Consider the following 288,358-nt stretch of genomic DNA (forward strand, 5'->3'; position numbering starts at 1 on the left):
ATATGTGCACTAATTGGAGCAGATATTCTCAAGTTATTTAGGATGTTGGTTCTGAAATATTCAAAGTTCCATTAATTAGCAAGCTCTCACATCACAATTAGGCTTTTAATTATAACAGTTTAAGGATGAATGAACTGTAAAAGTCCACCATCTGTTTAAAAAGTAATTAAAAGAAGAAGAAGTAAAACAACAACAACAACAAAAAGACAATAGAAGCATAAAGTAGAGGAAAAATACACTGCCAGCTAATTGTGCCTAATTGCAATATATAACAAGCTCTTTATACTGAAAATACAAGTTTCTTTACTTAGTTTTCACAAGTCTGTCAACCTTGTAGCTATAGCAGTGACCTGTGGAGAAAAGGTGAGAGCTGGTGTGAGGGAAGGGAAAAGAGACGGAGGCACGGAGAGGTGGCTGATGATGGAGAAGGACGAGGAGGAGGAGGAGGAAGAGAAGAGGTGTGAGCGTGCGGGAGGGCAGATGGGCACATGTATGGATGGGTGGTAAAAGACAACAGAACAATGCAAAGAGGCAATCGGGGGAGAGAAATGAGGAGAGGTGGATGAAGAGCCAGCGTGAGGGAGGAGGAGGTTGAGGAGGAGGAAGCGGGTAGGAGAGAGAGAGAGGGTGCAGAGTGAAGCGCCGTGTTTATCAGTGCTCAGAATGTACTGTGCTGTCGGTAAATGTCATCTCCTGTGCTTGAGTTACAATAGTCACAGACAGAGGCACACGTGGATAAGCGTACGCAGGAATATCAAACAGCAGAAGCCATTTGTCCACGCGGCGTTAAATCGCTCTTACTCGACTGTCAGATTTTCTTGTCCCCCGTCAGATCTTCAGCTTTTTCCCTCATCTCCCTCTGTGTGAAGAGCCTCGGAGAGACGCTGTAACGCTCTTCACCTAACCCAGACATGCAGACATCTGAAAATGTAGAACAATTGATAGATATGTGCTGGAGGCAAGTCAAAATAGATGGCAGCAACAAACAGAGGAAAGGGCAATGGTGTGACACTTGTTCCCAGCTGATTGCACTATTGTCAGCTGCACTGTGAGAAAAAGTCACACAGGTCTCTCCTGTGGTCTTCCTGCTTCTGAAGAAGACAGGGCAGGATGGGAAGAAGGTTCAGTGCCCAGTTTAATGGATTTCTTTTAGTCCAGTTCCTTATCAGGCACAGCAGGCTTGGTTTCCTGAGCCTGTCAGAGAATGGCCAGCAAAGGGAGGAGAAATCCTGTTTGTAAATCACACCACAGGGACTTTGTTACCATCAGGGGACTGTTTACTTTGTTTTACTACCACTGTCTTATCCTGTTGACAAGGCAGTGCAGTGCTGTGTATCGCTGATGTAACAGTGCGGTCAAAAAAAGAAGAAAAAAAGGGGGGAAAAAGCACAAAAACATGCTCTTTAAACCTCCATCCTGTACACCAGGTGCTAGTGTGCAAAAAGGCAAAAAAACAAAAAGAAAAACGGAGATGCACTTCACCTCCCATGTGTGACGCCTCACCCATTACCGGCACAACATGACAGCTTCATATCAGCAGAGGAGGAAGCAGTGTGCGAGCTAACAGTGGCACGACACCTGTCCACTCAGTTAAACAGGTCATTCTGTACATCCAATCAAGACCTTACAAATGGCCAGATGTCTCTGTGCTGTCAGGTGTCTGATATGCACACATAGCACTCCTTTGGTCACTGTGTGTGTGTGTGTGTGTGTGTGTGTGTGTGTGTGTGTGTGTGTGTGTGTGTGTGTGTGTGTGTGTGTGTTTGATGGTGGGTTAAACTCCTTATTGGCTGCAGTTAAAAAAAGAGAGAGAGTAGCACAAGGATTCAAGTTTATTTCTCAAAGTAACCACAAGTTTTGTTTTTGCAGAAAACTGAAAAAAAATGTTAAAACAGGGTTTTTTTCAGTCTGTGCCAAAACTGAAAACAGCAGTGATGCCGAGACAATCAAGATGTATGTTTAATTGTGGTCTCACTGTCCTGTTAATAAGAAACAAGTCAAAGAAACAGCACACACTAAACATACCTAATAAAGCTTCAACACAAATGGGGATTGGCATATTTTACGAATGAGGTACATGCTAACCAAAAGAAACAAGGTGGCATTACTAATGAGAAATATAAAGAAACCGATGCGATGGAAAACTGTTAGAAAACCGACAACATGTGGGTGAAAGTGGGGACAAGTGAAAAGTCTGGCAAACTTTTTACTAGAGAGAGACATGTTTTATATGTATATACTTTAAGAAGGCAACAGGGGTGTGGTGGTTAGAGCCACCTGGTTCCAGCCTTCTGGTTGGAGTTTGCATTGGTTCTCTACTCTAATGCATTGCTGGTTTCCTCCCACAGTGAAGAAGCAACTTGTGTATGGCTACCTGTGCTACCTGTCCAGTGTGTACCCTGTGGCAACTGGGATAGGCTCCAAACCCCACCCACCCCCGGAGATGGATGGCTATACACTCAAAATTATGTGGAACACAGAGCAACACCTTCATAAAGGTTTTGTATGCCTTTTCAATTACCTGTGTATAATACTCGTTTCAATTATGCAAACCTTTCCCCTCAATTAAATGTTCTTGTAGATATAATCTACTATATTAATGCCTCACAAAACTTTTTGTCACACCATCAGTAAATAAACTTAGTTATCTTAAATTTAAAAAAAAAAGTAAAATTACAAGAATGAACTGAATTGAAAAGAAAATACAAATACAGATAAACTAAATATACTACAATAAGGAGCTTAATAGGTAGAAATGTAACCACAAGAAGTACAGGTATTGTGCTATGAGGTGGTGAAAAGTAGTGACTGAGTTATCTTATAGATAGGCTGTATTCTCCATGGAAATAATAATAAGCAGGTGAGAATCGAGTGTGTCTGTACATAACTTGTTTTTGCTCTATTTTTCTGAATATGTTAGCCACCGCTGATTAAAAATTTGTTTCACTTCGTAAAACATGCGAAAAAAGATGAGTATATGCCCCCTGATGTCAGCATTAATCACTAACTGACGTTTTCTTGTTGTTTTTCTACTTTAATAAGTGTATCTATCCTCATAGGAAGAGGCATAATTGATACCTGACTGACGTAAATGAACGCTGCGAGTCAAGCCGCTCTCGCGCCTCTCTCTATCCGCAAGATTCGACGTGAAGTCACCACGGCAGCGGCGCGCTGTAACGGTCTCCCAGGCAACGCCGCGTGCTGCAGTGACGCCAGCCCGGGTCCCGGCTCGTGGTGAGTGGGGGCGTGACTCGCCACGTTTGCCCCCCCCCCCCCCTCCTCCCTCCCTCCTCGTCCCCCGTCAGTGTGGGCGGGCCCCGCTAAAGAAGAGAACGAGCGAAACACGACACTCCGAGGACGGAGAGAGGCACGGGGGGAGGAGAGAGTGAGCGCTGAGTGGTGCGAGAGTGAGTGGAAGACTGAAAAAGTCCGTGAAGAAAGAGAGGTTCCTTTTTAACGTTAATTTCTGTCAGAGAAGTAAGGCGGGTTCGCGGCGGAGAAATGTCAAACAGCGACGAAGATGCGGTTGAGACGGAGTAAACAGCTACCGGACAGTTAGCGAAAGAAGTTGTTGGAAGAGAAGAGAACGACACTTTTCGCCTGGCTCGAGTCGGGACGGTTGACCGTCTTTCTTGAGCAACTTGAGCAGATTTGAGGCTGCGAGTTACGGGACGAGAGGACCGACGAGGTGCGGGCATAAAGCGAGTCCTACTTGTGAGATAGCTGGTTTAGGACCGCACCGAGAGATAGAGGTTGGGGGGGAGAGAGTGCCCGGCGGCGGCTTAACGAATAGAGAGAGCCGCTGGAGCTGAAGCTGTAAAAGTTTGCCTCGTATCTTCAGCGAGTTCTTGACGAGATTGGAAAGCAGAGCGGGAGGAAGAGGCCGAAAGACTGACTTTTCTTTCCACAAGCAGCTTTGTGGAATTTTCCCAGTTTAGCAAACTTTAGCTGTCCTGCCGAAGAGCTAAAGCGGAAAGAATGAAAACACCTGGAGATACTGGTAAGCTTTCGCCTCTCCCCTTATTACGGTTATTTTATTGTTTCTTTTTTTACTTCCAGAGGCTGTAGTCTGCAAAGCTCCACAGTAACTACCGGCACATAGCTGATTGACTAACAAGGCAAGACAGTTAACCACCCGCTTCCAGCCTGAAAGCCACAAATGAAAACCTGTTGATTTGACTCGTTTCTCACGAGCGGCGCAGCAGCCAGTGGTTTCGCTTGATAAGTAATAGCAATCTGGTCCAGGTTAGTACTGTACTCCAGTTTTAAGAGGAAGTGGTTAAACTACTGTACAGTGGTGAAAGCGACATCCTCCGTGTCACCCAGACAACCTGATTTCTCCATCCAGAAACTTTCAGAGAGCTCAGTAAAAATCCTAGAAGCACAATCTCTACGAGATGGTGAGGGAGCAGTGTTCAGGTGATTGGATGAAGGCAGGTATGCTCGTAGCAACGTGATATTAACTCAGTAAGGAGCATTGTCAGGTCTGTCACGGTGTTTGAAGTGAGGAGTGTGTGTGTGTGTGTGTGTGTGTGTGTGTGTGTGTGTGTGTGTGTGTGTGTGTGTGTGTGTGTGTGTTGGGGGGGATTCCCAGCAGTCAGCTGAGGTCTGTATGGGTGTCTGTTTGTCTAATTCCTGAAATGCTTGCATACGTTTGTTCTTGTTGCTCCCTTTCTCTATTGAAGCCAGTGAATTTTTTTTCTCTGCACAAAAGAGGAAGTGGAAGTACACTCGTGTGCCATCTATGCATTTTATTATTTGAGGACTAGCCATAAAGTGTGTGCCTTAAACTATTCTTTCTCCATTCACAAAGCTACTATTTGTTTCAGCAAAAGTGAAGAGATTTGAGGTTCAAGAGAGAGTGGATAACATCTGAAAGTATATCTCAGTCAATTATACTGCAGTGTTTAGCGTTTTGCACGATTTTTATCTTAGTATTGTTATGCTTAAATCAAAATGCCCGCACCAAATAGACTGAAAAGACAGCAATAACAAGGAACTAGAGCCTGAGTAGTCTCATAACTTACGAATAGTAAGCAAATAATCTGATGCCTTGTCCAAGCTTTAGAAACAAACACTTATTATTAAATAATTTTAATAATAAGCGTGTATCTGCATCTTTAATAAGTGTGCTCTGCTGCCAGAACAATGTGGTGACTTTCTAAGCATTTGGCGTGGGGGCATGTCAAGCAGTGCAGGACACTTCCCACTCGGGACCCCTTCCCCCACCATCAGCCCCTTTACCCTCCACATTCCTACACACACACACACACACACGTTCACTCAAAAACACACACTCCCTGCAGCAGCCTGAGTAGGCTGCCGTGACATCACACCACATCCCACCACAAGTAGCCCTTTTATGACAAGGAAATGCATGCTTGTGTGGCAGCAGATAGCCTGAGCCCATGTGGGAAGGCAGTAAAAATTGATTGGGTTTAGGTTATAGGTTTGATGTATGCTGCTTGTGTGTGTTTGTGTTTGCTATCTGTTCAGTAAAAGGTTAACTGTGGCTCTTTTGCATGACATGATCCAAAGCATACACAGACATCCCACCAGTGTTATTTTGCATTTGAGTGCACCGATGGTGAGGCAGTCTGTAAATGACCACTCGTATTTTCTTAATTTCGTTAACATTTTAAGCAAATATCAGTGTTTTGTTTTGTTGGGGTTTCTTTTGCTTTAGGAGGTTGGCTGCACATGTAAACATTACTGTTGTGCATGTAGTTAAGGCAAACTGTCTGTGTTACCTTACATAACAGAAGTCTGTGCATTTTACTCCACTTTTTTTTAACCTATATGATAAACAACAGATGTCTTTAAGCTTGAGGAAATAAAAAAAAAAGAATTGGTATTTAAATAGAATAATGTTCCTAAGGTGAAAAATCAAAAGACTACAATTTCTTTTTCATAATAAGCTCAACATTAAGGTTTTGCATTGCTTAAAATTTGAAAAAGTTGTCTGTTCCTCATGATATTCATCACAGATTTCACAAATTTGATTCATACTGCTGCTTAATCATTTCAGCCGTAGTTTATAATTATATGCACGTCATCTCAAAGTCATTATGTAACAGCAAATCTTATCCTATAACAGCACCTTTAAATAGTTGAATTATTGAACTGGCTAATCTGTGCCGCTCTCTTGATCTGTCTGATCTCCTGTTGTTGCTGCCGTTCGTGATCGGCGCTTTAACCCTTAACTCTTTTGTTGGATGTGGAAGGAGCCAACAGCAGTCCGTGGGTAATGTGTGGGATGAAAAATGTAATCATTCATTCCTGGGACTGTTTGATGTGGGATTTATGTCCCATATGATAAGTTCTGCCTCTGTAGAGCTTACGTTCTTTTCTCTCCAGCACTTCCTTTACGCTTTTGTTTTCTACGCCCGCTTTATTAAGCTGAATACATGATAGGATTACTGTTTTGGAAAGTATCCCCATTTAATCATAATCACTGCTGTTTACCTGGTCTTTGTTAGTGCTTGATGTAGTCTGGGGGGATTGGCTGCAAGCATTCCAAGTTTTCTTCAGGTTGCATTAGTCAGCAGTGAGGTGGTATGTACACACATCATTAATCTATCTTTGTGTGGCCCTTGGAGGGTGTGCTAATGATTGATTAAGCTTGGGTGATAAGAGCTTACAGAAACAAAATAATAACTCCCTAATATGTTATCTGCACACTCACCACATAATCTGAACTCTAGCTTTTGTATCTCACCTATTTTCCTCCACTTTTGAGCCACTATCATTCGTTTCCCTCTCTGATGTGATAAGGACTGGTTTGTGTCCTTGTGTGACAGGATTGCATAGTGGGACCCTTGGCTCTGGAGTGGCCATTGTGCGTGTGTGTATGTGTGAGTGGAGTGTGGGACAATGGTGGGAGTGGGGCAGGGCCTGAGAGTGATTGTGTGTGGACTTGTGGGGCTGGAGACCTCTCTTTATGATAATAATGGTGGGGAGCAGCTCATAGTTTGGAGGTGCTTTTGACACACGAAGAGACCGCACTTCAGCATGCCTGTGAAATGTGTGTGTGTGTGAGAGAGAAAAGTGAAGTAAATTTGGACATTTTGACCTGTTTGTCACCAGTTTTAAATGTGACTGTTTTATTCTTCTCCTTGTTTCCCTGGAGTTTGATATGGCAGGACTGGAGACAAAAGGGCTGTTTGTGACCAATGATTTGAGAGTGGATATTTCGCCATCCCTCCCTGTGTGGGTTCACATGTGTGATTGCTAGCATATGCTTTTCAATCTCAACTACTGCTGTGATGATAAGCACAGCGATTAGCCTTATCTGTGAAAACTCCCTTGCAGTGCTGACCACAGCAAAACCACTACCTCCTACTATCCAGTACAGTTTTACAGCCTGCTTTATGGGACAGAGCCCTACTGTGATCAGGCTCAGGAAGCATACTTTCCAAAGGTGTCGTATCATGGTAATTGTTCATGTGAAAAGGCTTGTAAATCTGCAGAGAATTGACTTTGATTGTGTGAACTTACAACTTCTTAGAAATAGTTTAGAAACTATTAAGCTAAAGTTAGTAAAACAATAGTGGACCAAAATTTTATGCAGCCCTTTATCCCTTTTATTGTACTTTTTATATTTTACATTTATATTTATTATTGAATCTTGCACTAAGGGAGTGGCACTCCAATTTCGTTGTACTCTGTACAATGACAATAAAGGCTATTCTATTCTATTCTATTCTAATGTATCTGTGCAGCACAAGAAATGAACAGAAATACATAAAATTTAAAAAAAAAAAAGAAGTCTTTAGAAAATATAAATAAATAAATAACTTGACCTATATTTTATGCTTTCAAAACTAACTCCAGTAAAATAAAAATAAACTGGAAGTGTCTGCAGTTTCATTCTTTATCTGTGTGGTCAAATTTGTCAACCCAAGAAGAATCAGGAAGCTTTGGTTTGTGTGTTTATTGAGACACCAATGTTACATATATTTTAACACTTACTCTGAACTTCTGACAAATAACACTTCCATTGTAATCCATTTGCCAAAGCTGGGATCGATACCTATTTTCAGGTCCACATGCTCCTTTAGTTCCGAGCAAACACTGAGGTGCCACAGAGAGTTAAATATTCTTTCAAAGTGTGGCTCAAATGTCATCATATGGCAGGAGAAAGATGCAGAAAAGTTGGCAAAACCTCAGCCCACAAAACGTGTAAACGGACCCATCCATAACATGAGGCTAGTCATTAAATATGCCACTTCATGGTTGGCGTATTTCTCTCTGTATGAAAAAGTGTTCATCCCAAGCTTAATGTATTGCTTATATTGCTTGTTTTACAATCAGTAATAGGTTGATTTTCTAAGCAAGATGTTTCTAATGCACTTGCAGCTTCTTCTGTGTCACACTCTTTTTTTATTGTAAAAGTTTTAATATCATGCTTTGTAGTTGACAAATGACTTCTGGTGTGTGTGTGCTGCGTGCGCGGGGGTGGGGTGGGGGGGTCGTCTTCAAATGTCTGTATTTAGCCAGGAATTTCACCAAAGGGAACAATGTGCTCAGCCATTCGACACTAATGGACCTCCCCATCATTAGTCCTGTGCCGCCCTTGACCAGGGAGACCAGAGAGAGACAGCAGCCAACAAGGCTGCATTACCCTTGATAGTTCGAACGCCTCTGACCGCTGTCCAGCACCACTCTCAGCACATTCACCCCCGTGCCCACCCACCCCCGCCTCAGAGACCCACACATTAACCTCACATCTGACCATCTAGTCCTGTAGTGTGCGGAGGAGGACAGAGCGAATTCACAAAGGCACTACATACCCTGGGCACCATTTGTTTCAGATCTTATGTTTGGGTATGCAGTTAAATGTATTTTTAAGTGCTTGCATAAAGTGGGCTTAATTTAATCAAGCATAAAACACATTTTTTGTTTATCAAACAGTCAGAAATCACAAGAAGATCCATAGATATCTTTTAAGATAGGTAACACAGTGTTTTTGCCTTGAGATTATATATACCAATCACTTACGTGCTTTGTCAGCGCCCCCACCCAAAAGACCCATTTTGAACCAGGAGAAAACCCAAAACAGTTTATTTTATTGTACAGATTCTTACAGATTACACTTTCTGTGCAGTATTTTACCCCTGTGAATTTTTTACACCCTCCTCAAGTGCACCTTTATAAATATGGTAATCTAGTATTCTAATATTTCATATCTTTTGTAAGTGTTGCTATTTTGTTTTAGTGGCACAATAAAAAGAAAACTTCTTGCATCTTGGTTTCACTCTTAAAGAACTTTTAAGTTTATATAGAAAACCCCTGCAACTTAAGTAAGCGTGTCTTCAGGCCGTGTGCGTTTGTCTGCAGTAGCAATCTGAGCCTAGTTTTACTACGAGATCACTGGCTGGGGTCACTGTATGACCCTGGTATTGGCTTTATTGGTTATTGGTCAGAGGTGGTAATGGGGTGGGTCTGCATGTCTGAATGGGATGAACTGTTGACAGATAAGTGTAACACTTTTGAAGAACATGTGTGTAACATACACAAACACTCGTACTCGCTGCTGCTTTTTATCGGAATTCTTGGACCTCCCACATTCCTGCTTAGAAGGTTAATAGTTGCCGGCTGTGTTGCATTACACATGAGGGGAAAACACAACACTTACTATCTCTTCAAGCTTCTCCTGAACACAGTGATGATGATGTAGAGATATTTTCAGTGCCTCATAAGGATACTATGTGTCTGTTATTCTATGAGAGTAGTTGTACTCTATTTTAAAGCTAGCTGCAGATCCACATACACACAGACAAGGGTCCCTTTTCAAATGGGTATCAAAATACATGTTGAGAATGCAGAGGGGTGTGTTGGTGTGCATGGGTTGACCTGCACTGTTCAGCAGCTGCCTGCGTTTGTGCATGCATGTGCATTGTAATGTAATACGGGGAGTTTACGGAGCTGTGGAGTTGACTCGGTGCGAGGTACAGAATGGCATGTTGTTGTAGAAGAATATGAAGTGTGTACATGAAGGTTTCTGGATGGCCAGCTCAGTAAAGGTATTACTTGTTGAACAAAGCTTGTACAGCGGCACTTGTGGGTGTATGTAACGGCTTTTTGGTGACGGCGGCGCCACTGAAACTGAGCCGAGTCTGATGCCATACACACACACACACACACACGCCTGTGTGAAAACCAGGTAACTCTATTCCTCTGATCCTTCCAGATGAGAGGTTTTATTTTGGATCCTCACGATACAATGACCTGTCCTTTAAGTTTGAGCCTGTCTTGTCACCTCTCCACTAGTTGGAGTATAATCAGGGTGTAAGGTGTCAACACTGTGACAGCACTTAGTCAGTTAGCTACCTCTTCCTTCATCCATTACCTCCTCTAACCACACCACAACTGCCTGGCCTGCTGCACACATATATTAACACAGAGTAGTTTGTTGCAATCCTCTGTTGACAGAGCTGCACCCATTGGTTGCTGTTTTTGTTGGGCTCGGCCTCAGGGGTGTTGTAATCTATACTGGTAATCTAGATTAACCCCAATAACAGTGGTTCTGCTGGGGGCATCTTGGCATAAAGGGGTCAGCGCACAATGTGGCTGCTAATTTTCATACCAAGCGGGTTCATAACAACAGGACAGCTTTAAAACAATCAGAACTATGTGGAATTCATGCAGTATGTGGGTCTTGCATGTAAGGTGAATGTGTTTATTCAAACAGTTATGTATGTGTTCAGCAACTGTTAGCTGTATGGTAAAGTATGTTTAATAATATGCTGTTTTTTAACCTCTGTTTTTCATCATGTAGAATAATGGCAATTTGTAGGTCTAGACTGCATCTGACATATGTGCGAGAACTCGGCCTTTTTAGCGTTTCAGTCACAGAAGCATAAAAAGTGATATATCTGGCAACAGTTGAACTCTAGAGGTGTGTGTGTTTGTGTGCCATCTTCACAGATGCATTGAAGCCCATTTTCTAAATCTAAGTACTACTGCAGAACTGTACTGTGCTTGTTCATATGGCTGTCATCCCGTCTTATTATACATCTTGCTTGTTTTCAACTTCCCATCATGCAGAGAGAGAGAGAGAGGAAGAGTTAGTACCGGCGACATTGTGACATCTTAGAAGTAACAGGTAGCTGATACTTCTAAGCTGGTGTTATACATTAATAAAATAACCAACTAGTATTTTTGGTTCTGACTAGTCTAGCCCTCTGTCCACACCCCCTTTGGGATTGGACACTAAACAGTTTTCTAACCTGCTGATGCAGTCTCCCACCTTAGTACCTGCACATATGTCATGTCATTATAGCTATAAAATGAGTTCGACAAAACCTTTAACTGCCCCTAGTTCTTGTCAATACCCTGATCTTAAAACCCTAAGTCAGTGAGGAAGTGGGCACCATGGTTCCTGCCTCCTGCACGCTCTAACCAGGCAGCAACTTTGCCCAAACCAGAGTATTTCCAGTAGTGAGAAAGTACCTCGTGCTGTGCACGACATTTGAGAAAGAGCAGTTTTCCACAATGTCTTGGCCTGATTCTAATGTGTGAAAAAGCTTGTGTGTAAGTGTGGCACCGACCGGACTGTACCACTGTCCTCTGATTCAGGGAGGTGCTGAGTAGAGCTCCTAACCCCTCTCTAACCTCTTAAGTCCAGTGCAGTCAGCAGACACTCCCTGCAGAAAGGCAGCAGTGTTTGAATAGTTCCCCTGGCTATTTTTATCTGGGAATCTGCCTCTGTGCTGGACCCAGGGAGCAGGGGTAGAGGGCAAATATCTGATCTAATTCTGGATGATGGGAAGTCACCAAAAGGACTTCTGTGCCACTTGCAGTGCTGATGCTGTGTGTGTGTGTGTGTGTGTGTGTGTGTGTGTGTGTGTGTGTGTGTGTGTGTGTGTGTGTGTGTGTGCCCGTGTGCCCGTGCCTGTTTGGTTGGCTGTCAGCCGGGTTTTGAAATGCTGTCTGGCGCCAAGTTAAACTTTCTCTCTTGTCACCCTCCTCCTCTACCAACCAACCTTTCCCTTCACCCTTCCTCCCTCTTTTTTCCTCGCTTCTCCTTCCTTCCCTTCACCCCATGTAAGGAATGCAAGATCACATTTAGAGTTTTCTTTTCAACCAGTCTTTCCTCTTTCTCCTGTCTGTCTATTCGCTCTGCTGGCTCTCTCTGTCTGTCTTCCTCCATGTTCAGACCTGTTCTGCTTTGTACGTCAGAGCTTATTTTGCACTTTGAGCCAACTCATCATAGAGTAAGCATGTGAGCGGGAAAGTTATGTGTATTTTGACAGCAGTAGTTTAACCGTAGGTAAACATTGTGCATTTGAATGGAATAAAAACTGCTCTTAATAGAAAGATTTCCTCTGTGTGAGCATTGTTAATTATATTTCAGATTTTAAATCTCCTCTTTTAACCCTCTCGAGGCAGGCGTTGCCGATTTGCAACAGTTAAAAATGAACTACCTGATTACCCCACATACATATTTTATGAGTTTTTTTTTACTCAGAAGTACCACTGCAGGACTTGGTTGTGCATTAGCAACAAAAAGTTTAATTTGAGTCTGAGAGGGTTAACACTGTGAGCACAGGCAAATAGTTCACATTAGCTTTTTGCAGGTGTGTACATGCAAACACCCCATAATTGCTAGGCAAATGTATCCGGTAATAGTAGCAAGATCTTTTTGTGGCACGAGGCTATTGTCTATCTTTTATCAGCAGTTTCTGTTTAATCTGATGTTGTCTTTTAGACAACTTTCTCTTATGGACAAGATTTAGAAACACAATGATTCACTGTATCAGACAAAAATTAGACCCATTAATGCTAATATACCCTAAATCAAAGGACTGCTGCTGAATCCCACTCTTTAGCCTGACTTCTGACTTTTCAGCCAGATGGGGTCACTCTGTAAAGTGTGTGTATGTCCAGGAGAGAGAGAGAAAGAGAATGTTTTCATTTCGAACAGACACACATGCACATGTCCCTGTAGGGGAGTAAAACCTTTTTAGGCATCGATTGACCCTCCCATCCCACCATCCTTTCTTCCCTCTCACTTTCATTTCTGTGTCACCAATCCATGGGTTAATACCCCAGTGGCAGCTCCACTTCCATTAGCTTTCTCCTCCTCTCTCCTGCTTCATGTCACCCTACACTGTCTCTTTTTCTTTCACTGGACACCACTGATTTACCAGATAAGTAGATACAGCTCAGCTGTCTGCCAACATGGCTCGTGTAATATATAAAAACTGTCTGTCACGGTCAAAATGTATCTGAAATAGGTTGTGACTAATGTTCACCTTCATGAATCAGCCTGAAAATTCAAAGAAGGAGCTCAAAGTCAAGTCCAAGTTAAACACATATGTTGTACACATAAACACACGCACAGTACTGAATTTCTCCCAAGATGTGTGAGCAGAATAAAATGTGTTGGATTTTGCTCTCGGCTGGAGAGAAATCGGACTTTTTTTGCCCACCTTCTTAAATGTTCACGAGACTTCCTCGCTGCAGGACGCTGGCTTTTTCTGGGCTCTCCAGGTGTGTGTTTTGTGTGTCTGGTCCTCCGCCTGTGTATCTGTGTAGGCCAGCCTAAAAGAAACTGAATAATACATTGGATCATTGGAAAGGTATTTATAGGAAAGCAGAATGATAAAACTTTAATGATGGAGATGACCATCAGTGCTACACACACACACACACACACACACACACACACACACACACACACACACACACACACACACAGATTCATCACACATTTCCCAGGGGGTTTGTCCATAAGTGTGCGCTAGCCAGTCTTGTATGGTCTACCACTCTCCACTCTTTAAGCGACCCAAACATACACTCGAACTTTTTAGATAGTTGCGCTGTTGGTTAGTTGACATTTGAGTGAATTATTAATGCTGGAGAAACATCACAGTTACTCAAGAACAGTGATTTTTTTTTTTTTAAATTCCAATTTATATAATTTTAACAGCACTGTTGTGCAAGACAGCCACTTGGAAAACCTTATTTTTATTAACATTAAGCTGCACTGCTGAGCAGACACGTGCATGTGACTGCCTCTTGACCATGCAGGTATGCTCTTATAGACTTAGCATTGACCTGAGAAGTGAGGTGCACATTCTCTACTTTACAGAGGTTTATGCTACATCAGTTTTTCAGTTACCTTGTAGTTAGTGTTGTCTAGTATGACCAGAAATATGTATAACTATGTATATATTTTTTCACACTCTGGGGTTTGACACTATATTATTTTTTGCTTAAGTGAGTCTTTATAAATGTTTACAGTGGCTGATTCCTATGTCAAGAGTATATAGAATATACTATATATGGAGAAAGATTTTTAATATTTTAATCCATTCATCCATATTCTTAACTGCTTACCATGTCAGGATCACGGGAGAGGGCTTGAAATTATCCTAGCTGTCATTGGGTAAGAGTCAATGCACGCCCTGAACAGGTCACTAGTCTGTCATAAGGCTAAAGGTGCCAATATACCCTCTGCAGTTGTCGCTTTGCTCACTGCCACTCTGTCATCATACAGATGCAGTCATTTATGCCTGCTGTTAAGGTGGAAGAAGCTGCTTCTGGGATTAAAAGACAAAAGAATAAGGAGGAGCTTCCTGCTGTGAGTGCCCTTCACAGAAGCGGTCTCATTTTTAAAACTTGTGAACAGCAGACACAGCTACTTTCTCAGTTACAAGTTCTTTTAGAGCTGCTCTGGTTGCTTTTCTTCATCCGCATTTTGTAGAGTCCCTTGTTCTTATCATATTGTTATACTACCTGGTTAGTTAGGATTATGTGTGCCATAATGTTCATCCCGTTGAAGAGAATTAGCTGAGGAATTTTATAAGTTTTAAATAATACTCTTTTGATACTTTTCACTGCTCTGCTGGTGGCCAGTACATTTAACTGCCTTGACAAAACCACAACAAGCATTTTGTCTATTCATGAGTATAGAGTTTAAATAATGATTGCCTAATGCAATTTTTATCTTTAATTTACAAATATCCAGAAGGATTGAAATGTTTAAATATGATTCCTTTGGTATATACTGCAAAATAGTTAGTATTTCATTCGTACAAATCTTAATTGAGTAATAATCTATTATTTAACAATACCAAAGTTGGATTTTTAGTTGAGGAAATGGTTCTGAGACTTAAATTTGTGGTTAACTGTTAAGCAGCAGGCTCAGCTCTCACTGTATTCTGTGTGTGCTGCAGCACCTCCATACAGTAGTCCTGCCCTAGGTCACAATAGTTTTATGCACGTCCATTTTTAGCATCAGATGTGGCCCAGGGAAATTACGTAACAGGCATGCAGTTGCATGCGGGTGGGCGTACACACATACTATACTAATACTGTACATATACGCAGTGATTGTTGGTTTAGCAGATTAAAGGTTTTGAGAACAGTGAGCTAGATCCCCTGACTAGTCACAGGATGAGAGGGAAAATGAAAGTAGGGAAGAATGAATCAAAAGCAGCAGAGGGATTTTTAAAGCTTCAAAGAATGCAGTAAAAGGCAGTGAGCTAAACAGGGGCTACCACAGGTGTGAAGATAGATAATAATGTGGGCTAAAGGTGCTTCATCTTCAGTAAGAGATCATTAAGAGAATGATGTGGGAATTCAAGCAAGCTACATGTGTGACTAATTAAAAGCTAATCTACCTTCAAGTGTTGGGACCTTAGTTATTGGCCATATCACATTAATAACAGTAATAACTTGAGCAATGGCAACATAAATCTTGAGCAGCAAATCAATGTTGTGGATGTAGACAAGCAGATTTTATTTGCATATTCTCAGTAACATTTCATGTCTGGTTTGCAGCTGCTAGCATGTGCATTTGTGGTAAATAGTAATGCTTTGTATACATGTTGCCTTGGAAACAAGACCTAAGTGCAGCATCAACAGCTTGCTGAGAGATGCCAATCAAAATATTACACTCATGACTGCAGGCTAGAGAAAGACCGTAGAAAATGAATTAGAGGTGCTGTTACTGTAAATTAAGTGAACTGCTTTTACCCATACTCACACTAGGGTCTTTGTAGTCTCATACATTTTCTCCAGCTAGCCCCCAGCAAGTATCCTCACCGTGAGTGTAGGCGTCATGTTAGTAGGTTTATTGTGTTTGTCTGGCCCAGGAATTAGCCAGGGTCTGTGCTAAGGTACACTCTTTCCCTTAGGTTAGTTGTGAGTGGAGGCAGAGTGCAGAGGTGTGTGTGGGAACGTGGGATCCGTGCATGCGTGTGACTCACTGATGTCGGTGTTTTGAAGTAAACTTGTTTGCAGGAATGAACCGATTGTGAATTTCTTGGTTGTTACAGATTTGTCTAATAGCCTTAATGATACAAGAACAATAATAATAATAATAATAATAATAATAATAATACACTTTATTTGTGTAATGTAATTACACAATATTTCACAGACCACAATTAATTAATGATAATAAAAAATACAATACACTCGTATAAAATATAAAGATTTAAAACCTGAACAAACAGCATGATTAATATAAGAGGTAGAATAAACAACTAGAATGACAAGAAAGAAAGAAAGAAAGACTGGATGGATGGATGAAAGGATGAAAACAGATTAACTGTAAGATTTTTTTCTGTAAATTTAAATTCTGATGAGTGATTTGAAAGTAGATGATTTTGCTAAACTGATTTGTTTTCTCTTTGCTTATGTTCATTTTGTTTTTATTTTCATTTTTCAAAAGATTATTTTTTCATACTTGAAAATGCTGTTTTTCAACATTTCGCCAGAGCAGAAGTCATATGACACAATAGAAAAATATCAGCCATGGACATTGTTAAATACCATCTATTTTCAAAATTGGTTAATACTAATATTTGGCTATTAATTTGTGAAAGTTTCAGTTTTTCTAGATTTGGGTCATAGACAGTATAAAAGATGGATGCAGTGACCGCGATGTCACCCATTAGTTTGTGAAGTCCTCTTTTGAAGCCTTTGAGATGAGCTTTTCTGCCTGGATGTGAACAGGAAAGTTTGACTATAAAATCGCTTTTTCATTGGCTAATGACTTATGATTGATCCTCAACCAGTGAGCAAGATACTAATCCGTCTTTTTGACACATGGGGTGACCATAGATAGATTTAAGTTTTTATTCTGTATGAATGAGCCACTGCTGAGTGACTTCTGGTCCTACAGAGGTTTATGGGCCTTCTGTAGGACCACAAATCTTTTTGCTACCACAGCTGTTGCCATCTGGTGGCCTTCGGAACGAATGTTGCTTTAAGCACTTCGTTAGTTTCATTTTCCCATCCAGAAAGCTACATCTGTGTTTTTTAGTGTCTATGGTTCAGGTCCAATTGATGTAAAGTTTGTCATCAGATGGTGACTATCAATATTTTGCCCCAGTATGGGATTATTTGCTTCAAGTTGACTTGTGACTTGTGCAGCTGTTTTCAGGTGTCACATATAAAGCGATTCACTCATCACGCATCACTCTGTAGCTTATGGCTGCTCACCAGCAAAAATTGCAGGCTCGTGTGGTTGAGATATCCCTCTAAACTTTTTACTAGCTTTTAAACTATTGCAGTTATTTCCCTCCGGTTATTCATATTTTATAACACAGAGACTGTGTAAATACATTGAGTTTGGTCTGTTGTATGCTGTGGAGGTGTAACCAGAAGCCAGTGCAGCTGTCGCTTCATGGGAAACCCCCAGTGCCACCTTACAGCCTGGATGGATGATCAGAGCCATTTGAGCGCTCAGGACAATAGATTTCATGTATGCCATTGGTACAATATGTGAATTCAGGTCTGGGTGCGTGACATGTAACTGAGAGGTATCACCACTGTATGCTCACACTCTCATCCCTACACCCACACACACGCCACATACAAGCACAAACAGGGAGATTGCGCCTCATGTTATGAGTCCTACCGAGCGGAGGTAATCGGTGTGTGTACACTCAGCTCTTACATAACAGTATACTAACTGACGGGAGAAAGTTCATCGTGCTCTCTTTCTCTCTTCCAATCAGTCTTTTATCTCTGTGAACTTCCTTCCCCATCGCTCATTCATTTCTCGTTTTTCACTTCCTTCCTCTTATAGTCTTCTTTCTGTGTCTCCTCACACCTGTGATTTTTTTTAAATTTGCAGTTTGCCAAGAAAAAAAAGTACAAATCTTGAAACATCCACTAATAAGTATATCTATTGTAGCTGGTTTTCACATCACCAGTGTATGAAGTGGGTAAGCTCACTGTTGATAAATATTTATAACAATTTTTCTGGCGGAAGAAGAACATTTACTTTATTATGTATGAATAACATGCGACTTTATCATGCTGTCCAGACCCGGTCCTTGTTCTAACACCCACTTTCTGCTGTCATTCTGGCTCGTATTTGTGTTAAAGCTTTTAATAAATGTTCCTTCGAATGACTTTCCTGTCCCCGTGTAACCTGTCAACAAGTTGTAAATTAGAGAGCAGGAGCAGCAAACAAAACTACTTTGAGTAAATGGTAACTGACATGGAATTGTTTTCAATTAATTCACCCCACATATCCCAGTTCTAAATACACCATCCAGTTAGCAATAATTTTATTTGCATTGTATCAGCTGCCTTGCTGGATGATAAGCTATCAGCTAAATCAAGATTTCTTGTGTTGATAATATTATAATGTGGAATCCAAGCAGCTTCTAAACAACACCAGGATAGAGGGTTTAGTGTCAGGATTAGATGTTTACTTCAGTGCATTTAGAGAGAGAAGAGCACTTGATTAAATTAGTGTAGGACCACAGGGCAAGCAGGATATCACAGTGAAAGCACATTTTACCAACACTTAACAGCCTGTCGCACTTTAGTTAACTTACCATTGATTGAATATTAATTTTTTTTCCCAGGTGTGCACAAACAGATGATGTAATTGCATTTGGTCTTTGTTTCGCTACGTTGTAACATTACCAACTGGTGATAGTGTGACAGTGTTGCTCTATGATTTCAAAGACCAGGCAGAGACTTTTCTGAAAATCATAAATCATTATGGTACAATGTAAATACAACAATGTAATGGAACTTTACTAACCTGTCTATAACGTTATATCAAAGACAGAGTAATGTTACTTTATTATGTTATCTAATGTAAAATTTTCAGAGTGTAAATGTAATGTGTTCACATCACTATATTACCATTGCTGCGTTAGGGCTTAGGTTACTGCTAGTATTAAGTGATTTTAAATGTTAAAGCAGATGTAAGACCAGTAGGATAGGTTAGATCTTCTTTGTCCCCCACCAAAAAAAAGATAATTTATGATATCAGGGCAGATATTTATCTTGGTGTGAATAACCTTTTTGCTCGCAAATAATCAAAGACACTTTTGACAAAGAGCTGGTCTTTGCTTCCCCTTAAAGAAAAATATTATTAATTAACACAATCATCATTATTGGTATCAAAGTCTCACCATCAGTGCATTTCAGGTGATAATTTAAATTGAACATAATAAATACAACCCTTTTATATCACAATAATGATATATTCTAACTTCTGCAGCACTTCAGTAACCATTATTCACATATTATCTGTTTTACAATTTAAGCAGTGGGATAGTGTTACTTCCACTGCATTCACTATCCCTGCCTCTCTGCGTTGGTCTGACAGCCCAGCTGAATCACACTGTAGGTTAAATGGGGAACACAATCCCATATGTGTCACTCAGGAAAGCCTTAATGAAACCAAGTATAAGTCTGAGATTGACCTTACATTATGCATTAGTCTGGTTTTGTGTGCTGTTGGTGCAAAGGATGTGCAAGACTGAAGAGGACTGCTCTCTGCCAGTGCAGGGCAGCTGTGTGTTTACAGCTGAGCTCATTGCGTAGCAGTGTAGATCAGCTGCTATTGTTTAGAAGGGTGGCTGGAACCATATAGTACAGTAGGGTACATATTTCAGGCTACAATGGACCTTGGTCATCTGCTCTTATCACAGCTCTGTCTCTTTATCTCTTTCTCTCCTGCTCTTCATCTCTCTATTTTGCTCTTCTCTCAAGTTACATCATCATCAGCCTTTCTCTCTCTGTCTCGCTTTTTCTCTCTCTCTCTTACTCTTGCATAACGTCCAGCTTTATTTGCTCCAGCTGAGGTTTCTAATCTTTCCCATGAGGCAGAGCGCGAGAGCAAACCAGGAGAGGAGAGGAGCCGGCCGAGACAACCTTTTTAACCTGCCTGTGTGCACTGCCACATTAACTCAATCACCCCACCAATTAATCTGGTGCAGGGCTTTCTTTACCTGCACCACCAAAACAGTGTTTAAAGCGCATGTATGCGTGTGTGTGCGTGTGTGCACACCCCTGTGGTTGGTAGGATTGCGCTCTCTTCATTTATGCCTTCGGTCTGTCACATCAAGTATGTCTGTGTGCTTCAGTGTAGGGGTTGCGTTGCCTCTCTTGGCAGCCCAGTGCTAAGAGGGGCATAAGTAGTGATTATCTGCACACCATGCAACAGGAGCAGACACTCGTTTGTCCAACCCTGGGAAGACCCCAATTAAGTGCACGCTCCAGCATTGTGGGGCAGATATGCTCATATCAATGAGATCATGCACTGACTTAGCGCGTGTGCTTGTTGCAACTGCAAATACACCATGCAGTGCAATGTTCACTGAAGTAGTTTCCTTCTCTGATTTCTCCAAATCTCTTGCACACACATACACAGAGCCAGAAAGACGGTATGCTGGCTGGCTGACTTGCTGGCTGGCAGCGGTGTCTGTGCGAGGTGAGTGTTACGTAAGGCTGATCAACACTACTTAATCAGCTTTAGGAGACATGCTTAACAAGCTGACCAAGTGGGTTGGGGTTAGAGGACGAGAAAGAGACTGGAGGAGGTGAAGGTGGGGGGTGGGGGATGGGGGAGGGGATCGAGACGAGGGCAAGGGCACAAGAAGTTAGCGTAGGGCAGAAACTGTGAAGGGAAGAGGAGAAAGTGGTGACAGGCGGTGACACTGCATGTGTCTCTTGTCCCTGTTTACGATGGGATAAGCGCACACACATAAACACGCTGCGCTCTGCCCTCTGTGTCCCCCTCGCAGCCCACTGTGACGCACAGCGGTGACTGCCAGGATCCTGTATGTGTGAGTGCTGTGTGCATTTGCAGGCCGGTGAGTGCCTGTCAGTGTTTTCTCTTTCTGGACGTTTGCTCTCTCCATTCTAGGTGATGAAGTACAGGACCGCGTCAGACCACACTAGTTGAGACAATACAAGTCTTTGTTTGTGCCACTTGCAGCCTTTGGTTGCAGCAGAAAACCCAATAAATGTTAATTTCATGAACCAGCCAGAATTTGTTGTTGCAGCTCCATTGATTCAACACCTAAACACCAGATTTACAGTGTTTACGTAGCAATGCACCGTTCCACCTGCTTCCAATCAAATAACCTTGCTTTTGATTCTGCTGGTACCATGTACCAATACAATGTCAGTGTTAAATTATAAATGTGTATCCTCACTGTGAGGATGTTAGGAATAATTTCAGTAAACACAAAAAGAAAAGTTTTTGGTGTTTCAGATATGAACCTACACACTGTTGACCCTTTGATGTTACTTTAGCTGCTGACGTCACATAACATAAGTTGTAGTAAACACAGAACAACAGATCAGATGTTGTCGCCTAATCTAATCCAACCCCTTGAGCCAGCTTTTTTTCAACATTCGGAGAAAGTAAAAATCAGTCCAAAATTTGTGTTATTAACTCACAGTTTGAAGTTACATATGTCAAAATTGTAACTTACTAGCTAAAACCCCTGAGGAAATATCTCAAAATTAAGAAAATATGTCAAACGTTTGAGATAAAAACCTGGATGGCAATAGAGTTTATTATAACATAACATTGCAGTCTGTATTCCAGCAGACAGCATGATAAATGTTGAATTTACTGAATCAGCCAGCATTTGTTGTTGTCACTCTCGTGACTCAGCGCTATAAACACAAAGGAAAAGGATCATTTTACAAGGACCAAGCTTTTGCAAAAACAAAACAGTGTTAATGAGATATTTGTTATTTATTGTCAAATATAGACAAAAGTTTTAAACTTAAACTCTACTTCTGTAACTCTAGCAAAAGAAGCTGGAGGGTAATTTAAAACGGCATTAAGAAGCCTGGGTCACCTCTTATCCTGCTCCTGTAAAAAGAAATGTGAGCATCCTTTGTTTGGCTCCTGTGGCCAGCATTCCAAAACTAAACGTTGTGTGTCCTCACTCTCTTTTGTTATAGACTACAAATTATTCCCATTTGGATGATTTCTGGTCATTTGGGTAAATGCTGTTTTTGAGCTCTACGCCGTTACATTTGTCCGCTTGTCTCCGTAAATCAAGCAAAATTATGATGCTTTGTTTATTTCACATTCTCTCTATTTGTGAAGGCAGTTTGTTTCTGTTATGGTTCACCACTGCCGAGTGACTGTAGAGGGAAACCCTGTAAATCTAATTGTATATCAGTCACGATAAACGTTTTGTTCTGGTTGGGACGCTGACTCTGTCTTTATCCTGGTTTCTTTTATACCTTTCCTTTTATTTGCTTTTCAGCACCCATTCCACCTTTTACCAGTTTCCTTTCTGTCTCCTCTCAATCCCAAACACACACATACACACATACACTCGCACACATCTTAAAGAATGACTAGCAGATGTGGACAGAACCTTTTCCTTCATCTAAAATTAGCTGCAAAAGAAGAATGGCAGGAAAGCACACAGGGTTGGATACATAAGCAAGAGGGGTGTGTTAGTCAGGGAGTGGGGGACTGATGGAGGAATAGACTAGGAGTGGAGGAAGGAATTGCTTGATGGGACCTAGTGAAGTAGTGTGTATTTTTGGTGCTGTTCACACACATTGCTGACGCACAGGAACCACTGAGGGCACAAAGTCTCCTAGCGTCAGAGGCATTGAATGTGCATGTATTTCTGTGTAATACCCACTGTTTGGTATTGTTGTAGGTGTGACAAAACTGAAAGCCTTAAGGAGCAGTAATTCAAGTGATTCTCTGAGTGCTCCTTTAAACACTTTGTCTGTTATGTAAGGTATTTGAGTCCACATAGCTCCATGAAGGTAATTTAAAGGTGCTTTTGTCATAGTTCTTATAACTGTTGAAAGAAGTAACTTTTTTTGTGTGTCTGTGCTGCCAGACTTGAGGAGGATGGCAGTAGAAATCAGTTTTCAGGGTCTTTTATAGTTACTGCATTAGTGTGGTTAATCTCCCACCGCAGTGACATAAGTGACTGGTGGAGGATATGAATGCAGCAGTGCCAACTGAAAAACCTGCGTAAACAAGCTGATAAAAAATAAATAAGAGAGAAAATAGCTTCAGGGTCTGAAAAGTAAAGCCTGTGGGGAAATGTTTTAAACCTGCATTCTTTTAAATATCTCTCTAGTTGCAAATAGAAGTCAAGTTATTCTCCCTCGGCTTTGTGTTCTCTGATCTCAGTAAATACTTGGCTGAAGAGTTTACAGTTTTTATCACTAGTTTCAAGTACAAAGCCTGGTCCATCCATAAAGCAGCTGATCGTTGATCTATTAGACATTTCAAAAGTTTAACTCTGCATCCACCCACATTCCATGTTGCTACACTTGTCGCTACAAGTTGCTTAATGTCATTGCCTTCCTGTGATCACTGGGCCCTACATTGCTGCTAGTCTCGTAAAAGAGTTTCCAGGTCTCAAACGGGAAGCCTTTTGGGAAGTATCTTAAAATTGCATTGCTTATAGTAATTAGTAGGGTGTGACCCCTCTGGCTACAGAAAGAAGAAGTTGTAAAGACGTCCGCCCTCAGCTTCCTAGGTCTATGACCTCAGTAAGTTAGGTCACAGTTTTAAGTCGTAGAGAAAACAATACAGTGTTCATTTTATAAATTTTGGCCCCCATCAGAGTAAAAAAGTGATAAAGATTGGGGTATCGTTTTGGGCAGGGGGTGTCAATAAATCTCCCCAAGGAGGCACATGAGAAAAAGTGGGACTGCTGTGGAGGGCCGCTCTAATAATCTAAATTCAGTTCTGCTTAATATTAATTTTTATCTCTTCATAAGCTGTGGCCCCCTGGGAAAATGAATTGCCCACCCCTGATTTAGGCCATAATTGATGACTTGCTAGCGAGTGTCCTCAGTTTCTCTCAGAGTATTGAACTGCTGGTAAAGTCTTTACTGAGTCCACATGTGCAAGGAATTAAATTTAGTCTTAGTCTTGTATACCAATCTTGGGGTGTACAAGACTAAGAAGGTATGTACTTTGAGGTTCCCAATGGGTAGTTACCCCAGGGAGATACCACAACTGCAGAGTCCAAAAGCACCTTTTGTAACAAAAGTAACTTTTGTAACATTGTAATAGAAAGTATCTTATATTTGTCATAAAGGAATTTGAATTAAGCATGTGATGACCCTAATTTTGATCAACTCTGCACTGCTACTCCATTGTAATTAGCTAAGCGGGATAATTATGTTCAGTGTTTTTCTCTCACTGTCATCATGATGCAGTTCACCAGTCAAATCTACCATCCCTAATTTTTTTTTTAGCCATTTATTAGCACCTTGGAAGCAGGATGTTGTACTCTGCTCCAAATATGTTCTCTTCCAAGAAGCAGAAAGGTGTTAAGAACAACAACGCTGGTTGGCAAGCTTCCTGTGTTCCCTGTTCACTCAGCACCCAAGGGCCTGTTTAAAATACCAGGCCGCCAGCCCTCTGCTTCACCCTCAGGTTTATCTCTCCCCTGTTGAAAGTCTGCATGGGAGCGCTCATCAGTGTGCACGTGTGGGGCAGGGATATTTTGACCGTGGTCACCAAGTGATGCTTTGATGTTTTCTGCACACAGTCGCACACATTTGTAGAAACTCCAGGTAAGCACGTGTGCGTGTGTTTGTTTGTATCCTACTACTCACTGTGAATGCTCACTACCATCTGCACAGTTAGCAGCACCAAAGGAGTGAGAAAAACATGATTCCCATGGGCCAGTTACCTATTCAACTCTCACCTCCAGTCTGAACAACAGCACCCAGCTCATAACAAACACGCACAGACATAATACATCCCCAGGTATTCTATTTGGGAAGATCTTTATTTTCTTCTTTTGCTCATTCGTCAGGATTTAAAAGTTTATCTGACCTCATACGAAACATGCAAAATAAAATTAATGATTTATCTGCACATGCATTGTAAGGAGATTATGAAGTCTAAGTGCAGGAGTAGTTAGAAACTTATGGAAGTGATAAAAGGGCTCGTTCAAGTTGTACACAGCCGAGTGGTTTACTAAAGGTTGAAATATGTAGAAACAGAATGTGTCTGGAAACCTGTGGCTCCTTCTCTCTTTGTAATGATACACTGGTCAAAAGTATCAGGAAAATGCACAGATTTCTGTTTTGATCAGTTGTGTTGCAAAGTCAACCCTAAAAGCCTATTTTGAGCAGAAGAATTAACAAAAATATACGGGACAGTGTGCATCCCTAGAATATTACAGAGACACATGGCACAGATCATAATTGCGTGATTTCCATGCAATACAGACTAGTATCAGAATAAAATATGAGTCTGTGAGCTTCAAATGTATCCGTAGTATTTGCCAACTGACAGCAACATTAGGAGGTTGGCAAACTATGACAAAGTTTAAGAAATAATCTTTTCTTCACTTTTTAAAAAAAAAAATATATAAGATCCATTAGTACATATTCATGGAGATATTCTGATAGCTGCTATTAGCCCTGAGAACAAAATGGCATAAAGAAAGCACACGAGGGCCATGCATTTCATTCTCAATAGATACATTAGCTTTCATCTGTTCAGAAGCAGGAGCCAGATGATTCGTCCCTGCAGTGAAAGCCTTGCTCTGTTTACTAGGAAACATAAAGATGGCATTTCTGCTTCAGAGCACCATGTTTGTTGTACTACTAAAACTTATTTTAAGTGATTCTAAATTCCTTTTTCAGCAAATGTTGAATTTTTTTCCTACAAGTTAAAATAATTTGTTTAATTCATCCACATCCAGTCGAAGAGTATTTAAGGAAGTGGGTGGTAGAAGTTGATGGATGATTCCCACACTGTCTTTTTGGCTCACTCGCGTGACTGAATTGCAGCAATCAATCAATTCTCCTTAACTGTCACAACCTGTTGCAAGAACGTCACGTCACATGATGTGGTTGTTTACTTAGTTGGTAGCTGGACTGCAGGAAATGAAAGTTTTTCTGCCAGCACACAAATGACAGCACTTTTCCTAGAACGGTTCTTCTAGGTTTAAGCCAAGCCCAACTTGGGCAGGGCGATATGGAAAAAATATTTATCACGATATAAATTATTTTATATCACGAAAACTATATATATATATCACGATATACCACCTGACCTGTGGTCATCTGGAAAGTACGCAGTCTGTAAACAGCGAGCGCAGAGGGTCCAGTCTTTGTTACTGAAATGGATGGTTATGCTCATGTAGGGCTGCGTATCTCTGCTCATCCATAGGTCAGTCGTCAAGGCATAATGCACGACACTGCAAACAGCCTTCTCTACTTTGGCCCGGCAATGCGTCATATAAGCGAGGCAACTCGACTTTACTGAAGTGCTTACGACCGGGCATAACGTACCTCGGATCCAAAACTTTGACGAGGTCCTTCTCAACTACATAAACAGGGGCCATGCCTTTATAAATGTAACGCGAGATGGCTCCTGTGATTTGCTTATGGCGCTGGGGCGTTTTTTCATACGCGTGCCTTGTGTGAAAGACTGCTGTATCTTCAGCTCGTATAGTTTTTCTTTTCCCAACTTGCTCCCGTCATTCCACAACTTGGTTTAGCTCGGATTTTCTGCATTCTTGAGTTTTCTTTTTTGTGGACCTTCTGTAGGTGATAGAAGAGATTTGTTGTGTTGCCATCAGGTGCAGGAGTAGTTTTATAGCATAGCTTGCAAATTGGGCGTCTTATGCTCTGTGTTGGTGCTGTTGAACCCAAAATGTAACCAAATCACAGACGTACCCCCTCTTTTCGGTAAAAGTGCTTCTTCTTGGGCTGCCTGTGTAGCTGTCTCTCCCTGTTGCATGTCCAGGCATGAAACTGCAACCGGTCGCACGCCCATTTTCAGTTACTGTAAAGCATGTCGCAAATCCGGGTGCACGCAAAGCAGCGCCATGTCGCAAAACCACAAGATGGAGTTTCTTTGTGAAAAATATCATTTTTTATACTTTATTTTCTCTTGCATAAAATTAAGAGCATGTATAGTGAGAAGACAACAACAATCTAGCATATAACACAAGCTTATGCTGTTTTTGTTTTTTGCTTTTTTTCCTGGTTGAGTGAGACTTTCAGTGTTATTTTACTCTTTATATAACTCCAAAACTAAACTATGTAAAAGATAGGTGGACAAATCTGTGGGACTCAACTATTTTGTCAAAGCTGAATTTTATGCCTTGTTTTAATCAATTTTAAATCATGCTTTTTATTTGTTTTTGTTTCTGATGTCTCTGTAAAGCACTTTGAATCACCTTGTTGTTGAATTGTGCTATACAAATAAACTTGCCTTGCCTTCATCCATCAGGAAACATTCAGCAAAATACACTAGTTTTTGGTTTACTACACACGACTTATTAAAGACTAGTGCCTTTAGGTTTAATTAAAGAATTTAACTCCAGTCAAGCCTGATTTTCTTCAACACCCTCAGACAGAATCCACATGCACATAAGTAGTAGATTTCAGAGGCAAAATACTAAACTTTCAAATATCTGCCTATTTAAAAGCATACAAATAATCAAATAGTTGGGTCCACCTCTACTGAACCTTTTATCTGAAAAACTATGAATACCCAAGACATCTTAAACAAAATAAATTTCGGATTTTAATCAGATTTGGAGCTCTTTTTGTGTAAGATATTGAAAGTTGTTGGCTGCAGGACTTAGAACTTGGACCCTTCATAAAGAAAAGCTTTACTAGAGGACCAACTCTGCCCTCAGTAGGTTTACTACCTTTTTATCCAAGTATACCATGTCCTTCGGCACTCGCTTTAAAGACCTCCATTTGTGTAAGAGGTTATGCCATCAACATTTCAAAAACCCAATATTATAACAATAGAACTTGTGGAAGCAGGTTTATTGGATTAACTCTTTATTCACCGATCTATATTAGACTCAGAGATTCATTATTTAACTTGTCCTTCAATGAAACTGTTATATGAAAAGCAGAAATCCAGGTCAGGGACAGGGTGGTGGGAGTGATGGGAAGTCAATGTGCTTTGTAAGAGAACATAAAGGTTTTCACTAATGCTTAAAAACTTAGCTTATGGAAACTGAATGGAAACAATTATAGGAAAGATTGTAAAAGCAGTATTAAGATATAACAGTGGCTCTTAATGGCGCTTTATTTACTTACCTTAGACCTAAAGTTCTACTATATGGTCCATCTGTCACTCCTGCACTTTTCCCTCAGCCCTTCCAACACACATCAGAGTTTTTCCACCAACAAAAAGACCTGGTGGGGAAGTACAGTCACATTAAGCTCTGATTTAAAAATCACTCCAATAGAGAGAATTATCCTTGAGTGCAGTGAGCTTGTGTGCATGCGCCTGTGCTCCAAGTGTCGGTTATATGTGGAGATCTGACATTAAACTATAATGAAGCAGATTCAGTTTATCGTGACCCTCAAAATAATGGTATTAATTTAATGCATTAGTGGGGAAATGAGTTGCCTTGATTTGTGAAGTATCGCTGCTCACTTTGACAGTCAACCAAATATATCTATGTAAACCTTCAGGCTTCAGTTTTATTGTAATTATCCACTACTACATTGTAGTGTTTTGAAGTAAACCATGAATAGCATACGTAGGCTTAGTTTTGCAGACTTAGGAAGTCAAGTGCTAGACCATAATTTTTTTCTTGAAGTTATTTTAGACTTGGCCTAAACATGTCTGTGAAACCTGCTGCTAGAGTGGCAGTTTTGGTAGACACTAGGCACTGCTTTGTCTCTCTACTTTGAAAGGCATAGCGATAAATATTCTTGCTTCCAGAGCACAGTCCTGAAATGTTTTAGAAAGAAGCAGCTCATCCTAAATTGTTAGACATCTGGTGTAAAGATCAGGTGTCTCACTGCTTTGTCTCTCACTTGTCATTACGCATCCAGAATGATAATTCATCGTAAAACAAGTGTCGGCAATGTGTCGCCTTCAGACAAGACAATAGCCCTCTGTGTATGTGTGTGTTCATGACTCAGTTGTCTTTCACTGTGTTTCATAAGATTGTTTATTTTGTGTTGCAGGAAGCAGAAGAAAAAAAAAATCACAATAGGAGCGTTTACAATCAAAGAGCGAGTGGCCTTGCAGAGTCGTTTGACGTGCGACATGTTAGCGGCAACACACATGATGTGCTTCAAAACTCCCACACCCTTTGTTTTCTTTGCAACAAATTGATGCACATCAAAATGGGTTCAAACCATCATGCTGGTAAACATTGTTGTTGTTTTTAAGAAAACCATGCAACTTTTATTTGTAGTTTTGTCGCAACTGGAAACACAGTAGACAAAACAAACCCTATATTTGAAGTTAAAAGAGTAGGCAAGGTGGCCAAAAAGATTTAAGCCACTGACAGGCCATCTGTCCATGCTCATGTCTTCTCATTTTCATCCTTGACTGAATCCTAAGCTCTATTCTTACACCTAAGAGAACAGCTACACTGATCATTGCATTGAAGCTGAAAGAATTTGGACTGTTTCTAACTCTCAGCGGTTCCCAAGTGTTTGTTTGCTTTTGGGAACTTGAAAGAGAGGTTTTCCTAATAAAGGAGGAAAAAAAACAAATGCATACACTGGCAGAATCTAGTCACAGTCTTTCTAGTCAATTCCAAGGCTGTCTGATCGACCTTGTGCATAATGACTGATTTAGACCTCTGCGCGGTAATCTTTGTAGAGCCCACGACGTAACCTTCGTAAGTGGCTGACTTTGTTGCCAGCGTTTGTACTTGTGCCGGTGCATTACGTGTTAATTTCTTTGTGCTCATGTCCCTTGGTTTTCTATGTGGTGCCAGCCATTTTAGAAAAAAGACTATGTAGATTGTTATGCTGTATGATTTAAAGATATGTGGCAAAAAATGGGAAATGCACAGGAGGAATCGATGGTACTGGACAAGTGAGGTTTGAGTTGGGTTTATTTGGCGCTGAAGAGCAAAATGAATAATGATAACCCACCATAATGATGTGCTGTGTTACCCAGGCAACCTGGAAGGTAGCTTCATCCTGATTCATTCAGAAGTCATCCCAAATTAATAAAACTTTGCATGGTTTTTGAGCCCTAAGTGCAATCACCAAAATGAAAGGCAAAGACTTGGCTAGAACTTAGCTGGCCTGTGGTCTCGGCTGCTATCTTAGGTGCGATGGTGTTGAATGTCTTAGGGAACCTCTGTGGTGTCTTTAAGGCACTTATCAAAGAAATTTCTAAATTCACCAGTGAGATAGCTATTTGCATATTTTATGCTTTAGAATAAAACATAAAATACAAACTTTCCAGTGTCTAGCCAGAAATCTACTGTATTTAAAACAAGGAAAGGGAAATTGCAAAATCCCAGTTGCCTGAGTAACACTCCAGTGTATTTACTACCCTGTTGTATGTCAGTCACCAGCATCCTGTGCTGTTACTGGTAGCCACTGCAATCGCTCACCTTGAAGCCAGACAACGCGAGACAGAGCGCGAGTGTCTTGCACCAACAGCACTTAATGTGTGGCTACAGGTTGCTGCATCGTCTGACATGCATGCCGAACCATTCCAGTCTGGCAGTCACAAAAAGTCAGCAATGTGTTAATGAATCAACAGGTGAATTACTGCACCTGTACTACTATTTAATGTGTTTCCAACAGAGGGCGCTGTATTTATTATGGCAAACAAAGGTCTTTTTTGTGCTATATTACAGCACCATAAATACATAAAGTTGGAATTAATGGCACACTGTAAAAATCCAGCCCTGCCTACCAAGTTCATGGAGTTCATGAACTTGGTGTGCCATATTTCAAGTCATTTGCTTGCCTTATCTTAGTCAGTATGAAAAAAAAAAACTGCCTTTATGGGTTATGATTTCACAGAAGTGCCTTCTCCTGAGGTATGTTTGTTAAGCAGTAATAATATCATGCTGTAGATATACTCTCCTCCAAATAAGCCATAAAGTATTTGTCGTAGGTGGTGGAGTGTTACAGGTGTCACATGATGCTGCCTTTTGTTCTCTTTAAACTCTGCTTACCATGAACCGTGTTGCAGGACAACTGAGTTGTTTTAACGCTTGAGTCTATGTTTGCTTTGCCCGGCTTTTGGAAAGGGTGGAAAAGTTCCTGTGTAGCACTCAAAAGCTAGTGGACATGCATGCACACCCTCTTTTGCGCGCGCGCGCGCCCACACACACTCTCTCACACACACACACACACACACACACACACACACACACACACACACACACACACACACACACACACACACACACACTGTCATGTTGTGCAGACCTCCATCTTCTGACAGCTACCTGTTGCTGGCAGATTCAGACTCTCACTCTTTTTGTCTCTTGCGTCTCTTCATCTTACTCCCTTGCTCCAGCTCTGCTCTTTTCTTTCTAATACCTGGCCTATTTGAGTCCGTGTTCCAGGCTTGAAAGGATTAATTGCCATTTATGCTTTATTTTTTTGTTCTGTTCATTTCTGAAGGTTTATTTTTAGGCCTTAAGTGTCTGGTTGCTAGGAGACAGAGAGTTAGAGAGGGCGAGAGAATGGAGGAGAGTTTGCGTTGTGAAGGCTGAATTACAAACACATTCACGCACTGAGTCAGCACTGACGCACAGTCACACACATAAATATACACACACACACACTGGGTGTTTCGGCCTGTAGCTGTTATTGTGGACTTGTTTTTCTGGTTCTGTGAATCTTTTCAGCAGCTCTGTGTGTCACTGTCATTTACTGTTTGGATGCCAGCTCCTCTGTAGCACCTGTGCTCACGTGCGCAATGTGTGAACGTTTATGTGCGTACATGCAGATTTTCTGACAGAATACTTGTGGGGATAGTTGCATTCAATTAATGTAGCACCGTCAGCTACGCCGCTAATTGTGACGCACGTAACAGAGGAATTATGTGGATCTCTGTACACTTATGGAGGAATGGGATTTTATGTTTTTACTAGTAGCCTGTATCAGCAAGAGGACTCTGGGTCATTCACATCCACATCAAATAGTAGGGCAACATTTCAAGGCACACTATTATATATAGTGAATATCAATGAGAGTTTTGATTATATTGCCAGATGAAAACACTTTTGAGCATTACATACAGTTTATTTTGCTTACTAGAAGCTCCACAAGCTTATAACTTATACCCATCCACTTATGAGACACTTTCAGGCAATCTCTTAAGTGTCTCTCAGAAGATGTTTGGTTTTCAAGAGCCTCTTTAGCTTGATTGACACCATGTTAGTATTAGTTAATGCTCTAAGGCTAAAGGCCATTGATATCCCCGGTACAGCAAAATCTCAGGTAGCATAACATTTATGTGGTTTTATGTGTTTTTATTCACACGCATGAAACCTATACACGCACATGTATAATAAGTATTACAAGCTGATAGTAGAACACGGTCACATGGTGTAAGAAGCATCAGTGTTGTGTTATAGTAATAATTTTTAATCTCCTCATCTATGCTTATATATAGCAGTTCTGAGATGCAATATCGTTGTGTAATTATAGGACAGTATTGCCTGCAGCGGTTTTGATTTGTTGCCTGATTTCAGCACATATCAGAAATGACATGCATATGCACACAGGAAACAGATCTGTTGTTGTGGTGCATACAAGAGTTGCTAACATCCTGTCCCGCTCTAGTGGCACATTCCAGGAAACCACCTCCCAAAAGTGCCACCTATCTCTTAAATACACACAAATTTTCTAGACCTGACAGATATGTAGCTGGGTGGTGGCACACCTAATTTGCTCCTGTGTGACAAAACCAACCTTTTGACCCATTGACCTTTTAAAACACAGTGACAGTAACAGTAACCTACACGTGTTTTTTTCCTCCCTGCGTATTTATATATAGTTTTCAGCCAACCAGTTCGTCTTTTAAAGGTGATCTGGATCTTTCCTATTTTTTTTAAATAAAAGCTTAAAAACACACATCATATAGATGTTGAGTTAATGCTGTAGTGATTTGGCAGTTGTTGAACCCATACGCTCCTACACACAGATGTGTGCACAGAGAGTTATGGGCAGTAGTGAGTGTAGGCAGTGTTTTGTTGAACCAGAAGTGGAGAGTCAGCTGGCAGCTCTCTCCCAAGCTGTTGGCCGGGCCAGTACATTAACACCAGCCTGTGAGGTAGGTACACAGAGTGAAGGAGATGAGAGAGGCGCCTGTAGCCTTTAACATGGCTGTGTTAGAGCGTAACAGCTTCTCCCTAAAAGTTACTTTAAAGGAAATTATTAACCGTTTTCACACATGCATTGCAGCCCTCATCTTTTTCAGAAGGAGGTGTGCGTGGGGATGCAAATGTTTGATCGGACATTAAACGGCCTTTAACGTGCTAGGGCTCCTCGTACAGTCTGTGAATAATAGTAAGGCTGGATGATTAATCTGATTTTAATTTTGGCTACAGTGTTGTCATTCAGTGATTCATAAGCAAGATTATCAGGGGGAATTATTACTTTTTGGCAGTTGTTATCACTGCGAAGCTCTCATTTTGTTTTGCGTCGCACATTAGGAGCAGATCTTTCATTTAAAGGCGTGCATTTTGGTTTCCACCTTAAAGCCCAGACTTACAATGACAGAAAGTCAGCATTTGGTCGATAAGAACTGTCTAGAGGAAGTAACAGTCTTTAAAGATTTCTGTAGATTTACCTGTGAAAAGGTAATTACCAGTTACAGCTGCCTTTGTCCTCAGTCTTAGAGGGTGTCTCACAGGTCACACACTGTTAGTTGTCAGCTTCAGTTCTCCATTGCTCTCCTCATGGCTATCTGTTGGTCCCTTGAGGTCTACAAATCAACTGCTTTTTGGACTTCTTTTTCCAGTCATCTACACCTACGGGCATCTCGCAGCTTTGGAGGCTGCAGGCATTTAGAGACTGATAGCTGACTTCGCAAAAGTCTACTTTTTTTTTTCCATTCATGTGTTTGTTTTTCATATGCAGCCTTATTTAGATGGGTTCACCACAGCAGATAGCTCTGCGTGTTTTGAATTGGCAGATGGCTTTCCTGACGTAACCCCAAAGGTATTTGTGTCCCTTCCCAGGATCGAACCATGGATCTTTTGCTTGTTAGATGAACGTGTAAACCAAATAATCTTGTTAAAAAAATCAACATGGTCTGTCCTGTCAACTTCTCTACCATTTGGAGTTGGAGTTAATTTGTAGTTAGTGTATTGCAATGTTAATTCTCTGTGGACAAGTCACAAAAAACAGGCAGGCACACAGGCATCCTCAGACCCTTGTGCTCATCACTCAGACCTGAACGGACCCTACTGCACTTGCAGACATGGAAAGTATAAACATGTATAAGACCTCACAGGGTTAACTGGAAAACAGTTTCTGTTCCACAAGAGTCGCTTCCCTCAACAGTTACCCTCTCATATCAGGCTAAGTTTTTAACTTTTAGATTTAGATAAATAGGTGTATCTGTAGGAAAATTGGATTGTATTTTATTGTAAAGGAGAAAATTCAAAGCCCTGCTCACACATTTCCCACGCACTAATGAAAACACTGTTGACATTTTATCATAAATGTTACAGCAAAAGAAACAAAGAGTTGTGCTGAAAGTGATAAGACTCTTGTATAATCAAAAACCAGCATTATAACTGTGTTTAATACTATTATTTGTTTTTACCTCCCAGTACCTCAAATACAAAGACCACGAGCAGTGTTGACACATTATGATTAAGAAGCACTCACATTTTATTCCAGTGTTAATGTCACATTGGGATTAACACTGAGTGTCCTGTTTCCTTTGTCCTTTATCGTAGCGTGCTTTGAAAGTCACCCACAGTGTTACAGTGTGACGATTAAAGCTCCTGCACAGTTTGAATTCTCCACATTTAGGTTTTGGGGTTTTCTCTTCTTCATGTGGCCCAAGAACACATGATTTTGATAGAGGACGGCTAATATTTCATGCATCTTTGCTGATTGTCACAGTTAGAAACTGAAAACTGAAACACTTCATAGTATTGCCGTTGTTTGTACTCAGCCAGACATCGCAGTGTTGCACCGCTGCACAATCAGATTGAGACAGCTACCAGCTGATGCATCACGTAAACTTCACAGGTCATATTTTCCTGGGTAAATTTTCATTAATCAGTAAATTAGGTGGACCAACTTTTAGTTAGAGAAAGTGGCCGTTTACAGGAATTCAAAGCTGTCTTATGCTATAATTAACGTATTTAATAAATGTTGGTAATTTCAAAATATATATCATATAAAAGTGTAACTTAGATTTTTTTTTACCTTGGCTTTTGTGCCAGTGAAGCATGTAGGTGCATGCTTGTGTGTGTCTGTGTGCATGTTCATGTCTTAGGAGAGACGTTAATGTCCTGGGAGCAGACCGTCACTTTGGTGAGAGTAAATATACCTAAAAGCACCCTGAGAGCAACAGGACTCTTCTCTCACTGACACAATATTATTCTGCTGTTCTTCACAAGCTCTGGGGAACTCGTACACACACACACACACACACACACACACTTTCTCTCTCTCCCACCAGGCTTGTTTATGAGTGTGATTACACAGAGAGAGGTCCGGTTGTCCAGCTCACCTGAGAGCGCATCAGGTGCAGTGCCCTGGGGCTTTGTGTCTGTTTGTGTTTGGACAGTGCTGTGTATTTTTTGGAACGGCTCACTTTTTGTGCCTGACAGTGAGTTTTTGTTTTTGTTTCCTGTTTTATTCCTTCTGTTACTGTGTGAAAAAGAGAGATAGTGTTTGTTTAGGTGTCCCATGTGGTTAGATGCCAAACTCCTGGGTCCTAAATTCAACCTCTCACAAACAGTGTCAGCATCTTTAGCATCCAGGCGACTTCTCTAGGGTAATTAAATATTTATTGCCTTGGTTTTGCCCGGTGTTTAGTCAGTTGACGGATATATAAAATATTAAATGATCAGTAAAAAAGTATGCTGGACAAATTCACTGGCCAGCCGCTGGCTGATTTGAGCTAGTCATTTTTTTTCACAGTATAAATGATGTGAAAAAGAAAGTACAATCACTTTTCATGCTAAGCTTCAGTATTAGGACGTAATTAAAAAAACAGGTTCTAAAATGACATAAATACAATCTCAGATAAATCATTACATGACACAGATTACACTGTGCCATTATTTATTTAACAAAAACCAAGTTAAAATCCAGAACAACTCCCACAATCCCACACGACTCCAAAACATCATTTTGATTAAGAGATCCTTAACAGCACCACACAGTACTGACCCACACATATGGTTCTTACACACACACTGGACTTTCTGGACTTTGTTTTTGCACAACACTGGTCACTATATTCTTCATTTCCGGTTAATACTTGTACAGCTGCTGTTATTGTGTATATATTTATTTATATTTAGATTTCTTCATACATTCTTATATAGTTCTATATTGTGTATTGTGTACTTTGTTGTACAGTTATTTTATTTCAACTTTAATTTATATATTTTATCTTATTCTTCCCAGTTAAATTTACCCTTCATTCTAATTTGTGTTGTACAGTTATTTCATTTTTAACCTTAATTTATATTTTATTCCTTCCTAGTTAAATTTACCCTTTTTAATTTTTCATATTTATTTCCTATCTTATTCATAGCCTTTCCTTTTTTGTTTTCTTTAGGTCACGAGCAGTTGTCCAAGCATTTCACTACATATCGTACTGTGTATGACTGTGTACGTGACAAATAAAATTTGAATTTGAATTTGAACAGCAGAAATTGCTGTTATATTTTTTTATGCCACACTAATTTCTAATTTCTAAGAATACTTTTTTTTAACTGATTTCCCAGCTTTCAGACAGATCCGATACTGATTATAATTTTTTTCTTTTTTATTAACGTTGGGAATACAGAATCTCTGTTGAAAACACTGTAGCTCATGCCCTACTTTAAACTTTCTTCAGGGTGTCTGAAGTTAATCAGAACTTGTGCATCCATTTTATGCTGACTGACACTCTGCAGCTTTCAAAGTCATTTCCTGAAATGTGCACATCAACTGTACCAGTACTAAAACACACTAATTTAGTGCTTAGTCAGTTGCTCAATTAGAGTAAAACCCAAACCACACTCTGTTCATAGTCTTGCCCTAAACTAATGGATATTTATGTTGTGACTTAACAAGCCCTTTACAGTTTAGCAGTGGAGCATGTAAACCAGACCTGGAGGGCTTGTTCTGGAAGAGAGAGTCCCTATGGACGTGTGTGCATTTTCTTCCTCTTTACTGCTCCTCCCCTCGGTTTCCTGGAAAAGACGTCTGTGTGCGCGCTAGAAGACGCGCTGCACAGATCCGAGCCGAGAGAAGCAGGGAGACCAAATTGCTCATCTTACATCATCCTGTCCTCAGTCTCTGTGTCACTTGTGTCCTCATCGCACTTCTGTACTTTCCCTCTTCCCCCGGTCCATGCTGTGTATTCGTTCTCTCTCTCTTTGGCTCTCCCACTGTTGAACAATAACCCCAGTGTGTTTAAGAGAGTGTGTGTGTGGCGCTATTTTTGGCCCCTCCAAGGCCACAAAACACTCTCTACTCCTTTGCCGCTTCTGTTTCTTTCTCCTGGCTGCTATATAACAGTAAGTAAGACCCTATGGAAAGCATAACCTGTGGTGACCTCTAAGGTTACTTGATGTTTGTGCGTTTTTGTGACTAATTTGCCTTCGTGGCACCAGGTGAGGTGCAGGGCATGAATGTTCTTGGCTCGGGCAAGACCTCCAGCAAGAGCAAGTTCTCCAAGGGAAATTACCCTCCATCTGGATTATTCACAACAAGCTGCATTCCTCTGGATAATTGTTTCCCAACAAATAAAACCTTCCCAGCATGTTTTCGTAAAACCGCACCGATTTCAAGCCTTTGCGGAAAAAAAGTCAAACAACATCTAACTCAAGTGCTGCTGAAGTTAAAAAAAGGACATTTATTCCTAGTTTTATTTATCTTTTTTTGATATTTCTAATCCTGACTGCTTATGTGTTCAGAGATGTTTCTAATTAACTAGTTCTCTGATCCAACTGAAAAGAAAGAGAATAATGATAGTTGTGCTGCTTTTTTTAATCAATTTTAGAACAAAAATGCCAAATATTCTCTGCTTCCAATCAAGATTTACTGGTTTTCCTCACTCTGATAGGATCGACTTAAGTATTTTGTGAGTCTGAGACTGTCTGAAGCTATCTGAAAATGTCCTTTATAAACCATACAATGAACAGCTTGAAAGACAATCAATGGTGGCATCTAGGTGACTGTCTTTAATGACTTCAAAAAACAAACATCTGGACTATGTTTTTCTAGAAGTTCATATTTCGAGGAAAATCTTACATTTACTTTGAATAAGAAAAGACTAAAGCATTCAGAACTTTTCCCTTCAATCTTTGTGACAGGTTGTCGTGCTCCTGTCTTTTCTCTCTGTATGTCTCACTTTTCCACTCTTCTTCTGGTATTGGCCCTAATGAATTTTTAATGGACTTTGTGGGAAGAGTCCAGACACTTTGGGATTCAGGCATATGGGCTCTGATTACCATCCTCCTCCACCTCCTCCTGCTCCCGTGGAGCCCGCCCTCCTCTCTCTCTTTTTTCAGTCTTGCTTTCTCTGTCTCACCCCTTTGAGCCTTTTATTATCCAGTTTCTGTCCCCTCTGTTCCCTCTGCTCAGCGCTTCAGGCTGTTTCAATCATCCAAGCATCTGTGACAAAGACAAGGCCGTGTATATGAATGTGCTACAGGCAAATACCAACCGACTGTCTCTTAGTTTTAGTGCTTTTACAGGCTGTGAGTGAGCCGACACTGACCTCACCCCTCCTCGTCCACACACAAACACACTTACACTAGTTGTTTCCCAGATCCACACTAAAGCTGGGTTGAGTTAAAGCAATACAGTGCCAGCCAACTGCCGCTAATGGCTGTTCAGAGTCCCCGTATAAAAACCCTGAGTCTGCAACTCTGCTGTTAGTTTGGCACAGGCCTGTCAGTTGATTTGCTGCTGAGTAGGACTCACAGCTCTGGGAATCTCTCCTCCTCATCTTTTTTCTCACTCCTATACTTTGTCTGACTGCCCGTCTGTCTCTGCCTCCTTCCCATCAGCTCTATCCTTCTTGGCAATTGAGTCCCAGGCTGGTGATCCAGGCAGTTACTTTTCCTGTTAATTGGAAGATAATTTCACCAGCAGAGACCAAGGGGCATTTTTGGTCAAGGTGATCAGAAACTCCCTGGGAAGCATGGCATCTACCCAGTCAAGACTTCATCATCACTGGTTAAATGTGAACACTGTCTCCATGTAAAGTGGAGATTGAGGAATGCATCAGTTTATTGCATCAAGAAAATGAAATGCATGTTTCTTTGTTTTTGTAACACAGCAAAAACTAAATGATTACCAAATGGTTTGGGACAGAAGCTGCCTCATTAGTTGCATGATGAACTTTTCTTCGAATTGATTTATGTACTAGATACTAAATGTACTCCTTTATAGACTTCTCCTTTTCTTGATTACAACTAAATGAAATCCATGTACAGTGGGGCAAAAAAGTATTTAGTCAGCCACCGATTGTGCAAGTTCCCCCACTTAAAATGATGACAGCGGTCAGTAATTTGCACCAGAGGTACACTTCAACTGTGAGAGACAGAATGTGAAAAAAAAAATCCATGAATTCACATGGTAGGATTTGTAAAGAATTTATTCGTAAATCAGGGTGGAAAATAAGTATTTGGTCACCTCAAACAAGGAAAATCTCTGGCTCTCACAGACCTGTAACGTCTTCTGTAAGAAGCTTTTCTGTCCCCCACTCGTTACCTGTATGAATGGCACCTGTTTGAACTCATCATCTATATAAAAGACACCTGTCCACAGCCTCAAACAGTCAGACTCCAAACTCCGCCATGGCCAAGACCAAAGAGCTTTCGAAGGACACCAGGAAAAGTATTGTAGACCTGCACCAGACTGGGAAGAGTGAATCTACAATAGGCAAGCAGCTTGGTGTGAAAAAATCAACTGTGGGAGCAATCATCAGAAAATGGAAGACATACAAGACCACTGATAATCTCCCTCGATCTGGGGCTCCACGCAAGATCTCATCCCGTGGGGTCAAAATGATCATGAGAACGGTGAGCAAAGATCCCAGAACCACACGGGGGGACCTGGTGAATGACCTGCAGAGAGCTGGGACCAAAGTAACAAAGGTCACCATCAGTAACACACTACAACGGCAGGGAATCAAATCCCGCAGTGCCAGACGTGTTCCGCTGCTGAAGCCAGTGCATGTCCAGGCCCGTCTGAAGTTTGCCAGAGAGCACATGGATGATACAGCAGAGGATTGGGAGAATGTCATGTGGTCAGATGAAACCAAAGTAGAACTTTTTGGTATAAACTCAACTCGTCGTGTTTGGAGGAAGAAGAACACTGAGTTGCATCCCAAGAACACCATACCTACTGTGAAGCATGGGGGTGGAAACATCATGCTATGGGGCTGTTTTTCTGCCAAGGGGACAGGACGACTGATCCGTGTTAAGGACAGAATGAATGGGGCCATGTATCGTGAGATTTTGAGCCAAAACCTCCTTCCATCAGTGAGAACTTTGAAGATGAAACGAGGCTGGGTCTTCCAACATGACAATGATCCAAAACACACCGCCCGGGCAACAAAGGAGTGGCTCCGTAAGAAGCATTTGAAAGTCCTGGAGTGGCCTAGCCAGTCTCCAGACCTCAACCCCATAGAAAATCTGTGGCGGGAGTTGAAAGTCCGTGTTGCTCGGCGACAGCCCCAAAACATCACTGCTCTCGAGAAGATCTGCATGGAGGAATGGGCCAAAATACCAGCTACTGTGTGTGCAAACCTGGTAAAGACCTATAGTAAACGTTTGACCTCTGTTATTGCCAACAAAGGTTATGTTACAAAGTGTTGAGTTGTATTTTTGTTATTGACCAAATACTTATTTTCCACCCTGATTTACGAATAAATTCTTTACAAATCCTACCATGTGAATTCATGGATTTTTTTTTTTTCACATTCTGTCTCACAGTTGAAGTGTACCTCTGGTGAAAATTACTGACCTCTGTCATCATTTTAGGTGGGGGAACTTGCACAATCGGTGGCTGACTAAATACTTTTTTGCCCCACTGTATATTCATGACTGTTTATGCAGTCCCTGATCTATAGTTTTTGCCGTGTAAGAGAGGATCTGAGTGGAATTAAACTGTATGTGGAAACTGTCAACATGTGCAGCTATTGCTGTCATACCACAGCATGTTCTAATGGGAATGATAACAGCACTCTTGTAACCATGATTGCTGGGTAATGTTGTCAGAATGGCTTTTGGGGTTACACAGGAGAGAGAAGACGCAGATTAGGGGTGGTAAAAACTGCAGCGACACATTAAATTAATTATAAACTCCACGAAAAGAGATCCTCTTGAGAGGCTGCGACTTATGGAGCGGGCATCCATAAGAGAGCTCTCGAGCAGCTCAGCACCATTTCTCCTTCTTCATGAGTCTTGTGCTGTTTATCTTTCTCTCCCTTCCACTCTTTCCTCACTTACTAGCTTTCATCTCCTTGGGCCCCTCCTTCTCCTCTTGCATTGTGGAAGTCATTGTTGGACTGGTGAGCAGCACACATAGCTGGAATAGCAGCAGTGTTAGAAGTCTGCTAGGGGGCTTGTCGCCAATATCACATGGAGGAAAAGAGGCATCCGCACTCTCAGAAAGGAGAAGGAGGAAGGAGAGAAGCAGTGAAGGAGGAGGGGAGGGGATAAGCAATCTGACCTGGATGACAACAGACTACCAGACGAGCAATGATCTCATCGCTCCCTTAATCCCCCTTTCCCTCCATCCACCCCCTCTCTCCTCTCCCACTCGAGCCATTGTCTCTCTCTTTCTTATCCCACTCTTGTTTCCCAGATCTCCCTCCCCTGTCTCTTTTCTCCTACTTTCTTTTCTCTGTTCTCTTCTTGTCCTAGAGCTCACCCCATCTCGTCTTGCCTTCTTCTCTTTCACTTCAGCAACACCCCCATTACTCCCTCCCTCTCTTCCCCCTCCTGCTCCTCTTCTCTGTCCCTTTTGCATCACTTTCTACCACCTGCCCCTCAGTTGTCCCAACTCACAACACACACTTTTTGACACACTCACACTCTCTCCAGTGTCCCAGGGCAGAGATTAGGCGCACCCCTATCGTCAACTGCCACACCATTTTCTACATTATTGATGCAGTGTGTGTGTGTGTGTGTGTGTGCGTGTGTGCGTGCGTGCGTGCGTGCGTGTGCTGTAAAGGCTATCTGGTGTCTCCCCTGGGAGGGAGAGTGGTGAGGGAGGAAGGGAGCCAAATAGACAGAGAGTCGAGGTCAGAGAGGTTAAGTGTGGTGGTGGTGAGTGGAGGTTAGGTCATGGTCTGCAAGCTCTTCCCTACTCCTGCTTTCCCTGTGTTAGTCATCTACACAGGTTGTATGATAAAACACACACACCGATTCCAAGATTCCCAAACTTCTCCTATCAGTTGTATGAGGCTGAAGCAAATCGGAGCGTGTGTGTGTGTGTGTGTGTGTGTGTGTGTGTGTGTGTGTGTGTGTGTGTGTGTGTGTGTGCGAGCGATAGCTGATCCTCTGTGACTCAGGACTGCTTGGGCTGAGTGGATAGAAGGACAAAGACACCTGTTCTTGCTCTCAGCATTCCTCTAAACATAATCCTTACCATCTCTGTCACGCACACACTCGCTCACAGGGTCACTAAAGAGAGTCGCTTATGCTTTGTCCTCTACCAGCACCGGGCAGGCATCATATGAGGTCTTTGATGTTCAGGATTTGACAGGTAACCGATGAGTTATACATGACAGCATGATGTATGTAAAGAACATACATGCACGCCGGTGCATTGTGCTCGTAGCTCTTGTGTTTTTTAAAGCGCTGCTGCTCTTGACAGTGAATCATTAGGCCTTGAATTTATTTTTAGCAACACTGCTGCCACTACATGAAAAAATTAATGTACACAGACGAACAACAAAAACAATAATAGTAATCATAACAGGGGGCTTTTTTTGTTTTTTTTAAGAGACGACATTTTACATAAAACGCGAAGGACAGCAATGCATCATAGTTTTAGCAAAGTTTTCTGCCATAATTCAGCACTTGAATTTGTCCTGGGTCTGCCCCTGGGTGTCCTCCGAGTTGGACATGGTCTAAACACATCACCTTAGGGGGATGCTAATCAGATCCTGAACCGCATCAATTTGGCTCTTTCCGATGTGGAGGAGTAACCTCTCTTGAATATTATAATTTCATTTATCCTTGAAGAAATCTATATGCTAAACATAGTACATATACAGGGAGTGCAGAATTATTAGGCAAATGAGTATTTTGTCCACATCATCCTCTTCATGCATGTTGTCTTACTCCAAGCTGTATAGACTCGAAAGCCTACTACCAATTAAGCATATTAGGTGATGTGCATCTCTTTAATGAGAAGGGGTGTGGTCTAATGACATCAACACCCTATATCAGGTGTGCATAATTATTAGGCAACGTCCTTTCCTTTGGCAAAATGGGTCAAAAGAAGGACTTGGCAGGCTCAGAAAAGTCAAAAATAGTGAGATATCTTGCAGAGGGATGCAGCAGTCTCAAAATTGCAAAGCTTCTGAAGCGTGATCATCGAACAATCAAGCGTTTCATTCAAAATAGTCAACAGGGTCACAAGAAGCATGTGGAAAAACCAAGGCGCAAAATAACTGCCCATGAACTGAGAAAAGTCAAGCGTGCAGCTGCCAAGATGCCACTTGCCACCAGTTTGACCATATTTCAGAGCTGCAACATCACTGGAGTGCCCAAAAGCACAAGGTGTGCAATACTCAGAGACATGGCCAAGGTAAGAAAGGCTGAAAGACGACCACCACTGAACAAGACACACAAGCTGAAACGTCAAGACTGGGCCAAGAAATATCTCAAGACTGGTTTTTCTAAGGTTTTATGGACTGATGAAATGAGAGTGAGTCTTGATGGGCCAGATGGATAGGCCCGTGGCTGGATTGGTAAAGGGCAGAGAACTCCAGTCCGACTCAGACGCCAGCAAGGTGGAGGTGGAGTACTGGTTTGGGCTGGTATCATCAAAGATGAGCTTGTGGGGCCTTTTTGGGTTGAGGAGTCAAGCTCAACTCCCAGTCCTACTGCCAGTTTCTGGAAGACACCTTCTTCAAGCAGTGGTACAGGAAGAAGTCTGCATCCTTCAAGAAAAACATGATTTTCATGCAGGACAATGCTCCATCACACGCGTCCAAGTACTCCACAGCGTGGCTGGCAAGAAAGGGTATAAAAGAAGAAAAACTAATGACATGGCCTCCTTGTTCACCTGATCTGAACCCCATTGAGAACCTGTGGTCCATCATCAAATGCGAGATTTACAAGGAGGGAAAACAGTACACCTCTCTGAACAGTGTCTGGGAGGCTGTGGTTGCTGCTGCACGCAATGTTGATGGTGAACAGATCAAAACACTGACAGAATCCATGGATGGCAGGCTTTTGAGTGTCCTTGCAAAGAAAGGTGGCTATATTGGTCGCTGATTTGGTTTTGTTTTGTTTTTGAATGTCAGAAATGTATATTTGTGAATGTGGAGATGTTATATTGGTTTCACTGGTAAAAATAAATAATTGAAATGGGTATATATTTGTTTTTTGTTAAGTTGCCTAATAATTATGCACAGTAATAGTCACCTGCACACACAGATATCCCCCTAAAATAGCTAAAACTAAAAACAAACTAAAAACTACTTCCAAAAACATTCAGCTTTGATATTAATGAGTTTTTTGGGTTCATTGAGAACATGGTTGTTGTTCAATAATAAAATTATTCCTCAAAAATACAACTTGCCTAATAATTCTGCACTCCCTGTACATAGCGAACATAAATATCTTCACAGCAGCAGTATATACAGTATTAGATGAGACTTTACTTTTTAAAATAACAGTACCCTTTTGCATCTCTCTTGCAGCTTGCTAAACTCCTCGTTCAGAACTAAAAGTAAATGCTCTTTTTACTCATGCAAGTTAAATGATTTTTACATGCTGAAGGTTTTGCCAGTCAGGTGCTTGTTTTTGTGTGCAAGGACTCTTGATTTTGTGTGATGTGTAAACACCTCACGTTGCAAGGATGCATCGTTTACCTCAAACAGCCTTTGGCCTCAGCAGCTTTGTTTCGAGGTCTGGTTTCCCAACCATTCTGTGGTTTCAGTAAAGTAAAACCAAAACGGCTGATATGAACTGACGTTTGACATTTGCAGCATTCAAGTGAAAATCTGCTACCTGAATGTTTTCTACAATGAGCTTTACTTATAATACACATGCACCCAAATAATTTGTCACGTGGGCGCTCTATAAACCTCACCGACATATGCATATGAAAGGCGTGTGCTGTAGAGGCCGATAATGTGTCGTTTTCAGTTGGAAATGTCTTCTTTTTTCACACACATGCTGTAGCTGCCGGTCTTCTAAGTGTTTGCTGTGTATCAGTTTCACCCAGTGACCTGAAGTGTGATGTGTCTGTACAGTGACCGCTGCCAAAGTCCCCCCAAAAAAATCATTACGGATATCTTCACACAGAGTTGCTGCCAGCACAATATTTGCTATAGCAGCAATACTATTTTCTTTGCTTTCCCTTTGAGGTTTATTTTGCATTTTCTTTTTCTTCCTTTCTTTCTTTTCTTTTTTTTTTTAAAGAGCCTTGCTTGGACATTCATAAAAACTCCCTGCAGACAGTAGGACTCCCAGTAAACAGTAATCTGGGCCATTCCAGATAAAATCAATCAAATCTGTGAAAAGATCCCACCTGACCCCCTCCAAGTCAGCTTTGGCATATTTACTGACACCATGACAATTTTGTCTTCATATTATTAGGGCTGTGCGATATGACCAAAATCTAATATCTCGATATAAGACATCTATCGTCCGATAACGATATAAATCACAAAAATTTTACATTTTCTGAAAATTCTGTGAATCTCGGGCAGCTCAACTTGTGTGAAGTGTTTCCAGCTGGGCGTCGTGTATCTGGAGTCCAGTGTTTTAACCGATGCATGAAACGATACATTTTTAGACATAGGTTGTAACAACTGCCATTTTCTTTGTGAGTATTTATTACACAGCGTGCTGCGGGGAACAGCCTGTTCTAACGTTTGAGTCGAAGGTTTATTTTTTAGCACCTGGCGGCTCTTTTTTGCTTCTCATCTGTAAGCACACGACATACAGTGGGGAAAAAAGTATTTAGTCAGCCACCGATTGTGCAAGTTCCCCCACCTAAAATGATGACAGAGGTCAGTAATTTGCACCAGAGGTACACTTCAACTGTGAGAGACAGAATGTGAAAAAAAATCCATGAATCCACATGGTAGGATTTGTAAAGAATTTATTTGTAAATTAGGGTGGAAAATAAGTATTTGGTCAATAACAAAAATACAACTCAATACTTTGTAACATAACCTTTGTTGGCAATAACAGAGGTCAAACGTTTACTATAGGTCTTTACCAGGTTTGCACACACAGTAGCTGGTATTTTGGCCCATTCCTCCATGCAGATCTTCTCGAGAGCAGTGATGTTTTGGGGCTGTCGCCGAGCAACACGGACTTTCAACTCCCGCCACAGATTTTCTATGGGGTTGAGGTCTGGAGACTGGCTAGGCCACTCCGGGACTTTCAAATGCTTCTTACGGAGCCACTCCTTTGTTGCCCGGGCGGTGTGTTTTGGATCATTGTCATGTTGGAAGACCCAGCCTCGTTTCATCTTCAAAGTTCTCACTGATGGAAGGAGGTTTTGGCTCAAAATCTCACGATACATGGCCCCATTCATTCTGTCCTTAACACGGATCAGTCGTCCTGTCCCCTTGGCAGAAAAACAGCCCCATAGCATGATGTTTCCACCCCCATGCTTCACAGTAGGTATGGTGTTCTTGGGATGCAACTCAGTGTTCTTCTTCCTCCAAACACGACGAGTTGAGTTTATACCAAAAAGTTCTACTTTGGTTTCATCTGACCACATGACATTCTCCCAATCCTCTGCTGTATCATCCATGTGCTCTCTGGCAAACTTCAGACGGGCCTGGACATGCACTGGCTTCAGCAGCGGAACACGTCTGGCACTGCGGGATTTGATTCCCTGCCGTTGTAGTGTGTTACTGATGGTGACCTTTGTTACTTTGGTCCCAGCTCTCTGCAGGTCATTCACCAGGTCCCCCCGTGTGGTTCTGGGATCTTTGCTCACCGTTCTCATGATCATTTTGACCCCACGGGATGAGATCTTGCGTGGAGCCCCAGATCGAGGGAGATTATCAGTGGTCTTGTATGTCTTCCATTTTCTGATGATTGCTCCCACAGTTGATTTTTTCACACCAAGCTGCTTGCCTATTGTAGATTCACTCTTCCCAGTCTGGTGCAGGTCTACAATACTTTTCCTGGTGTCCTTCGAAAGCTCTTTGGTCTTGGCCATGGCGGAGTTTGGAGTCTGACTGTTTGAGGCTGTGGACAGGTGTCTTTTATACAGATGATGAGTTCAAACAGGTGCCATTCATACAGGTAACGAGTGGGGGACAGAAAAGCTTCTTACAGAAGACGTTACAGGTCTGTGAGAGCCAGAGATTTTCCTTGTTTGAGGTGATCAAATACTTATTTTCCACCCTAATTTACGAATAAATTCTTTACAAATCCTACCATGTGGATTCATGGATTTTCTTTTCACATTCTGTCTCTCACAGTTGAAGTGTACCTCTGGTGCAAATTACTGACCTCTGTCATCATTTTAAGTGGGGGAACTTGCACAATCGGTGGCTGACTAAATACTTTTTTGCCTCACTGTAATCTTTCACGTGATTCAGTTTATTTTGAAAAGTCTCAACAGGATCTTGAGCTTTATTCTGAAAGGTTTATGTGGAAAATAAACAAGCGGACACGCGATGATTTTAGCGTCGTTGTTGCTAACGACATCACATAAAAACAGGCTCTTGTCAGTCCCTAGTGTGGTTATATTAAATATAAGAGAAGGAGAGAACCTTAAGAAATTAATATAGCCACTACAGTGACCAACAAAACGATGAAAAACTGTAAGCAGTTTATTTTGCGACACCACGAAACAAACGATAGCGTAAAATGAAACGATAGACGTTTTTAATATCGTCATCCAATATATCGTTATATCGAACAGCCCTACATATTATAAAAAATATTCTGTGTTACAGGCCCTCAAATCACAGAGGTTTGTCTAAATTTGCTGCTTTTGAATTCACACTATCTTTTCCAACATTTTTAAACCCTCTTATCTTCTTAAATACAGGAGATGGCCACAATTTTCAAGGCTGAAAAACAGCAACCAAATCAATTTTACACCCACTCCCAAGTGTCATAATTTAAAGCTGAAATCTTGCACCCCCTCAACTTTAAGCATCATGGAAAGTATTATAATTTCAACAGCAAAAGTGCATCATTTTAGAATTAACAATGTTGAGTAACAGAAACAAACATTTGACCTTTATCTGTTTTCTGATAATTCTTTGGAGAAAACTTCAAAAGGTGAATTTTGTGTAAACTTTTAAGAGATCATATCATCACGTGGGATAACTGGCTGGTCAAAACAAGTTATAGCATGTGAAAGGTCCTGTTTTAACCCTTAATCTTTCTTTAAAGCAGAATCTCAGGGGTCATTTGTTAACAAATGTTCTGCACTGCTCACACATTTCTTTTCAGTCACATCTTTTAGCCATCAGCTACACACATTTAAGTCTATTTGGGAGTTAAAAGTATTTTTTCCTTTGTCTGGAAAGATGGTGTTGTCATGTTCAGTAGGAGTGTTTGTGTGGGTGATTATTTAATTTTTTTTTTAAATCGTTGCAGCAGCACGCTCAGTGAGCCAGTATGTTTATGATAGCCGCAGGTCTCTTCCCCTGTGACTGTAGGGTTTGATCATGCCAAACGTGTTTACTTGAATATTCGAAAGAGAAAGAGGAGGAGGAGGAAGAGGGGGGTGGGAAGTGAAAAAGGAAATAAAATGACAGTGAGTGAGTGTGGTGCCATTTGCGTATTAACTGCTACCTACATATGCAAACCTGGAAAGTCTGAGAATATACAGCCACGGATGACACAGTTTGCAGCTTTTTGCTTTTTTTTTTTTTTTTTTACACCCATGGTCATTTCACACAACTAAACAATAATCTTTAGTTTAAACAAACTGGCTGCCTGCACAGCTGCCGTTCGTTGGCCACCCACTATCTACATAAGAGTCAGCGCTGATAAGATCCTGTCTGGAGTTTGTAGAAGGAAAATGTGTAGGCATCTTCTACATACTTTGAGTGATATTCAAAAATCTTTCTTTTCAATCACAAAATGACTCCTGAGTAGGTGGGATGACTGAATGATTCACTGACCGTGTCTCGCAAATACACTGTGGAGGAAAACCACCAAGAAAAGGTGGTGAGAAACGAGCCTACATTAGATGAGTAAGAAGACACATAGGAAGAGCTCTTTCCTTTTCTGGTTTTATTTTTTAGTCTAAAAAAGCAAAGGAAGCCTAAATGCACTAGTTAAGTTACTCAAGGTGATGAAATGCTTCAATAGCAACTAGGGCTGCACGATTTTGCATAAAATGAGATCACGATTCTTTCACGATTTTCTTTTCCAATATAAATATTTATTGCACTTATTAACTGCACATCAACTTCGTAACAGTTGAGACTGAACATAAAACAACAAATGTCTCACATTTTGTTGTTGCCGCAAAATGTCGTACTGCTTGAAATTCCGTCTCCACCGTTGCTCGACACTGCGTGTATAGAGCAGGTAGTGCAACAATAGAAAAATAGTTGCGGGACAGCACTGTGTAGCGTTTGTCTAGGGTGTTGATCATTTTCCTAAATCCCTCGTTTTGCACAGTGTTGATGGGAGCCATATCTTTGGTCAGGTGATAAGTGATAGCCTCCGTAATTTCTTTGTGCCTGCGGGAGTTCGACGGGTATAGGGAAGCGCTGTATAAGGTTCCCGTTATTGATGTTTGGGTGGTTGACCGGGACGGATTTTCTCCTGTCACTTTCTCGTCATCCCTGACGTGCTCTCCGTTGTTTTTTCCCTGCTAATTTTAGCATCACACGGCACAGCTTCTGTGTCACGTGGTATAAGGCTCCGCCCTTGTCATTTGTTGAGCAGGAAGAGTGAGCGCTTGTTTTCATGCAGAGTACGTCCCGGATCAAAATGCGGTACAATCGTCGTCTTTTTTTTTTTTTTTAAATCGTTGTCATTTGGAAATGAGATCGCACATAAGTATGAATCGAGATCGCGATTTTCTAACGATTAATCGTGCAGCCCTAATAGCAACGCTTACGGACAGATTTATAGATGTCTGGCAGATGTGCTTTGAATGAGAGAAGGCTTCTGCTATATAAAATCTAATTTGTAGAAAACAAGACTGGGAGATATTGATTCATGCTTCTCCCCCCCCCCCCAACTTTATAGATACAAAGCAAATATCAAATACAACAGGGCAACAGCCAGCTAAACAGTTTAATACTATAGTTTCAGCTATACTAGCTATAGCCCAGAAAAATGAGAATTTAAACTCCAGCAACAGACATAAAGACAGCTCTATCAACTATATTCAGCTGTAAGAGAGAATCAAGCATGAGATGTTAACCAGAGAAGTTCATTTTTATCTTCAGTATCATGCAGCTCCTGATTTTCATTAGTCCTCTCAGTGCTTTGTCAGTCATCACACTCCTGATCTATGTATTCAAGCATCATAAACTGCTGAGGGAGGCTCAGCACTAATAGTAGATATGGGCAGAGGTCACTAACAGCAGCTTCTGTGGTTCTCAGCACTCATCGTAATGATTTCACCACTACTTTTTATGGATTCTCAGCAGAGTCTTCAATGCTTTGGATAATTTGCTGTCTACTTTCAAAAGGCAAGAAACTTTCAGCTGCTCCCTTATTTGCAGTGGATCACCATAGTGGATGGATGCACATGTTTTGATTTGGCACACATTTTAATGCCAGATGTACTTCCTGACAAAGCCCACCCATTCATCTATGCCTGGTGACCAACACTAGGAGTACACTAGCTGGTGACCCCCTGAAACTAACTGGTTTTAGTTTTGAGGCTGCGTTTGTGCCTCCTCCCAGTCTCGAATTACTACACCATGGAGTAAGTCTTTTTTCAAAGTGCTAAAAAAAAGAAATACGTTTTTTTCATTTGCTCATTTCTCAGCTGTTTATCAGCTTGCCAAAGGAGGATGAAGCCAAACATGATTCTCAAACACGTTAATCGGGTATTAAGATCCATATACAGGAGCTTGTGTTGTTAAGATTGCATTTAAATAAATGCACAGTGCATGCAGGATGATTATGGCTGCTGGCACCACTGACCCCCGTGTCCCTTGTAAAATAATATCCATGTAATAAACCCTCATTAATGCCAGAAAGGTATTGATTTAACTCTAGGGTTAATAGTTTTATTAGGGCAATATCTATGGTAGTTACAGCATTCTTCCATCAGATAAATTATGAGAAACGCTTCTTAATTTAATCCACTGTGTCACACAGTAAACACACAGCAGCCTTTTCATGGCATTGCATGATGTTACATGCAGGTCCTTTTGCTCGGCTATGTTTTTTCGGAGTAATCTGACACTTGTGCCGTTTGCAGAACACACAAAAAAATCACACAGACTATATCGGCAGGATCGAAAGGCATTAAATGTCCCGCATAATGACACTTTAGCAGGGTGGATGCTATTTCTTCAGCGAGACAACCTCCTCACCGGAGCGTCTGTCAGAGCTCCGATGATAATTGTTGATAAAATAAAAGTTCAGTCCAGGATACGTGTGGCTAAATATTACAGTGCGATAGTCTGTTTTGCTCAGTCGTGTCACATTCTCTTGACCACCCAGGCGACAGAATGTTAGTGGGAGACTTGCACAAACATTTTCAAAAACACACACACGCGCACTGGCACAAAAACTCTTTCAAACTCGTACATTTGGGCGCACACATGCTCATGCAAACAGTCATATACCCACGCCCACAGTCTCATTCTGCCTGTCTCTTGCTCTGCATTTCCTTCGTGCCGAGGGTGGAGAGAGAGAGAGAGAGATGGAGGGATAGGCAGGGGAGATGACTGGCCATGTTGTTTTGCTACAGTCAGAGGAAAGAGTGACAGCATGAGAGGAAAGAGGTGGAGGAGAGGTGGAAAGGTTTTTCGTGTGCCTAACTGTTCCATGAAGCCCACTAACGCTGCAGCTTTCAGTGTTGTAGTTTCAGTGTGCGTGTGTGTTTCCTGTAAAGAGCCACTCTGGTGAAATTGTGACCTAATCACAGCAGAGGAATGTGTTTTATGCCAAAGCTTCAGACGGTACAGATTAAGACAATTAAAGTTACAGGGGGCATGCTGGGGTTGAGCAGGTCGAGGCATGCATGCACCGATTACTAATAAGAGCCAGTCAGGTAGTCAGTCATGTAGCAAGAAAATATGGATCAGAGTGCTGAAGAGGTTTAGGTTGCTTCTCTTCTCACATCCTTGCTTTTTATTTTCATCGCGCATGCATTAGTTCAGGGGTTGGCTGCAAAACATATGTGAGCCTTATAATGACTGTGACACAATGATGAACGTACATTAGACTATCAAGATTACTAATAGCCAATGGGTTTCACTTAAAGTGAAAAAGTTTAAAGGGAAAACTTCTGTTTGCACATTTAGGCAATATTAAGCTATTAATTCGGCTAAACTTGGCCTACTTTGATAACAAAAAATAAAGCTTTATTTTGAGTCTAGATGCAGATCAAACAAACCTGTAAGCCAGCAGCATTAAAACCTAGCCTGAAGCCGTACTGATAAATTCTCTATTTTCCTCAACAATTGGATTTGATAAATAGCCACAAACTAGCAGTTTATCTTCATCTGGTGCAAATGAAGTTGTGACTCACTTATGCAAACTTGTCATAGTCACAGGTAGCCACTAAAAATGGTGTCTTGTGAGGTTCTGGAGATATAGATCCATGACCTGTGTTAATACCTCTACTGTTATCAAAATTAGGTGCGCTTTGTGTCATCAGTACAGTCATCTAAACAGTTAAAGTGAATAAAATGTAACTGGTGTAAACGAATCTTATAGAAACATCTTAGACCTTTGTTAAAATTTCTTCCGGTGTGGTTAGAAAACATCTTTGAGATTTCAGAAATTTCCATTAGGTTGGTGTGAGGTGTTGATTATTAGAATAAGTCGCAAATGTAAAAATGTGTGTTTGTGCTTCATCTCGTCTGTTTTACTCTTTTCTTCTCTTGCTGGTGTTTCTGACTTTTCTGTCCACTTACGTATTTTTCACAGGTCTAATTTTTACTTCTCACAGGGTCTAACTGCCCAATAAAAGAGAAAGTATTTTTAGAAAAAAGCCCTGCAGTTTATCTTATTTTTTTCTTGCTGGAAATACAGGGAGGACTTGGAGAGTAGTGACGACAGTATGAATGAGAGCAGTGCACTCTGTACTAAGCTGCACTGTTGTATGTGATCTATACTTTTCCCTGTTAGCGCAGTCACCTGAAACTGCTCCTGACTCATAACTGTAATCATATCTTAGTCTTTTCTTTTGCCTTCCTTTAAACTAGTTTTCTATAGCGTGTATTTCCCTACAGAGACAAAAGGCGAGTCATCCGGGTGCACTTCAGTTCATCCAAAAAGATGTCTTTTTACTAGAATTTATGAATACGACCCGCGCTCTCTACATCACCATTCACTGTTCTTGGCAAGGCTCGAATGACCCCCCTCCACCCAACACTAATATCCCCACTCTCTTTATCTCTGTATTACAGGGTTCGCCTTCCCAGAATGGGCTTACAAGCCCGAGTCAAGCCCTGGTTCCAGACAGATCCAGCTGTGGCACTTCATCCTGGAGCTGCTCAGGAAAGAGGAGTATCATGATGTCATCGCCTGGCAGGGGGACTATGGCGAGTTTGTCATCAAGGATCCAGATGAAGTGGCTCGACTCTGGGGGGCCAGGAAGTGCAAACCCCAAATGAACTACGATAAACTGAGCAGGGCTCTGAGGTATGATGACTGAGAAATATACTGTTACCGTAAACAGTTATTTTCACATAAAGTTGCTAAAACAAAAGGACTGTCAAAACAAGAACCGTACAAATTATCTTTAGTATTCATTGACATATATTAACTAATTTTAGAAAGGCAGAATCTTTTCCTTCTTGCATCTGCAGTGGTGTGTCTGAGGCTTAAAGCACTGAGGGCTACACCTAGGCCCGTGCCAAACAGCTGTTCCAGCTTTGACAAACACAGTGTGCAGTGGAGAGCGCTACAGTAACCCCTCAGCAGCACTGGGTTTAACAACTTTGCTCCAGCCTATCATTCATTCGGGACACAGCCAGCCTGCTTGTAGGGTTAACTTTTCATTCTTGTCAGTTTATAATTTTCTCAATTTAATGTTTTGCTTTTAGTAATTTTAATATATTGAAAGAAAAGAAAAAACTAAAAAAGGAGAGGCATGAACTTGTCCAGGTTGCTCCAAGCAAAGAAGGAGAATTTCTGGCCACAGCTTGAACAGCATTTTTCTTAAAGTCTGGTTTATATTTTTATTTTAGTAAACTAAAATGGTTTTGGTTTTTATTTAGTGTGATGTAATGACCTCACAGCGGACACATTAGAATCCTCAGGGGAAATTTGGCATGTGCAGACTTTGTTTTTTTGAGGGTGTATTTGGTGACCTCATTGGCTTTAAATGCCACTGACCTGAGCAAATTTAACTATGAAGGAGTTTCCTGTGGTTGTTGATTATTAATTTCAGTTAACACCAGTGATCCTTTAATGTCAAGTACTGACTTTATCATCTGATTTGTACCTGTGGATTACTTCCAGTGTGGCTTTTTGTGAAGATTTGGGGTGTATTTGAAATTGCCCGTCGAATGATTGGTTGAGTTTATTATGAATAAACTTACTTATTATTTTTGAATTGTGTTTCCTACGTCTTAGGTTAATCAAGTTGGGCTTGTCGGTAAAGGAAATGGCATTAAGACCAAATAACCCTATAAAACAAATCAAATCTGAGCCACAGAGCAGCTGCTTTTCATTGTGTTTATTTGGCTTTTATAAATAGACTTTAGTTTACAGTATTGATGGATAGATGAAAAACCAATAGAAGTTACATGTTAACAACAACTTTCAGCATATTCAGAGCTGAATATTACAGGGATCACATACCCCAAGGGGCTCTTCTCAGCTGCTCGCTGTAAGCACTGTATCTCATTCACTGTGTCTTGTTGTGTACTGCCAAACAGAGCCAAGATTAAGCTAAGCACTTTAAAGAAAGCCACATAGGCCATTAAAGGAGGGAAATGCTTTGAATTGCTTAATTTAGGGCTGGGAAGGCTTATGCACGCTCATTTACACTGCTGAGATTAAGATAACTTCTACAGATGGTATCCTCTGGGGACAGAGGGAATTAACATGGACTTCTTATGTGCGCATACAAACATTCAGACTTGCAATCTGGATTTAGAAATCCTGAATTAGAGAGAAAAAAAGAACGTGGACGGGGATATTTCTGGTCAGGCTCTGTATTTATAGCACGTCCATCCTCTGCTGCTGTAACAGATTTGAAGCTCAAGCTCCACTAAGTGCTTATATATAGTGGGTCTTAGTGCCCTCTGATGGACCAGACTTAGAGCCTGATTATCAACAAGGTCCCCACACAGGAGTTCACTCCTGTTTGGGAAAGTTCACTCCTGTGTCCTCATCCAGCTTCCAGCAGCCAGGTCGTCTCCCTCTAAAGTGAGCTGGCTTATAGCGATAAGGACAGTCAACAAAACAACACGCACACAAACAAACATGCACCTTTGCGTTGTCACCTGATTTGACACCGGAGCTCCTTCAGTGCCCGAAATGAAGCCTCTCAAGACACATTAATAGTAATGTGGCAACAGGATTAGTGGCACTGAAGACTGATGAAGTTATAAAACAGGCATGTGTGCATGGTAACAGTCCCCATATGGAGTAAACTGTTGGAAAACAGGCCACCTCGCGTCCTTCATGTGGAGAAAACCTGGAGTCTGCTAATAATGGAGACCACAGTCGACATGTGGCAGTTAGCCTACACACACATGCACACACATTTAAAAGGCGGGCTTGTTTTGAAGTGTTCGTTTTATCACTTTGGACTGTGTAATTATTATTTTTACCTCAGTGATCTTGTTCTTTCCTGTCTGCCGTGCACATGGTGGAAATTCCCTTAATCAGGACCAATGTATTGTGTGCGGACTTGAGCATATGTGTGTTGGCTTTCCGTTGATGGGACGCAGCCTCGGCCCATGCGTCATCCTGGCCTCCCGCTCCCACGACCACTGTGAAATTCCCACTCCTGTTGAGAGGATTACGCTCACACTGCGCGAGTGTGTGTTTATGTGCGTGGAAATGTGCGTGTAGACGTTAAAGAGGTTAGACTGTCCTGTTTTTTAATTTGATAATGAATCCGTTCTTTTGCACCGAATCAAACCAAAAGAGAAAAACAAATTCAGGCTGTCGCTCTTTTTTTAGATCTTCAGTCTCAACCGTTAAGATCAGTGCTGCCTGACATTTCAGGTGGAGTTAATGAATGAAAGAACGGGCGCAATCTATAATCCTCAGCTCCAATTTAATCATGAGAAATAAGTCAATAGGCTGGAGAAATAAAGATTTCCACTGATGAAAAGACCATGACTTAAACCTTCCTCCTAGTCCTTGCACCACTCTTTGCTGTCATGAAGTAACTTAGGGCAAATGAAGCCTTTTGCCAATCATTCATTGCAGAGTTTTTGCTTAATGAGTGCAATCACGCTAAGAGGTCCCAGCTCCTTGAAACCTCCAGGTCCCCTGCCTGCCAGTCAGCAGCCAGCGTTAATGGTCAGAGGTCAGCGGTATTGCCATGCACAGCTGGTAAAGATTACCAACACGGCGCATGTGTGCATTCAGATGCACAAATGCACCATTGTGCAGACTCTCGGCCAAGCATGGATGCTGGAACACATGTTTTAAGCGCTTGCTTCATTGCCAACATTTATTTAATTGTGATGGGACACCACAGCTGAAAGGCTGCCACTGCAGAAGTGTGCATAAATAGAACAACAATTGTTTTATTGTAGGCTTAAAATTACATGAGAACATGCACTTAACATGGGGACCGAACTAGAAAACACGACTTCACATTTGTTATGAGGATTTATTTATAAATGTGTGGAAGTAAGCACTAACTGAGAGGGAGGGAACCAGTGGTTGGCGGATAGAGATTACTGATCTGTGGTTGACGCAATCTTAACTCAGTTGAGGTGGAAGTCCTAGGAATGGCCGAGCTAGGTGTAATTGTCGGAGCAGGGAGGATAATTAATCCAGAGTGGAGTAGTTAAGTGAGGTGGCGACTATGGAGAACACAGTTGGAGCAGGAGTGGTTCAGAGGCGGGGGCCAGGCATGCCAAAAACAGGAGCAGAGGAGAGCAGACAAAGTTAGAAAATTGTTCAAGTAGCAAAAACAAGTGCTGGAACAAAACAGTCGCTGAAACTGAAAGCTAGCAGTGCGGTGGAGTTGCAGCAGTCCGACTCCCTGAAACCACTCCTGTAATCAGACAAACGCACACAGTAGCGAGATAAAACACTTCTAACTAGAAGGATGAGGAAGCTGAGGCAGTGAGTCTGACACACAATACGCTGTTTTTGATTACTTTGGGGGCAATTAATCATATTTTATTTACAATGACAATTTTAACTACCATCAATTATTGAAACCAGACAACTGCTCTAAAGTGATTACTGTCCCACATGCAGCTTTGCAATAATGGTCTAAATTTGCCTTTCCTTTTGGCCTTCCATAAAAGTCAATGTCCACATTTATTTAGTGTAATCAACTGATTAAAGTTCAAGGAAATCCACTTAATATAAAAAGCAACATTATTCTTTTTAAAAGTATAATAAAGCAACTATTTATGATTCTTATTTTTCAGTAATCCAGCAGAACTAGGCCAAGCTGCCACCATGTTTGTGTTTCTTGGCCTATCTTTTCCTGAAATACAGTAGTAATTTTAAAAAAAAAACAGCAGTAAAACAGGTTATGATTGGCGCTCACGAAGTGTAACCTGATGACCACATGTAAACAGCTGGCTGCAGGAAATATTGCTGCCTATGCACACCCTGTTACTCACTCAGCTGGCTGGGCCTGTTTGTAGGTCAGAAGGTCTTTAACTGTTGCACTGCTTTGTGTGGAAACTCCCAGGGCCAGAGAGAAAGTGCAGAGGGAGCACCCAGCGACAGTACCACTGTATCACTTAGTGTTCAACATATGTGCATTGTCATTCCATTGTCTCAATCTGCAGCATGTATGTGTTTAGCATACATGAGCACTGTGTGTATGCCTTTGTCCCCACTGAATGAGGCCTCTGTTTTCTATGAGGGTGGAAAGCACGCACACACCAGAGTGTGCTCGAATACATATATTGTACCGGCCGAGCATGTGACCGGCCTGATCGGACCCTGACACGATCTTCCTCTTCACACACCGACACACACCATGTATATTGATTGATTGATTGATTGATTGAATCTTTATTTTGAACATGTTGAAAAAGTATAAAAAAAATAGAATTAAAAGAGACAAATGAACAAAGCAAACAAAAGGAAAACGAGCAACCACAACTCCAAATAACGTCCATGTTCAAAAAGGAGCAGGAAGAAGCATAAGCTTATTTAATCCCACCCCTTTTCCACTATCTAGTATCAATAGACTACAGAAATACCTCCTTGCAATTACATTATATGTTATGTGTAATTTTTTTTTTTAATATATACACATATATGTTTCTATCTATCCATACATACATATATACACACATACGCACATGTACACATTTTCAATAACCCCATTAACACCTCAAGGATACACAACCTACAATTATATATATATATATATATATATATATATATATATATATATATATATATATATATACCCATACCAACAAACCCGTGCATGCGCACACACATGAAAATATTGGACAAGAACACCCTATCAAATCTCTACCTTTTCCCTGTACCCTGTAAAAACCATATCCTTAAACCGCTTTTTAAACTGCGCCATGCTTGGACATTGCTTCATATCTTTACTTAGTCTGTTCCACAGCTTCACTCCACACACAGAGATGCAAAAACTTTTTAATGTTGTACGGATACGAGGATGTTTTAAATTTAATTCCCCCCTCAAATTGTATCCCCGTTCCCTTTTAGAAAACATTTTTAGAATATTGTCAGGAAGCAGGTTATTTATTGCTTTATATATAATTTGTGCTGTGAGAAAATGAACCAGATCTGTGAATTTTAGAATTTTTGATTTTAAGAATAGTGGATTTGTATGATCTCTGTAACCAGTTTTATGGATTATCCTTATGGCCCTTTTTTGTAATATAAAGATTGATGATAGCGAACATTTGTAAGTATTGCCCCAAACCTCTGCACAGTAATTCAAATACGGTGCAATCAGGGAACAATAGAGAATGTGGAGTGATTTGTGGTCCAGAATGTGTTTTACTTTACTCAAGATTGAGACACTTCTTGAAATTTTGTTATGTATATGATTTATATGAGACTTCCAGTTTAATTTATCATCTATAATCACACCAAGAAACTTATGTTCAAGTACCCTTTCAATTTCCACACCATCTACATGAATCTGCACTTGTGCATTTCTAAGGGAATTCCCAAATAAGATAATTTTAGTTTTACTTAGATTTAGCGATAGTTTGTTCCTGTTAAACCATTTTTTAATTTTGCACATTTCTGAAGTAATTGTATCCAGCAGCTCCTTTAGATTCCCCCCAGAACAAAAAATATTTGTGTCATCTGCAAATAATACTAATTTTAATATATCAGATGCCTTACAAATATCATTTATATAAATAATAAATAATTTTGGACCCAGTACAGAGCCTTGTGGAACACCACAAGCAATGTCCAAGCATGATGAGGAATGGACACCCAGCTTCACAAATTGTTTCCGGTCACTTAAATAATTTTTCACCCATTGCAGTACAACCCCCCTAATCCCATACCGTTCCAGTTTATTAATTAATATGTCATGATTGATTGTGTCGAATGCTTTCTTGAGATCCAGAAATACTCCAGCTGCATACTGTTTCTGATCTATAGCATTCGTAATCTCCTCAATTGATTCGATTAATGCCAGAGATGTTGATCTTTTTGATCTGAATCCATATTGACTGTCAGAGAGTAATTTATATTTATCTAAGAATTTGTCTAATCGTTTATTAAACAGGTTTTCTAGGATTTTGGAGAATTGTGGTAGTAAAGAAACAGGCCTGTAATTTGTGAAGTGGCGTCTATCCCCGGTTTTATACAGCGGCACAACTTTAGCTATTTTCATTTTGTTTGGCACTTTTCCCGTCTGAAATGATAAGTTGCAAATATATGTTAGAGGTCCTACAATTCCTTCAATGACCTTCTTGACGATTTTCATGTCAATATCATTACAATCAGTAGATGTTTTATATTTACACACGTGTACAATGTCAATTATTTCTTTTTCCTCCACTGATGTGAGGAACATTGAGTTAGGGTTCCTATCAATCAGGTTTTCACTACATTCTACTGATGGCAGTGACTCAGGAATTTGTTCTGCCAGTTTTGGTCCAATATTTACAAAATAATGATTAAAGCTGTTGACCTTATCAGCAGTGTTTTCCATAATATTGCCATTATCGATAAAGTATTGTGGATAACTTTGTTGTCCAGAATTATTTTTAATTATACCGTTTAAAACATCCCATATTCCTTTCATATTATGTTTATTGTTGTTCAATATTTTACTATAATACTCCTTTCTACATACACGTATAATATTGGTCAACTTATTTTTGTATTTTTTATATTTATTTTCAGCATCTTTTGTTCTTTGTTTTAGGTATTCCCTATAGAGTGTATTTTTCTTTTTACATGCATTTTGTAAACCCTTAGTGAGCCATGGTCTATCTGAATATTTGTGCTTTCTGTTGTATTTTATTGTTGGACAGTTTTTATCGTACAACTCCATGAATATTCTTAAAAATATGCCATATGCAATATCAATATCAGCTTCTTTGTACACATTGTCCCAGTCCTGATTTAATAGATCGTTCTTAAATGCAGTCATAGTTTCTTCTGTCCTTACACGTCTGTATCTCAGTTGTTCTTCATGCTGATTTTTCTTATAATTAGTGTCATAAACTGCAAAAACTGGTAGGTGATCACTGATGTCATTAATTAATATTCCGCTCACAATGTTGTTTTCCATATTGTTAGTGAAAATATTGTCAAGTAAGGTGGCACAATGTGGTGTAATTCTGCTAGGCCTGGTTATTTTAGGATGTAAACTCAAACTGTACATAGTGTTTAGGAATTCGTCGGTCATTTTATGCTTTTTTGGATTCAACAGGTCAATATTAAAATCACCACAGATAAACATAACTTTTTGATTTGTTTTAGAGAATATTTCCTCTATGAAGTCATTAAATACTTGAATACTAGAGCCAGGTGTTCTATATATACAGCTAATTATTACATTTTTTTCTTTTTCCTTATAAATTTCAATTGTTATACATTCTAGTAAATTATCAATTACAGTTGTCATACTTTCTACCACCTTGTAGTTTAGGTTTTTATCCACATACACAGCTACTCCCCCTCCACTCTTGTTCCTTCTATTTACAAAATTCACTTCATATCCCTCCAGTCCAAAGTCCATTCCTTTCTCCGCATTGATCCATGTTTCAGAAATGGCAATAATTCCAAATGGATTTGCCAACTCATTTAGATATTCCTTTATATTGTTGAAGTTGGCATACAGACTTCTGCCATGTATATGCTCATCGCACCACCACCCAACCAACGCAAACGCATTTAATTTCCTTTTTTTGAGTCAGTAAACACTTGTCAAATGTAGCTCCCACACAAAGGACTTTTTATCTCTGTAATTTGTACACACCTGAGTGTGAGCAGCTGGTGTGTGTGTATGTGTGCATATGTGTAGAGGAAGATCTAGCTGGGATGTGTGTGTGTGTTTGCGTGTAACAGCCAACGCTGACGAAAGAGGCAGAAAATAAACATGGGACGCATGGGGAGCATTGTAATCCCAACTTCCTGTCACAGTCAGCTCCTATTTACAGCCCAACAATGGCAAGGCACAGCCTGTGCAGACACACGTGCACGTGAGCGGGTGATTCATTTCATTTTTAGTGCTGACATTTGTGTGTGCATATGGAGAGATAGTGGAAAAGATTTTATACAGATATCATAATAATAATTTATGGAAAAAGTGGGAATAGTGGACAGGTCTTTAGCCCAACCTCAGTGTTTGAACTAAACGTGCAATACTTTATATTTAATCACAGATTACTGCCTTAACCTTTTAAGGCAATTCAACTTTTTGCATTTGCAATACGATGCATGTGGGTATTTGTACTCATCCAATACACGTGTTAATGAGTTTTTATGTAAGACAAATAAGATATCTTCTGAGTTTGGAGATGGTGGTGGTATCAATATACACCCAATCTCGAACTGGGGCTTCCGACTACATCTGGAATGCACTATTAGGCTAATTAGTGATTCTAACTTAACTGTAGGTGTGACTGATTGTCTCAGTCTATGATGCGACCTGGGCAGGGTGTGCCTGCTTCTTACCCAGTGACAGCTGGAATAGGCTCCAGCCTTGCTGCAAACCTGAATTTAAGCATTAAGGAAAATCAGTGCTTGGATAAATGATACAAAGAAAGTTCCACCCCTAACCTCTGGTCATGAGATTTTGTGAATGTCCAAAAGAATAAGCTCCTAAATACAAGAGGTCCCAACGAGATTCCTCCATAGGTTAGATATTTGGGTGCTTCTTTCTGGAGGTTTTCCAGGCAAACCAAACTGGGAAGAGACCCAGGACCCTTTAGAGAGATTATACATCTCATCTGACCTGTGAACACCTCAGGTCCCCCCAAAAGGACCTGGAAAGGGTTGCTTTGTAAAAACATGGTTTCAAGTACGGGTTTCTGAAATTTCTCTGTCCGTTCATTGGTATTTAGTTGCTGCACTCCGGTGTGTGTTTCCATGCTTTGATCATAATGTTTTGGACCCCAGCACGTCTGTGTAATCGCAGCCATAATCCCTGGCCTAGAATCGCTCGCAGTAACAAGTGAGTTGAAAGCCTCCCCCTCTGTTTCCCCGAAGGCTTTGCCTAAATCCATGCTCGCACTGATTGTTCAATCTACTCTTTTGGTAGAACAGGGAATGGGATAAAGCTGTATCTCCTGGATGATACATGCTGGAGTGGGGGCACACATCCACCCCTGCGTTTGAGTATGTCTGAATGAGATGGCACAGGATACAATAGAAATGTGTGTGTGCATGCATGCATTTGTGCGTGTAAGGCAAGTGCGGTGGGCAGCTAAACACAGGCACTCAAAGAATCTCTTTCTTCTCTTTTGAAGTGAGTTCAAATGCTCTTCAAAGACTGTCTGCCTGTATGACGGCGCAGGGGGGTGGGCTTGGAGAAAGACCGGGTGACCATGTGCTCTAAACGCAGCTTCATTCAGAGCACATGGAAAGTTGTTCTATTTCCAACCCTGCATTTCAGCTTTATGTACCCTTGTAACATCAGAGACTTGAGAGGGAAAGTCAAACGATCCCCCATTTTAAATGTGTAGGAGGCAAAGATGGTAGTAAAAGTATAATTTCCAGGAAGAAAAAGACCTTTTGAATCCTTATGTAGAGGCAAACTTCTCGAGGATTTGACTGTTATGCCGAGTTTATTATGAGTATAATAAAGAACGTGGACAAAACAAAAATGTTCTCTAAGTCAGGATGTATTAATAAGAAGTCCAAAAATAATTTTAAAGAAATAAATGTGACATTTGATAGAGCTGCATCAAAACCACAGCTTGTGAGCTCAGGTGTAACAATGTTTGTGACATTTTTTATATTTAGGTCTAAGTCACATCGTAGCACAATGAATGAAGTCATACCTTTTTGTTAGTAGCACAAACACAGTGAAGAATAAAACCTTAGATTTCACATTTCAGCATCTTAAATGACTCAAAAAACTCATGACTGTGAAGTCCTCCTCCCTCTGGTGGTGTAATCACTTCTGCAGATGATGAATCTTGGATCGCAGCTCCTCCTGCGGCCTCGGCCACGTTTAACAGACCTGCAACAGTTAACAGCCCAGAACTCGTGCACTTAATTTCTAACTTTAACATCCACTCAATGGTTACGTTTAGGTACCAAAACTTAGTTGGTTAAAGTTAGAGTTATTTGGTTGGTTATACAGCCAATCTATGACATTTTTAGGCAAATTGGAGACGGTCAAGCAGAAGACCCATGATTATTTATGATGAAATGACCCAACTAGACTAAAGGCGTTCTCATCTGAAAGGCACTGTCAGTCATAAAAGCTGATGGTGAGTCCCAGGTATTTAAACTCTAATGAGGTTGTCACTTTGTAGGTGGTCCTGAGCGTCATTGACCCACCCTGCCATCATGTGAGTCATTAAGGTCACATGATTGTGACCTCAGTGACTGTGAGCCAGGGTTGAATTGCCTGGGAAGAGATTTTGAGACTGATCGTTGGTGTCCCATGCCACCACCTCTGTTCAGTAACAGTTTTGCCTAGATGTTTCTTACATACCTAGGTGAACATACAGCAGATAGCCTTCTTTGATAAACTGTCAAAAATATGCTTCAATAAGTCGAGGCTGCTGGGGGCTTCCCATGCTGATGAATGTTCTTCTTAACTCATCTCTTTCCACTGTGTTGATACACCACTCTGCATTTAATCATTAGTTATTATTAATCTCTGGCTCTTTTCCACATTGTGTCTTTTGTGCTGTCTTCCTCCCCTCACCCCATACTGAACATAGTTTATCTGACATTAGGAGGGGGAACCAAACACTTCACTTATTGTCATACTTATACGACCCTGGTCCTTTCCTTTTGTTTCTATTTGTTGCCATCCTCTCATAGATATCAGCATGATCCACCAGTCCTTCCCCAAAACCGCAGTGGCCTCCCTCACCTATCGTTCATCTGTCGTCTTCACTATCAATAAACGTTTGTCATTCACATTCGAGGTTTTATGTCCTTGCTGCTGAGTGTATTTTAGATGCATGCGACTTTGTTTGTTTTCTCTGTATTTATATTGGACCCTATGTGGGTCGCAGCACATCGCATTGACTTTTTCTATCATCAGCTAATTCAATCACAAGCCTGTTGTGGTTTTAATTCTGCTTCACTTCCTGCCCGCCTGTCTCTGTCCGTCCGTCCCCCTCCTTCCCCCTCCTTCCCGGCCCTTGTGAGTGTCTCCCCTAGAGCAGAAATTACATGCTGCTTTGTGCCTGGCGTAAACAATGTTTTCAACAGTGCTGGCTTGTCTTGTCTCTTTTCTCCCTCTCCCTCTCTCTCTCTCTCCTCTCTCCCACTGCCTCAGGGGATGAGTGGAGAGGGCAGGATAAAGAGGGGGGAGGCGGATTGATGAGAGAAAGAGGGAGACAGGGGGTATCGGTAGGATAAAGGGAGAAGGAGGAGGGGAGAACAAGTGAAAAAGAGCAATAGTCTGTTCCCAGAGTAAAAAACGGTCCAACAAGTCTGAGTAATAAGCATAATAAGAGGGGGTGAAGGGCAACAGACACCGGCACACAGCGCCGTCTCGATAACTACCATTCAGTGTAATGATAGTCACTGGGCTCTGATTAACTCAACATTACCTACATACCCTGAAGCCCCTATCTTTGCCAGCACTCATCACTTATCATGTGCCATGGTGGAGGAAGAGAAAGCGGCTAGTCTAGCACTATAAAAGCAGGTAGGCATGCAGACAGGAGAAAAGGGCAGTGTGGTTAAACCCTGTGTTTAATCACCAGGGATAGTGGTGAGAAGGACAGGTGGTAGTTTTGGTGATCTGGCTTGTTTTCTTCGCCCCTCCCACCCTGACGGATCAACACATCAGGGTTTTTTTTTCCTTTCTCCTCCTCTTTCTTTCGCTCTGTTTCCCTCGGTGTGTGAGGGTTGTCAGCCAGGGATCTAGAGGTTACATAAAGTGAGTGTGGATCCGAGGAAGAAAGCAGAGAGATGTTACATAAAGAGCTGTAGCTGGACAAAGGTTAATAAAAATCTAGCCTTGCACTGTAGGCAGGAGCCATGGGAGAGAGAAAAAGCATGAAAAAAACTGAGAGAATGGCCATTACATAAACAGATAAAGATGGGCTGAATTATTGGTGGCTTTGCTTTGCTGTTATATAAAGAGACAGGTCCACCAGCAAAAATGAAAGATGAGAATGAGTTGTGTATGTGTATGTGTGTGTGTGTGTGTGTGAGAGAGAGACCACTCATCTGACCGCATCTGAACTTAAAAGATGCTTTTTTCATAATACCTGACCTTTTTTTTTTGATTGCTAGCAAAGACGGTTGAAGCAGCAGGATTATCTCAGCGGCAGAAACTGAAACGTAGCTGGACAGATGTTGACATTGTTTCCGAGTACAATAAAAGTCCAGACACACCAGCTCTCACCAAGCATTTTGGTGAAAGCTGTTTCTTCTATTTAGACGTGATAACAACTCGCAAAAAGTAACTTTATTCACTAGGGGTGGGGAGAAAATCCATCCATCTGGAGATCTGTTTTTTAGAGCGTAAGGTCAGGAGTTCAAGTTGCCCTCAGTGTAAACATGCTTCTTCTTGGTGCTCTTACTTTTCTCTTGACTAAGAACGTTTTATTTGCTTCCTTTTTGTTCTAGTCTTTTTTCTTCTCTTTTCTTCAAATTTGTCATAAGAGGCAATAGATACTCCATTTTTAAAAACTTTACATTTTTGGCAATTATGTCATGGTTCGGGCTTTAAAGGGTTAAACACAAATGCTGCCCTGCATGCACACCTGTTAAATGCAGATTCAGAACAGCCCAGCGCTGCTTACGCTGGCTGCTGATCTTTTAATTATTTTCTTATCCTGACGCACAACTTCACAGTGCTGTTCCTCAGCTCAGTGTATCCTCATCCTTTTTGCTTCCCATCCCATCCTCCTCCTCCTTTCTGTGTCTGCTTTGTGCAAATGTCATGCAACACTCTCTAATATCTGTCATGATGAGGGGGGGGGGGGCGCATGAAAGACTCGCTTATTAAAGTGTGTGCTTGACTGTGCAAGCTCATCTGACATGGCCTTAAAGATCAGAAGCACAAAATAGTGTTTTAAACACGAGGAGCTTATTTTGGAATGAAATGTTTTGTATGCTGTGTTTGATTTTAGTTTTCTCCTTCTGTTTTACAGATATTACTACAACAAGAGGATCCTTCATAAGACCAAAGGGAAAAGGTTCACCTACAAGTTTAACTTCAACAAACTGGTTTTGGTCAACTACCCCTTCATTGATATGAGCTCCACTGGTAAGCCTCGTCTGTGTGTGCGTGTGTAAATATCTCCTAATCCCACAATAGGATGGCATGACTACATGGGATTATACAAGAGAGCACTGCAATTCATTTCTCTGTACTCTGCCCGTCTTTTTTACTCTTTTTCTTATCTTCTCTCTCTTGCCTTTTACATCTACAGGAAGTAGCGTTCCTCAGAGTGCCCCTCCTGTGCCCACCGGTGCAGGGACCCACTTCCGCTTCCCTCCTTCCACCCCATCTGAAGTCCTCTCCCCTAACGAGGACCTGCGCAGCCCCGGTGGCATGTTCAGCTCCGTGGCCCGACGAATGGCCCGTGGCTCTGTCAGCGACTGCAGCGACGGCACTTCAGCCAATTCTGAGATCGAGGAGGGTAACACGGGAGCAGGAGAGGAGAGGGGGGAGAGAGTTGTGAGTGGAGGAGGGCCAGGTGGTGGTGGAGGAGGCTACCGGAGCATCATCCACCCCCGTTTGGCTTCTCATGAAGCCCTGTTCCGCATGTACGGAGGGCCGGGTAACCCTGCAGGGCATCCAGGCTCCCGTGGCCCGGCAGCACACCGCATCCACCCAGAGCCCCTGTCCCCCTTCCCTGCTTCCCCCCTGCCAGGTCCAGGAGGAGCAAGCCTTCTAGCTCCACCTTTGTCTCCTGCACTCTCCATGACCCCCACATCTCACCTCCCCTACACTCCCTCGCCCACCCTATCACCCATGTTAGGCTCTCACTTCTCCTTTAACCCAGAGGACATGAAGCGCTACCTGCAGGCCCACACCCAGTCGGTGTACAACTATGGCCTCAGCCCCAGAGCTTTCCTCCAGTACCCCAACATCGTCATCCCCCAGCCCCACCGGCCCGACAAGGCCGGTCTGACTGCAGAGAGAGGAGCGGCCGAGAGGGCGGAGAGAGCCTCGACTGTGGGGGGAGGCGAGAGGGGAGGAGACCGGCACCACCATCCACCTCTGGGTCACCCGACCCACCACCACCCGCATCCTCACTCTGCTCACCCTCACCCACATTCCCACCCCATGCATCATTCACTTCACCTTGGTGAGGAGCCGCCGCACATGTCCCCCTTCAAGTTCAAGCTGCAGCCGCCTCCACTGGGCAGGAAGCAGAGGGAGGGGCAGAGCCAGAGTAAAGCCAGGCAGAGCTCACTGTCCTCGGGTTCAGGATCCGGGTCCATGTCCTCCACCTCTGGCCTGGGCTCCTCGCTGTCATTCGGCAGTGACTTGAGCTCTGCCAGTGGCTCCGGGCTCATCTCCGCCTCCTCGTCAACACAATCTCTAAACAGCGCGGGACTTCCCAAGATAAAGGTACCCAGACCCAAACATCGCTCACATTCCCACAGTTCCCAGTGATTTAGACTTTGTTTGTGGCTACGTGTGTTTCAGAGAGAGCATGGGCTGGTATTTTGTTTCTGATTGAGATAACTTTATTAAACCCAAACACAAGCATTTCGTTTGCAGCTTACCCACACGACTCACAGTCCTTACACACTAATCACAGTTGCTTTTTAAGGAACAGAATGATAAATAATGAGGTTAAAGTAGAGCTGGGCGATAGAACGATAACGATATGTATCGCGATATAACTTTTACTCGATAGAGAAATTAAGCTATCGCGATAGACTTCGCCGCTCTTGTCCTCTTAAAATAAAATTTTTTTTTAAAAAAAGGTCAGCCAATCCAAACTAAGTAGCGCAGAGCCGAACCAATCACAGCCGCAGCGTCACGTCGCGTGACTTGTTACGTACAGCACAAGTGCCAAGCCGCACGTGTGTTTGTTTGGGAAGCAGGCAGTGGGTAATGGAGCCAGCGCGTAATGGAGGAAATGAGTGTGCCGACTAGAAAAATCAACCGAGCGTGACCGAAGAGAAAACAGATGATGGTTCCAATGCCGGAGAGATTGTCGAATGGAAGAGCCATAGAAGTTCCGTAGTGTGAAGGTATTTCGGCTATTTCAAGTCTGACAAAAAACAGAGTAGCGTGCACTGTAAATTGCACGCTACTCGGCACGAAAGCAAGTCTGGAAATACAATAAACTGGTGCATGCGTCACACTGCGCCACGTTATTGTTTCGGTGAAATGAATTTCTACAATACTGTTACTGTTAATTCTACTCTGCAGTGTTTAAATGCTTACATATACACAGTTACTGTCCGTCCACACATACGACTCGGTTCTGCTTCTATGCCCCAGCTTTGTTTACTTTTTCCCACTGAGGCTTCTAGACTTCTGATTGGCCAACATTTCTGCACGGTTAGGAATCTAGCGCCACCTGCTGCTTTGGCATGTTCATAGCAGCGTTTTCCTTCATTTCTGCCTTTATGTGCGGACGGGATTATTTTTTAAAACGAAAACGGAAAATCTCCGTTTTCAAAAATACCCGTGTACGTGTGGACGTAGCCTCAGTCTCTGACTGGAAGCGCTAATTCGTCATTCGGCTTTTGTCAGACTAAAGTAACTGTTAAAACTGTTTGAAAAGCTAAGCTATACAACAAGGAGAGATTGAGAATTTCCTTTTAGTTCTCAGTTTATTTGATACTGACAAAAGTTAGTTTTGTCTGTTCTTCTGTAAAACAAACTAAGATTTATTTTTAGAATTAATACTTTGTTTCTAAGTGGAATTGACAATTTAGTCTGTTTCGTTTGTTCTATTTTGAAACTTAAACGCTTTAGCGGCTGCCTTTTGTGTAGTTTGCAATATTTGCCTTTATTTATCTGAAAAAGTCTCATGTTCCTTAAGTACATCTACCCTGTTGAACTTATTATGGGAAATAAATATTTAAATAAAAAAAAGCTGCTGATTATTTCACATTTTACTTGTGAGCAACGGCACATTTAAATCTTACAAATATAGTTATTTGGCTTATATCGTGATAGATATCGTTATCGCCTGAAATGAAAAAAACATATCGTGATATGAAAAAATCTCATATCGCCCAGCTCTAGGTTAAAGGAAAGAAAAATAAATAGATTACAAGGATGTGTCCAAAAATGAACAGTCATCGAAAAATGAATATAAATGACCCCGTCAGAGTTAAAGTCATCTAATAGCCTGAGGGAATTCAGGATTTTAAGTACCTGAGAGAAACTTCCTGAACTCAAACTCCTCTGTCTTGTATCTGGCGATGGTAGTCCTTGTTATGCTTTGCTTGGTGAGCTCAGCATACCTATTTCTGCAGCTTCTGGTTAGAGTGTCCCTCGAGTACGCAGATCACCAGAGCAGGATTGCTGCTGCTGGCTTTACAGTTCAGGGCGAAGTCTCAGTCAGTCTGCATGACTGTAGTTGTGTCAGTCTGGCCAGTTGCAGCTCACAAACTAAACGTGCATGTAATCAAGCTCTATGAAGGATATAAAAAACAATAAATATGAAAGTGAGTCACTCTATATACTCTGTCAGCTCTCCCAACTAAAGTCAGGTTGGGATTTAAGCATTAGTAAATTTATGTATTTATTTGTGATTTATATATTTAATTACCAACAGCAATCCTTTTTTAAGTTACATTTTTGATCAACTTCCTTGTCCCTCTGTTTGAAGGTTGAGCCCATCTCTGACATAGACTCCGAGGAAGAGGTGGAGGTGACTGACATTAGCGATGAAGACCCAGATGAAAGAGATGAAGAGTTTGAGCTCTTCGCCCCTCGCCACCCGAGAGCATCCGACCACCACCACCTTCCTAATGGCTCAGCCCGGGCCCAGCAACAACCCCACACCGACGAGGACTTAGAAGAAGATGTGTTCAAAGCCCCCGCTCCTCCTCCACCCGGCCTGATGCCTTTCTTCACCTCGCAGCACACGCACTCCGGCGTACATCGCATGCTGCCCGTCATCAAGAGCGAACCCGCCGAGCCCGGGGAGAGCAGCACACCCCCATCTCAGCCACCCGCGGCGGGGGCTCCCCAGACGAAGTGCATTCCTCTCAAGCTGCGCTTCAAGAGGCGCTGGAGCGAGGACCAGCGCATGGAGGCCTCGCAGGAGGAGTCAGATGATAAAAAAGTACGACCGGAGGAAGAGAGGGAGCGAGAGAGGCAAAGTAACGGACAGATGGAAATGGAGGAGGATGGGACGGGCAGCGGAGGCGGGGACAGTCCTCCTATGCTGGCGTATGAAGGCTCTTTAGCAGCACCCCTGGCCTTGCACAGGAGGGTGACTGCCGAGCTGCACCGCGCCACTGCACAGCTGTCTCTGGAGAATAAAGACTGCTGATGAGAGCCTCAGTCCAAACACTACTGCTCCAGCAGGGCAGGAGGTGGTGCAGGAGTATGTAAATGGTTCCTCTGTAATTCCCTCTCCTCACACTGACAAACTAGAATCAAGAAACCTCCACTGACCCGAGAGCACACGTCAACATACACATGAAAGTAACGCCCCAAAGACAGCCCGACACCTTCTCATCTCAGGGTGCCAAATATGGCCATTTTGTCAGCCGCTGGTGTCACAGACGGATGCGCGTGAGGTCTCTTTTGGTGTCCGTGATGCAATGTTTATGTTTATTCTTAGTCATTGTATAACACCAAGACAGTGTAAACCAGGGGTAGGGGAACGCCAGGCCTCAAGGGTCGGTGTCCTGCAGGTTTTAGATGTGTCCTTGATCCAACACAGCTGACTTAAATGGCTAAATTACCTCCTCAACATGTCTTGAAGTTCTCCAGCCGCCTGGTAATCATTTGACTCAGGTGTGTTGACCCAGGGTGATATCTAAAACCTGTAGGACACTGACCCAAGAGGCCTGGAGTTCTCTACCCCTGGTGTAAACAGTGCATACAGAGTTCCTGGTAGTGACTGAACGGGTTTAGACAGCCTGCGTCTCAGAAAAAGATGCACTGCCCTCCAAAAACAAGAAAAATAAAAACCAAATCATTCACATTTGCAACCCTCAAAAATATCTTTGAACACCATTTGTTTGAAAACTAAAAGCAGAAAACAAATTTTTTTATTCGTGTCAGCATTATTCCAACAACAGCGACGCATCTTTACTGCTGCAGTGAGAATAGAAATACCGCTTAAATCGTGTTTGCTCTCTTGCTTTGAAAATCACCTTTGTACACAGTCTTGAAATGACTTTGAGTTTGGTTTTTTTTGGTTTTTTCTGCCGGCGAAAGCGAGCCTGGTGGTGGGGGAAAGTACAAGATACTCTGCGTGCTGACCCGTTTGGTTGCTCTGTGTTTCATTTTTACTCGCGGTTGAGGTTTAGGCACCAAGAGTACTTGCAGAAAAGGGTTAGGCACCAATACCAAACGACACTTCACGCATATCTCTGCAATGCAAGCAGCTTTAATTGTGGGGAGACAGAGAAAAAAAGGCCACTATTTGACGCCCTGGACTGCCCAACTCTTGCCTCTTTTTGTGTCAGACCTAAAGCCAGACCATTTATCTGGATCAGGGCTCTTCTGGGACGCAGCCGTGTGCAGGAGGGACTCACTCAGACGCCACACCAGGCACAGCGATGGTATGACTGACCTGGAATCATCAAGTTCACCTCCTAACAGATGCCCTGCCCCTGTAGCACAACCCCCCCCCCCCCCTCCCCATCAGTAGGATCAGCAGCCAGTCAGCACCTTCCTCAGGGGACACACACATATGCACACACGCACACTCCCCAATGACGATCCAGGATGATGATGATGATGATGATGTGCACACCCACGCCACTTTTTCCTACAAACTGACGGGACTTTAAGTGCCTGTATCTAAAACCATGGGGGGGAAGAGTGTGAGGGGAGGAGGGAGGGCTACTCAGAGTGATCACTCTGTGAACATGTTTGTTGGATCAAAAGGAAAAAGTCTCTAAAACTGATACAGGTGGGAGGGGGTGGGGGCGGTGGGGTGCTGGGTGTTGTCTGACTGACTCTTAAAACTGGCCCACTCCACTCAGGGAAGCCTATTGCTGTACGTTTATTGGATTCACGCACACAAACACACACACACAAAAAAAAGCAACAAAAAAAAAGAAAGGCCAACAGTGAATGGGACTCAGTGACTACGGACACCAAAATCTGTTCACTGCCACACACACAAACTTTTTTTGACTCTTCTCTGAGAGCTTCTGACTTTCACATAACCTTCTGTCTCTCTGCTGTCCTGCCCTTCTTTCTCTTGTGGACCACCTGTGGAAATATCACAACTCTGCTCACAGACACAAGTTCAGCCCAGGGAGATGTGAGGAGGGGAAAATGATGAAGAAGACTGCAGAAGAGGAGGAGGAGGAAGAAGGGTTTTTGCAGGGGTTCCAGCAAGCTGTTAACCAGCCTTCTTACCTCACCTAACATGGCTTGTACACTGAAAATTATTTCCCTCAGCAGCACAGAAACTTAGTTCACCAGCTAGAGCTCGTCTAACAATCATAGATAGTGTTAAACTAAACCAGCAAACACACACATTCGCACAGCACTGCCTTCAGCATGCTCCCTCTCCCTCGGACCAAACCTCCGGCTCTCTGTAGCGCATCACCCTCTTAGGTCCTGATGGCGTGTGAGGCTGGCGGGCCTGTTAGCTACGAGTGTGAGAGCTCGAGAGAGCAGGGAGCATCTCTCACACACACACACACACACACACACACACACACACACCTGCTCACACACACACTCTGCCTCTCTATGCCTTGTTTTTATAGCATGTACAAAAGTGCAAACTGAACTCTAACAAACATACATACAGATTATATCTTTATATATTCTAAAGGAAATTATTAAACAAAAGTAAACTTTTAAAAAGCGTTTTGATGACGTGATTGATTCAGGATTTTTTTTTTCTGTGACATGGTATCATGGAGGGCAGACTGAAGATGCAGAGGGGGCGTGGGTCAGGGTTTTTTTTTTTGTTTGTTTGTTTTTCTTGTACATTTGTTTCATAGATAAACGAGCCAGAGGAAAAACAGCGCAGGCCAGTCTATCACAAGAACACGAACGGCGAGAAAAAAGAAAAAAACCCATCAGGACTCGAGCAGACTGCTAATGAGTCAGATGTGTGGTTCACTCTGCTGTTCACTTTGTTTCTCGTAGCTTGCCCTTTCAGCTCGCAGCGTTCTGCTCTTTCCTGTCTGCAGTCCAGCTCGCCTCAGCAGGGTTCTCCCTGGTTTCAGCTCCCAGCCCCCCTCTGGCCCTGGGCCACCTCTGCAGGCCGCCTGGGAGTGTGTGAGGGTGTGTGAGCGGGTTATTCGTGGAGTAGTAATCCCGTCTCTTCTCTTAGATCAGTTAGGGCAATGCTCCAAAGTTCACAGCAGCTCGGGGATGGGGTTAATCAGTTGGACACCCTCTCCTCAAACTATGCATATTCTCACAGACACACACACATGAAACACATATATTTGTGACATGTTTCAGCATCCAGCCAGGCGTCCAATCGGGGGGTGGGGGTCTGTCTCCTGCCTGGCCAGCAACAAGACGGATCTATAGCGGTGAGCTGTGAGATAGATGGCCTGCAGGCGGTCTGTGTAGCCGGGCTGATCGAATTTCCTCCTCAGACCCCCGTGGTCTGGACGGGAGCATGTCACAGCCCGCACACACACTCACACACACACCCGCCAGGCCCTGTGTCTGTATCTGAACTGACAGCTGCCTTACTTCTACTACTTCTCATATCTCAGCAACAGAAAGACATCCGTCTCTCTTTCTTCTCTGCTCTCTCTCTCTTTCATTCGCGCTTCTCGCTGTTCATTTTTTTCCTCGCTCTGCTTCAGGCGCCGTCAGACTTCCTGCTAACGGCAGCGCGATCTGACTGTCGCGATATATAGCGGGGGCAAAGCGATTGATCGGAGTCTGGGTGAGACGCAGACTCTCCCTCATCCTGTTTCAGGTCTGCAGACAAACAGCACAAAGATTGCATTTCTCTATTTAGAAGAAGGAGAAAAGGTTTCTCGGTTTATTTTTCTGATGTTGTGATTGTTCTCATTGGGTTATTTACCTCTCCAGCTGGCATTATGATGATGATGATTAATATTATTATTGTTATTATTCCATGGCTCTGTTAGCTGTTGCTTTTTATGTTGTGTACATCACTTTGGATGATGTTGATCGACCCCAAACTCCATTCCCTGTTTTCAAACCTTCTAGCCTCCAACACCCCCCCCCCCCCCCCCCCCCTTTTGCTGTCTTTAGTTTTTGCAGATGTAATATAACTAAAATGTCTAATATTTGATGCTGACAGAGAAATAACATCGGGTTTTGAGAGAGAGGGACAGTGGAGGATTATTTGGGGGGGGGGGGGGGATTTTATCCTTTTTTTTTGTCTTGTAATTTTAATTTTATAATGTTACGTTTTCTCTCTCTTGCTTGTATATTTTTTATCTTTTTTTTTTGAGGGGGGATGTTGTATCATTTTAAAAGACATGTATTGTTTTACCATGTAAAGGTCTATCTTTCAGTCTTTCACCCCCCCCCCCCCCCCCCCCCCCCCCCCCCAAGCAATTACCTAACACTCAGATGGAGACGAGAGTTAATACCATGATGTAACATTGAATTTTTCCACTTCTTTCGTGTTTTTATGTTATTTTTTTCCCCAAACTTGTAATTAAGCTGTAATCAGGGTTAATTAAAACTGGTTAAAACCCAATATCAAACTCAAAGTGTTTGTTTATGTTTCTTCTTCTTCGTTCATTTTTATTAACGCCACATAATCCCCACAGTGGAGTTTTATTACCTAGTTATTTGTAAACAAAGAGATTAACCCGTCACTTTTTGTCTCATCCATAGTGAGCCACCAGTCATAAAGAAGGGATTTTTGTATTTCAGGATTACAGTTAATTATAATAAATGCAAAGTGTTTCTAAAACAGTAAAGACGCTGTTCTTTGGCCGTCAGGGGACCGAGATATTACCAAAAAGTATTCACTCGTCTGCCCTCACATGCATATGAACTTGACTGACATCCCATTCCTAATCCATATTGTTTAATTTGATGTCGACCCAACCTTTACAGCTAAAAGAGCTTCAGCTTTCCTGGAAAGGCTTTCCACAAAGTTTAGGTGCATTCTTCCAGAAGCACATTTGTGATGTCAGACACTGAGACGTGAAGTTCTGGCTCGCAGTCTGCGCTCTAATTCATCATGAAGGTGATCTGTCAGGCTGACGTCGGGACTTTGTGGAGGCCAGTCAAGTTCTTCCACACCAAATTTGCACATCCATGTCTTTATGAACCTTGCTTGGAACAGGAAGGGGCCAAGCTGTTCCCATAAAGTTGGGAACATGAAATTGTCCAAAATGTCTTGGTATACTGAAGCATTAAGAGTTTCCTTCACTGACACTAATGAGCCGAGCCTAACTCCTAAAAAACAACCCCACACCGTGATCCCTCCTCCGCCAAACCCTACACTTATAACAATGCAGTGCCGTTCCCCTGGCAACCATCCATCAGATTGCCAGATGGACAAGGGTGATTTGCCCCTCCAGAGAACATGTCTCCACTCCTCTAGAGTCGGGTGGCAGCGTGCTTTACACCACTGCATGTGACACTTTGCATTGCGTTTGGTGATCTGAGGCTTGGATGCACCTGCTCGCCATGGAAACCTATTCCATGAAGCTGTCTCCACACTGTTCTTGAGCTAATCTGACAGTCACCTGAGATTTTGAGCTCTGTAGCGAGAAAGTCGGTGACCTCTGAGAACTATCAGCCTCAGCATCCGCTGACCCCACTGTGCTTTTACACGGCCTAACACTTTGTGGCAGACCAAGTAAAAAATAATTGGATGGCTGCATTTCAATCATGTCTAGATGGTTTAATTCTAAATCCACTGCGGTGGTGTCCAAATCCTTACGGAGCTAACTGTACATTCACACAAATTTCATACATGGGGTAAATTCACTCTCACATTCTTCTTTTAAAACAATGAATCTTCTTCATTGAATTTAACAGTTATAGAGGAAAAGTCCATCTTTGCCTTGACCTGGTCTCTGTTAGCTAAGTGGATGTAACAAACACACACACGGCCGCTGTGCTGCAGAAGCTTCTCAGGTTAAACATTTAGCCGTCATTATGGAAGCACTTTGTCTGCGTGCTGCTGCCCATTCACCCACATAATGCTCTCGATCACCCGGGTACCTTTAACCATGACGTCAGCAGCTGCCTGGTCTTAAGCACACTTACGGGCAATTTTGTCTGTGGGGAGGAGGAAGACGAGGATAAGCTGTGGAAGTGATGGTGAGGAGTTGCTGCCCTTAAATGGCCTTCTTAGATTTTTAATGAGGTGGGCAATCAACAGCCCAAACACTTCCTAAACTTTAGTTTAAAAAAGCAAAAGAGAGTATAAAAGCCGTAAATTAGGTTACAGAACATGATTTTGTTGCACATTGGATGTTGTGGGTCAAAGCCTGAAGCTCGTTCCTGAAATCCACATTTAAATCTCTGCTGCAGACTATTTTGAAAGTCATTTTTATCTTTGGCATATTGTTTTTTTCATTAGGTGATCATGTGTTTTTCCTGATGAAAACCCAAACAACTCAGTTTTAACCTTAAATCTTTGTATTTCTTTGAAAGAATAAAATCCATGGGGAAGTTAAGAAGTGCCTTTATCCCCCAATAATCTCTCTAAATCTGGATCAGCACCTCTCCGATGTCAGCAGGGGGACGTTTATTTGAAGGCGTCCAACTTTTTTTGTATTTTGCAGCAAAGGAACTGAATGAACAGCTGAAAATGCAGCTTTTATTAAACCTAAAGGAGGTTAAAACCTTATTTTAATCTAATGTTATGAGTAATTATTGTGTCATGATCCCAGGTTTTTGTTGAGTTTTGGGTGTTTCTGGTGACCTGAGTGTTTCTTCGTCTGTCATTGTGTCACTCCAGGAATTTGATTCTATTCATCTGGACTTAAAGCTTTCATTGGACGAAATGTTTTGTCACTCAAACCAAGTTACTTCTTTAGTCTCTACTCCAACGTCCAGATCAACAGAATCAACTTTGTGGGATTTCCTCACCTGGATAAATGAGGATCCATTAAGACATAAATGTCTCCTGTTCACTTTTAAAAGCCAGCCTCTCATTTTTCTCCAGTGTGGCCGTCCTCACCTATTGATCACTGATTTCTCCCTCCTGTGTCTCATTGTTCAAACCTCATGCATTTCTCAAATCGTCTGGTTGCGCTTCCTTATTTTCCCACCTGTTCTCCCAGCTCTCCTCCTTCTTTTTTTCCTTCTCCATGCTTCAGTCGAGTTAATGGACTTTACTTTTAATTCCCCTGTTGGATTATAAGATTCTCCTGACAGTTTAGTCTTGTGCGTTCTTTGTTCAAATTTATTTTAGTCAATAAAGCTCCTTTTTGTACTAAGAATTGCAACATCCGGAAACTTGTAGCATGTTGGGAGATATCCAGGACCGCAGTGGCTGTGATGCGATCCCCTCACAGCACAGATTGCAATATAGAGCTGAATGAACTGAAAAGAAGGAATTACAGAAACTCAACAACATTTTTATTTTTTGTTTTAGTAGGACTAAAACCTCAGAGACCTTCTGTTCCTTTGACTCTTATGGTGAAGATGCAGCCTACAGAGCAACGCGAGCCCTGAGAGTGAACAGAAACCTCTCGTTCTGCTGTGTGAGGGCTCTTATTAGAGCTGCTGCTGTTGTTGCACCAGTATCTTAAAAACTGTTTACACCTGTTGAATCGTGGGACTCTATAATTAAGTTCAATAAGGAAGATCAGTTCTCTTATACTCCTCTGCATGGGCTATTCTTGCCGCTCTATTTTCTTCATCACATCTGTTTTCCCACGCCGTCAGTCACGGCTCATGCACCGTACTTCTGTCCAACAGTCTACCTGCCTGCATTCTCTGAGGACCCATTCTTTAAATTTGTTGAGCTCATTCACAAAATTTTAATCAAGCATCATCCTCCACCAGCACCACCAGTGTTCAGACTATGGTGGGATCCCGTTGCCAGCACTAACCTCAATCTGCAGTTCTGCTCCATGATGTCACTTCTCCAGTTTCTTTGCAGATTTTTTTAATAAACGTCACCCTTGGTAATACAAGTATTTGGTTTGGACACCCTTTTGCCTTCAGAACTGCTTTATATCTCCATGGCATACCAAAACCAGACAACAGTTTTACAATCTTCTGCTGTCTGGTTTCGCTGATCCTGTGAGGATTGCAGCCTCAGCTTCTCGTACAGGAGGGGCACCCAGTGCTGCAGCAGACCATCTGCTTCCAGCTTCAACGTCCTGTCCATTCAGAGATGCTCTTCTGCAGCAGTCTGGGCATTCTCTTCTGAACTCTGATGTCAAGAAGTCATTTTGGTCCAGAAAACAGCTGCTCACAGGATGTTTGATCTTTTTCAGAGCAGTCTCTGTAAACATGGGTGATGGGGAAAAGCCCTCATTCTGTTTGAACTCAAGTAGGTCATCTTGGCCATGTCTACACATCTGCATACACTGAACTCTGAAATGTGATTGGCTGAGCAGATATTTGTGTGAACGTGCAGTTGAGGAGGCATACCTAATAAAGAGTCTGTGGCCGTACATTTAGCGCTGATGTTCATGTGTGTCAGATAAATACTGCAAAAAGAAACCGCGCAAATGTCTTCTGATCTTTAGCTCGAGTGAAACGTTTCACAGCTTCTGGCTCTGAGTTATTCAGCGAACACAGACTTCGAGGAGGAAATCACTTCAGCTGAAGTGTTAATAGGATGTATTCAACCCGGGAGGGTGTGTCACATAGACGTTGCTTCACTTAAGGGTCATGAGCCGACTAAAAACAAGTGTTGCTTTAAAGGAGCAACTGCCACGCAAGCCTCACATAAGTATGTCAGTGTGTGACATGTGAGTTATGTAACCTTGGTGAGGGTCCCGGCAGGTGTGATTGTGCATGATCCCGGCCTCCATTGTCGACACACCAGCCATCCAGGTGCTCCATAGAGAGAGAGAGAACGAAAGAGAGAGACACCACAGGAACCAATGTGCTCGCTCACCTGTGCCACATCCCCCTGCCTTCGCTTCCTCTGAACGCCTGCTTTCGCGGAAACCTGTGCAGAGCCAGCTCCGTCCTCCGCATGTAACCGCAGCCCGTGCATTATGCACACGCTGCACAACAAGAAGCCTTTCTGAATGTGCACACGTGACCGTCGCATCCTCTGAGAGAGTTATGGTACGGTAACTAAACATACGAAGGCCTGCTAGTAAGTTCACCACATCCTCCACCGTACAGAGAAAAGCTGCACCGCACAGGAGTGAGGCACTTTCACAGTGACGATACACAGACATGTGTGAGCGCACATTGATGTGGTTTGTTTGAAGCTCTGGTGCTTCAATTTCCTTTTTCAGCTTCCTTTCCCGCCAGTACTTCTGTTTAACCTATTTGACCCCAAACGAGAAACCATTGTAAAGTTTCTCTTTGTGAGAGGAAAGAATGGACTTTGTAAAAAACAGACTTTAACCTTCACTTGTATTCGCCTCCAATACAGAGCAGCTCCACTGTGCTCTCTGTGTTTGGTCATTTCAGATTGAATGTCTCCCCCTGTTGTTGGGATACTTAAAATGCACATTATAAGAATTTCTGTTGATTTAATCCACGTTGTTTATTACTGTTGGTATATAACTATCAGGTGAACACATTCAAGAGATCAGTTTTTGCCTGGATTTGTCTGCTTTTTCTCTTTTCAGGCTTCTTTACCTTTCATAAATGATCTCAGTGAGCATGACACATCATTGTTATCCACTAAATCAATAAATATGCCTACATTTTTGATTATTTAAGCACACCTGTGATTCTTTTCTTTCTCAGCCATTCTGTTGTAGACTGTCTGCGGTGCTCGGGATCATCGTCCTTCTTGTTACGCCCCTCTTAAAACGTTATGTTGTGGCTTTTAAGACAGGTCGTCAGATGCTGTGTGACCAAATTGTGGCCAAGATTTAGCTGTTAAGAGAGATTTGACTCTAGAGTATTTGACATACAGAGGAGCTCATGGTCAACTTGGTGACAGCAAGGCGCCCAGGATCTGCGACTGCAAATCAAGCCCAGACCGCCACCCCTCCGCCGCCGTGCTTCACAGTTGGTATGAAGTGTTCGTGGTGATATGCAGTGTTTGACTTTATCCAAACGCGGCTTTGTACATTATGACCAAACATCTTCTCATCTGGACGTTGTTCCAGAAGTCTTGCGTTTTATGCAAATGCAACTTTGCAAACCTAAGCTGTTGTAACTCTTCCAAACAAGCCATACATTAACACTAATTTATTTTGTTTAATGCCCTATAAAGTACATTTCTTAATTGTTTGAGTTATGTGCAAACAAACAGACCGAATCAAACTAATCACATAACCTCTTTAATTGAGGTAACAAGATGGCAGTTAATGCTGAGATTGTTGTTGGCGTACTGAATGTGCACAGCTGGTCTCGTCTTCCTCACCTTTTCTCTAATGCAGGGAGGAATCTGTGTGTCCAAGGACACCTCTCCATGAGACTCCTGTCTTCAGCTCCGGGGCATGACGTGAGCCCTGAGTAACAGCTGAGCGGTGTAACGTTACCGTGAACAAGAATGCGGAGAGCACAAAGGCCTACTGTTCACCATACTGCAGCCCGTATGGATGCCGACCTTGTCAGACTTTAAAGACACTCTGATACGCTTTCTGTGTCTTTTGCAGCCACTTTGAGGGGTCATGGTGCAAATCGCTTCAGCATACAGTGGCCGTTTGAACTACTGCATTAACCTATACATAAGAGAGACTGTTATACGTTTCCTTTATCTCAAGCTGGTTTTATCTGTGGGTTTAATGCCACTGTGAACTGCCATGACCTCCCTAAATCCCTAACCTGACAGAGTCTGAGTGCACCGTTTATCAGATATTATTAGACATCGTGAGCTGCCTCCTTCTTTAAGTTACAGGAACAAACCTGCCCTCTCCTGACACTCGGCACACAAAAAGCATTGCCATCCCTTCAGTAACAGACTCCCTCCCTCGAGGCCCGAAGTGAAGGGTGCTCAAATTTGTTGTACAAATCTATTCAAAGACGCTGGGCCCCTTATGTAAGAATGCTTTAGCAAAACCAGGAACATTAGAAGAGAGAGAGAAACATGGATCTGAAGGAAATCTGGGAGATGCCTGCAGCAGCAAAGATCATGTTAGAGTAAAACATCCAGAGGGAGAAAATGTTTTTATATCCATGCAATAACCGAGAAACAGTTTGTGTGTTTGCTGATAGTTGTGGAGCTGCTTGAAAAGTTGCATTTGAATGTACCTGCTCTGTTTTTCCTCCTCTTTCTTTATAGCTAGCTGGATGCTGAAGTGTGCAACCGCAACTTTCCATCTGCATTATGAAGCATCACAGGGATGAGAAAAAAAACAATGTAATGAGGGTATGAGTGGCTGTGGGATGTCATTATTTTCTTATTATTGAGCAGGTTTCTCCATGCGGTCACTGTAGGACATGACAAATGAACTAATTTGACATTAATGGCCAGCACACTCGGCTCACTTTAACCCCTGAGTGTTAGTTATCTGCAGCAATATGAACAGTGCAAATAAACTATTAAAAGTGTCTAAATAACACTGTAAATCAATAGGAGAAACACAACGGTATGGCAATAAGACATTTATCTGTTATTGGAAAGAAGACTTGCACACAGTTTGATTTTCTCTGTGGTCACTTGTAGTTGCAGAAATGAACAAGTGGTGCTCGAGACAGATTTTATCAATACCAAGGACCAACCAATTAGTCTTGGTAGAACTCAACCAACAATGTTGCCGGAAGGACAAATAACGAAGAACAAGCATTATAAGAACAAGCTACGACTCGCCCATTTCTAACATGTCATCAGAAAGAAAGAGTAGTTAAAAAAAGGACATCATGACTGGAGGAACTGAAGGACCGCCAGCAATGAGTTGGTTGTACACCATTATAAGAATAAGAAGAACTCTGGCCGTACTTATCAATTCACACAGGATCAATCTTCCAGTTTAATGTTTATCCACCAAGTTGCTATGGTCCAGGAACAAACCCTAACTAATAATAACAGCCTTAAACCATATTTTTGACAGAATTTTGGCTAACATAATTATATGAAATTTTCTCCCGGTCCTCCAAATACTTAATGTGATATTTTTATATGTGGACCCCCCCTTTCATCAAAGTTGTCTTTTTCAGTTGTCTTCCTGACTTTAGTGAATCATTCACATTAATTATTTGACGTGGAAACTTGTCTGCATGAATTTATGTTATGGTGTGGCTACTGTTCACAATATTAGCCTTCTCAGGTTAGCATGTTAATTGCTAACATGCAAGAAAGCACCTAAAACAAAATGGAGCTTAGAGGACAGGCAAGTCAGCAGTTCCCCAGGTAGGTGCGAACCAGAGTGGGCAGCATCAATTTAAGAAAGTAAGTAAAGGGCCACACATTGAATTAAAACATGTTTGCAGGTTAATTTGAAAAAAGAAATCCACCTAGCTGCTTTATCAGCATCTAAATTAGCTTACATCCTGCCTTTAGCTGACATTTTAGCTAAATGTATCAGCTAAATGCTAATTTTTGGGGGGTCATGACAGTGCTAGAGGAAAGTTAACTGACTGTTAAGTTAATGAAAAAGTTGCAGGTCATCAATCAAGTTTATTAAAGTTAACTAAAAACGAAATTAAAAAGTGAAACTATGTGTGTACAAGAGAGTTTGGCTGTATGGAAGCTCATTTCTGCCACTGAAAATAATATTTTGAAATGTTTTAAATATTTTTTTTAAATAATAAAATATATATCCAGGGGCACTGGAGCCTATCCCAGCTGTCATAGGGTGAGAGGCCGGGCACACCCTGGACAGGTGGCCAGTCTGTAGCAGGGCCATAATAATATATATATACATTTTTAATTGCTATAATTGAAAATTCAGTCCATAAATAAGTTGTTTGGCGATAATAACCCAAAATTTCTACTTAGCTCTTCCCAGCTGATTTGTTTTGATGTGTTTTTAGTGGTGGAGACCATCTTCCATGCTTTTGTGTTAGGTGAATTTATTAAAGATGTATGAAAATCTTTCCTCATTGATGTAGCACTAAGTGATTTACTGTGGGTCAGACTGTGTTTTCAGCTAACCTGACAGCATCTATACTTTTAAATGTTTTTCAGACAATGAACTTCTGTAAGACTGCCGTAGCCCTAATAAACCCACACAATTAAAATTACCAGTCTAAACCTAGCTTAGCTAAATGGATTGGTTCTAATATAGCACTCTTCTACTTGAGCACTCAAAGCACTTTATGCTATGAGCCTCATTTACACTCGTACAAGCACTTTTATCTATCCCTAAGTGCTTATATGTAACATTCACACATGAATGCCACAGGAACAATTTGGGGTTCACTATCTTGCCCAATGACACTTCGGCATACAGACTGGAGCAGCTGGACTGAACCACCAACCATTTTATTTAGTAGATGATCAGCTCTACCTTCTGACCTACGCTCGACACCCTCTGACTTTCTTTAAATTCTCTATAGAGTTTGTCTTTTGGATTTGTACTTTGTACGTCTACATTTTTAGTGAGTTCTTGTAGAATTGTTACCTTTGGCAATTTCTTTAGTTCTCTCTGGTATACATTTTGTTTCCACATCATTTTCCCTCTGATCTTATTCTCGTGTTTCTGCTTTGATGTTGTTTATTTGCTATTTTACTTTGGTGGTGCAACATGTCTTGTGCCATGTGTTAAGCGTTATGTCCTCTTCATTGTTTGATTGTCTTCACCTGTCCGTCGTCACCCAGCTGTCTCACATCATTGTGTGTTTGTATACAGATCAAATAAAAAACAGTTGCACTCAAATAGACTAGCTTTGCATGATTCATAGTTCAAAATAATCCATATTTAGACTTGTGGCAGCCCTTTGCTTCATCCTCAGTCTGAAAGAAGCTGCTTCAATTTCTCGCTCGTTAAGTCTGTGTTCAGTTTGAGACAACTTTTTGTGATTGGACAAGCCTCACTAACAAAAGGTTTTAACCTTAGGTGGATTGGGTGGAACTGTCTTCCTGAGATGACCATAAAAGCATTTTATACTCTGGGCTGATCACACAGAGCCAAGAGTATGAAAATCCTTGAAGCCATGCCGCTAACATGGCTAATAATGCTAAACTTTGCTATCGTGGCTCAGCCTGTGTTGTTGTAAAGACTCCATCCTCATGCTGGGATTGTCTGACTGTCAGTTGAAGCCATAACTTCATAGTAGAATAAATCCAAACTTAGTTTTACTGAATAATAATATCAGAGTTTTATTGTTATTTTTTATTGCAGCCTGCTGTCCTCATGACTGCAGAGCTGCTGGTTTGAGAGGCTTTTAACCTTTTGAATTTCTATCTTTATCTCCTGTCCTGAGTTTGATGGGGCAGGAATGTGTGGGTGAAAGGTCAAGGTGAGGGTCACAGGTCAGAGGTTATGCTAATGTGAGTGTCTTGCTTTTAAACCCTGAGGCAAGAGATTTGTGCGATGTGATTCTGACTATGTGTTTGGTGTTGTTTAACACACAACATGGGAAGAGTTAACCATAAACTAGTTACTGTTTTGGACCAAATATTTTAGAAATACAACTTGTATACTAAGTTGTTGCTCTCTAGTAAAGTTTTCCACTTAATGTTCCTTCTTTCTTCCCTCTCAGTGTTTCCCCTGCTGTTGTCTGACAGCAGAGCCCAGCAGGAGAGGAGGGTCTGTGGTGTTTGACTGACAGCCAAGTGATGAGCACACAGGGAGAGGGTTAAGGGTGAGGGGTCAGAGGTCAGGGTCCTATGGAGAAGAGTTCAACACAAGGGGGACTTGCTAACAAGGTACAATTGCATGAGGGAAAAAGACGTGAAAAGCACCCTGAAAACAAAACAAGGGGATATCAGGGCGACGGAGCCACTGTGACAGCAAATTCTGGCCCACTCTTTTTTACAGTTCATTCTGGATTGAGATTCTGCTGTATTTGGGATCATTGTCCTGTTGCATGACACAGCCTTGGCCAAACTTTAGGAGTTCATGGTCGACTCAGTGACTGAGTGAAGTTAAAAGGCTGAGTACATATTGCAAGTACTTTAACAACCAAGCGAAGAAGACCATGGCATGTGGTTAACAGTTCTGCAATGAACTAGTCAGTGACCTTTAATTCAGAAGCTTTATAAAAGAAGGGTTGAATTAACTGCCGTTACAGACATTTTTATATATATTCTCCATTTTTTTAGACTTTGCCTCAATGTAAAATGCACTCTAGTGGCGTACAGAACATGTAAAGTCAGAGAGCTCGCCACAAAACAAAGCAGACAGGAACAACACGAGAGGAGGGTTGGAGATGGAGGTGGAGGTGATGCAGAGTGCAGAAACTCTGCATTTGAATGAGAGTTAACAGGTGGTAAAGGGTGTCAGCTTAGCCATCAGCAGATGTGAATTGAGTTGGTCTGACTTTGTGGCCTGCTCGATCCATTACCACTTCCACAGGGTCACTCCAGGCAAACTGTATGCAACACTGGAGATGTGCCCCTCAGAAGCTTTATATGTCAAAGATGAACCTCTGAACATCATTGCTTTTTTAATCAGCGGAGCGTCGAAGGGCATCAGTAGTCCAGGTCAGCATGTAGACATCTGCAGTGCTTTGAAAAAAAAAAAACGTTCTGCCTTTGTGTTATTGGACGGCACAGCTAGCTTAAAAGCTCATGTGTTTCCAATCTGTGCTGCCCTCATCTTATTTACTTTACCTTCCTCTCTATTAATTCATATACAGTGCTTTTTCCTGGCTCAGAATGGGCTTTTGGGTGGATGAATGACCACACTTTCACCCTCCTCTTTTTATTGACTTGATAAAAGGCTTTGACAAGGCCACGGTAGTCAATATCATCAGCTTTCATTTTTATCCTAAGTTCTTGGTGTTTCCAAAGCTGGTGATTTTACTTTAAGCGCTGGTCTAAAGCTTTTCTGGGGAATCCAGAACAAACCAGGAAAAACTCCTGATGTAAGATTATAAAATAGTACTTTACATGCTCCTTAGTATGAAACAGCGTACCCTCTATCTACAGCTTGAAAATGTCTGAAGTCATTTAAAAAGAGTGTCTCTGATCATTTTCCTTACATTGAGTGAATTTATAAAAGCTTATGTGAGTACAGTTTTATATGATGTGTATTTATGTAGATAATTCATACTTTTTATTATAATTATATAAGCTATAATAAGCTGTGTGAAGCTCTTCCATCTTTACTGGTTATCAGCTGCAGGTCTGGCTGCCAAACATCCCCTGGGAGAGTGGACAGAAATACATAATGAGAGTAAAAAAAATAATAAAAGTATAAAAAATATACACATATAAAAGTTGCAAAGGAGAAGCTTTGTCATTTGATCGATTTCTTAGTGTGGAGGTCGGTGGCTTTCTGCCTTATGAGGCTTATGAGTCATTTACATGACTCATAACTTCCAGAGTGTTGTTTACTTGGTTCATTGGATTGTTTAGAGATGAGGAAAATTAAGACAGTATTTGATACTCATTTGGAAAGTGGGAGGACAAAAATGGAAGTCACGTGGGGCCTGCAGCACCAATTTGGGAAAGAAGATAATAGTAATTGTGAATTGTGCCATCACTTGCAGTGTTAAACTATCGCCACTAGATGTCAGTCTGAACCAACATTTAAACTATCTCTACCCTTCCTTCAGTCTTTCTTCTTACACACACGCGCACGAATGCACACTAGTCATACTCATACAAAGCATATAGCTCCCCTCAGCCAATCAGCGCTTTCTTCTGTTTTTAGGTCTACACATTTCCACTCATTGCCGAGCTGGCGTGTGGACCCGCTCTCACCAGCAGGGGGCGCCGCCCCCGTGAGCTCGCACGGGCTGTCTGCCTCAGCGTGAGTCTGGTCTTTACTACACACACACATAAACACACACACACAGAGCAGAGGATTATGTAATGTTTACTATTATGCCACTGTATCTTTTGTAAAGCAGCCGCATTTGCCTTCCTCTGTGCGAAGGTCAAAGGTCACAGAGAATGTGCCATGCTTCAAAGTGATGGCACGTGCTATCATCTCAAACATCTTTCAGTGCTCGGTGCACAGGTTCATCTCCACCACCAGCATCACTATCACCATTACCACCACCACCACTGCCTGCAAAGTTGCAAACACGGGGTTAGCCGAGTTTACGCCAGTCCACGCCCCCACAGTCCAGCTGGTGGCAACACTCGTGATGACTTCACCGCCGCGCGCGACCATTGGCCCCGAGACGCCGCGCACCTGTCCAATAGACTGCCGGTGAAGTGACGTCAGCCTGTACTAGTCCCGTTCACTTTAACAGTAGTGGGCAGGGCGGAGAGGGTGCCGACGTCAGAAGCCGCGCTGTGATTGGCTGAGGGCGCTGAAAGTGAGCGTCTGTTGCTGAGAGAAAAAGGGAGAGCGGTTTGCGTCGGCTGCGCCACACAAACATCTGAGCAGCTCCTAAACTAACTTTCTGAAAACAGCGCACTGGTTTTCTGTGCTCCTTCGTTTTCACTCTTTGTGAGCAGCGATGACATAATAATGATAATTAGAGGCGAAAAAACACATTTTCGATGTGGGACCAACAGCGAGAGTAAAGCCGCGCTGAGGCGCTACTTTCCCGCTGCACCACACTGTTTGTGGATGAGCACAAACAGTTGATGCATTATCACCGTCTGCTCGGGGATGGCACTTGTGCTGTCAATTATGGTAAACATACTCCTTTTCAGAAGGGGAGGGGGCATTTGTGCCTTTCTATTGGCTCTGGGTCATTTGATCCCTCCTCTCGGCCCGCCCACATGCTGTTCCTATGGTTCCCAATCCTCTTATTGGATACTGTAAAGTTTGGGACAGGACACCGGTCTAGCTCAGCATCCACTTCACTATTCGCTAGTCCCCCCAGTCCGTCAAGTGGACTTTGACAGGCCGCCACACCCACTGATCTCTGGCGCCGATGCTGACTGGCTACTGTACATGTCAACGACCTCTCATTGGTCGGCTTGCCCAGCTGTTAGTGGTTCATTCACCATTTTGTGACTGTAGTGGAAAAGAAGAGCGATAGTTTTTTATATCCTTGTTTGAGTTTCTGTGGGGGAAAGACATGTTTTGCGGAGGAAAAGTAAAGAGTGAGTCCGGCCCGCACAGCCACCACAGCCGACAGCCGAGGGATGTTACCATGAGTTACGCGAGCCTCCTCATCGGCAAAATAAGACCATAAATCTTTCTCTGGCCAGTGGTGAAAAGCTCTGTTTGGGTGAGTTGAAACTAAGTTGGCACACGGCAGTGAAGCTAAACTGACTTAAATTTTCCATTTTCAGGAGCTGCGAGTTACCACGACGCGAGAGCCAACTGCCAACGGTCGGTCGTTCGGTTGTTCCGCTACCGTGTGAAGAAATGGAGTGACAACGCGAGGAAGTATCGAGAGAAAGGGGAGGGGTGTGGGGGGTGTAACAGCCTAAAAACTTTCTGAAATGTTTTTACCGCAGTCCCACGGACACCCACGGAACATTTCAGCTCCGTTTCAGCTCCGTTAAAACGGCGAGGTTAGTGTGGAGTACTTTTTCCTTGACCTTAGTTTACGAGTTTTGCGTGGAGCAGCGCTAGCGTAGTAAAAAAAAGAGAGAGAGAGAGCGAGAAAGAAAAACAACCGACCTATTTGCGGCACTGCAGCCCAAATGTTTACTAACAGGCTCGCTCGGTGTTAAAAAAGCGCACTTTAGGAGGAAACGGATAACACCTACAGAGCGAATTGCACCCAGTTTTCCTGCGCTCTGACTCACGGTGTCATTATTTGGGTGCTGTATCCGCTACCGTTTGCGTACTACCACTACTACAACCACCACTACTACTAACGTTACTGAGCTGCTTACTAGAGCGAAACACCAAGACGAAGAAGATTCTGCTTCATTTATTTTTTCCCAAGTTTTTTTTTTTAAATTAGAGTGACTGGCACCATTAAAAGGAAGCCTCCCCCGGAGTGGATACGTGCACTCCAGGCGTTGTAGTGAGTATTTGCATGCCAAGAATCGCTGTATAAGGAAGACTTGGGACCGTCTATAAGGGGACAATAAAGCGTCACTTGAAACCGGTTATTTGTGTTTGTTACCGAGGACCGTGCAGCACGACAGACCGCCTGACTGTCTCGAGTCATAATACTCCTTTGACATTGTGTAGTACTCTCAGAGATCAGCTAAAAAAAAAGATGCACACCGTGTTTTCTCGTCTCTTCCATCGCCAACACTACACTTTTTTCTTTTTTTGCACAGCAATCCTGCAATCAGTGTCGATGCAACCTTGACATCTCTGACTAGGCAGTTTTTAACAGTTGTGTCATGTTTGTCTTTAGGTATTTTTTCAGTGGCAGGAATTGTGTTTACATTTTAGGTTCAGATTTCCTCTTTTTTTTATTTATTAATTGTTGCACTTGTGTGGCCCTGGTGCTGTATAGCTTGTTGAGCTGTTGGCCATTGATATGGCATTGGCAGTTCTGCCATTTGGTCCCAAACAGGACCAGTCGCCTGTGATCTATGCTCCAACCTTCCTTGCTGATCAATACGAGCCAGGATGCACAAATTTCAGCTCTCGTTGTTTCTTCTTTATTAGTCAGATATGTCATCCGCTAAACAGCTGCCGGTATTCATGCTACCTCACAATGGATGCGTCTGTATATAACGCACACACACACACACTTAAAATACCCTAACAACATATTTTTCTTTCTGTGTCAGTTGTCTGTTAAATCACTTCCCACACACTCATGAGCTCACAAACCACAGCATGAGTGTGCATAGCAGCAGAGAGATTTATCTTCTTTTCTTTTTTTAATGTATTTTTTTTGGTGCTGTTTCATGTGAGACTGTGTTCTCCCCGGTGACCCAGTTAAGGGCAAAGGCTCCCTAACACGCTGAAGTGTACGAGGGCCACGGCACACTTCAGTATCATCATCACACGTTCCTCCTTCTCCCGCGTATGTCCCCGTCACTGCAGCCCCTGCGCCCGTACAGACACCCATAAAATGCTTTGAGGAGAGGGATGAGCTGCAGTGTGTGTATGTGTGTGTGTGTGTGTGTGCGCACGCGCCTGCTAACTACGTACACTCATACTGACATACGGTGCAAATGCAGTGCTGAACAAGGTGGACTCAACCTGAAGACCGCTGTATAAACTCTGACATTAGTGTAGTGTAAGTAGCTCTAATGCCACATGTCACATACACACACGTTTTGTGCCACGTTGTGTTGGGGCATAGGCTAAATTCTCTACGACTGACCGAAATAAACTGGCATCAAGGCAGATGTTTATTAGGATTTTATATTCCAGTAATAAACACTGTACAACTCATTTTATTTTGTAGTGTTGACACTGAGATGATGTCGACAAATGCCTTGTGTGTGTGTGTGTGTGCGTGTGAAATGGGTTCTTGGTAGCACCTATGTTTAAACTGTTCACTAAATTTTCTCTTTGCAAAAAAAAGTGAAGAATTTTCATCTCCAAATTCATTTCGTAAAAGCCTATTTATCCTTATTGTTGTTGTTTTTTCCCCCCCTCCTGCATACGTCAGTGTGGACAAGTGCTTGTACGACACAATGACTGTGTGACAATATATATAGGTCCAAGGGAGATTTTAACAGGGTATGCATGACTGCACGATGAATTCCTGAGAGAGCATTTAATGTGTGTGTGTAAAGTTTGGAGGAGGAGGAGGGGTGCATTATGGGCTCCTGTGTGTTTATTGGGAGAAACAGCAGCTTTTTGCAGTTTAAAGAGGAGTCCAGTCCAGCGCCGTGGAGACGCTGATTATCTGTCTGTTCAAGATTTACAGCAGCTTTAGATCAGACCAGCACATATTCTGCTATTAACCTGCTCTAACGCTGGAAGGTGGAGACCTCTTGAATTACCTAAATTATGACCGAGCTTCTCTCTCTGCTTCACCCAGATTCAGCATTATATTTTGTAGTACTAATTTTTTGATTAACAATTCATGTTGAAAAGCAACACCCAGGAGGGGATGTTCTGAGTTTCTGGACATGTTTTTTTGGTATTGTGATAGTCTCTAGTAAACAATAAGAGTTAAAGGTCTGCCGTTATTTTCAGGTTAGGGGGTGCACGGCTGAGCGCGCAGTGTGTATGGTGCTTTTGATCTTTCAGCAAGGGATTAGGACATGTGAAACGTTCTTTTTCATTTATTTATGTGGTAACACAGGAATTATAGATGCGTCGTGCATAAATGTATATATTCTTTTTACAAATAAAATCATAGTTCAACATATCTGTGGTGTCTTTAGCAACATTTTTGTGTCATCTGGACATTTCAAATAAGATTTTGTGGAGTACAAGCATGCTTGAAGAATTTAACCCAATGATAAATAAATACACCCGTTGCAAACTTGCACCAAATATCTAACTCTTATGTCCCACGCTGAAACTCCTCTTCACTGCACATAATCTGCTCAGCTGTAGAGTCCCTTAAAAGTTACAGAATGTGAATACACACACATGCTTGCCACTGTCTTATCAGCCAAAGCCTAAAGCATTTTGGAGGGCCATTAGCATGACCAAACGCATTTTTCTGAGCTAAGATCAGATCCTCTCGAGTCATTTACCCAACTAGTCAGTCAGCCATTTGGCCCTCAGTCCTTCCTGTCTTTTCCAGTACTCCAGAGTATCTGTACTGGACCAGCATTCCCAGTCTAGGCATCCGTGTCTAGTCTAATAAAGGGCAAACTTGGCCTGGGAAGGAACATTCCAGCAGTCTGAGATTTTTTCTTTTTCTGGGATGAATGTTTTTTTAAATGAAAAATTTAAAACGACAAAGAGCTTTTTAGTAATTAGGGAGTGAGTAATGTATGTTTGCTTATACCGCCTTTTTATTAGGTTTTGTTTCTGGTGTGTAGTGCACAGTATTTTTGATAAATAAGGTGCATTAATTTCCCTTTGAAGCTGTCAAAGATCGGGATACGTTTACTCTGAAAACATCGAAGAAGTCTGGAAACATTTAATTTAAGCATAAAATAAACAGTGCTCGACTTCTTTTACATACACTTAGGAAGAGTTTTGTAGTTGATGGTAAATACAGTATGCAAAGATATAAATAGAGTGATATACTCAATCTGCATCTGCAGGAAGCCTCGCAGTTACAGTCCATGTGTTAACCTTCACACGTGGCACCCTTGCAGTGAAATAACCAACGTCAGTATCAGCATTTACAGAGGAAATTATGAAGATGTGATTATTTCACTTCTGTCCATCGATATGCAACATAATTACGAGAATGTGGAGTAAATGGAAATTAAAGCCTGTTTGTACAATAAATAATGTTTTGTGTTGAGGGCAGAGGTCCAAATGCAGAGTCAGTGATGAGTGTGTGAAAGACTCAAGTTGTTTATTAGTCATTCAGGAAGAGATGCTTTTCTGCGCTGCAGGAAGTGGAACTGGTGTGTGTCATATTGGGTGTTGTTTTGGCAAACAGATAGTTAACAACAAAGGTCACCTTATTTGTGTGTGTGTGTGTGTGTGTGTGTGAGAGAGAGAGAGAGAGAGAGTAACAAACTTTTCCAGCATCTAGCACAGGAAGCCTGAATGTGTATGTGTAAGTTTGTATCTATTTGTGTGAATTCAGGCATTTGGTCATGTTTGTGAGCTGCTGAGCTCGATCGAGAGGAGCACATATACGCACGTCTGCGTACGAGTGTGTGTGAGACTGTTTGTGCGTGCCATTGTATTTAGCCTGTAATCTTGCATCAGTGAGTGTGCCTGATCCTGTGCCAGCCTTTTAATTTCTCTCATTTTGGGCATATCTTGCCATGGCAGATTATTCCAATTAAATTGTCTTTTTGTACAAATGTGTGTGTGTGTGTGTGTGTGTGTGTGTGTGTGTGTGTGTGTGTGAGTGTGTGTGTGAGTGAGTATATCAGTGTGACATTGACAAAAGACGACTGTGAAAGACTGAGACATCGAGAAAGAGGGAGAGGGGAGAGAAAAAGAGAGGGGGGGCCAGCGAGTGCTAGAATGACAGTGGAAATTCCCAGTGACTATACAAGAACGGCCTATCTGAGCAAACATCCTAAGAGCCACATGCTCCAGCCTCTTTCTCTCTTTCATGTTGTTGGGTGACCTCACGCAGGCCACTGCCAGGCTTCTAGCTCCCGATGAAAGTCAGGAAAAATAAATGCTCGTTCCCAAGTTGATCACATGGCATCAAGTCTGTAACACTTGTCGTGAGAAAGCGGCCCCGTCGCACGTCGAAGTAGCTGAAGCGAGTATAGCAGAGATCTGTGTGCGACTCGAGTGCATTTATGTGTGCATTTAAAATTGACGAGATGAAGGCCTCATTGAAGACTTGTTCCTTCTTTCTTTCTTTCTTTCTTTCTTTGCTGACCTTTTCTTTTAAATCACGCTCACTCAGACCTAACCAGAGTAAACATAGCTCTCAGACATGCTTGACCAGGATTACCTAGGCAGCGATCGCTCATAATCATCACAGTTTAAATCAGCTGGTATCATTAGTAATAAGCTAACTATTAAAAGGTCTTGAGAAGAATAAAAAGAGTGTTTGAGTAGGATTCAGACTGTTTTTGTTTGAGATGCCCTTCAAGTTTATATGTGTGTGTGTATATAAACCCCCTGATGAAGTCTTATCCTGGAGTTTTTTAGGTTAAATATGCCCATCCTGTGAGAGTAAAGGCATTTACAGAGACTGCCTTGGAGTGCTTTGATTATTAGTCTATAGGAGATTATTGATATTTAAAACAAAACCCACCATGTCCTTCATTTTAGTTGTTTTGAAATGTTGTCATTAATGTTATAATCGAGATTTTGTGTTTTGAGTGCACACACTCTGCAGGGATGTGGTGATATGTCGTCCTAAAATAACTAACGCTGTATCGGCAAAAAGATGACATTTACCGATGTCAGTGGCCGATGTTGTGTCACTGAGCTCACTTGTCACATCTGTATTCTGTTGAATAAATGTTCAAAGATAATATGATGATAAGCAGCTATTTATTTATAATTAAAATGCCTTTGTTCCTTTTTTGAGGTAATAAATATCAAAAACACAATACACAAAAAGAAGACAAATATTTTTATCGGCTGCCATACAAACTGTTATCTAAATCTTTGGTATCGGCCCACAGTTTTAGAAAACAGTGCATCCTTAAACTCTCGTTTATACACGTACACTTTATGGACCAAAGTACGCCTACACATCAGGGCCCATTAATGCTCGACGTTGTTGCCCTCGCAAACAGAGCTGGACCACAAAAGTGACGTCACGTTGATGTCATTTCAGCCGGTCCTGCACTTCTTGATTTTTACGTTTTTTTGAAAGCCTTGCTGTCATCGAGTCAGCGCAGTGTTGGCGACTTTTACGCACAATGTACTTGCCAACCCTGCTCTGTACCTTTGCAAGAATACCACCTAACATTTAATGTCAAATTATCTACGTGGAAGAAATTTCATGAGCTGACCGGTTACAGTGCCCATCTTTTTGAGTTTATACACCTGTGGTAGCAGGAAAATCTGATTCCAGATTAAGATTAAGTACTTTTGTCCTTGTTGTTTATGTAGTTTATCTCGAATCAGGCATAAACTAGGAGAGTGAACAGACTTCAGATATTGAGCCAATGTGATAGCCAACATACTCTTAATCGTCATTTTTGTTCTCTGCACTTCTTGGTTATGAATATAATAAATGACCACTTGTCTTCTGCACCTCTTTTTTTCTTTTCAGATTCCAGTACAGAGGGAACAGAAAAAACGGGCAAAAGAAAAAGTGTCGGAAAACAAGGAGTGCTTTGGAAGTAGAAAAAAAAGGAAACGCCGTGCAATCTGCAGGACTTGGTGAGCAGTGAAGAAAAGATGAGGCCATTAAAGAAACACAGAGGGCGTTCTCCCCCGTTAACTAGAGGCAGAGGGGGGAGGAGGAGAGGGGGCTCTCAGCCTCCCCAAGAAAAGGACCCCAGAAGAGTCAAGAGGGAGACTCTTGTCAAAACCACACAAAGCACCCCTTCCAAACGCAAACACGGCCAACCCAACTCTGACAAGGAACCAATCACAAATAGCAATACCCCCATGAGGGAGGAGCCTACTGAACTGAGGAAACCTGTGGAGTCAGCTGAGAATGGTGGAAAGCAAGCAGAAGAAAAGACAGAAAAGGAGAAGATAGCGGGCACAAATGGAAACAGTACTATGCCCGCTGATTCTGTAGCATTTCCTACCTCTGCCCCAGCGCCACTCACCACAGCTACACCCTCTATAGCCACCAGTCACAGCCCCAGTTTAGGCTCAGTTTCTAGTAGGAAAACAGCCACGTTTAAGGCTCGTGTACCCAAAAAAAAATACACATATGAGCACTTTGCCAACAGTGCAAGTGTTACATCTACCATTCCTACCTCCAGCCCTGCTCTCGTAAATAACAGTTACTGCAATATCAACAGCAAAGTTAGTGATAGTGTTAATAGTCCCAATAACCATTTCAAGACTAGTAACAGTGTTAGTAATAGCATTAATAAAAGCACTAACAGTAGTACTAATAGTAACGCTACAAGTGGTATTAATAACATGAGCAGTAACAGTTGTGATGGGAGCCATACTACTTTTATCAATAGCAGTAATAGCATAAGTAACAGTTGCTCAGGTAATCAGCCATCAGTGCTAACTGTGGACAGTAAAGCTACAGAAGCAAACCATTTTGTCTCCATGGAGGATAAAACCCTCAGGACAGCAGATTCCCAGGAAAAAGCGTCCCAGTCTGGGGAAAATGAGCCTGAGGGGGCCCCGAACTCTGTGCGCTCCTCCTCCACGGATACAGCTAGTGAGCACTCGGCTGACCTGGATGTGATGGAAGCATCAGGACCAAGTCTTCATCAGAAGAACTACCACATCCCAGCTCCTCTACACAACTCACACCCTAAAGAGCCCAATCTGTCAGAGGGGCTAGCTGAAGCTCTGGCCAAAGGCATGAAGAACCAGAGAGTCCTGGCTCGCTGTGTCACAAGCGGTGGTGAGGCTGCGAATAGTGGACACTCACGCCCCCCGTCACATATTTTTAGACCAGGGGTGGTGCGTAGGGTGTGTGGGGGTACTGTCGAAGTTCAGCTCCAAGGAGAGGAGACCCTTGTAAAATATCCATTTCATAGTGGAAGTACAATGACGTCGTCAGGGACTGAGAGCACTGTGGATTTTATTTTAGATGCCCCCCCACCTGGCATGACACCTGTAGCTGTTGGGACCCAAGTGTGTGTGCCGTTTGGTGGGGAGGAAGGAGATTCTCTGTTGTACAGAGAGGGGATTGTTACTGAGGTGGACCCACACCCTGGTGTCTCATTTCCTTACCAGGTGCTCCTGAGTGAAAAAAAAGAAACTCTGGGTGGAGGGGCAATAGAGGAGAAAGAGAAAAGGAGCACAAGCAGCCAGGCTGTGTGGGTGTCCCGACAGAGCCTGAGATTACTCACTCCTCCTTGGGAGGTCTCACATTTAGATGGTGGGAGAGCAAAGGAGAGAGAGCGGGAGAGGGAACGGGAAGAGAGACAGCGGCGGGAGGAGATGGAGGTCGAGAGAGAGGTTTGCCAGCTGAGTATTGGAATGGGAGTGTTGGGAGGTGGAGTAAGGCTGGGTCATGGTTTTTCACATGGCGGGGTCATAGGAGGACATAACTATGGAACTGTACATCCACCCACAAATTCCTCCACTGGGACTTCTAGTGCCGTTACCAGCACAGGTCACAGATGCAGCGATAATTACTCTGATCAAGAAAGACAGAAAGAGCCAAACACACCAGAAGAAGATGTTGAGGTGTCTCGTTTTACACACACCGTTAGTCATAAGACAAATCCTGCAACCTCTCAGCACAACAGCATCCTCTGCAAGTCCAGCGGCTATCCTCCCTCCTCCCCCCACCTCTCTGTGGTGAGAAGCTTGGGACCCCCACACCTCTCCACTGTAGCTAGTCCTCAGCCAACTCCATCCCCAGCCTTACTGGGGTCTGAAATGAACAACACCACTTTAAACCTACCTCCATCCAAAACCACTCCTACTCAGACCCTTACTCCTACTTCTGGTGGGGGGTCCTCCTCTACCTCCTCACGCTCAAGGACGCCCCTTTCATTGGCTCAGCAGAAATACAAAAAGGGTGATGTTGTCTGCACACCTAATGGTATCCGTAAGAAGTTCAATGGTAAGCAGTGGAGGAGGCTGTGCTCCAGGGAGGGTTGTATGAAGGAGTCTCAGCGCCGAGGATACTGCTCTAGACACCTGTCCATGAGGACCAAAGAGATGGAGGCTGCAGGTGCAGAGAGGGGAGGAGGAGGAGGCAGCAGCTCAGGGACAGTCACCCCTTCTGACCTCCGGGGAAGAGCAAGCAGTGAGTTTGAGTGGGACGACACATCAAGAGAGAGCAGTGAGGCCAGCAGCAGAGGAGACTCCAGACCCCGACTGGTCCTCCCCTCCCTCCTCCCTCATGACCTGTCGTCACGGTTTGACTTTGATGAGTGTGAGGCTGCCACCATGCTGGTGTCATTAGGAAGCTCCCGCTCTGGCACCCCCTCCTTTTCTCCCATCTCCAACCAGTCACCCTTTTCCCCTGCCCCCTCTCCCTCGCCCTCTCCACTGTTCGGTTTCAGGCCGGCCAACTTCTCCCCGATTACGGCATCCCCGGTCCTGCAACATCGGAGGCACAGACAGCCCAGTGGCACGGGGGGAGGAGGGGGAGGGGGCAGTAAGGCATCATCCACATCTGGAGGAGAAAGGGAGAGACACACTTCAGGCGTCCAACCCACCTTACAGAGTAACCTTACGTTTACAGTCCCCATGAGCCCCAGTAAGCGAAAGCCAGATGCACCTCTTCCACCACCCCTGCCCTCACATCACCATGATTACACACCCAAAACAGAGCTGGATCCTGGCGACCATAACAGCTCTTTCAGAGTGCTGTCACCCCAAACGCCAGCTTTGCATTCCCGCACACACACTCCCACCTTCTCCCGACCCAGAGGAGTGACCACTCCCTCCTCCAGCAGGCCCCCTTCTTCCACTGCTGTCTCCCCTCCTCCTCTTCTGGTGTCCCCAACTCCTCCTTCTCCTCTCACTACTGACGGAGGGCCTCGTCGTGTGGTCCCTGTTTCCCAACAGGCCTTGCGGGACTCTCCTGTTATTGTGAGGAATCCCGAAGTCCCACTGGCAAAATTTACAGAGTGTCCCCTGGGAAGAGGAGGAGGAGGAGTAGGTGGTGTTGGAAATGAGGGAGGGAAGGAAAACAGTTTGTCTAAAGACATCACCCAAACCCACCTGACTACTCAGCCAGTTTCTGGCCTCCAGGTTCCTGTCCCAATTAACGCTGCTGCAGCCGCAGTACCTAATGGCACTGTCCTCTTACGGAGCCCAGCCCAAACTCTGGTGCTCGTGTCCCCAACACCTTCCTCCTTGCCCACCGCTGACACCCCTGCTACTGCGCTGCAGGCCCTGTCAGTTACTGTCAGCACAACCATCACAGTTCCTGCTCCAAGTAGCACGGACAGCTGTGGGGAACGAGAAGAGAACAGGGGCGCAGGGTTTGGTGGTGAGGTCCAGCAGCCAGTTCCCTGTCACCCTTCCCCCACAGCTCTGCTGCCCCTGATCCTGCCAGCGGAAAGTCTTCACCCCGTCCCACGCAAGGACATCATCATGGGACGTCCAGGCACAGGTGAGAATTGGCGCAGATGTGTGGGTGTATTTTGTGTGTGAGGGAATAAGAAAAAGTAAGGGAAAGAGACATAAACTGCAAAATGCAGTTATTTCAACAATAGGAGGAAAAGAGATATGCGGATTAAATATGTTAATATTATCATTTAAGTTCAAGTCAATCATAAAGATACAGATTTATAGATTATTATTCAGTGAAAATAAACTGAAAAATGTTGTTTTATACTTTCTGCATGTTTCAAAATTCAAAGGTTAAGAGTTTAGACTTTCTTTAAAGGATATGTTGTGGTTTTCTAAATACAAATCACTTGAGTTAAACTTTATTCCAGCTTGATTCATATAATTCCTTCTCTGTATTTACAGTAAGAAAATTAACAAAATAGTATCCTATAGTTTTATTTTACTTAACAACCTTAGTATGATTTTTTTTTCTTGCAACCCTAGTATTGTGATGAACTCTCAATGCATAATTAGCACCATTTAGTTTAAATTTGTTTACACATTTTCAGTAAAATTATTTTTTTTTCTAATTCTCTCACTCTTTAAAAGGTATTCTTTTTAATCTGTGTGATTCTGTAGCATCAGTTGCTGACACACACAGAAAACGTGTCGGCTGTGAATGGCCAGAGATGTGTTGTATACTGACGTTGAACCAGCATTTTGCAACCAGAACCCAATAATTATTTCACACAGAAAATGAGACTTGCAGTGAATGTGAAGCTAAATCTTGTGAAAAGTGATGATAGAATTTTTTTTGCATTATCTAGAATTCAGCTGAAACTGCTGCAAACACACACGCTCTCTCTCTCTCTCTCTCTCTCTCTCTCTCTCTCTCTCTCTCTCTCTCTCTCTCTCTCTCTCTCTCTCTCTCTCTCTCTCTCTCTCTCTCTCTCACACACACACACACACACTGATTGAAATATACATTTATTTAAAATCTGTAATTCCAAAATTACATTCGTCTGTCAATTCTAATAGTAAATTGAAAGGAAATAGCTTTGTATTTTGTATGTGTCTCTTCCTGTATATGTACGATATATATGTATATGCATATATAATCTATTTTTTCTATTTCGTTCATCTGAACAATCATCCATAAATCGATCATATTTCTTTTGAACAATGCTGCATAATGTTTTTCTGGTTTACATCATAACGTCCCACTCTCATAATCTGAGAGCAGATGACTGCCATGGTGCATTAGAGGGTTAGATTCACATGGACGTGCCACAACCTGGGTGTGCTGCTGCCCAGTGAAAGGAGCTCCTGTTAGCCATCATGCTGTTGTCCCATATGGCTATCTCGATTTGTCTGTCCACCATCCTCACTTCTGCTGGTAACACTAAACTAAGTGCTAAAGCTGGTCACATGATCCGTGTAAGCTCTGGAGCGAGCACATATGAAACACCAGGTCAGGACTAGACTTGTTCCAGGAGTCACTGCTGATGACTATAAATTCACTACGGTCACTAAAATCACTAGTCAGCACTCAGTGCAGGTAATGAACTCTGATCCTTTGTGGTACCTCTAAGCAAAGGGAGTTTGGTGTATTTTCTAGCGTGTTTTACATGCTGTATGATAATTGCATGTTGCACACAGACATTGTTATGAGAATAGGGAAATTAGCAAAAACAATATTTAAATTGTTCTTGGTTTGGATTTCGCTTGCAAATGCGAATAGGGCAAAAATAATTTCTGTGTGCTAATGTTAGAAAAATGCAAAAGAAGCTCATGGACACATGTGGTTCGCTGTTCTTGTGAGGTCTATAAGGAATAAACTCTATGTCATACAGGATTAGTGTGGTTTGTACCAGAAAGTGTTATATTCCCAGTCATAGACAGAAACTTTAAGTTATACCTCGCTAAAGCCAGGATACAGCACAACAGCACTGATTTGTTTGATTAAAAAGGTATACAAAAGAACGGGGAGAAATAAATGTTGTCACAAGCTGCACACGACATTAACAATTAAAAGCGGGTATGGAGCATGTGGGCTCGATGAGCAGTATGTAGGCCAGTTATAGACTCTTTCCCCCAACTTGTCTTTTATTTAGTCTTTTAAAAAGAGAGAATGAGAATGAAGGAGGCCTCAGTAAAGACGGCAGAATCCTTTTTTTAAAAAAAGCTCAACTGAAATGCATGTTTTGTCTAATTGTTTCTCCTGTTTATTTTTATGAAAAACTCTGACCATTGTGCTTATTATAAGTGCACGTGTGATGTTGACTTCCTGACCCCAGCAGCTGTTATTCTAACTCACTACAAACTATTTCCACTAGCTCTTGCTGTGTGTATGTCCATGCGCTTGTTTGTTTAACAGTGACTCATGTAACAGTATAGCGAAACAAAGTGCGAGCAGCTTTTTTGGACAGGAGTACTGAGGTGGCTCGACTCTAATGTGTGTAGGATATACTCTGTAATTTTCAGTATGTTGTGTGGGAATATTATGGAGTATTATGGAGTACGTGTGTGTGCATACGTGTATGAGAAAGCATTATTCATCAGCTGTTGAAACTAAAAGCTTACTTTTCCGTTGTGTTATATATGGACACGTACTATCAGTAAGAGTAATTCACTTCACCGGGGCCTCTTGCCCTCACCACTGTTCAGACCTTCAGGAGTGTGACAGAGAAGTGGACAGGGAAGGGAGCGCTGTCATTTTGAGTGTACGGTTCGTCCTCAGATCCCCTTTTTTGCAGCTGAAGGGACGCCGGATGAATGAATAGGCTCTCTTTGTGTGAGTGCACGCACACTCGGCTGTGTGCGCGCGAGGATGTTTTCTGTAGAGTCAGAAAGGGTGTGTGAGCTTTTGCATATGGCCGTAGGAGAGTGTGAAATACAACAGGGAAAAAAGGTGCGCGTTTATGTGTGTGTGTGTGTGTGTGTGTGTGTGTGTGTGTGTGTGTGTGTGTGTGTGTGTGTGTGTGTGTGTGCACGCGATCACACGTTTTGCGTGTTTATAATTTGCAAGTACATGTAGGTGTTAGTGTATTCTCATCAGCTTGGAGAATACGAGCAGTTGGTGGAGTTTTTCAGATAATTTTAAATATTGTTTTGTGAATTTGTTATTATTAAAAAGGTGTCGGATAATTTTCCTGTTTTGGAGTCATGGGGAATTGTTTCACAAACGCTAACAGGCACTCTAAACCCTTTGAAAAAAAATAATGTTGACACTCTTCAGCTTCTACTATATTAGCATGATAAGTATGTGAGTATTTGGGTGATAGTATTAGCAATGATGTGGAGTATCAGTATTGTTATAAATTAGCTTGTATTTATAGCAAACCATACTCACACCTGTTAATAAGGTGGCGGAAACATCCTCACTGAAATCCTCATCCTTATCGAAATTCTCATAGATGGGTTACTAACTCAGCAGTGACAACATGTTACAACTGTTTCACGCCCTGAAATGTTTTAGGCCATTAAAAGAAAATAATATGTTAAAAGCTACAGAAGATTAAAAAAACTTTAGATTGATTAGGACTGAACTAAAATTCTGCACCGTAAAAAAAAAAAAAATCCTAAAAAAACAGTAACATTCCGGCAGCTGGGGCGCCAAAATAATACCAGAAAATAACAGAAAATAACTTTCTCATGAAAATACGGTTATTTTCAGTAATGACAATACAGTTTGTTGCCCTAATTTTACATGGGATTTTGCCTTTTTCAAGTGCTTTTAAGCATTAAATTAGGAACATTTTAATATGATTAAACAATGAAATTACCTATAAACAAGGTCAATGAATGCGGCAATATGAATAATAATACTTAAATGTACAGAAATATACAGTTAACAGTTGGTTTAAATAGTAATGGATTGCATTCATATAGCGCTTTTTGAGACCCTCAAATTCCACTTTATAATTCCCCTCTGGCCATCACCAGTAGGTGGTAGGTGAAGTGTCTTGCCCAAGGACACAAGGACCGAGAGTGTCCGAGCCAGGGCTCGAACCGGCAACCTTCTGATTACAAGGCGAACTGCCAACTCTTGAGCCACGATCGTCCTAAACAACAATAATAATAATAATTATTTGATGTAAAAACAGTTTATAAGAATCATTTTATATATTTTTCCATAGCATTACATTTGAATTTAACAGTTCAATCTTCAAATAACGGACAACTAGTTGTGAGATTATGATACATTTGTGAATGTATTTTAACAATCTAAATATACATATGTACAGACAAATACATTTAAAAAACAAGAAAGTTATGTTTTATTACATTTACAGTGATTTTACATTAACTTACATTTGAAATGTAAAATCACTGTCTATTTATGTGAATTTAATGATATTCTAGAAGAACAGTACAAAACTGTAAAATACACAGTAAAATACTTTTACATTACTTTTTTACAGTGTGTGAAAAACCTGATACTTAAGCTGCCGCTACTATTAAATAATATCAAATCTAGCATCCCTTAGATAATTTACTCAAGTGTATAGTTAGTGTGTAAAAATAGAAAAGATCAAAGGGACAATACATGCAATTACTTTATTGGTAATCAGTCCTGTCTTCTCTGCAGTATAATCCTGCACACACGCATCGGTAGGTTGTGTTTTCATTAATTCACTCTGAAATAACACAGCAACGCCCTGCCGCGGGTAAGCTGACACTGTGATGTACTTTTTAAGACGAAGCTGCATATGTTCCCTGTGTGTGTGCGTGTGTATGTGTGTGTGTTTCACCATCTATGAGGTGCTAATGAGGCTTTACATTGTCGTGTCTTTTTAAGCACCCCTGTAACTTCCTGCAACATAAAAACAACAACAACAACAAAAAGCTATTAAACAAACCGTCTGAAAAGGTAAAGGACAAGAGCCGCCTTCTTCTTCTTCTCCTTTTTTTTAAAATGGTGTCACATGTGTATTACATGCAGTGTGTCTGTGTGTGCGCACATCTATGAGACAGACTAACAAAGTGTCAATCACTGGGTACCGGATATGATGTGTGAGCACTAAATGTCTGTTGCCATGGCAACAAAGCAAACATCACACTGATGTAGCTTGTACATAACACAGAATATTCACAAATAGAAAAGGCAGTCCCCCCCTTTTTCTGTGTGTGTGTGTGTGTGTGTGTGTGTGTGTGTGTGTGTGTGTGTGTGTGTGTGTGTGTGTGTGTGTGTGTGTGTGGCACGTGTGCTTGTGTCCCTTTTCTCTGAGAGAAGAAGAACTTCAGCAGGCTCACATGTTTTTACTCTCTAACGTGTTACTAACGGCTCCTTCTTTCTTACATCTCGGGCATCTTTAGTCAACATTCTCAGAAAATGGAAACAATCTAGGATAGCTGGAGGGGGTTTCCTTTAATTCAGGCGTGTAAAACTCATTTTATTTTATGGGCCACATACAGACTAATCTGATCTCAAGTGTGCCAGACCAGTAAAACCACTGCATAATAAACTATGAAAATAAAGCCCTCCATATTGTTCCCTAGGTGTAAAGAAATGCTCTCAGAATATAGCAGCAGCTGCTTCTTCATCTTCTGCTGTTGTCTGTAATTTTGAAAGTTGTCTTAAAATCAGCAGAAAATACGTGACTTTTTATATTTAATGAAAGTTGTAGCCTTCTTTAGTGACGACTTTCATCAGTTCAGCTCTGAAGTCGGTGAAGAAGATGTTTATGGTGGGTTTTTTGTGTATTTGTTCTCTTGTGTCCAGATCACTAGTTCCTCTCTTCTCTATACGACCATGTAGTGAAACTACCTCTCTGTGCAGACTCATTGTAAGCATGAACGTTTTCTTAAAGAGCACCTTTAATTATTAGATTTATATTTGAATATTATTTATATGTCATTATTCCTCAGCATTTTTACCAAATCTTCATAATTCTTTGTCTCAGTGTCACATGCACACGCAGTTTGTGCAACATGGAGTAAACATGTCACACTCCCTTAAGAACACGTGAATACACTTTTTTGCACTGCTGTTCTGCACTTCGATGCATCTTTTTGACGTTCGCCCGCCTTCGTCTATCTCATTTTTGATTTTTTTTCTAAACAATTATGAGACTTTTTTTTTAACCCTTTGCTCCATCGCATTGCAGTGGCTTCGCTTCCCCTCCTTTTACACTTCGCTCTCTTCATCCTGGTCTACCCGGATACGGATACCCGGGAATAACATCCCCACTCCCTCCCGTCCCTGCTTTACGTAACGCTTAAAGCCCTGCATATCCTCCCTGGCCATGGCAACAACCACATCTGGATCACGCAGCCCATCTAGACTGGCACCAAAGCAAATGTGAAGCCCTCAAGACTTACCACAAAAGTCATGTGCAGTCATAATCCTGTTTCCTGATGGACTTTGGGGAGATTCTCAAAATGCATTGGTGCACTGGGAGTTTGTAGTCTGAGGTGGCTCCAAGACTTTGAATGCATGTAAAGTTAGAGCGATATTGAGATTTGTTACTGCTTCTTTAAGGTTTCTGTCAAACCCACATTCATTATTCTTTTCAGGTGCTCCTCATATGACAAAGTTTACAACGAGTTTGTAGTTTCCTTCACAATTTCTTCTCTGTCCTTCATCCCACTCTCCTCCTCTCCTTTCCCTTTGCATCTCTACTTCCACAGTCTATGCACTTGCTTTCTGGTTTGTTAGCCATTTATCTGCAGGCTAGTAGTGCCCCCAGATGGTCAGACACATACATTACAAGTTCCCTCACTCGGTTGATGGAGGGATCTGGGTCTTAACTTCGTGTTTCACATATTTTTCCTGCTGCTCATCATTTGATGTTGGTAGCAGTGTTAATGAGTCTTGTAGAGCCTTTTGCATTGATTCTATTCAATTCCCTAATGTGTGTCATTCATCAAAGTAATCACTGAACATAATCTGTAGTCACAGTTTTTTTTTTTTTTTTTTTGTCTAACTTTCAATGAAACTGGAACAAAATGAGGAGCGAATCAAGCATCTTAAGAAAGCCCCCACAGAGCCGTCCCTCCTGGTATCCGTATGCCACATAACAGCGATTGGTTTATTTTAATGCAATAGGTGGTGATGGTCAGTAGTAGAGTTGTGACCGCGGGCGACATGGAGAACCTGTGCCCAACATAGCTGTTGCCATGGTAACTGCAAAAGACTGGTGGATCGAGTTATAATTGGACGGAGCAAAATGGTGGGTTGTGGGAGGGAGAGACAGAGGACAGGGGTGGAAGATGAATTAAGGGATGAGAGAGATGGGATGGGAAGAAGGAGCGAAGGCGGTGCTCCGCCTGCACAGTGCCAGTGTAGGTAAAGACGAGGAGGAGGAGGAGGAGGAAAAGTTTCTCGTGTGATGTCACGAGGCGTTTGACAGATGTAATTGGGGGGTAAAGGCATGCACACATATGCACATGAAAAGCATGATGTCTGTGAGAAGAGACAGCACATGAAAGCTGCTGAACACCTACACAGATACTGCACCGCCAGCACAGCAGCAGGGAGAGATGGTGAAGCCAAGCTTTAGGGGAATTTCTCTTTTACTGTTTGTCTTCACACCTTCTATCTTAGTCTTACCAGTCTGCACCACTTATCTCTTGTTTTATGTGACTAAGTGCTAAAATTCTGTGGTTTCCCACCGTGTTGATTTCGCCTCCCTTGCATATGCAGCTTCTTGTGCACGCGATCAACTGATTTTCTTATCTGCACATCTTTTGCTCTAAAAAGGTATGACGGCCAGAAACCGTTAATCTACTTTTGTGCAAATACATGTGCAGTATTATTACAACACTAAGTGAACTGGAATTGTGCCGTACTCAGACCAGGATAAAGGAAAAACCCATTATTCCGCTCTGAATAATTGGTCAGTTGCAGTTCCAGTTATGTTTACCCAGGGTTGCAACCACTGAACAGCCACAGCAATCTTTCATCTCCACCCCTAACCCTCTTTCACTCTTTTTTCCTTTTCATTCTCTGAGCCAAGCTGTCCAGCATCCCCTCCTTAACACACCATGTTTGCTTGATTGACTTGTTGAGAGTGCAGTGCAGTTGATAAGCTTTAGTCTCTTAGTCTGTGTCAGTGATTAAAGTTTTGTATTTTCCAATTACATTTTATTTATGTTTCATTCTGAATGTTTTGAATTCAGGTCAGTTTCAGTTAGTTTCCAAAGTGGTTTTGCTTGTTTCAGTTTAGTTTTTACTGCTTAGTTTTAGTTCAGTTTTTGTTAGTTTTTCTATGTAATTTCTAGTGTTTTTAAAGATTATTATATTGGACGTGTGCCCCAGGGATAGGTATTATAATACAAGCCCAAGACTTTACAGAAATAGTTGATTTGGTCATGTAGACCAGCGGTCCCCGGGCCTCGGACCGGTACCGGTCCATGAGTCGTTTGGTACCGGGCCGCGAGGGTAGAGGCTCAGGTGTGAAATGTATGGTTTTCAGGGTTTTTATCGGTTTTCAGCGTTATTTTGTTATTGTTTTTATCGTTAACTCGGTTTTCCTGGGTCTTTTCACGTGTGTTATGAATAAATCTTCTTTTTCGGTACCAGTACTAGTTTTATTTTGTTGTATTTATCCGCGACACCTTAAAGGCCGGTCCGTGAAAATATTGTCGGGCATAAACCGGTCCGTGGCGCAAAAAAGGTTGGGGACCGCTGATGTAGACACTCTGATTCTAAATAAATGTGTCCATAAAATACTCGTCAAACAAGTTGTGCTTTTCAGATGTGACGAAAGACTAAAAGTAAGGAAATGTCCTCAATACCCTTGAGTTGCAAACATTTCCAAATACTCTTATAGAAGTGTAACCCAGGACTTAGAGGGTTAACTTTTTTACTACTAAGGGCAGCTGCTGCCAGTGTGTCTCTCAGCCTTATTGGTCAGGTCTCAAGCTCCCGATGTGCTGACTGGCTGCTGGTGATAAATTCAGTCCCTCCCAGTATTGTATTTGTCTTATGGAACCATTAAAAAGGCTGAGAAGCAGTTCTTGCCTCAGTGAGAACCCACATCACAAATACCCATCCTCTTTCTATCTGTCTCATCAGTATAATGTCTATAAAATCTATTTAAATGCTTCCCCTTTGTCTGCCCCATCTCAGGCCTCTCACACCCTTCCTCCTTTTGAAAGAAGTTCTGTTTTCACAAGTTGTTTTCTCTCCACCCCCCATACCTCCCCCCCCCCCTCTCTCTCTCTGGCTCTCCTGCTGAAAATGACTCTCAGTCTATTTTTACCCTCTGGTCCTCTCCAATGTTAGTCTGTTCCACCCATTTTTTCCTCTCTTTCTAACCAGTCCTGCTCTCCTGTTTTCAATTCTCTTCTTCTTTTCTTTCACTTTTCCTCCTTGTCCCTGTGAGTGTTGCATCAGAACATTTTTAATTCTGTCTTGGAGGAGGCACATTTGCATGATGAAGAGATGGAAAATATTTGAAGAGCTTTTTATTGGGGAAAATTGCACCACTTGCCTCGTGGCTCTTGGCTGTGTTTCTGAAAGCAAACGTGTAGCATCACCAGAAAATGGTTATATGTATTTCAAATTCCTTTTTCGAATGATTTATATTTCTAACTTGTAATGACCCTGCATGCTTATCTAGGTTTATTGGGTGAGGGTATGCATTGCAATCTTGACCCCAAAGTCCTCATCAGAGTCCACCCCCTGTGCAGATTCCCTAGAGAGACCGAAGCAGCGTGACAGGTAAAGCGCAGATAGCACACTAGCGCCTCCCTGCATGTGTGGTCTTTTTGTGTATTAAAACTGGAGCCGAGCATTAGCAAGGGGGCGGAGCTTCTCTAAATTCTGTTAAGCTATCGGTTGGCCTACATCTGAGTGTCGGCGTTTGATACGCGCTTTCACCCACCACTCAAGGTTTACTACGACTCCTCCACCAATGAAAGAAAGAAGCACAAAAATACTCACTTTTGAGGCCTTACACGGACTCCAGCTCGTGTTCCCATATCGATACAGTGAAAATATTTATTAACTATTATTGAGTATTTTAAAGAAGCTTCGAGATTAGAGGGAGAAGAGGTTATAGTTGTAACGCCGGGTGTAATTTGCATATGACTGGCATTCCAGCGCACCCTTCCGCCAATCAGCGTGCGCGGCGGGTAGATGACGGTTCGACGCCAGGGCGAATAGCCGAATAGTATTCGCCCAGGGGGGGCGGGACAAGGCTGGGCGAGGTTGACAGGACGAGAAGGGGAGGGGTACGAGTACAGGAGGTGTGTGTGGGGGGGGGGGGCAAGCAGCCTAGTTTACAACAAGAGGAAGAGGAGGGAAAGAGAAAGAAAGGGCCAAGGCTTACGCGCGAGAGAGAGCGAATGAGGCAAAAATAAGGGAGTAAACTCGGGCTGGGAGGTGTGGAGATGTGATACAAGGACTTTTCTGGGCCAAAACAACACGAGTAACAGCAAGTAGTCAGCGGACTGGACGGTGTGCGCGCCGATGTCGTCCGCACGAAGTGGCTAGCTAACCTGCTGCAGACAGACCGACCTCTCAAACGGCTATCACCCAGCGTCGCGGGGTTTAAAGCCCCCACCTCCTTCCACCACCCCCCGCCGTGTTCTGGTCCTGTACTGGGGGGGGGGGGGGCATCTACAACCGGTCACTCTTTTGCTGCCTCGAAAGCTTGATCGAGGAGGAGTAAGAAAAATACAACAGCAACTGCGATTCATCTCACCCCCCTCCCCTCCTTCCTTTTCTCCTCGCTGACTTGAGCCAGGAGTCCTCACCGTGGTTGCTTTCATCGCTGTGTTGTAGTCTCATCAGTTGCTAGCTAACGTCAGGTTTGTGGCCAGATTCGTCAGGCAGGATAGGAACTGCTAAATCGGAGACAGTACAGGTGGTTTTCTCGGTAATCAAACTGATGGATAGCGGGATTGTGAGCGCAGGGTGATGGATGAATGCACCAGATTTACGGTAACGATGTCTTCTTATGAGTGGGAACAAATACAACTAGTTCGGTGTTTCTTTTATAGGTGTTAACTGAATTGCCTGGTTAAAACAGGTGGATATCGTAATCCCGAGGGGGGTGGGGGGCATATATCAGAGAAACAAGTTTCGGAGTAATGCACTTAACAGACAGTGTTATATTTGATGTCAGTACATTTGAAAATAGGATTTTATAGTTGCGACATGAAAATAATTGCGTTTCTTTTGCCCGTGTCTGTGCGGCGGGTGCACGACCAGGGGCGTTCCCGAGAGGTTGGTCCAATTTGGAGCGGTGCACTTGAGGCTCCGGTTATTGCAAGAGGCAGCTAAATTTGCCGTGATTTCTTTACCCCCCCCCCCCCCCTTTTTCTTTTAAAATGCCCGAATCAGCAAGTGTTGAAAGTCGGTGTTGAGGGAAACGGCGAACACTTGGACATTAAGCAGATTCACAGTAGTTGGAAATAGAAGAATCACTTGAGCTGTGATCAGCCCACTTTGCTTGTTGGAGCGCTGTTTTACCCTGATCGATACGGCGCTCTGTAGCTGTGCGAGTCCGGGACTTCATGTGCTTCTCAGTACCTGCCCAAAACCGTGTAGTAGCGCAGAGCACGTTTTGACATGGCCCAGAAGGACTGCGTAGTTTCCGGGTGGCTGTATCAATCCAGGCCGTGGATGGGCTCGAGGCCTTGTTAACCCCTTCATGCCCGGGCTGCTGTAGTAATGTAAACAAACAGGGAGAGAGGGCATCGGGGGTAATTAGACCAAAGGGAGGCGGAACCCTGCCTTCGATCATAATCGTCTTTTTTCAGTGGCTCGTCTGTACACCGCTACATTCGCACAAATGTAACATTATTTAGTTTTTTCTTACGAATCGTTTACAGTACACCCTGTCCACTGATGTTTGTTCCGTGTGCGTTATTAGATTGCGGCATACTGCGATACGGATATATGGACTCTTATCTCGTATTTTAGTTAGGTTAAAAATAAATAAATAAGGATACCTCTTGAAGACCTCATCATGTCGGGAAGTGATGCAGTTATTCTTCTGAATGATGGCTGCAACCTGTAGGGATGAAAGGGATCCATACACACTATGAGCTTCCCAGATTTTTGGAGTAAACATGTTCTCTTACCTGGATATCTACATGTTATAGAAGAAAGATTTTAAAAGGACTCATTATCATTACGTTTTTAAAAAAAGATTTTTTCTTTTGAAAACATCAAGGATTTCTTTCAACAATGTTCTCATCAGAGAATCCTCAGTATCTTCGCCAAGGATTAAGCATGTTTGGTTAGTCCATATCTTATTGTTTACCTGAAGTGTAATGCAGGTACACAGTGTAATGCCTTTCTGAGTGTTTTTGTTAATGTATGAAGCATTTTTATCTAGAGTTTTTCTTTCTTTCTTTCTTTCTTTCTTTCTTTCTTTCTTTCTTTCTTTCTTTCTTTCTTTCTTTCTTTCTTTCTTTCTTTCTTTCTTTCTTTCTGTAAAGGAAATAGTGAGTTATACAGCATTTGTCTTATTTATGACATTTGGTAATGGCTTCTGTTCTCCATTCAGCCTGTTATTGGGAACAGAGAGTCCTTTTGTACATCTGCAGTTTTTGGAATGATTTAACCAGTTTAGTGGATGGAGGTCTGATCTGTTACTGTGGCAGTACTGATATTACTGGTAGCTTTCAAAGCACTGGTTCTTTCTTATTCTGCCATGTAACCACCGACCTTTACCTATTATCCCAGATGTTATCCAGCCTGTGGTTAGATGGCTAAAATGCAAGATGCTACTGTGGCCAAAGTACTACTGCAAGAAGTACTCTGTTGTTGTCTGTCTGATTTTTAGTATTTTTTGTTGTTTTTCCATCCAAAATAATATAACATTTGTGCTTGATCACATTGTAAACTAATTGGTCATTGAGTAGGAATGCGACTGTTGTGTAAGTGTTACAGTGACTCCTCTAAATAAGTAAGCTGTTTCTTGATTTGTTAGTACGAATGACAGATTGTTTTGAATCTGAATTCAAGGCAAGGCCTCATATTGTGAATTTATCAGGTAAATTAATCTGAATTCCTTTTATCTTCTGCAGTGTGGACCAATGTAGAGCCCCGGTCAGTGCCAGTCTTCCCTTGGCATTCATTGGTCCCCTTTCTGGCACCTACCCAATCAGATGCTACTTCTCAGCCAGGAGAGGGCCAGCACCCAGTCAACCACCCTCAAGCAGCCAGTCTGAAGACGGGTAATGTTTATATTAAGACTGACCTAGAAGCTGTAAGGAGGGGGGGGGGGAAAGGTGTTGTCACCAGTTTCGGGTTATTTTCCTTTGAAACTTCAGCAGCATTTACTGCTTTCTTTGCCCTGAATAATTTGTTGTTTTTCCTCAGAGTGTCAGGGGGTGGCAGCGCTGCCACAGGAGCCTGCAGAGGCACCTCCCACTGTAGAGAGAGGTCCCCCATCAAGGCCTCCCCCTGCTTCAGATGAGCCGCCTCCAGAGAAAGAGAAAGGAGATACAGAGAGGGAGAGGCCTGACAGTGAAACTGAGAGTGATGTGGATGACCCGTAAGAGCAGCTTGCTTTCTTTCTTTCTTTCTTTCTTTCTTTCTTTCTTTCTTTCTTTCTTTTCACTGTATTGGGATTTTGTGGGTAAATCTGTCAGGCTAAAAGAACACAGAGAAATAGAGGTAGCACAAACCCTCATGTTTTATCTGTTAAAGTGGTTATGTATTTGTCCAAGCCAGCTTTCACAGTAATTTTCTGTGTGGTGCTGTGTACCCACACATACAGTAAGGGAGTGTGATATTTTCTGTATCCTTGCGCTAATTTGGGCAGAAGAGCTCAATGCCAGAACAAAGCAGATGGGAACAAAAGCATTCCATCTCTGGTTTCTATCACTATATGAAAGGCAGTGGCCAGGCTGTCAGACATTGAAATGGATTAGCTATCTGCTGAATCTGCTGCTGTATCTCATGGGAGATGAACTACTTGTGCTCAGTGTCTACATCTCATAGACTCGCAGCCTTAAGGTAAATAATACCTGATGTTAAGTAGAAAATTACCGGGTTTTTAAATATTAGAGATGGAAAGAGAAGAAGTGCTAATGGGCCAGCCTCCATGCGGGTATGGAAAATTAAAGATTATAGACCCAGAGATGTTTTTCTGTCTCCTTTAGCTTCCTTCCAGGAGTCGTACAAGAGCAGCCTCTCTCTACATCACCAGGAAAGAGACGTACTCAGTCGCTCAGTGCACTGCCCAAAGATGGAGACAAGAGCAGCCCTGGAAAGGTGGTGTTTGTCTTTTTTTATTTTTTATTCACTGCATCCACAAAAACACAATTCTCAGTGTGTCCTTAATTAAGATATGTCACGTAATATCTGACTGTTTTTCTTGCTCACTCTTTCAGAGGGAGAAGGACCACATCAGGCGACCAATGAATGCATTTATGATTTTCAGCAAGCGCCATCGAGCATTGGTTCACCAGCGTCACCCGAACCAGGACAACAGGACAGTCAGCAAGATTCTTGGGGAATGGTGGTACGCTCTAGGACCTAAAGAGAAACAGAAGTACCATGATTTGGCTTTCCAGGTATCCAGATACATACAGAAAGATGTACATAATTTTAGAAAAATGGTTCAGTCGTATATCAGTTTAGATGCATACCTGTCCCTTCTCTTGGTCTCAGGTCAAAGAGGCCCACTTCAAGGCCCACCCAGACTGGAAGTGGTGCAATAAAGACAGAAAGAAGTCCAGCTCTGAAGGTCGTGGGGTACCAGGGAGCAAAGACATCAGAGAGAGGAGCATGTCTGAATCCACAGGTTGGTCAATATGCAGCATACATTTACAGAGATTCTCATATGCCCGTTATTCTTCAAGTCCTTATCAGTGATATTTTTGCCTTGGGATAGAGCCCCATTCTGTCGAGCTGAAGGGTGTCAGTCCAGGACTGGTGGGCGTGTCCGAGAGGACTACAGGAGAGGGCCATGCGAGCCAGCTTACTCGCCCCAGAGCCTTCTCCCAAAGTGCTGTGCACAGCCTGGAGCGGAGTGACAGGGGTAATACGCAAGCCCTTGCAGAACTGGCACAGGTGAGAGAGGAGAACAGCTCATCAACTGAGAACGTTGAATATTGAATGTTGAAGCTTAGTATTTTCTTTTTAAAGAATAAATGAAAGGCAGCCATTACTGCTACCAGTGCAGTCAGAAATTTAAAGATGTGTTTTGTGAATTCATTTTGTATTCCCAGCAATAGAAGATGTTTTCTACTTTTGCTTTCCACAAACATGAAAAAACTGTTTTGGCAGTAGGATGGTGCATTTTCAGTCCCAGACTGGCATCTTGAACACATTTAACACATTGCTACATCAAACCCAAATAAGGTTACAACAAGAAGGTCATCCTAATATGTCTTTTGTCTCAGATGTGTGGGGATGGTGGCAATCAGTTCTCGAGCCATGCCCCTCCTTTGGCACAGTCTCAGCGTGGGGTCAGCGAGGACATGACCAGTGATGAGGAGCGCATGGTCATCTGTGAGGAGGAGGGAGATGATGATGTCATTGGTGAGAAATGAATACTACTGTGCTCATGCAGCCATATTAGATTAGAGCAATTAATGTGTTAGTAAACTGCTTCCAGCAGCACTGAACCACACTGCGTATTGTCATCTTCTGTATGTTTAAAAAAAACAAAACACCCACTCAGTACTAAGAGGTAATGTCAGCAATTAGTTCCTTGTGAAACAGTCACATGTTGTTTAGTCTCTCCTGTTATTGGCCACTTTGACATTTCAGATTTTAAGAAGTGAGAGCAGTTTCAGACATGCCCCAATTATCTGGTTATTTAAACGGTAATTATGAGCAGCTGAGTGTGAAAAACTGTTCACGTCAGCTTCTCGCTTGTAATTACAAGTCTGAAGTTTCAGGTATCACTGACATTAACAATATCCTTGCTAAATGGCTGCAAATGCACATCATCTGGGATTTGCATTAGAAATAAAATAAAAAATAATACAGCGAGTTCAACCTCTTTTGAAAGGGCTTAACTCTGTAACAGCAAAAATGGCTAATTAAAGTTGTCTAACTGGTCTGACTACAAGATTGCAATGCAAGCTGACAACCTTGGATAAAAGGTGTTCTCTGCTTTCTCCCAGCATTACATGAATGCATCACAAGTTTTCCCTGACCTTTTGAGTGGATGTTAAATTTTAAGGAATATCAAGTGTAGCTGGAGTGTGTGCTTCTTTCCGCAGAGGACCCTTATCCCAGCAGCTCCATAGACCTCAAGTGTAAGGAGCGTGTGACTGACAGCGATAGTGAGAACGGTTCGGGTGATGAAAGCGATCGAAAGGTAATGGTATTGATAGCTATCAGTTTAACACACACAGATTTCTTGAAACATTTTAAAGGTGATTATCCTGTGTAACATCTGTATATTTGTCCTTTTCAGAGAGTTTTTGCTCCAGTCATTTGCTCTTCTGCTTCCTCCTCTTCCTCACACCATACTCCTCATGGTAGGAGTGTCTCACTGTCCTCCTACCCCACCACCAAGCGCTATGATGAGGGGAGATCAGGAGGGGGAGCATTTATGGACCACAGGAGGAAGGAAAGAGCAGAGGGAGAGAATAAGGATGCATTTGGAGGGGAGGAAGGTGGAAGTGGGCAAGCCACTTCTCTCTCCCTTTCTTCTGGTCAGTCAGTCATGTCCACTTCTCCAGCCGGAGGGCCTCTTCCCTCATCAGTAAGTTCGCTGGGGGCGAACCCACTCCTTAGGGTGGCCTCTACAGTGGTGACCAATGTGATGCGTCCTGTTATCAGCACACCGCTCCCTATCGCCAGCAAACCTAGAGATGGAGCCACTTCATCCAACCCTCACCCTTCCGAAAGGAAGTCTCTGACTCCCCAGCAGCAGCCGCAACTCTTGATTGGTTCAGCTTCAGGAGGCGGGGCCACAGCCACAGGGGGTGGGTACTATTCTTCGTCATCACCCAGTCCAGCTATGGGTCCAGGTGGTGTAGTGACTAATTTGGTGTTAGGAGGGGCTTTGCCTCCCCAACCCTCTATACAGCTTGTAACCCCCTCCCCACAACCCCAGCCATCTCAGCCGCAGGCTCTTCCACCCACTGCTGTTTCAGCTCAGCATAGCCAAACCAACGGGCCCCTGCCTCTGCCCCTGCTTCAGCCCCAGTTCCTTCCTGCTTCCTCCCTGGCACCCCCTGGGAGTAAGGCCATCACTCAAGTCCAGTACATTCTGCCTACCCTACCTGCCAACACCAACCCAAAGAGTCCACCTCAGCAGCTCAGCCAGCCAACCAGTGTCTTCAACCTGCCCACAGCTCCACCGACACATGTGTCCTTGGCCAATGGAAAGCAGCAGGGTACAAGTCCACTGACGGGATACACGTCCAGCCCAGCAGTAGGAGTCGGCCCAGGAACTAGAGGTGAAAGCTCTAACAGGAGACACAGCACTGGAGCTAATAGTCTGTGTTGACTTCTAATGAAATGCTCATTCCCCCTGTTTATCCGCGTTTTCATCAGTGCAAGCACAGTCTCCGGCGCTCCAGGGTAAAATGCTTGTTCCCATGGCAACAGTGCGGACTGCGCCAGCACCTGCCCAGCAGTTTCCGATTGTGGCTCCACCTCTTCCTGTCCAGAATGGAGCTCAGTCCGGAAGCAAGGTCAGCGGTGCTTCACTGATGACGTGTTTTTAAACTGTAGTCATTTTCTTATTAAAGCTTTATCTGAGCAAAGCTGCAAATAAACATTTGTGTTGGTTCTTCTATCTTTATTTTTTTCCCCCCCAGATCATCCATATAGCTCCTATGCCCGTTGTTCAATCTCAGCTGCCTCAGGGTGGAGCAGTACATCCTGCCAGCCCCTTCCCTGTAACAGTGGGCACAGCTGCTGTGGTAGCACCAGGATCAGCCCCCTCCCAGGCTGTTCTAGTGCCACCAGCACCTACAAGGTAGGAGATATCAAACTGCAGTGAGACAGTGAATATGAATATGGGACCAATAGTTCACCAATAGCACTTGGTGACAGTGGGGAGGAAGGACTCCTCTTTAAAAGAAAGAGACCTATATCAGAAACAGCTCTAAGGAGGGGCGGCACTCTGCTGTAACCAGCTGGGGGTTGGGAAAGTAGATGAAACCAGAAAGAGGAGTGCAGAGATCCCATAAAGAACAAGGAACGAAATAAACACCACCATCACCATGTTGGCACTCTTTAAAAATCATTAAAAAATATTTTTAATTGTGTGCTTGTTTGTAACCTTGTGGTGTCCTATCTTTCTTCTTAATTAGAATCAGTAACAAAATTTCTTTAGGTGCAAAATATAGTAATGTGATTAAAAAGAAAAAAGTTAATGTGTTGAAAACAGAAAATGTTAGTATTTAAAGAACTTATATCATGTCTGCTGCCTTATTATGACAGCTGAGTAATAATAACACATGCACAGCTAATTCCTCCAACTGTTTCTTATGAGAAAGAAAGCATGATCTGTTGAATAGCCCTTTGAGCCAAAATTAAAAGAGGCATAAGAAAAGTGTTTTGTTCACTGAGAACATTGTTGATCTGGCAGTGCAGGGCAACAATAGAAGGAAAAAAAAAACTCATCTGAAAAGCACCGTCGATTTACCCACATTTGCCCCCCTCTTTGGATTTTCTTTCATTCCACTCACTTTAAAAATGAAAATCCAGTAAATGCTTTACCTATAAATTACACAGCATGTGAGCAAGATGAGGAATTACCCGGCAGCCAAATGTTGACCTATCTGTTTCCCATTTTTCATAGCTAACTGGAACAGCTTTAGTGCTGTCAGCCTGTGTTAAACACATTTTAAATTCTAGTTAATAAATGAAGTGAAACTTCCAGTGTGGTTATTGGGGCTGTTTGTCACTACTCACAGTATTTCTAAACTTTCCACTGCTGTTCATAACAGACGTGTTTGAACTGACATAAAGCATTTATATAATGGAGACTGATGTTTGACAGCTTAAAAGCTATTTTCTAACAGATAGATAAACCCAGCAATGCAACACATCACATGTCTGAGAGCAGCTGTAAACAAATGTGCCAGTAAGGCTTGACTCAGCTCTGATTAACAAGCACTCATTTATAAACATATGCCAGCCCTTGTGCACCCTAGTCCCCAGTATCCCTGAGCTGCAGTTGATCTCTGTAATTGTTCACTTATTGGAAGTGTCTTTGCATTAGGGCTGCAACAATTCATCAAGTAACTCGATTACAAAAAAATCTTTGAGGCAAATTCTTGGCTTCGATGCTTCGTTTGCACTCGGTTGTCACCGTGTAAGCGTGAGCGTTTCACCCACATTTGTGACTAAAAATAGACCCGCAGTAGGAATGTATTTAGGAGCACGTGTGAACAAAAAGTATTATAATATTAAGGTCATGCAGCCCCCAGTTTTTCCACAAAAAGACTGATAGTACAACAGCAGCAGTGAAGATGATGCTGTCGTAGTTTAATGTGGAGCTGTCGTCAAGACGCTCAGGTGGCGTAAAAGAAAACAGCATTTGTTACTTTAATCACTGTAAAAACCTTTACTTGGAAAAAGCTGCATGCAAAGCTTTAAACCCACCTGTTCAACAAGCTGCAACGTTTTAGCTGCTCACATCCACCGCCATTTATCTTAGACTACAAGCTATCTGCGTTAGTGCTATAGAAGTTCACATAAAATATGCAGATGAGCTGTTAACCTAATTTAATACATTTAATTTAAATTAGGCAGATTGATAAAGGCTGCAGCTGGCCACTTTCTATCACAGTGATACCTGCAGCAAGCAGGGGCGAATCTAAAGGGGGGTATAGGGTGTACTAAACCCCGTACCTTCCTTTACAGCTTATTTCAAGGCTCTAGTAATGTAAAATATATATAAAAATAAAAACAAAAGTTAAAACAAAATTCAAAAAGTTGCTTTTGTTTTTTTGTTTGCATGGGCAAGTGAAACTCTCAGCCACTGACCTGGGGCTGTTAGGTTGAACACTGAATTATTATTATCACTAATTATCATTAATCATTGATTATTATTGGAACAACCTCCCTCAAAATAGTAGGCAGGCATGCTCTGTGGAGGTTTTTAAAACTAAGTTGAAGACACATTTGTTCACCCTATCTTACATGTCTTAATTTCTATGTCTTTTACTTTTTAAATTCTTACTGTTTTTAACTTGTATTGTGTTTTTACTTGTACTGCTATTTATCCCTTTTTATTTATTCATCTTTTTAGTTTCAAATAGCTGTACAGCACTTTGTTTTAAAGCGCTTTATAAATAAAGTTATTATTATTATTATTAACATCTACACCATCAGAACATCCGTTTTCTGAATTGGGACATGCTGCAGCTCAGCACATGGCAAACAGTTCAGTTCAGAGAACATTTTTCTTCATTGCAATCACCACATACAAGACTTAAAAACACATACACGTGAACACACAGCAAATGTACCTCATCCAGGAGGTATAATCCTGTCAGAACTCAGTCTGAAGTCTGTTGTTTTTATGTACCTTTTTTTTTTTTAAATTTTTATTGCCAACTGTCCAGGGTGTACCCTGTATCCCCCCCTATGATAGCTGCGATAGCTCCAGATTTCTGTATTTGTTATCTGTCTATTGTTGCATTTTTAATTTTTATTTTAATTTAGCAGTTTAGTTCTGTGGATGGGTGTTTAATTCAGTTAAACTATTAAAATTTGTAATTTCTAAAGTGTAAACCAATAAGCAATCTCATTAATAAGGCAAAAGTATTTCTTATCCGATAACTTACTTAATTGATAAGATACTCGATTAACAAAGAAATCAATAGCTGCAGCCGTATTTTGCAGGCTTTCTGCATATGACAGATGTGCTGTATATATATACACATAAATACTTAGAGGGAACACGTTGATCCTCCCTTTACAGGTTTGCTGCTGTGCTTTCTTTGATGCAACATTAAAATGGAGAAGGCAAGCCACGCGTGCAGCTTCATTCACAATCTGTAGTAAACATCAGTTAACCAGCGATAATTCCCTGAAATCATTTTGAGCTTAAAGACATGCTCTGTCTCCGTGTGCACTCAATTTGGTTACTTCCAAAATAGAAGTTAATCAGAAGGAGTGTTTTTACATGACGATTTTGCCCACTGGCTAGATAATAAAAGGTTTATTCAACAGTTTTAGACCAAATGAAATACTTTCTAAATGGGCCAGTTTATGCCTTCCAAGGTTTTAAAAAAAGGCACTTTAATTCCAAACAGGCTTTTACTGCAGTTAATGGGGAAATAAAACTCTCTGAGTAATCACCGACAATATTATAAGTTAACAGCTGAGTTATTAAAAAACAATATGCTATCTTTTCCTTGCAGCATATAAGCTGAAGCTGTGTAGCTTCTCCATATTTCCTGTAACACAGTGAGCAGACAACACGAGAAACCGAAATTCCAGTAGGGGTGCAGCTGTAACACTACAGCTCTATTCTGGATATGTTAGTCATGCTGCTGGTGGCCCAAGTTGCCTCTGCCTGCCACCCCCACACTACCTCTCATCTCCTCTCTCTCTCACACACACACACACACACACACACACACACACACACACACACACACACACACACACACACACACACACACACACGCAGCACTAGTTATCTAGTGCTACTTGCTGTGATGTACACTCACCAACTGACCCTCACTGCAGCACTTCTCTTTTTGTCTTCCTCTTTCCTTCCAATCGTGTCTCTGTTCCCTGCACTCTCAGTCTGCCTCATTATTCTACTGTAACATGGGCTGTCGCTGCCTCTGCACCCTTCCTGACATTTCTTATTACAATAAATGTCATCCTCCTTCCGCCTGCTTCTTCTTCTTGCCTTCTTCTTCTGTTGTTGTTTTTTTCATTTTATAATAATCACCTCACCTGTATCTGTACCTCCTGTCCAGGATCACCTACGTCCAGTCCACTCCAGGGGTACCATCCACCCTGCCTCTAGTCTCCAATGCAACAGCCTCCTCCCCTTCGCAGCAAGCTCTGCCAGTTCCTGGGTCTGCATACGTACCCGCGCCCCTTGCAACTCTTGGGTTCACAGCCATTGCCCCGCCTGGACAGACGCTTGTACAGCCGCTGATTGCAGGTCAGAGCCGTGGAAAAAATAATCCAAAGATCCTGGGTTGTTTTTTTTGTTTTGTTTTTAATACAGCAATTCTGTATTTTGAATACATCATACTGTGTGGGTCACATATGGCCCTCTGAATAATGTTGATGTAACAATGCCAGCATCAAAGTGCATTGATGACTGATGACCTTTTCTGCTAGCTGAAACATACACTAACCCTGCATTCATGTGCTCTTTGGATGGTCCTGAGTTCAAAATATCTGCTTTAAGTAAAACATTGATAGCTTCTTCGTGTTTAGAATTATTTTATTATAGGCTTTTAGGCTAATAAATAACGAATCTAGGTCACTCTACGAGGAGGGCAACAAATCGTTAAAAACTGTCACATGACAAAGTAAATTCAAGCCTAAAAATTAATTTACTATGCATGAGTTTTTATCATTGTTAAACAAATTCTTCTAATGTTCACTTTACATGGTGGATATGATGTTTTTGAGGATGAGATCAACAACTCAACTTTCCCTGACTTCCCAAGTTGCTTTTTCATCTTGGTTTAGCATTCATTTGAATTTTTAGCAGTAACACTACACTAAAATTACAAAACACAGGTTGTTACTGGTCGATGGCACACTTCGTTACACAACAGTGTCAAAGACGTTGAGATAAGCTGGAGGACAAACCTTTTTGTAAACATGATTTACTACAAAACCATTTGTAAAGCTAGTTTTTGGTGAAGAGGAGCGCTGACAGAACGTCCTGCGTTCAGGGTTAGAGGACCTGCAGGGGAGAGCTGCACAGCCGGGAAGCAGCATGATCAAAGCACCTGGAAATGCAAAGAGCAACACAGCAGAGATGTAGAGGAAAAGAGGGTCTTGGCTAAGATCTTACATCAGCTGGCCGAAGCTGTTACGGTGTTGGGGTATATGGTGTCAGCTGTGGGGGGAAAATGGATGATTTTGTGCCCTCATGAAAGCTCATGTTAATAGTCTGAATTGGGGGATGTTTCTTTCCGTTTAAATGTGGTGCTCCTGCCTCCACATGTAGGCAAGGTAGCCCCTCACTCTGACCCAGAAAACAGGTTTTCCAATGCTCTTAGCTAATATATGAAATCTACTAGACTATTATGTCTCTGAGTATTTCCATGAGCTTATACAGTTACAGGCCACAGTGAGCAAAGTTCACAAACTTGTTTAACTCTTGGCCCAAGTTGTAAATTCAGTCTATTTATAGAGCACAGGGTTCAACAGCTTTTACTATCAAGAGCCAGTTTGGACCCGAAGACAAAAATGAAAGTAAATATAACTTAATGTGGTGTAAAAATAAGAGATATAACAAAGGTGACACAGCATTTTAAGTATACATTAACATTACTAAATGTCCACGGGTCATTTTTGTCCTCTAAAGAAATCTTTTGCTATCAAAAATGTATTTGTTATTCATCAAATGGGCTGAAAATAACAGAAGTTATTCATTACTATACTATGAATGATTGGAATAAGTTTCAAGTAATTTGATTTATTTATGTGGTTTTTATTGAATTTTATAACGTTGGTGGTCCTCGTGGACAAAAATGACCCCAAAGTACAAAGTGTTGCAAAGAGCCGTATTTTCACACCATACTGTTTTCAAACATCTTTGATCTTGGATCACTGATGTGTGGGGTCAAGCACTGGTCATAACAACCACAACAGGCAGCACAATGAGGAGGCAGGTGCTCTATATTCAATGAAATTTTATTTATACAGCGCCAAATCACAACAACAGCCGCATCAAAGTGTTTCGTATTGTAAGGTAGACTCTACAATAATACATACACAGAAAGTATCCTCAAAAGCCTCCATTGCACTGGAGATTTGCATACTTTGATGAGCATACTTTTTTTTACCATGTTGTGCAAAGCAATGACCAGTAGGACAAAGCACATATTGTCCTCTAGTATAATGAGGAGGGAGAATCAATGTTCAGGAAGATCCAGGGTTAGAAGATATAGAAAATATTGTCAATATTTAGAGCACATGCTACCCTTTCTCTGAAAAAGCACATCAGCCACCTGCAGAAGTGGAAGAAGGCTATGAAGTGAAGAAAAGTGATGAAGAATCTGAACTATGTTCAAGTAGGTTCTCAGGCATCCAGGACATGGTAGTCTGAGGAGCTTGGAGAGAAAGTGACTGGGCTTCTTGAAGTTTCTTGAATTTTCAGAATGTGAAACTGAAATAGAAGATGTGTCAGAGGACTACACATCATCCATTTCAATTATGATGAAGACAAAGAATCAAGCAGGAAAGAGGAATCAGCTGAGACAGAGGAATATTTGCAGTAACGTGAGGAAACACTGATCTGGTCTTCTAACCTTCCCAGTGACAGACGATGCATGACTCTCTCATGTGCCTCAGAGAAAGATGATCTACCACAGTCCAAGCACATGTGCCAGGTCCCATACTCCTTCAGTGGCTTTTCTACTCGAGTACTGAAAGCATTATACACAGTGTATTCTGCTTGTATTCTGCTTTTTAACGTTCACATGCCAATGGATGCATCAGAGACCAAGTTGGGGTTCAGTAACTTGCCCAAGGACACCTTGGTAAGAACTCCAGACTAGAGCACACAGAGATTGAACCAACAACCATCCAATTAGCAGATGACCTGCTCTACAGCCAACTCAATGATGAACAAGGAGGGACAACAAGAGAGGAAGAAAAATGGACCGAATGCAGCTGTAGGCATATGTGGGTGTGTTGATTCTTACTGCCGTGCATCCAGTAGAGTCGCTACGGCCAGTTTATGACATCCTGAGTCTGGTAGAGAAGTTTTCATGCTGACACAAGATTAATCATTGAAGCACAAAAAGGACATAATTTCTTGATAAAGACACAATAGATGATCGTCGTTCATGACACAAACGTGCTCCCATTTGAGGTGTATGATGTGTGTTGGTGTTGACTTGACTTGAAACACAAGTGGGTGTTCCTCCTGCTGTGATGTAAGATCCTGGTACTGATGTGACTGTATGAGCACCAAGTCCCCTTCAGAGGACTCTGTCCCCTCCAACAGAACATCCAAGTAAACCAGGGAACTTTGAGACAAAAACATGGGCAGCATGTGATGCAGGTCCAGCTGTACATGGAACATGCTCGTGTGCGATGGCAAACCGTCTGTCCTGCAGTCAGGACACGAGTTGTCCCTAACATTGCAGGTTTCCAAAAGAAAACAATCACCTGTAACAGCTTGTTTACTGTATATGACCCTTGGCCTGCAACTGCAGAAAGAATGCTGTCCATGATGGGACCAGTGCAGAGGAATAAACCTGAGCTTCCTCCTGCACTTGGGTCAAATATGGACACGCCTTTGTCCTCATGAAAGTTTGCCTTCACTCAGACTCATGCCCTCCTACCATGCCAAAATATAGAAAACTGTCAGGCAATGAGTTGGAATAAAGTTGAATAAAACCTTGAAACACAGAGATGGATGATATTTTATACTTGTTGCTTCAAAGCAAACGGGGTCATTTTTGAGCCCTGAGGACCACAGGTGTGATTATGTGCTGCCATTTAAAATTTATAAATGGTTCAAAAAAAGAATTCTCTCTAAAGTTCAACATACAGCACTCTGTATGTTGAACTTTAGTGAGAATTTAAAAAATTTTTTTTTTTTTTAAATATTTAATTTAATTAAATATTTAATTTTCTTGTTTTATTTTCGCTAAAAAACAGGGTGTATTTTTTGTAAACAAGGTCTGGTGGCCCTAAAATGTAAAATGTTGGGTAAATTATGTGTTAATGTGTTGGTCTTAAGTAAAACTAAGGTGTAACACTGAATTGATTGACAATTTATACTTTATACTTTAAAAAAACAGTCAAATGAAGTGGGGACATTTTTGACCCCTGAGGACCACCAGTGTGATTATTTGCTGCCATTAAAAATTTTCAAACGCTTGAAAAAAAACTTTCTCACTAAAGTTCAACATACAGCACTCTCTAGTTATTCAGATAGTCAAAATTATCTAAACAATTAAATATTTAATTTTCTCAATTTGTTTTCGCTAAAAAACAGGGTTTATTTTTTTGTAAAGAAGGTCTGGTGGCCCTAAAATGTAAAATGTTGAGTAAATTTTGTGTTAATGTGTTGGTCTTAAGTAAAACTAAGGTGTAACACTGAATTGATTGACAATTTATACTTTATACTTTAAAAAACAGTCAAATGAAGTGGAGACACTTTTGACCCCTGATGGCTCACATTGTATGCAAATCGGGAGGACATCACAAGGGCTAATAAGGGTAAATCTTTTACCACTCGTTAGTTCTCTGCAGTGGGCTGTTTATGATTATTCAGTCCGTTAACAATCCCTTTTCATTACAATAATAAATGTTTTTGATTCATTTAGACCACCATTGGGGGGGAAAAAGACAAATGATTTACTTTTTAAACTTTTAGCACCAACAAAATGGAACAGTTGTCAAGTGGAAATGTCCAGTAGCTATGAAGACACACAGGCCATTTTGAATCCTACCTGTGTTTGTACAAATGCTTAAGTTTAGCCTGTTTTGATAACAAATGAAGCTTAAAAAAAGGCCTGTTCCCATTTTAACTAAACTAAACCTTACCTAATCAAAAACAGCCATTTTATAGGCTAAAGTTCAGCTGTAGAAATCCATGTCCATGCACTCTTCCATTCCCCATTTTCCTCTCTGACTTTTCATTTTTGGATTTGTAGTACACAACATACTTGCGTTTATATAGTAGTTTTCTAGTCTTATTAGCCACTCGAGCACTTTAGACTAAAATTCACATTATAAAGCTTTTTCACTCTGTACACTTTTATCATAGCCAGTTAGAGTCACCACTTAACCTAACATGTATGTGTGTAGACTGTGGGAGGAAGCCAGAGGCAAAGGGAAAACATGCAAAGTGCACACAGAAAGCACATTTGACAGAGATGAAAAATCTTAATGCAGAACTACATCTCTCAGCTCTTACGAGATATCATATGATTACTTCTTTTCTTTTTTTTGTGGCCTTGAAGAGTTGCAGAGTAAGAGAGCGGATATCTCTCTTGGTATTAGATGTACTGAAGTGCTGGGAAAAGACTAAGCTTGACCTCTTCACCACCTATATATGCATATATAGTAAAAATAAGCCTCTGCATAATTGAATATTGTATACTTCCATTTCATACTCGGTTGATTAAACAACACGTGGATATTGTTTGCTTCCCGGTGTCTCTTTTCAGTAGTAACCTTCATCTGCGGTAAAACTTTTTCCAGCATTTATTTAGTGCATGGTACTGTGGGAGAGTGGATTCCATCGACTCCATTGAACCGGTGATTTTTTTATTTTCTTAGGCCAATTTATAAATCACTACTTTATAGAGCTATTGCCAAAATTAAGTCTGATTTTTAACTATTTTTTATTCACTTGTTAAAAAAATACATGCAACAAACCACAAGAGTCTATAAATAAAGTTATCATTTTCATTTAGGTTAAATGGCCTTTGAATTAAAACACAAATTTTATAATTTAGTCCAAAGCATATATGCATTAAGTAATTTCAGTCATCCATAAATGAAGTGAGTCAGTGTTAATTATGTGTAAATAACCTCATCAGTTACACCCTCAGCCTTGCAGAGCAGCAGAGAAATATACATTAACTTATGAGTAGTTTTGAGTAAAGTAAGCATTAATGCTGTTAAACCTGGGCTAATCCAGTTTGTACATTTTATTTATTCTCATATGACATGAAGGGAATACATGAACAAAAAGTACTGTTAGCAGTGTTAGCTTGTATTTTTGCCTTTAATATTTGCATTTCTATTTTGCTTAAATACATAAACAAACATATCTCAGTAAAATCTTGGTTCATCGAGTCCAGGTGGAAATCTGGATTGATAGTTGTCAATAAAGACTGTAATTTGTCAGATTATTGAGAGAAGAGAAGGAATAGGTATTCATCGTGTTGAAAATGTCGCAGATCATCATAGCAATGTGGAAAATTATGAGGTTATTTTTGCCCTCTTGGTTTCCTGTCTCCTTCATCCAGGTCAACCACCACTCCTGGCCACAGCTCAGTCTCCACAGCCCTCCACCTCAGCCCCTGCTTCAGGCTCCGGGGGCCAGATAGTAACTGCCATCTACCCTCCTTCACCTAGCGTCACCATGGCAACAGGGGTGGTCTCCATGGCAGCAGTACCCCCCAGCGTGGTCTACTCTGTCTCCAGCCCGTCGAGCGCTTCTCCCCACATCCTGCCCAAACACACAGCAACCCCCTCCATCATCACGCACCCACATCCGGACAGACAGACTGACAGGCACCTGCCTCCGGACAGACCTGCGGATCGACAAACTGACAGGCAGACGGAGAGGCAGGCAGAACTGCTGACACATTCGGAAAGACAGCTTGAGAGGCAGACGCAGCCCTCCAGCAGCTCAGCGGCGCCTCCCAGTGGCTCTGCTGGCTCCATAAGGCCCTGCAGTCCTTCGCTTCAGATCCAAACACCCGGTACAACTGCACCCACTGTTTTTTAACCTGCCACTAAAGTTCATTGCTTGAATGAGTGAGCGAATACTTTCATTCATAAGTATTTTTATTTCTTTTCTTTTTTACAGGAAGCACACCAGGCACACCCAAACTCACCCTGCTTCCAGTCAGGGTCCCACAGAAAGTGAAGGCAACAGTGGCCACCATTCCCGTAGGCAGCTATGAAGGAGGAGGCCGAGGGAAGGAGAGAGAGCGTGACAAAGACAAGGAGCGAGAGCGGGAGCGAGAAAAGGAGAGGGAAAGGGAAGCTGCAGCCAACAGTCATTTTGCCTTTGATCTTGAACCGCCGGGGCAGACGGCGTCTCCATCAGCACATCCCACAGAGGAACCAGCATCCTCACTGGAGGGCTCCAGTGCTGGAGACTCCTCTGACTCAAGAAACAGGGAAAGCACAACCGCCAAAGAGGTGAGGGAGCATCACATTCTGGCTTTTACTTCAAACACTACCAGAATAAAGTACTGAGCCGTAGTGCACGTGTAGTGCCTCTGTGTTCTTGAATAAAATGCCTGTATTGAATTTCCTGTGCAGGCTGGGTGGAAGGAGTCCCTCCCCTCCTCTCCTCTCCCTCCTCCATCAGCCACAGAGCCCGCCCTGCCACCTCCACAGACTGACAAAGAATGTCCCACACCCAAAAAGGTCAAAGCCCGCCCACCACCTCTGAAGAAGACCTTTGACTCTGTTGACAAGTGAGTTAATGCCTCTGTAAACCTCTGTGTTTGAATTATTGATGGACGGTGTATATATACTGTGTATTCTGTCTTTGTGTGTGTGTTGGACTGGAAGGGTGTTGTCAGAGGTGTACTTTGAGGAACGATTTGCCGAGCTGCCAGAGTTTCGACCCGAGGAGGTTTTGCCGTCACCGACTCTGCAGAGCCTGGCCACCTCACCTCGTGCCATTCTGGGGAGCTATCGCCGCAAGAGGAAGAACTCAACAGGTCACACAAAGCACTTTGGGATACTTTGAGGCTGGTGTCTGTAGAGCAGTTTCTTTGGCTTTCTGCTGATAATTCCTGGACTTCAATAGTGCATTATAATTTTTACTTTAACATCTAAACTGTTGAAAATAATGCTCATTTTATTTATATCTCTCATTGTGTTTGCTTGGATTTAAATTTGTCTCCCTTCTGCTTCTAGATTTAGACTCTGCTACAGACGAGCAAATCTCCCCAAAGAGGAAGAGTCGGCGGCGTTCCAGCTGTAGCTCCGAGCCCAGCACGCCTAAAAGTGCCGCTAAATGCGAGGGGGACATCTTCACCTTTGACAGAGCAGGTAGAGCACACAGAACAGCAAGGACAAGATGCAATATTCTCATATACTTAAAGTGGACCTGTCACTTCCAGCTTTGCATGATTCACAGTTCAGAATTAGTGCAGACTAAAACAAGCTGATTTAGCTCCTCCCACTTAAGCCAGTTTTCTTCTCATTGGCTGCCTGTCACACACAGATCAGAGCAGGTGGGGCTCCTGTGATCACAGGCAGAAATTAGATCTCTGTTCTCAGTAACATCATAAAGACAGGAAATTAGAAAGACTGTCTATACCTATGGCCTTTATAGCAGTACGAAGCCTGAGCTTTAGGTTCACAAGGTTCAGTAATCTCTACAGTTCGATCATACCGTTGTCCTCCTTGGTGATAGCTGGTAGCTAACACCATCGTTACTGGGGTGAACAGGAAGTAGGTTAAAGTACCCTTTTAAAGAATCGTTGTTCACATTCTGTAATGCCTTAAAAAAATTACATTTAAAAATCAATTCAACTCTTATCAGGATCATAAAAAATAATCTATTTTAATGCATTAATGGGGAAATTAGCTAAAAATCAATGGTAGGCTATTGCTGATCACACTGAATATTATCCCTAATTTTTTACACGCTAACCTCATTATTTTAAACTTGCCTGTTTTTAATATGAACATGCACTATTGTAACAGTGGTATGTACAAGACAGTTAAGCATGATACTGTAAGTCTCCTTTAATGTTAATAGTTCATAGTGAGCTGTGATACCTGTCTTGATGTAGAAATGTAACGAGAGGGTTAAGGATTAATGAAGAGCTTGTTTTTAGGTGGGGATTTTTATCTTTTGTGTATTGATGACCTCCTTTTTAAATTCATTTAATTCGTTATTATTCAATGTCACTGTGATGTTAAAATTAATTCAAATTCCTCTCAGGGATCTAATGGTTTATAATCTCCAGCTTCTTTCCCAGCACCAGATGGAGAAGACATCTTGACTGAACTGGAGTTTGATAAGGTGCCGTACACTTCCCTGCGCCGAACGCTGGACCAGAGGAGAGCACTGGTCATGCAGCTGTTCCAGGAGCAGGGCTTCTTCCCATCAGGTAAGACGCACCCACCAACCTTTCTCTCTCTCACACACACAGTCACAGATTTCTGGTTCTTCATTCTGGTTGTAACTTCCTGGTGATTTCATCTTTTGTCTACAGCTCAGGCCACTGCAGCCTTCCAGACGAGATACTCAGATATATTCCCCACCAAGGTGTGTCTGCAGCTGAAGATCAGGGAGGTGCGGCAGAAGATCATGCAGACAGCTGCTCCTTCCGACATCTCTATTTTAGGCGGCTCAGACTCAGCCGGCTCCATCGCTGGACCTTCTGGGTCTCAGTCAGGGGAAGGATCTTTGAGAGCGGGTGGAGACCCACAGGATGAAGACATGGAACACGGGACAGAAGCGAGCCCGGAGGATCCTCGTGATTCACATGATTCTTCTAGATGAGGGGAGCCGGCGAGTTCAATTGACCCAACCGGTGTCTGTGTGCCACCTCCCCCTATGCACTTTTCCTTATCAATAGTCTCCACTCTGCTCTTGCCAGATCACGATTTCTTCCCATCATCGGCATTCGAATTCTGAGAGTGAGAGACATTTGTATGCAATGTCGGGACCTATTTTTTTTAATAATCTGTGACCATTGTACCAAAAAATAAACAAAAAATTTAAAAAGAACATCTTAAAAACCAGTGGCACAAAAACCACCACACATACACCCTGGAAAACTTTGAATTCTCACACTTGAATTAGCACTCTGTATTAACCCACCTTGGAGAAAGCTCCCATTGATGCCAGTAAACGAAGGACCATTGTGTACAGCTGCACTCATTTGCCTTGAAGAAGAAAGTCTTCCCGTTTTGGAGGGAGAAACACGCTCAACCCTTTCTGAGACAGTGAAAAGCGGGCGGTTTTAAGAGAAGACGTCGTAGGGTTTGATATTTGTTTTGTTTTTAATAGTTTTAGAGGAGTAAAAGCAGTTCAGTACCTGCTCGAGGAACAAACCTGTACCTAGTGACTAACTGTTGTGAGCTCGTCTTTGTTTTTCTGCTGACATTCGGGGGCTGGGCCCTCAACAGCCAGAATTGATTTGAATTTGACAAGTTGTTGCAGTGGACCTGGAAAAGTTCTTGTGGGGGGGGGGGGTCCACTCATATGTAGACCTTCAGGAGAGGCCTACTGGGAGTGACTGAAAAACTGACTGAAATTTAAGTGGACTTCTGGCAGTGCCATCATTCCTGCAGTTACCTGACTGGCCTCCTCCCTCCTCACGACTGACCCTAGCACATGCCAGCAGGTAGGGACGAGCATTCCTGTGCCTCTCATTCGCTAGCCATTGAAGGAAGGAATGTCAGAGTCATCGGGCACATCCAGGCTCTTACTCGTAGGACCTCGATCCTCTGTTGCCAAGCAGTTTTATTACCGTTTTGTTTTGGGGTTTTTTTTTTAAAGTAATTTGATTTGTATTTAACATTGTCATATTCACTTTGTTGTTGTACTATTCCTATGGTTACTATTATTATTATTATTATTATTATTATTACTACTACTACTCATATCATTGCAGTGAATCCCTGTCCTTAGTTCTTTTTATCATTGCGGGCAGATGTTTCCTTTCTTTCTGTTTTTTTGTTTTTATATACTTTTGGAGGCAGGTGAGAGATGCTGCTCCACACCTGTACAGTTCCTCCGTTGTAGTCTTCCCTTGGCTGGCGTCTCACCTCAGCAAGGACCTACGGTGCAGTTAATCTTTTTTCTTTTATTCTTTTATTATTCGTTTTAACAGAGACAGACCTGACGTGGACCTTTTATATTCATTCAGCAGTAATAAGCCGTATGGTTTTTAGACAACCCACACCCACCCCTCCAGCAATGCCTCTCTGTCCCTCGATAAGTTTGACTCTATAGCCTCAACGTACATCTCCTTCCTCCACCCCTTTCCTCCCCTCCTTCCTCCTTTTGTCACTTTATTGCTCTTTCTAGACCTCCCTTTTTTAGGCCGGGCGGAGAGAAACCCGGGGGAAGTGACGGGAGGGTGACAAATCAAAGAGCGCTGGGTGGATATAATACTGGTTGTGTCTTTGTGCAAGACTTGGTTGTGTTGTAAATAATTACTGTAGAGTCAGTAGACTCGTTATATTATTGATAAGGAAAACTGTCATTGAACATAAGTTGACTTTTAAGGCACCATTACTGAAGGTAAAACACATGAAATGGGAAAAAAAGCAACTATAATAAATATGGCTATTAATGTTTTTGTGTTTTACTCCTTGTTTTGCTGTTCCAGTATGCAGGAGAGGAATTTATATAAATTAAGTTTGTATCTGTATCTTTCAGTATGCAAATAAAAATAGGTGTTCAATTAAAGTGATTTTATTGCTGGCATTGTGAAAAGTGGGGTTTTATGGACGATAGATCAGTGGCAGATTAAAGGAAAAACTCAAAGGCACAGTTTTAAGACCATAAACCTTTTTTTCAGCAGGGTTTAAGACTGGGTGTAAACTGTCTGGGAACCAAACATGGTGAGGTGCTGGATGACCTTATACCTTTAGCAGGACAACAGTGCTGCTTAGGATGGAGCTTCAAAGTCTCAAACTCCACAGGAGGGATGGAGCGCCAGATTTGCAACATATATTCCCTCATTTGTTGTTTTTATCATGGAAGTGTTCAAATCAGTCATCTTTAAGGTTTTCCTGCACAGAGTAAGGATTCAGGCGAGGTGGTTTGAACTTCTAACTCCCTAACTATGTGATGATATTCATTTTCCAAGTGGGAGAAGGCCCTGGGCTAGATCCAGGACATGCTGGCGAGTTTTTAAGTGCTGTCAAACTCTCTGAGCACCAAGCTTCTCCTTCATACCTTTCCTTGACCTTATTTGTCATCGAGATTGAGCTGGAGGAGGTGGCTGGGGAGAGGGAGGTGTAGGTATCCCTAATTAGACTGCTCCCGCTGTGACAGGACCTGGATAACCATCAGAAGATGAATGAATGAATGAATGAATGGGGAGAAAAAATGTTGCAGCCAGAGCCACAGGAAAACCAGCAGAGTTGTAATAAAGTAAATGTTTTTAAACCTGTTTATTTGAGAATATTCCACTTTTTTTTGTCAGATTGCTGTTGAACGCAACTCATGCAAAGACACCTCAGCCTGTTTCATTGCAGGTTATTATGAACAACTTCAGAGACCCAAAACATGTCAGTGAAAAACCCAAATCAGAGCCACGAGATCTCCTGGCTGTCCACGCTCTATTTGCTCTTAAATTTCTCCCACCAACGATGTGAGAAGAGCGGGCGAGGTGAAGGGGATTTCCCTAAAATATGTGTGCCACAATGGCATCGTAAACTTTTGTTATGACCCAACTACCGCTGTACTTATGATGTACTTTATATTTTAGGGGTACTTTTAATTGCACATTTGATCATCTTAAAAATAAATAATGGACTGGCTGTTTGAAGAGACCACCTCCCATCGTGGTTTGTAAATTCCATTTCCCTTGTTCTGGGTCACAGGCAGGAGGACGGAGAAGAGGAGTCGCAGATTAGAAAAATGGGGAATGTGATGAACACTTATGATCTTAAAAAAAAAGATTTATTAACAAGCTGACCAAACATTTAAACAGAGGAAAACAAAATCACATCCAAATGATGAAATATACCATTAATAATACAAATACGATCTGTGGCACAACCAGTAGTCCTTATTCATCACCAACAGCAAATCCTTTATTTCAGTGAACATCGTTTCATTAGATTTTAATGCCGAGCCATCTCAGAGGTCACTAAAAGAGGGGAGGAGGCGTACTTTGGTCTGTTTGCCAAAACTATTTCATCTCTTGTTTAAGCACTCTTATCTAGTCGTTCATTAGCTGGTTTCAGTACTCAAGTCTCCTCCTCACAGTAGTCGATTAGTCTTTAAGTCACAATTAGCACTCGTGAAAGCTTTTAAAGGTAAACTTATTTTTTGGTGATTCAGAGGAGCTGCAGTCCGTCCACGGCGACCGTGTCCATGGCGAGTCCGTTCTCCAAAGCTGTGTGATAAATCTCCAGGGCCTGCTCCAGGGGCAGCACTGCTCCCTCGCTGGTCTCAATGATGGCGATCGTCTCCCCGAATTCATTACACATGATGGTTGGTGCCTGTGAGGAGGGAAATTTGAAATATCAATATAGACTGACCTCAACATGTGAACCTTTACCTGTGTTAAAAAGCATAAAAACAGGCCTCATCTAAACCAGATTAAAATTTAAGATTAAAACAGATTAAAAAGGGGGGAAATCATCTCTTACCTGCTGTAGATCAGAGGACTGGATCTGGATGACCTGAGGCTGCCCGTTGGATACTTCCACGGCCGAAGCGTCCACCACGGCCACGGCAGAACTGACCTCCAGGGCAGCTTGAGCAGCGGCCTCCTCGTCCAGCCTCTGCTGCCTCACGTGGGTCTTTTTGTGGTTCCTCAGGTTAGAGAAGGTCTTGAAGGCTTTGCCACACAGGGGGCACACGTGCGGCCGCTCGCCTGTGTGCGTTCGACGGTGCTCTGCCAGGTGCATGCTCTGGATGAAACCCTTTCCGCAGATCTCGCAGCGGAACGGCCTTTCACCCGAATGCGTGCGCAGGTGTTCTCGCAGGTGCGTGTTCTGACGGAAGCGCTTTCCGCACACTTGGCAGGGGAACGGACGTTCACCTGTGTGGACCCGCTGGTGAAGCGCCACTCCGGAGGACGACACAAACAGTTTGCCACAGAGGGGACACTGGTGAGCTTTGGGCCTCTTCCCCGGGGTGCACCGTGGCCGCCCAGGCCCCAAGGTGAAGTGGCTCAGCCTGTGAAGTCGTAGATTGGCGGGAGAATTGAGCTTCTTCCCACAAACGTTGCAATCCAGGCTCCCTCTCACATGGCTGGATGAATCCCCGGACTCGGACGTTGAGGTGGAGGGCTCCGAGGTCAGATCTTTCCCTGCATCTGCTTGGCTGCCATTCTCTTTGCCCTCCTCTGACTCTTTAGCTGCCTGGACCAGCCCGGGGTGCTCCTGCAGGCAGTGGCTTTCTCGCTGCCTATTGGTCAGGAAGCCAGCCTCACAGTGAAAACAGGGAAAAGGCGCTGGAGATCCTGGATGCTGTGTGAAGCGATGTGCTGCCAACTTAGTGGGCCAGCGGAAAGTGGCGGGACAGTCTGGGCAGCTCAGTGTGGCTGCGCTCGAGTGAAGCAGGCTGTGCTGACGGAGGTTAGACGACTGCGAGAAGGAGCGGTGGCAGACGTCGCAGCGGTACGGCCGCACGCCCGAGTGGATGAGGTTGTGCCTCGTCAGGTTGGCAAGAGATGAGAAGGTTTTGCCGCAGTCCGAGCACTGGAAGGGCCTCTCGCCGGTATGCGTGCGTATGTGGTTTCGCACGTGGATCTGCTTCTTAAAAGACTTTCCACACATGCCGCACACAAAGCTGCGCTCGGGAACGTGGGATTTGCGTCGGTGTTGTACGAGCTGCAGTTGCGAGGTAAATGTTTTAGGGCACGAACGACAGGAAAAGGACCCCTTTTCCGATGGTGTAGCCGAGGCAACGTCTGCTTCGTCCATGGGGCTACAGGACACCGCCACACCCGCGTCACCCCCGGCAGCAGGCTCTGTAGCAGAGCCATCTTTCACCTGCTGCACATCATCAAGTTTTTCTTCACATGGCTCAGACACCTCCATGCTGTTTTCCCCCACCTTCTTCTCATCTTCACGTCTTTCTGCTTTGCTCTGAGGGCTTTGTCTAGTATCTCCCAATTTTACCGTGTCTTCCTCAGTGAGAGGAGCCAGCAGGTCTATTTTTGCCTCATCATTGGGGAAATACTTCTTCATTCTTGCTCTTTGTAGGATGGCAAGAGCAGAGGCAGACGCTCGTCTCGGAGCCGAGACCTAGAGAAGACAACAGGCACGCGTCAGATTGAAAAGTTGTTTTAACTTGGAAGTTTGTGGAGACAATAGGAAGGTGGTGTGCTGATTTTACTACCGCAGGGACAGGGATGGATGCTCCAGATGTGTCACGGTTGAGGTGGATTCGACGGTGGTAGAGATACTTGGTCATGTTAGTGAAGGTTTTATTGCAGAAATTACACTTATGAAGGGGGTCTGCAGTGTGGGACTTCCTACAAGAAATCAGGAGAAGGAGATAGAAATAACTAGATCTTAAAAAGTGTCTGGTCTCTTTCCAGAAATCATGAAAATAAACAAATAAATACACAAACCTTTGTGTTAGTTCCATGTAGGAACCATTTCCTTTCTACTATTTGCTTCTACCAACTAAAGAAATGAAGAGCGAGTTGAAGAAGACATCACTAACGCTTAGATCCTGTCACAAGCGTGAGGCTCTAGTCACAAGGTCATGAATGCTGTCTTTGTATAGACACAAAGTACTTCTACACAAAGCTCCCAGTTTTTTAAAGAGCAGTTAACCAATAAATGATCATCTTCAGAGAAATGGTTTATTCAAACTCATCTCAGTACAGAAACAATGTTAGTGAAGGTTACAAATGATCATCTTGACAGTGGACTCATCTCTGAGCTTGTCCTGCTAGACCTAAGTGCAGTGTTCGATACTGTTGACCATAATATTTTATTACAGAGATTAGATCGTGCTGATAAGATTTCAATTTGTTCATGTAAATTGGCAGTCCTCCTCAACAACTGAGATTAATTATGGAGATCCAGAGGGTTCAGTGCTAGGTCCAATTTTATTAACATACATCCTTCCCTTGGGCAGTACTATTAGAAGGCATAGATAGCCAGCTTTAACTTATTTTTCATGGATAGATAAACTGCAGGAATGTCTCAAAGACATAAAGACCTGGCTGATGTCTAATCTCCTGCTTCTAAATTCAGATAAAACTGAGGTTATCGTACTCGGCCTTCTCTTGGCCCCCAATAACACTGAAGAATGTTGCATTTATTCTTGACCAAACAAATATGCAGCACTGCTTTCTTCCATTTGTACAATATCTCTAAAGTTACAAATATCCTGTCTCAGAATGGTGCTCAAAAATGAGTTCACGCATTTATTACTTCCAGGCTGGACTACTGTAATTCTTTATTATCAGGATGTCCAAAAAACTCCCTGAAAAGCCTTCAGCTAATCCAAAATGCTGCAGTGAGAGTACTGACAAGGACTAGAAAGAGAGAGCATATTTCTCCCCTACTGGCTTCTCTTCATTGGCTTCCTGTTAAATCCAGAATTGAATTTAAAGTCTTGCTCCTCACATACAAGGTCTTAAATAATCAGGCCCCATCTTATCTGAATGACCTTGTAGTACCATATCACCCTATTAGAGCACTTCGCTCTCGCACTGCAGCCTTACTTTTTGTTCCTGGAGTGTTTAAAAGTAGAATGGGAGGGAGAGCCTTCAGTTTTCAGGCCCCTCTTCTGTGGAACCAGCTTCCAGTTTGGATTCGGGAGACAGACACTATCTCTACTTTTAAGATTATAGGCTTAAAACTTTCCTTTTTGCTAAAGCATATAGTTAGGGCTGGATCAGGTGACCCAGAATCCTCCCTTAGTTATGCTGCAATAGGCGTAGGCTGCTGGGGGATTCCCATGATGCACTGAGTATTTCTTCTTCAGTCACCTTTCTCACTATGTGTTAATAGACCTCTCTGCAGTGAATCATACTTGTTATTAATCTCTGTCTCTCTTCCACAGCATGTCTTTTGTCCTGTCTTCTTCCTCTCTGCCCAACCGGTCGCAGCAGATGCCGCCCCCCGAGCCCGATTCTCCCGGGGGTTTCTTCCTGTTAAAAGGGAGTTTTTCCTTCCCACTGTCGCCAAAGTACTTGCTCATAGGGGGGTCATATGATTGTTGGGGGTTTCTCTGTATGTATTATTGTAGGGTCTACCTTACAATATAAAGCGCCATGAGGCGACTGTTGTTGTGATTTGGCGCTATATAAATAAAACTGAACTGATAAAGTATATAGTTTGGCCTGGTTTAGGTAACCCTGAGTCCTCCCTTAGTTATGCTGCAGTTTATGATCCAGCAGCGGTAGTCGATCTGCAGTCTGGGAATGGCCTGTATACCTGCAGTGAGCTCTATTGTCAGATGGAGGCAGTTTATAAAATATGTGGTACAACCAGCCTTGAGGTAACTGCTGCTGTGAACTGGTGCTATATAATTAAACCTGAGTTGAATTTAAAGTGCTCACAACTAGGTTTGTGAAATTTTTCATGGGTTGTGAGAAGATATGCGAGGTTAATCAGAAGCCATACATTTCCATTCTATTCAAGAAAAAGGCAGAAAATTTCTGGGAAGTTCACCTCTCCATAATTCAGACTGACAAACAGCGCTACAGGTCAGAGACAAAACATTTGATTTTGGGGTGAAAGGTTTTTTGTCTGCCTTGGTGTTACCAAGCACTCACCTGTGCATGATCAGAGTCATCTCGGTGGTGTAGCCGTTGCCACAGTCCACACAAAGATATCGGGCCACGCCAGAGTGCGTGCGCATGTGCGTCTGCAGTGATGTGGCCTTCTTGAATATCTTCCCACACTCCGGACATTCGTGTGTTCCCTGTTCATGCACGCGCTTGTGAGCGGCCAGCCGGTTGACTGAGGTGAAAGTTCGGTTACAGAGCTCACACTGTTGGGGTTTAGCCCACACAGCAGTTTTTTTCTCTGCTCCTCTGATGCGTATGTCATCCACCTTCTCGGTCATCTCCTCCCTCCATCGCACCTCCTCAATGCCACTCATGACCCCTGGCTCGCCGCTCTCTTTGTCCTGGCCCAGGAAGTGATCTCCCTGGTGTTGGAGGAAGTCCTCCGGTGTCTGGAAGAGAAGGGAGCACTCTGAGCATTCGTACGGGTGGATTACCACCACCTCTGTTGGCTCCTGCTGCTGGCTGTCAGGGTGGACACCTGGAGCCAGCCTCAACTCCAGTCTCTGGATGCCATTCTCCAGCTTTACTGAGGAGCTGTGGCCCACAGAGGGTAACAGAGCGGGCAGCTTGGAGCGCCGGCGACCAGGAGTGGTGGAGCTATCTGCCAGAGCTTGAGCTGTCAGGATCTGTAGGTGCATAGTGGCAGATCCTGGAGTCGGAGTTACAGGAGGCAGCAGAGAGGAGCGGGAGGGTGCAGCAGGTTTAGATGCAGAATGGTGTTTCCTCTGCTGTTGTTGCTGCTGCTGATGAGCGAGCACCTGCAAAACACACGGAAATGTTCAGAGAAAAAATTCAAAACAATTCCCACACCTGTGTGTCGTCTCAGGGTTTAAATCAAAGTACCTGAGCCAAGATTTCTCCAGCCTGCTGCTCACTCAACACGTAGTTCTGCACGTTGGTCAGTGGAGTGACGGTGCCGTCCGGCTGTAACATGTACTCCTGTTGCAAGGCAACAAAAACATGAATTTCTGAATTAAAAGCATCAAATGCACCACAAAATAAACAAAATTGACATTTTCTCCTTTCCTAAGTTCCTCTAATTATTAAATATTTGATATATTTTTGCAGATTGGATGTCTTGAGGCTTGACACAAGAACAGCAGAACTAGAACTACGGTCACAGGAACACACTGTGCTCAGACGTTCACATACATTCATCATGGATGTGAATGTCATGGTGGTTTCTGGCTTCTAATGATTTCTTTGAACTGTTCCGTTTCAGGGGTGGAATGACTTTAAAATCATATACATGTATGTTGTGCAAACTTAAATGCCCCTCATCAAGTCGCACTTCAACCAGATGTTTTTGGTTTTTCCATCATCGAGCGTCTGGCTGGATATTTGACCACTCTTCTTGGTTGGCTTCCTAGCACAGACCTGGCTTTTAAACTTAGTCAACAAATTTCCAATAGGACTGAGGTCAGATCTTTGGGAAAACCATTCCAGAAGTTAGCCTGCTTTATCAATTTAAAGCCAGTTTTGAAGTGTGTTTGGGATCATTGTCCTATTGGAAAACCCAACTGCATCCAAGTTTCAAAGTCTAGCTGTTGGCTTTAGGTGAAGTTAAAAGAATTTGGAGGTAGTCCTCCTCCTTCAATATTCCATCCCCTTTGTGAAATGTTCCAGTACCAGTGGCAACTAAACAACCCCAGAGCATGATGCTACCGCCACCACCATGCTTGACAGTTGGCCTCACCATTACACCTCCAAACACACCCGGCCAAACACTTCAACTTTTGTCTTGTATTTGTAATAAGTATTTGGCTTGTCCATGTGGGCATCTGCAAACTTCATGGTTCCTGGGTTATTCCTGAACATCCTGACCAAATTCATCTAATGAAGGTGACAGTTTGGGAAATACCTCTAACTTATTTTATTATCTCAATCATCAGCACCAGAGTCTTTACCAGGATTGTCTGAAAGCCTGACAAAAGGAAATCCTGGCACAACCCACCCGCCCCACCCAAACAAACAAACAAACAAAAAAACATAACCCCAATAACCCATTCACATTACACCATCTGTGGGACCAGCCTGGAGGGGAACCACATTGGTTCTTTTGTTTAATTATACATATTTGAGACATTAACAAATGGAACTACACCTGCCATACTAATGAGTAGAACACCAATTAATATTTTAACACTGTGTCACAGTGTGCTTTGGCTCTCTTACTGTGGTCTCGGTGTTACTGTGTGTGCTGCTCCTGCTGTGGGTCCGCCGGTGCTCCAGCCAGGTCTCAGGTGAGTCAAACAGAGCCAGGCAGTCAAGACACTGGTACTGCACAGGTCCCGCCACCTGGGCCTCTGATCCAGCTTCCTCCGCCTCCATAACCTCACACAGCTCTATACAATGGTCATAAACAAAGGTGGTTAGTGATGTCTTAAAGTAGCCATGTAAGTGAAGCACCAATATCCTAACACTCCAGTTTTTCATACATGATCAAAAACACAAATAAATCTCATACCTTGTTGCTCCACCTCAATTCCAACCTCTCTCATGTGCATCTCCTGGTGCTGCAACAGCTCCTCTGGGTTCATGAGGAGGCTCCCACACTCCAGACACTGGTACTGCTGACTCTGGCCCACCTCTGGGACACCGTGGATGGTCATGGCCTCCGTTACCTCACCCTCCCCTTCTCCTTCTTGGCCCATGTGGATCTGCTGATGGACCAGCACATCCTCCAGGGTGTTGAAGAGCTGGTGGCACTCGCTGCACATATACTGGTGCTCCACATACACTCCCTCCGCTTCCTCCTGTTGCTGCTGCTCAGCCATTATAGCAATGAGTTTGGGACAAGTGAGGCAGTAGCGAGTCCTACACTGAAACTTCACCTGTAGGAAACAAAATGTAAAACGAGAAAAGCCATAAACGTCTTATAATAAGGGATTTTCATTTTTACTTTTAATCTTTCGTGTAAACAAACAAACAGTAATACTCGTACACATATTAGGGAGAAAAGCCGGTTTCAAACAAGGCAATTTTCAGTCGTCAACCAAAATCAGGGCCTCTATCACAACACCAGGATCTTTTACGCTATATAAACTAACAAATCCCTGTCTGATATCCTCACAAATGTGATCCATATCAGTGTTTGCCGCGTGTGATGGCATATGGAGAGCTGTTGGCGGCGCTCCCTCCGATATTGCAGACCTGTTTCTCGGCACCGCGGTTTCCTGATGCCAGCTGCCCGCTTCGTCGGGCGGTCCGTCAGGCGGCGCTACCCACTTTTCCCCGAAGCTCTCCGGCTTCAACGGCCGGGCCCTTCTTCCCCCTTACCTCTCATTTACTCTCGTTGGACAATCCCTCGTGTAGTCATCACTCTTGGTCCACACGGCCTTTTGATTAATTTTTTTGTTAGGCTCTTCTCACCGTGGGTAATACTGAAATTAAAAAACTAACAAGCGTCCGCGGGAATTAACATTACAAAGCGTGTAATGAAACGTTTGCCCGCCGATCGCCTCCATTCTTGTGATACTTCGCCCCGCCCAATGCGGTAGCGTTAACATTTTAGACCCTGTGATTGGACAGGTTGATTGTCAATTACAAACTGCGATTGTTTCCCGGGGATTGTAGTTTTTTCAAAGTAGAAATACTTGTTTTTGTTTGGTTTTTGAGTACTTTCAACTTGTATTATTATTATTTTACTAAATCACTAAGTCTTGGTTTACTGGTTTATTTATGGTAACTATTTTTAAAAATATTACTCTTATTAAACACGTACACACGATTAACTCCAGCTTCAAGAGCATAATTGATTCTGTTAATATGGATTTCACTATATGTCCGAACCCGATCTTAAACCCAGTTGCAATGTCTACATTTCTACTTTTGTGGTAAAATGAAACGGGTTTGTTAGGTTCGTATTTTAGACTTAACGACCCAAATAACTCATTTTCCCATGAAGCCTTGCGAACTTTACGTCGTTGTGCGTCAACTCCCCAGTCCCCCCTCCCCCTCCCCATCATCACTGCTCTACAGAGGAAGAAAGGGGGAGACGGGTAACCTACAGTGAACGTTGTAAGTGTAGTTTTTATTTATATAGTATATTAAAATACACAGACACAGCTTAAATATCTGCCGGCGTGGCTGCTAATAACGTCCGACCTAGCCCCGGCTTTAGTTCAAATAAATATGAGCGGCAGCGGGCGGCCCAGGACCAGCTCATTCGCTGAGCCTCCCGGAGGTCCCGGATCTGCTGCGGCCGGTGCCGGATCAGGGGTAGCCGGCGGAAGCTCGACAGGAAAGTCCGGGGGTTCACAAGCCAGTGGAAGCAGCTCGACTGGCTTTGGGAATTTGAAGCTACCCAGTAAGTATTATGTTATATTTTTACCACGTGCCCAGTTTACACGTTAAGACGAAGACTTGGACTGTTGGTTATTTTTTTAAAGAAACGTGTCGGGAATTATTTAATGCGGTGGAGCTAAATCTGTTAGCAGGTTAGCTTTGTAGCCAACGCTAGCTATGTTTTTCATTAAAGGAGCCTTGCGATCGAGGGCTTTTATCGACTTGCTAACATTGTAGTTAGCTATGAAGGGAAGCTTAGAACTAAGCCGCTGATATTTCGACTTTAACTAACGTCATGTCATATTTTTAATAAAGATCAGTGGTTATTAGTGCATTGTAACCCAACAGTAGCGTTGTTTTAAGCATACACGCTAATATATTGGTCATTAATATCAGATATAATAGTTAGCGGTCTTGCTAACATATTGAAAACCATCTTATATAGGTTATTAATCGTTGTTCTCGGTTGTGTCTTATCTTGTGCTGATGTTTTGCCCCACACCGGTAACGAGTAAGCTGATACCTTTTGTGGTAACTTGAATTCATGGAGATAATCGTCAGCGAAAATCTCTCAATACTGTTCAATCAACTGTTACGTTTGCTCATTAACCAGCAAATATTGACCCTATCTTATCTAAGTGCTCCTTCTGGATGCCTACACTTTAGCAAACAGGGGCTCATCTATGCATGGATTTAGACTGTTACTTTAGAAAAATAACCCCACTTCAGGTCATCTTTAAAATCTTCTGTCTTAGTGTGGGGTATATTAACTGTGTACTTTTTTGCTGGGAGTTGGAACATAGTCACTGTCTTCACCATTTTGCCAACATTTCTGGTGCTCTGGACATCCTGGTTTGCCAGCAGGACTTCCTTCCAGGTAGTCATCCAGGTGTGATGACAGGAACTTGGAAAATGCTCATGTTGCAGTTGGCTGAAACCAAAGTGTGCATAAAATGAAAGCGGCAGAAAAGAATAACATCACATCTCATGTGTTAAATTTTGAGTTTAAGCAGTTACCTATAATTACAGCAGATGAAACGGAAGGAGGGCAAAGAAAAATTTCCTTATCTTCATCCATTTAACAATGAGCACAACTGTGGATAACTTCTTCTTTTGCGTCCCTTGCCTTCTTATTTTCCACAGTTTAATGAATTTCCCCTCAGGGGTTTTTCCTGGCTCACGTTGGCCCTTTGGGGGTGGGAGACTGAATACACACAAACACGACTGGTCTGCCTATAGTTAAGAAACTTATAAATGTTCCTAATACTTTTAAGCATTTTATTATCATACATAGATTTAAGATTGACTTAATTAAACTCCCATTTTAAAAATAAGACATTATGACTATTGCAAAAAACAATAATCATGATTGTTTTGTTCAATAATTCTGATCTCGGTAACACAAGTATTCATAAACTTTGCAAACATGTGGTAGCTAAATCTTTTTCCTAAACTCGAATTATAGCTTTGTTCAAATGAAGAAAATATAATCAAGGGAGAAAAGGTGGTGAACATAGTGAAAGATGCAGTGTCACCTGATCAAGAGTTAGACCCAGATTAGCATGGGTTTTTGACCATAAACCCCCGTCTTGCTAGTAAGCAGCCTCAATGGAGTTAGTGAAAGTCCCAGGCAGCAGCAGGCTCACAGGAGAATGGGTGGCCAGGCAGTGAATGACGGAAAGTCGACAGCCAGTGAACGCCTTGGTTGCACGCCACCAAAAGCAGACCGGATGATAGAGCCTGTGAGGTCCAGACACAAAGACCGTTACCATTAAAGTTTCTTCGTAGGTTCACCCATGTGGATTTTACAGCTTTTACTTCTAGATGCTCATCAAAGGCTGTCTTTATATGATCTTGGCTAAGACTTGGAGAGACAAGTGAAAACACACTGTACTAAAAGAAAGGGTTTTGTCTGTAATGCAAGATAAAGCAAAAATGAATTTTAACAAGTAATAATTTACCAAGATGTTCATTATCATGAACATCTTGTTTTCATAACTGCTGGAAGTTAATATTGTAATCACTACCTGGACCTCATAGAAACCCAACCCAGTGTAATGTTTAAACTACATGGACTCTAAGCTCGCTCGCCATCTCCGTGTTTTTGTCTTTCATCCAAACTTAACCCTGGCTCAGTTCACACCTAAACATGGTGTGGATAACCAAGAAAACTCCAGGCTAATTGTTAATCTAAAACGGAGGGGGGGGAAACAGATTTTCCTTTTAAGTAGTAATTTAGAAGCATAATGTAATTTACTATTGTTAGATAACTTTTCATTTTCCAAATCTGAATTGTAGTTTCTCAGAAAGATTTCTTAAAATAAGCTGTCAGAAAGTAAATATGTGCCACTTGCTGTATTGTTTAATAAAGGGGATCACTGAGCATGTTATCAGGGAGAGGCAGATCATCAGTTTCACAAATTTGGGGAACGTAGAGGGTGGGTATCTGACCTTGGAGAGAAGAGCAGGAAAGCAGAAGAGCGTTTTTTGACGCTCTGCAACTGATCCAGATGCTTTTTTTTTACAGACCTTACATCCAGTTTACAGTCATTTGATCAACGTCTTTTGTTTTTTAGTCCAGCAGTCACGGAACGTTTGCTCTCGATTAGTAAGGAGCATTAACAGACTGCAGTTATATCACTGCTTATAACCCCTTTTCAGTTGTATAACCTTAAAAATGTCAATCAGAAGCACTAATTGACCACTGAAAAACACTTTGTGATCACTGATGCCAGAGGTAACAGAGCCCAGCTGCAACTGAAGGGAAAAAACTAAAATGTGTGAAATTAATTAGATCTAATCTAAACACAAATGGACAAAGACGTGATCAAATAAATAAGAACACCAAACTGATCGAGGACTCAGTACCAGTTTTCATTACACGCACAGCCCTTTTTATTAGTGTAACAGTAACATTTTTGTTCATACAAAAAAAGCCTAATGCCTAAGGTAGAATCACTGTTTTCTATTTGTGTCTGTTGCTAATGTTGAATTCTTAGTTGGACAAGAACCTCAAACTATACCTCTCTGTTATAAAGTGCCTGTTTTTTAGAATAATTGAGCTATTTTCCCCGAACATTCTCTCTCTCACATACACACACGTCCATAATTAGTGATATAACATACTGTCAGGAGAGGAAGTGGAATGATGTCAGTCCAGCCACACCAACCTCATTAAGCAAACTGGTATCATCAAGACATGACAAATCCACATTAACAACATTGTTCATCTGTGATATTATGAAGTTCAGTGTTTCAGCAGCTCTGAGTCAGCACTGAACTCCACAGCATCTCTGGGTGTAACCCATTGCTCATGGGTTCCACCCAGTGTGGTATACAGACTTCAAATATAGCAGTAATAGAGCTCTGTGTAAGGTTATTACTGAGCACTGGCAGATACTATTTGAGTATCTTTTTCCATTTACAATACTATACACATACCTTGACTACATTTATCTGATCAGATGGAGAATACTGATCTAATAGTATTTTTCTATGTGGAAGAGAAGGAATTATGCTTGTGTACGACCTCAGGTTCAACATAAACAGCATTCTTTGTAAATTAAAGTGCTACAAATCAATAGATCCAAAAGTATAATTTTACTTGATTTGTGTTGGTGGAATAATAAAGGATGATATCAATCAGTAAAAATTAAGTGGCTTTTTTGGCATTATTCATGTAGTTTATTTTCTCCTAAAACAAAAAAGGACTCTGCGACCGAACATAACGAGTGAGAGAGAAGTTAAAGCATCAGCTCATCTGAGCTTTTCAGCCGCGTTGACCACAAGTTGCAGTTTAGTGGGAAAAAAAGGCTCAAGCATAAAACAGAAATCTGGAGCTGGTACTGGTGTTACACACCTTTGAAGTGCTGCTGTGGTGAAGTAAACAGAACATTGTTATATATATTATTACAGTACTCTGTTTTTGGTAACCATTGTCCTTGATGTAAATATGTAAAAAATGTTTCTGTTCTATGTCTTGTGTACTGTTTGTTTGTATATGTGTATTTCTTGCTGCTGTTACACCCAAATTTCCCCTTGTCGGACAATTAATGCTGGGCATACACTGTGCGATTTTTGGCTCATTTTGAGCCGATTTTCCAGTCGTGTGACCGTTTTGGTGATTGGCCCGAGTTTCGCCTTCATCGTGTGTCGTGCATCGTGTAGTATACGTGGGGTAAGGGGAGCGATTAACACCTCACGACCAGCTCCCAATCATCAATCGCTTGGTCATAAGAAAATCAAACCTGTTTGAAATCCTGTCGGCCGTCGTAAGGGTGTCACCAAAGCCTCTCACACTGCGCACACGCAAACACAGAAATGGAAGTGAAAAGACGGAGCAGCACGGCAGTGCAGCGTGTGATCTGGACACAAGCGATGGAGGCACAACTTGTAGAACTTTGGCAAGCTCATCCGAGCCTTTTTGACCACAACAACCGTGAAAATAGTTGGATTTACATTGCTGCTCAATCACAGCTGCCTGATCAATGTTTTTCATTAGCAATTTAGCAAAGTTGATGGTGGTGGTGTGCGCGTCTGTGTGAGTGAAAGACAGAGGGAGAGCAAGCGACAGATTTTCTGTTATAACCTTCATTTTATGGACGCACAGTGTGAGCACTCAGGTCAAATCAGAGCATCGGGTCGTATAGTGTGAGACTCTGCATCGTGACCTACGAACTTCTAACTAGGGCTGCTCGATTATGGCAAAAATGATAATCACGATTATTTTCACTGAAATTGAGATCACGATTATTTGACGATATTTATTTCGTCCGCCAGAGCTTATATATATTTTTTTTACATGCTGTAGTGCCATTTGTCGGAGCATTTCACGTTGCTATACATCAATACAACTGTTATAGCCCATATTTTTAACATGTGTATGTATTAAGTCCATAGTAACTACATTAATTGCAAAAAAGTGCAATAAACTACAAAAAAAATTGAAAATCGTTTTTGTTTTGTTTTTTTACATATATTTCTACTTGGAGAAATTTAAGAGGTTTATCCCTCAAAACTTTAAATACAAAAAAGTTGCAAAAAATAGTTTACAACAACAGGAAATTTATTTTGAGTGTCTTCATAGTTTTATTTTTGGAGATACAGCAATTTTTATATACTGCAGGAAAAACAAAAAAACAATCCTATGATGCAAATTTGCAAAGAATGTGCATGTGCATCAAAATAAACTATTTCCAGCAGTGCAATTCGAGTTCTAAGGCCTACAAGTAAAAAAAACTACATTTTCCGCGAAAATGACGTCACTTGCGATAGTTCGCGTTGACGTCTTTTTCAATGTGGGAAGTGTTATGAACAGCTGATCGGATCGGCAAAGCGTGTTTCTGGAATATTATGTTTTTGTTCCTGCAAGCGCTTTTTATGCAATTTTTGCAAAGCTATATGTGGAAGGAAACCGTGACCTAGGACAAGCTGATGGCATAAGATGTAACTCCTCTGGTTTCATATGGAAAAAAATTTATTGTGCTAGCTTAGCGGTTCAGGTTCTACAGGGATTTAAAAATAGTTATACAAAACGAGCATGCTGCTCTGACCGGCTTTAAAGGGTTAAGAATAACAATGTATTGAATAATGACTTTTAAAAATAATATAAAATAGTGTGCAAATACTGATAACAGTGCAAGTGTTTGCAATATAAGAAATAAATGAAAAATGTGAACTTTGCAGTGTTGCTCTGTGGTGCAGCTACGACACCATAGCAAAGTTTACACACTGTGTCTACTTGATCCACATCTGACTCCGCGAACCCATAATGTTTCCACACCACTGAAGTTTTTTTTCTTTACCTTTCTTTTCAACCAACGGCAGTCACTCTCCTCTCCAAATAACTTCTGCTTAGCTTTCCGAGCTTCCCTCGGGTCCTCTTAATTGTTGTGACGCGTGTTCGAAATGCAGAGCAGTGCGCTTGATTTGCCACACGGAGCAGCGCGAGAGTAAAGCATGAGGGAGGGGCTAATAATCGGCTCAGTCATTTTTAATGATCGTTGAAACCCCAGATCGTAATCGTGATTAAAATTCGATTAATTGAGCAGCCCTACTTCTAACCCCTGCGAGTCAATCGTGCAGTTTGAGCAGAAGCTGAATAACGCGACTGAAAAAATCGCACAGTGTATGCCCAGCTTAAAGGATTATTCTTACTCAACATTCTGGAATTTGCTATAAGAATAAGTATCGGACTGATATCTGATCTATCAGAAATGGGAAATGGAGAGAAGCATTTCTGGCTGTGCCACATTCAGTTTGAAAGCCGTCATGGTTGTACTGTGTAGTTTTGTGACGAGTAAAATCTGTACTGTATATAGTATGATTAGCATCGTTCAGGAAAATGAAAGATGAATGGATTAAAGGGACCAGTAGCTTTGGTGCAATTTCTTTCTGCCACTTACACGCTTATGGAGAGTGCTAATAAACTACTAATGATCAAGTAGTAGCAACCACAAATTATTTTATCAAGTTAAGTGTGTGCTTGAGCTTTTTTACACTTACAAACAAGCTCAAAGGTAATTGCTTATTAAGTGGGGGTGTGATCAGAGTCACTTTGCTCGTCCGTTTGCTCTTATTAGAAACCAAAGCCCTTCACTGGCAGAGGAGCAGACTGCTCATCTTTGTATTCATTATTCAAGACCCTATCATGCCACAGCTGCTCCATATTTAATGTGCTCCCCTGTGACTTAACTTTTTCTTTCTTTCGTTTTTTTAAGGGTGTAAAAATGATGCTAAAATAAAACACAAAGGGGCAATGTAATGTGCAGCTGTACAGCAGTGTGCAGACACCACACCGCGACTGATCTCAAAGCTGAATATTTCCTGCTGACTCGAGGGTAGAGATCAGATCTAGGCCAATCATGTGGATATGCTGCTGGCTTCTATTTACTGTTAACCTTGAAAAAGTTTTGACTGGAAACTTTAGAAATGGGCAAGTATAATTTTTGCCTTTGGTCAGCACTGATCATTCGGAGGTGGTAATCTATCTGACTAAATAATTGTTGTCTAAGCATGTGCTGGAAGGGCAGCTGATGAAGCCAAATCACTTAGGCTAGTCGGGAGAAATAAAATGTTTCATTGTCTGATTCCATTTTGTAACTCAAAGACATAGCAGAGATCAGGAGGGGTCCTGTTGAGACAGGCGAAGTGAGCAAGCCCAGGAAATGGAAGCACCTCTGGGTGTGCTACTGTCCATGCAATGTTATCACAGGCTCTGACAAGCCTTTTGGCAATGGGCTTCTTCTCTGCTCTTCATCCCCTCCCAGTGTCATTGCTTCTGGTGCCCATTTGTCAGATAATTCTTGAACCAACACTTGCACAGTCATAAAACTCTGAGCAGCTACTTGACCCTAACTAGAAGTGTCAGATACTGTTGGGTCTTAAGCTTCTCACTTTGCCTGATTTCCACAAGGTCGAACATTAGCCTGACAGTATCACTGCTCAACCGGTTGGGAACACATACAGTCCAGTTTGATCTAAAGTGGGAAGGTCTAGTAAACCATAACCTTAATAGCCTTAATAATTTTAATGTACAAAGGTAAGCATTCATATTTAATAACTATCCATTAGTAGGACTCATTATGAATGGACTGCAATGTCTTAAAATAAATACAATATGCCACATCTGTACCTGCAGACATCCTTTAGTACAGGAACCCCTGGGCCATGGACCAGTACCGGTCCGTGAGTCGTTTGGTAACGGGCTGCCAGAGTTGAGGCTCTGGTGTGAAATTTATGGTTTACACAGTTTTTATTGTTAACGCGGTTTCCCTGGGTCTTTTCCCGTGTTGTAGTTGTGTATCTTATTTTGAAAGAAATATTTAAGCATTACCATAGCGACCAGAGAGCATTAAAGGGCAGACAGGAGGCTGTTACTCTCTATGTTGTTAGCGCATTTCAGGAGGACGCTGCTAATAAAGTTACACAATTACACGGTGAATTCACTTTTTTTTTTTTATCATATTTGCAAAATACCACAGTTTTTTTGTCTTGGTCGTATCATTTTATTTTGTTGTATTTATCTGCGACACTTTAAAGGCCGGTCTGTGAAAATATTGTCTGAAATTAAACCGGCCCATGGTGCAAAAAAGGTTCTCTATTTCTTTATTTACTTTTTATTTTAAATTGCATTACATTTGAAGTTAAATTTAGTAACTGCATGATGTTGAAGTTTATTAATAATTGTATTAAATAATCAAGACTATATATTTTGCTAAGATCAAGCCCATGCTGTTTTATTTTCTTTGGAAACTATTCTGCTATTTTTTTTTTTTCCTCCAAGAGTCTCACAGCCCCACACAGGTTTTACCAATCTAATGGCAGATTTGCAAGCTCTTCTGTTTATTTATTTCAGTGGTTTAAAGGTGGTTGGAAAAAACCTGTTGATGCATTAAATTCTACTAGACGATGGTAATGTGCTTTTACACACACACACACGCACGCACGCACGCACACAAAAAGAGTTGCATAAACTGTGATTTTTGCCATGTTGTTTTATCCTCATTAATTTTGCTTTTCTGTCAGACATATGCCTGTTATTTAAATATGGTATCGATCGAATTGAATCTGCAAAGCTGAAACTGTGATTGATACTTCCATATTCGGTTTGGTGCACAGTTCCCAACCTGACTGTTCTGCTTTAGCCAGGTTGTGTAGCTAAAGCAGCAGCTACAGGGAATTACTACAGGGAATTAATTATATTGGTTAATGTAGTCAGTAATTAGTAAATTTGGCTTTTAGCTGTAATATTTTTTTGGAAAACCTTTTTTGGCCTCAGGTTTCAGGTATTTGTAACAAGAAGGGATTAATCATTGATAGCAGTGTTGAATAAATAGATCATTTTAATGCATGGGTCCAGTATGAAAGACGTTTAGGCTGATTTTCCTCAAGAAAGCAAGGGCAAAGTGTTGTGAGAAGAAGTTCATTATCAGTCTGGATTGTGCCTGAGGAGCTTTTACTTTTACATCATTTTTGATCTAATTTCAGTAGTATTATTTAAGTGCTAAGATGTGTAACTGTCAGGTAAAGCCAAATGTTTTTTAATAATTTCAGGATCTCTAACAAGTTTTTTTTTTTTTCTTTCTGTCATCCACAGGAGACAGTGGCAAAGTGACGACGGTGGTAGCCACACCCGGTCAGGGCCCTGATCGCCCACAGGAAGTGTCCTACACAGACATAAAGGTTATAGGAAATGGCTCGTTTGGAGTGGTCTACCAGGCTCGCCTCATCGACACCCAGGAGATGGTGGCAATTAAGAAAGTTCTCCAAGACAAGAGATTTAAGGTATGCTTAGACAGGCTTACCTGGACAGATAATTACAGTGAAGTAAATGCTAGTTTTTCACCTTGTGCAGTTCACTCACTTTTCCTTCGTCTCTCTTTTCCTCTTGCAGAATAGGGAGCTGCAAATTATGAGAAAATTGGACCACTGCAACATTGTCAGGCTACGTTACTTCTTCTACTCCAGTGGAGAGAAGGTGTGTTTGCACTGACCTGACATTTTACGTTGTATATTGTAGAAACTTAGCAGATGGAGCACTGTACTTCCACTCCCTGGCATTTAATCTTCCATGCATCAGTGATGATTCACAGACATGTTTTGGACAAGCCGATCTTGGTCTTTGTTGTACAATGAATAGTTGAATACTTGGAGTTGATGGGGTCCAAGCTCTTTATTTGAATCGCTCAGATTATTGTGGTTTTAAAGAGAAATCACAGACTATGCTTGGCACACTTTTTAAATCTCTGAAGACTTGAGCAAATAATACTTGAGCAGATGACTTTGTGACACACTGACTAGTGAATTAATCTTCTGATGCTGTGGGAACAAATGTTTCAGTCCCTGAATTCCTCAGATCTGGATGCTTAAGCGATATTCTGTTCTTTTAGTTTTTAGCCAAATCTAGTGTAGAGTCACCATATGACTCAGTCTGCCTCTATCATGTCAAATCTGAAAGTAAAAAAGTTAATAAATTAGCTCTTTGCTGGTGTTATTTCAGCATTTATAGTTTAATTTACTTTAGAAATATTTACAGCAGCAAAGCAGTAAACTGTGATCACACTCATAATTGCGCATTGGTTTTAGCATTTAAGTCAGCATCCCTCATTGGCCCTCCTCAGGCACACTGAGTGCTGCAGGTACCACTGCTACAAAGAAAGAATTTAAAGTTGTTCCACAGTAACTAGCAGCTTTGACAGCATACAGATGGCTCTTATTTTAACCTCTTTTTAATTCATTGGCTTTGTGGCTACTTGCAACAATCCAGTGCTGGATGGTAGCAGCTGAAAAAGATTCTCCCATGTTGAAGCTTGTTGAACAGGTGGTTTGTGGGACTCTTATTGACTTTTTAGTGTCTAAGGTTTTGATTGTGACCACAGGGATTAGTGCTACTGCTTTTTCTTTTTTGTGGTGACTGCAGCTTCAGGTCAAAGTATGAAAGCGTTGTTGTCCATACTGCTGTATATTTTTTCCAGAAGACCAGAGGCAGAATCTCCTAAAAGTCTTTATTCCCTCTGAGATACATTTTACAATCCACCTGCATCTATTTTTAGCCACAAATGCAAGTGACATTCTCACACTGTTGAGTCAACAACCAGCATTGTCTTCATGCTGTGTTTGCAGTCCCACTAACAAGAGCCTCTATATTTTTGTAGCCTCATATACTGCTTTTAATTTGAAAATAGCAGGAAAATATTGCTCGTTGCTCAAGGTAGCTTTCGTCAGGTTGTTTCACAGGTAAACTTAACTGTGGTTGGTGGAAACACTGTCATTGGGACAATGACGGTCAATCACTTTGTCCGACATACTTATTACTAGCCCCGGGCCATTGGCTGTATTGACTTCTGCTGAAGTGTATCCCCACTGTCTGGTTGTATCAGCTATATCTTTCTTTCTTTCTTTTTTTTTACACCCCATGCACAATACACTGTTTCATTACATTCATTTGATCTGGTTTCACTTTTGGGACTCGATTTGAAGTGGTTAAGATTCATTTTCCTCCAGTAATCACACAATCCTCTTTGCTTTTGTTCCTCTTTACCAGAAAGATGAGGTGTATTTGAATCTGGTGCTGGATTACGTCCCCGAGACGGTGTACAGGGTGGCTCGCCACTTCAATAAGGCCAAGACCACCATCCCCATCATCTATGTTAAGGTGGGTAGAAACACACACACACACACACACACACACACACACACTGCTGCTCACGTGAGCATTTCCCGGTCACTGCTATCACCATGTCACTGTATGCATTGAAAAGTGAGTGGTTTATTTATTACTGCCATGTTTAAATCTTGTATATTTCATTTATTAAAAAGGACATTATAACCATAAAGACATATTGTGAGGTCTGTTTGTGAACGCAGACACAGACCACTCTGTTTATCTTCAAACAGAGTTTTTAACTGAGTATCGTTCTCAACCAAGTTGAAGTTTGTAAATGAGGGGATGTTAGAGTTTCAAATTGATACCATGGATGCATCTATTAAAAATCTCTGACAAGTATAAATCCTGGTGACCTTGAATTCAAGGCCAGTGGTAAAGTTTTCTGAAAATCTTGTGAACACGAGAATGAGGGGACGTACGTTTTTCAAAATCTCAGACAAATTAGAATCCTGGCGAACTTGAGGTCAAGGTCAAAGGTCAAAGTTTCTGAAAATCATTAAGGATTAAGGTTTTTTAAATTTAAGCCATTAGTGCACCTACTGGGACGCTCTTGGAAGCTTTAAAAAAATCTGTTGGAAACTGGGAGTAAATTTTAGTTCAGTAATTGCTTGTGGATGTAATAAAAACAGGCAGCTCACCGTTTCAGGATTATGAAAGCAGAAAAGAGGAAGGATGGTCCCAAGGGAAGTGATTTGTTTGCAGTCTTCTTGGCTGTCTGTTTCGGGTGCTCAGTTTGGAGAGTGTTTGCGTGCTTACTGTGTGCGAAGCAGCAGAGGACATTATAGCTGTCTCATGGCCCATTTCCCTACCTCAGCCTCCTGCTCCCCTGTGCCTTTGAGATGCATACTGATCCCTGTCACTCTTTCTTTTTTTTTCTCTAACCGTCTGTCACCATATGCAGGGTCTTCTCCCCCCTCCATGTCTCCCTTGGTGTCATGTTCGCCATTTCATCTCCTCTTACCTCTCTCTGCCCCCCTTTTAACTATCATCTCTTATCCCTCAGTCATCTTGTCTGCAGTATTTTATAATCTGGCCAGCCTGCTGTCAGTGCATCATGTGGGCAATAATGATGATAATGGAGATGATGACGAATTAAGATGCTTACTGTCTGTGTGTCACAGGCACATTTAATGGGCACACACTTAACTGTGTGGTGAATTTCTCATTCCATAACAACATCATCGACCTCGGGTGTGTAGGCAGATGCCAAATAGGAGCTGGCCGTAGATCTTCAGGGAGTATTTTTCACCCTTGTGTTATTTTGGTATAGAAGCACAACACCACAGGCTGCATGAGACAAACGAACAGCTGCTTCTTTCGACAAACCCCTTTACATTGTGCCCAAAAACAGAATTGGGGCACATGTTGATGTGACTAACATATGGTGAACATCTATACAGAATCAGCTGTGCCTACAGATTAAATCATCCATTTTAGTAAAAGTTTAACAACATTTAATTTGCAGCACAATACACGCTGCCCGGTCTCAGGGCACAACGTAGAATGCTGATGAGAAAGTGATCTATTTGTTTGGACACAATCTGTCCAGGTTTCTTTTTTTCCCAACAGTCAGCACAATTGTCAGACTAATGGGAAGTATGTTTCCTGTCTGAAGCACGCTTGTCATCCACACTCATCAGCACAGATTTCTCTCCATGGCAACCAAGAAAACAAGCTTTGAACAAAGTGGCAACTGTCGTGTTTTAAACCAAACAATGAGCTCTTTCTGAATCTGAGTAGTTTTTAAATGCATATAAACCTAACAAGCTGGTTAGCTATTGGTAATTAGTAACTTATTTAAAACAACACAATTGACGCATAAGCTTCTGCTCGTTGTAGGAAGTGAACTATGGTCTCTGGTGGAAGCGACACCATCACTAACACCATGTGGACTTTTTCACCCTTTAAATGTGGAAAGTAGGGCTGCCACAAACGATTATTTTGATAGTCGACTAGTCACCGATTATTTTTGCGATTAGTCGACTAATCAGATCATCATCCATTGGACGTAAAACGTATAGCTTATTGCACCAGCAGCATCTGCTCTTATATAACTATCATTAGCTTACAGCTTTAAGTGTTTACTGTATGTGCTAACTAAAAATAAAGACAAGATGATAGTTTATTAAATTTTAATGAAATTTGCAGATTGTTTCGGTGAAGTAAACTCCTTGCTATCTAAAATATAACGGGACACCGGAGTATATTCTCGAGCATCTCACACTTCTGACAATCAGCTGTGTAAAAACTATAACTTTAATCTCAGCCAAACCGATTTACTCAGGAACAAATAAAATACTGAAAAAAGCCAAACAATAACATTTTGAAGTTATCTAAGTGACTTATATATATTTAACCTGAGTAGCGAAAGACAGCAGTGGGTTTGAAAACGATTTGCCGGGAGTCCGGGGTTCTCACGGGCTCTAGTGAGCCTTGCCCCCGGCTAGCTATCGAGCTAGTGGGTAACAGACGTCTCCGAAAACGCCTCCTCTGCACCCTGGTGACATATCCCTACTCCAAGGCCCTGCATGTGTGGGTGGTTGTGGTGGAGCGGGAAGAGGGAGGCAGCTGGAGAGTAGGGGTATGTCACCAGGGTGCAGAGGAGGCTACACCACTCCCCCCCCCCTCCCCCTCAGTCCCCTTCTGGCTGCCTCTGCCTCAATTTTATCCCACAACTTAGACATTCACATTACTCACACTCTCATTACACATACATATAGGATCTTGGGGCACGATACACGGAGTCCAAATTACCATCAGGGTGTACACCTCACCCCTGGCGTCGTTGCCCACCTCTCAATTTTAAATACACGTAGACATTGAGGGCTAGCAGGAGGGACTATGCGCTTACCTGCTGCTCTCTGGCAGGTAGCTCCATGCCCTCCTGGGTTTTAAATGCACCTTAGAATACACGTGCATCAACACTACAATGAGCGGGTGGAGGGAGGTTTGGAGTCTTCTCTCACCCCCATTCTCTGCGGCCTGCGGGGGGGGGCTAGGAGGAGGAGTTGGCCGTCCGACTGCGGTCTGGAGTGTGGGGCCTCCCTGCTGCTGCAGAGTCGGGGTGGTCTGCCTCTCCCCACCGCAGGGAAAAGGGTAACACCACCTGGGTCTGGGTGCAGTTCCCCCCTCCAGGGGCAAGGGTACCTAGACCCGGTTTGTAGAGTACGCTTGGGGAGTGTGATTGTGTGTACAGCGTCTCTTTATGTCTGTCTCCACGTTGGTTGAGTGTGGAGTAAGTGCATATGAGAGCATGAGGATGGGAATGGCTGTTTGTATATGTGTGTGCCTGTATGTCTGTGTCTATATGTCAGGTTGGGTATCAGACGCCACCTCTCTGGGGACATCTCAGGCCCTCCAAGGTTTGGAGGCCTATCTCCACCCACCACCACTTCCCCTCCCAGTGGCGGACTCCCTCAGGTGTCGGTGCGTTGGTGGTTCTTTGTGTCTGGGGGTGGGCGTACGGGTACACACCGGCTCACTCCTTGGCGGCCGCTTATCGGGGCCTGGAGCCTGGGGCTCGCTCGGGCTACTTCGGAGGTGGGGTGCCCCCGGCCTCTCGGCCTGGGGCTCGGTCACTCAGGCACAGCTGGCTGCCGCCGGAGCTCACGGGCGCGTCACTGCAACTCCCCCTGGCTTCTGCTCCGCGGCTGCTGAGTGAGCCCTCATCTGGGACTCTCCTCAGCTCTTTCTGGGACAGTGGCGCGGCTGCCCCTCTGTTGGTCTTCCTTGGTCTCTTGTGTTCTGGGGGCCTCTGGATGTCTGGAGTTTTGATCTCCTCCATACCTGCTTCATACCCTGGAGGACGGGGCTGTGGCTCCCCACACTCCCTAGCAGATCGTTACATGGAGAAACCTTTGGAATGCAAGCATGCTGATCCACACAGGTATGCACACGGGTGTACACACGGGTATTCACAGACGCGGACTACAGCTTTCTTGGCTGCTGCCTCAAAGCACATTGTGCGCTGTCTATCTTGCGTGCTGCACAATATCGTTTATTACTTAGTATCTACTGATATCTACTGCTAGCTAGTTTATTGTGATGGTGCTGTTTTTTTTTATTATGTTGCTCTTTGTTGTTTGCTTTCTCTTCTGTTTTTTTTCTCCATACAGGTGACCCAGGTGTTTTGTTTTTTTTGTTTGTTTGTTTTTTTTTTTCTTTCTTCCCCCCCTTCTCACCGTCTCTTCTCCCCTTTGGTTTTCTTTCTCTCCCTCTCTTTCTTTCATTCTTTCTCCCTGTCCTATCCACCAGTCATGTCTGTCCCATTTGTAGCAACTGAAAATAAAATAAATTCATAATTATAATAAAGGTCAATCAAATGGACCAATATGGCAAGGCCATGATGATCCACTTGGTAAAATAAATCCGCTTGGCATCTTTCTTGGCCTTAAGACAACAATTCTGATGGCTAAAGATCCAAACGGGACAAAAAAAAAAAAAAAAGTTTATAGGACCAAATCCCCAGGAGGAGTTCGTTAAAGTAGGGAAAAAAAAAAAGAAAATCATATATCACTACATTAACAGTCATGGCTATTTAGCAAGCTGCTATGAGACTGTGTTGGTTCATCTGCACCTTCGTTTTTGGCTCATTCTGATCCTTTTAAATGCAGAGTGTGCACTTAAAATTCCTCCGATTTTATAGCACGTTATTTATCTTCACCAAAGCCATTAAATTTGTGATACTGGGGCGTCCCGGCTTGTCAATCTTCAGTTTAGTATTTAAAAGAATGTATGCAGTGAAAATAATTGGCTGCTCTTAAAATGTCTAAAAAATTTGCTTTTCTCCAGATAGACAGGAATACTGTTTTCTCCTTTGTGGGATGAAATAACACGCCTATAATAAAACATGGAATTGCAGTGTAAGTTCACTGTGAGAGAAGCTAATAATTCTTTTCTTTTTTTGTCGTCAGTCCTGCAGCAACAACTTGTTAAACTGAAAACAATGAACTATTTATTGATTATTTTTATTCATCTATTGATTTTCTTCCACTTATTCGGTTCATATCTCATTTCATTTATTAAGTCATGCCTGTATTGTTTTTCTTTCAAACTTGTATATTGTCCTAAAAATAAATTGACTTGCATTTCATGTGATCTTAAAAAACATGAAAAATGAAAACGGTGCAGGAATCCTGATGGTGGCTTGTAGCTAGGACGTCTCCAGTGAGATATAAATGGCTTTTGTTCTTAAATTGCTCTTTTTTTTTTTTTTAGATTTGTTTGATTTTTGTCTGAGTTGTTAAACACTGTTGGGCATCGTGTCTCTGTCTCCTCCTCAGGTGTACATGTACCAGCTGTTCCGCAGCCTGGCCTATATCCATTCCCAGGGCGTGTGTCACAGAGACATAAAGCCTCAGAACCTCCTGGTGGACCCAGAATCGGCCATCCTCAAACTCTGTGACTTTGGCAGGTCAGTAACATTTCCCGCCTGCGGGCAGATCTGTCTGTCTGCATTTTTCATTTTTGCATTGTAGTGACCATTTCTGTCTCATTGTGGATATTTAGTTTGCTGTCTGTTTGTGTAGCGCTCTTCCTCGGGCTCCGCTTTCCCTGTGTGGATCACTCATGCCTTTTTTATGTCTGGGTCGCTTACATGCTACTGTGAAAACAAACACACTGGCAAATCCAAGGTTCACACCGACTGCGAGTCTCATCCTGAACTGTCTGTTTTCTGAATCCTCCAGTGCAAAGCAACTAGTTCGAGGGGAGCCAAATGTTTCCTATATTTGCTCGCGGTACTATCGTGCCCCAGAGCTCATATTTGGTGCCACCGACTACACGTCCAATATTGACATCTGGTCAGCCGGCTGTGTGTTGGCCGAGCTGCTGCTGGGTCAGCCCATCTTCCCCGGAGACAGCGGTGTGGACCAGCTAGTAGAGATCATCAAGGTACAGTAAGAGTGCTGTAAACAGTGGTACAGCTGGGCAATACCACCGCCTCTTCTTCCTCTACCTCTTTGCCCCCCCCCCCCCCCCCCCCTTTTTTTTTTTGTTTTTTTTTTTTTTTGCACAAGTTGAGGAGCGTGTCAGGTTACATTTCACTGTGTGTTATACTTGTATAACTATGCATGTGACAAATGAAGAACCTTGAACCTTGTAATATTGTAAATGTAGGATTGTTTATAAAGGAACTGCATATTGAAGAAATATGGAGGAAAAAACATGCTTGGTCGAGGTCAGGGCTGCACAACATTTTTTTTTTTAAACTTGGTCCTTCAAAAGCAGCTCTGTCTTAGAAAATGTTACCTTTCATTTTGTTGTGTTTAACAAACTTAAATATTAGAAAACATCTCTGAATGAAGAAAATATAAATATGCACAGATGCACATTGTGAACAAACACAGAGCCGTATTCATGAATATGAAAAAACTCAGATAATGATCTTTTCTGTTATGACTTGTGACTCTTAAGTGCTTTTGGTTTAATACCACTCAACAAAGAAAAGACCAGGATCTTTTCCTATTAGTATTACTATTTATGCATACATTTTTGTATGCATGCCGTGTTTCAAAGCACTTTTAGGTGTGTTCACTCAGGGTTGAAGTATGAGTCCATTTTCCCACACTTAGCTATCTGGGCTTCCCGGGTAAGCTGTACAATTTATTTATTTTTCATCCACCTCAGACAACGACTGGATCAATTTACTAGCAAACAATTCCCTTCCCTTCTTGTGTTTTCATACCATTATTATATTGCTGTTGTCCCCTTAGACTCCCTCGTCTCACTGTTGGACAGGCCCCAACACATATTGAGATGGGTTTATTGTAATGTTTAAAATCATTAGGTGTGTACTCATATTTGATGATAGCTGGTATTAAATAGGCAAAAGACAGCCTGAGGGCTAGAACCAGTCCAAAAATGATCTCAATACAGCTTTGCAGCATCCTAAAAGGAAAGCAAAACAATCCATCAATAATTAATAAGAGGCAATATAATGCAAAGGAATCTCAAGGTTGTCTGCAAAGAGGCTGGACTGCCATTTAACTTAATACCAATGCAGTGTGTTTCATCTGTGATCTCTGAAGTAGTGCATATCAGACAGTTGCAAGATTCAGACTCATTTATATAATGTAATGCAAATAAATGTTAACATTTCACTCCTGTTTGGCAGGTTTTGGGGACGCCAACAAGGGAGCAGATTCGGGAGATGAACCCCAACTACACAGAGTTTAAGTTCCCACAGATCAAAGCACACCCTTGGACAAAGGTATGCTCCCATTACTGGACAATATTGACGTTGAGAGGTTTACCTCTCTGAATGCAGTTACTGTTGCTCTTTAGAGAAAACGTCACACTAAACTAATTTTAATGAATCCAAATTCATGCTAGCATTGATCATCGATACATTTTCTTTCTATCTCCTATCAGGTGTTTAAGCCTCGTACCCCACCGGAGGCCATTGCTCTCTGCTCTCGACTGCTGGAATACACGCCGGTGACCCGGCTGTCGCCACTGGAGGCATGTGCGCACGCCTTCTTCGATGAGCTGCGCCAGCCGAACACCCGCCTCCCCAGCGGGCGAGAACTTCCGCCCCTATTCAACTTCAGTCCCGTTGGTCAGCATGTCCTTTTTTTTTTTTCTTCTTTCCTGCAGTCTGTTTCTTGCACAGATTATCAGCTGTTATTTATATTGTATCAGTATCATTAATCATGTTTTCTTTGCCCTGTTCTCTCAGAGCTGTCCATTCAGCCCCAGTTGAACTCCACACTCATTCCTCCTCACGCTCGTGCACAGACATCGCCTGCATCACACGGTACGTTATTAAATGGGCTTTAAAAAAAAAATTATATATATATATATATATATATATATATATATATATATTATTATTATTATTATTATTATTATTATTATTATTATTATTATTATTATTATTATTATTATATTTTTTTTTTTTATTTTTTTTTTTTTGTCTGTAATTGTTAAAACTTGTGCTTCCTCTTTTCCCCTGCAGAGGGCAGTGTGTCAGACAGTACCGCCCAGCCCAGCTCAGCACCTAGCTCCATCAACAACAGCACCTGAGCATTCATCCCTCTGTCATATTTTCTGTTTTGTCTTCCCCATGTTCTTTTTACTTTCCTCTGCTCCTCTCCCTCTCAACCTTCCTCCTGGCTCCAAACCCTTACAATACAAGGAAAAGAAACTAGATACACCCACGTAAAAACTCAGCACTGCTATTTCCCCTGAATATTTAACCATTTTCAATAAAATGCTGCACCTGCAGCTGTGGGTTGAGGACATTTAGGTAGTTGTGCTTGGGCTTATTTATAGGATGCAGGCCCAAGTCCAGGTTGGCTGCTGTCTGACCTCTTAGGATGTTTAGGAGATGAGGAGGGGGCTTGTATATATTATGTGGATTATCTGTAATATAATCAACAGTTGGCTTTTATCCCTTTTTTTCTTTTTTAGTTCATTTTATTTGAATTTTATGTGTGGCCACAGTGCCATTGATTGGGATCCTGATTGGCTAGTTAGTGCATAAGGCCCGACTGGTAGACAATCATCCTTTGTGGGGTCAAAAATGCCACACTTATACTGTACAGCTAACTCTGTGGACTGTCTGTCGCTTTCCACTTAAGTTGTCAGTTCACAAAGGCCACTGGTGAACAGATTCACCAGAGGAATGATTTGAAACAAAAAAAATCTCCCAGCGAATACAGTGTTGGCTCAAGATTGTGCGTGTCATTTTAGATAAGAGGTGGTTTTAGATTTTTATTACAGAGAAGAGCTCCCCAGCCCGTGTTCACCGTTTGTTTTCGAGTATTAGCTCCAGCACTGCCTTTTACGTGAACGAGAGGGAGTTTTGTGCGAGCAGAGCGCACATCTTCAGTTTTTTCTGTATAAGCTCATGTCGTCATTTAAGCTGGAAACCAAGAGTTTCAATTTAATTCTCAAGTGAGTATTGCACATCTCTAAAAGGGAGTAGAGGGAAGCAAATGTTGGTGGGGGGCTCCGGCTACATCTCAGAGTAGCCTCGGTGCCTCGCCGTGTTTTGAATGATGTTGCTGTTCGTATCAGCCTGATTATGTTGAAGAATGCTGTTTTCGCCGCTCACACCATCACTGGCGCCACTTATTGTTTGTGCTGGAGGATGACTGTGATTTCATTTTGTGTGTCGCCAGAGTGTTGAAACCATCTTCGCCCCTTCCCAAAGCAAGTCCGCCTGCAAAGCTCATATCATGTTCTCCGCGCCATGCGGTGATGGTCGGGAATGATTCACGCAGCTGGCAGTCCTCTGTGGGCGTGGCCAGTTTCCTCTCTTCCAACACGCATGTTCAGCCCATGTCGACCACGCTGTTTTACTTCCACTAATATCAGTAATAATCTGACCAGAAATTATGCTCGAACCCCTGAAATCCAACAGCTTTTGGAGCCTCCCCCCTTCCATCCCTCCTAGTCTTCATCCCTCTGGCTTCAGATTCCCCCTTTTCTTCTTTTTTTTTTTTTTCCCCTGCCCACTGCTAAACTTGTAAATATCAAGTACCTTTTATTTTATTTTGGGTTTTGTTTTTTTTTTGTTATTATTGTTATTATATTGTTGTTCCTGTAAATTTTTTTTTCTCCTCTAGTAGACCGGCGCAGCAGCGTCCGGGTGATTATCCTCAGTCGCAGTCTGTAAATACGATTTCATTTCAGTCCCTGGTTCACGAGGGGAAAACAGAACAAAACGTTTCATTTTTATTCTCTCTCCCTCCACTTCTCTCTTCAGAGCGGCCCCTTTTCCCCCATAAATGTTGTCATAACTGTTTTATTTATTGTGTTGTGGGTTTTGTTTTTTTTTTGATGGGTGGGTAAAATTGAGGGATTCTTTTTTGTTTTGTTTTGTTTGCGTTTTTTTTTTTAATTCCACATTTTAGTCTAGCAATTTCACATGCAAAATAATTTCACATCCAAGATACTGTACTCGGATCCAGATGTTGGAGCGCGTTGTCCAATCCGTGGTCTCGTATGAATGCAGGTGCACTTGCTCGCCAACAGGTGGAACTCCAGTTTTCCATTAAACTTCAATGTGAAGGGAATGTTACAAGCCTCTGGATCTGTGGGGTCGTGGTGTTGGGAGGGAGCACGGGTCACTGTATGCGTGTGTGTGTGTGTGTGTGTGTGTGTGTCTGTGTGTCTGTGTGTGTGAGTCTGGAGGAAAGGGGGGAAATTAATTTGTCCATTGGCATTTATCATCTCCTTTGTCTGACTCACCTGTTTTTTCATTTCTCTGTGCGTCATGTGACTGTAACGGGCTTGGCCTGTTAGTACGCTGTGCATGCTTCACAGATGGTGAGTTTCTCGAGCACAGCAGCAGGGAATATATGTGTGTTTGTATGCGTGCTGGCAGACCATGGACATTATTACCTGTATTTTTTCCAAAATGAAAAACTGGCTATATGTGCTGTTTTAATATCTGTTTTTCCTCGTTCTGATCTGTCACACTCTGTTGTGACCCTGCTCTTTAAACCACCCCTTGTCCAAGAGTGGAATATACTAGATGGGAACAGAACAGTTGGATAAAGGAGATGATGATGATAATTAGAGAGGGATGGGGGGAGAGAGACAGTTTTTGTTTGTTGGTATAAATAATTAAACTCATTAATAAAGTGATGAAACTGTACCTGTGTCATGACTGAGTTATAATGGGTAGTTGAGTTGTATATGGAGGATAGAGGACATACTGGCATTACTATACAGTTTACAATACTGTGAGATTTACTTAATAATTTAAAAAAAAAATGATTGTAAAAGTTCAACATTAACCACAATATTAACAGACATACAGGCTTTAAAGGGGAACTGTTGTCCAACTAAATATTTTCATTCTTTCATCATGCCACAATATACGCTTTATTTATCTTATCCCGATCCTTGGCTCAACCCCAAAGTTCATCCACTGTAGCTTCTCTCCCTTTAAAATCCTCCCATATTGGGTGAAATGACTCTAACCATTCATTTATGATACATAGTGATATGAACCTTGAAATCTGAGTCAAAATGCACTTTTGAAGTTTCTCCACTGTATCATATCAGTGCTTGAAGCTGGTTATAGAAAAGTCAGCAGGAAAAAAAACAAGATTTAGACTTAAGGTGTGTAGGTGTGTGTGTGTGTGTGTGTGTGTGTGTGTGTGTGTGTGTGTGTGTGTGTGTGTGTGTGTGTGTGTGTGTGTGTGTGTGTGTGTGTGTAAAAACTGGTTTGGCTAAAGTTTTTCAAGAATGTTTAACACAATGAATCACAGCCAGAAGGTGAGATTTGTAAGGCTCAGAACTGCTGAGGACCAAAGTTCAGTCCACCCAGGTGTACTTTGAAGGGCCTCTAATTTGAAAAATGTTGACAGTAGGAAATTAAGTAATTATTAAAAATAAATAAAAAATCAGCTAATTCTGAGGTTCTTGGAAATATTTTTCAAATTTGTTTGATCTGCAATTAGACACCAGAACTTAAGAGGTCTTTAAAGTGTGTAAATTTTTTTTTGATAAACCGACTATTAAAGGCTGTTAAGTTCCAGGATGCTTTCTTTCCCGTATCTGAGGTTCAATGTGTTTTCAAAGTGTTCTTTAATGTTTTATACAAGTTAAAAAAGCTTCCGTATTATTCAGTCCCATTATCTGAATGGCAATCTACAGTAAGCTCTGAGAGGGTGGTTTACTGATTTACTGCAGCTCAGTTACCAAACAGAGCTGAAGACTCAAAATACTAAATAATAACTGAAAATAAAAACTGAGAACAGAGACTCGCCAATAATAAACAATAAATCCAACTCAAAACGCTGGGACCAGTCAGTGACTGTGACAGCTTCAACAGGTTTGTCCTACAGTTAGGTAATTGTTATTTAACTTTAATACAGATGATGTGGATCTGAACTAAATGTAAGGCAGTACATATTTATGCATTTTGATGTGTAATTTTTATAAAGTTGCTCATCAGGTATGAGTCTCTGGATTTTGCTTTGTGTGAAACCTTTTTAATGAAAAGATTAATGAAATGAAGCTCTGCAGCAGAGTCAGTGTGGATCAGCGAACTCTGGAAAGGATCATTTGAATAATGAAGAAATCAGAACTGTTGTTATGGAAACCATGCTATCGCAAATGTCACTGAAAATGTTTTTGACCTTGACTGATGAAACCTGCTCCTCTGGCTGTATCACACGCATCAACGAGGGGTTTCTGGGATGGCTTTCTTTTACCTAGTTGGCCCTCTTTTGGCTTCTTGTTTCAAGATGACCTAGCATCACATTGAATTCAAGTCTCATTCGACTCTGTGACCTTAAGGACCTCAAACACGGCTGAATTTCTTCATGGAGTCTTAACAAGAGCCCACACTGCTGCCTCAGAGCGACTCAGACTTTTCAGTCAGACGAGTAAAAGATGGAGAGAATTTAATGAAGTCTCAGGTTGTCCTTTGTTCTTTTGTCTTACTCAGTGTTCACTAGAAAATATTTATAAGCACTTGGACAACCTTTGCTGCTCAGTACTAAACTTTCATGGTTTCCCTTAAGGCTGCCCCTCAGGTTCAGCTAACATTAATTCATACTTTGTCTTTGTACAGCCGTGCAAAGGCCTTGTTTGACTTTCAGGATGAAGTCTAATTGTCTGATAACTGATGAGGAAAGAGTTAAGTTTACAAAATATCAGCACACTCTGCAAGTTACAGTTATGTTGGCATTTTTTGCACAAAAAGCTATTCTGAATTACTTTTGTTGATATAGATTTTTTCTGCCACCAGAAGTTGACTCCAAGTTATTTTAGTGACTAACATGACTGACATAACATTGCTGTACCTGAACTGTTTTCTTTATCTACGACAGATATTTCTAAAGTGTTCCAATATAATTATGGCTTTCACTAATTTTTATGCATAAAGGAGTTTTGGCATCACAGTTTCAGCAGATCTTTATGTCAAACTTAGCTAGTGTAGGAGGGACTCACTGCCTTTCAGCTGCCTCTGAAAGTTACAAACTGTTCATCCACACAGTGATCAGTAACTAGTCCATAAAAATTGTACAAATATCCGTGAAGGCTGTAAGTTTGTCTGCTCTGGGTGTTCGGTTGTCAAACCTTGTGTAGTTCAGGATACTTGTGAATCTTGTTCTAGGTCTGTTAGCCATGATTCACTTCAACACATTATAATGTACTGAGAAGAAGTAGAAATTTACCTTAAAATCAAAGCCTATAATGCTAAGAATTCGTGGCAAATCTATGGGTTTTTTATTTTATTTTATTAAAAATATCACAGCAGCTCATGTAATCCTGGATTACAAATGACCCCAAACGGTCACATATCACAACTAAATGTATTTTTTTTTCTCTCTTTAAAAGAACTCAACGTTGTAGTTCAAGCAGCACTGAACACAATAACATGTGTACTCTCTCTTAGTTTTTGGGTTATTAACTTTTAAATTATGATTAGACCTTTTTTTTATAGTATAGTTTTCCCTTCCTTCTACAACATCATACCATCATATCTCACTCAAAGGCATTTAAAATAGCTTGTGGCTGAAGGTGGCTTTACAAATAAATTTGCCTTCATCCATCTGTTAGAACATAATTAAGAAAAGTATCCAAATTGGATTTATTATAATTATAATTTGTTGTAAACATTCAGTGGAAACCCTAAAGTTGATTACAACATACACTGAATAACATGACCTTAATACAATAACCTGTCACGTAGTGTCGTTACTTACCTGAGATTTGAAGGATGCGCCCTCTTTCAATTCTAATATTTGATGCATTAGGTCATAATACAAATAATCTGATTCTTAGAAAAGTGTCCTTTTTGAAAGGCGAGAGCAAACACTTCATACCAACCATGAACTAAAGTATTCTGAAGTCGAATGTGAGGCCATCTGTTCGACAGCTAAGGCTTGGGCCAAATTGGGTCATGCAACCAGATAACGATCCCAAACACAGCAGCAAATCTACAGCAGAACGGCTGAAAAAGAAAACGGTCGAAGTCCAGGCCTCAACCTGCAGGATCTTAATAGAGCTGTGAATAAGCAAATATCCACAAACCTCAATGAACTGAAGCAACGCTGTAAAAAAAAGACTCGTCCAAAGTTTCTTCAGAATGATGTTCTGAAGAATGTTCTGATGTTCATTTTGTTTGAGTTTTTACTGAATTAAAGACATCACAGGGTATTATATCGCATGTTGCTGATCAGGTTGGGTTGTGTTTACCTTATTTTAAGACCTCGTAGGGACTAGATGTATTTTCATTATGTCCTAACATGGAAAACCTACATGGAAAATACAGGATTTCATGCCAGCCCATCCTGTCGCTGAGTGTAGTGATGAACACATTAAAATGATCACCTGTAATTCTGTTTTTAATGTATTTTCCAGAAATTGTGTGGTTGTAAAGTTGTTTGTATGCAGGTCTTTCACTTATATCTTGTTATCAATGAAAATGCCATAGCAGTTTATATCAATGCCATTTAAAATCAGTTTGCACCTGATTTGAAGTCAGTGTGAATAATGAGAAGTCCTCAATGTGCTCAGGGGCAAAAGGGTTCAGTGACATCTGTGCAAGCTCAATTTACCTTTAGCTACATGACTATTAACCTGTAGCCACTCGAGCACACCCACAGCTGAAACTGAGGTCTAACCGAGGGAGATGTTAAGAATGCAGAACAAGATGATGCAGGTGAGTAATCAATGCAGCGTGACAAGACCGCCCTGTTCTCCTGCGAGGTGCAGTCTCTGAACCGCAACAGTCAGTGAAAAGTTGTCATCATGGTGACACGATGCGTCAAGTTTGAGTAATGTTATTCTGTCTTTGTGTGCCTGTGTCTGTGTGTGACCCTGACACATACCATTTGGAATCAAGTTTAGCGCTCAGGTGTAACAGTGCAATTTTAAGAAATAAACAGAGCGGACTAAACTTGAACTGACTTTTATATCTTATATAAGGAATTTGCAATGTATTGCAGTTTATATAGCACAGAAGAACATTTCTATTAAATTTAATTCCACCCTTTTTTTAAAGGGCACTTTTCAGTCCAGTTCAAAACTATTTTATTTATATACTGCAAATTTACAACAACAGGGAAAGGAAAAGAGCAAAGAGAAACAAGACAAAAATTGACTTTTGAGTCTGAGCAATAAACTTGGGATATTCCAATATCAATAACAACAGACAAAATGCAATAAACCATGAGTCAAATCAATTCTTTCTTTTTTGTGTGTTTTTGGCTTGTTGCTGTACTATGGAATACATTTCGGGCCTCCATGATGGTGTTATGCAATGAAAAAACAAATCTAAACATTAAAAAAAAGAAAACCTTTGCAGTGTTGTATGTGTAAACAAATACTGTTTGTCTATACACACATTTGCTATATTACCAATGATGCTGAAGGTTTCAGTGCTGCATGTACTAAACTTTCTTTAAATAACTGTGACAGAAAGACTTCAAATATAGTAGTAAGAGGAGTATTCATTTTAAAGAATGTTTAAACGTCCTAAGAAAGCCAGGACTTTATTAGTTGGTCTAAATTCGTTTGTAAAGTGCGATCACTTTAAAATAGTGATAAATTGATGATTTGTGGTTAAACTTACAGACATATTTGTTTTGTAGCACTGTTAGTAATTGAGGACCAATGATTGACCTCTTCACGCGTCTTGATGCTCCTGGCGCGCTTTTCGACTACAAACTCTCCGTGCTATGTGTCCTCGAACGCTATTGGCGCATTAAGTGACCGATCGAGCCAATCAGCACGAACCTTCTAACATACGGAAAAAAACTGAAGTTGTCCTATTTCCTCGACAAGCAATGTCCGAGTTAGGTAAGTGTTATTGAATATATTTGGCTTATTTTTACAAAAATACTGCTCTTATGGTCTCATATCGCAAACTGAGATTTATGTATGGAGGATTTCAACGGGGGGAGACAGCTAATATTAACTTTTAGTCTGTCGCCGCCATTATACCACCGAAGAAGCATATCCCGCCCTTCTTCTTCGGTCTTTTCTTCTTCTTCTCCTTGATATCAGAAAGTAAGCACCAGTGGTCCAAGTGGTAAAAGGGTTTAGTCGCTAGCAAATGCGTCGTTGACGCCCGCTGCCAAGGAGTAAAACGCAGGGTGTTTTATTAGCTTCCGAGCTAGCAGGATAGCTGGCTGCCACGCCGCGGACATGTTAGTAGCTTTAGGAAGATGGCCATCGCTGCATGTTAGCAGCAATCTGGTGGTCCGAGATAAAGCTCTTGGGCTGCTAACGGTTAGCCTTCGTTAGCTCGCTGATTAGCTTTCCTCCCAGCTGTTTCATATCAGACCTCCAACAACGAAGCAAACGGGACGTTTTTGAATGCGTGAAACATGAGTGACTTTTATTTTTTAGATCACCCCTCATCCGAGTCACATTGTCTCTGCAGTAACAGCTCTGAACTAACGGCTAGCATTTGAAATAACACAACCGTGGCGCAATATTAGCACACCGTAGGGAGGGAAATAATGATAGGTGCTTGCAGGTAAATTGGCAACTGTATATCACATTTCTCTTTCTCCCTTATTGCTTGACTGAGGTGTAGTCAGTAAGACGTTACAGTTTCTGCAGGTAGGAAAGACCCAAACAGACATAGTGTGGGGCGTTACTGGTATGCCATGATATCAACAAATGGCATAAAACGAGATTTATCCATCCATTTATATATGAAGCTTATTGCTTGACTTTGTTTTTAAACGTGTGTAAAATGTTCATTTTCATGTTGTAAGTCAAGGCCAGTTAAGTTACTATATATGGTTTCTCACTGTTTGGAGTAAACATTTCTTTAAGTGTGTGTGTGTGTGTGTGTGTGTATATATATATATATATATATATATATATATATATATATATATATATATATATATATATATATATGAAAAAAGCTCAAAGAACTGTTTATCTAGGGGTTTTGTTTTTTTTTGGGGGGTTGTTTTGTTTTTTTGACTGATGCTGGCATTTTGGCATTATTATTATAATTTTTAAACATATAACACAAAGCACAATCCTGTCCAACTGCTTCATGGTACTTTGTGATGGTACTGTAAGGTGGCAGTAATCTTTAGTAAGATGCTGAACATTATACTTCAAAGACTTAAGTTCATTTTGGGATCATGTGTACACACTGAAATACAGGCTGTATTATTCTGTGGAATGTTACATGATCAGCTTTCTTACATAAAAGACCAAAGTGGATTTCTGTGAAGGAAAGTAGTACATCTGAGTGAAAATTGAGGCCACTTTGAAGGAAAAAGAAATCATCAATTGTAGATCTACTGAAAAAAAATACTCATGTATAACAAAGAGTGGGGAAAAATAGAAAGATAAATACTGGTGGTACCACTTATTTTTTTTTTTTTTATACAGAATTAAATGAAAACAAATATTATTCTTCTTCTTCTTATTAATAATAATAATAAAATAATAAGTCAGTTTTACCAGTAGTAATACCTGAAATAAGAAAAACAAATATATACAATTTAAGTATGATTTAAAAACTGCTATAAGTAGGGCTGTTCGATATGACCATACATATCGGATGATGATATGAAAACATCTATCGTTTCATGTTATATCGCTTGTTTCTTGGTGTCGTAAAATAGACTGTTTCCGGCAGTATTTTTTTCATTCTTTTGCTGATCACTGTAGTAGCTATATTAATTTCTTAAAGTTCTGTCTTGCTCTTATATTTACAATAACCACACTACAGACGGACAAGCGACTTTTTTTGTTAGTAACAATGGCGGTAAGACCATTGTGTGGCTCCGCCGTCCACTTGTTTATTTTCCACATGGTTATGAAAAGTCTGTACTATACAAGTTATGCCGCAAACCGGTCCGCACCACAGACTCAAACATGACAGACCTCTTCAACCACCCACGCAAGAAGAGTATGGAGAAGGTTTATGGATTAGGAGCAAAAAAGCCGTCAGGTGCTCAAAATAAACCTTAGACTAAAATGTTAGACTAGGCTTTTTTATGCAGCACACCATGTAATAAGTACAAAGAAAAAGGCAGCTGTTACAACTTATGTCTAAAAATGTATAGCTTCATGCATCAGTCAAAACACTCGACTCCACGTACACGGCGCCCAGCTGAGAACACTTCACGCAAGTTCAGTTGCTCGAGATTCATAGAATTTACAGAAAATGTAAAATTTCTGCGATTTATATCGTTGTCGGGATGAGAAATCTTTTTTATATCGGGAGGTTTTGGTCAAATTGCACAACTATAAGATCCTAAAACAAACAAAACATTTTACCATTTATAGCTTAAAAATGTCTGTAATGGGTTAAATCTCTCACTGTATTACTGGTTAGTGTGATATAAACTTTTGTAAGGTCCATTGACAATGATGTTGCTACTTTGTATTCTTTAGAAATAGTGTTTCGCTAGACACAACTACTGTAAGTCTAAAAATGGACTTCCCACCATTTTTATGCCATACATTTCACAAATTTCTAAAATGCTACACACAAATTACACACCTGTCTTAACATTTAGAACAACTGTTGAACTAGATAATGTATAATGGGATTCATCAAAATACAGCACTTGGTTTGGAAGTTATGACCACAGGTGAGGAAGTAGGTAGGGGCCAAAAAACATGATTTCTAGAAGAACACTGAAGTTTTAACTGCTCCGGGGCACTGCTGATTCCTCTCATGCAATGATACCGCTATCTGTCACGTAGCCTTATCTTTATTGATTGGCTGGGAGAAATCCATGTGGTTCTACAACCTCACAGTGAGGCATAGAGAGGCCAATTCAGATATCCATTAAAGATACTAGTTGGATTTTGGAATACCTGTGAAAGCTCATTACATTGTTAAATAAAACTATTGTTGCTCAAAAACCCAAAATCAGAGCAGTAAGACACACTTTTTTATGGCTTATCTCACATACATCACCATGCTGTAAATACTAAATATTGTGTGCCAATAGTGTGTGTTTCTTTCTCTGTATGTTTTTTTTTTATGTCTAATGGCTTTATTTAGACTGGTAAATAGGCTGTAATCAACAGGATTTAGGAAAGAAGTTGCATGTAATATAAAGAAATGGCTTGTTTTGCAAGTATTTTTTTGACTTTGCATTATTGTACGTACTTGTGTTCTACACTGTAATCAATCTGGTCCTTTATGACCACTTAAAATATCTTTATAAAAATGTTATATTGGAATTTCTGCTGCCCTCTTGGCCAGATCTCTTGTGAAAAAGACATTTTAATGTCACTGAGAGTATTTATCTGGATAAACAAAGCCACTATTGTTAAAGGCACTTAGAGAAAAAGTGATTGCAGCTTACATCGCAGGACAGGAATTTTCTTTCTGGCTCATACTTGACTTGGTATCTTTCATGAGATATATGTGGATTTGTTTGACAGGTTAAGTTATTTACGACCATATATAAATACCAACAGTGGGTTTTTGGCACAACACTGGGTGTACCATTTACTTTGTGTGTGTGTGTGTGTGTGTGTGTGTGTGTGTGTGTGTGTGTGTGTGTGTGTGTGTCCACTCCTTGGGAACATTTACAGGGAGTGCAGAATTATTAGGCAAGTTGTATTTTTGAGGAATAATTTTATTATTGAACAACAACCATGTTCTCAATGAACCCAAAAAACTCATTTATATCAAAGCTGAATGTTTTTGGAAGTAGTTTTTAGTTTGTTTTTAGTTTTAGCTATTTTAGGGGGATATCTGTGTGTGCAGGTGACTATTACTGTGCATAATTATTAGGCAACTTAACAAAAAACAAATATATACCCATTTCAATTATTTATTTTTACCAGTGAAACCAATATAACATCTCCACATTCACAAATATACATTTCTGACATTCAAAAACAAAACAAAAACAAATCAGCGACCAATATAGCCACCTTTCTTTGCAAGGACACTCAAAAGCCTGCCATCCATGGATTCTGTCAGTGTTTTGATCTGTTCACCATCAACATTGCGTGCAGCAGCAACCACAGCCTCCCAGACACTGTTCAGAGAGGTGTACTGTTTTCCCTCCTTGTAAATCTCACATTTGATGATGGACCACAGGTTCTCAATGGGGTTCAGATCAGGTGAACAAGGAGGCCATGTCATTAGTGTTTCTTCTTTTATACTCTTTCTTGCCAGCCACGCTGTGGAGTACTTGGACGCGTGTGATGGAGCATTGTCCTGCATGAAAATCATGTTTTTCTTGAAGGATGCAGACTTCTTCCTGTACCACTGCTTGAAGAAGGTGTCTTCCAGACTGTAGGCAGTAGGACTGGGAGTTGAGCTTGACTCCATCCTCAACCCGAAAAGGCCCCACAAGCTCATCTTTGATGATACCAGCCCAAACCAGTACTTCACCTCCAGCTTGCTGGCATCTGAGTCGGACTGGAGCTCTCTGCCCTTTACCAATCCAGCCACGGGCCCATCCATCTGGCCCATCAAGACTCACTCTCATTTCATCAGTCCATAAAACCTTAAAAAAACCAGTCTTGAGATATTTCTTGGCCCAGTCTTGACGTTTCAGCTTGTATGTCTTGTTCAGTGGTGGTCGTCTTTCAGCCTTTCTTACCTTGGCCATGTCTCTGAGTATTGCACACCTTGTGCTTTTGGGCACTCCAGTGATGTTGCAGCTCTGAAATATGGCCAAACTGGTGGCAAGTGGCATGTTGGCAGCTGCACGCTTGACTTTTCTCAGTTCATGGGCAGTTATTTTGCACCTTGGTTTTTCCACACACTTCTTGCGACCCTGTTGACTATTTTGAATGAAACGCTTGATTGTTCGATGATCACGCTTCAGAAGCTTTGCAATTTTGAGACTGCTGCATCCCTCTGCAAGATATCTCACTATTTTTGACTTTTCTGAGCCTGTCAAGTCCTTCTTTTGACCCATTTTGCCAAAGGAAAGGACGTTGCCTAATAGGGTGTTGATGTCATTAGACCACACCCCTTCTCATTACAGAGATGCACATGACCTAATATGCTTAATTGGTAGTAGGCTTTCGAGCCTATACAGCTTGGAGTAAGACAACATGCATGAAGAGGGTGATGTGGACAAAATACTCATTTGCCTAATAATTCTGCACTCCCTGTAATAAAAACTAGGGGTCCACTCGGTGTATGATAGAAGAAAAAATATAGTAAAGGATTTTTTTTAGTGTTCATTTTGAGAATAAAGTGGAAATGTCAAGAGTAAAGTCAACACCCTTAGTCCCTGGGCATTTTGCAATGTGCCTTCATGTGGACTTGTGAAATACCATCAGTCGCAGCCTTGTCTTATAATGCAACGCCCCCCCCCCCTTCTGACTAGACACAATTTTCTGCATCACATTTTTAATACTTAACCCCACACTGTATTTATGTTCTAAGAGAAATAATTTAGTTGTTCTCTAAGGTATGATTTTAATAACTCATCTGCACAAGGCATTTTGTTGGGATTTCACCTGCCATGAACATAAATTTGACATCAGTGTGACTTGAAATTGGCCGCTTGATTAGTGCGCTTACAGTAAGAGATGTCATAGATGGTCGTATTCCTTGTGATGCTTCCTCCTTGAGGTCTACTGCAGAAAAGCAGCTATGGTTTAACACACAGTTCCCTCATGTGCTGATGCAGAATTATAGTCTTTTCACAGTAAATTTGGAAACAGTCCTCATGCACAGCTTTTGTCCACATCACATTTTCCCTTATCCAGCGATTGAAAAGAAACTTCTTTTCAGTGTCTGACCACAATCCTCTGACAAGGTCTACAGGCTGTTTGTCATAAATTAGAAAAAATTAGTGCCAGAGTTATCTGTGTTAATAACCACAGGTTTATCTTTAAAATGAAAGAATCAATTTTAGTTGAGTACGTCCTATTAGGATAGTTGCGGAGAGGCTGCACTGAAGATGTCTACAGCAGGTTGTTTGCTGAAGCAGTCACAGTTTCTTTAAAGAGTACTCTGGTTTGTTAGTGTTTTCTAAGGTTATTTCTCACTCAGAACGAACTTTCACATCCAGTGTATTGTATGTAGCTGCATTTTCATTAAATGTAGTAAAGAGTGCCAACGCTTTTGAACAGTTGGCCCTGCAGGCCGTGATCAGAGATCACTTACTGTAAATGGATAGTAACTTCATGTATTTGCTTGACACGCGTGGTTTCATTATGATTACCTTTAGGATGAATTAACATTGCATAATTATCAGCACCCTGACCTATATCAATACTTTGGCACTGGTGAGTCTGGTACCAGTACCAATTTATTACTGCTCTTAAGTCCCTATGCTTATTCATGAGATGTCTCATCAAAACAAAATCTAATTATATCGCCTGTATTAACCTTTATATTTCCTCGTTGTCTGCCAATTAAAAAGATAAACCAGAAAGTGCGTTGTTGAATTGATGTGTTTCAGAGATAAACACGTGTGCCTCTCACTGGGTTTCTTTCATTTTGAAAGGTTTCTTTTTTTCCAAAGAGGAGCATTGCTTGTGGAGGTCTAAATGCTATCTTGTGAGTAGGAAGGCTTACAGACATAGTGTTTTGGTTATTACATTCGACAGGAGTGTGAGCTAGTCTGCACCACCAGTGGGTCCAATTACAGAACATATCTAATTGATGTTGGAGCTGAACACAAGCTCAGGCTGTGAAATGGCACAGAGACAGAGAGAAAGAGTTGGCAAGGTCTCCACCTGAGCAGCAACCTGCATGGTCAAAATAACAATTAGCTCGGCTCAGTGCATGGTGAGTCATCTTGGCAATCCCACAGTTTGCATACTGGCAATTGTGTCCAAGCTGCTGTGTTGATTAAATATGCAGACACTTCTTTTCATCAGAAGAGGGCAATGTTCACAACCAAACTCCAAATGTAAAGCACTTACAGATCTGTATAAGATTCACGTAGTGATGTTACTTATTCAAAGCATGCATTCGTTTTGAGAATTGTTGCACTTTTATCTACATCAGCTTGCATTGCTGCACTTCTCATGAAATGTTTTTTAATTTCTAATCCCCCTACAGCCATGGAGAATTCGTCCGTCTACATGTGCTTCCCCTGCTACCAGGAGTTTAACACCCTGGAAGAGGTCCTCAAGCACCAGTTGACATGCACTGCTGGCGATGAACCGCCAGACACATCTGGAACCAACGCCGTCACCATCCCGGTGCTGCAGACACAGGTGAGTGCTGACACAGTTGCCACTCCGCCGTTTTTGTCATGTGACTGTGATTTTTAGCTGGACAAAAAGGCGATTAAAAACCTTAAATTATGACAGCGTGGCCTGAAATAACCATCTGTGTGATCACATAAAAGCCTCTGAATCATATCTGGAGAGTGACTTTGAAGTGACACGTTTAACTTTAGTCATAAATTCACAATGCACTGCTACTTATCAAAGTAATAGTGACCTTGGTGCGAGCACTTAAGATGGTGTTGTTTGTGATTATTTACTGACATATTTCAAGGTGCTGCTGCATATTAGTCTCTGATTTATGTGCACCCTGACATCATACCTTTAATCACAGAGTAACCAGTAAGTCTTTTTGGGTTAGTGGCAGAAAATTAGCTGTAATATAAGTTAACAATGCATTTGCGTTGTCATTTTTTTCTTGTTTGCCCATAATGGACATTAAAATGAAGAGAATCTCAGTTCATGATGGTTTTCTATTACATATTTACTTTGGAGAAGAGAAAATTCTTCCCATTTTGGCTCTGGTTGTATTTTGACTGAATTAGGACTAGACCCCTAACCTTTACTGTTATGTACTCACAATAGTTGTGTGTTAAGGTAAGAAGATTATTAAACAGTTCAACTGCTTCCTGTCCAGTAATGAGAAAAGAACACATTTGCATGCTGTTCGTCTGAGTAATGAGTCACTACTCAGGGAGACGTGTGGTTGTGCGTTAAAAGTAGATTAAGAATAGACTGTTAAACTATTAATTCAAGCTTTTTATGTCAGAATGAACAACAAAACATGCTTTATAGTTTGAATAAGCTCTCACAGTCTGTACTTATCAGACTTGTAGGCTAAGCCCTGTTCTCAGTGTTGGTTTGTACAAGATTTTCTTTCTTTTTTTAAAGACATATATTAGGTTATGTCAGTGGTTCCCAAACTTTTTTTGCTAGGCCCCCCTTTGTTTTACAAGAAAAATGTTCGCGCCCCCCGCACGCACATGCACAAACACATCCTCCAACCACACACACCTAAATTTTGCTCCATTGCAGTTTCTTTCACACCTCAAACATTTAGTAAAAAATTAAGCAAATACAAGTAATCTGCAATAGATGACAGGTAGTAATAAAATAAACTGCTAACTCTTTTACGCTACGTCCGCACCTACACGGGTATTTTTAAAAAACGCAGCTGTTTCATCCACACATAAACAGCGTTTCGAATCACCGAAAACAGAGATTTTTTTAAAACTCCTTTTTTGCGTTTACGTGTGGACGAGGAATACAGAGTTCGTCACTATCACTATGAATACATTTTTCAAAAAATGCCTCTCTGTACAAAATGGGTTTAAAAACATAAACAACTGTGGGATGCTGTTTGTCCATGATTTGAACCGGGGGAACAAATCGTGGCAGGATCAACATGATATTATTTGTATCCCACTGTAACTTTACTGTATAAAGAGCTAACATCTCCAGAATGCCAGGAGTAGTTAGTCATTACAAGTGTTTGTGACCTAAAAATCAAGAATGTGGGATACTGTTTGTCCCTGATTTGAAAAGCCCAGCGCTGCTCACAGGGAAAACCAATTCTGCAGGGAAGACCTACCTTGGCACTTGTGCAGGTGAAACCAAAGGGAAGATATGCTTCACCATATTTTCTAGTCTTTGGCTTAGAATGAAGTTGGTTTGGAAACATATTCGGCAATGCTTCATCTCCTGCTTTGCGTTTCTGTGGGCGCCCCGTGCTAGCAGTGTCCAAGCGTTTTGGTTTTTTTCCCCCCTTTTCATACTGCCCCCCCCCCGCGCCATGGCTCTGCGGCCCCCACACTTTGGGAAGGTCTGGGTTATGTGATGCAGTAGCTGCAGGATTAAAAGAAAAATGTGCCAGAATTGGTTTATTTTTGAGATTTAATTGGATAAACCAGAGCAGAGGAAAGTGGAAGAAGAGGAGGACGTGCTGAAAGTGGCAGACCAGATTGAGATCCATGATGCTACATTTACATGTTATCCAATGAGGCTGGCTGAATCACCAGAGTGGTCCCCATGCTGCAGTAATAACGAACAGACTGTTTTCTTTTTGACCACCGTACCCTTTTGCTTCTGTGGGTGAGCTTTGCCATCTATGCCATTTTTTCACCTTAGTGTTTTCCTTCTGTATTGTTTCCTCTTGTATGTTAATACTGCTGTTGTTTTTATTCTTTGACTTGGCTTTTAGAGGGGTGCAGATATTTACATAATGCACTGTATTCACTATTTCTTACGGTGTGCTTTCAGGTTGGTAAATACTCTTTGGGAAAGCATTAGTCTTCTGAAAATGTGGTCTGAATTGCAGGGTTTGAAAGTTGCATAATGAAAAGAGTTATTCCATTTAACTTTGACATGTTGAGCTGAGTCTTGTGAAGTAGCTGCCACTTTTCTTTTTTATTATTTTCTTTTATTTGCCATTCCTGTGACAGCTTCAGAAAGCCCGCAGGGTTAAAAGCAGTCACTGCCCCTCGGGGCAGGGATAGCTCAGTAGGTAAAGTGGTCGCCCCATGATCGGAAGGTCGGCGGTTCGAATCCACTTAACGGCTACCCTGAGGTACCCCTGAGCAAGGTACCGTCCCTACACACTGCTCCCCGGGCGCCTGCTTAGTGGGCTGCCCACTGCTTCACTGAGTGAATGGGTCAAATGCAGAGAAAAAACAAGTAATTTCCCCATGGGGATCAATAAAGTATCCATTATTATTATTATTATTATTATTATTATTATTATTATTATTAGCAGTAGGGCACGGCTGTCAAAGCTTGTGCCTGGACTTCCATCCTTACAGTCTTCACCATACGTCCATAAAGCGGCGGCGCTCATGACAGACAGATTGCATCCTGAGTCGCCAGCAGGAAGAAGAGCAGGAGAAATGCATCAGTCAGAGCAAAAAAACCCCAATAAATTAAAATAAATCCCCATAACTCAAATAAACCTATTGCTCACATTTAACATCAGATGATATTTAGCGTTTTACTGCTTTTGTTTATGACACATTCAATTAATATTTTTTCTGTAGTAGGAAAAAAATACAAATTGTGCAAACTGCTTGAGCTTTACAGCACTGTGGATTTGTAGAGTAAATACAAGCAGGCATTATTGTAAAGATGTTTGTTTAAAGAGCACAAACACAAAACGATGCTATCATTTAAAATAAAAAGTCAGTGAAATTAGTTTTAAAACGTGAGTCAAAAGGCAGTTAATGGCAGCATGTGTATTTTGCTTTTTATTTATTACAACAAATGTATTATATGTTATATAATGTTTATGCACACTATCAAAACTACATTCCTAACTTGGGTATGGATGCAGGGCTTCCTGGTCGCGGTTTGCAGGATTGAGATTTGGGGAGTTTGGAGGCTGGGTCAGTGCCTTGAACTCTTTGCTGGAGAGATGTTTCTGCTATCTGGGAGGTACATAAACATTTCCTGGACTAAAACAACCCTCTTAAGGGACTTACCCCCTCCCCCCGCGCCCACTAGGGTTTAAATAGCTGGCACGCTCCATGATTGGAACTAAAGAAGCCATTGGATGAGAGGCTAAACATCTTCAGGAAATTTTGAAAAGTCCAGTTGCTTTCTTTTCTAGCTCCTTAGACCTGGACTGTGTTTAGGTACCTCACATGTGTCACAGTACCATCCATGTGAGGGCTATGAACAGTTACTCTTAATTTGATTATTGAAGTTTAATTAAAACCAGATATTTGGTTGTAAAAATTCATAATTTTAAAACAAATTAGCACTGTCAGTGCCGCCTTTGTTTTCTGAGCCACCCAGCATTTGAAGCTTGATTTCTCCAACAAAAGTTGTTAAACCCAGCGTTGCTGTGTGGTTAGCGGAGCGCTATCCATCCATAGTACTGCATCCTGTGTGAGTCAAAGTCACAACAGTGGGAATTTTGAATGAAAAATTAAGTGTTATTTTTGGCCACATTTGAAAGCACTGATCCACACGAATGCCAGAAGCCAAGGTTTCCCAGCAGGTCATTGATTTTAACGAGATGATCGATGTTACTCACTTTGCCTACCAGTGGGTTCAATGTTGTGGGTGATGGCTGCGTAGGTGTGTGTGTTGTGAAGCAGCTAGACCACATCTGAGGGTGGTCTTCAGTTCTCACACTCCAGAATACCACAACAAAGAAAATACAAATCATTACATGTGAGACATGTTGAACAGCTGTGATTGACAGCTCCAGATGCCTTTAACCCCGACCTTGATGCTCTGTTTTTATCATCCAAATGGGTGGAGGGCACGAAGGTAAGACCCTGTGGAGTGACCCCTGCAACCCTGATGGGCCTTTTGATTGTTATCAGCCAGGCTGAGGCCTTATCTTGGTTGTCTGGAGCTCTCAGGGGAACCTTGGCTCTAAGCACACACTGCTTTAATTGACCTGAGTACCCCAACACTGAATTCTCATCTTTCATCTTTTAGAAAGAATAAAACTGGAAAAAAGGAAAAAACCCAAAGCGTATTGACTTGTTATTGCAACAAGTCGTTTTATTTGTATAAACAAAGATTTTAAAAAGTGTCTTTATTCTTTTTCCTTTCTTGTCTTTGCAGCAACATATAATAAATATATCAAAGACAGATGCACTCCCACAGATTGAAGTTCAAGCAGAAGAGCCGTCTGTGCAGGCTGTTGAAAGTGCTCCCCCTGAGGATGAAGTCAGCACATCGTCAGATCAGCCCAGGATCCTCTACCAGTGTGGGGATTGTGATGAACTTTTCAAAAGCCTTGTACTTTGGCAGCAGCACCGTAAAGAAGGGGCATGTCAGCAGTCTGACATGTCTGAGAACAAGTCAAAACCAGATTCAGAAACTATGCCAGAGACTTCCTCAGTCCAGAGTGCAACCATACCTTTATATTCAGTCGCTGAATCCTCTTTCTCACAGCATGAAACTAACAAAAATATCAATTCAGATGCAGTTGAAAAAGCTTTGCATGAGCTGGAGCAGCAGGAAGGTACAGAGACCAATTCATCTCAGAGCTCTGATCCTCCTATTTCCGAGGTAGTTTCAGTCTCTAATCCAGATGAGTCGTCACCTAAGAGAAGAGGGGCAAACAAAAAGCCAAAGCCTGAACCTGTGCTCTTGTGCGTGGACTGCGGCTCGTGCTTCGGCCTGGTGTCAGAACTAGTGGCTCACCGCAAGACCCAGCACGGCTTTGAGGAAGCTCTGCACCGCTGCTCCGTGTGTGGGGAAAGCTTTCTAAATACCACTCTCTTCCTCTACCACCGAAAACAGCACCGACAGAAGGGCGAGGAAAAGGCGGTAGAGGTTACCGAATTGACTTCAGAGGTTTTTACTCAGAGCAATGGCGCAGATCAGCAGGACCACGGTGCACCTTCTGCCTCCGCCAGTGTTGACGCCACTTTCACACAGCCCGAGCTGTTCGTGTGCACCCTTTGCCTTCAGAGCTTTAGCGACGAGGGAGGGCTGGTTACACATCGTAAGCAGAAGCACAACCTTAATGAGCCGCTACACACGTGTGCCCACTGTGATATGAGCTTCATGAACACCACCCAGTACCTGTATCATTGGCGGCAGCATCGCTTCATGCCAGTGACAGAGGTGGCTGATGGGGCAGAAGCTGTTGGTGAAACAGCCACCACCAAACCTCAGGATAGTCCACAGAGCACAAAGCGACTGCTTTCCTCACCTGGTTCGGCTGGTGAATCAGGTTCCCCCCTTCCTAAGAGAAGCAGGCCTTCCTTCAGGATCCTGAGTGCTAATGCACTCAAAGGTAAGTGAAATTCATTACTTTAAAACACAACTACAAGGCAGTAGTTGTTTTGTTTTTTTTAACAAGAATTTTTGTTCTTTACTCAGGAAACAAGAGTTCAGATATTAAAGAAGAATTAGAGGCCAACACTGGTGCAGACTCGGACAACACCAATCACCCTCCGCCTGCCAAGCTGCTACAGGACTGGGCTCGAACACCACTCCCGCACGTGTGCCCGTACTGTGGCAAAACCTTCACGAGACGCGTCTTCCTCCGCACGCACGTCTACAGCCACACCGGAGAAAAACTTTTCACCTGCAAGGTGCCAATCAAACATTCAATCAGGGTGTCTCTGTCTCGAGTCTCAGGAATGACTTACATTTTTTGTGCAGAAGACTTTGATGAGATGATGTAATGCTGTGAAGTGAAGTGAAGGCTGACATCTCCAGCCTCATTATGTTTGACAGATTCCTTGGTGTCTTTGCATAATGACGTCTGTTTAAAGTACAAAAGTAGAATCTGAGCAAATGTAGATATGAAAATGTCCACAAAAGTTTGGGCATCGCTGAGCAAGTTACAGGTTCAAGTAAAAAGAAGACGGCTTCTACAATATAGAACTGATGAGACGACAGGGAAATAAGTGTGTGTGTTTGGTAAATTTCTGAAACATTTCAAGAATTGTAATTCTCTTACCTCTTTTCATTTAAAAAATTGGGATATGTGACTCGCTCAGAGGTTTCCGTACTTCAACACGGCTTCATTTGCTTGCAAAAAGTGTTTAAAACTGTTGACACTAATTCTGGTTATTGTTTTTGTGAAGGTCTGCACAAAGTCCTTCACCAACTCGCAGAGCCTGCTGCGCCACAGCATGAGCCACACGGGCAACAAGCCCTTCAGCTGTGATGTCTGTGGCAAGAACTTCTCCCAGGCAGCCACCCTGAAGAGACACCAACGCATTCACACATCGACACTACCTCGCCGCAAGCGTGGCCGCAAACCGGTACCAGCTCCGCCATTTAATATTAATCACAATAGCTCTCTGATTGAGCATTTTATTTCAAAATCTTGTAAAATATCTTAATATTCGTAGATATTGTTGAATATTATTGATATTGGAAGTGATTTTGATAGTAGGTGAAATGGTAGATAATGTGTTCTGTAATAAAAAGCTACATTTAAGTTTAAGTCACTATGTGAGTATCTTGCTGGTGAAACCCTTTTTATCGATATTGATTGTTGTGTCTGTCAATGCAGGTGTGCAGTTTGGACAACGAAGGAGCTGCTCATCTCTTCCCTTGTCCTAACTGTCCTTCACGCTTCAACACCGAGGATCAACTCAACCATCACAAGTAATAACACTTTTTTTCTGACGTTATTTTTTTACTTTCGGCACCTTGTATTTTGCTGGTGTTGGTGGAAATAACTAGAACGTGTCAATATTCAATCAAATTCAAAATCTGTTTACCGCATAACTACATTAGAATTACATTAGCAAACAGAAGGCAGGACAGGATTTAGATAAACCTCCCTCCCTCTTGCCGGGAGCTGTAGCAGCTGAGCCGTGTCCGACCACTGAGCAAGACCTTTAAGCTGTGTAGCAAACACACTGAGATGTCTGTGTGCCCTTGAGCCACATATGATTGACAGACGCAGGCCCAGTAAATTAAGATGAGAACGATAACTGCACAGAACAGGAGAAAGAGCCTGGTCATGTCCTACCTGGCTGAACAAGGGGGATAGGATGTACACTACAGTGTGTGTGTGTGTGTGTGTGTGTGTATATATGTATATAATATTGACTTAACATGATCTAGTGTGCTAAGTACTATTGTCACTATTTCTTCCTCATTAAACCCAAAGACTTCACCAAAATGTAATCATTTTAAGTCTTTTAATTATCTTGATGTTACGTAAAACACTGAAATGGTTACTGTTACAATATCTAGGAGGAAAAAATCGACATAATTGTAGGAGATTAATAAATTATTATTTTGGTGAACAGGAACATGTGGAAAATGTGGAGGGGCAGAAAAGGCTCATCTCATTGTCTTGATGACATCCTCGAGTTCACTGGTTTCTGTGAAAAACTCTTTAAAACCTGAACGATCTCATTTTGAAACGGTGTTAACTCAAGGTTCTTTACTACCTTTATCCTGAGCTTTAAACTGCAACGCACACTCTTTATGAGGACACACAATACTAAGACCTTGAGTTAAGATTGTGGGTTAGTTTTTTTTTTTTTTTTTTTTTTTTAAATGAATTACATTTTTTTTATATTCCCAAGCTCAGAAATAAACCTTTACACATAAAAAGATGAAGGTATCAAACTTCTCCTGAAGCTTCCAGCAAGAAAGCAAATAAGAGTATTTCCAAAGTGGTAGAGAGGAGAGTACGGACGTCTTAGATGTTTACGGAATCTGCAGCATACAAATGTGTCTCATTTGCATGTAAAATGATTCAACATTGAGCTCATTTTCTGCTGATTGAAATATTGATGAATCAACAGGGTTTAAATTAGGTGTCAGTGTACATCTAATTTAAACCCTGATACTTTACGTGTGACGTGACCCCTGCTCATCAAAGAACATCTGTCTTGAAGGGGGCGACCCTGACGGGGATTTTAATCCTTCTATCTGGCTCGAGGTCAACTGTCCCTGAAATATTGAATTCTCTTGTCATTTAACAGGGAACAGAAAGACTCTGGCCTTGGATGGTCTTTGCACATAACCTCTAGCTTCCAATTTTACTTTGAATTAGTCATGTGGTGGATTAATACAGATATTTGTTTGTATGTAATATTTAGCAAAGTTGTGGAAACTGAAACATCATCCCTGCTTGTTCTGATTACGCGAAGCTGCACGCACAGCAAAGAAGTGTTTTTTTTGTTTTCTCCTTGTAAAAACAGGCCTGATGCAGGAGTAGGTGAATACATCCTAGCAGTTCTCTCCTCCCCTAAGGCTATACTCAGTGTAACGTTATGCAGAGGATAAATATAGTCTTTCATGTCTAACCCTGACGCCTCCCAGTTTACTGCTGTTCTTTTATCTCCGGTTGTTTGTACACTACGCCGGTACCCCTCATTTGACCTGACGTACAGCTAAGTACATACGAGGTGGCAGATTAAGACCAAAACATGACTTTAATCACACACTTTTATGTGTCTCTGAATTAGGACTGCTTAAGTATTTATATTGGGAGCTATAATTGTTATATATGTATGTTGTATATGTTTATGTCCTTGGCCTATGATTTCAATGTTTTTGGCTCTATTTGAATGTAGCATTAAAAAAATCTGTTAATACTTCTGTGTTTGAACAGATTGTTGCACACCAGCCACCCCTTCCCTTGCGGCGAATGTGGAGAGGCCTTCAAACGTAGGAAAGACCTGGACCTGCACTCCCTCATACATCAGGGTAAGAGTTCAAGACTTGGACTTGTATTTTATATTTTTATAGTTAGCAAGCAGTAGCCCGATTTTCTTTGATATTGATTTTGGTGTCCATTATTCTGACCTTATTCTTTGCCCGAGTTCTTGCACTGCGTCATGTGTTAATCTTACTTCCATCAAAGAGGAAGAGAAAAAGTTTTTTGTTTGTTTTTTTTAAATCAGCAAGCATTGATTCAATGAGAACTGAAGAAGCTAATGAAAAACAAAACTGCCATTCGTTTATTCATTACGACACGTTTTACCTGAAAACTTTCTGGACTACAAGATAGCTGTAATAAATCATGGATTTTTCTGGAGAGGAGAACAAGTGAGTCTGTTTTATTATTGTTTAGTTATTTACTAATAGCTAGCAAGCTAATGCCAGAAGGGCTTCTCCTGGGTCTTAAGATAAATGCCTCCTTGAACAGAATAAATTGTAGTGATAGTCAAAGCTTTTGCGTTATATAATTACTATCAGCATCTTTTAGACACACCAGATATCGATATTGGTAGTAATGCTAATACACAGCTTTTATGCCAATTTGGCAAATGATATGCTTCTGTACACATTTTGAGCATTGTGTAAGAACGATAATCAAATGTCTATTTTGGAGATTTGGAACCCAAATTTAAAGATGCACAAGATGATGATAGTGGTCACACTTTACTGCTTAATGCCCCTAAGGTCCACCACACAGGACACTTTGTATCATCTTATTACTGTGTGACCTCTATCCAGCTTTCACTTGTTGGCTCAGTCTTTAGCCTTCGTATAGTTTTATCATGTTCAGCAGCTTTTTATGACCCTATAGCTCAGGAATTTAATATGTGTATATATTGTATTTTTTTGAATAGGTGAAAACAGAATAGTAGCATAGCAGATGTTAGGGAGAAGGTGCTATGTCCCATTGTTTACTAAGGACACAATAGTTGAAACTGACCCAGTGTTTCAAAGATTACTGTCCTGTCAAAAAAAGGATAATTGACTTGTCGGAAATCAGTCTGCAGAAGCCCTGAAAGGCTCTACTCCAGAGGAGAATATCATAGTCATTACTACGGTCAGAACACAGTTAACTGTGTAGTTGTCATTGCACCTTGTAGCTTGATAGCATTCATCTCGGAAACACCTGAAAATACTTTCCGAGGCGCTGCCAGTCAATCATACTCCCGACAGGGAGAAAATACTGAGAACCTGTGCTGTTCTGTGTAACCTAAGAGAAGATGTCATTCACAAAGAAGCAGAATGAGACGCTGAAATGTCCTCTACCAATGCATAGCTTTAAAACTAACATTATATTAAAATAAAATCAATGAAATCCCTTTATATGAGATTCTGACAAAATATTTCCAATAAGTGGGTAGAGCCAAACCCGCTTGGCATCTTTAGTTAAAAGAAAGGGACACAGCACTGCCACCTTCTGGTATGATTTAACTAATTGTATATCTTTATTCTTACTCTGACCATGAGTTAATGTTTGCCAATGTGTGTAAATAAATAGAATTAATCATTTTCATGTGATTATTTTATAACAATTTGAGAAATGGGTCATTTTAAATAAGTAATTTCTTTTACAATCCCCTAATATTAGGAAAACAAAAGCCATCTCACACCATTTATTGTACTATTACAAATGTTTTATGTCTGGTTGGCATGTTTACAGTTTACAAATTTTTCTGGGTTTAGTTGTGACATAAGTTAAACCCCTCTCGTTTCTGCCCACGGGCGGCTCATCAATAACACGTCAAAAGATATTGCATCAAAAGTACTCGTCATAGGGCATATTGATAAGAAACTGTTGAGCATGACTTTGAAGCAAAAATTTGTCAGTTTGGAACATGCCAAGCTGAACATGTTAGTTGCTCATAATGATGCAGTGATATTCTGGACAGTTTGCTCTGTTCATCCTCTGACACATCATGCGTGTGTCGTCAGCGTCTTGAGCAGCTGGTACCAGCAGACCACTACCATGGCAACATTATGGGCTGCATTTGAGATGATATATGTGGGTGATATTTGTGCTTCAGGTCAACATTACACACTTTTGTTCGGTTCACTGCTCATTTGGACGAGACTGTTCCTTTGTTCTTTTTGGCGAGACTCACCTGCACTTGAGTGCTTGTGGTCAGACTTCAGTTCACTATCATACTGACTAAAGGGGAAAGAAATGCTATGTCTATGAGAAGAAGACGAACAAAGTACAACACTTGGTTTTCCCAACTTGCAGTTGGGCATGGTGAAGATCGAGAGGATGACTATGGGTATGCTACTGCAAACGGGTCTTTGCATATTTCATCAGAGGTCATCTGTCTTAAAAGTGTGATAGGTTGCTTTGGTCAGGATACTCAGGGACATGATGTCCCTCTTGGTGTCACGGAGCCTCCTACACTACAGGTATTACAAAGTGATTGAGGATATGTGTGTGATTTTTGCATGTCACTGGTTGCTGTTGGATGTGAATGTTTATTGTTGACATCTACGTTAGCTAGCAACAAACTGGATAAATGCATACACTTCTGTCTGAACTGGAGATAAAAAAAAAAAGTGGCAGGGCACCATAAGGTGAACACAGTGTCCCATATCCTTACTTTATTTCCAAAGTTTTACTATTTATCATTGAAGGGGTTTTAAATTGTGGTGGAGATGCCGAGAACCCAGCTGTTTACATATCTTGTTGTAATAGAAAAACTAGAGATGATTTTCTGAATGATTGTAGAATGATGCAGATTCAGCCAAAAATGGCTCTAACCATTTGCTTGTTGTTAATTTACAAAAATATGCCTATGGTATATGCGTTCTTCAGTGCATTAGGTCAATGACTTTCTATTGATTAGCGTGCCATGTGGAGTGGAGGAGCAAGGTGGAGGCAAATGAATTGGGTCAACATGTTGACACTTCATCTTAATCAGGGGGTGTTGGCACACCAACCTCATTAGTTACGCTTGATAAGTCAGCGTGCGGCAGAGGTCAGAGGTACAGGGCTCCTCTGAGAAAAATGTTTGGAGAGATTGATCTATTGATCCATCCAGTGCCATAGGCTGAGATTGCCCTTGTTAAAGGTTTAATTAGACGTTTTCGATAGGGAGCAGAGTGGATCTCCCCCACTGGGACAGACTGTACAGATGGTTAGCAAATTGCAAGTTATTGGCATGACGTCCTATGGACTTAATGATGAACCATCAGTGTCAGCAGTTTCCCAACCAGATTTTTGAAAGCTATCCAGGGAGCGAGGAAGTTTGGTTTACTTTGGTTGTGATGAATCAGTTAGATGATGAATGATCTAATTGACACAATTTTGCAGTTTTATAATGTTGTATAGCTCAAATAGGTAACAAGTTAATCACGGAAATTAATAACTGATTAACCAATAAATAATAACAGCTTTTATATATTAAACAAGAAATGAAATGCTCATTAAAAGTATGTTTGACTGTGCGACCAGTTGACTTGATCTGTAAATGTTGTTCCAGTCACTAGTCGGCAACAGCAATACTAGTTGGTTAAACATATGATTTTTTTTTTTATCATTTTCATCTTAGATGTTATGCAGCTAGCTGGAGCTGCAGCTCTGGGAGATGGCAACACCCCATTGTGTGATGGGAAGTTGTAAATAAGCGACGAGTACAGTTCTGCTGTACCTTTTGCAGTTTTATGTTGGCTGTTTCAAAATGAAAAGCAATCTGGCATATGACAACTCAACCACATTCTGCACACCTGAATAAAAAAGGCTGGTGGCGGTGCTAATGTCAGCCACACTTGGGAAATTAATGTGACGTGACTCTGTGTGCAGCAAGTGTGAATATGTGCCACAAATTGGCACACATTTGGGCATCATTTAAAATACTATTTGGTTATCAAATAATGGGATTAAAGGTTTCAAATAGCTCTTGAATACATGCAGTATTTGTGCAGGCAGCATTTGACCTCATCCATTAGATTGCTCCCTTTTGACTGTTATCTGAGTGTGTTTTAATAGACTTGACTAGACAATTAATTTCATTTACATTTCTTCTCTCACTCAATCAGCTAGTGCATTAGTCGCTGGAAACATCCCTAATGAAAAGTTCTCAGAGCCCAAGATAAACTAATCAAATTGCTTATGTAACACTCCAAAAGCAAATAATTTTTAATATAGGGTGATGTAAATGTAAAAAATGTTGAAATGCACTCTGATAATTTTTTGAATTTCTATTCACAGGCATGATTGTGATACCTTACGTAGCTTTTCTACAAGTCTGATTACTATACTGATATCAACCATTCCCCTGAAGCGTAACGTTTCTATACTTGGCTTTAAAGTCTTCAGGATCATTTTTATCTTGTAGTAGCATAACATTAAACAGTCAGTGACCCACTGACTTGATGAATGCACTAAAAGTTAATAAACTGTTCTTCAAAATGATATTGATAAAGTAACTCTGTTTGATGGGGATCGGTTACATCTGGCCAGTACTCAATATGTTTAATGAGATCCACCTTGATGTCATCCTGGTGATGCAAAGAGCAGCAGCTTGTCACAGCTGAGCTCAATAAATGTTAGTCGCTTTTGTTGTCTTTGTGAATCATTATAAAAAGGGCCGCTGGTCATTTTTTAATAGGTGAGCTAAATGACGGGTTGTTTTTGGACTCTTTGCAACAACTCATGTTTTGCATCTTTTGGCACCGATTTGCCAATTTGAATCATAAACGGTAAACAGAGGCCACATTATTTGTTGACTCTGGCTGCGGCGGATTGTTTGGCCACTGTTGCCGATTCTGTATGCACCACCTGTCACTGCGCGATTGCTGGCCCAACATCAGGCAGTCGGCAAGCTCAAACCAGCCATCAGATTTCAACACGGCCATTAGCGTGTAGTATGACGAGAAATTATGACCATCTGTCTAAAATCCGACACTGTTCCATTACAGACAAGCAGCCAGCGACATGCCCTCACTGCTCATCCCAGTTTATCAACCAATCAGTGCTGGAAATCCATCTCCAGCGTTGTCCTACTACCGAAGAGGAGAAGAATACCGGTCGTGGGAGGGGCCAGGGCCGAGGACGCTGCACTGGACAGGTTGGAGACATAAAGAAATTTTTTAAAGAGAGGATGTGAGCCAGAGTGTGATTTGTTTTTTCCAATCGAATAGCTGACGGGGTTAGTGAGGGAGTGGCGATGTGTCTCACGGTCCACATTTGGAGTTGGATTGTGACATTGTACTTTAAATAAGTAGACAAAAATTTAGATAATGACGACACCGTTTCTGTCATTTCATTCTGGTTTGTCTCCCTCTCGTCTCCTTTCCCTTCCTTTTCTTTATTCCTCCCTCAGATTGAGTGTGACCTTTGTGGACACCGTTGCATGACCCAAGAGGGCCTCGACCTTCATCGTTTATCCCACACAGGCCAGACACCTCTCAAATGCCCAGTGAGGCCATGCCGCCGCCGATTTATCTCTAACAGTGCCCTGGAGGAGCATGTGCTGGCGCATTTTCAAGGAACGCTCAGCAAGTCCAAAAACCGACCCCGCTTCCGTTGTCAGATTTGCCACAAGGAATTTGCCTATAATTCCACCTTCAACGTTCATATGAGGACACACACTGATGAGAGGCCCTTTGAGGTAAGAAGCACTGTGGCGTGTACTTGTGTAAAGGTAGTTTCTTTCAGTCTTAAGAATCCTATTTCTCTCTCTTTATACAAGGTCTTGAAATCTTTTAAACACCTGTATTTCAAAATGAAACTGAGAACTGCCTCATCCCCATCCACGGTCACACCCGCTCATAGCTGCGGCCATCTCTCTGGTTCCGGACCATGGCCATTTGTGCAGAGTGTGTCCTGCGGGTGTTTTCTCCCTCTCTGTGTACCTGTGATTAATGGCAGGGCTGAGTTAGGGCCTGTCAGCTCCCCTCTGTGCCTGTTACTATTCTGGGATTCTCTCCCTCTCTCTCTGCTGCTCTGGTGACGAGGCAGGACATCAACTATAGACCCACCCAAGCCCATCTCAGCTTTAGAAATTGATTTAATATTTGTGGCTTCGCTTTGAGCCATGATCTATCAGGCAGGCTGAGGACTGCGGTTCAAGGAGCACCGGTTCTCAAACACAGAGGCAGTTACGGGGATACATTTTAATTTATATCAAATATACCTTGTGTTCCTGGAGGAACATATGTGTTTGCTCAGTTTATAAAGAGCAAACTTCACAGGAAAAGTAATTATATTAGAGTGTATTTCACAGAGATACTGAAACTGCAAATCTGTCAATAGGGATTGCAATTTCAATCTGAGTGTCCCCAGTGGGAATCAAAGCAAAGCTCAATACTGTTACTCCCCTGTAGTGCTTCAGGTTTAATCATCTATCTACTTTTATTTCATTGTCTGCGCTCATTTGGGAGTGAACAGAACAAATGTTGGTGTTGCAGGAATGATGCCGTTGAACTGTTGATTACTAAAATGATTATTTAGAAAAGTCAAGCTCTTAGATCACTGCTAATATTTTTTCTGTTGTGTAACTCTGTGTAATTTATTACACTCCCCTTACACGCAGAGCTGCAGGGTTTAGTCAAATCGATTATTTCAGCGACAGAATGTTCATCATTAGCCTGTGACGAAGCTGAAAATGACAAATGTTCTCTGGCTTCTGCTTCTTATTTGGTGGTTTTTCAGCTTTTGTCAGGTAAAACACGATATTTGAAGATGTATTTCCTTCATTTCTTTTTTCATCTGGTGTGTGGATGTCTTATTGACCAAACAATTAATTGCTTGTGTGGGACTGATGATGATGATATCTTTTTATTGCTCTGTATTTGTCCTTCCCCCTCTGTCTTCCCTATCCCATTTTCTTTCTGCTCTTTCTGTGTCTCAGCCAGGAGTGCTGCATCTGCAGAAAAATGTAAAGAGAGGTTTTAGGAATTAATTGCAGTTGAGTTTGTGTGCTGCCAGAGTTGTGAACTTAACTTTCTCGCCTCTCTCTCACCTTTTCCCCTCTTCTCTGTTCTTCCACCAGTGCGCCACATGTGGTAAGCGCTTCCGCCAGCTGCCCCATCTGCAGGATCATGAGCGCATCCACAGCGGCGTGCGGCCTTTCTGCTGCTGGATTTGCGGCAAGAGTTTCAGCGTCGCCGCTCGTCTCACCGAGCACGCCCGCACCCACAGCGGCGAGAAGCCTTACCCTTGCCCTCACTGTCCCGCTGCCTTTCGGTCTCGTTCCAACCTGGATAAACACATCCGACTTCACGGGGACCTGCCTCCGGAAACAGCGGAGCAGGTGGTTAATGCAGCTGAAGCTGCTCAGGTCCAGAAGGTGCTGGAGGGAGCCAAAGCATTGTCATCTTTGGCCACCATGGAAGAGGTCGAATCTGGCTCTGTGCAGACCATTTACGTGCTGCAGGGAGCTGAAGGGGCTACCGAGACCGTAATGATCCCATCCGATCAACTCAGCAGTTTAGAGGGAGCGTCGCAGGTTGTCATTCTGCCCTCCTCTGTACTGGGAACTCAGGCCATCACTGTTCCCACCATCACAATGGACGGCAGTGAAATCACCATGGTGGAGACGAGCCAGTCACCACAGCATACCATTGAGTTCATTATGGAGGAGACTGTTTGAAGGTAGCTTAGTAAATCGTGGACAACAAGGACATGAAAAACACTGAATGATTAATCGCTAATATAGACTGCTGGTGATCTAAATATTTTGACAGATGAAGCCAATACCCTGTACGTTTATTGTCTGGCAGATTTCCAAGAGAGTTTAAGCAAAACTCCCCACCTGTTTAATAAGTTTTCTTGAGCAGACAAGTGAATTTATGACATAGAGGAGACATTGAGCGGAACACTCACACGCTAAATTAGCTTTTCAGACTAATAGAACTGATTGTGTGCATTTACTGCCCCTGTTTATTAGGGGACGACGTGGTTGCCTATGAAGTGTTCTCTGCTTTCTTTATAATAAAACGTTTGAGCATTCACTCTTGTGAGCGTCGATCATTTCATTAGGTGGATGACAAGAGGGCATTGCCCCCGTCTCATCAGATGGGACAGACTTTATAGGTCCTGCTGTAAATTGGCACCTCAGCCAACATTAGGAAGTAGCCTGAGCTGAGAAACATAAAGACCCGCTCAGCAGCAGTCGCTGTCGAGATTTTGAAACCGCTGTTTCTTTCTGTCTCACACACACACAGACACACACTGATGTTAGCGAATGGCACAGCGAAGCAGAGTAATGTGTGTAGATCAAGTCTAATGCTCCAATAATTTGTAGGACATTACGTTATTGATTTGTTTTGTGCTGTAATTAAATACAATAATAATAGGGATACGGCGAGATTCATGATGATTTAACTGAAGTACAGCATTATGCAGTGGAAAGTTGTGTAATGAAATTATCCAGCACTTGCTGTATAGTTATCAAAAATAATGATCCTATTTGTGTCTGAATTGGAAGAGGCATAATGTGATATAAGTTTTGCCAGCGCTGCAGTAGCCCATTATAGGCTTCTAAAGTGCAGTTTATGGCTGTCTCCCACCCAGTGATTGCTGACAGGGGGGTTTGAGACCACATACACGCAGAGGCACTCAGTCTTAGTTTGTTTTCATGTCATAGAGGCAGAAATGCTGATGATTGTGCGGGTAACTGAAATGGGGAAATGGCAGCATTTCTGCAGAGTGAGACGCACATCAGGAAATAGAGGGCTCCTGAGGAGCAAAAAGAAGCCGGTGCCAAAACTTGAGGAGCTTTTCGCTGCTTTTTTTGAGACACTCAAAAGCCTGTGAGTCAATAAATACATGTTTTTTTTTTCCCTCTTCCTGGCAAATCATGAGAGCTGATATTCTGGTGGAGTGCCATTTATTATACCTGCTGCTTGACATTGAAACAAAAACACACAAACACGCAGACATAATGAAATTGTTGATGCTGGCGGGGAAATCATGAGACCGGTGGGGCACACTAACTGCAGCGCGAATGTCTTTTTGATCTGTGGAAGACTGTATGTCATCAGTAGATCAGACTTAATCTTTTCATGGTTTTTAATTTAATCCTAGTCATTTAGAAAAAAGTAAAAGTAATTTAATCCCTACTTGTCTGTAGTTTAATGAGGTTTCTCATGCAGTGCAGTTTCTTGCAGTTATGCTAACTACTAAAAAACCTACAGTACTGTCTGTAGACACCCCTCTTTATATTTTGTCTTGGAAATGGAAAACGGGTGCAGTAGTTTACTGAAGAACTGAGTTTGTGCATTTCAGTGAATTGCCCAGGAGTTTTTTGCCACCTCTGTACATACTGATGATGATTTAAACAAAAAAATGTGATTAATTGCTTCACAAAATAACTCCTACGTCTGTTATGTGTAGTTGGAACACTGTTTCATTCCTTAAGTTAGGAGGCTTCAGTGAAGGATCAACTGAAGGTCCGCATCAATTTATTTCTGTTTTTTAAGGACACAACTTTCATATTCTCTTCTCCACTTACCCAGTTCTCAAGTTTTAAGGTTCCACTGCTCAATAGTTGGGTTTTTTTGTTGTTTTTTTAGCAGCTCTTTGAGAATCAACTTCTTGGTCCAGAAATAGACTTTTATGTCAAACTTTGCTATGTTTGGCTTTTTTCTGTAGATTTAACTGAATAAATGAGAACAAATGTGTTTTTTTGCAGCAGGCTGCTAGTAACAAAGAGCCTAAAGACACAATTTAAAACTGGTTGTTTGCCAAGTTGTCTGTTATGTGTAGACACGATTCTGGTTCATCCCTTGAGTTATGTGCCTTTTTATGTTTGAATGATTCATAGGTCAGTGTTAAGTGGCTTAAAAAGTAAACATTCCTCTGAAAATGGGACAAAGGCTGGACTGAAAATGAGTCGGAAATGTCCAAGGCAATATTCAAAGTCAAGATCGCCTTAAAAAGTAAAAGTATAAGAAAGCCTGGCTCATGAAATCGGGTGAATATGAAGAGGTAAAGAGTGGCTCAAGTCTTTTGCAAAGTGCTAAACAGAGTGAATGTGCAAATGCGGCTGAAACGAGCTGCACTCATTAAAATTATTTACTATAATAGGAGAGTGATCAGATCTTCCATTGTCAAGTAGATTACAGTGTTTATGAAAATGGAGCGTTTAAAATAATCGGCATACAGAAATAGATCTAGTGTTTAAAAAAAATAACCGCTCATTAAAATGGTGAGATGTTCAGTCATTATAGCATCGATCGGAGGAGATATAACATTTATAAAACCGAGTTGAGTTTATCCATCCATCTATCTAGCTGTCTGTCTGTCTCAGGCAGCACAGTAACTGATTTTTGTGTACACTAGAGTAGTAATATTATGTTAATATTCTTGCAAGTGCTGTGGTGATTTTTGCAATTATGTTTTAAAATTAATCATGGCTTGTATAAGCTATTAAAGCAGGGAGAGATAAGGGCCTTTTCTTAATTTTAATACAAGCAAATGAAATGCTGCAACTATGCAGCCACATAACCGACATATTCACGAGTGTCCTCATTGCAAACAAAACAGCCCGAAACGAGCACACGCAGTAGCTTCTCTCACCGTGGGCATCCCTTTGATTCCCACTTCTGCTTGTATCATAAACACTAAAAATACCTAAGTGACCCTCTGGAGAGGATGTGCATGTTCAGCTTTTAGCTCGGAGCAGCAAACTCGCTGACATCACAGTGTCCCGAGCAGGTGGAGGACGCCACGAGCGCTGTTTCTGGCTTTCATCTCCAGGTATGCGCAGCACTGCAGCTACCGAGTCAATATGGAGTTTTTAAGTGTGGCCTAAAAAGTAAAAGCAGTCAGCAATATTTGGAGTACTTTTTCATTAGAGGCAAGTGAGTGAGCTTTATATGTGTTACCTTTAAACATTTTAGCATGACGTGTGCAGGTAACTCCTGCCAGGTGTTTTAACCGTGTCTCACTTTTCCAGCTAACCTTTTAGCTAGCTGCTGTTCCAGCCACTTATTTTAATCAACTTCGATCATTTGTTTATACTTTAACAGAGTCATTTAATGTTTAATTTTTTGTTTGGAAATGACTCGAGCAATTTAAATATGTATTTATTAGTTTAGCCTAAGATTTAAGTTTTCCATCAACATTTACACAAATGTAACTATTACTTTTAGCCATCTTATTGTGTTGCTCGTTCAGCCACTTTTTTTTCTGTTTAAATAGAATTTTACTGGAGTCTATAAATAATTATAATATTAAGGAGAGCTCTCCAGCAATCAGATGATCACCTATGAGCAGGATGACCAGCTGTCATCCTTAACTCAGCATTTTTTTCTTTGTCCCCTTCTCACATTTTGAGATAGTCTCCCACATTTTGATTGCTTTCTCAAAAAGTCTGGCTTTTACCCAAAGTATATGAAGGGAAGGCTTTTTACTATATTCAGAACTTCAGCCTGTCTAATGCCACACTCATCAGGGAAAGACACCAAAAAGTCACAGGCTTTGCAGATTTGGGTGACTATGATGGAAGCTGCCATGAAGAAAATAAAGCAGCAGTATATTCTGAGAGACAGGAGGGGGTATGGCGTAAAGTGACAGAATACATGTATGTCATAATTTTATAATAATAGTGACACTTGTCAGATATGGCTAAAAAAATAGAATAAAAAAAACAACTATGGATAGATCCAAAACCTGAAGAGCAACTGAAATAACAGCATGGAAACATTCAGACTACCTTTCAGCATTATTGATGTGTCCCACTTTGTCTCACAAAAACACAGCAGTTGCCTCACATTTAGTTTGATCTGGCCACCCTACCTGTGAGCACCACATGGCGATGGTGGGGAGGAAAAAAAGCTCCCTCTTACTAGGAAGAAGCCTCAAATCAGGCTCAGGGAGGTGCAGCTGTCTGGCACTGCTGTCTCGGTTTGTGGGGACAGTAAAGGCATAAAAGAAAAACAGAGAGGGTAGAAACAATAAGCAGGATGTGATGACAGCCCTAAAAATCCAAAGGCATTTGGCCATGATTTGCCAACTTGTGGCAACATTGCTCTGTGTGTACACAGCCCTTCAAAAGAAGAAAAAAGATTTTTCTCAAACGCTACACTAACGTGATAAAACAACATGAATAAAATGTATTTTACAAACGTTACTATGACATTACATCTGATCAGAGACCAGGAAGATGCACAAATTCCTTTGGGGGTTTCCCATCCAGTGAAAAAATCTACACAAATCAAATATCCAGAGCCATCTGCTGCAACGACCCTCTGTGGGTAAGAGAGCAGCAGAAAGAAGCGTTGTTACTATGGTTGTAGATCCAAGTCAGGGAAGTGTTTTTACATCAAGTTATCAAATGAAACATCGTGCTATCATTTGTATCATTGTTGTGAGAAGCTTTTGTTATAATAAGAGTGAGGGGCAGACGCCCTGGACAGGTCTTTTGCAGGGCTAATGCCAGATTTAGACTTTGTAGAGCCTATGACGTAACCTACATAAGTGGCCGACATCGTCGGAGTTTATGTTAATACACACTCACATTACACAGTACATAATAATTACCGTGAGGTCGTGTCCCGGTGTTTTATATGTGGTGCCAGCCAACAAATAAAATGCTGGTACTTTTACCTCCTCGTCCTTTGTTGTGATCATTTTTTTAGGGGCAAATATATTTGTCTCTCAAATTTCTCTTCTTCTGACATTTGTGAGTCCTTATGTTGATGCTGAGACGATGATTGATACATTCTCACTGATAAATTTAGAAACTGTGGCAAAAAATAGCTGGAAATGACAAGGAAGAATCGAGGGTGCCGAACAGGCCAGTCACAGTCGTTGTGGGCTATGTCGACTCGACATGTAGTTACACCGCGGCGCACGTCAGGTTACTCTGTAGATTTTCCAATTAAGTATGAATCCCAAACATTTAGACCTATGGCTAATTTAAAAACACCAGATGATCTGACATGTTTGTCTTTGTACTGTGAGAGGAAGGGAACCCACACAGGCACTGGTAAACTCCGTGTGTGTGTGTGAGTGGGTTCAAACCAGGACTTTCTGACTGTGGGATGACAGTGCTAACCACCGCACCACTGTGCTGCCCAGCATTGCGTAATATGAACTTTAAGTAAGCACAAGAGACCAATTGAGGAAGTTAACACTTAGCTGCCCTAACCACGGGTAGTTGAACCGACTATCCTGAAATATAATCATGGCATTTTTCTTTTTTAAACTACTTGAAATAGAATTACTCTGTATTTTTAGTTTGGATTTAGTGGTGAAACACCAGTAAATGCAGTGTAAATAAAACCCACAAATTACTCAGGCAGTGTGCTCTTACAGCACATGGCCTGGAGTTATGCTCTAAAAGCAGAGTGAAACTGAGGTTCTTGTAGGTAGGTATATCTTACAATGATCTGGGTAAAATTAGCATGTGCTTTCCTGAAGCGAATTATAGTAAATATAGCATATGTTACACACCAACGGTATTAAAAAATAACAACACAGACCTACAGTGAGTTCCACTAAACCCACTTAATACTGAGTCTCTAGAGAAGCGTTAATGTCGTGTTTTTTTTTTTTTTTTTAAATGGCATTTTTATTGACATCTTGGCAAGTTGTGGATGCCGGGAAAAGCTTTGTTTCCAAGGTAACATGACAGAAAAATCTCGTAGCTGACATAGATTAGCCCTTGTGTTTTAATAAAAAAGGAACATTTAATTTAGCATGGGAGCCGTCTAATTTATATATGGCAATTGGTGTTTTCATCTGTCATCTTTCCAGTGACACGCATGACACGTGTCTTCAAGTACGTTATGAGCATTCAAAGGGGATTAATTTCTATATTTGTGTACTACACTCATAATTTTGCCTTTAAGCATTTCATGCAAATAATATCTTGGCTAAATGTGAAGACGGCTAATTTCACCCAGCCCTAAACGGATACCTAAAAGTACTACTGCAGTGTATTTGTGATGGATGCAATATCAACATCAGAGCAACACTGGTATGTGGCTATTAAAGGTCAAACAATTTACCAGGCAAAATCATATATACTAGTAATTCTACAGGCGAAGGAAAATATCATAAATCACATTAAGGTCAGCGTACAGTATGTGCTGCACTACACAATGCAAGAAAAATGATACCGTTACGTAGGGAGACAGACATGTTTTATTAAGTTGCATGCATGCAGTACGCACCTTTACATCTCTGCTGTGTTTTAAGATTATTCATCCCAGCTGAAAAACGTTTCACTTCTTCCACGGCGATCTGTCTTAACAAATAAAGTCTGAGTTACGGGGCATGCAGAAACATGATGTACTTCTTTGTGTTTGACTAAATGAGCGCACATATGCAAACTTATTCAGCCGGCTACAGCTGACTTCCCAACTTTATTATCACATCAATGTTATTAATGTATGACTGACCTATTTAAGTAATGGTATACATTTATCATTCTCTATGTCTTGTGATTATATATTTATTGCTGGCACATGCTTCCTCTCCGCCCTCTGTCCTTTTCTTTTTCTCCTTTTTCGCTCCTTTTTTTCTTTTTTGCATCCTCACCCTCCTCTCTGTCTCTCTCGTCCCTCACCAACCCCCCACCTCTCTCTTTGCTGAGGTGGCTGTAACTGCTGTGACTTTGACAAAGTATTCTCCACGTGTATTTCAGCGTACGTGTGGATGCAGGGTGTGTGTGTGTTTCTTTTTTTTTAGTTTGCAAATGTGTCCGACTGTTGCGCACGCAGCGTCCATCTGTGTGTGTCAGCTTACTGCAGCGTGCTCGCACTTACGTCTGCCGCTGCTGCTGCTTATGTCACGCTACAGTCCTGTGTTCTGTCCTCCGTTACCCTCTCACTTTTTTCATCACTTGCTCTCTTGTTCACCTTGTTTCTGCCTATGTGATACCCCCCCCCCCAACCTCCCTCTGCTAGTCCCCTCCCTCATGTTTGCTCCTTCCTCTCTCTCTCTCATTGATAGTGAAGCATATGTGACTGGAATACTGAGGAGCTAATCATTATGCCATGAGCACAGCGCAGTGCTCGGGCAGAATGTCAATTCTCCCTCCTCTCTCTGTCTTCCTTTGCCTTTCCCTTCCCTCTCGTCCACGCTTTCCAAGCAGTAGTTAACATGGAAGCCACATTTGCGCTCTACACAGTGAAAATTAAGGAAACACTCTCACACGTAATGCCCGGCGCTTGCAAACACTGGGCTTTTAACACCTGCACTTAAGTGCAATGTGTAATGGTTCGGCGAGGTTTACATTTGTGCTGCGGATGGTATTTGGAGTGTGCGCGCGTGTTACATAGTTGTTATGTAAAAGCACTCCACATCAATTTGTCAAGAGCAAAGTGGTGTGGGATGGAGATGAGAGACAGCTGTTGAATGCATATTTAGAGAGAGGAGGGAGACTGAAACAGAGAGTGACAGCAGACTTTCTGTGGAGGCCTAAATCACCACTAATATTAAGGTAAATAACCACGTAGGATTATTCGCATTATATTGTAAACACTTAAAAAGATGGAGGTATGATACGGAGATAGTCGTGCGCATGCAGCAGTCTCGGTGTCACTCAGCAGCGAAGGAAAACACAAATGAGAGCGGGGTAAATTAAACTAGAGGTAAATTAGACTGCGTGCACGCGCTTGGACTGCGGGGTGCACGTCAGCGTGTCTGATGAAATGGGAGAGACAGCACACGGAGACTCCTCCTGACTTCTTGAAAACTGCAGCTGTGGGTCACAGCTAGGGGTAACGCTGTGTGTACGCAGCCCTCCAAATCTTCCACTGAAAAACACACACACACAAGCACACCACATGCACACAGACTACAAAGGAACTTTAAATTTGCAAGTTGGACAGACGCACAAACAGTCATATCCAAATGTCCACATAAACACACACACACATGCATAGAAAAAACCCCAGCCATGGCCTAAGGGAACCTCTAGCGTGACATGGTTGCAGTCTAATAGGCTCAAGCATGAGTGAGTAATAGGTGTTCCAGCACTGTCCGCCCACTGGACAAAGACATCTTGAGATGCACATTATTTTATGAGATGCAAAGTGAATAGGTGAAAACATGATGATGCATTGGGTGGGCGGTGAGTGGAGGGGGCTGTTTGAAACCAAAGCGGAGGAGACAGCTCAGCATTGTCACATGCTATATTTGCTTCCTGGTTTGATTAGGGGACAGGTTAGCGGACAAGCCAGAGTTGATATACCCAGAGGCTATCATTTAATATATGAGACGCAAATAGGTTTTAACATAACGTACAGCACTTAGCATTCAGGTTATGAATGAAATAAGTCATAGGTTGGACTGGAGCAGTGTGGATTAATTAGTGATCGACACACAAGCATATTTATTTATTTTTGCTGCCACTTTATTAAATTAAATTCAATAGATTACATCTGGACAAATCTTTTAAAGCATAGTGTACAAACATCACTGTTAGGCAACACAGTGTTGTCACTAGCAATTAAAGCGCCACCTCATGCACAGAGTGACAAAATCAATGATTCAACACACCGTGGTGAGTTTAAAAGCCTTGGAGGACACAAAATGCTAAGAGAGCGCTGGGGCTGTAAGGTTAAGAAAAAGATCTATATTGCAAAGGCTACTTGGACCCACCAGAGAGGAGCAGTGGTATCATAAGGCCAGTGTCCCAGTCTCGTTAGGGGGGGATGAGACAGCATAGCCTGATCGAAAGTGGGGATATGGGAGTTAGACAGTGACATCATAGGCTGTGAGCTGCTCCTCTGGAGACTGCTGTCTGCTTGCAATGGGCTCGTGCTGTTGCTGAGTTGTGCCTTGTATGACTGAACATTATAAATAGTGAGAAGGGTGTCAGCTCCATTCAAGGGAGTTGTGCATGAAGAGTCGGGGTGCTCCAGTGAGAGGAGGAATGTTTTTCAGCAATGGCTTGGGTGTGTGGGAGAGGAAGTAGTCCCCACCTTTCTGTGAGTTACATATACCTGATTACAAGTAAAAGTGTTCTACTGAAAGTTTGATTCATTAGTAAAAAGTATAGGCAGCCCATTCTTCTTAATAAGACAAAGGACTCACTATGCTGAAATGCCATTTACCACTTGAAATCAATTCAACTCAATTTTATTTTATTAAGTATTGCATTAGTTCATTTCTGTCAGGACCACTTTAGTCAAAACTGGATTTTTCTTTTCCATCTGTGGTAATTTCTGTCTGCTGCTGGACCACATTGATTCGGTTAAAAATGGTATGAAATGAAGGAGCTGGGGTGGAGGTGGGTTTCCAAAGTGGCTTACAGAAGCATGATTATAATTAAAATGCTTATCTAATTAACTTGCTATTGAAGACTATTATATATTTATTAAACATTTACTCAAACACTCACACTGGATGGATGCATCCTTGGTGGGGGGAGACTCGGGGGTTCAGTATCAAGATCCTTGATCCTTCGACATGCAGACTGAAGTAGGCAGGGAATCGATCCGCAACCTTGTATCGCTCATGTTTAAAGGGCTCATATCATGCTTTTCCATATTTTCTGTCACTGTGTTGTTATAGTTCAGAGCTTCAGACGCTCTAAACACCCAGCTGATTTCTCAGACTCGGCTCTGTCTTCAAGCACAGAAGCCCCTCCCACAAGTGGGATATCTAGCTGGCTAGACAAAACCTAAAACCCCAGATAGCAGGTATCACAATGGTGGTTTCTCTGGCGACTCAGAGTTTCTGCTTAAAGATCTTTGCACGCTCACATAATGGCACCGCCTACTCCAGACAGAGAGCAAAAAAATGGGTAATAAAGATTAAACATAAAATGTAACAGTAAAATGAGATGCTGTTACTGCAAATAAACTACAAATGTAACAGATGAATTTTCTGATCTGTGCATTATTAGCTGCAATTGGAGCAGTGCAAAAGAGACTTAACAGCATTTGAAGCAAGCATAAAAACATTTACACACTTTATGAATCACCAGATTAATGCATGCAAATTTCAGTACCAGTGCAGCTCACATAATATGAACTGCTGCAAGTTTACAGCTGGGCTTCACTCGGTTGTTTTAGTAAGGCGCTGCTTCAGAAGTTCCACAAAAAAAGTACGAAAAGCATAAATGGTATTTCTTCAAGAGAGAATCTTTATCACGCTCATGAGACGCTGTAAACAGAAAGAATCAGTGAAATGATGATGCTTCTGGAGTTTAAACCAAACCATGAGTTACTGCAGAACACTTTACACTCAACATAACTCGATAACCCATTAATCTCACTTTGTAGTTCACCCTTCCTGCGTTCAGACCTTCTGTTTGCCGGTGGTAGCCTGTCAGAAGAAATGTGGATCCATCAAAATGACTTATTTTAGACCATGACTTCACCAAGGCTCGGTAAAAGATAAATAAGGGTCATATGTAAATCTGAATTCTGCAAAACTGCTCTAGTAGAGTCCAAGAATAAAAACATAGAGATGGAAATAAGCTAACAGCATGCTGTGATAGTGTTATGCACTGGTTTATCGACTGAAGATTGCATCTGCCAATATTTGTCTTGTTGACCGCGCACTCATGCATCCGCACCTCCAGCCAATTTAGAATCACCAGTTAACCTCGCAAGCACGTCTTTGGGCCGCTTGCGAGGGTAATTGGTACTAATGCCTCAAAAAAGATCCAAGCCGACCAGGAGCGTTATTGCTAACCGCTACACCACTGTGTTGGCCTTATCAGCAATACATTTTCATACATTTGCACGACTTAATTTGTCCTTATATAAAGAACATGTGATAGAGGCGGTGGCGTCCAGTAAAGTGGATTTCATTTAAATATGAAAAGAATTCATGAAAAATTGACACTGTCAATAAGAAATAAAAAAGCGTGTTCAATAATTTATTAATTCACGACGTGAGGAGAACGATTCATGGTGGCGTGAATGATGCAGCGCTGCTCAGGTTTCTGACCAAACTAGCTCTCAGGGCTCTCTCCTTTTATTACAACCTTCATCGCAAAGTTAAAAAACTTTATTGCAGATTTGTCTGACGACACCGAGGGAATCCATAACGACAACAACAAAACAAAGAAAAAAATACACCGGCATCGGTTGTTGTTTCATATATTCTTAGTTAAACGCGGCGCCAGCATCACAATTTCACAATTAGTGGTTCCCCTCTCTAATTGGATCTACGCCTTCATGTGTCTGTGTGTGCACATTAGCGACATTATGTCAATATGCGCCTTTGCGTGTGAGCCGACGGGCGTGTTTACATTGTGGCGCGCTGGTGTCTGCACGTTTGTGTGTGTGTGTGTGTGTCACGGGGTACGAGACGAGGCGAGTGGTGCGGTCGTGTGATAGTGTGTGTCACCCCGAGCGAGCAGCCACGTCAAACTCTGTCAGGGTAGTTTTCCCCGGCTGTGGGTGTAACACATCCCTCTGATTACTCTCTCTGTCTTTCTGTTGCCGTGTGTGTGAGTGTGCGTCTCATTCAGATAGTGTGCGTTTTCTTCATGACCAGCTTTTTCTTTTGCCCCCCCACATTTCAAATGCTTATCGGACAAACTGACAGTGAGAGCAAAGAGAGAGAATGGAGGGGTGATGGGTTTTTTATTTTTGATATTCATCTTTGAGAAAAATACCTAGGAGGGAGAGAGAGCGTGTAGAGGAGTGGGTGTTGGGAAGGAGGAGGGAGGGTGAGGAGAGAGTAGGAGGGTGCAGAGAGGGACGGAGAGAGAGCTAGCTGATTAGATTGGAGAAAGCCAAGGAGGTACGGGTATACTATTGAGCAAGGGGAGAGGCAGAGGGGAGGGTGACTAAGTGAATGCAGTTTGCCGTCGCGTGTCGCCGTATCACAGCGAAGTCCACTGGCAGGCAGACGGATCGGACCCGAATCAACAAATGGAGACAGAAAAACTGGATGTATACTGCATGTGAGGAGAAACCAAGGGAGGATATAGAGTCTGCCTTCATATCCTTTTATCTTTGCATCTAATACTACTGTGAGGAACCCACAGGGAGGGAAAGAAAAACAGCGGACAACTAATTTTTCCTCTAACACGTCTGTGAAGCAGAGGAGCTGTGAATAGAGTGAGCTGTGGGACTCGCTGGGATTTCTGAATATAAGCTCAGTAAGTATTTGTATAGGCTGTGTAAAGGCACTGTATGAGTGTGTGTATATGTGTGTGTGTGGACTGATGCCTCAGCTTTGTGCGCTGCCTCTGATGTTTTTTCCTCATAAGAAAAAGGCGAATATAAGGAGCGCAGGGAGGGAATTTAAATCCAGTTGTGCCGCTGCAGTGTTTCCCTTTATTGTCACATGTTGTTGGCGTCACTGAGCTGCTTTTCTTTTCTAATTTAAACAACTACCCCAGACTTGACTCTGTGTGCTGTTTGTGCCTTTTCCTCCTCAGTTGCCGGTGTGTGAGTGTGTGTGTGTGTGTGTGTGTGTGTGTGTGTGTGTGTGAGAGAGAGCTGATAATAGCAGCTCCATTGGTATTCAGCGGAGGGAGCTCCAGGATCTCGCTGCGCCTTTCCCCAGGATGGGATCACAGAGCAGGGATTGTGCTTGCCTGTGGAGAGCCCGCTGAAATGGGTGAGTGTCCATCCCGCTCCTTTTTTCCCCCTCCTCTTTTCATTCTCTTTCACCTCTTAGTTGATTGTTTCCTAAATATATATAAATATGTATATATGTGTATGGCTTTAGTCTGCAGTTATATACAGAGCATTTTCATTCCTGATGGGCCCCCCTCGTTTCCTTGTGTCTCACCCACTCACCCTGTCCAGCCCCACCTGTTTCCCTCCATCACTCCTTCCATCCTCCTTTTCTTTTACCTCCCCCCAAACGCCTCAGGGCATAAGCCGTCCTATCCAGTTTTAATGGATATAGACAAAATCTGAATGGCTCAATCCATTTTGCTGCCTGTCTCCCCCCTCTCTTTGCCTCCTTTTCCATCTTCCCCTCTTTGGCTGTGTCACCCATCCCCCCCCCCCCTTACTTCCATCCCTCTCTCGGTCTCTTCGGGCTCCTCACTACATTCTGTTTGATTTTAGACACACTGAGGACACTCTGAGACTCTTTCCTGACAAAGGAAATGAATAAAGATGCTGTGGATGTGTTTATGTGTGTGTGGAAGGGCTGCTATTTCTGTGTCCGTGTCAATCTTTTTTTTTTTCCCACTCAGAGGGAGCAGAGGTTTGTGCTCAGCCTCAGTGTGAAGGACTGGAGGAACAGAAGGTTATGAAGTAGATCGGTGTATATAATAGCTTCTGGCATGACAGCTGTGACACATATGTACATGCACAGACACACAATGTCACTCTTTTTACACGCACCTCCGTCTTTGCACTCCTCGCTGACATACCTTCTGCACACCAATTCGCACCCACCTACGTCTTTTCACACCTGCGACACCTTAGCATGCTTAAGGTGCCAACAAAGGCTGGACCTACACACACATACACACACAATAGAAGACACTGAGCACTAACCTCACCGTGCTTAGTCTCATCTTAAATGGTCCTTGGAGAATATCGGTGTCACGGGAGGGTCGTATATATCCAACAGAAGTATTGATTGGAGCTGATAAGCTGAATGGCCTCGAATGTTTCACTGTAAATCGGCCATCACCCACCTCACTGGAGTCACTAAACTTATTTAACGATTTTACTCTGTTAAAAGAGATGATATTACTGCAGGGCTCTGAAATGACCTTTTTTCCTTTTTCCTCTGTACTTTTCTGACTTAAGAAGAGATCCATCACTCGACTCAGAGCGGCAAGCTTTTTTTGATTAGGATTCAGAAAGGACTTTATCATATTCAACAGGTGCAAACTGTTGCATAGTAACAGAGTCGAGACTACCTGTTGGGTAAGATTTGACATTGCGCCTCTATTTTTAGAATTGGGTCATCTGTTTGACAAAAGGTAGTGTGATTTATTAGGAAATGAAAAATAGAAACTCAGCAGGCATCCAAGTCTGTCTAAGCTCGGGCCATCTGTCATCTGCATGCATACCTGTCTACCTGGAGCGGGGTTAATTTAGAGGGATTTATGAATGCGTTTTGCCACAACATGAACTGATACATAGATAATATGTGTCGCTATTTGGAAACTGTACCAAAGTATGACTCACAAAAGGTTCATTATTTTGTTTGCATTACATTAAATGCAAGAGAGCACAATGAAATGCAAATAGCGTGACCTGTCAGGAGGTCTAAAGAGACAGTACCGAATACGACGCAGCTCTCTGCATGACATTTCAATCCAAATCTCAGTATGTTATAGACGAGAACAAAATATTTTTACATTTATCTTTAACTGAAGAGGTTCTCCTCATTTCTTTTGCACCAAAACACAACTGAAAAGTATTAATGTTGTTTCAGCTGCAGAGGAATAAACAGTTTTATGCGTCTTTAACACTGTAACGTCAAGAGTATCACACTCGATACGTGAGTTTTTGTGATGTGTCAAGACTTCTTTTCCCCCCTGGGAAAATTGCATGATACATTTTTAAGCTCAAACTGCAAAAAATGACAGATTTAGCAAATATGATACATATTAAAACTCATATGCAAATTAATATATATTTATTTCGTCAGAAGGTTCAATAACTACTCTATTTTCAAAAAAATTGAATTTTCTGGCAATTTATTTAATGGTTCAGGTTTTAAAAAGTTAAATAAAAATGAGCATAAAGTTATTTTTAAAATATCCAAGATATTTGTCTCTACTCTGTCTTGTTCATTTGAATGCGTCTTATTTTAATATTTGAATCGGTTTTGTGTAAATATCACCTCAAGGTATTGTTTTCATCCATTGTGTCAAACAGATAATCCATCTTATCATTACATCTCACATGACTTTGTGTTATAATTTAGTGCAATAATAGAAGAAAAGTTAAAAAAACAACACTTTTTATTAAAATGTGACATCTAGTCTGGACCAACTAGTTATGTCTTGTGGCTTTGTTGCACCTGATGCAGCCTGTGGAGCCTGTGGTGAACAGACACCTTGGATTCTGAAGAGAAAGAGTAAAAATGATTGCATGAAAGAAGTTAGAGGTAAAGATCTGAAATTGGATAGAGGGAATAAAAGTGAGATGGGGATGACGAGAGCGTTTGAAGATGAGCTTGTTGGAGAGAGTGAAAGCCTCAAATCATAGAGTGAGTGGAGAGGAGGTCGGCACAAACAAGCAGCAAAGTCGTGGAAGAGTGACAAGGACGGAATAGACAGCAGGACGACAGGCAGGGTGGAGAGTGGCGAGGAGGAGAATGACATACGCGATAAGGAAGAGTGACACAAATGTCACCATGCTAACCTTTCATGCACTCTCCCTCTCTCCTCTCTTCTGCTTTTTCCTCCTTTCTTTCTCTCCTTCTAGATCTGAAGCCTTGCAGAGATGGCCACCAAATGGACAGCATGGAAGCCAACATCCACCCTCCAGCGACCAGCTTTCCACAGCTAACTGCCTCCACCATCTCCTGCCATCAGCTCGAACCATCCGAGCGAGGGCTGAGTCTGCAGAGTTGAGCCTGGACCAGCCGTCTACCGAAAGCAGAGATAAGCAGAGGGCGACAGGCCTCGGAGGAGTCAACGCGCAACAAGCCAGTCGGCGTGTTGAGCGCACAATTGAGCTTCTTGGACTTCATCTAAAATGAAATAGGCTGCAGTGATGCTTGAGCAATGGTACAGAGCTTTTGGATATGTCCGGATTTATCAACCGGATATATTTTTGAGATTACGACACTTTGGTGCACACCTCAGAGCTCAGCCACTTTTTCCAGATTGGCTTGTGGGCAAAAGCGAGTAATTGAAAATCCCCCCTCGAGAGGCGCTCTGTTTTGATTTGTTGCAGGGGAGGAGGGCCTATCATTATTGTTTTTTTTCTTCTTCTTCTTCTTTTTTTTTTTTGAGGAACAATTTCCAAAACACCCGGCTTTTATCCCACAAATTTCCCCCAGTTTCTCTCACATTGTGGAGAAGCACATTATGAAGCAGTACCATTCTTCTTCATCCTCCCTCAGTGACGGAGAGAGAGGAGGGACAGACTGTCCAGAATAGATAACGAGCAAGGAGACTGGCACCGAGGAGAGGAGAAGGAGAAGGAGAACAAAAAAAAGGAAGAAGGAGAAGAAGCAGAAAACGGGGAAACAGGTGGAAAAAGAAAGAGAAGGAAGCCGACAGAGGGGGGAGAAAAAAGGCAGGGACAGCGAGAAAATAAAGGACAGAATTAACTAGGATTGCACAGAATCTTTTTTGGACTCTTTGTAATTCGTGTTGAGGCTAGTTAGCGCAATGGATAGGGGAGGGGTTCAGGATTTACACTGGGGAGGGGGGGGGGACTTGAGCAGGAGACTAGAATGATGTCCCGCCTGCACCTGCCTGGTCTGTATCTCAGTGTTTGGGAGGAAGACAGGCTGAAAGATGGCCTGGTAAACAGACAGCTGTATTGAATGACAGACAAGCTCTGAGTCTGGTGAGATAGACAGACAGACAGGAAGACGGGTACACAGCCCAAGTGTCAGGCAGAGAGCCAGGCAGACATCCAGTGCCGGCACAGTAGACGGCGCGCAAATCATTGTCATTCTGTGCAGAGCGTGAGAGGAAGGCAGAGAGCAGGAAAGAAAGCAGAAGAGCATCCTGGTGGTTGTAGCTTCTGGAGAATCTCAGTCAGTGCTGTGGCAAGCTCATGCACTAAAAAAACCCAAACAAGCAGTGAGGGAGGGAGGGGGGGCTGTTACTAGAAGGGAAATACAGGTTGGGGAGAGGGAGAGCGAGAAGGACGGAGGTAAAGAAACAGAGGGAGAGAGCAGGTGTCGGAAATCCTCCCCTTCATCTGCTTGTCATTTACTCCTTTATGCTCTCTCGTCGTCTGCCGAGGTGATTGGTTTTCTGTTACCGCCGTTCCTCTGCTTACGGGCCCACTGCAATCCCGAGGAAAACGAGACAGAGGAAACCAGAATAAGACAGCAAAAAAAAAGGAAAAGGTGGAGCCTTTTCTGATTGACTCATTTTCACCCGTTCCTTTTGTTATTTGTCGAGGTGGGCTCTTGTTATTTTTGTGTTTGCTTTTTTTAAAAGTCAGAGATAGAAAGAAGAAAAACACACCTGCCCAATCGATCCCCCGTACATCCTCTTTGTACACAAGAAACAAACTTCTTTTTCCACCAATTGTTGATTTCTTGCCTTGCCTATCGGGATTATTTTCTCTTCTCAGTATAAACACGGGATTGCTCCAGATTCCTCCTGAATGTCCTCACACCCACTGACACAGTGTGAACTCCTCTGACTCCCCCCACGCCCCCCCCACCCTTCACCCCCTTGGCTGAAGCGCTAAAACTCTGTGGTCTCAGATCTCAGTGCCTGTGTTGACTCACTACTACAGTGATAATATGGCACGGCGCTTCTGATACCGTCTGATTCATTCTGTAAGTAGGACCCTCTCTTTCTACGCGTGTACGTCTCCACATGTGTGGCGCATGTCATTAGCATGTTTTTTAGCTTATGCATGCAGAAGCACAGAAGTGGCGTGTCTCTCTGCAGTGTTGGTTTTATGGTGTCTTCACAGCGGATTTGCTTTCCTGTGCTTCCTCTGCCCCAGGCGGTTTGTGTGTGTGTGTATGTGTGTGTTTGTGTGTGTCTGCCAAAGAAAGAGATTTTGATCTTACAGCCAAGCTTACAACAGCATCAGAGTGGTGTCAGAATGAGGCGAACAGGGTGTCTTTCCCTGTGCGTGTGTGTATGTGTGTGTGTATACTCCTACATTTTAGTCCTGAGGTTAATTTGAACTAATTAATGGTGAGTTTTTTGGGGTTTTTTTGCTTCTTGGAGCACGTTTTGGTTCTATGTCAGTGTACTTATATTCATTAGGGTGAGATGGAAAAGGGATGGGGGGCTAAAACTGAAGAGGGTGAACCAGCTAACGAGAATGACTCTGATTCCCTGACTAGTTCTTTGTTGCCTTCATTTCACGTCTAATGCCCTGAGCGTTGCACTCCGGCTGCATATCATTTCAGCCTCCTTTTATCTCCCTATGTGTTGCTTGGATGAAACCCCATACCGAAACCCAGACTCTGCAATGTCCTGCATATTACTAAGCCCATCTATCTCCACGGACACATCCACATCTATTATACACTCCCACAGTCACCAGGCCTCGCACCGGGAGACGCTCAATCAAGATAGTCCCTTCAAACAGACCAATGAACTGTGAATAACGCCATTACACAAACTCCCAGCTCAGAGCGTTACAGAGACAGAAAGATTGGGAGGGTGAAAAAAACAGAGAGAGACAGAGAGGGAGACAGAGAATAAAAAAGCTTTCTGGAAATAGAAGAGCAAGAGCAGAAGGAAAATGAGGAGGGAGACAGAGTGTGAGACAGAAAGCAACAGAGAGGAGGACACGGGGAAGGGAGGGTGAGAAACGGGGAGGGATGAGGGAGTGTGTGGGTCTGGAGGGGCCGCAGAGCAGGAAAAGACCTCTGCTCCATGGGAGCGCTCTGATGGGCTTAGCAAGGCCCTCGCTTTGTTCACAGTGTTGGTCAGCCTCTCAGAATTAAGATTACTAAATAATACGATTACTGCAGCTGCACAGTGATAACACGCCGCTGCCGATCCCCTTTGTCACTGTCAGAAAACCCAGAGAAGAGGGGAGGAGTGGCATGTGATGGCATCAAAGGCATGAAAGTACTGACTACATTAGAGAGTCACAAGAGCTCTGGCTTCTCAATATGGCTCGCCGCTGAGGCAAATTGGGAAGAGTTGGTGTGACTTTTATGCGGCATGTGGTCATACAGAGGGGAAAAAACTAACCTCAGTCCAGGTGTTTTCTCTTTAAATATATGGATGCTGCCATTACATCTTTTCCTTATCTCTCCTCTGTTTGTTAATGATGCTCTTTTAGATTCAAATGTATTAAAAAAACAAAACATGAACGGGGAAACCTCTGTGTTTACAACCTCCTGGCAAATGTGTACGTAGAAGCCAAGAATCTCACGGTGAGACATGTGCCCCTTATCTTGGTGTTTTACGCCGCATCCTCTGCGTGGGCTATTTGTTTTATGTTTCTGTGCTTGACAGCTTTGACACAGATCCCTGCCAAGTTGACCTTGCACTTTGAAGTGTAATAAACGCTGAATTCCGGGGCATCGATACATGTTCTTCTAGTAGCTGATAAATGGCCTGCTACCCCATGGGAAAGGGGGGAGGGAGGGAAACAAGCAGGCAGCAGAAACCTCTGTCCACTCCTGCTCAGCGGAAGTAAAGTACAACTGTCTGAAACCCACAGCTCCCAGAGTGGTGAGCTAATATCAGGGCTGGGCTGGACGCGACCCCCCTCCTATGAGATATGAAGTATTTCCACTGTCCTCTCAGCGGGGGCAACCATTTGCCTGCAGAGCTGAAGATTAGCTCGGAGCAGGAAAAAGAAAAGACACATTTAGCATGTGATAGTGTATCACAGGAGTAACAAATAACAAACCAGAGCTGAAGGCACAAAACGAGATCAATGAAATATGACACACAGCACAAACACGCGGCTCAAAAACGTCCCTAAACCAACTTGGCAAGCGTTCAGTTCAGTTTCTGTTCCCGCGTAGCACGTTTGTCATCTAGCTGAGGTTTCATGTGCGTGTCTTGTGTTTTTGCTTCACTGACATTAGATGAACTCTGACCCCCAGGCCCTCCGCAGCTCTGCTCCATGGTCACAAAGTAACTGGGTGACTCACTCTGTAGAACCAGTCAAAGAGCATCCGTGCTGGATTATGTGCACTCTGCTCGTCGAGTCCAGACTTGCAGAAACAGAAAAGCAATATGGAGATGATGTGCCAAATTATTAGCTACGTGTTTGTGACATTTAATCTTTTTAAGTGCTTCTCACAGCAGCAGCGTTCGGTGTTGCTACGACGCTCCCCAATCATTTCACTCGGCTTGGTCTAAATTGTGGCAGAAGTGTGCATGGTTCACGAGACAGCCTTTTACAGCGAATTTCCCGTTGCCCTGCTTTGTACCAGTCGGGCCCTTTCAGATCACTGATCCAATCATCTCTCTGGGTTACATTTTTCTAATTGCTGGCGCACATTTTTATTTTGTGATTCCACTTTCGATAGCGTTTGAGAATATCTTTCACTTGTGTTGTGCTGTTCAGGCCAAAACATATTTTCACATTGTTCGCATCATCATTCATTTTTCAGTTCTTCAGTGGGAACAGCTGTTCTCTCTTTAGCTTAGCTGGATTGTAGCAGGGAATGAGATTCATTTCTGGTGGTGGAGCAAGAACAGATCATTATCAGACTGTTATCATTGCTGAATCAATATTTTGGGACTGTGGCTGTCTCTTGGATGGCCGTTCACTCCTAAAGGGCCTCACGCAGCTGCCGCTCTAAGGTGAACTGGGTTAATTTGGGATATGAGATCTCTTCAAATACTGAGGAGCCCTCCAGTTTCTTCTGCAGTGCAGTGTTTACCTAGCAGTTTGTCCAGGCCTGCTTGCTTCAGGCTAGCTGGCCTCGAGGGATGAATTGAGGAAGTGAATGAATGTGTATGTGCGAAGAGGGTGACAAGAAATGGACATCGGGACACGCATGCCTTTTCCATAATGTGCTCCCGGCTGGGCTGTTTGGCTGGCCATAAAGTGAATGCTGCTAATGGCCTTTCAGTTAATGGAGTCATTAAGACGGGATTGCGAGAAGATAAAAGCAATGTGTGTAATGTGCTTGAACTGGGATAGAAGTGTGATCATTTGTATATGTGTGCTGCTACTGTAAGCGTTTTGTGCATTTCTGGTTATTTGGTGCTTTAGTACCTGCGTGCACAATGACAGTAAGATGGCACTTACTCTCTGCTGCATTAGCATTAGTAGAAAAGGTCAGTATTCTATCAGCGTAATTGTAATACGGTCTGAGGGGCTCAGGTGATCAGTCTTGACCCGACCTGTCCTAATCAGCAGGCTGGTGGAGGCTCAGTGAGTCACAACTGTGATGTTTTACTGACGATTGCTGCTGCCTTGCGTGAGCGTCTGAGTGACAAAAGGGGGATAAATCTAATTTAAAGTCGTTCAAGGAGAATGTGCAACGATGGAGAAAGGCATTTTGGGTAGAGTTGCGTGCAGTTTTCATGGTGGCGCGGCTGCTCATTATGTCAGTTTCTTGATTTTAACCAGAGGGAAAGCTTGTGTCACCGTGCCGTCAAGGCTAAAAAGGCTTCAGCTGTAGATGTTCCAGCTTGCCTCGTGCGCTGTTTGCATTCAATTAAATGAAGGCTGGGAATGTTTCACCATAAGGTCACCATAAGTGTCAGTATAAATGAATTAAAGTGAAGCAGAGAACTTTATCTAATAAGGTAGGCATGAGTAGCTTCACTCGATAAATTTCAGAATGACATCCTGTTTTTTTTGGGTATTTTTTTTTTTTTAACCTAAAATTCAGGTGTATGTTTCACCGCACAGCTTATAAATATCCAACACTAACAAGTTGTTGCCAGCCTCAGGGGAATTACCCATATTTATCTGTCTGATGGTGTCAGTCTATCTATCAGGAGATCAGAAAATAAATTTCAGGGTGAAGGAGCTCACCTTTTAATCTAATCAGCTGGTAAGCAGGCAAAGCCCGCAGCTGGAAAATGGAGTCTCGGCAGAGAATATCATCCTGCAATCACCGATCAAACCTGTCTGAATACCCCTAAGGAGGCCTGAGGGGGTCATGCTTCAGAATGCATAAAGCTGATTTAATTTTATTTAGGGATCGGCTTATAAGAGCATACTTTAGCAATTATCATTCGGATGACAGACAAAAGTACAAACAGGTGGACTGATACGTGTATCTGTTTTTGTTTGTCAGTGTGACTACAGAAGAGCAGTGTCTTTTAATCCAGTATGAGCTGAACCTTCTAAAAGCATTCTTGAATTCTTCTGTTCATCTGCTCTGACACATTTCCACATAACTGCTTTTGAGTGTAAGATTGTTGAAAAGTCATTCAGGTAATAGCGGTGTCATCCTCGGTCTGGTAAGTCTGTTTTACAGTTTAATGTTTCACTGCTGCTGCTGTTGAGAAGACGCTCGCCTGACGCTGCATTAATGGCACTGATCATCAACGTCATATCTACACGTGTAGTATAGCTCGCTTAGATCTTATAATATTCAAACTTGCTTGAACAGAAAAGATAACACTGGTGTTTTTGAAGAGAGAATATGTAGTATTTTCAAGTTTGATAGATTTACTACACTCCATGGGTACACCTCAGCTATGCTGGGTAGGACTGCCCTTTAGTGGCATCAATTTAACGAGATGCTGCAAACTTTCCTCAGAGATTTTGGCCTGTATGAACTTGATAGCATCACACAGTTGCTGCTGATTTGCTGGCTGCACATCCATGATGTGAGTCTCTCGTTCCAGCGTTTCCTAAAAGTGCTCTGTAGGATTGAGATGTGGTGACTGTGGAGGCCATTTGAGCACAGTGAACTCATTGTCGTGTTCAAGAAACCAGTTTGAGATGATTTGAGCTTTGTGACATGGTGTGTTATCCTGCTGGAAGCAGCAGGAGGTGGGTACACTGCGGTCATAAATGATCAGCAGCAGTATTCAGATAGGCTGTGGCGTGTAAACGATGCTCAGCTGGTACTCGGAGCTCAAAATTTGCCAAGAAAAATAATCCCCCATGTCATTACACCACCATCCCCAGCCTGAGCTGTTGATATAAGACAGGATGAATCCACGCTTTCATGTTGTTTACACCCAATTCTGACCCCACCAGCTAAATGTTGCAGCAGAAATTGAGACTCATTAGAGCATGCAGTGTTTTTCTTATCTTCTGTTGCCCAAAGTTGGTGAACTCGTGTGAATTCTAGCCTGAGCTTCCTGCTCATAGCTGACAGAAAAAGCAGCACCTGGAGTGCTCTTCTGCTGCTGCAGCCCTTCTTCTGCAAGACTCAATGTGTTGTCCATTCAGAGATGCTCTTCTGCATACCTTGGTTTTAACGAGTGGTTATTTGACTCCTCAGCCAGAGAACTGGATATTTTCTCTATTTTCTCTCTTGTTCTCTCTCTGTCATCAACTACCACGTCACATTCTTAGTTATTAAAATCACCCCCCCCCCCCCCCCCCCCCCATTCTAATGCTCTGTTTGAACTTCAGCAGGTCATCTTGATCATGTCTACATGCCTAAATGCATTGAGCTGCTTTCCTGTGATTGGCTGATTTGTATTATTTTTGTATTAACAAGCAGCCAAACAGATGTACCTGTGGCCCATGAGTGTATATCTGTCCTTTTATAAACATTATCACAACTGTCAGTCATATCTTGGGCGTTTCCGCATTCAGATAAACTCATACTATAATCATATGGGACATTTGCAGATACTCTACTTTTATCTCCTCTGCTAGACCACCTTTACTTTCCCAAGCCCCCTGATTTCCCCACCATTTACATGTTGTGAAACACACATTAGAAAGACAAGAAGTCGACTCTTCTTCTCATTCCTGAAATGTAGGGAAAGGCCAAATTTCATCACTACTTCTATATTTGCTTTGTGTCGTTTTTTCCCTCAACACTGGTATTTTGGGATTGTGAGTCAAGAGCCTGTAATCAGCTCCACCAATCAGGAGTATTAACATGCCAGTCAGTTCCAGCTGCCTCTGTCCAAATGGTGATGCAGCAGTTGATTGTGGGCTATTGCCTGAATTTAAACTGCTGCAGATTTAATTGTCCCGGCGAAACTTAAATACTCCAAATGGGCTCATATCATGTAATCATAATGGAATTTAAAAACATACAGCATATGTGGTCATTTAAGTCCTGTTTTTTTTATGGACTTTAGTTTTCTGCAAACGTGCGGTGGGTCTGGAAAATTTTGGCACTCACTTTTCTGCTGAGTCAAATAATTGGCTGTGATGACGACCCGGAGCTGTTGGCCCCTGCTGCAACCAAATACAGCAAAGTGTCATTAAACAGTACAATATTATCTGCATCATCGCCTTTTTGAGGCATAACTTTCAGATGAGCTTGGATGTAAAGTGGTAGCCTGTGAATAGTGTAATTTCATACACCCAGGGAAGGAAGTGTTGACTATAATTAAGCTCATATGGAGGTGTGCGTGACGAGCAGTGAAGATGCTTTGCTATAGAAAAGAAACTCTTTAAACAATTTGACACCTTCCTCGAAGCAGCAGTTTTCTACTTCGCTTAAGCTAAACAATCGCGGCACATTATCCGAGAGGCTCGGTAAAAAAGCGAAAAACAAATTGTGTCTCTCTGGTTCAGTGGTACTTGATGTAATCTGCTGTGGTGTTTGACCAGTTCTCTTCCAAATCATCACTCGTGCAGGAATCAGAGATTGAAGCTCCAGTAATTTGTCATTTTCTCACTGCTGGAGTGACTTTTAACCCAAGCCAGGAAAAGTTATAGTAAGCGTATAGTATTTCTCATTATACATGAACATTTGCCCGCTCGAGTGCGAGTGCAGCTTGTGTATACATACCGTGTTTGTACTATACGTGCGGCGTGAATGTTGTGTAGGTGTTTTCTCCGTCTGTGTCGAGATGAGAGCCGCGTTGTGCTACCCGTGCGTGTTTACGATGTTCTTGATGTTGGATTGAAAACACGATGAAAGCCGGGGGACGGGAGGGGCGCGTGTGTTTTATGCATTCTGCCAGTGTCATGGTTCGCGTTGGTGTGTGGTGGATGCCAGAATCAATGTATTTCACGCAAGCAGAGATGTGGTCATGCTGAGAAGCACAAAGAGCTTCAGACTGCTCATGAGACAGTCTTTGATCCAAAGTAAAACAGGCTGAGAGAGCACATACTGTACCCTGCTGATCCGCACAGGCGATACCAGCATATTAGCACCTGCAGTCAGCCTCAGTTCTGCTGCTGGCGGGTCCGTCGTGGAAAGTCAGTAAGAAAGCTTAGAATACAAAATGTTGTGTGTTTTACTTTAAACATTTCCAGGTTCAAACTGCTGAACAGTAGGTATTAATGAGAAAATTAGGGATTAGGAATAGACTGTAGGAATTAAATGCCAGATGCTCACTGACTTTTTTTATTTAGTGATATCTTATTTTCCAGTTACTGATTGTTGAGACTTAGGAGCAACAGAAACAAGCTTGAAACCCTGGCGTACATCATGAAAGTCACAATCGCAGATGATCACTCAGATTACATTGAAGGAGTTTAAAGTTCTGGTTCAATCATTACACTTTACCTTAGTCTATGCACAAGTGTTTTATGCGAGTAAGTTTTAATATTGTTTATTTAATCTGTTGTTTGTTTCTGTGTGTCTGTGTTGCTGCCCTCTTGGCTACGTATCCCTTGTAAAAGAGAGATTTGATCTCAGTGGTACTAACCTGATTAGATAAAGGTTAAATAGAAAATAAAAAAATGAAAACAATCATATTAAGCAGTGATATATTTTTCAGTTGGACTGTAAATCCGGTATTCACTCTTTTTTCACTCATGTTTTTGGCCTTCACAAACTCCTGAGGGAGCTGTGTGGCTCTTTAGCTGCCAAATGATCCGTTATGCTCACTAGCTAGTCACTAACAATGTGCCATCAGTTTCTTGGTGCTGAGCAGGTAGCATCCAGGTTTGTGCTGTAAACAGCTGCCCGCTGTGTCTGGAAGTAATGCTGATGAAAACGGTGATGGTAAACGAAAGTGATGAAGCTGAAGCAATGAACTGAAAGATGCTTAAATGCTCCTTAGGGCTGAAGTGACCAGCAGAGTCACGGGATAATTGTCTGAATCTGCATGTGGAGCTGTCTTTCTAAAACTCACTGCTTATTAAGTACACTTTGCTCGTACCGAGTGGACCTAAATCCTAATTATCACGTTCATAAAAAACATGAATTCTGTTTGCTATTTGACTAATCGACAATGATAGATTCGTAAAATATTTCTGTTTTCCTGTTTTCCCACATTTCGCCGTGGCGACAGTGGGTTAATGCTCACATTGTTAGCAGGAATGTGCAGAGTAATGTTCTGTAAAGAAGAAGAGCTTCGAGGTAAATTTAAATGAGTCTTTCTGTTCTGAAATGGCTAATCACCCCCCCCCTTAAAAGCTCCAACATAATGATCAATGGTGTCATTTAATTATCAGTAATTGCAGCATGTTTAAGTTATAGTTACAGTACTCATGCTTGCCTAAAGTCATAAAATGTTTAAAACATTATTACACTGCCATAACAACCTGGTAATTCATGAAAACATTTAATAAGCACTGTAATCAATTAACTTTAGTCAAGTAGTGCATATGAACTGACAACTAAAGCTAAGTAGTTTATATATTCAATTCAGTTCAGTTTTATTTACATAGTTGGTGACAGTGGGAAGGAAAAACTCTTTTTAACAGGAAGAAACATCTTTTAAAAGCAGCTCAGGGAGGGGCATCCATCTGCTGTGACCGGTTGAGGATGAGGGGAGGAGGTCAAAAGACACACATACAGAATAAAATAACTCATGTGTATATACTGTATATATTTGTTTATAGCGCTACATCTGTGTACTAGGTAGCTAACGCAATTATTTTATGCCTGCTGAGGGATCCTGATACTGTTGGATCTTTGCCCTCTGAAAAATATGGAGAAGACACGCATCCTTCATTTGTACTGCCTGTAGAACTGTGTAAGCTCACCTCCTGATATCACCATTTTCCAATTTTGCCACCTAGACTCGATGGGACATAATCAGTTTGCTAGCAGTTGGCCAGTGGCACTTGCCAGTGATATTCTGTCTCTGATAATAATAGCGGTGTCTCATAAGGGGGATAACCTGCCTTATTGCTCATTGGATTTACATACAGCAGGTAATCGTTGTGACTGCAGGCTATGTGTGACTGATGGTGTGTGTCAGGACTGTACATGCAGCCTTTGTTTTCATTTGGCAATCAGGCCTGTCGGGCAATGCTGCTGCAGAGATCAATGTAGCATTTGGATGATTGTAATGTGTGTGTGTGTGTGTGTGTGTGTGTGTGTGTGTGTGTGTATAAAATTCATCTAAATGCATACCTGTGGGCCATCATCTTTGCTGCCTCTGTGTATCTGTCTCACTTAGTGTATTGCCTTGAAAACAGAGTAAACAGGGGCTCTTTTTAAGGAGGACCACGCCATTACAATAGCAACCTGATTTACTCTTCCTCAGTGGCTTTGATATCAAAACACTGGTGTACAATAATCTATGCTAAAAGGAAACCCCAAATTCAAAAATATGTTAATATAGGGAAGTGTGTGTGTATAACCATGCGCTCCGAGGCTCATTCAGTGATGGGATTGTTGGAGAGGAGGGAAGGAGTTGTGGGGGAGAGGCGATAGGAAGTGATAGCTCAGCAAAAAGGTGTAAAGCCCTCTGGTGGCTAACTAATCTGCCAGGCTTAGGTCTGCTGCTTTTCTCCATGCCCTCATGGAGTTAAAGCAGAAGCTCTATTGGGGTTCACCTTTCAAGCCATTTGGGACAAAGCCAAGAAGGAAACCCAAACACATCGATTAGCCGTCACAAAGGGGGTTCGAGTGGGGCGTGGGTGGGAGGGTTGGGGGTCTCTTCACTCTCTGCCTGTCCTCTCCTCTGCCTCCTTTGACCTCCTCCTCCAGCTCGGGCCACTGCTTTCTCACGGGTACGGCGGAGAGAAGATTGAGGATGGACAGGGGAGGCGGTTACAGTAAGAATGAAGTGGAATGAAAAGGAGGGAGGTGTGTCGAGCGAGAACAATCGACAAAAAGAAAGATGGGAATCAAACAAACAGGCGAGCCAAGAACAGCCATGTTTTGTTTTGCTCTGATCGCGAGCCAAAATCTGGGAGTATGCTCGTGGTGCAAGTGCTTGCGCGCGTGGGCGCTTTCGGTGTGAGCGTGCGCGCACGGCTCGGAGACAGGTGCGGCGGGCCGGGCCAACGGAGAGCTACTGTAAGTCAGGAAGAGAGAGCGAAGAGGAAGAGAGCAGCTCTTTTGAAAGTGCCAACCGGACAGTCTTTTGAAGTGGCCCATATTGGCATAGCATGAATAATCATGAGCGATGTTTGCTGTCGAGCAAAAGCGAGGCTGAAGGTGTGAAGCTCATTAGAGACCAAGAGGCCATGTTGATAAAAAGAACTGTTGCCATGATCACTTACTGCATCGAGCCCCGCAAGTTCATGCGGTAGTATTTATCACTTTAACCCTCGTGTTCTTCTAACCGTGCATGCACTGCCGAGAAAAACTGCAGACACTAATTAAAAAGAAGATGTAGATAATCTGCTGTATTATCTGTTCTTTGCTCAGGATTTCAAGATTACCCACCAATTATATTGTCAACTACCCGATGATACTGTTTTTCCTGCGCATTTATAACAAAATTATAATTTTGAGGTTTTTTTGCTGTAACGCTTTTTTGCAGGGATAACTTTTTTCAGTAGCTGGAAACAAACTGATGATAGCGTCTATTACTCCTGATAACGTTAGCGCAAATTACATAACTCTCCCAGCACTTCCATTCCAAATCATTACTCATCTATAGGCACTTGGAATATTAACCCGGTGCTTCCCCAAGGCTCAAAATATGAACCAGCACCTTATAAGCCCGTGCAGCTCAGTGCAGCGGTGGTGTGATTAGAAACCCTGCCTGGTGAACTGCTAATACACTCACCAGAGTTTGATAGCCTGCAGTATGGCAGGCTGCTGGTTATGAATAACCCTACGCATAACCAGCCCTCCCCCATATCACTGAGGGTGAAATGCACTGCCTTTTCCATCACTGTTTCAGGCTGTGCTCTTTAAGCTGCTTTTTTTCTTCTTCTTCTAGCCTGCTGAATACATGTCAAAGCATAGAGTTCATCTGAAAGCATTAGAGGAATCAGTAACAGCCCTTAAGTCTTTCTGAGGCGGATCGGGGTGGAGATTAAGCAACATTGGTTAAAGGGAGACGGGAGGGGAAATGTGTTTTGGTCTTATAAGCATCTGACAGCTCCTCTATAATAGTGAGCTAATCCGTTTTATGCAGCGTGTGTTTGTCTGTCTTCCTTTGCACAAACTGGCAACATCCTAACACACATAAAGATTTACAGCAAGCCTGCATGCGCATATAAACAATACAGAAACACAGATCCATTGGCATTCAGGCCTAAACCGATGAATGACATTTGAACTGTGATCATTTCCTGATTTGGCGTCTGTCAGAACTGCTCGAGCCTCTGCAGCTAACGACCGGGGAGCCTTATTCCAAGGCTGAGGTGCTATGGTAAGGCATATGGCCGTTCTTGGCACAACACTGTGAGCTAGTTAGACCCCAAATTAACTCACTGTAACTGCTAATGACAGGTGTCCCTTCACGTTTGGTTTATAGTATGAAAATACTTTTGAGATGCCTGCTATCGCAAGCGTCAGACAAAATATTCCGTTGGACGAGGCGCTTCGTCTATTGCTTGGGCGCTCGTTCAAGTCATTAAAAATTAATTCATATCTGACATTTGATATCCATTGTGGAATCACTTCAATGACATTGATGTGACAGACTCGATTTAGCCAGTTAGGTGACGCGAGTGGAAGAAGTCATTTTTCTCCTTTCCCGTCATTATCTTCCTCGTTGCATCCTGTGATTGCACAGACCAATTAAAACGAATTAACCTCCCATCCAGTTCAGCCTTCTGCCGCCAAATTGTTGTGTCATTTATAAAGCATTACAGCTGCCCTGGCTCACTCTTTGTTTTTTTTGTTCCACTCTCTCAGGGGCTGTCGAAGGTAATAATTGTGTTTCTTGCTGTGTGATAATGCGGCGCTCTGTGTTCCTTTCGGGTGTGTATTGAAATCTCGATCCTGTCCCTCTGTAGTGGCTATCTCTCTCTGTATCTGAAGAACTGATGCTATCTCCCTCCCCCTGTGAATTTCCTCCTCTCCAGCTGAATTATCTAGCCTCTCCCCCATTGCTCTCCTCCTCAGCTTTCAATATTTCCTCTCTCGCTTTCCTGCCCCCCCCTCCAACTCCTTTATCTCTCCTTCACCACTACATTTCCACCATGTTGCTCCTTCTGTTTTTACTCTCCTCCCTTTCTCTTTTTTGGTCACTACTCTCCTTTGCCCCTTATCTGTCTTCCTCAATCACTCTCCTCTGTCTCTCTTCAGGCTAACTTGGTATCCTAAAGACACTTTGCATGTCTCTGGCCAGGAAGCATCGGTGTGTAACCTGCTAAATTGGAATGTTATGGTGAAGCAACACACACGCATGAGAAACTCTTGAGTTAATGGACAATTTACCTCACCTCATTGTTATAGCCTTTACATTCATTAAGCCCCCTCTGCTCTCTCTTTATCTTCCTCCCACTCACTCTTGTATTCCTTCATTCGCTCCTGTCTTTCTCTGCTCCCCTTGTCTTCATCCTGAGAGCCTGGTTACATCCTTCTGCGCGTTTCTCATGGGTCTAGTGTTCACCTTTTACTCGCTGCATCCGTCCTCCATCCTCCAGCTTTGATTGTCCAGTCTGGTTCCTTCAGCCTGTTGGGAGTAAATGGCAATAAATAAATAAATAAATAAATGGTAACAGCCAGCCATAAATCAAGCCAATTGAAAAACATCACCATTAGAGCCTCTTTCCCTCCCTCGTCTGCTGTTTTCTGTGCCCTTCACCTTTGTTCCAGGAGGCAACCAGGGAGGGAAAGTCGGTTATTACCAAGCACTGAGGGTGGGGGGTGGGTGCTTCCAGAGAAACTGAGGTGTAATGACAAACAGAAACGGCACGTGTTACAGCATATGTGTGCATATTTATCGATTACACGTATTGAGATCTATTCTTCAAGTTGCTATTGGTGCGTGCATCGCGTGTTCTCTGTCCTGACCTGAAGCTTAGAGGAGAAGGCTCATGCAGAAGAAAGAATATCCTTGTGTCAGCACATCCTCAATCCTTTGTGTGTGTATGGCCACACATGAATTACAGGCTTGGGGAGCAGAGAGAAAAACACGTCACAGTGACACAGTACAAAATGCCCCCAAATAGAAACCGAGATAGACAGAAGTAGGGTGCATGATGGTAAAAACACATTCACAACCAGTGAGTGGAGCAGTGCATTAAATGTGCCGTGATGCACAGATGTAGGTGTCGCAGACAGACGAACTATATCCTAGTTGACAGAAAATGGGCACATCCATGCAGACACACATTTAGTTATAGCGGCTAACTGCAGGCAGTGCTGCATTGTTCAGGTTTTATTGCGCCCATAAAAGCCGGCATCAGACAGAGGCCTGTCTGGTTTTGGTTACTGTGGCGGTGCTTGTCAGAGTGCACGGCTGAAACCGTTAATGAAGGTCTCAGCGAATAAGAAATACAGTCAGTAAAATAAAATGTGCAGCAACTTACATGAGGATGAAATACATTTTTTCCCTGCTTTTTGATGGTGGTGTCTAGCATATAGATCCACTCACTGGCCACTTTACTGGGTACATGTTGATAGTACTGGGTTGAACCACCTTGTGCCTTCATCATACAGCTGCTGCAGATGTGATGGATGCACACCCATGACGCACATCTCCCAATCCCAACAAATCCCAAAGTTGCTCTGTTGGACTGAGAAAAGGTGACTGTGGAAGCTATTTGAGTACTATGAATGAGAGGAGTACATTATGGTCATAAAGAGATGGACATGGTCAATAGCAGTACTCTGGTAGGGTGAAGCTTTTAGATGATGCTCATTTGGCCCCAAAATGTGCAACAGAAATATCCTCCACATCATAAAACCAGCAGCAGCAGCAGACTGAACTGTTGATATAAGGCAGGATGAATCCATGTTTTCCATGTGTTGTTTACTCCAAATTATGACCCTACCATCTGAATGTTACAGCAGACACCGAGGCTCATCAAACCACCCTTTCCCCCCCAATATTCTGTTGTCCAGTTTTGGTGAGTTGTAGCTTCAATTTCCTATTTGTGGCTGACAGGAGTGGCACCTCTCTTTATTCTCTGTACACCTTACAGATGGATGTGTGGGAAAACACCAGTAGACCAGCCTGTCTGGTGTCAACAACAATGCCACATTCAGTGTCTTAAATCACCTTTCTTCCCCATTCGGCAGCTCATATTGACCATGTGTTAATGCCTAAATACACTGAGTTACTGCCATGTGATTGCTTGGTTAAAGATAGGTGCAGTAATGAGCAGTTGAACAGGTGTACATAATAAAGTGGCCGTCAAATGCGTGTTTTAAAATGTCCATGTCTAAAATTGTATCTGCACAGGACTACACCAGGGAACCACATTTGCAGGGATCAACAGAGTCTGTGTTTACTGACATTATCCTCAGATATGATGATAAAAATAGATTAGAACGTGTGTAATCACTAGTTCTGAGCCTTTTTTCCACCTACTGTTAATAGACTGTCACATAAAAACTGCAGAGCCTGTTGAAAGACAGCAAACTGTTCCTTAAAGCATGTACCTCATTATCCTTTGACACATTTGATCTAGCTCTTTGTGTAAATGGGTCTCCATGCTGTGTAGCAACATGAGCCGCTGCTGTCCAAAGTTTCATTTGTAATTGCAATTATAGTCTTCATATTTCCTGCGCAGGAGTGGGACAGAAGAAAAAACAACAAGACAACAACAACAGGCCAAATCACTAAGAGGCTGATTTGCTTGAGATTAAAATTAAAGAGCGCTTTGAGGTATTGAGAAGTATTAAAGGCTAATTCCTACTTTACAAATAATGGTGTTACGATTGGACTGGATTTTTTTGTGGAGACCCGTAGTAGTTTTTTTTGTTTTGTTTTTTTCCCTTATTTTTTATTTTTTCTGTGTTGCACGCCGGTTGCCTAGGCCGTGGTGTAACAATGGACACTGCAGATTTACATGGGATTAAACTCACAGATGATCTTTGCTGTTAGAAATTACCTTAGCTGCTTAGGTAATACTAGCCCCGTGTGAATAGCACTGAAGCTAGTGAAGGAGCTGGATTTTGATTTTTGTGAAATATTACATTTAAATATGAAGTTGTAAACTGTCAGAAATAATGTTCCAATTATTTTTGACTGCTCCCATCCAAAAAACAGAGAAATGTACTTATTACACTCGCTTATTTCTAGCTGTATCTATGAGACTGAACATTGCATGGTGGTAGATAGCTGTAGCTTAAGATTGAGTTGAGCTGTCACTGAAATCTGAAATCTGAACTTCTGCAAGTAAAAAAAACAAATTAACAATCGGCACAAGCGCATATGAAAAGTATCGATGCATATACTGTATGCTTGCACTCGCATCTTCCGCACACTTGGCTGAACCACACATGCCGTGACACATCTTGACAGATACACACCCGTCTACTCATCCTTACAGACTCACAGTGCAAAGGCCATGCTGCACAGAGGTGCTGACGGCTGTCATGTTAATATGCCAGAGAGGCTGGAGGATTGGGTTGTTACCAGCAGGATGAGTTAGAGGAGTAGAGCAGAGGGAGGAGGAAGACTTTCATTCCTAAATCATTTATCCACGTTTTTCTTCTTCTTTCTTTCTTGACAAAAGTGACATCTTCTCCTGAGCAATGATCTGGTGCCTTATAAGTATGTCAGTCGAGCACAAGCATTGTACACTCACTGAAAACAGGGTTGTTTTGCACAATGCACTACCTTCCCACAGCACTGATGCTAAAACAATATTCATTCCAAGGCCAAGGACTGTGTTACATTACATCTATTGTGTAGCACGCCACAGTACTCTACTATGCGACAGTATTGAGGTTTAAAGTAACATTAGCAGGAGTGCGGTCCTGCTTTTCTTTGTCTTTTTTCTTTCTTTCTTTTTAAATTTGATTTTGGAAAGTGTGCACTCCAGCAACCTCAGCCAACCATAATACCCAAGATAGCATTACGCTTGCCAAACTCACGGGTTAGTCTTCATCCTCAAAGTCTGTTTTCTTGTTAAAGTGGAGATTTAAACAGTACATGATAAAACCAAGCATGTGTTTCTTTTGTTTCTGTTTCCAAACAGCGATTAGGCTAGAATAAAGAAATGGGCTCGTCTTACTAACTGGACTCAGTGTTCGTTTGTCCCTTGTTGTGGTCAGTTAACATCTTTTATCTGTGAATGAGGCTCTAACTTAAAATAAATACTAAATGTAACCCAATCTTCCCTGAGAAGGGTTTTGTTTGTGTGCAGAGGATTTTATTATTCACTATAACAAACAAAATCACAATTCGTATCGTAACCTTTATCGATATCTTGGAAATATTCTTACTGGAATCGTGACATTGATTTCAGCGGTATTTCCCAGCACTTCTCCTCCACAGTGAGCTTTGGGTCATGATTTATTCCCACAGAATGAATGAACAGAGTAGTTGATGAGAAGAAGAGGGGGAGCTACGGCGTAAGGGGGAGGCAGAAGGATGAGGAGTACGCAAGGCTGAGGGGATAGCTGATGCTCGGATGAAGAGGGCAGCGGGAAGGATGAGGAAGAGGACAAAGAGGTTGTTTGAAGGAAGAATTGGAGGTGGGATTTGTCCTCTGCCGAGTAGGAGTGTGGGCCTCAGTGGCCCCTGCGGCACTATCATCCCAATCTCCATCTCTTAATCACGAAGAACAAAGATCTGCCTGTTATTAAAAATCAGGCCTGTCAAAGGGAGCAAGAGAGCAGGGGGAGAGAAATAAATAAATAATGGCATAGAAGAGTATAAATATAGTGATGACCTCTAGGCATGTGCTATCTATCGCTCGTTTCTCTGTGGCCGTGAAGGAATGCCTCTCCGTCTTGCGCCCCTCTCTTTTAAATAAAATTGAAGCACTGTTGATTTCCATTGTCTGCCTCCGCCACGTCTCTGCGTCCCATCTCTATTTTAGCACATACTGCCCATCTCTTTTCTCTCGCTCATTTCTATGCTTCTGTTTTGCGACTGTCTGTATCTCACCATCTTATTAGCTTTGTTCTCATTCCCTGCCTCTTACCTGTTCTTCATTTTCTCTTACGCTCTCCCGCCCCCTCTTCCATCACGCTCTTATTTATTTCTTTCTTTTTTGCGACGTCAAGCTAATCACTCTTCCACTGTCTCCCTCTCTCTCTGTAGCTGTTTGGTGCGAAAGTGATTATGGTGGATGGGGCATTAGGTGGTTTGTGGCGCTTTATGTGTGTGGGTGGGGTGATGATGGCATGTTGAGAGACAGGTGAAAGGTGAGGAAAGGGGCCTGGCTGCAGACGGAGGCGTCAGTGTGTCAGCGCCTATCAGCAGTATTTAGTAGCGGATGCGTTAACTCACTGTGATCTGTGGCTCAATATGAAAGTGTACAATATTTACAGCCTGGGATAATTACAGGGCTGCAGTCAGCTATCACGGTGTCACCGAGGACATGGGAAATATTAATTACATGTCACGTATTTGGATGCTGACGGACTTTAAGAAGGATTTATGTGCATAAAGCTGTGTCGAATTTCCATATAACGCGTCGTTTCAAAGACTTGGAGAATGAAGAATACTCAAAGTAATCCAAATGCAGACTGTACACTCGGTGTTTGTGCTCTTGATGAATCACTATTCCCACAATGCAGTTCACAAAGAAAAGGCGGAGTTGCTCACATATTGCATCATATCATATATCAGTACAAATAGATTTTTTTTATATTTCAGCTGCACAAACTATTTTAATGAGAATACATTTGTATGTGTGGAGCTGCCATGTAATTTGCTTGAACCCATGCATTGTGTGACTGGTTCACTTGAGTGACGTGCTAATGCTACTGTAACGGCTTTTTTTTTTTAGGAACGATTTCTGCTGAAGTACAAAGTGAACCCCCGTCGCACTCATTCACTAAATTTCCAAATTGAAACAATTGAAATCACTGCGGTTTTTATTCTTCCCACATTTGAATGCTTATTAGAATTTCTAATATAAAAGTTTTTGTTATTTAATGTGGAATTATAATGCTCCGAAAGAGGTGTTAGATTTGTATACAAATTACTTTCTGTTCAGTGGCTTCCTCTTTGGGGTGGGGGTGTTTAGTATAAGCCCGGTGGTTTAAAGCCACCGACTGGCTGGTTGACTTTCTGTGGTGAGTTTGCATGTTCTTCCTGCTTGTGCATGTGACAGTGACACAGATGCGAGGTTAATTGACTGTAGGTGTGGATGGTTGTCTTTCTCGCTCTGTCTGATGTACCGGGAACTTGTCTGATTTCCTTCTGGCCCAGTGAGGATGGGCTTCAGTCCCTCCTTGACCCTTTTTAGATAAGCAGCTTGGAAAATTACTGGATGGATGATTATTGCGACACATCAAATCTGCACATCTCTGCATAGCTAAATTATCTGCCTAAGCCTCAACTACTGTTATCAACTATATATGACTCAGCTGACACTTGTCTATGAGTTTGCAAATAAGAACCATGCTGCTGCTTTTGTAAGCTGCTTTGCAACCTACTTTCAGTCAGACTCCTACTTTTTCATGCTTTGTGTGCATGTGAACCCAGTCACACTAGAGACCAGTTGGCGACATCCTGGCAACCACCTGTTGCTAGGGAAAAATATTCCCTGACCAGTTGACAAGAGGCTCCTAGGAGTTGCTGGCAGTCTCTAAATGGCCTGGTAAATGGCCTGTATTTATATAGCGCTTTACTAGTCCCTAAGGACCCCAAAGCGCTTTACATATCCAGTCATCCACCCATTCACACACACATTCACACACTGGTGATGGCAAGCTACATTGTAGCCACAGCCACCCTGGGGCGCACTGACAGAGGCGAGGTCTCTAGGTGATATTTGTCATAAATATCTATACACTGTTACTCTAAAAACCTCCCTGTGTTTGCTTTTGTCACTCACAGGTTTCAATAGTTGCCATTTAGTTTCCATGGAAGGCACCGACTTATCTGCAACCACTCGCCAGCTGCTCGCTGAGCAGTACTGGCTCTGTAGAAAATGTGATGTAAACCAGAAAAAAGAAGACCTTTCACTTTCAAAGTAAGAACTGAACTTTTTGAATCAAATTGGTTGCAGATAAAGCTCAACGTTTCCTTTCAAGGCCAACAAGCTGTCGTTTTTTTTAGGTTTCACTGCTACTCGGCAAGAAGTGTATGCAGACATCTTCTGTGCAAAAGGCCTACGATGATAAAATGATCTGTCTCTAGGCCTGTGTGACGGAGGTCTTAGTAAGTGTTATTTGTAGTTGTTGTGTGTTTGCACACAGAAGGGGATGGGGGTCCTGAGACAGAGCCATAGCCCCTTAAAATAATCTTCTTTAAACAAAGTGTGTGTTTGTTTGTCTGCAGCTGGTGTAGCACTATGTTAGACTGTATTACCCCATATATTATTGCATTGACCCCTTTGTTTGTCATAATATAAGTTTAAGTCAGTCATATACCGACACTTCACCTCGCCTCTCTTTTGCTATAAAAATGTATTAACAGAGAGCACTCTGACCACTTTGACCTTCTCCTTTCTGCTGTTATCGGTTATGACTTTAAAGTCATCCTGAATCAGTATTTATATTTATCAGTATTTATACTCTGTAAGCACATAAACGGTGCATTCCCTATTTCCCTGTTAGGTCTTATTCTCTCCTCACACACACACACACACACACACACACACACACACACACACACACACACACACACACACACACACACCCACACACACAAACAGACAAAATTGCACCTGCATGACACAAACCATTTATTCCAATATTTAAACAATCAGCCAAATGCAGTGCAATTTTTTAGCTGCATTCATGATCCTTCTGCGCGATATGGAACACCAGTAGGACATGAAATAAGCATATTGTAGGAAAACAAGTCCGATTTTCAGCATTACTCCAATTTTTTATCAGTGAGAGGCCCAGGTGCACAACATGATTGGTTTTCTAATAGGTAAGTTGGCTTGAGACACATCCAGGTTATGGGACCACCTGGGTGTCTGTGCGCACACGTGTTTCATGGCTTGTTTGACAGCAGTGTGTGTACGTGAGAGAGTGTGTTGTTGCACTCACCCTTGGCTGTGCTCATTAGGCCATTATGAGGATGGTATGTGCTCATTACGTACTGACGCTTCACAAAAGATACCATACTTTCCAACATAGAGTCACAGTAGAAAGCAAGAAAAAAGAAAGAATCAAAATACATGTCGAGATCAAACGGCCTTACATCAAGCTGCAACTGACTGTGAGGCCAGTGCAGAAATGGCCGCTGCATACTGGTTCCTGGGCAACATAATGTGGGTACAGAGCCAAACATCACACTGTTCCTTTAAAGGTTAGCAGCTTGACAGATTGCGGCTGGTTGAGCAGTGTGCTAATGGGCTTGTCAATGTACGATTGTAACAATGGCATCGTAGAGGCATAAAAAGAGGCAAAGATGAAGATATGGAAACATGATGAAGGAACATGCTAGGATGATGGATTTATAAAGCAGAAAAAGTGTTGTGTGGCTTTCTGTTTGTGTCAAGTAAATCATAAGACTTTATCATGGAAAGTTCAAATCCTAATAGCGCTGTAACAGATTCTCATTTATCGGAGCGTATGCACAGAAAACACAAAGACCGTGGTTCACTTATTCAGAAAGATGGATTAATGAAAATGTCACTGGGAAGTTGTACTTATTTACTGAAGCTAAAACCCAAACATCAGGACCTCTCATGGCTCTTATTAACATGCTTCTTGTGTGATCTGATTATAAGTGGACACCTCTAAATTTAGCTGTTTTCGCACATTAACTCTGGGAAATCTTTGGAGAATTAGACTCAGGCTTTACAAGAAGCCAGCAGGCTTTTTTTTTTTTTTAAAGAGTAATGGCTGCAGGTAGCTGACCTGGTGCTGAACATCAAATGCGCTATTGTTTTTCACCACCTGGATCCACATCAGTTGAGTAGGCACCCCAGATCACCTTCAGATGTGATTAGTAATTGGATCACAGTGCATCTTAGCTGTGTTCACACCCGTGCCACCGCCGCGCATGCTGATGCCAGACTCGGCGCACTTTTTTCTTCTATTTAGGAGCCGCCTCTTCCCAAGTTCGGTCACTTAAATTTGTAAGTATAATTACGCATTAATTGTGCTTACAAATTATTAAATTAATGAAATATTACAGCAGGACTCTCAAGCTACTAAACTCTATTCAAATGTGTGATTTTTGCCTTTGGTGTCTGTTGACAGGCAGCATTAATCCGACTACAGGGTTTAAACTGCCATCTTACACCTTTTTATGATGTTAAAGATGCTAATCCCCCCCTAGTTTTCTACAGTGAATTAATGCGTTCAGCCAATCAATACCTTTTTTCTCTCGCTTTAGCAGTAGCTGCTTGGCTTGCAGTGAATGTGTCGTCCTTGCAGACATGACTACTGTATGGCGCACACAATGCATCTGTCAGTCAAAGCGAGCTAGACGTGCGTGGGTGAGCGTGTTCTCTCATTTACCCTTTTGTGCACGCTTAATTATTGCATCTGCTAAATATATGCTAGCTTGGATTATGACATATGATAAAGGATTGAATGCATAAACCTTAGAATGCACACATAAACATGACATGCACATCCGATTTCTCTCTTTGCTCTACACCTGATGAGCGTGTTTATGTAGCAGTGCTGAGATTCCTGTGGTTTGCTGATGTTCCATCATACCGTTCCCTCGCAGTGAGCTGGCACTGCGCCACAGGGACGGTCACGCTAGTATAGACCCTTTGAACTGAACCGAATTTACTTGAAACATGCAAGAAAAGGGGGTGGAGAAGAAGAAAAACAGAAAAAAGAAAAGGAATTAGGAACAAAGACTCAAAGAAAGAAAAAGCTAATGAAAGGTTTTGCCCTCCAGATGAAGACCAGCCAAGTTAGAAGTTTCTGAAATTTGCCATTTTTTTTTCTGTCATCTGTGCTAGCATTAATGATTAAAGGCTCGGATTGGGTCCCGAGATAAGGGCGCGTGACGTCCGCAGATAATGCTCGTTTCAACCTTCTTTTTGATTTTGAAGGTTGTACTTGAGGGGCGCTTGACATCTTGACACGCTGACATTTAAAAAGAGTGGGTGTTAGACTTCTCTTTGGCATTTTATATTATTTTTTAGGAGAGGGTAGTATTACATTAAAGCTAGAATGTGACGAGGGAAAAATATGACTCTGGGCCTGATTTGAACCCAGTCCTGCCTCTCGTGTCAGCGCTGGAGTAGTGCCAGACTTCATAATGCAATGCCGTCCTCTCCAGTCACACTGCACCTCTATCTTTTCCTCCAGTGACAACAGAAGTCAGTCCTGGTGTTGTGTTCCTCTCGCTGTTATCTGTTTGAAACCCAACCCGAGACTTCCCGCAAGATCCAGCTCATCAGCAAGTGCTGATAAACTGATTCTCAGCGATTAGATGTTGATTAGTTATTTGCAGCAAGTTCCAGACTAGCAAAAGGGACATCAAAAGAACTAGATGAATGCCAATGAAACAGTCAATTATGGCGCAACAAGACGTCCAAGAGCATGATGGAACCTGCAGGCTGTGTGCATTAGTTACTGTACCACTGATGAAGCAATGTGACATCTTGTGTGTGGGCCCGTGGCAGCTTCAGGCCTGCAGAGGCTGTCTAGTTCAACTAATGAGGATGGAGAGAGAGGTCAGAGATGATAGCCAATCTAAATAAGGACCTTGATATGACTTTAACACTGTGTCATAGTTTGTTACTGTGTATGTGTGTGTGTGCTTGGAGGTGATGTCCTCCCACCTTCCTGCTGTTATGTTATGACTAGCATCCTCGCCCCAAGCCCACTGTCAACAGGAGGTGTCATCCACGCAGCTCAGCCATCAACACACTGCTGGCTGGATTTGGAACACTGACAAAGATGGACACACCTTCACAAATACACATATATACAATATGTATGCAACTGCATATCAAATGTTCTCTTTATTAGGCATATTCTGCAAGCACAAACAAATAGAGGACATGTGCATGCTCCCACGTGCATACATGCTTCCTGCTCTGTCGCTTCTCCCACTGGCTGTTAGTGAGTGTCCATGTTATGCAAACTCATAACAAAACACTGTCAAAAACTGTGAGTGTATGTCAGCTCACCTGACAGGAACAGCGGGCCATCTTCCATCCCATTTTCACTCTGTCCAGCTGCATCCATCCTGAGACACGCTCTTTACCATGGCTCTTGAAATTCAACTCAAGGTGACATACACCCACTTAAGAGGGCTGCCGACTAAAATTTTATTTGGGTTGTGCTAGAGCACCTAAAAAATGTTTCTTTATCTGCACCCAGAAATTTCAACCCTGCTTTCTGGCACTGCATTGTTATTCCGCGTTGTGTTGTCATGAAGAGGATGCTGTGGTAACACTGTGATCTCTGAGCTGATCTCTGTTTGACGATAACAAATGATAAAGGAAAAACACTCTCTAATAAGCTGCCCACTCCGGCTTCTCTACCACAGGAGGATAGTACAAAAGAGCTGCGAATGTGCATGGACAATGGGTGCGGAGCTAGCAGCAGGCACTAGTTGTTGGTTTATTACCTGTCAATGGTGTGTTCATATTTACTTGGGGGTTGTTGTCATATCGCTTACAAATGAAACAACCTTATGACCCTGCTCAGAACTGATTTCACACCCCTCAGACTTTAGAGTCATATATATATATATATATATATATATTTATTTTTGTCATCGTTAGCAAAACCAGACCAAACAAGACTTCTCTTTTGATCTACGACCTCAGTAGATGCTTCCAAGATTAGTTTATGGTCTCAGTTTTACCATCATTTTGTAAACTTGTAAAATAAGATAAATGCTAAACCAGGATATACTTAAGGTAATGCCGACCTTGTGATTGACAAGTCACTAACATGTGAGCATGCACTGCTCTTGGTTTCTTGGTCAATTCAATCAGTCTTCTAAACCCACTCCATATTGTAAACACCCTTAAATATTAGTAGGTAGGGAGGAAGAAACCCCTTTTAATAGGAAGAGACCTCTGGCACGTGTCAGAACCAGGTCCATAAATTTAAAAAGAAAAGACAGCAAAAAGGAGCCTATAAAGAAACAATGAAGAACAAAAACGTGTCTAGTTTCAAAACATCAAGATGACAACTGCTAAAACGCTTCAAAATGCTTCAGGCTTCAAAACCTGACTTGACAAACCAATGTCACTATGGCTCCGTCCAGTCTTTGCGAACATGGTATCGGAACAACACATGACATGTTAAAGGTGCTGGGGTTGTACTGTATGTACAGTAGGGAAAAGTACAGAAAGTACAGCTAAACCGACATGAACAAATGTCACTGATGCATGCAGTACTGCACTTGTACATGAAGTATGAAGCTAAAATAGAAACCAAAGGAAAGTGAGTCAATCTTAGAGGCCAATCACAAACTATAGAAACACCTGTGAGTCAAAGCCCAGAGGTTGGTGAAGCAGAGCAGAGAGGAACGAAGGACTCAACCACACCAACTCTCAGAGCAGGCAATCTGTGAGAAAACATAACTATCCATACATTTAGGCCGACCTGTTTAATATTCTGTTTAATAAGCGAGCCTGTCCGACCGATGAAAACATTTAGTTGCTGTTGACACATCTTATTTCATAGCAGTCTCGAGCCTTGATTAATATGGACACTTTTTCTTGTTTCTGCTTTGTTTCCTTGTTTTCTCCTGACCTGTCGTGATTTTTATTTGGCCTCATGTTTTTTAATTTTAATTCTTAAACAATTACACGGACACACCGCCTATCCCGGCAGATATGGAGCGAGAGGGGGAGTACACTCTGGACAGGCTGTCAGAGGGTTAACGCAGAGAAACAAACAACCACACGCTCTCACGTCCACACACGGCCAGTTTCAAATCGCAGAATAACCAAACACGCGTGTCTTTAAACTGTGGGAGGAAGTTGGAGTACAATGGGAGAAATGTTGGCTTCCTGTCTATACTTTAATAAGTTTTCTCTGGGGTTTCTTTACTGCGCAGCTCTCATTGATTGGGAGAGCCAGCCTCAATTCCTATCTATACTTTAACGCTGGGCTTAGCAGCCACAGTGGAGTTGTTAAGCACTATTTTGCCTGATTGTTAACCAATACCGCCGAGCCAACAGTCCTCACTGTGAGTGCGCTGTCAGGAACAGGACCTCAGCCCCTGTTTCAAATGCACACCAGACGATGGGCTGATAGAAAAGAACGCAAGTGGCATTCAAACAATTCCCAAAGCTGTTTTTCTAGTTGAAAATATTTTCTGGGCAGAAGGAAAGGATTTGAAAATGTTCTGTTGCTACATCTTTAGTTTGATGATAATGGGTACATTTATGTGTAGGCAGTCACAAATGTACTGTATTCAGCATCTCTTTGGTGAGCCAGTGTTTACAGTACGTTTGCAAACACGCTGTGGGGGTACGTGTCAGTTTCCACATGAAATGTATGTTCGCTCCTCTGAATCGTAATAACAAAGTCCCGATTCGGTACATCCATATGCTGCCTTCCTGGCTTCCCCTGTGCCTATAGTCTGTCAGCTGTTGTTATTTAAGCCTGCAGGCTCCTGTGATAGGATCATTTAAGACTTACTCGCATCAGTGATAGCGAGAGTGACACCTCCCATTATGTGTCCATGTATGAAGCTGTGTAAAGCTTTGTCACATTTATAGCCATCTCACCTTGCAGCCCCCGTCTTGAAGGCATGCACCGCCACATAAAAAGGCTTTACAGTACAGTGTAGGAGTTAAGATTGTTTCCAAAAGTACAAGAATGTGATTTTTTTTTCTTCTTCTGATACTGAAAGAGAGCACTGACTTGTTCTTTTAGACGCTGCTCCTGGTATAATAGCCTAATTGAGGCAGGAATGGAATTTTCTGTGCGTACGGTTGTGAGACCTGCTGGTCAATCATAGCAACTCACATAGCAACAAGACCTGCGTAGGGCAACTGAAATAGATGAGATGAATCAGTAGCAGTGCTTTACTGTTGGCATGCTGTATCCTGGCCATAGCAGCGCCTTTGTGATCAGTGCTTGTCAGTTTTTCCCCTCATTCTGGGATGGACCACATTGCCAAGAAAAATAACAGTATGAACAAAAGAACCCAATTACATGTTGGTATAATCCAAAAGCGAAAACAGTGTTTACAACATAGATATGGTGCTGCATTTAACTGAGAGCACTGCCTTCACGTCTAAAGCTGGATACGAGCTAGAACGGACACAAACAACAACAGAAGGAGGGCCACTAGCAGCTTTGCCCCTGGTCAGTCTGTATTTGTACATTCCTGATTGCCCGCCATGTGTACAGATGTTCCAGCTGAAGGTTGTTGACCTGGCCACATGGCGTGCTCATGGTCCGCACCTCGGGTCTTTTACACCGCAGCCTGAAATTAAAACCTGAGGGCATTCTTCACAGATTGATGAGAGTTCACAGAGTGTGGTTGAGCCTGGGGGTGAGGGTGGCACAGATGCGTACAGCGTACAGCTAACGGGCACGCTTATGCGGTCGGGGAAGGGGACGCATTCATACACAAACACAGATGGACAGGTACAATGTGATCGCAACCTGTTCAGTCACCCTCACGCAGCCCAGAAGCATCCCTCATCGCTCTTTTCTAGATGGGGTCAGCGTGTCAACTAGCTCACCCTGGAAAAAAAGGGGGAATTAGGGACATTGTGAGTGTGTGTAGTTACATTTTTTGTTAGCATGCTCTAGGCCTTGTTTGTATATTAGGCCCGAGTCCTGCATCACTCATTTCAGCACAACACATCAAAGAGACGGGAGCCAATGCCGCTGTACACTGACCATATATGGTTCTTCCTTCATCATCCAGGCACTGGTTTAGCCCATTAGAGAAAGTAGGACAGAGCAGGGTCCTGATGACCATATTTGGCCGGGTGCTCTGTCCCCTGCAGCCATCTTGCCTGCCTCCACCGCACTGTGCCAGGGCACTGCTGCTCAGTTCCTTCCTTATCGTTGCAGATCCCATTTTCTTCTCTTTTCCTCTCCGTCTTATTTTCCACCGCCAGAACACAACCCTCTTCGTCCCCCTTTCTCTTTCTTCTCCCTCTTATCACTCCTTTCCCCCTCCTCTCTCCGACTCATCCTGTTACTGCTCTGGTTTGTCTTTTCTCCCCAAACCAGCTTCTTCCGCTCATCCACCTTCTCCCCGCTTCACCCCTCTTTACTGCTTCCTTTGTTCTTTCCCTTTTCATTGCTTCCTGTGTTCCCCCTTTTCTCTCTTATCCTTTCCCAGCAGGAAGCAGTGGCATCCAGGTTTACTCCGCCGGCTGTGCACAGAGAGCTGGGTCTGCTGGCCCCTGGCCTGTTCTGGCTCTATCCCTGTGTTCCTAATCAGCCCCGCTGCGTGAGGCACACGTGTTTGCAGATTCATTAACGTGCACACATTCTCACACGTAAGCACGGACACTTTGGTGATGGATGAGTTTTTGAGGGTGTTAAGCCTACATCTGCACACACCCACATCCATGTGTTTGTTAATGCATGCGCACTTTCACACACTCCCGATTTGTGTGGGCACGTTAGCACACACACACACACACACACACACACACACACACACACACACACACACACACACACTCCACCTCCTGGCAGTGGGTTTGATCGCCTGGAAAATGAATACTAAATGCAGGGCAAAATGGCTGGCAGGGATCACCTTGGCTGTGTGCAGCTCACCTCCTGCTCTATACAGGCATGAAACTGGAGCACCTCCATACCTGTCTCTCCACTCAGGATATTCTTGGACCTCACAGCTTGGTAAGGAGACACAAAGAGATTTTTGCTTTTGTTAGTAATTTTCCAGTAAGTAGAGAGGATAAAGGCTCATCATATGCCCTGGCTGTGGTATTCCCTTTGAGCTGTCAGCTTTTCCTTTTAGTGCCTCAGACGGGAAGGAAACACATCAGGCTTTGCTGTGCAGAATCTTTAAAAACACACTGTACACACGCACAAACACCCGCATATAATTTAGTGTCCCGTGCGTGTAAGCAAGCACACGACCACACACACATACATATGCAGAACTGTTTAATTTCCCCAGTCACAGAGGAGTGGGCCAACTGGGAGCAGGTTTTCCTGAAGCTGATGGAGATCCAGACACATATTCACTCATGTGCATATTGCTTGGCTCTGGAGTGTAGTATTTCCCTCAATTTGTTTTCAGGAGTATGCCAGTCACATTTTAGAATGATTGAGTTTTACCTTTCTTCTGTTCTTATAATTGTAAAACCCAATTTCAACTTTGCAATATCACTTTATTCATGATTTTCAGTACAGCGTATTTACCAGTTTGAATACGTGTGCTCGTCTCTTCTCTTTTGTACCATTTTCACTTCCTCTTCACTAAATGCTCCACCTGATCAATGGGTGAAATCTGGATGTACGGAGGTCCAACACACAGCCTTTGATCAGCTTCGCAGACCTCGCCTACGTGTTGTAGCAGTTTAATGTCATCAGGGGCCAGTGACACAAACAAGCGGTCTGTGGGCTAATCTTGATGTTCGGTATCTTTTCGTGGTTCTGCTGCTCGTGTGGAACTCCACTGTTGCTCCTTTTCCCGCTCCAACCCACTTTTCGACCAGTCAGTATTCGACCTACGCATAGCGTCATCTACATCGAGTTACGTGCTGCTGGATCCTTGGAGGACTGCACTCTGGCATGTTTGCATTCCTTGTATACCCCTTAGAGGAGGCAAACACCTACTCAAACATACACAAACACAGCACCTTAACACAATCATAACTCTGCTTTGAAGTGATTTGATCATAGAGTCCTGCATGTTTGAGAAACACATTTTGTTCTGTTTCCTCCACACTTACACTAAAAATACCTTTCCACACAACTTGAAAATCACAAAAAAATGAGGCAGTTGTAGCTTATCAACTTTTTCTTAGGTCTGGACTACATTAGCAGACTAACTTTAAGTCTTAATATCCACCAAGCAACCAGCATCCCGTGTAGGGTAAGGATTGTTTTTTATTTTAGCCATGTGCCGAATATACAGATTACTAAATTCGCAGATGTTACATTTCAGTACAAAGCCGTTAAATTTCAGTTTTTTATGCAAATAAATTTAAAAAACAGATGAATGTTAGTCAAACCTGTTAAAGCCTGGCTCATGAGGCAGAGTAAACAGAAAACTTTTACATTTCTTAACATAAGGGAGGAAACAGCATCACTGACTTCATGATGTGTGTTATTTACAGTGTTATTGGTGTGTCAGTAGATGGTGTTTGAATGTTAGGTGTGTGGTGTTAATCAGGCTAAAGCTACCCAGAAAAATAACAAGGCGCTGGGCGAATGGATAGAGCGAGGTGAAACATCCACCTCTTAAGTGCTCCAAGGAGACTGGGTTAGGGGTAGACTACCTCTACCTTGAGCCCTGGATGGTCTGCCAGTGTGTTGGTGGATTTTAGGAGGTTAATTATCTTTGGAGAGAGCATCTGTCCTTTGGGTCCTTTGGTTCAGGCTTGTTCTGGTGCATCCAGCAGATGCTCAGTTGAATTCTGATCTTGAAAGTTTGGAAGCGAAGCCGACGTACTGGGCTCTTTGAGACTGCTGCCATTGGGGACATGTAGGTGGTCTTCAACAAGTTGTAGTGGTACGAGTCAAAATAGTCCCTGCGAAATGAAAGACCCAAGGTATCCCCAGAGGAAAATGTTTTCATTTTTGTGTTTTATCCAAATTAATTCTTTAAAAACAGGTGAATGTTAATGAAACATGTTATGACTCATGGGGCATGGTAAATAATGGAAGAGACACAGCTTTAACTAAATCTTTCTAATTTACCAAATGAAGGAAAAAAACATAATTGACTTCATGAGGTGTGTAAGTCACAGAGTGTCAGTCATTAGAGTGTTTGGATGTTTGGTGTGTGGCGGTCTGTAAAATCAAAAATAACCAGGCCGAAGCGAACGAATCAAATAACAAGTGGCTGGGCGAGTGGAGAGAGCAAGTGGCTGGAACACTCTTACATGTGAGTACTCCAAGGACATTGGTTTGAGGGTAGGCTACCTCTGCCCTTAACCCTAGGTGGGATGCCACTGTTGGTGGATTTTGATGCTCAGTTGAATTATGATCTTGAAATTTTGGAAATGGGACTGATATCTTTGACTTTTTGAGGCTGCTGCCATTGGGGAGCGCCATAGTCACTGACATGCGCAATAAGGTGTAGTCCTATGAGTCTGAGTAACGTCTGCATACATTCAAAGACCCGAAGCTTCCTAAGGGAACAGTAGATTGTCTCAAGAAGAGCGACACTGTTATCTCCACCTGTCAGTGGGTTTAATATTGCAGCTGATTGCTGTCAACTAAACAAAACTAGCACACTTTGTGAAAATATCCCACAAGTATTCCTCCAAGCCTTTTTTCTTCTTTCTTATTTCTGAATGTGTGGCAGGAGAGTAGCATGGCCACTTGGATGGGGTGTTTACAATGCAGCCATGTCTGTGTGTTTATATGCGATTATGAATCTTTTTATGTATATGAGATGTGCTCGTAGTACGGTGGGAATGTGTTTGTGCCCGAGTGTTTGTGTTTGTGAGCGCGTAGTGTTATCAATCCAGACCAGACGACAGAAGCCCTTTAGTGGAGAGTTAGTTCAGTTTAGCATGAAGATGAGGTTTGGAGGCTTGTGTGTGCCAGTGTTACTTTTCCCGTGTGTATGTGTGTCACTGACTGTGTGTGTGCATATTTAGGTTATTTGTGTGTGTGTGTGTGTGGTCTTTGATGTCAGCTGGTGGCTGCTGCTGTTTGCAGTGTTAGGTAATCACAAAACACAATCATTCTGATCTATTCCTGAACCTCTGCCATTATATATAGCATTCTCCTTATCCACCCACAAACCCTCTACATTTTTCTCTCTCTCTCTCTCATACACACACTAATTTTGTCTTTTTTTCCCTCTATTTTCCATCTCTCCTCTGCTCTGCCACTCCTCATCTCTGTCCTCCATCTCCTACTCCCACACTCTCTCTATCTCTGTGTTTTGTTATGTTTTGCTGCTCTGTGTTGTGTGTCTCCGGGCTCAGGACATTTTTCTTGTCATCTCTCTTTTCCTCCCGTTCCCTCAACCGCTGCCCCTGAGCCCCACGCACACCCCACTGCTAACGCCCCTCCCACTACCCACCCTTTCTGCCCCGTTTCTCCCTAGTCACCTTCCAACATCTCCTCTCTACCCTTCCCGTCCTCCTCTTCCCCTCCTTTTTTGCCTTCCATCACATATGTGCACGCTGTCAGAGGGGGAGTATATTGATTGCACGCTTGGCTGACAGTCACACTAATGGACAACTTAGTGTGTGTGTGTGTGTGTGTGTGTGTGTGTGTGTGTGTGTGTAGTTTAGAGGGGGTGTTTAAACAGCAGTCTTGGCAATAACTCACCTGACCAAGCGAATGGCCATCGGGCAGGCAGGTGGACTGAGCAGTGCCGCAGCACACGGTGTGGCTTGACAGGCTGCATTTGAAAGCAAGTGAGCCAAATGTAGGGCAACTTTCAAATCACACCCTAGTTCTTCTTCTTTGGGGGGAATTTGTTTTTGACCAGACGTGCCAACGTGAACACACTGGCAATAAAACAGACGAGTAAATTCAGGAACTGCAGCAACCCGTCTTCCCTGGTGTCATTTTATATTGTTTTACATTTATCTCAGACATGCAGGATATCAAAAGTGCCGTTTTCAAAAGCACAGTGCAGTTTGTTTTTGCCAGATTCTGAGCCATGCTCCGCTATAATCACCACTGCAGCATGGACAGCAACAAAGTGTAAGACGTACAATGCAGTTAAAATGCTAATATGGGCAATTCAATTAAAAGTATCTCTTTTCCATCGCCTATAACAGTGTTCGGTGGTGTTTTGTGTCCACTCTTTTATGGATTATTATGGAAACAGAGAGTGGGTTTATTTTCTCTCTGGCAGTTTTTGGACATGGCCATGATGATTGCAGAGCCTAATGCAGCAGCAGCTGCTTTGACAGTAGAAAAGCTTTTGATATATGGTGCTGATCTAATAGAGAGAGAGACTGTGACATTTGTGTTCTGCACAGACACGAATACTGCACATGCATAACTCTAACTGTGCTATGAGCCCTGCATGCAAGCAGCGTAATTATATGATTTCTTTACATACTAGCAAAATGCATGCATCATTACTAACAAACCGCATGTACGTGTTATCATAATTGCCGCTGGCATAGCGTGGAGCACGTACGATGCATAAATACTGTCAATTAAATTATATTGTGGGACTGTGCGTTAGAGCACATATTACATCACTTTCATCCTCATACCTCATGCTTTTAATTCATGTCATTTAATTTGTATTCAAACGTGGGAAGATACAGCTGTTAGGCGTGACAGCGGTGATAGTACACCACGAGTAGTAATTCAGATAAATAAGCAATTGAGTAAACACATTTCTCATGCATAATTAAGTTTAACCTGACCTAGATCAAGTAACATGAATGAGTGATTCTAATTTGAGTTGCCAGTTGTAAACCTTATAAACAATGAATGTGGACATTCATAATTCTGTAGTAAGCTGTGGAACTTCTAAGGCTAATGTACCATGGGCTAACTTAATGTATTATGCATCCACTCACCAGTGCCTGGTACTGATTTACTGAACAATGGAGCAAACAAATGCTAATCCCGCATTAAATATGGTGCTCTTGCATAAATATCCTAACCGACATTGCTTTTAGCATATGCTATGATCTATTAGCATAGAGGGATAACCAACAATTTAGCATGAGAAAGCTGAGCAGAATGTAGTGCAGCGCTGTTTGACCACTGAATGACAAAATGAATCACTTAATTAACCTTGTGAAGGTTACACTCTGGTCATGGAGACACTTGCACAAACACACAGTCTGAATGTGACCTGCATTTCTGCTGCAGATAAGCACAGAGGCGCTTTCTTTTCTTTGTGTATTCTCTGGCTGGATTCAGAGGCAGCCACTCTGCTGTGGAGATGGTTTGAAGAGCAAATTCGTCCCGCTGGTGAGGCACATTAAATATTAACTTAAAGACAGAACCCATGTCCAAATATTGAGAAATTATTCATCATTTGTAAGATATGTTTTTGATCATGTGAGCTGTTGTTCTGCGTCAGACCTCTGGCCTCTTGTGCTTTCCATCTGACCTTGATTAGAATCCCATTATACCCATGTTTAGATGAAATATGCATTGAAGTTAGCAGTTTGCTTCTCCAAAACACATTCTCAGCAGCCAAAAACATCGATAACAGATTCATCTGGCATTCTATCTGACCACGAGGCACATAAATAAAAAAAGCCTTTTTACAGCAGTGTTATGTTTTTGATTTCTAAATAGAATTTTTTTTTTTCTGCTGTTGATCATAGACTTCACTTTTTCCGGTGAAGAGGTTATGTGATTGGTGCTGTTTGTCTGTTTGTTGACAGGATTACTTAAAGGTACAGTCGTTTGTTTTGTGATGTTATTTGAGAGAATAAAAGAATAATGTATTCATAAACAGACATGGACTAGCGTGCAATGACATCTACCAACAAATTGATGCATTCTATCAACTTAGAATGAATCCATTAATCCATAAAAAAATCTCCATAATTGGGGATTGTGAAATTGTGAAAGCTGCCACGTTGCCATATTGCGGCGCCACCTTGAATACAGTGGCTGAGATGGATATCGACATCTCGCCTAATCGTGTTTTACGTGTGTGGCTAGAGACCAGCCATATACATAGTACACCAAAGCTGCAGCAGACGTCCAGAGATAAGAGAACTCAAAGGTGTTAGTGTGCTGTGGAGGGACATTAAAATTCATGCCTGCATCTTCAGACCTAAGATATGAATGATCATACCTACAGGGAGTGCAGAATTATTAGGCAAGTTGTATTTTTGAGGAATAATGTTATTATTGAACAACAACCATGTTCTCAATGAACCCAAAAAACTCATTAATATCAAAGCTGAATGTTTTTGGAAGTAGTTTTTAGTTTGTTTTTAGTTTTAGCTATTTTAGGGGGATATCTGTGTGTGCAGGTGATTATTACTGTGCATAATTATTAGGCAACTTAACAAAAAACCAATATATACCCATTTCAATTATTTATTTTTACCAGTGAAACCAATATAACATCTCCACATTCACAAATATACATTTCTGACATTCAAAAACAAAACAAAAACAAATCAGCGACCAATATAGCCACCTTTCTTTGCAAGGACACTCAAAAGCCTGCCATCCATGGATTCTGTCAGTGTTTTGATCTGTTCACCATCAACATTGCGTGCAGCAGCAACCACAGCCTCCCAGACACTGTTCAGAGAGGTGTACTGTTTTCCCTCCTTGTAAATCTCACATTTGATGATGGACCACAGGTTCTCAATGGGGTTCAGATCAGGTGAACAAGGAGGCCATGTCATTAGTGTTTCTTCTTTTATACCCTTTCTTGCCAGCCACGCTGTGGAGTACTTGGACGCGTGTGATGGAGCATTGTCCTGCATGAAAATCATGTTTTTCTTGAAGGATGCAGACTTCTTCCTGTACCACTGCTTGAAGAAGGTGTCTTCCAGAAACTGGCAGTAGGACTGGGAGTTGAGCTTGACTCCATCCTCAACCCGAAAAGGCCCCACAAGCTCATCTTTGATGATACCAGCCCAAACCAGTACTCCACCTCCACCTTGCTGGCGTCTTGAGTCGGACTGGAGCTCTCTGCCCTTTACCAATGCAGCCACGGGCCCATCCATCTGGCCCATCAAGACTCACTCTCATTTCATCAGTCCATAAAACCTTAGAAAAATCAGTCTTGAGATATTTCTTGGCCCAGTCTTGACGTTTCAGCTTGTGTGTCTTGTTCAGTGGTGGTCGTCTTTCAGCCTTTCTTACCTTGGCCATGTCTCTGAGTATTGCACACCTTGTGCTTTTGGGCACTCCAGTGATGTTGCAGCTCTGAAATATGGCCAAACTGGTGGCAAGTGGCATGTTGGCAGCTGCACGCTTGACTTTTCTCAGTTCATGGGCAGTTATTTTGCGCCTTGGTTTTTCCACACGCTTCTTGCGACCCTGTTGACTATTTTGAATGAAACGCTTGATTGTTCGATGATCACGCTTCAGAAGCTTTGCAATTTTGAGACTGCTGCATCCCTCTGCAAGATATCTCACTATTTTTGACTTTTCTGAGCCTGTCAAGTCCTTCTTTTGACCCATTTTGCCAAAGGAAAGGACGTTGCCTAATAATTATGCACACCTGATATAGGGTGTTGATGTCATTAGACCACACCCCTTCTCATTACAGAGATGCACATCACCTAATATGCTTAATTGGTAGTAGGCTTTCGAGCCTATACAGCTTGGAGTAAGACAACATGCATGAAGAGGATGATGTGGACAAAATACTCATTTGCCTAATAATTCTGCACTCCCTGTATATTTTATTTTCAGAAAAGGGGCCGCCATTACCAATGAGGTGAAAACACGAAGGAAAGAGACAACGCTACTGACATCGTATTAAAATGTCATCCTCTTCCACCTCACCTCAAGCCTCTCCTGACTTGGCATCAGGGCTCTAACACATGAAAATGAGCATACCCATATGGAAAAGATATATATATAAATATATAAGTTTGTATCTGTCTTGTATGAAAAGCATACGAGAGTGAAAACACATATAAGATCCCTTGAAAAATTATATAATGAAACTTGTATGTTTTGGATACTTACTAAAAAAATATATGAAAGTAATGACAAAGTGGCCACTTTCATGAGTAAATCATATATGGTTTTACTATTTCTTTTCCATATGGGTAAACACTATTTATGCACACTAATTTCCAATGTTGTTACTTATTGACAACAGATTAGACATGACCCTCCCCTCAGTTGTTGCTGAACAACAGCAACGCCTGGTTATAAGCTAACATTATGCCAGCTGATGTTAGTCTTAAGTGTCCTAAAATGACACTTAAGACAATAAAACAAATGGCAGCCAGAGTTGTTTGTCCTATAGCAGTCACCAGTATATAGGATTGAACTCTTGAATTAAGGATAAGAAAACAGAACAGTTGAATGCAATCTGCAATCTAGTGAAAATTTAGACGTGAAGTCCTGGTTGTCTATTAGCAACCAGGACTTTTAGAACGATTATTCACTTACTTCTTTATTACTGTTGGTTGCAATGTTGCCTCATAGCAAGAAGGTCTATGGTCCGTATCCACCAGCTGGCTGGGGCCTTTCTATGAGTCTTTCTGGAGTTTGCATGTCTATGTGGGTTCTTTTTGAGTGCTCTGGCTTACCCCGATAATCCAAAGAAATCCCTGTTAGTTTAAATGGTGACTGTAAATTAGTTGTAGTTGTGAATACAAGTGTGATTGGTCTGTCTTAGCTCTGGTGTACCTCCCTGTGGACAGGGTCAGGTGGGAGTTGCTGGTTCAGAGAATATTACAAGATAAAATAGGAAACAGAATGAGACATTTTGCATCCTATCTTTGCAAATTACATTAAGAAGAAGAAAAACTGGGAACCATGGCCCTGATGCTCTCAAGAAAACATCACAAGCTAATTCAGCTCTACGTACTGTTTCCTTGCAGATCTAGAGACTCAATTTGTGCATGCTGTGGAGGCATTTTTAGCCTTGGTGGAAATTACTTTTTCCTACTGCTAATATTTATTTCATCATATAATTAATATATAGAACATATTATATTTGTTTAACTAAAAACCTTGCATTGCCTCAAATACTTTGCACATTTATTATGTAACACTGCTGAAACCTGATGCCTAAAAAGCTGTTTCCAACGCACCGTAGCACACAACATAAGTGGATGAATCCTCAAAATATCTTCACTTTTGCTCTGAGTGTGGCGTCCTTTTTTGTTTCCCAGCTGGGTCTGAGAGGTACTGAAAATGCCTCCTGCTTGGGGCATCTGAAAACAAAGTGCAGAATGCTGCAGTCGGTAATGCATTTAGCACAGATGGATACACAAATAAAGAGCTGTTTATGCAAAACGGATGCACACCAATGTTTTGAAAGTGTCCAGTCACTCCATATTTCAGTATTTTGCTGAATCTCGCCGCCTCCCCCCTCTCCCCCCCTCTCCCCCTCCCCAGTCAGTTCCTGTCAGACCTAATAGTGTGATGTCTCGTCTTGAATGGAGATGACCAATTTTAGACTCAGTCATGGGTGTTAGAATCGTACAACATGTTCAGGACACTCACAATACATTCAGGCAAAAAGATTATTATTAGGAGAATCAAATTTTTATAAATATCGACCATTAGCCCCCGGTTAGACCACAAATTTGAAAACGTAATTACATGCCTAATTCAATGCGATTATTATGTATTGCAGATGATTAACCAGCTCAGCAATATCAATCCGAGCAATTCACATAATACCAAGTTTCAATTCATATTGAACAATTAGAATCTGGAGCAAGTAGTCATAGTACATACACAGCCTCAGGATTAGCATAATAAAATATGGTCAGATGAAAGCAGTTTTTATGGTCAGTAAGTACACATATTAATGTATTTATGGGCTGTTAGGCTTGTAGAATAAAATAACAAAAAAAAGGGTAAAATCACTTGATTAAAAGGATAATTTATGGCGCAAACTGAATACTGAAAAGTCATTATTTTTTGTGTTGCCTCCTCCAGCTACGTAGCATTTTCCATGCCACAATCTGACAAAGGACATTATTATTAAAAATTATTTTCCTGGCATTTCCACTGTTCTGGCTGCAGAAAGAAAGACAACATGGGAGAGAAGGAATAACATCACTCAAGGTCAGGAGCTCTATCCATACCCATGTGTTTTCCAGCAGGAGACACGATGAAAAAAAGTCCCTCAGGGCTTCATTGTGTTATCCAATCGCTTCTGTGACCTTTTTAAAATGGATGGTGCAGTTTTTTTTCTTTTAAATGAAATGGCTCATAAAGAACTTGATCAATTATGTAATCCAATACAGCCACCAGCTTTTTTTCAGTTATCTAAGCACATTTGGGGATAAAAAGTTGAGTCATTTCATTTTTGCCTTTATTTCAGAGGTGGTATTTTTAGACTCAGGTTTTGGCGACAGCGAGATTTTTCCCACTTTGGTAACACTAAGGCCACAGTCAGTATTATCTTTTAAGGCGCAGACTTCAGATTGTCGTTGAGTCAACACAGATTGGCGATGTCTCGAGTCGCATGGCATTATTCACGGCTTATATTCACCATCTGGCGCTAATGCAAAGTTCTCAGCTATTTTAGCAGCAGCTTCAAAAGTAAAAAATGTATTTTTCATTCACTTATCCTCAGGCACAAACTCTCAACGCAACTCGAAAACAATGTCGGACAGAAAAGAAAATCATGAAGATAAGACGACAGATAATTACTGCATTTGTCTTTGTTAAATCTGATTATTTTTTATTCATAGCGCAGTGCCTGCTTCTAAATATATTAAAATAATGAGCTAAACAAGTAAATATGTGGCGAAACAAAAAAAGCTTTGATTCTACAAGGATGTGGAGCTGGTTGGGAAGTACTAGGACAAATGGAAGTTTCTGATTAATTGCCGTTCTTGCGCTCTTGCTAAATTGAAAGTCTCCCCCTTCTGTGATCGTTTAAACGATCAAGTCAAAGGCTGTAAAATGTTAAATGTCACAGGAAGACATTTCATGGAAACCGAAGATGTTTTTACATTGCCTTACAGGCTGTTTGAAAGTCTTTCATAATACCAGCAGTGATTAAAAAAATGCCCTTCATCTAACTTTGAGATGATTCAAGTCTTGTTCATTTATTACAAGTCCAGGCACATGCTTCTTTTTTCCTGGGCAAAGAAATAAAATTCTCACAGATTTCTTTGTAAAATGCTTTAAATGAAAGAGGTGGCTGAAAAAGCATGATGTAAGAGTTTGCTTTCTTACAGGATTTTAACCCTGGCGTTCCACATCGATACTTGGACCTTGTAAGAGAGCACGATCATTCCTGTCCTGAATGGGAACACTGGCTTGCCCTACATATGTGGGTATTTGCATAGTTACTTTGCATAGATGCAAGTGAATCCTTTTCAGATCCTGAACCGAGTCTGCGAAGTGCAGTCAGAGAGAATTTGTCTCTTGCCCGGGGCAGCTGAAAAACAAACCAAATTTGAGCATGCTGCTTTCTGCAGAGCAAATTAGTACAGACGAAAACACAAACCAGAAGCCCCACATGTAAACTTGAATCACAAGAGCACTTTTGCAGCACTTGGTTTCCCCTTTGACTTTTCCCTCTTCTTTTTCTGTTTTAGCTTTCTCCTCTCCTCCTGGTTGCTTTCTGTCGGCGATGAGAGTACGACGGCTTGTCCTGATCTCACACGACCAATTTTAGATTTAGCTGTGTGAGACAAAATTACACAAGCATCTGAGTGGACATGCAGCAAGTCCCGGTCATATATATACTACACACACCTGAGTCGAACACAATGTGCACTCTTGTTCCTGGTCACGTACTAGAAACACATTCTTTCTGTTTCTGCCTCTCACTACTAGAGCGTAATTACTCTCTTTCTCTCTCTCACACTCTCTCTCTCTCACACACATGCGCACACACACAACCACACACACACACTGCAGCAGCAAAGCAAAGCCCCGCTTCACACGACCAGTGGTCTCTGACTCCCCGATCTCTCATTTACTTGTTCCATCACTTTTCCTCGCTTCTCTCTTTTCCTCTCCTTCGCACTCCCCCCCTCCTCCTCCTCTCATCCTCGACTCTGTTGCCACGGTAGCAAAACCTGACAATGAGAGAGCGAGAAACGGAGAGAGAGAGAGACAGAGACTGAATGCCATCTGAGTCATTTTATCCTCAACCTGTGTTGGATGTGTGTGTGTGTGTGCGTGAAGGTGAATGTGTTGGATGTGTTTTTGTAAATCTTGTGTGTTGTGTGTGTTTGTGCATGAGTTAGCGAGAGAGTGAGCGCGGTGCGTGGGTGTCTAAGTGGGAGAGCTGCGTGGAGTCGGTTCAGCGGTTCATCGCAGAGCTGTGGCAGTGCGATGGGCAAACGCACCACCTTTGTCTGTCTCACCGCACGTAGCCGGGCCATTTCCGATTTCTATTTCATGTTCGCCGCACGTTGTAATTTTAAAGTAATATCCTCTCAGTCAGACACACAACATTTATAACTCTGATATGCTTTTGTGATGCAACACACTTTCGCTGGCTGTACATAATGTTACATGCATCAACATCTCCGTGTTAATACGACGTCTTCGCGACACTGCATCAGCTCAACTTATGCTAAATCAGCTTTATTTGTATTAAACTGTCATGACATACAAATATCTCAATGGGTTTACATGCTGACTGTGGTGCTCGCACAGCTCTCTAAGAAAAAAATACTACTGACACACACACACACGCATATAGAGGGAAAAAAAATCCTTTAGCACATGAGCAAAAAGAACAATGAAAAGAATCCTCAGGAGAAGCAATCCAAAAAAGACATCCCTCCTCCGTGGATGGCCGGCTGTGCAGTAAGGAGCAGCAGTTGTGGAAAAGGCAACTACTATAAAAATAGCACAAAATTATAACAGTTAATAAAAATTCAACGCTCAAGACATTTCTACCTCAATGATGGGGACACACTTACATAAATTCCTATAACTAAACACGTAAAATCAGTTTATGATGAAAGCGAAAAGATTTTATATCCACTCTGACGTCCACCCAATAGCCTCCACTGATTTAAACTGACAGCGCTCTATTCTTACTCAGACATTGTTCTCTTCGCAGTGCCCTGCGCAATAATATCACTCTTATACATTCCAAGGCTTTGCTCTGAACGCAAATTTTAGCTCTCCAAACAAGCCAGGGGGCGAGTGAGTTCAAGGAGAGCTCCCTAATTGTGATTAAAGTGCTGTGCTTACATAAGCCACAGTTGCAACAAGTGGGAACTGCACCGACAGCTGGATACAGTGAGCCGCGCATCTTTTTGCATCGTTTGTGGTGAAAGCAGTGAACTGAATGTCACACACACACAAACTCATGCGTGCACACATGCCTTGGCTCTGATCTGAACAGCAGGTGGTACATATGCATGCAGGAGGGCTGAAATGTAAACTTGCTGCTGGCGCATGCAAACAAATAAAACGAAGACGCGCATCGGAACTCGGACAAAGAAAAAACAAATCAAATGACGCACTTACGCGTGAGCAAGCAAACACACACACACACACACACACACACACACACACACACACACACACACACACACACACACACACACACAGAGTTTTGTTTGAGAGTTTGGGCATGTGCGTGCAGCTTTCGGGTGCCTGTGTGTACGTTTGTGCGTGACATACTCAGATGTGACAGTGTCACAGGAGCACGGTGGTTCCCCAAGCAGGCGGTGTCACCGACTGAGGGCCTCTTTGTCAAGGAGAACACTGGGAAGAATTTATCCATGTTCAATGAACAGAGAGGGAGAGAGAGGGGGGAGATGGGTGAGGGGGAAAGGAGAGGCTGTAACAGAGAAAGTGCACTGTCGAGATTGAAGAGACCGCTGAGAGCTAAGATGGGGAACGAGAAGAGAGGGGTCAGTAAAGAGACAGGGGTATAGAGTGTTCCTGAAGATGAGACAAAACAGATCGAGGCTGAGGGAGAGGAGATACAGGGATGTGGGAGAAAGCAGAGAGAGAGGAGAAGGTGAAAATGAGAGCTCAAAGTGTCTGCAGCACTGCTGAAAGAGGACAAGGTGGAGACATACGAAATATATGGAAGTATCTGAGTGACTTGCGTTGGCCACAATAGTGGAAATACCTGATGCAGTCAAGAAAGCCATGCAGTAAATCCTGCTAGTGGAATAGTGATGATGATGATGATGATGATGATGATGAGGGCTTGTTTTGCTTTCTTTTTGCCAATCTGCTTGATTATTTGTTGCCTTCACATTTAACAGAAGCTGGGGTAACATCTTCAACTTTTTCGTTTTTTCTGATCGACAGCCCAAAATCCATTTACAGTCAAAGGAAATTGCGAAAAATCAACACTCGATTTGCTGGATCCTGCAGTGGTTTGGCATTTATTCTCAGAAGGGATTATCAAGATTGATTAAAGATCTGCAGAAAATGAAGTTGCCTTTCTCAGAGACTGTCAGCACAGAATTGCCTGTCACAAATTTGGACAGTCATGTGTTAACGGTGCAGGATGAACCGTGCCCTTTCAATTGCAGCATCATGAATGGCTTTCTTACAGGAAGCTGCAGGAGTTCAGAGATTTCATCAATGCAATGACGAAATAAGTGTTTGCTTTTTAAAACCTGTAAGCCCGGTCGATCCTTCGCCTCAGACTGTGGGGTTTCAGTTGCCTTGTAAAAAAAGGGTTTTGAAGATGTTAGCAGAAGTTGATGTTTTTGCAGAAGCTCTAATGATAGGGTTGATTTAACACATTTTTTTCAGATTGCAGTTTGCAATGTTGATCTCAAATGAGAGAAACTCTTAGCATAAAACAAATATTTAGCACCGTCACTTTTATTTCTGCACTATTTCAAATTTGAATGATTTACTATAGCTGTTCATGTTATTGTGCCCACTGCCTTTGTAAGGTTTACTTTGCATTTGGAGTAGTTTTAAAATATGAGTGGAAGGCTCACTCTTTGTTATTCTGTGTGGCCAAACTAATATAACCTTTTACCCACCATTCTCCAGTCAAGTAAACATTTTCAAAAATCAAACTTCAGATAGACGGCTCACTGGTAGGCAGCGTCACATGAATAAATCATGGTTTCTCAAAATGTTCAACTTCACCTTGAAATCTTCAGCCTAAGTTTGAAAGGAATGGCAACGATGATGTTAAAATCCTTAGAAAGAAAAGTGCATTTCTGAAAAGAGGAAGAGAGAGAAGGACAAAGCTAAGCTAGAAGAGAAAGTCAGAAATGGGGAGATTAGAGAGGTGCATCCAAGGTAAAGTGAAGGGGTCCAAAGCCAAAATGCTGAGTCAATGCGACCAAGAACATGTGCTTCTGCTTTGATATTAGATGCGACACAAAGAGCTCAAGACATAATTCTGCCAAGAGGGCCAAAGTGAAGGGTCCCTAGTACTTTTCCACCCGCACTGTACACAAACTACTCACACACACACATGCACACAAACACACACACATTAACTAGACCGACCACTCGGCTCATTTTTGCTGTCCTGGGGTTAACGAATGCTCTGAAATGGCCTGACCGCGCTCATTCAGGCACGCTAGCCCAGCTGTCTGCAAACCGGCCGGCTCTAATCAGCAGTGACTGTTAATTGTGAGAAAAATGAGCAAAATAGCACTTGTGTCCCATAATGGCTGGCGGTACAGTCTCCTTAAATCCACAGTCACTGAAGCCGTTCCACTTGCAAATTCAATTATAGGAATGATTCATCCTTCCATTATGATAACTGTCAGATTTTCTTGTGTCATACAAAGAGGCAGAAGGGGAAAAACAAATCATTCGCCAGCCCACCCCCTGCTGAAACCCTTCTCCTTCTCCTCTCCCCCCCCTCAAGCTGTATTTCTCCGTCTGATTTCTTTTTCTCTTTCTTTGCATTCCTCTATTTTTCCCCCCAACTCCTCCCCTGCTATCGCTCATCCCGCTTTCTTTGCCTTAGTCTCTGTTCATCTTCTCTTCATCTGCCTGGGGGTGCGAGGCGAGATAGCATTCCCTCGTTTTCTGATTCTCTCCATACACCCCCCCACCCGTCCCTCCCCTCTCTCCTACTCTGCCATACAACCCACCCACCCCTTCTCCCCCGTGCTCTCTCTAGATAATTAAGATCTCTGATTTTACGGTTTTCTCTTTCATAATAGGCTCTGCAGACACTATAAGCGAGCCGCCAAGTCTGCAGCATTTACACACAAACAAAAAGAAGCACACACAAATATGCATATGTTTTCAGACAGACACACACACACAGTAAGATGAATGCATGCACCAAACAACTAAATCTCCAACTGGAATGAACGTCCACTCAAACTCTCCATTTTCCCTCTCTCTCTCTCTTTTATACACTGTCCTGCACACATGCACAAACACACACATGCACACAGAAAGTCAGGATATTTATATATTTTAGCTTTTGTGTATTTGTCAGCGGTGCCAGCATGTGGGGTGACTTACAGCAGGGTGCAGAATGAAAGCGAGCTAGGGGAGCTTGAAGCAGTGTTTTCTCTACAGCTCAGACTAGTCTGGCTCTGCTCGGCCCTCTTGCTGCTTCAGCTCCCTGCAGACTGACACCCGACTACTACAGGGACTCATCCATGTACTACTGTAGCAGTGGAGCTGGTACGGCCGCCAGAAACACAGCCCTCGCAAATTAAACACGGCAATAGTCTCTCAACATTTGCTCTCTATTTCTTTCTGACTGTGTGTCTCACCAAATTCCCCTCATCCTATTCTGCTGCGTTGCAGCCGCTTATTTTCTTTCGTTCACCTGCAGTGATGGAAGAGGTGCTCAGACCCAGAATTTCATGCCACAGTTATTGCGGCAAAAACCATCATAGGTAAAATGTATTGTTGCAATGATAATCAGAATTTCCTAGAAAACCATGAGTGCTAAAATACAGGTTTATACTGTTTTCTCTGGATTTCTATCGCCCGGCAGTGAATTGTATGTTGCACCTAACATTACTAACATAAAATGCACTTGAAACAATAGAAACAAAAAGAGGGATTTAAAACATGAATTTATGTGTTTGAATTAGGTGTTTATAAGTTTAAATGTATTGAATTGTTTGTATAAATGTTACTGCTGCACACCTATAAAATAGCGCTGTATAAGCTACATCCACAGTAACTAGAACTGGTGACCTTAGTTTTGATCACTGTTTTTCTCCTCTGGATTATTAAACATAAAGCTGTTTATAATGTCAGACAGTAATCAGACTTGTTGGTAATGTGACAGTGTTTCACTGCTGATTATTGACTATTGTAATATCACTCATATATTGTCAGTAAAAAACCAAAATTCTAATATGGAAAAGAAATGTAAGAAAACCTTTGGCATTTTTAACATTTAATATACAATCATGTAAGTTTTCACTGGACTCTGTGCAGGTCTTTGAAAATCTAAGTACATCCTTCTGTAGCTCTTAGAATCACTTATCGCAGCAATAGCTTGAATTCATTGTAACTATTTTTACATTAATTCAGGTCTGTGTGATTTGACGGTATCTGTTTGTGTGAGCCAAGATTTAAATTCGGCTGAGTTTTAGCTGTTACGGTCGCTCATATGACTTTAGAACATTTTGGCATTCAGAGGAGTTCGTGGTTGAATCAATGACGGTAAGGTACAGAGGTCCCGTGGCTGCAAAACAAGCCAAAATCATCAGCCCTACACAACTGTGCCTGCTAATTGGTATGAAGTGTTTTTGTTAAGGTGCTGTGTTTTGTTTCTGCCGACGGTGGTGGTGCTGTGGATTACGGTTAAACATCTTCCACTTTGGTCTTGGCTGTCCAATTGTTCCAGAAATTTTGTGGTTTGTTCAGATCCAACTTTGCAAATCTGTGCCGTGCTGCCATGTCCTTTTCAGAAAGAAGAAGCTTTATCAGGTAACCCTTCCAAACAACCACACTTGTTCAGTCTTGGTCTTATTGTACTGTCAGCTCTAACTGTTAACATGCTCACTGAGGCCTGTAGAGTCTGAGCTGTAGCTTTTGGGCTTTTTTGCTGTTTCTCTGAAGATTGCACATTATGACCTTGGAGTGAATTTTCTGTGATGTCCACTCTCTTTAAGATTGTGGCTCTGTGTTAACACTCACCTGAATGCTTTGATCGGTGACAAAGGGCTGCTGCTTACTATCCTAATTCCTGTAGACTCAATAAGAGTGTACTTAGTTTGCTACAGAACTGCAGCTATGAAATTTTTTATTTTTCACGACTGGCCTCTTCGTCTTTTTTATCTTTCAGTCACTCCCTTTAGAGGTCCCCACAGTAGGGTGCCTTCATCTCACCCTATCACTAGCATGCTCTTCTGTCACATCAACCCTCTGAATGTCCTTCTTCATTACATCCATGAATCTTCTTGGTGGTTTAGCATTACCATCCAGTAAATCTTTTCTTGTTATCTTTCTGTCTTTTTTACACAACTGTAATTCTAAAAATAAACATTTTGCTGTATAAAAAACTAGCAAAAAAGAGGCTGCATTAGTGGTACATGAGACATATGACTCTTTGTCGTTTTTTTCTACTTCTTTTGTCTTTGGGAAATAGTAACCATATGCAAAAATGACCTTTTATGTATGATAGAATATATTTTATTATATGCACCACATTAGAGACTAGTTTTTGACATACAGTGTGAGTAGAATTTTAATGGTGCGGTTAGGTGAGATAATTAAAAATACCCACTTTAATGTTGGGAGCTTATTCTACAGCAATGAGTCATATTTGTTTTACAGTGTGTTACACATTTTGTTTGATAATTATATTCCTTAAAAACAAACTATTTGATGTCAAACACATGTAGTGAAAGGAAAAACACACATTTCCCTTTAAATATAGTGCAAGTATGAAGTAACTTAGATTAAAAAATACTTGAGAAAATTGGAAGTACTTCAGATTGATACCTGAGTACAGTCCTTGAGGAAATATACTTTTTCACCGCTGCCTTTCTGTCTCTATACTCCTCTGCGTCTCCTCCTGCAGAGACACTTTCCAATCTCTTCTCTCTGTATTCAATTTTGCTCTTTTATTCCCTCATCGTCACAAGCCTATTCCCTCGGTTTGATTTTTTTCTCTTATTCTCCTCTTATTCTACTTCTATCGCAGATTTCCATCTTCTTCCTCACTCCCACTATTCCTCTCCTTGGAGTACAGAAACTATAATCTTCTCTGTCCAATGCTGTCAATAGCTCTCAATAACAATGAAATAGCACCAGTTCCTCCCCATCACTGATGAAGGCATAGCCTCAGTTCGGATCTTATTCGTCATCAGGGCAATCTGCTTCTTGGTAATAGCCAATCAAATGGCTCCTGTGAAATGCAGCGCTCCCATGATAGGTTCCCCATTGTTTTGATTGACTGCACCTGAGGGCCCGCCACTTCGGCTGGCCTCGATCAATACCCCATCACGCACACGAGGAAAGCGCACGCTCATACTTGCACTGGAATAAACACAGGGACACGCACACGTGCACACACACAATTTGGTGAAGAGTAAATTGAGAAGGAAACCACTGGTACGGCAAGCAAACAGAATACAATAGTAAAAGCCAGCAAAATGGAGTACTTGCAGCACCACACACAGTTGCGTTACAGCAGTGTGCCACGCTGAGCTCGTTGTGCGCTCAACTTTGAATTCGTGCACACAAACATGATGACAAGGAGGAACTTTAAACTGTTGGTGAACTACTTACTAGTTTCCATCTTTGCCGTGACACACTGTGTTGAACAGGAATGATTTATGGAAAACAATGAGATGGAAAATTGCTCCCATATTGTGCCTCTTATTCTATGTTGTGTCACACATACAGATGGCCTCGCATAAGCTCTGCCTCTGTTCACTTTGAACTACAGCGACCATAATGAGAGCGGCACAGCCATCTGCACGGTATGGTGTATGTTATTAGTATTACAAACATGTTGACGCGCACATTTGCCCACCCTTCGATTGCGAGACATGTAAAGTCAGGCAGGATGAATGGGAGGTCGGTTATTGCATAAAGAGCAAAGAAAAAGCAGAGGAAAGGGGAAGTGTGGCTGGTTCAGAAGACTGTGAAGATAGATTCAAAGCAGAGGGTTGCAGATTTTTTTGATGTTCTTTAAACATCAAAGTCAAACGAGTGTTGGAAAGGTGAGTGAGGTAAAAAAACAAAGATAACATGGACATCTCAAAGTGAATATGGCTATTAAAAAAAAGGACAGAGGGTGGAGGCGTTTTTATTCAACAAAGACAATCCTCGTGATCTGTGTCTTTGATGCAGACACAGTGTATGCTCCAATAATACCAGCTCACCCCTGCATGCATTCGTCAGGGTCTCAGGTCAGCCCCTATGAATCCATCAGCCCCCGTTCTCAGCTGCAAGGGTCAATTCAAGGTCCTGAACCTGAGTGTCCCTGCTGTCTGTCAAGACCTCAGACCAGTGAACGAGATGCTTGAAACAATCCCAAGTCAACACCCTCTACCACCATAACCTCCTCACCAACACCCCCCTCCCCCTCCCCCTAGCCTGGCTGTCACACAGCACTCCTTCCCCTCTCCTCTGTCTTCATCCCTCCCTTCATCTCTCCATTCTTTCACACCGCCTTGTCATGTTGTCAGTCAGAGCAAGGATGTGTCACTCCTGGAGAGAGCTGCTTAGCACCACTGGAGCTCAGCTGAGCTCCGTTTCTTTCTTTGTGTTTGTGTGTCTGTTTGAAGGTTGTGATGGAGGTTAGGTTACAAAAAAAACACGTAAATGCGTATCTTGTGTAGTGGGGGTGTAAGGAATATACATACACTGTTCAAGGCAGTTGTCTTTGTCATGAACTCTGTGTTTCTAGCGTATTGACATATCTGTGTGTTTGCATTTGTTTGCGCTTGTGTATATATGTGTGTATGTACAATAAGGATGTGCATGACTGACTGCGTGACATCTTGCGTGTCAGCTGTGATGTTTTCTTTGAACTGCCTCTGGAGATCCCTTCAAGGATACATCCTGTCACTTCTAAACGGCAGCCTTTCCACAGGAGACGTGAATAGAGCTGTGTGTACTGTATTTTATGATTAGACAGGCTGTATGCATAGGACTGGGCTGCCTTGTGAAGTGACAGTGAACATCTTCATAGCTGATTTTTTTATTGTATGTGCTGTCGAATTACAGGTGCTTCCACTCCGTGGGAATCTGACAGTGCAAATTGAAGATGAGCTAAATCATGACAATTTGAAGAGAGACCTCTTTAAAGCCAGGACAGTGATTTTTTTTTTTTGTGAAGTAACATGTCGTGTATTCCTCCGCTCCTGCAGGTGGCGGTACAGGCAGCCAGCAGACCATTCTCCATGAGGAGCAGTAGAAGATGCCGGCTCTGCCAGCACTGCTGCTGTCAATACACTTCCTCTCCTTCCTGCTAGTCACCATGCCGCCACGCTCCCTCAGTCAGGCCCCTCTGCTCTCCTCTGTCCGCATGGGTGAGTGGCCACCTGTCCTGCCATATCCACATAAAGGGGTCAAACAACTCTCATCAAAGACACACTACTTCTTCTTCTTCTTCTTCTTTTTTGTTGTTCTATATTGTTGTTCTCTATATGTGGAAATTACACAAATTCTATTGTTTTCTCAGTATTTCTGAGCTATTCGAAGGATGCTGTCAATCGGCACCACACCACAACTCATCCGTGCCCAAAATTAATATCATGGCAAAAGGAAACTTCTTGAAGAGTGTTCCATCTATCTATGCATCCATGTATCCATCCATCCGGTTCAGTTCAGTTGACTTCCATTCAGTTCAATTCATGAAGTGCCAAATCGCAACAGTAGTCACTTCAAGCCATTTTTTTTATATTGTAATGTAAAGACCCCACAATAATACAGGGGAAAAAAAAGACAATCAAAAAACACCCCTTTAAGCAAACACTTGGCAACAGTGGAAAGGAAAACCTAACAGGAAGAGACATCCGCTAGAACCAGGCACAGGCAGGGCAGCCATCTGTGTAGAGTTGAGGGACGAGAGAAGGGACAAAAAAACCACACCATGGAAGGGAGCCAATGATTAATAATACTAATGATTAAATGCAGAATGGTGTGTAAACACATAACGAGAGATCCATCCAATCATCCATCCATCCATCTTCTTTAGTACCTACTTCCATAATGCAAGAGGAGGTATACAGCCTAGAGAAGTTCCCAGTCTATTACTGGGGCTAAAGGTGTGCCAGCATATGGTAAATGTGTAAAGTAATGTTATCATCCATGTACAAATGTGTGCTGAGGCCTTGATCCAGGTTCATAGTTAGTAAAGGGACACTTGGTTGCTTCCTTATTTCCCACAGCAGATGGATCCACATGGGCTTGGGACCAGCATTAGGAGTCCACTAACCTGTGACCCTCTGAGGCTGGCTTTGTGTCTCCCTCCAGTCTCAAACCAGGCACCACCTTGAGCCACTTAGATTTATCGTTAATAAAACAGCATCATATTCAGTGAAAAAACCCAAATGATGATAATATGTGTCCTCTCATGTAGCGCTCAGAAGCAAATCAAATAAGCACATTTCCCAAAATGTTTGATTTATGATGTTGTTTGCATCTGGCACACATACTAATCTGAACGAGGACGAGTACCTCATTCCTTTGGCAGTCGGTGGCTGTGATCCCTTTATCAGCCCCACTTGTCCACCCACTACACATTCCCACATTTACATGAGGATGGATAATATTGTTAACTCGTCTTCCAGCTTTACGCCTTGTTATGTTTTTAGCTTTCTCCTCACCTCCTCACTACTCACTCTCCCACTCTCCACTGCCCTCCATCTTCATCCATCCATCCATCCTCTCCTCTACTTCACCTATCTCTCCCTCTCTAGCTGCAATCCTGGATGACCAGTCTGTGTGTGGGCGTGGGGAGCGGCTGGCGCTGGCCCTGGCCAGGGAGAACATCAACAGCGTGATGGAGGGTCCAGCTCGAGCCCGCGTGGAGGTGGACATATATGAGCTGCAAAAAGACTCCCAGTACGACACTACAGACACCAGTGAGTGGTGTGAGAATGACCACTGTGGCAGAATCACATTCCAGCAAACACTATTGTCCACTGGGACATAATGCCCCACAGAGAGTGAAAACTGGGGATACAAGAAGGTTTTATTGGTAGTCTTTAATATTAACAGTAATAGTGACAAATAGAGAGAAGAACCAGGAGCAGCAATATTGCAGTACTTTAATTCTAAAACACTTCAGAAATGTGCTGTTATAGAGTTATAAATACATAAGATTGCATTTTCTCAAAAGCTGCCTCTTTAAAAACAAAAACCTCAAATGATACATAGGGTGATAAAACACCAGCACTTTCATGCGATTAGGAGCCAGTAAGGGATTTTGCTGATTAGTTTACATGTCATTGGAGACCAGTAATGGGCCACTAAGACTGTCTCATTAAAAACAGTGGACCTGTGCCCTCCAGTAACAGCTGGCGCTGTGTGCTGTGCAGACCATGATGAAAACAAATCATCAAATACTAATACAGATCAGCAGTACAGGCAAACAGAACGCAGCAGAGAGGCTGCTTCATGAAAATTGTATTGATATAGAGAGTGTGCAAAGACAGAAGGAAGCACTGCTGAATCCAACCACTGAAGAGATAGAAACCCTGCTCCTATTCTAATCGGTCAGCGACCCTGCCACAAGCTACTGGCAAAATGTCTGTGTGTGCTTGAGAAGGGTTGTGTACATATGTGCATGCTTGAGTTGCAGGGGTGTGTGTATGTGTGTGTCCTTGACCATTGGGCAGGAGACTCTGACAGGCTTGTTTGCTCAAAGCATTTTTTGGTCTCTGGATCAGAGAGCTCGTCATCTTACGGCTACAACTGAGGCGCGCATGCACACACTCAACCCACACAGGCCTTTACACATGCATGCACACACAAACCCTCTCTGCAGACGCTTATGCACATTCACACACAGGCACAATATGAGCATATACTGTAAGCTCGCACATTGGAATCAATTAATACAACAAGCTAATACACAGTAAAGGAAAATAATCACAGTTTAGTCATCAGGCATTTTTGATGTGTCTGTGAATAATTTTTAGATGGATTCACAAAAACATTGTCAATAAAAAAAGAGCTTAGCAGGGATTAAGAGAGAGAGTACAAAAATCTGTCAGTAGGTATTTTTTAGCCTCTCAGTGGATAGCATTCCCAGTGTTGCTTACACAATATGGACACAAGCATTGGGCTAAACCTGTTAATCTTTGAATTTAGGTGGGGGTTTTTTTTTGCCACAGGTGTATAAAATCAAGCCCTAACCATGTATTCTGCCTTTACAAACATTTGTGAAAGAATGCATTGTTCTAAATGTGGTATTGTAAAGATGCTACCTTTGCAAATAGTCAATTTAGGAAATTTCTTCCCACTAAATATTCCAGGATCAGCTGTTGCAAAGTGGAAATGTTTAGGAACCACAGCAACTGAGCCACAAAGCAGCACACCACGTAAAGTTACAGGGCGGGATCGTTGAGTGCATAAAAGTCAAAAAGCTTTGCTGACTTAATAACTGCAGAGCTCCAAATGTCCTGTGGCGTTAACCATTGTCTGTCACGGTCACTGCTCAGCACAAAGTTTTGATTATAAAGGGAATGTTTAGGAAATAAGTCTAAATCTCGGCTTTGTTTCCCATATATTGAGCTATATGTTCAAAATGACATTTAAACCTCGAACAGATTAGCGAACCCTGCATTTATGTGCTCCCAGGAAATTATATATATTACACAACCATTCTCAAGCTGTTCTTTGACTTCATGTGCTTTTAACTCAGCATGTGAAAACCAAATAGAAGCTAAAATAAGATGCAGTCATTTTTATAAAAACAATTTTTTAAATACATGATTCCAAGAAAATAACTACCTTGGCTGAGGTGTTGTCAAGGTTACGGCTAATAAATAACTCTTCCAACTAACCATGGTAACTTTGTATGGATGCAAAGTAAATGTTACAAGTGTATACCACACTAGAAATTAAATGTTAGCGAGAAAGTTGATATTTATTAAATTCGTTTCTTTTTTTTAGTGTCCGCAACACATTTACTCTCTTCTGCCATGTTTTTATTTATGGCTGTGCCAACTGTTCTTGTGGGTCACTCGCCACTTTAATGTTTTATGGGGTTTATGTGCAGGCATAAAATAGCAACTTTTTTTTACACTTTTGCTTTGATATCTGGGCTCATTCTGGGAACTCATCAGCTAGTCTGCCTATGTAGTCTCAGGGAATGATTGCCATTCCCGCTGTGAGGATAGCGGATAGTTTGAGACTTCCTTTTTATATGTGGTGGTCATTTTTTTCCTAATGCTGTATCCCATAGTGTAGTGGTTTACGGTGAAAGGTCCATGGTTTCATCTTGGGAGGAGAGAAAAATCCCTTGGGAGTTGTATCAGGAGAGTCATCTGGTGTAAAAATCTGCCAAATCAAGGATGCGCAGCTACCTGCTGTGATGACCCCATGTGTGAATAAGGAAGCAGCAGAAAGTGGCTTTTAATGGAACGTTAAAGAACGTTAAAGAATCCCCAAATGATAGTTGATGGCTTTAAGATTGCTTTGCGGCAATCTTTTGTCCTCTACGCTTACTCAGACATGATTGGTAAACAATAAAAGCCAGAACGCTTCAGATTGTGTATGTTCATATTCTTTATCGAAACGATTGTGTGAGCTGTAGAGAAGCTAGAGTGGAAATTTTCCTTACATTTCAACAGATTTTAAACCAGTTCAGTTATTTTTGTCTTTGTTAGGTGGGAATTCAGATGATAATTATGATCAGTAATACTTCCAGGTCTGTCCATAAGTGAAACTGTTTTTTTCCCTTTACGTTTTATGTATATGAACCTAGTTAGTGTATTGTAGATAGAAAACTGTAACAGGAAACACACACACGATAGACAATATAAATGTAAACATGGATACTGAAATTCAATATGTCAAAGGAATGTGAATTATACACTAAATACACAGTTATAGTGAAGACATCTGTTGGGGTTTGAAGTAGTGAAACCAGCAGTATGCTTGATTGTACTGCAGAAATAGTGTTTGCTTGAGCCATTCCTGAGCATAGAACTCTTTGAGTTAATCGTCAGATAATTTCATGAATACTTAATGTAATAGACAAATGTGTAAAGCTGTTTCTCCCACACTAATGTCCTCCTCCAAACAGGATTAAAATGCAGACTGGCGTTTGTTCATCGAAGCCGACCACCAGTCTGTTAGTATTGTTCTGATTCCAGGGGTACACTAGAGTTGTCTTGAAAATCATTAAAGCCGTTAAAAATGACTATCTAAACAAGTGAATAATAGCAGCAGGCATCCTGTGGGCTGCCCTGTTGTAGTCCTTGGAGGATTTCCCTCAAAAATAAATCAGATTATAATGAGGCAGATTGTGCTGCAACAATACAACGAGTGGTTAAACTGAAACGGTAATGCGTCCTCTGAGTTCTTGGTTGCATTTAAATTTCCACGCTTTTCCCCCTGACTGCAGCCCCTTCAGTACGCTAACGCAGCACTGCCTTCAAAACAAACCAGAAGAAAAGGTGTATGTCTGCTTATTCACTGTTTATCTCCTTTTTTGTTTTGTTCCCTTTCAGTGTGTCAGATTCTACCCAAAGGCGTTGTCTCTGTGATAGGTCCCGCCTCCAGCCCCGCCTCTGGCTCTACTGTCAGTCACATATGTGGGGAGAAGGAGGTGAGCGTGGAAGATAAACATGTCTCATAGCTTTTCCCGTCCTGTTTGCTACCATTGCTGCTCATGTAGGTCTGATGAATGTTGACTTGCTTGTTCTGTTCCTTCTGATATAATTAAGCTTCACCCACTACTTCGTGCTGCTTTCTTACTTCTTTTTATTAAATGCATTTTTTGGCGTAGGTCCCTCCGTTTTCTGCCCTTCCCACCTTTCTCATCTCCGTTCTCAGCCTCTAGCTACTCAAATGAATCATCCTTAATCACCACAGATCTGTGTTTTCTTGCCTTTCTTATTAGTTTCCTCTCCTCTCATCAGATTCCTCATGTAAAAATTGGACCCGAGGAAACTCCTCGCCTGCCGTACCTGCGCTTTGCGTCTGTTACTCTGTACCCTAGCAACGAGGACCTGAGCCTGGCCATTGGAGCCATCTTGCGCTCATTCAGCTACCCCTCAGCCAGCCTGGTCTGCGCCAAGGCTGAGTGTAAGTACATGCTGCGTGTTGTATAGTTAAACAGTTTATTATGTGTGACTGCGTGGCTGTGTTTGTATTTAGGTGGGTGTAAATGCATCGGCTGTGTCGCTGCGTGCCCGATTACCTCACGTACTGTATGTGTATGTTTGTGTGTATGTGCAAATTGCTCTGTGGGAGTGTTGGCAGATTCACTGTTACACTGTTTGGGCGGATATGACTGTTTGGCGCTGCTGGACATTCATTTTTGACAGTCTGGTCATGAAGTTCTGTCTGTTGTCAGAGTTCAGAACATGGCTCATGCTGCAGCCCTCCCAATTATTACTCATGCTCTTGCACACTGTCTCTTATCCACCTCAGAGGGTTGTTAGGCCAAACCAGTATAATAAATATTCTTGTTTAAAATGCTTTCCAGTATTGGAGGAACTTAGGGGACATTTGATTTAACTTTGCCCGGCACTCAGAGAGCTTTAACATCACAGGGGATTCAGGGCTTAGCCACTCGCCCTATTTATTTTCATTTTGAAAGAGTGTGTTATTGATTTATAATGCACTCCCCAAACCAGAGCCTAAGGAATTAAAGCGCTTGGCAGGATGATGACTAGTATTAATAATAGTATTGTGGTATTCAAACACTTTGTGATACAAACACTTTTTTTTTAAATAGTAGAGGTGTAATGGTTAAAAAAAATAACAAAAGAAACCCCCGCGGTCTCTTGCTTTTCTGTTTTCCCTTTTTCTGATAACCTTCCCGTTGCTGTAGACATAAAAAGTTAAGTGCAGCAGCTCAGTGCAAGAATGTAAACGCAGACAAAACAGAAGGATTATGTGACAGAGACACCTCGGGAGGAATAAGTGACAGTTGTGGCAGAGAAGAGGAGGAATCGCTTCATCATTATAGTAAACTGAAGGTTTAGGAAGCTGTTGTTTTCTTGTTGGTATAAACAGCATGTTTGTAAATATATGATGGGTAATAGTGGTTGAGAAAAGGCTCACGTGTCCTGTTCTTATGTTGTTTGTGCTAGTTAGCCGTGTGGAGGTTCTGTGGCAGTCTGGTAGAAGCCTAAATGTTTAAAGATCATAAGAACATAAACTCAGTCTGTTAGTTTTGTTAATATATAACTCATACAAACATGATAAAATGTCCTCCTCCTGGATATGAGCTGTATACTATAAACTTAGCAGGCACTTTATTAACTACACCTGTTAACCCTCCTGCCATCCTTTAAAAAACTCACACCCATCACCCTAGGGACCATTCTCAGCCACGCCATAAAAAGACCATATATCCATATTTTATTCCACTTTAAATTAGCCAACCTTGTAAAACTACGTAAAGTTTTAATTATATTTTCGTTGTTTTAACCCTTCAAATCCCAGTGTTATTACATGAGCGCCCTGTGTTATAAGCCCCAAAAACCAAAAAACGAAACTAAATATTTCCACAAAAAACCAGTTGAAGTAATATGTGATTGTCATTATAAGTAGGCCTTTAGATGGACCAAAGATTGGCACCAACATACATTTTGACCTGCCATTATTTTTTTTGCATTTTTTTTGCAATTTAAAAATTAAAACTTCAAGGCCCTGAGTCTTCATTGACATCCAAGAAAAGAAGAAAAAATAAAATCATATGATGATAATTTGGGGTTGAAAAATAGCGTTTATAATGGAAGTCAATGGGCAGAAAATGGTCCCCAGGGCGATGGGTGTGGGGATTTCTGCTGCTCAGCCATTTTAGGCTGATTTAAGGAATTCACACTGGAATATTAACATTGACAGGTAAAAACTATCCTGTGGCAAGTTTGGTTATATTCCACTGAACACAGTGGAAATGGCAGCCATTTAACACATAGCAGTGGCACAAAAAGGTCCCAAGAAGGCAGGAAGGTTAAACGATTGTTAGTGTAATTATCTATTCAGCCAATCACATGGGAGCACCTCAGTGCATTTAGACATGTAAAGATGGTCAAGATGTCCTGCTGGAGATCAAACTGAGCATCAGAATCTACTTGAGTCTTCTTACACAGTCATCTCCAGCGTTTACAGAGAATGATCTGAAAAAAGAGAAAATATCCAGTGAACAGCAGTACTGGGCGAAGATGCCTGTTGATGTCAGAGGTCACGGAGAGGAAGGTATGCAGAAGAGCATCTCTGAAAGACATGAAACATTGAAGCTCCAGCAGCAGAAGACCACATTGGATGTCACTCCTATCAGGTAAGAACAGGAAACTTTGCATGGGCTCACCAAAACTGGAAACAACTGGTTTCTTCAGCATGACTGCAGTCAAATGGCCTCCACAGTCATGAGACTTCAGTCCGATAGAGCACCTACTGGCATGTAGTGGAACGGGAGATTCACATCATGGATGTGCAGCTGACAAATCAGCAGCAACTGTGTGATGTCATGATGTTAATATGGATAAAAATCTCTGAGAAATGTTTCCAGCACCTTGTTGAATCTGTGCCATGAAGAATGAAGGCAGCTCTGAAGGCAAACGGGAGCCCAACTTGATACAATTCAATGAGATCTTTCTCCAGTTTCTAATCTCATTTATTACAGCACAATGATCAGGTTATAAATTATGGTCTTCATTAGAGTCACAAAGGAGGGTGATTCAGAAAATGCTTTGGGGCGGGCTTACATTGTGAGTGACAAGTCACTACTGCACGAGAGATCCACACCCTGCTTGTCGTGTCTGCTTCCAAAACAGGTGACAGCAGAAATACTCGAGACTTCACTAACGGGATGGTTGTCATCACTGTGTCTTTGTCCTTCTTTTATATGCAGTCTATGGATATGATGCAAAAATGTGGCTCAGAGATCAGTGTATAAATTGAATCATTCCACCCCTATTAAATACATGACAGAATATGCCTACGTTCTCTGCAAATCCTAATTTTTCCACCAAACTTTTTGTCCACTTCTCTGCAAAAACGAGTTGGTATAATTTGTTTTGCAGCTTTTGACTCCTCACACCAGCCACGCGAAACCGTCCAAGAACAGAAGGGCACTTACATAAAGAATTAGTGGGACCACTGAAGTCTGAACACATCCCTCGGCAGTGTTAAAAGGGTAGTTTTGACAAACAAAAAGCTCTGACATTATGAAAAATTGATTCAATCACTGAGATGCTTTCATTATCTTTCCAGCAGTTAGCCAGCGGTCCCCTGGTTTCCTGAAAGTAAGCTGAATTCCTTGTGGACTTGTCATTTCATTGAACCAAGAGAGCTTTGAAATGGCATCAGACACCTTTTTCAGTTTCGATCATCTGTTGAATGGGTAGATAAGAGCCTTGTCTTTTACCGGGCTTTTTCTCTCATAATAATTAGAGGCGGCAGATCGCCTGATAGTTACCGTGTGGGTCAAAATGCACAGCTTTTATTGGTGGAGGAACTGAAGAGTGCATTTTTGTGTAACATATTTGGCTTGAAGGTGATCTTTACAAGGTTATCGCACTCACAGACTCTGACCCACTTGGCTGCGCTATCTATCGCCGTGGAGCTGGTTGCCATGGCTGCCGAATAGGTGCTAACTGCCACTCAACAGGCTTGTTCCACACTCTGAACAACTGTGTGGGTGTGTATGTGACACTGTTTGTGTGTGTTTGATGTCATTTTTCTGAGTGTTTGGTTCACTTTGTCTGTACATGTGCGGCAGCGCAGGACTGTGTTTGTGTGTGTGTGTCTGCACACAGGCAGTGGGTTTTGGGTTACTTGTATGAATGTCAGCGTGTGCTTTTGTGTGCGGCGGCTCTGCTGTGGCGCTGCAGAGGTTAAACATCAGACAATGTTTACCGCTCAGCCCACTTGTTTTATTCATCATGTTTACACCAGTGTAAAGTGAATTCTGTCTTTTATTTTTTATTTATTTTTTTGGCAGCAAAGTAAGTAATGCGCAAAGTCACACATTTTGCTTACACCCACCATAGATGCAGATCCTAATTAAGGCGTGTATTTAGAATCGGGTCAGTTTTGCAACAGCGTCCTAATGGCTTTAATCTAATTTATCCGTCTTTTAGCCAGATATTCTGTTAAATGAGTCAGAGATTTTTGGGTCATTTCCGATGAATCCTTCTCTCGCTGTGCCTGGGTCAGTACTTGCTATCTGAGCCTAATTCCATTATGCAGTTTTCATGAGATGGATGAGGTTAAGGACAGCGAGAGGGAGAGACTGAGCACAAGGAGCAGAAGACGGTGGCAGTGTTGGAGCAAGATGGATAAAGACAGAGAGAAGTAACTAGAGCACAGGGCTAAGACAGGAGAGATAGAGAGGTTAGAGCTTCTCTGCGCGAGAGAATATGTGAACGAGGGAAAGTGAGAGAGGGGAGTAGAGGAAGCTGTAAAGTGCATTGATTTTTTTTTCTTCTTCCCCCTCCTTCCTCAAACTAATTAAAGTTTTGGCCTGGTTCAGTGATTACCCCACTGCTTACAGAGGCTTTCTCCTGCTGAAGGGCTCTGTGTGCTACCTCTTCCCTCCTCTGCTCCTTTCTCTTCCCTTCCCTTTGTCCCACAGATGCCTGCCCCACCATTTATTTACATAGCTAGGGGTTCTTTACTATGGAATTACAATTAGGAGGCATCAGAGCTGAGTTTCTAGTAAAGGCTTATTCCACCCATGTTGTCAAGTGAGTCTTGACATTGGTTGGACTCATATTCAAGAGGAATTTGCTTGAAGTGTTTTAAGTACTTTATTCCAGTCTTTCAGCTTCTGTTTCTGCCCATCTTCTTTTATTTTTTTTGCCATAGGTTTTCATGATTATTGCATGTCCAGTTTTGCTATTGGAGTGTAAGATTTTCCATTTTTCGAGCACATGCTGTTGTACTCAAAGTGCATAGTGTACATTACGCAGAGATCCGAAAAGCATTAACTGAAGGATGAGACAACGCAGGCAAAGTGCATTACAAAGCACTCAAAGAGCACATAACTCTGCTGAGGCTGCACGACCTTCTGAATTTATTATTCTATTAATAAAATGTTCGGAAATTTGTCATGTTGATTGGTTGATGGCGTCCATCAATTTTGGAGGATACCTAAAACCTGTCTGGGAATATTAGGGCTTTGAACAGAAATAAATTTCTATTGAGGCAGACTCACAAGAACCAAGTTGTGTGTGTGTGTGTGTGTGTGTGTGTGTGTGTGTGTGTGTGTGTGTGTGTGTGTGTGTGTGTGTGTGTGTGTATATGAGTTATGTTATGTTCTCCTGCTGCAGAAACATAGACTGCACAAATGGCTTTCGGTTTTGCATCCTTTCGATATAGATTTATATACAGATAACTGCATTTCTTTTCTGGTTGCAGTAGTATGATGCATTTAAATGCATCAATCCATTTATGGTCTTTATCAATATTTATCAGTTTTGTTAAAATATTATCGAGGAAAACATACAGTACTGTGCAGAAGTCTTGAGTCACCCCTCATTACTTAATGTTGCTAGGAAAATGGGAAATAGGTGCAGAGATTTGCTCAAACATATGTATTCATATGTTGCTCATATACATCCCGAGAACCAGCCTATTCATTTATGTCCTCTTTGGGTTGTATCTTTTGACCTTATTGAGCTACCCTACCCCTAAGTCACCTAAAGGTTCAATGGGAAGGTTTGTTTTCCCTCTGTTCTCAGGAGTATATGCATATGTATGTTGCACATATATCTTTGCAAGTACATGATAACGTAAAGTCTATGAGGCAAAATTGAGTTTGTGCAATTCTAGAGAGCTTAAAGTTAATATTTAGTGTGACCACTTTCAAGCTTATGATTTCTTTCAGTAGTCTTCAGGAATAATTCTGCAGGCTTCTTGGAGGACATGCAAAGTTCTTCTTTGGATGTTGGCTACCTTTTATTCTTCTCTCTTCCAAGCTGACCTCACACTGCTTCAGTAATGTTGAGGTGTGGGCTCTGGGGAGGCCAGTCCATGACTGATAGCGTGCCATTGTGTGTTTTTCTGTCTGGGTAAAAATTCAAATTTGGATTAATCACTCCACAAGACCTGTTATCACTGATATTCAGTCCATTCCTGAGTAATTTGTTGTACCTCAGCCTTGTTTAACCTTTTTAAGTATGGCTTCTTGACAGCCACCCATCCACTGACGGCATTTCTGACGAGGCTTCAGTGAACAGTGGATGGATCAGCTTCATCTCTCAGGTCTTGGTTCAGATCTTTGATGGATTTTTTTTTTAAAATTTCTTAACAATATGACTCTCTGGTACTGTTCATCAGCTTGAGATGTTTTTTTAGTCCTCCACTTCCTTTATCTTTCTTGAGGACACACTGCACACCATGCTGACATTAAGAATCAAACTGTTGGTACAAAAATACAATTTTATGCCTGTCAAACTATGTTATCTTTGCCATGTTTCATAGGTTTACCTGACAAATGGGAACGATTTTCTGTGCTGTTGTGTCAGGCTGCCAACAAAGTGCCTAAAGATACAATTTAAGATTAGTTTTTGCTAATCCCAAAAAGTTGAGTCTGTTAATCTGGACATGAGTTAGAAGTCTTTTGAATGGTTTGAATGGTTCATAGGTGTGTGTTAAGTAACAAAAAACATTCATGTGAAAGCTCCCAGATACAAGGACTAGACTGAAAACGAGTGACAAAGCAGCCAATGTCCAAAGAAAAACTTCAAAGGACTTTCAGGAGAATTATTGAAGAAAACCATGTTAGCAGATTACAAGATAGTCTATCTCCTTGGAAGCAAAGCATAAAGAAACGAGGGCTGATTCAAGATTTTTTTTCACAACACCGTAAATATAAAATCTAACTACATGTAGTGAAGATAGAGGTGAAAAATAACACAAATCCCCATAACTTGTTAAAATGCATATCTGCATCTTTTATGCACGTCCGGATTGATGGAATAACCTCTGCATAACAATTGTCCCGAACATCCCTGGGTGTAAACAGACGTACCCTGAGCTGACAGATTCATCTGGAGTCATAGATTTATTGGAAAATAAATGCAACCTTTGAGTCACAGTTGAGGTGTCGCGAGAGCACGGTGGCACTTATCAGCATCGAAAACAAATCACTTGTTTTCCGCATAATTCTTCTCCATATTTCTGTAAAATGCCGTATGTCAAGTAGGTTGTTAACTAAGAGGGAAACAAACAAACAAGGCAGAGCTGATAAGAAAAATCTTTTTTGTCGGAATTACAATAGATAAAAAAAATAAGTCCTAGTGAGAGATATGGTTAATTGGAACACGCGGCAGACTTCATATTAAATGATATTTCATTTCCTGGGGATTTAGACAACCCATCAATCATGCTTTGCAATGAGACACTAATATATGACCATTCCAGGATAAATCAGATTTTCAAATGTCCTGCATTGGTTACGTTTTGAAAAACACGAGTCGTATCTACTGATACAGACACTGATGCGCGCCTCGTCCCTGTTTTCGTTCTCCCTCAGGCCTGCTGAGATTGGAGGAACTGGTTCGCCGCTTTCTCATCTCCCGGGAGACCCTGTCAGTCAGGATGCTAGATGACAACCTGGACCCTACGCCTCTGCTGAAGGAGATCCGTGACGACAAAGTGGCCACGATCATCATTGACGCCAACGCTTCCGTCTCCTATCTCATCCTCAAGAAGGTGAGTTCGCAAACGTCAATACGTTCCCCAGAGCCACCTACACATTTTCAGGAGTCGAAGCTACTCTTGCATACAGTGCAAGCAGTATGTCTCAAGGGGGTTCGCGTATATCTCTCTTTTATGTACCCACATGAAGGGCATGCGGAGCTCACCATCTGTAAAATAATAAAACAACTCGCTTGGAGCTCCACAGGCTACACATTTGTTGTTGTTACTGAATTAACATCTATTTTTACCTTCTCTGCCCTCCAGAGCTGCATAGGGAACAATATTTATGCGTGTCTGCCAGCAACGATCACTTACATTCTTATGAAAGTATTTGACAAAAGAACATCTTTTGCTGGGATGTTACCCAAGCTTGTTCTGATTCATGGTACGGCTTGTAACACCGATAGCCAGCACAGTGAGTCATGGCTTGAATGTGTATGGGATGTTTTTACTGGGTATATTTGAGCCGCTGCCCGCCCTCAGCGAAATGTCCTAGTGTTAGCCTGATGATGTAAAACTGTGATTAACGTATGCTCTCTCCACCCCCTCCCCACTTTTCTCCCTCACACCCTCTCCCCTTTTGTACCCCGACTGCTTCCTTTCCTCTCTGCCTGTCCAGTAGCTCTCCTCCTTTGCCCCCTCTTTGCCTTTATCAATCCGTCCATATCCTCCATTATTCTACCGTTTCCGCATTCTCCACTTGTTTGATCTTATTTCCTCTCCCTCTCTCTTTTTGTCTCGCAGGCGTCAGAGCTTGGGATGACATCAGCATTTTATAAGTACATCCTCACCACAATGGTAAGAGTACGCAAATTGTTCCCCTTCCCTTCTTCTGTCCTCTCTTCCTTCATTTTTCCTCCTTCCTCTCTCCTGCTTTTCCTCCTCTTTCTGTCCCTTTATGAGCCAGCAAAGGTGTTAACAGGAAGAAAGTACTCAATAGGTGGAAGTACAGAGAGGTGAGGGAAAAAAAGAGAGAGGCGAAGAAGAAAGAAGAGGGAGACATTTGAAAAACGAATTACTGTATGAAGATGTGGATGTGCAGAGGAGGATGGTGGGAGGAAAAGAGAAAATAAAGTGGGGGTCTGGGGTGGAGGTGATGACAGATGTGATGTGCCCTTTTTCTTCTGCCACCCGCCACCTTCCCGAAGCTTGCGGTGTTTTCATCCTTCTCCTTGATATGCTCCCCTCCTTTTCAAGCGTTTGAATAAATGTACCATTTTATGTTGCGCGTCTGATTTTTATTTTTTCACTTTCCTCTCTCTGCCCTCTGTGCGGGATGTGGTCCTGTGCTTTTAGATGTACTTGTATGCATATTACTTTGAAAAAAAGAAAAGAAAACTCTGTTCCATTAACCTCTATTTTCCTTGTATCTCAGTCTCCGCTTTTCTTCTAGCTCTCCATCAGAGATTAGATGCTGTCACTCCCCGTAGCCTCTTTTTTTCTTTACCACCCTCTTCTATTGCACAGTATTTTTCTTCTGTGCTAAGATTTGATAGCCTGTCAACATCACCCTGTCACACACCTCAATTTTCTCTTTTTCCTGCAAACACCCTCCCCACTCCTCCTCCTCCTCTTCCTCTGTAGGACTTCCCCCTGCTGAGACTGGATGACATAGTCGATGAGCAGTCCAACATTGTCGGCTTCTCCATGTTTAACACCACCCATCCCTTCTATTTGGAGTTCATCAGGAGCCTCAATCTGTCTTGGAGGGAGGGCTGTGACCTAACGTACCCCGGCCCTGCGGTCAGTATCTCGAGCCCATGAGTACTCATGCATGCACGCTATTAGAGCTAATTTTTAATGCTTTGTTTATATGCCACACAACATTAAGCTACTTTATTCCTCACACTGATTCATGGAGCACTTAAACGACTCCAGCTAGTCTTTTGCTTGTATTTAATGGGTATTGATGTATCCATCTTTGTTTCCTCCCCATTGGTTTACTCGAACCTCTACATCTTTTCCCTCCTCTTCTTATTTTCCTGCCTTCTCCCCCCCCCCCCCCCATTCCTTGTTAATCTTTCAATCCTCTCTGCACCTCTAATTCCCGTTAACTCTTTTTTTCTCTTTCTCTCTTCTTGTTTCTATCCATCTCACTTTTCCCCCGCCTCCCCTCTCCACCTTCCACAGCTTTCTTCAGCGTTGATGTTTGACGCTGTGCACGTGGTAGTGGGGGCAGTGAGGGAACTGAACCGCAGTCAGGAAATTGGAGTGAAGCCACTCAGCTGCACCTCACCTCAGATCTGGCAACACGGGACCAGTCTTATGAACTATCTGCGCATGGTAAAGCTCCATATTTACTATATGTCCAAAGCAGGAAACAAAATGTAACATCAGTTTAATCTTCTTTTTACATTCACGCTTTTCTTAACATCCTTGAGTAAACTGCGACTCCTATTTATTAACGCTAGTAAGATTAGTGTTGCTGCAATTAGCATTTATTTTTAGAGTAGGTTAAACTTGAGAAAACACAGAAAATACTGTTTTAAAATTGCTATTCTACAAAGCCTCAGGTGACATCTTCAATTAGAGCTTGAAACAGTTACCACACTTGGAGTACTGAGTCGATGGAAATAAACCTACCATAATTTTTATAGCCAGTTAATTATTGGAAAGACTAAATATGAGCTGTTTCCAGCCATAAAAAATTGAGGATTTTCCTTATGTGAAATTAAACTGACTCTTAATGTTTGGGAATGTTGGTTAGCAAAAACGAAATATCATTTTGTGACCATCTGCCGCTCCCATCAGCGCGTTAATGATCCACCCCACTCGCTGCTCACGATGTGGATTTTGATCTCAGACACACACCTGTCACATTTTGTGCCTGTAACTAGGTTACAGTGTTGAACAAATTATTTATGATGTTTTCTGCTAGAGCTGAGTTCTCCAAGACTACATTTGGAGAACACACACAGAGAAAAACAGACTCCCAGGGGAAAAACAACAACAAACAGTTAGTTTGATAAGTATTTGGACAATAACACAATTCTTGTGATTGTGTCTTTGTACACCGCCACAGTGGATTTTAATTCAAACAATTAAAATGTGATTGAAGTATAGACTTTAAGCTTTAATTCACAGGGCTTAACACAAATGTCACATTAATTGTTTAGGAATTACAGACACTGTCAAACACAGTTCCCCTTGTTCAGAGGCTTAAAAATAATTGGATCAAATAACACAATTTCAAATTTGAGAATTGCTTTTAATACATGGCTGAAAATCCTTTGACTCCCAGATATCTGGAACCCATGGACATCACCAAATGCTGTGTTTCCCCTCCCGGGATGCTCTGCCATGGTTTATCTGGAGCCACCTACACTTGCTGCTTGTTTGTGGGGCTCCCTGCACTTGGTTTTACCTTCAGTGACTGAAACACTGCTCTGATGACCTGTGATCACGAGATTTGGAGACTTGGCTACTCACAAATATCCTATTTCTTTGCCTTGGAAACTCTTGGGATGCTTTTGCAGTTTGCTTCGGGTCATTATCCATTTGCGCAGTGAAGGACCGTTCAATCAGTTTTGCAGCATTAGACTGAATCTGAGCAGAGAGCGTAGCCCTGTACACTTCAGAATTCATCCTGCTACTTCTATCTGCAGTAACATTATCGATAAACACCAATAATGTGGTTCCCATGGCAGCCATGCATGCTCATGTCGTATGCTTCAGATGATGAGCTGTTTCTCTCTTCAATACTGATGAAACAAGTTCTTCATGTTTCATCAGTCTGTAGAATGGTTTTCAAACCAAACTCTTTCAGATGTTTTCTCTCCAATCTTGCCTTGTTGTTCTTGAGTGTAACCAGTAGTTTGCAGCTTGTTGTAAACCCTCACAAAGGTCTCTCTTGATTCTGTCTTTGATAATGACACGGCTATTTCCTCAAGAGTTGTCTTGATTGGTTTGATGTTGTGAAGTTGCTTTTCTTAACCAAGGAAAAAATATGCTCATCTACTTTATCTGTCTTTCAGGCCTATTATTAATAATGATAATAGTAATAAAAACAATAATAACAATAATAGCTATTTTATAGCACTTTTTACCATTGCAAAGTGTTTCACAGTTCGAATAAAAACCATGAATTAAAGATAAATATGAATGTTGTAGCATACAGACACGTAGTCAAACACTCGGTCTTGCATTCATTAATACAAACACACTTCCATACACACATTAGATGTAAATTATGGCCAAAGAAAGATGCTTTTTCAGATCACCTCTCTGACTTGCATTGGCATCTCGTTGGACCTCATACTGAGAGTTCAAGAAAACGGATAAAAACTACAATCAACCTCCACTTTTATCTGCTTAACTTGTCAAAGGAACACGGCTCATCTGGCAATGAAAACTGCTTGTCAAGCATCCAGTTACCTTTGGACCTCTGAAAATGTTAATGTAATACTTATTTAAACTCCTTGAATTAAAGCTGAAAGTCTGCACTTTAGTCACGTATTGAATGTTTGATTTAAAAGCCTCTGTGTTTGTGTAAAGACCCACAATTACAAAATTCTCCAAAAACTCGCTACAAAAACTTGGTACTTTGTAGCATATAAAAAAACTGAATGAAAAATCCAATAAATAGACTTATTCAATCTCCAAACATAGGTGTAGTATAAAGACACGCCACAGCAGTTTCTACACCGTCAAGATCACATTTTACCATAAAGACACACAAAAGAAACAGACAGATAAAAATGATGGCTTCTCCTCTTCATAGTGATTAAAAGCAGAGAAAAGCAAAGATGCTACCACTTGAGAAGGGATTGCATTAGCAGCATGTGTTCAGAAAAGACTCATAATTATTCATGACTCGTCATTTTGTTTAGTTTTCTTTTAACTGAAATATTGATAAATGAGAAGAGTACAGCTGAAATGTGTATCATCCTCATCTCATGTTGCATGTAACCTCTGTGTTTTGTTGTTCTTTGTCATCTCCCATCTCTGGTCGTCTGTTTCTCTCATCGACGACCTGTTGTCAAGGCAGCTCGAGTCTCATCTCTCACTGCCCCCGCCCCACCGGCCCGACATCTGTCTTTGTTAGTCAACATCATGGTGTGCTCCATCTTCAGCGCTGCGCCATTCATCATAGTTCTCGCTTACTGTGCCAGCACCTGGCTTTTGAAGAGAGGGAGCTGAGCTGTGAGCTGCAGGTCTGAGTCTTATTAGAGAGCTCTTGACCCTCTCTGCTGCTCTGCCTGAGCCTCTCGTCAGTCAGTTTCTCCTAGTTGATCCAAAACTGATCATCCTTGTCTAGTCCAGCCTCAGATGTTTTCTCTGCCTGTCTTAGTCTTTTTCCCTCTCTTTCCTCCTGATCACTGGTGATACTTTCTGTCTAACCATGACCGCTAGTGAGAAGAAGTATGTTTGCTTTATGCAGAATGCTGGCTTAGTTTATTTCTCCACATCTTTTCATGTTTTCTGTGTTCTCCACTCTCTGTTTTTCTTACCTTTCCTTCTCTCCTTCATGCTTCTGTCATACTTCCTCACCTCACTCTCTGTCTACCTGCCAGGTGGAGTACGATGGTTTGACAGGGCGAGTGGAGTTTAACAGCAAAGGTCAGAGGACCAACTACACCCTGCGGATCCTGGAGAAACACAGAGGAGGCCACAAAGAGGTCAGAAGTCACCTGCTATCATGCAGCAGCCAGGTCACATTGCCCTCAGGTTCTGGGTTAGTTACAGGTCACTTGTCTCATTTCAGAAAGCCTCCACTGATAGCAACCATATCTTTACTCTGTGATATACGTTTTATCTGAGATGCGGCTCATGTTTGAACAGTGGTTTCAGTTTGAATTAAATCTACATTTCACTGATTACAAATGTGGAGTGTTAAAGCACGGGAGCTATTTTCCTAAAGATTTGCTCGATTATTTGTTTTCTGATCTAAAAATATAAAACCTCTGTGTCATAAACGACACATTTATTTTCTTTTTATGTTTACAAACAATAGCTTGACATTGGTTTGCAAAAATCTGTGTTTGATATTTGCCTTAAGCTCAGTGCACAGCAGACAGGTGTGCAGCTCTGCTCTGGTGTTTGTTTTTGTCTCGTATAGAACTGGATTTGCTTTAGGCTTAGTTTTAATCCGTATTTGATTTGGACTCTGTCCTTAATTGAACTCTGAGCTGGATTGTAGCTTGCAATAAGCTACACTAATGTGATCAATGATGGTTCCTTGAAAATCTTGTGCTCATCTTTTTTCACAGAAATGGATCAGAGGTGTAGGTGTAGTCTAACAATCAGATAGGTTTGAGTACATTAAAGGCTGGGCCATGAATCAATATCATCTCCCATTCCCTTTCAACAGAAATGTACCTTCACAGTACGGCCATGTTGGACAGGAGTAGAACCGAAGTTAGCAATTTTAATGAGCTAAGTTTTCACAGTGAAATGCAAATAAAGCACAGCTCATGTGGAGAACTCGGGGGACACTCAATTAAAACAATTAAAACAAAAAGCACACTCTTAACAGAAGTGTCAAAACCTACCTAACTTGTCTTGTTAAAATGAAGAAAAAATGAATTCTGTGCTCCCTTTCCTACTCTAAACAAACCAAGAGTACAGAATAGTTTTTCTAAACAAAGTGCAGCCTTAACTGTGGTAGAAGGAATATCAATGAGCAGAGAAAACAGGTTCACCATTGGCACGGTCTCCAGGGTGCAGCAACAGATTACAAAACTTCAAAGAGACTAGAATTCACTGACAAGCAGTGTGCACCAAACTACAACCGTCCTCTCGAACAGAGACACGCTCAAAGGGGCGGCATGGTGGCTCTAAATCACAGGAACAAGTGAAGGCACCATTTAGCAGCACACTCTAATCAGCATTTAAAGCCAGAATATGGGAACAAACTAATTAATGCTAAAAGTGAAAACATATATTTAATGTGCCCCTGCTTTAACTTTATTTGACTGGCAGTATGTAGATATAGTTATTGGAAAGCAAACACTGAGTATTGTGGATGATACACAGCAATGTGTAGCAGGAAAAACACTGTGTTTACTTGACAATGAATATAATTGAGCAATAGTGTTTTTTTTAATTGCTGAATTTGTAATAATAATAAAAATAACTTTTTAAAGTCTCATGCTTCGAGTTTGATCTCTTGAACTAGTCAAGCACAGGCCACAGCAGATTAGTTTAGGCTAGTTGGACAATGCTACCAAACTGTTGGCAGGCCCAGCAGCAAATGAGGTGTTCAGGAGCATTTTGGTACATTATTGTGACAATGCAGTCCACATGAGTAAGCTAGAAGGAAAGGTGAGGGCAGGTGGAAATCTAAGTGCATTCCACCTGCATTCACTAAATGAAGTATACACACCACTGCAGCCTCCGACTGAGGGGGAATTACGCTGCAGTTCATTGGCTGGAGGAAACACTTCTTTTTCACCTCCTCTTAATGTCTTCCTGGGCTCTGCACTTGGCCAGCTGTTTTCCATGTTAACACAAAATGCCACCTGCTACATATACTTAGAGGTAGACTTTTACTTAGTTGAGTGTTAACTCGAGGTAATGAACATTTTAACTCTGCTCCTCCCCTCTCTCTGCACAGCGGCACCCACACTCCAGGCAGGCAGCGGTGGATCACAGATAAAAAAACTCCTCTTAAATGTCAGGGCAGGATAAAGAGTGTCACAGGAAAGCTGTGATTCTGTCTGTGGAGTCATTACCTCTTCTTTGACCTATTGAAAGATGTACAGTAATATCTCCTGAAGAAATGCCTCTGCGAGCTGCTTTTCCACCCAGCGGATTGGTTAGGTCATAATCACACACTTATGTACCTAAGTGACTTTACAGTCTCCATAAAATGGAAATATGGGAACAGTATTTATGCAATTTAAAAAAGGTGTGCGTAAGGGAAAAAAAAAATTACAGTGGAACTTCTGATCATGAATGCCTTTCATTACCGCCTTTGCCATCTTGTCCCAGCTCATTGCTCTGCTTATAAACAGGAGCTTTTTTTCCCAAAGTGGTGCATAGTACTGCGAGTACATATACGGCTCCGTGGGGAACAATTAACTCGTTATGCATATGCAGAATCTAACAGTGCGGAGCCCAAGTCCCAAAACATGAAATGTGCAAAAGGTGTTTTTAACAATAAAACAGCTGCTGTATATTATTTATCTAACAATAACAGCTTATTTTTTGTCACGCTTCTTCTTCATGTTAGATCGGTATCTGGTACTCAAACAACACCCTGGCAATGAACTCCACCAGTCTGGATATTAATGTCTCAGAGACGCTGGCAAACAAGACCCTCATTGTCACCACCATACTGGTAAGGTCACGGCTGCTCTCTGACGCTCCACATTAGTGAGATCAGAGTTGTTTTTTTGCTGCTTCCCAGGCTGTTCCGGAGCTCGTGCTGTGTTGTGGTCTGTTTCTGATAATTTTGCTGTCGCCGCTGTAACTGTCATAGAAACTGACAGATCACCGAGGGAGATGTGTAACTAAAAACCAGACTGCTACAGTCCTGGTCTACTGATTATGTCCAAACCCAATAAGCTGTCTCCTTGTAGGGTTTGGACATATGATTGATATCTACAGGTTGGTGTAGAGATGTGAAAGAAACACCCAGAAAGATAGATTCAAATTCACTGAATCCTAAAATACTGTTAACATCCTGTGATAGCACACTGTGTTAGCTAATTAGCCTTTTCTAAATCAGTCTGTTGATTGTTGATGATGCGTAACTGTTGAAGCCAAATTTCATAACAGCGAACATTACTCCGTTTATGGGGGAAATTAAAAATAAACATGGAAAACATCTGAAGCAGCTCGAGCTTTAGGACAAAACAAGAAAGAACAAAAAAAGGAAAGGAAAGGGAAAGAAAACATCTTGTTTCTGTTTCTTGGGTTGTGTCAGATATGAAGATGTTTAGCAGTAAAGAAAAAGCCATTTTGCTGTATTCTCCCAAGATGTAGACAAATTCACTGTTGTTTGTGTGTTAGAGGGTTTGGGCTGGTTTAGACACATGATGCAAGCTTTATGAAACAATTGTTGTTGTTTTTTTTTTTTATGTCAATACATTTGGCGCACTGCTCAGATCTGCAAGAACACCGCCTGCCTTCCCTTGATACCCTGGTTTTTCTGCGTCGATCCATTTCGTGGCTAGACAGTGGTTACTGAATGGTTTTTTCTACCCTTACCTATGTCTGTAGCTATCTTCCACAATCCAATTTATGTCTTTTAAACCAATTTAGTATTGGACTTTCATAACTGTAGGGGACTCACAAGAGGGAGATAAAAATGGTCTAAATTGATTCTGCTCAAGCTGAGATATCTTGACTTTTAGCACTGGGCAAGCTCCAAGAACAACAACTCTAAAATTCCCAAGATGCATCTGTGTATTGTTCTTTAAAAAAAGCTTTCTAGCCTTTTCAGTTAGGAAAAACTAATTAATGCACCTTTTGATAAGTAAAATGATTACAATGTTAAATGTCTTCTCTTTTAAGTGCCTTTAATTTGAAATGACTGCCAGAGTTATCTTTGAAGACACAAATTCAGGCTTTTACAAAATTGTCTGTGATTCCCTAATAGAAAAGTGCTGGCATTCCCATGTCGCTGGAAAAATGGTTATTTGGCTTGTTGCGAAGAACACAATACCATACGTGACTGTGGAGTAAATATAAAGCCAGTTAGCGCAGAATAGCATAGCATAAGTATTGAGGTTTCTCACATGACATCATGGACACATTACGCCACCATACTGGATGTGAGAAAACTACTGGTTGCTAGGGAAACCTGTATTACCAGACTGGTTGCCTGTACTGTAGTTCCTGTAGGTTTCTGGCTTTTGCTGGATGAAATTGGTTGCAAAGAAGATGGTGCACCAAAAACTTTCTAGTGATTACTTTGTTTCTTAACAGGTTGCCATGGATGCCTGTAGCTTTTCACATACTTGCTAGTACTGTACTCACCAAGCGGTAGTACAGCTTGATAAAGCCTGACACAAACCAGAAATAGAGATGGCTTGCCTTCAAAGTAATAAGTTTTGCCTCAGCACTGCAGTTAGCGTGTTTCAAAGGGCACAACTTTTACTCCATTTCCAGCTTGCATCCACTTTTCAGTTTCACTACAGCTTGGAGAGTAGCTGTACTGTGTTTGTAGGACGTCCGTCACTTCCATGCGAACTACAACTGCAGCAGAATGCAAGTTGTTTTTCCCCCCAGAGCTGGGTTTGGTGATTTGGCAACTTCTAGCAACCACTTGAAAATGACATGAGATGAGATGATGAGATAGCCTTTATTTGTCAGTTGCAGTTGCCCACAACCGAGATGACAGACCTTGCCGACCGTACATACAATACACAAACATCACATTGGGGAGACAGGTCAGGCTAGGTAGCAAGGGAAAAAAAACCTCGAAATGTGTAACACAAAAGGATAATACAGGAATCCACAGGTATCAACACACCATAACACAATAAAACACAGACAAGCAACATGGAAGAGTATTCCAGTGTGTACAGCTGATCTGGGACCGCTGCAATCTTCTATTGCGCCTCCAGCTGATCCGGTGTCCACATCGGATGGGGGGTAAGCATGGGAGGAGGCGTTGGATTCGGGGGAGGGAGGGTGATAGTGAGGGTGTATCAGTATCAGTGTACATGTTTTGTCCGTGTTCAGCTGAGAGGAAGTGTCACCACGTCCGGCTAAGCAAGGTCAACAGTGTCCAGTGGACCCAGGTGGCCTTGAAGGAGGTACAAAGAGTTCTGACAACAATCCTTTTATCATGGGAAGAATTTGTTGTTCCAGTCAGCTTCAACCTTGGCAGGCCTTCAGCTGGCGCCAGGGGGGCTGCATGAGTGGAGATGGTGAATGTTTGAGTTTAGTGCGAACAACTGCATCCAATTTTTACAGTTGGTCTAATGTCCGTTACTGGTCACCAATTATCTCAATTCCCGTTGTTCTTCTCCAAGATCTTATCCATATTGCGTTCAAAACTCAGTCTGAGTACTCACACCCCTGCCAATCGTCTATCATGTCGGCCAGCCTTATGGGATTTTGAACAGCTGTAGCCGCTTCCTGTTCTTTGATAAGCAAGACCAAGCAGGTCCAAGCCAGCTTCAATCAGCCCGAACTCTGTTATTGTGGTTCCAAATTGGTAGATGTCGTTCATTGTCCTCCATCGAGAGTGTCGCCAGACACACGACGCAACCGACCATCGAGTATCCGGCAGCAAATGTCTCCGCAGGACAATCGGGCTCTTCCAAGCCCAGCAGGGTGTCAATTCCGTTACGGGACCAGTTGATCAAATCCATAATTCTTTAGGTTTTAGAGAACAAGACTGGGAAACTCTTTGAGGGTTAGAGTTAGACGAGATTAGACAAACACATAGAAGCAGCAGCTGGGAAGATAAGAGAGGGAGAGGGGGAAAGATGCGTCCGCCTCCTCCGAGAGCCAAAGAGAATCAGGGAATACTCATTTTCCCTCATCTGGTGGTTGCCATATGGTCTAGGCCCAAGTGACTGTGGGCTTACTCACTTGATCCTTCATTGTCACCATTATTGTCACACCAAAATAGCAGATAAGTTAACATTATGTTGTCAGTGGTCATCTTTCTGCATAAACCTCAATATAAGTGAACTTTGAATGAGTTGTAGGTGAAACTCATTGCGAGTTTCATCGTGTTTCCGGCCTTTTGCTTAGCTGTCTTTTATTTTAGTGAACTCAGCTCTGATCCAGGCAGATCAGCTGATCTCAGTGCTGGCCCTCTTTGGCTCTACTGTTCACCTGACACCCTCCTACACATCCAATTGGCTATTTCATTCAGGGCACGCCATTGAAGCTACTATAGCCTGCAGACCAATCCTCAGCAAATCCTCTCTTTCTTTCATGCTATATCTGACATAATCAGCGCTGTATCTTTCTTCTTTGATGCCTGCTTTGTTTTGTGCTGAGGTTCTTGCTGCTGTTCTGCGGGCCTCTGACGTTCCACATATGTGTATGAAGGATGGCCCACAACAGAGCTATGTCATCAAACATAAAATCCTGCAGATAGAAATATAAATCTCCCTTTGGCTGTAGTGATCCTGACTTAACACTCTAACTTTTTTCCTTTCTTGTGTGTCTTCATGCCAGAGAGCAAATAAGCATATTCCCCCAAACTTTCAAGCCATTGCTTTAATCTAGCAAATAATCTCTGATCAAGCAGATATTTATAGTTTTGGACTGAGACCTCGTCATGTGTCCCTCATGTTCAGGAGAACCCATATGTGATGCGTAAAGACAACTACCAAGACTTCCAGGGAAATGACCAGTATGAGGGCTTCTGTGTTGACATGCTGAGGGAACTGGCAGACATCTTGAAATTCTCCTTCAAGATCAAGCTGGTGGATGATGGCCTGTATGGGGCCCCAGAGCCCAACGGCTCTTGGACTGGCATGGTTGGAGAGCTAATCAACAGGGTGAGTACTCTCACTCCCTCTCCAAGTGTTACACACACACAAACACAGACACATGCACATGCACACTCCAGAAACACAGAAACATGCACTAATATTCTAAGCAGTTTCCCTACAAAAGGAGGCGTATAATGAACAGACAACTATGTATGCACACACTGCCACACCAGACACACACACTCACACTTGCTCTGTAGCCCCAAACCACAACTCTGCTGTAACTACCCATGTTTCAAATTGCCCTCAGAGGGGAGTAAGACTCTTATCTAGGACAAAAGCTGACTTGATAATTCCCCAAAAGAGAGTGGTAACATAGCCTAAAAATCGTCTGCACCATCTTTCCTCTCTGTAACACCCCCCCCCCTCCCCATTTCTTTCTGTCCAGGCCTAGTGTGCCTCTGATAGACACTCTGGTTGAGGCAGGCTAATGAGAGCCCCTCTCTGCTTAATTACCATACGGTATACTTCAATTACCAGGCTGTGGTCCCCATGTGGGGCATGCCACACTGGTGCTCCCCCAGCTCTCCACGCTTCCTCTCTCCCTGCCCTCCCCACTGCCTGATCACTCAGCTCTAATTAGCGGTCCATGTTCATCAATTAGCTTTTAATGGAAGAGATGGAGAGGAGGCAGTGCAACCAGAGACCTGCAAGGTTTTATACAGGTGGAAAGACCAGTCACCCAGTGCTTACTCGCAATTAGCCTCATTTTTATGGTGGGTAATGGGTGTGAGGCAGAGTGCACTTCTGTATGTTTCTGCAAATGTATTTTCAAGTGCATAGTCAAACTTTTAATTTTTCATCATTCAAATAAACA

The 288,358-nt window shown here is 42.1% G+C and overlaps 6 protein-coding genes and 1 long non-coding RNA gene across 14 annotated transcripts in view; 6 read left to right on the forward strand and 1 right to left on the reverse strand.

Moving 5' to 3' along the window:
- Window positions 1-3,191: 3,191 nt before the first annotated feature.
- erfl3 (Ets2 repressor factor like 3) lies at window positions 3,192-72,205 on the forward strand. Its single transcript, XM_085471743.1, has 5 exons — window positions 3,192-4,000; window positions 53,912-54,146; window positions 67,421-67,536; window positions 67,703-68,850; window positions 71,078-72,205. Exons 1-5 carry the CDS (start codon window positions 3,979-3,981, stop codon window positions 71,744-71,746), a joined length of 2,190 nt encoding a protein of 729 aa, XP_085327869.1. The 5' UTR covers window positions 3,192-3,978; the 3' UTR covers window positions 71,747-72,205.
- Window positions 72,206-89,268: 17,063 nt separating this feature from the next.
- Window positions 89,269-133,237, forward strand: cicb (capicua transcriptional repressor b). Of its 5 annotated transcripts, none has more exons than XM_085471746.1 (21): window positions 89,269-89,691; window positions 96,169-100,116; window positions 113,046-113,195; window positions 113,341-113,515; window positions 114,126-114,237; window positions 114,357-114,539; window positions 114,637-114,769; window positions 114,860-115,038; window positions 115,371-115,509; window positions 116,199-116,296; window positions 116,396-117,386; window positions 117,484-117,623; window positions 117,750-117,910; window positions 121,881-122,071; window positions 128,088-128,546; window positions 128,654-128,991; window positions 129,115-129,272; window positions 129,361-129,521; window positions 129,721-129,855; window positions 130,794-130,925; window positions 131,031-133,237. In XM_085471746.1, exons 2-21 carry the CDS (start codon window positions 96,297-96,299, stop codon window positions 131,318-131,320), a joined length of 8,145 nt encoding a protein of 2,714 aa, XP_085327872.1. In that variant the 5' UTR covers window positions 89,269-89,691; window positions 96,169-96,296; the 3' UTR covers window positions 131,321-133,237. The 5 variants fall into 5 exon arrangements, with proteins under 5 accessions (XP_085327872.1, XP_085327873.1, XP_085327870.1 ...); XM_085471747.1 differs by having other exon boundaries at window positions 129,370-129,521; XM_085471744.1 differs by having other exon boundaries at window positions 89,270-89,691; window positions 130,782-130,925.
- A 1,205-nt stretch (window positions 133,238-134,442) lies between these two features.
- Window positions 134,443-142,761, reverse strand: znf526 (zinc finger protein 526). The gene is made up of 8 exons (XM_085471749.1): window positions 142,545-142,761; window positions 141,733-142,099; window positions 141,441-141,610; window positions 140,109-140,204; window positions 139,251-140,023; window positions 136,853-136,988; window positions 135,154-136,758; window positions 134,443-135,003 (listed from the first exon to the last, which is right to left on the reverse strand). The coding sequence occupies exons 2-8, from the start codon at window positions 142,040-142,042 to the stop codon at window positions 134,839-134,841; spliced, it is 3,255 nt and encodes a 1,084-aa protein (XP_085327875.1). The 5' UTR covers window positions 142,043-142,099; window positions 142,545-142,761; the 3' UTR covers window positions 134,443-134,838.
- Window positions 142,762-143,329: 568 nt separating this feature from the next.
- Window positions 143,330-165,325, forward strand: gsk3ab (glycogen synthase kinase 3 alpha b). The gene is made up of 10 exons (XM_085471750.1): window positions 143,330-143,574; window positions 152,650-152,837; window positions 152,947-153,030; window positions 154,597-154,707; window positions 160,002-160,132; window positions 160,407-160,611; window positions 161,834-161,929; window positions 162,091-162,277; window positions 162,398-162,475; window positions 162,677-165,325. The coding sequence occupies exons 1-10, from the start codon at window positions 143,400-143,402 to the stop codon at window positions 162,742-162,744; spliced, it is 1,323 nt and encodes a 440-aa protein (XP_085327876.1). The 5' UTR covers window positions 143,330-143,399; the 3' UTR covers window positions 162,745-165,325.
- Window positions 165,326-170,405: 5,080 nt separating this feature from the next.
- Window positions 170,406-194,940, forward strand: znf574 (zinc finger protein 574). Of its 3 annotated transcripts, none has more exons than XM_085471752.1 (10): window positions 170,406-170,490; window positions 177,671-177,828; window positions 182,410-183,592; window positions 183,679-183,893; window positions 184,392-184,571; window positions 184,826-184,920; window positions 186,890-186,984; window positions 191,905-192,053; window positions 192,309-192,596; window positions 193,980-194,940. In XM_085471752.1, the coding sequence occupies exons 1-10, from the start codon at window positions 170,478-170,480 to the stop codon at window positions 194,577-194,579; spliced, it is 2,976 nt and encodes a 991-aa protein (XP_085327878.1). In that variant the 5' UTR covers window positions 170,406-170,477; the 3' UTR covers window positions 194,580-194,940. The 3 variants fall into 3 exon arrangements, with proteins under 3 accessions (XP_085327878.1, XP_085327880.1, XP_085327879.1); XM_085471754.1 differs by lacking the exon at window positions 170,406-170,490 and adding an exon at window positions 170,648-170,700; XM_085471753.1 differs by lacking the exon at window positions 170,406-170,490 and adding an exon at window positions 170,707-171,172.
- An 11,706-nt stretch (window positions 194,941-206,646) lies between these two features.
- LOC146698882 (uncharacterized) lies at window positions 206,647-210,738 on the forward strand. Its single transcript, XR_014922911.1, has 3 exons — window positions 206,647-207,008; window positions 207,291-207,472; window positions 210,259-210,738. It is a non-coding gene; the product is annotated as an uncharacterized LOC146698882 (long non-coding RNA).
- Window positions 210,739-211,827: 1,089 nt separating this feature from the next.
- The window catches only part of grik5 (glutamate receptor, ionotropic, kainate 5), a 97,336-nt gene continuing 20,805 nt past the window's right edge, over window positions 211,828-288,358 (forward strand). For both annotated transcript variants that reach the window (XM_085471755.1, XM_085471756.1), the window contains exons 1-12: window positions 211,828-212,305; window positions 261,667-261,828; window positions 263,221-263,385; window positions 266,983-267,080; window positions 267,394-267,559; window positions 274,968-275,146; window positions 275,879-275,932; window positions 276,719-276,877; window positions 277,265-277,417; window positions 280,648-280,752; window positions 283,308-283,415; window positions 287,344-287,547. In XM_085471755.1, the coding sequence (XP_085327881.1) occupies window positions 261,717-261,828; window positions 263,221-263,385; window positions 266,983-267,080; window positions 267,394-267,559; window positions 274,968-275,146; window positions 275,879-275,932; window positions 276,719-276,877; window positions 277,265-277,417; window positions 280,648-280,752; window positions 283,308-283,415; window positions 287,344-287,547 (1,503 nt within the window). In that variant the 5' untranslated portion in view covers window positions 211,828-212,305; window positions 261,667-261,716. The remainder of the gene's footprint in view (window positions 212,306-261,666; window positions 261,829-263,220; window positions 263,386-266,982; window positions 267,081-267,393; window positions 267,560-274,967; window positions 275,147-275,878; window positions 275,933-276,718; window positions 276,878-277,264; window positions 277,418-280,647; window positions 280,753-283,307; window positions 283,416-287,343; window positions 287,548-288,358) is intronic.

Source organism: Copadichromis virginalis, linkage group LG11 (assembly GCF_057382275.1).
Source record: "Copadichromis virginalis isolate Kocher_CV1m ecotype Utaka linkage group LG11, C_Virginalis_male_GT1.1, whole genome shotgun sequence".
Classification (NCBI taxonomy): domain Eukaryota; kingdom Metazoa; phylum Chordata; class Actinopteri; order Cichliformes; family Cichlidae; genus Copadichromis; species Copadichromis virginalis.

What these genes read in the sequence shown, in the direction of transcription:
- znf526 (XM_085471749.1), bottom strand. Translation starts at nt 142,042, where the DNA reads ATGGCTGAGCAGCAGCAACAGGAGGAAGCGGAGGGAGTGTATGTGGAG. An exon ending in CTGGAGAAATCTTGGCTCAG is followed by an intron (nt 140,024 to 140,108) that starts GTACTTTGATTT and finishes TGTGTTTTGCAG; the next exon opens with GTGCTCGCTCATCAGCAGCA. An exon ending in CATCCATCCCTGTCCCTGCG is followed by an intron (nt 136,759 to 136,852) that starts GTAGTAAAATCA and finishes TGTCTTCTCTAG; the next exon opens with GTCTCGGCTCCGAGACGAGC.
- erfl3 (XM_085471743.1), top strand. Translation starts at nt 3,979, where the DNA reads ATGAAAACACCTGGAGATACTG. An exon ending in GAAAACACCTGGAGATACTG is followed by an intron (nt 4,001 to 53,911) that starts GTAAGCTTTCGC and finishes TCTGTATTACAG; the next exon opens with GGTTCGCCTTCCCAGAATGG. An exon ending in CATTGATATGAGCTCCACTG is followed by an intron (nt 67,537 to 67,702) that starts GTAAGCCTCGTC and finishes TTACATCTACAG; the next exon opens with GAAGTAGCGTTCCTCAGAGT.
- cicb (XM_085471744.1), top strand. Translation starts at nt 96,297, where the DNA reads ATGAGGCCATTAAAGAAACACAGAGGGCGTTCTCCCCCGTTAACTAGA. An exon ending in ACCTTTGACTCTGTTGACAA is followed by an intron (nt 129,273 to 129,360) that starts GTGAGTTAATGC and finishes GTGTGTGTGTTG; the next exon opens with GACTGGAAGGGTGTTGTCAG. An exon ending in CAAGAGGAAGAACTCAACAG is followed by an intron (nt 129,522 to 129,720) that starts GTCACACAAAGC and finishes TTCTGCTTCTAG; the next exon opens with ATTTAGACTCTGCTACAGAC.
- gsk3ab (XM_085471750.1), top strand. Translation starts at nt 143,400, where the DNA reads ATGAGCGGCAGCGGGCGGCCCAGGACCAGCTCATTCGCTGAGCCTCCC. An exon ending in TCCCCATCATCTATGTTAAG is followed by an intron (nt 154,708 to 160,001) that starts GTGGGTAGAAAC and finishes TCTCCTCCTCAG; the next exon opens with GTGTACATGTACCAGCTGTT. An exon ending in AGCTAGTAGAGATCATCAAG is followed by an intron (nt 160,612 to 161,833) that starts GTACAGTAAGAG and finishes CCTGTTTGGCAG; the next exon opens with GTTTTGGGGACGCCAACAAG.
- znf574 (XM_085471752.1), top strand. An exon ending in TCCCGGTGCTGCAGACACAG is followed by an intron (nt 177,829 to 182,409) that starts GTGAGTGCTGAC and finishes TTGTCTTTGCAG; the next exon opens with CAACATATAATAAATATATC. An exon ending in GATCAACTCAACCATCACAA is followed by an intron (nt 184,921 to 186,889) that starts GTAATAACACTT and finishes GTGTTTGAACAG; the next exon opens with ATTGTTGCACACCAGCCACC.